The following is a 288,358-nucleotide window of genomic DNA, read 5'->3' as shown; positions in this document are numbered from 1 at the left end:
AATAATAGCGCTGACAGAGCTCAGGATTAATCCATACAGTAAAGGGCTGCTTTATTGCAAACAATTCCCCCATATAAACCTGGAATGTAACAGCTGACCTGCAGGTGTGTAGCAAAACACAGAACATTAATTACCATCAGATCCTGACCGATCCATTGTAAATGCAGTTACCGCTGCTGTGCCGTGTGCATGAGTGCGCACAGCCTCTTTCTCAGTTTGTACTCACAAGATAAGTGCATGTAAAAACACTGAATGTGGGTCTGAACATGACCTTATTGTGTAAGAAGCATTTTAATAATGCAGCTGGTAGAGGTGGAGTTGATTTTATCTCATTTATATACTACTACAACAAAGAATCGTGCATTATAAGATGATCATTTGTTGTGTTTGTTAAATCTTAATGCAACTATAGCTGTCAGATAAAAGTAGTGGAGTAAATAGCATAATATTTCCCTCTGAACTATAGTAGAAGTATAGAGTAGCAGAAAATGGTAAAGTACAAGTGCCCCATTGTTGTACTTAAGTACAATACATGAGTAAATGAACTTTGATAAATTCTACCATTGCAAAATAAATAAAATCTAAGGAGCATGATGATCTGTGCAGTGAATGGAGCCATTGCTGTTATGGGACAACAGGCTGGTGTTGTTGTGAGAGAGCGTCTGTTTTAAAGTTGACAAGAGAAAGACACCAGAGCTTGAAATCCCTCCATTCAGTTGCCACATCCTCTCACCATCTCCACACATCTGTCACCACTGGAAAGATATTTTGTCCGTGTGTGTGATGGGAGGACCATGTAATCACACCGGGCAGCAGAAACTATTTAGTTTGAAGGCAATGGAAAGCCTTGCAGCGGAAAAGAAATGTTTCATATGGCTCTTTCATGTCCACATGGGATGAAAACTACTGAACCTGCAGCTTCTCAGCCCAAACCTCATTTGTTTTACACAAATACAATCATGTTACAGTTATTTATTCATTTCACTAGGTCAGCAGTTTGCTGCTCAGGTGCTACTCCCATGGGCTTTAAGTTCTTTTGATGCATTTAAACATTTCAAGCAGGATTATTGTGCCACATCTGTTTATATAATGTATATAAAGTTATAAATATGAGAGGGAGAGGAGAGTTGGAAAATGCTGCTGGGCTGTAAGCAGTTTATTACATTGGAACCTCGTATTTATAGATAGTCTGGGTAGGATGTGACAATTTTTTTCAGATATGATAAAAGGAAACCTTATCTGTCTGTGTCATTCTAATGCATTATCTTAACCTACAGTGCTTTGATATGTAACAGGCATCAACATTGCAGATTCATCCTTACATTTGTCATACGAATTTATCACCGAGTCATGCTGCACAGTGCTGACAACAGATAATCTCATCTGACATGTTTAGATTCTATATTTAGGGTTAAAGGACAAAGATCATGTGTTTGCTCTCAGCAAAGACTACAGATGATGTTGGGAGTGTTTTGGATGAATATAGACCATACTTGTGATTTTTTAGGCATGCTAGCAGTGTGGCTCAAACGACAGTAGAGAGACAGCCCTGTATCTCTAGAAATTATGTTTATGTTGGACAATTCCACAACTCAGGTTTTACATCAAATGCCAATGTCCACTACCAGTGCAAGAAGTGGTCTGCTCTATTTATTTTTAGTGAGGTGGAAAGTAAGAGTGTGGAGGTCAGGATGGTGAATTGGCATGTAGTGAGTATGACCTTCATTCAAGATACAGGAGTTCACCTCCAATTGCAGACCACCGATTAATGTTTCAATTTCAATTCAATTCAATTTAATTTATGTAGCGACACACACATATATATATATATATATATATATATATATATATATATAGCCACAACAAAAGTCATCTCAGGGCACTTTTCACATAGAGCAGGTCTAGACCATACTCTTTAATTTACAATCTTTGCATTTTTAATAACCGTAAATTAATAATCCTAACCTTAACCAAAGTGGTTGCCATGCACAGATACTGTATTGTAGATAGGGAGATTTTTTTGACATTAGTCCTGGACTTGAAATGTTGTCAGTGAACAGAATCTGAGGTTTTGCAAGATTATCCAGTATAGACATTTTTATCCGGTGATAGGGTTAGGTTACATGGTACCAGTGGTGGGAATCTTTGGGGATCTGATTCTGATTCTTGGTGTCACAATTCGATTCAGAATTGATTCTCAACTCGAAACTGACTCTGCTGCACCGTTAGTACTGATGAAACCCATCGTTATCAACAACTCTGAACAAGTTCAGGGCTTTTGAAAAAGCATCTTCAGTCACAATGTTTTCGGAAACATGTCTTAAGCTCAAGAGGGTTCATAAGATGGATTTTACTATCATCTTAGCCTTAGGATGCTTTTGGGAAACATGGCCTAGACCTTTACTGAGCACAATGCTGTAGCATCCAGCTGAACAGCTTTTATGACCATTTGCCTGCCTGTCTTATCCCTTTTGCTTTGTCCATATGGACTGACCATCTGTTGATGAATCCTGTTTTGAATGTCAGTCAGCCTTTATATATCCAGCCAAGTATCCCCATATCTTCTATATTGATTGGCGCAGAAGTTTTTTACAGACATCCATGGTTTCAGACGATGTATCCTACCAACTTCAGTCATCGCTTGACTTTTCATCTAACGCCTCCAACAGACTGACATTTCAGTTCATACAAATACACTTGACCAAAGAACCAAATATATGTAAACCTAATGATATTCACATACCAACACTATGTGTGGCAATTATGATACCTCTTTGTTGTAAGTAGCCAGTTAGCAAAAAAGAGAACAGTGCAGAAAATCATCATATTACGTATGTTCACATGACATTACTCTTAATGTACATTCCAATGGTGACGCATTGAAGTCTGTTTCAAAGCACAGCAGTGATCAAGCCATGATGCTCATAAAGCTGTGTGAGGCCATGCAAATAAACAGAGCAGCTTGTGATGTTGCCACTATGCCAAAACTGAGAAGAAATTGGAATCTCTGGTTGTAATATCATCACATATATTACAACCAAGAGGCAAAGCCATTAGTCTGGACAGGATACCCTTCAGGTCCTTCCAGATTTTAATTAGTGATTATTATTCTACTGTGTAATATTAAGAATTTATGGTTGGAAAGGTCAAGTATATTATGTATTGATACTGTTTCAGGGTTCTCTATATACCATTTCAGTGTACTATTGCAAAAGGGTATTCACCCTACTGAAAGTTTCATGTGTGGAAGTGTTTGAAGTGCTCTAGGTAAATAAAGTTATGATTCTGGTTCTTATTCCGACACTGTAAAGAGATGCTGTTCATATGACTGTTTCTGATATGACCATTTGCAGGCTGATGGGATAGCAGCCATGTCTTTTTCATTAGAGAGACTTCAGTAGTCTGCCAGCTCCAGGGGGAGGGATATCGACAGCTGTCTCACCATCCCCCAACAGACACTATAAAGCATAACATGTATGAGTGAAACTGTGATGTTTCCAACCTGTGACATAAATAAGACACATGATTATCCATCCAACAGTTTGTTGTTTCGTGCAGGTAGATGCCAGAAATTTTTTGACAAACAACAGTTTGTCCATATGCCCAGTACATCTGCACAGCATCTCCAACGCAACAACTTCCCTCTAAATCCATAAGTCATTTTTACATTTTGTTTGTGATTGGATCAAACAAAAGAGATAAAACAGTGAGCTTTAGAGGTATTGGTAGGTGTATTTCTGAACTTAAAACAGGCTTTCACACTTTATGATAAGCTAAGCTAATTGCCTCCATTGCAACTACCACAGCTTGAGGCTAAAGCCAAAGCACAAGTCCCTTAAAGAGCCACTGATGGACGCTCGATGCTCCAACTGACTCCCATTCAGCTATGATTGATAGTTGGTTCACATGCTGCTCTCCCGGCTCCAGGAATCGCAATAAGTGGGACTGTTATCACAATATTTCACTAAGTTTATTGTTACTTGATTACAATACCCGCGTTTTAGCACAATTTAGCTAAAGTAGCTAATGGTAGCCCCAGTAAGCTAGTGTTAGCTTGGGTCTAGGGTAACAGGTCATGTTTCCAGAGCATGAAAGGCAACACGCTGCACTCCTTATTTGAAAGGTCCTGGCTCCAAATGGAAAAGATAGCACTGACCGTAAGCTGCAACTCTGGGCTTCAAACCCGCTCCAATGAAACCAACAGGAGATATCACACGTCGCCACATCCATCTTTATATACAGTCTAGTATGTCCTAGCTCTGTACTTAATACCATATATGAGACTGATTTTCATCTTCTCATCTATCTCTCAGAAAGAAAGTAAATACCGGCACACACATTCCCCAAAATATTATAGCCCTTTTCACACATGCAGTCTATCAATGAAATGTTCAGGAACATTTCCTGAATGGGAGCAGGGATCAATATTCAGGGAAATCTGTACCACCAATTTCCAACCTCAAGACCTAGCAACATTTCAGGGAAAATGCCGGTACAGCTGTGGTGTGAATGAAAGCATGAACATTGCAGGGACAAGCACATAAAGGGTTATATTCGTCTGACGAAAGACACTTTCATGTGGAGCGAGCAAACAACTCATAAGACTCTACTGATGATGTATTTTAATCCGCAACTTGTTTATGGTTGCCTTGCCAGTGCTTCCACGGGTGATTTGTCTTGCAGACTTGTTGAACATTAAATACATTACAAGAACATTGGCATCGGACAAAAATAGCTCCTCGCCTGCTATGTTCCTGAAAATAATAAGAGATGTCTTCCGCCACGTACTGGTACATCTGGCATTGCCCCATCTTCTTCTTTTGAGTTGGTGGAGTTGAGTTGGTTGAGTTGAGTTGGTTGAGTTGAGCATCATAAAATTACATTAAACACAAACAATTCCTTGAACAAATAAGAGCAGGTGTATAAAGCTGCATTAAAAAGTAGTGACAGTCTATTTGGCCTTGCTTAAAATGGATATTGCAGTGGGAAACCAAAGTAACAGTACAACCAAACTAATTTCACAGCTGAAAAGCAAACAGTGATGTTGTATAGAAACGTTAGTGTGCCATTAAGTAACTAGCACGATGTGCACCGTTTAAAAAAGGCACCAACACAGTACACCAGAGCTGACATCACACTAGCTTGCGGCATGACAGAAGTTAGTGTTACCAGTTAGCAGGCGAGAACCACTAAACGGTGGCAAATACCTGCAGTCCGCTGTCTGTTTAACATGATGTGCAGCAAGTGAGCTTCCTAGCAGGACATTAAAACTGCTGTTGACCACTGCGGCTGTTTTCGTAGCATTTACTGTTAGAGACAAACAGTTTGGGCTCATTATGTGAACCATTCAGATAATTTGCTCTGCTGTGAGCTCGTTTTTACACAAAATCTTTATCGGTGGAGGTCCTTTTCTCCAGCAGATTGGAGATGTGGTACAAGGTGTTCGCCATGTCAATGCTGTTACCTATTAGCCTTCTTCCAGCAGACTGTGTTCCATCACAGAGCTGAACTGATACAATATGCACTGTAGCACGATACTAACGATCTTTCTGTAAAGGCAGATTGCGGAGACATTTTAATCGTAAACTTTGCACAACAAACTGGCTTGCGAGGAATTTAAGATAGCAGGTCAACATGTAGGCCAACTTACTGTAGCACACGTACAAATATCTTTGTGGAATACACCATTTTTTATTTCACTTGTTTTCTCTTTTGTTTTTGTTTCTCCCACCAGATGCCATTGATAATCTCATGGATTTATTATAAGAGCTGGATACCTGACTAAAAATGGCGCCCATTCAGTCCTATAGGAATTGCCCGTCTGGCGCATACGGCAAAAAAAGTTTCTAGCTTCCGGGTTTGCTTCTGTGTTGTGCGGCCCATTGAATATGCGCAGTAGTGTTTTCCCCCGCTGGCCCCACCCGCAAGCTCCCGCTCGGCCCATAAACTTTACATTGTGATGATGTCACAGATTTTTAAATCACTTTTCTCGGCTCGAGGAAAGTTTTACAAACATAAAACCTCCATGGATCAAAAGTTCATAATAGAAAGAGTCATAATTGACGTTGTTTGCAGTTCGAGGGGTCCTGTCAACAGTTTTACAGGCAAATCCTTTTTGGGCCGCAGGGGGATTTTTCACTGCAATACCGCGAGTGGCCACTGGGAAAAATTGGCTGCAAGGCTGAGCAGTGGCACCCTATCCAGCTCTTATTATACATCAATGGATAATCTACACATAAAAGTACAACCTGCAGTTACCATATTAAAGCCACAGACATGTATCTCCATGCCAGTATCTACTGTACACACAGATAGAATGAGGTGAGTAGTCTGAGCCTTTATCCATAAACACCAAAAGCTAAGGTAATCCTGTTCCCCCTCAGTGAGCCCACATCTATCTGATGAGCAAAGAGCAGCCATTAAAATTGGCAGCAATAGAGGCCACAAAGGGAGAATGAAGCAGCTAATCCTCCAGCAATTCATGTACAGGAGAGAGCAGTCAAACAGAGTCATTAACACAGCAGAGGCAAAGTGGAGAGACTATTTTCTTCAGGTCAGAGGCGTCTCTCTGTCGCGGCCACTGAAACTATGCATTATCATGGACACAAAGAAGACATGGCTGGCTGCAGAGCGTCTACCTGAAACTGAAGCAGTGGGGGTAAAAGCTGTTCATTATTCATGAGGCTTCAGTTATTCATTAGATGTTCCTGAGAATACTCTTGTCCTGTTGGTATGGGCAATCGTCATGAATATTTACAAGAGGTGCTTGATATTTAAACATGACTCAGAATACACTGCCAGCAGTAAATATAGTAGTGGAGTAGTACTTAAGTCTCTAGGACTGCTGTCTTTTTTGCATGACCTTTTCTCATATAAGCTCATGTCACTGGGTTAGATTTTCTGCTAAATAATCTATTCAGGCAGCTAAATGGCAGAGAAATCTGGCTGTCAGTAAGTGTGACATTAACATATATCAAACATCTCAACACTCAAAATCCCTTATAGAATTTAAACAATATATTTCATTGATATTTTCAAATCAATAATTGCGTGTTATCACTCTAGCACTAAAGACCCATAAGACAATGCATAATGTTTTCATAAATTTCCAAGAGATTAATTTGCATAAGTAGCAATCAAGTCAGTGTCAGAGATGTCCCACATTGTTTGACTGACAAGTCAAATCCACGCCAGAAGCCCCAAAGAATGCTTATTAGAAAATATTAAGACAAAATAAATAGCTGCTGTCCACAATGCTACTGTTTCAAGGTTATTGTACAGGAGAATGATAATGAGTGGTAAGAGAATGTTTCATACAAATATTTTAAAAATTGTTTGTTTTTTGGGGGAAAAAAAATGTCAAATACCAATGCAGGTCAGTTACATCACTATCTCAGTCTCTGTCCTCTGCTCCGCTGTTACGTCTATCAGCAGGTCCCAACGAGGGGAGTCACATCCACCTGCTACGTGATGCATATTTCCTAATTTGGACATCGCTCCCGAAGTTGGGGGTGTTCCCCAGAGATAAAGCTGAGCTACTGACACACACAAAGTGCTCCCAAAGGAATCTCCATATACTGTTGTTCCCCTTCTCCTTTCCACAAAGTTAGGTTGTAAAAAATATGCAATAAATGAAAAGTGCAAAGCAATAATCGCCTTTGAAGTTTTTCCCTACACGTTACGTGGTGTGCTGTCTTTGTGTTCTGTGTGTATAAATAGGTAGGAGGTCAGTCTACAATGAGGCAATGAGTAAAGTTTTAGCTCAGTAGTCAGCGCAGTCGTCAATGATCTGGGAGACTCCAGTTTGACACCCAGTGTGGGGACCTCCTTCGTAAGGTAATTTATTCATGAACACTTATTGTAACACTTTCATTTTCTAAAATTAAAAGCGCAATAAAAACAAAGACAGGATTTTTAATCCTCTTTCCACTTTCATTCAAATACAAAATACAAATACAAATAATTTTGCTCTCCTCAACAAATACAAATACCAGGCCCTCTGCACATCCCTAGTAACGAGGCACATTTAAGTATTAAGTACTGTACTTAAGAAAAGTAAAACTGGACCAAATTTACATTTGAGTGTTTCCATTTGCTACTTCATGCTTCTACTCCACTATAATTTCATGTCAATATATAGAACTTCTGTTCCTTAACATTCATCTGACGTTACAAATGCAGCCACCTAGAATCGCTGGCTGGTCCATGACAGGGTGCATACAGATCCAAGCCTCTCTGAATAGAATTAAAGGTATAATATGTAATTATTCCACATTAAATGTCTAAAAACAACTAGCTAACTAACCTATGTTATATATTTTTGTTGAGTTGTGTACTTACATTATCCCAAATGTTTCCAACAATTTTCAAACCCAGAGAAATCTGTAATTTAATCAAAGTAGTGGACCGTTTCATTTCATTTCATCATACCTCCCCTCCCAAAGAGTAAACACGCACAAGATGCATACGGCGGCGCTGTGTTTGTCCACTACAATGGCGTCTACCAAAGAGTAACTTACACACATACAAGATAATACATCGGTGTTTTGGTTGTTCCATAGAAACTGTTATAAATTGACTTTTATTCCGTTTTAAGCCACATTTTCATGATAAATTTAGGTTGCTTTTAACTATATCTTTTAGCCGGAAGAACGATTTTAGTCATTGGACGTCTGGATCTTAAGTTATCAGAGAAATAAACTGGGCAAACATTAGCAGCAGCTCGGCTAACAGCCCCTCCAGGAAGTCCGGTGGTCACCAAACATCATCGGAGAAATATTGATTTTTTAGGTGAAACAGCTATTATTGGTATTTTAAACGATTTTAATCTGCGTGTACGTTTGTTGTTGGAGAGGAGGAGAACTCTGCAGATAATTTGGCTCATGGGAGAAACCGGCCGAACGTCTGGATCTAAAGTTATAAGAGAAATAAACCGAACGAGTGTTAGCAACAGCTCGGCTAACAGCCTGAACCGCACGTCCGGTGGTCGCCGTACGTCGTCGGAGAAACACTGATTTTTTAGGTGAAACAGCTTTATTCAGTGTTTTCACCTGTAATCTCTGGGTCCGTTTGTTGTTGGAGAGGAGGAGAACTCTGCGGATAATTTGGCTCCTGGGAGAAACCGGCCGAACGTCTGGATCTAAAGTTATAAGAGAAATAAACCGAACGAGTGTTAGCAACAGCTCGGCTAACAGCCCGTACCAGACGTCCGGTGGTCGCCGTACGTCGTCTGAGAAACACTGATTTTTTAGGTGAAACAGCTTTATTCAGTGTTTTTACCTGTAATCTCCGGGTCCGTTTGTTCTGCAGAGGAGGAGACCTCTGCGGGTAATTCGGCTTCCGGTAAAAACATCCCGAATGATTAACACTGGAGTTATCCTATCCAGGTGAAGCTGGTCATTTAACAACCAAGAAAACAACTCCCATGATCCCTTGCTACTTCACACCGTCATCACACTCCGTCTTTTGTTATTGTTTTGAATGAGAGACCCCTAGCGGCTGAAATTACATATTGTGCGTTTAATGGATATATTCAGCTGGCAGCTGACTGGGGTTAGCAATTCTGAGTGGCTGGTAGTTACTTTACAGGTTCATATTTTACATAGCCCACAAACAATATACAGCTTTTATAATTAACTTCACATTGGCCAACAAACATGCTAATATTGCCTACATTATAATGCATTGGTAATAATAAGCAACTTTATAATAATACTTCATACTATCAACTATTTTTTATGAACTTTCTATTAACCAGATTTCTAGCCACATGGGGGCAGTGGAAACAACAACGCAATATTAGCATGTAATCACTTTTAGATCCCCTCCAGGCATCTTGTAAGAAATATAAAAAACCTCTGCTTGAAACAATATGTGTCCAAGTCCAACTACCTCATTAAAATCCTTAAAATGACATCTCCTTCTCCCTTATTATAAAATCCTGAATGTATGAATATGCTAATATTGTTCATTTTAAAAGATTAACCGCTGGACACAAGATGTCTCCTACTTCACTGTAAAGTCCATTCTCAGTGTATGTACCACGATTGGCTTCCAAACTAGTTGTGATGTCAAAAATCATGCTCATAGGCCCACCTTTTAAAATCTGATTTTTGATGAGCACAGAGAAACTTTCCCCACTCAGCAGATAAATGTTAGAACAACTTTCTAGTGTAAAACTCTGTGCATACAGTACACAGTGAAGCTCAAATATCCAACTGAAGGAACAATAAGCAAAACACATTTTTTTAGCGGAGATGGACTTTATTTCCATATCCAGCAGTTATGGAGCAACATTATCATTCATTTGGAGTCATGTATCTGTCCACCTGTGAATCTAAGTCCAATATACACTTTCTTTTAGCTCTGTTTTTGCTCTCTGCCAACTCCTGAGGGAAATATCTGGCTCTTTAGCTGCTAAATGTTCCACTATGTTCACCAGCTAGTCTACAGCTAACTGTGTCTGTCGTTTGGTGCTGAGCAGGTAGTGTACAGTGGCTTTTTAGAGCTTTCTCTCTTAAAACAGCTGCCTGCTGCGGCCCAAAATAACGCTCTGAGAGCACTGAGAGTGAACCAAAACAGTAAAGTTGCAGCCGCACAGCTTAACAATGAGCTGGAAGTCACTATAAAGCTCCATAATGCTGAGGGGAGCTGCAGAGTTGCTGATAATACTCTGTAGATTCATCATTACAGGCCATGACTAATACATAACAGATTGTCATTTCATAGATTGTTATTACAAAAAGTATCTACTATAGCTGTTGTAAGTAAGATTTTGAGGACTTTGTTTGCAGGACTTTTACTTGTAATGAAGTATTTTCACATTGTGGTATGGCTACTTTTACTTAAGGAAAATATCGGAGTACTTCTTTAACCACTGCTTATGTCTAAGTCAAAGGAGGGACATGTTAGGGATGGGCAGATCACTTACATAGTAGTCATTACAAAATGCACTTCTGTAGCTCTTCTTTCCTTTTCACATTTCCTATATGGTAATGTACAAAGACCAGAAGCAAACACTGTCACAATATACTTACTGTTGTTTGAAACAGCTGTAGTAGTATTGAAAAATGATGGTTCGTATTACAGAAAATGCACAATGCAGACATTTTCATGAAAGTATAAAAGAATATATTTATTTTGTTGTTTTTTCATTTCATATTGTGGCGAGCTGGTGTTTGCTCATGGCAAGGGCAAGTCGAGGCAAGTTGTTCTTCTGTAACAACAGGCAGCACATCAGCTCAACAATAGAACAGCTTTTCTTCTACACGTTAATTATGCACATAACTACACTCATGGTCCAACATCTCTGCTAATACTTACAGTGACTGAGTAACATTAAGTACAAGGTGAACAAAGGCTTATAGCTATGAGCCCTTCACCCTGTTATACTGGGAGGCTTCACCCACACGCCCACCCCTTAGGATCCTACAATACGTCACATATTTTTCACGTGCTATGATATGTTATTTACATGTTATGGTGTGCAGGTCTTGTCTTAACCATTATAAAGGTGCATTCCAGTTGAACACAAAGCAAATTGTTGCCTTGCATTATTTGCGCAAATTTGATTGCTGGAGTATTTTTACTGTCCATCTTTATTCGCCCCAAATAGCCAATGTGCCAGCTGGTTGTAGCTCGCTAGAAATGTAAACGCTAACCTTGTATGTGAAGAATGTCCTTATGTGACAACTCAGCTTCTGACTGATCTTAGGACTCAACAAGAACTCCAGTTCTCTCTTTTGTTTTCATGCAGTTTCTCTGCTTTCTCCCTTTGTGCCCATACGGTCATGATTTAGAATCATGCAGCCACAACATAAGCTCAAGTTTAACATTTTTAACATCAATTTACGCAAAAGTGTCTTCACCTCAAATTGCGACAGAGACAATTTGCATATGTTTGTGTCTTTCCGTCAATTTAATGTGCAAAACAGGCCTCCTCTAAAATTCATTTTGTGTTGATCTTAATGATAATGATCATTTCAGAGGATCAGGGCTATATAGCCACTATTGAGGACTCTGAAGTCATGTCTTTGGTATTTTAGGGGAGGTTTTTGCCACCTGTCACTATGTGTTACTTTCAGTTTTTGTGTGAATCAGGTGGTGAAATAGTCTGTCAGGATAATGAGCAGTGATTACATTTACTTTTGTTTTGAGAGTCAGACCTGGTTACAGATGCTATATTTGATTAATTAAATTAAATGGAGCGTTAGTGAATGTTCAGTCAGGAAGACTCTCTTTTGCATGCTCAGTTCTGTAGTTTTACTTCTCAAAACATTTATTATTCCCATCCCTCACACATGCTGACTCATAATTTCCTTGCTGTCAATGCCTGGGCCTTCAACTGAGACATCACCTGTTAATATGAGTTGGTCACTTGTAACCAATAGCACATCGACACACCTCCATTGTCAGCCTATCATCTTGCCACTGTCTTTTTAAATATGTTTTCTTTCTCTCTGCCTTTAGTGCTTTCATGCAGCGTTATGCGTACCCCACCACCTCACCATCACTGGCCAGTCTTCACAGATTCATCAGTTCATCACTTCATCGACCTCATCAGCCTTATCAGTCTCAGCAGAAGTCATCAACCACCACCATCAGTGTCTGGACTCCATGGGGGAATTTGTCTTGCTGCTGCTCAGGACTGATCAGTCTCTCGATTCAAAATCTCACTGTAGAGTCTAAGCGCCAAAAACTTTTTACAAGACTTAATCATCAGTATCATCTGTATAATAAACAATTCTTTTTGCTTCGTTCTCTTGTCCTTCCTTATTGAAATTATCAATACATTTTTAATGTTAAACAAAATGAAATGCTAACCTATCTAATGATATTTGAAATAATAGTACAATTTCTTAAATGGGATGGACAGTGTAACTGCAAGCTTACCATCACTTCCATTTTTGTAAACTTTTATATATATTTTATTGCATTATTGCAATAATGCTACAGTCCATAAAGTACTTGTATCAGAGTCAAATTCAAAAACTTCTCCTGCCAGAGATGTCCTAATGTAGGCCTATGTTAACTTATGCATAACATAACCATTTAATTGTTAATTTAGTGGCACTGGTTTGAGAGACCTAATGGATGTCTTAAAGAAATCATTATAAATCATTGACCTCTTTTGTCTTGAATCTTTGGCAATATTTTATTAGCCTTTATAACCACATTTAAACGTATTGAATTGACAATTGAAATGAGACAGTCAGAGACAGTGGCAGTGCTTAGAGGAAATGCCCTGATGCTGCATTTTCTCCCCCACTGCAGAGCAGAGTGGTATTTTAGAAAGCAAGGAGGCACACCGTTCATCATATTACACACAGCTGAGAGATGTGGACTGCTGGGGCCTCAGCAGCAAGCCATGTGCTCAGAGGGAATAAACTTTCACTACCAGCAGATGGTGATTCCAGTGTCCCAGTAAGACTCTCAGATCATAAACATCACACTGATGTCTCATTTTATCTCTCTGTGGAGCTTTGGAGAATCACTGAGTAGGTCTCTAGAAAAACCTGATTAAATATGGACCATGAAAATATATTGTACCATAACTTATTAACATTATATACAATAGACACAGTGCGCATGTGTGCATTGTGGTTTCTCATTGATGTTTCTCTTGGTCTGTCAGATTCTAATGAATGCATGTGGTCAGGGATCATGGTGAGTGATCTGAACATTGGTAATCCTGAGGAGGGCACACAACCAAAACCACACAGTCACAAAATGTGCCCATATTGCAGTCTAGAGGTACAGTAATGAGCCCTTCAAGTAATTCAGGGAGGGAAGATCAAAGGTACAGTTCCCTCCAACACACACACACACACACACACACACACACACACACACACACACACACACACACACAAGGCTAATTTGAATGGAGTAGTCTGCATGCTGTTTTTATGAGTGGTTTGATTGGACTGAAACAGACAGGAGCACTCACCGTTGACTGAAATGACACACACATTATTCCAGTGGCACACTAGGCAATAGACAATACAGGAAATTATTATAAATATACACTTAATAATAACAATCATAAGTAAGTCATAGGACATTTGTTAATGATGAACAAATAATGAAGAAAACATTAGTATACCATTGTAAATGATTAGTTAATACTATGTTAACATATCAGACATTATAAGTATAAATGATTAGTTAACTATGAAATATTCATGAACAAACCATTAGTAAATTATTACTTAACGATTTGTTAATATATTATGAATGACTTGTGAGCCATTAAAAGTGATTATAAGAAATTATATAGTTAATTAATGCTGTTAACATATCATAAATATGTTGATATATTATGAATGAGGCCAGTTTGTCATCTGTTATAAATGATGTGTAAATGTACCACTGAAATATTTATAAGTCATTTATGAGTGCTTTTGAATCCCTCTAATCTGAAGTGTAAACAATTCATTATACATAAATGTCTAACCTATCACTTTCAGATTATTTTTGGCTCTATGCATGTACACAAAGCTTTTACAAATCTATTTGCATCCCCCTAATGTATGTGTCAACAATTCATCACCAGAGAATGTTACATATATTTGTAGTTCTTCCTTATCTGTTACAAGTGATCTATATATATAAGCCCTCTACTCATAAGTAGCACACCATGTTAACTGTTCCTCACCTGTTACAAAGGACATGTAAATGTATTAATTACTATTCATGTGCACAGCTTGATTTAGACCATTCAATTGGAAGACAGTCTACAGTCAAAGGTTGCTTAGAAGTGATAAAAGATTTATTGCAACAATTGAATAACAAAAACATTCACATTGAAAATTCTAATTTTAAAAAAGTTTTTCAACAATTAATACCCAATATTCCTGCACTGCCAAATAAAAACTGACCTTACAGTACATCACAATAAAAACTGTAACACAGCAGCATTGAGTGATCACTAGCTGCCTGGTGTGAGGTTTTCTTGTACCAAAAACTCCTGTTTCATAACCCAAAGCCTCCTCCCAAAGTCCTTTGGGTGCACCAGACCCTTTCTAAATGTTTTGGTCTTTTGATCTGTGCAACATTATGACACACAGTGTAGTTTCTTCCTGCTTAAGAAAAAGAAAAACCCATACCCATGCCAAACTAGCACCCTGCCCCACCTTTTACTCTCTCTAAATTATTAGTAGAAGCTTTCCACTTTTTTCAAATGCTCAACCCCCTGATAACAGGACAGGGTCAATGCTTAAAGCATCTGAACACTTCATAATAAAGATCTTGATCTTTTCCCCCTGGAATGGCCTTGAAGGAGTTCTTCATACTTTACCTGTGACACAAGAGCAAACTCTGCAATCGCAGCACTGACCACCACTGTGTTCCTGTTCACTCCAACAGCCACGAAGGAAGATCTTAAATCCTTCCCTCTTTTCAACTCACGTGAGACCTTCTTGTATCTTTTCACAAATTGCTGTGGAGTTAAAGCTACAACTGAAAAGAAAAGTAAAACAATACATTAAGTTTTTATTGTTGAAAAATTAACCAAAACTTGCAAATCTTTGTATGACTCTTCTCCTGTTAACGTAACCTTCATTCCTGACAAATGTAAACTATGTTTTCCATTAGGAACTCAAAATTGACTTTGTAAAACCTCTGTCATATAGTATGTGAGTGCATTATTAGCTTATTGTAAAGTTATAATAGCATATTGTTAAACATAGAAATTACTCTTTTTGGACAAAGGGGTAAACATAGATCAAGAATAGATGGTTTAATACATTCAAATAGTATGTTTTTGCAATTGCTGGTCCCAGGGATAAACAGGTTTTTATAGCCTACTTACCTTTCCTTACAAAACATTCTTTCTTTCCCTGTCTTCTCTTTTTTCCCCTTTGTTGCTTTTACTGTCTTCTTTTTTCCTCTTTTTTGTCCTATAAACTGGAATTTCAAGGTAAGAAGTCATAATTTGTACTTGCCATGCTCATAATTATAGCCAGATAATAAGAGTGAATTGCTATTATCATTTGTTCAGCCTGACATTGTGCTCATGTTAGCTGATGTCTGTTTGGGAGGGAGGGGTTATTTTGTTTGATGATTGATTGAAAGTAAGTAATAATCAAAAATAATGAAAACCATGGTAAAGCAAAATGATGAGATAATATGTCAAAATTTTGACTTTTAAAGTGAAGATTAAAAGTAATATATATAGCAAATTTTTTAGGTCAAGATTATGAGATAATAAGTGAAAAAATATATTATTTGGACATCAAGTCCAAATCTAGACTCGTCTAGTTTCTAATAGGGATGTGCAGAGGGCCCAGTATTTGTATTTTTATCTGTATTTGTTGAGGCAGCAAAATTATTTGTATTTGTATTTGTATTCGAATGAAAGTGGAAAGAGGCTTAAAAATCCTGTTTTTGTTTTTATTACACAATAAGTGTTCATGAATAAACTATCTTACGAAGGAAGTCCCAACACCGGGACTACTGAGCTAAAACTTAACTCATCGCCTCATTGCAGACAACCTCTACCTATTTATACACCCATAACACAAAGACAGCACACCATGTAACATGTAAGGAAGAACTTCAAAGGCAATTCTCACTTTGGATGTTCACTCCCCTCGTTGAGACCTGCTGATGTAACAGCGGAGTAGAGGAGAGAGACTGAGATAACGATGTAACCAACCTGCGTGCTGGTATTTGACATGGGTTTTTTTTTCTTCTTGAAAACAAATCATTTTTGAAATATTTGTATGAAACAAATATTCATTAAAAAAAACCTGCTATTTGTGCTTTGCAGAATAATGTATTTGTATACGGGCACACCTCTAGTTTCTAATATACTTACCATGAGTATTTTTATTTCTTTTGCTACAGTAGCAGTTGCTAGGATTAGTCAACTTTTTTGTTTTTTCACAACAATCAAAGAAAGGTCCCAATTCAGGACTTGTTATCTCTCTAAGTCAACTTGCAACAACCTGTGCAGCTGCTTCAGTCTCATCCACTTGTCATTTTGGGGACATGTTTCTGTCAGTTTTTCATGGATGTAGCTTGCTAGCCGGACATGTAGGAAGATAACACCCCCATTTTTAATCCAGCCTACAGTTCTGACTGGTCTATTGTTATATTATTCTTACCATTACCAATCTCTGTTTACCACTACTACTAATAATAATGATAATAATAATAATAATGATAATAATAATAATAATAATAATAATAATAATAATAATAATAATAATAATAATAATAAAAGGGGTTTGGGCTATATATCAGAATACATCAATTCAAACCATAACATTTAATAATGAGCTTGGAATAGATGAAAATGTCAGAACTAGCACACAGTTAAAAAGAGCACATTAAATATTTGTAGATATTTGTAGAATTTATGCCTCCTGCCTCTTTTTTTGTCAACTGCATACAGTACATACAAAAAATCAGTTCTATATCATCTTATATTCACTGCTTTTCTGAACGTTACTCGTCTGTACGACCTCATCTATTTTACACATCAGTGTGTGTTTCCAGGTGTTTGGGAGTTCCACTGCATATGTGAAAAAGTAGTATAAAGCCTTTTGTGGCTCCTGAGGGAGCTGTGTGAAATTTGATAAATTGCTTCATGTGATGTCACTCAAGTCAGCGTCGGATGGGGTTGAAGACTACAAGTTTGAAAAGTAAAAAATCTGGTTGTGGAGTCAGTGAGGTGAGTAAAGTAAGTTTACCAGACATGTCGCCCACCCCTCATCTCTGCTGGACTCTAGCAGCTCCAGGCTACATTAGCCACTACTAGTATAACATCTAAATCTCTTATCACACTGTCGGTGGTCAAGTTGCATTGTGGGTAATGTGGGCACCAGGTTAAAAAGGAAGAAGAATGTGTGGAATAAAAAAGGCAAGCTCTCCAGTTCTGCTGCATCAATTCTGATACTAAAAAAACTGTCCATCCTGATTCTGATAATGTTAGGAGTGCAAAGCTAAATTGGTGGAGTACTCTTTAACAAGCACAGTTTATCTTCTATTTTCACTAAGAGCCCATCTTGTAGCAAAAAGATGCTTTATACATAACTAAATGTAACACAGCTTCAACAAGCACTTGACTAGAAACTGATATGGCTTGTGTCAACATTGGTCCTGACATGAAAGGATCCTTTAATCCAATCTAAAACACTACAGCATGATTTGGTTTGAAACTGGTTATCAGTATAGATGTATACTTGATGTGTACTACATGTGTTGAAACATGTCTGAACACTGGTATGATCCTTTAAGGTAGAGCTGGTGTCCACATTGGGGATCACTGTGTGTGAGGTTAATGTTCTGTGGTGTGATATAGCAGGATGGAGGCTGTGGGGGGGTTCACACTTCATGTGTGTGTGACAAGGCGGAACAGCAGGGTGTTTGACCAGCTGACCCTCTGCAGGTCTGTCCTGCCTCACCATCCATCTGCTCAGCCTGTTGTCCTCAGAACCCTGTGGAAGGCACACAGGCCTCCCATCCAGCCCACTGTTTACCTACAATTCATCCAATACAAGCTGCTCCAGGTGTGGTTATGGCCTCTTTCATCAATGGTAGCAATAATGTGCTGTGAGGCATCTCAGTAACAGTGTACTGTACAAGTTGTTAATATCTTGGTATTTGTCTTGGACCTGCTAAAACACATGTGGAAAACATTCAGCTGGATCATATAAACTTCCTCATACTTAAATTAAAGAAGTCCATCTGAAAATCCTCCACAGTGTTCAAGTGTAACTGTGTAAAAAAAAACATACGAATCTCCACTGTGCTCTCTGAATAAATACTGTATTATCATACATTTTGAATGGCCACAAGAAAATTTCTATAATAATATCATACTTACCAGAAAGTGCAAAAGTCAACCAACACGACGCATCAAATTCCCACCTCTGGTGTAGACGGAAAGTTAAATGCAAAAATATCACAGTGGAGCGATTACTGATTACTGGGAAACATTAGGTGAATATGATGTTTCATGATCTCAATAGTAGCAGTATAATAAATTTGTCTAGTCACCATGTTTCCTTTTGTAATATCAGATATTCTTAAAGAACATATATATATATATATATATATATGTGTGTGTGTGTGTGTGTGTGTGTGTGTGTATTTTTATCATCAGGTACACTCAAAGTATGCAGGTAAGTATGTGAACAATGCAACAAGTCCTCCAACTTAAACAACCAAATAGGTCGTTGGACCAGGTGATTCCGGAACGATACATAGGATCATTTTCTAATCTGGAGCCTCTATTGGCAGTTATCAGCAGGACAATATCATTTGTTTGTACTTTCCAAAACCGTTACAAATCACTGTTAGAGAATTATTATGTTTTATGATGTGACAACGCTGTGGTAAAGGTCTGGTTAGGTTTATGGAAAGATCATGGTTTGGGTTAAAATGATCAATTTGTTAAGGTTAGAGAAACATGTGGTGTGGGTTAAAGTTACTACTTCCTTAAAGTTAGGCCGCCTTTGTTGTCATGGCAACAATAATAATCATGGGATCAAGGTTAGGGGACAATCGTCATTACAGTTTTTTAAAAACTGTCCCGACTTGTGCTGTGACATGTGAGGTAACAATATGACACCTGTGGTTGGAAACAGGAAATGAACAGCAGTCTCCTATTGCAAAGTCCACTGTTTGCAGAGTTTGTATTAAGACATTCACCCAACCCACCCCTGAATGAGGACATTTATCAACTTATATATACACATCATCTGAAGTGTGCAACTTCTCCAGGTCATAATTACTACGGCTGTTAGATGGCATCTGTCACTCAAACGTAACTATTGTTATTGGTTGTTTTTGGGTGACTGACATTATGACCTATTGTATCGTTTTTGGGGACAGGACAGTCTTGAACAGTGTTATTTGAGCTTGCTTATTTGTTGTTTAAAACCAATATATTGCCACCCTTAGTATGCATGTTTACAGAGGTTCATTAATGACCAAAACTAAAACTAGCCAGTGCCAAACTAATTCAAGTGGTATTTCAAATTTGAGAGTTCACAAGGATAGATTCATAAGCACAGAACATATTTTGAGACAACCCTAAAAAACAAAACAACCCTAAAAACATTCAGCAATTTTTTTTAAGTCTAATACCAATATTTTTGAAATTCTCACTTTCTACAGTATCTGCTCAAGGAAACTATGGTATAGTTGAAATTAGGACAAAGTTGTAGTTTCTGCAAATTAACTATGATTAAGGTATGTCAAGGGTCAGGCAACTAAAATACTTAGTTACAGTTAGGGAAAGATCGTGGTTATGGATAGATGTAATTGTTTGTGACGGTTCAGTAAGGGATGCAAACTCTGGTCCTGCAAGTCACAATCTTAGTTTCCACATCGCTACACACTGCTTCCTGTATTGAAACTTAGCATTGGCACTGGACGTAAAGTGTGAGTCCATCCAATACGGACATAGGGATACAGGGCCTGTATCAGCTGTCAGCAGTGCTGTATCTGCTGATGACTGATTTTTGTTGTTAATATGAGATACCTTCATAGATTACCAGCCTTTCCATTTTGTTGGAATCAGTTCAGGTTAAGGTTTTTACAGACAAGGAAATATATTCATCGAGTCAGCATTGGTTCATATTAAGTGAACCCGCTCTCATGTCCTGAGGCTGTTATTCATTTTTTTATATTTTTATATTAATATTTATGTTCAGTCATATATGATTTCTGTATCATACTGAAATAAATGAATTATGATTACTGTTTAACCAATGCAAAAAAGGGGCATTATGTCGGGACTTAGGTTATATACAGATGAAGAAAATGGTTTTATCTCAAGTTTGATCCGCAAAACCTCATGTAACAAAAAAAACCTTTTATGTGCAATACAGCATAGAACAGTCAGGTTGTGGTTTAGAGGAGACTCTGCCTTACCTCAGTATTCCTGTGTTGCAGAAGTCAATGAGGATGAGCTATCTCAGCACTGATCGATTGCAAATGAGAACTGTTCAGACTGAGGCTCCAGCTGTCCACAGAATGAGAGGAGAAAAAAAATCAATGAATGAATGCTTGAATCTCTAAATAGCCATCAGAGAAAAGTCTTGTGCCTGGGAAGAATCAGTTTTGTTTTTGTTTTTTTTAAAGAAAGTTATTTAACTGTATGCAGAAATACAATAACTGCCTCAAACCCATGTATAGATTATCTGGCATTGTATACTGCAAAAGCATCTTAACAAGTTTCTTGAAACAATTAAAATTCTGAAAAAAACTTGAAACAATATGTAATATTGGAAACAGTTGAAATAATACAGTCACATTGACAGGCTCACAAAATAACGTTTTGTGATTCAACGATAGACAAAACAACATCTCAATCTGACACATTTACAGTCTTTTTAGCATCAAATTCCTTCTTTGTGTTTCCTCAGACAGTGTTTCCCTGTTGAGCTGTGGTGGAAGTATAGTAACAAAAACAGGGACTCTGGCACTAAAAAGACTGTAACGTTGAAAGATATCTACTTGATTTGACTCATTTGGACGCTGAAGCTTCATATTAGCTTCAGATAAACTTTTAAATACATTTTTACACAGAAGGAGGACTGTGGATTTTGTCCCCCATCACCTACATTGTAAGTGCATTATGAAGGGATCTTCTAATGCTCAGTATGAACAGGAGGAATGATTACAGCAAGAAAAAAAACTATTTCAGTGTTCATTTGGGCTGCTGACTGTTGTTTTAATACAGATGTGAAAAACTGTGAACTGTCCTTTAAGTTTATTAACACTCAGGCTAAATGCATTTAAAATGTTTTTGTGAAGCCAAATCTGTTGTTATAAAACAGTTCTCTAAAGTTGTCAGAATATACATTTTTTTACAGTGCCAAAATATTATATGGTGAAAATATCAGACTCTGTATTCTGTGCTTGACCCTGCAGCCATTTCACACATCTATTACTGAAGCTGTGGAGCAGTGACCTCTAGACTGGGATTCATGGTTATATAAGTGTAACAGGTGCACTTTGGTCTCTTTAGAGGGCTGAAGGATCAGCAGCACTGGAAATGACTGGATGTAACTGGAGGGACCCTTCCTACTGATGACCCACTTTGTCAGCACCAAACCAACAGGCATTCATACAATATGAGATGATATTACGCCTGTTTCATCTACTATAAGAATGCAACTTTTCAAAGCCACTCATAAATCAGTTTCTGCTGTTTTCTGTCTATAAATATGCACTGTCATTTCTCAGACAGGGTTATTTGTATGTTTTGAAAGTGGACTGCAGTACTGGTGAATGAATGTTGCTTTTCAATGACACCTTTATATTTTTGTGCTGCTGTTTTTCAGGTTCGGACAGTTAAATATAACCCAGCTGTCACAGACAATATTCAAATCCTTTTCACCTCATATTATTCCTTTCCAGTCTTAACTGTTTTCTCCACTTGAAATAATTGCTGGGCTATATATTGTTTTAAGAGTTATTACTGTTCCTGCACTACATTTCAGGGGGGAAATGCCCTACATTCTGACTGTTGCTGTTTAATATGCATATTCAGCATTCAACAACATTGAATGCTGAAATCAGCAACATTCATCATGAGATAAAGCAAATTAATATTGGTGATGTCAGGTAAAAATCAGAAACTCTGACAAACAGCTTGTTTCAGTTTAATGACTTGTGAATGTGGTCAAGTATGCAACCCTTCACCAGACAGGATATCTGCTTAATATTAAGTTAATAAAATGAATGCTCAAGGTCCACAATGAGGTTTTTTTTTCAGTATTATTTTAATTTTAGTTTTATACTATGAATAGTTGTTTATTTTCATTTTTAACATAAATTTTTATTTTTGCATTATTTTATATAATTTTTACATTTATGCGTCTATTTTTTATGCATTTAAACAGTATATATTTTAGTATTTGTTATAGTTTAGTATTTATTGTCATATGCCCGTGTCCCTTGTTAATTTTGATTTTGTGTATGGATATTGGTGCGTCGTGTGTATGTTAAATCACTTTTCCACCTCTGATAGTTTCAGCTATAAATCTGATATCATTTCCAAAGAGCTGCAGGAGCCAAAGAGATCGAACGGAACTAGTTGGTTAATGATCTTGTAAGGTTGTATTTGTCGTTAGCTGGTGGCGACTTTGTAACGGTGGAAACACTTTAGTGTTGTTTGCCCTGAGATTAGACTGTCAGGTACTCGTGTCCTCTCGTGCTCCGCACCAATCTTATCCTAAGTTAAAAGTGGGGCAGACCCAGAACTCATCGATGTCTCCAATTATAACCATAACCATTTTAAAGCAAACCTGAAACATGTGTATTTAAACTGATGAAGCCTGCTCAGTGTGACGCACATCTTGCGCTCCTGGCAGTTAGAACTCAGGATATAAAGAATCCAAAACTTTGTCCATTCCTCCTCTAGTTTGAATGGGCGTATCTACGTCAGCACACTGATAAGCAGTGCAATAAGTAGGTATGTTATGTCAATGCTAAATATAGTTAACATGTCGACTAAAGAGGAATATGACTGCATAGTGATCGGGGCCGGCGTCCAGGGCTCCTTCACGGCTTATCAGCTGGCGAAAAAGAACAAGAAGACTCTTCTGCTGGAGCAGGTGTGTCACACACAAAAGTTTGTGCAATAAAACATTTGCTATTAATAGAAGTAGCCTACCGCTGAGAATCTGCAGAAGATTATCAAATATTCAGAAACAGCATTAGATGTATTTCCTTTGACCATGACCCATCATAATACCCCACTGAGAAGTCTTTTACTTCACTGAACTCTCACTTTGAAGGTAGTGGTAAAAGACATAAGTAATGTGCCTTGTATCATTCATGACCTGTGAAAGTCACCTGGCTGCTGCTCTTCAGCGTGGTGCAGGCAGCAGCTGGCAGTATTGGCAGGCTTACCGCTGCCTGGCAGCTGTCTACTCCTGCTCGGCTTCCTGTGTGGCCGAACATGTCATTCTGTTACCCAACACATGCTTACTACTCTGCTTTGATTACACTTAAGAAATATGAAGGTGTAGAGTTTGTATTTACTTTTAGATTATTTTTAACTTGCGCGTAATAACTGTATGGGCGTAAAGCTGCAGAAAAAATATTCTGGGGTTGAAAATATAAAGTAAAATGAACAGTTCTACCACTGTTTGCAGTATGTAGGCTAAACGTTGTGTACACAACTGCAATATTACTGACATAATAGAGATTTTAACTCAGGACTCCTTTACAAGGGTCTCAACATGTAGGCTACAGAAGGCTAAGCCTTCGCTAAATTCAGAGTCGGACTGGCCAATGGGAGCAGCCATCATGGGGGTGCTGGCTATCTTCCGACCCGACTTTTTGAGTTTATTAAATACCTGCTGCGATCCCGCTGCAGCATAAACGATAAGGGCCCAGCAGCGTAACTTCATTGATTATTTAAATCTCTAAAAGGTCAGCTGTTACACGCACACAGTACAGGTTCATACGGTGAAAACTAGTAAAGCAGCCGTCTTCCTGATCCTGAGCTCCATTTGAGCTGTCTAAAAAATTTATTTCAGAAGCTAAAAGTTTAATTCAATTTCCCCAGGAGAGGTTCCTCTGTTCTGTCAAGTTTATAACTACAGTTTTTAGTTTTGCTGCTTAAGTGTCCCACGATATTTGCTGCAATGGCATTACTGCACGCATGGAAACCGTCACAATTACTGAAAGCAGCCTCTCTAATCTTTAAAGTAAATCGTTAAAGAGACAGACATCAATAGAACACAATAAAAAAAAAATCGCGCTGCTCGACATAATTGAAAAAGCAATATAGCCTATCACAGGGACCGGTAGAGGTGAAGTGTAATGAGACAGTTCTAACTGGCACGTGTCAACCGGGTCCGTCTCACGCCCGGTTCTTTTACCCACTGGGGAGGGCGAAACCTTGGGGTGTGATATGCACCCCAGTACACCACCACCACCCATTACGACCTCAACAATGAACATAAAGTAGAATTATCATCTTTCTGACAATGTCAACAAAAACTGAAAATGTAGACTTCATAAATGTAGAATTTATGACAGAACTGTTGTATTCGATTACGTTAGATTGCCCAGATGTTCCTAATAAAGTGAGTGTGTGTGTCCTTTATGTAACCTCACCTAGCCTCTGGACTGATAACCAAGAGTTTTACACTTTGATATAACCTTGGAACTCTATACTGTTGATCATCTCATCAAAAGTATCACATAATGACATTTTTCACCTTTGGGCTGCCTGTGTGCTTTGTGTTTAGTACAGCAGTGTGTATGTGTGGCTGTCTCTGTCTCAGAGACTTGTTGCATGCTGGGATGTGAGCTGGCAGTGCATGAAGGGTGCTGGTGAGCTTTAGTGCTCTGGATGCCAGCACTCATTTATCTGGCTGAGGTCCCACCTCTCTGATTTTGCTTTTCTTTGTCTTATTTCATGTCCTATCTCATTGTCATTATTTAAAGCTTTTTTAATTTATACATCATATGGCCAAAAATAACATCCTTGGCCACACACTTTTGTATACTTTTTTATTTTTATCTGGGACTGTTTTTCCTGGTCTGTCTAGGCCCTATAGTTATAACACAATGGGCCTCATTCACTAATATGTGTGTTGAAATGTTCTTACTTTGCGCACGAAATAAGTGCGCACGCAAAATTAACATAGGATTTATGACACGTGCGCATCGATCAATTTTTTTTTCCCACCATGCGTATGTTAGTGAATCAGAATCATTCTAAATTGACAGGCGTGTGCCCGCTATTAGTAATTAGCATACTACCACGCCCCCATTTCTCTATATAAAGAATTCTCTGTTGGAGCAGTGCAGCAGTGTAGAGAGCTGTCACTCATTGCAAAGAGGGTTGTGATGGTAAAAATGTAGAAAAACTTTATTGCTAGTGAAATGCAAACAATAGTTTCAGAAGCAGAAGCCAGAAAAGGCAGATGTGGCTGGTAAACATGTCATTTGGAGCCTGATTGTGAATCCTGTATACAGCCTGCATACCTGTTGCACCACTATAACATAGTACATCCATAACAAAATGAAAAGTTGGTAAATGTGTAGATCTGTGGAATTGATATGAATAAATCTCTACTGCTGCACCAGGTGTGCATCATGTTACATCTCTGTCCACAAGAGGCTGTGATGTAGTGAAAGCAGAGCGTCCCTCCCTGTACCACTACTGAACTGTCAGGCTGTGAGGACACTGAACAGGCTGCTGGTTAACCAGCTGCATATATCACAGACACATCTGATGGAGGAAATTAACTGTTGTCATTCCAATATGGAAATTCTGATATATAAGCTATTGTCATCTAAAAGTGGGAACAGGACAATTTTAATATATTCATAAAAACGTTTATGATGATGATTTATGGATTACATCATCTTAGATATTAATTTTATAATTAGTAAAAAGTATTATAAGCAATTTCACACTTTTAAATGTTGTATATTTAGACCCAATCATTTTTTAAATAACTGTGGTTCTAATATACTGTTTACATTGAAAAATATTGACTAAAACATTTTTTAAGACTGTAGGACATTTATGATTTGTGTGTACACATGGTCTAAGGCAGTTCTAAATTTGTTTGCATAATAAGAACAAATTCAGGTAAGAACATATTGGTGAATCCCAGATTTGTGCTTAAAACGTTTGTATGTACGGTTCTAGCACAGATTTGTGCGTACGTATGAATGAGGCCAAATAATATTTTGGACAGTATTGTCTAAAATACACCAAAACACAACAGTTTTGGAAAAAACCTTCAATGGTTTTCCTAGACTGTTGTGGAAGAACTTAACTGGCACAGAGTCCTGACCTCAACCCTGTCCAGCACCACTGGGATGAACTGGAATGCAGACTGTGAGCCAGGTCTTATCACCCAACATCAGTGTTGGACCTGCTGCCAGGTTCCAACATCTGGTAGAAAACCTTCCCAGGAGATTGCGGGCTGTTATAGTAGTAGACGTTTTGCAATGAGATGTTCAACTAATACCAGGAGTGCAAAGGCTTTAGTATCATTTAAATAAACCAAGTAAGAAAATACTGTTTGAGCACATTTAAAGATGAAAGTGTGCGCAGAATCATGAAGATGTGGTCAAAATCCTGCCATCACAGCCTCCTCCTGACTGCATCACACTGCCTCCCCAATTTCTCTCCAACAACTTAGTATGTTTTGCATGTCTTTGTAGTCTAGAGCTGATGAATAATATAAAATGCAGATAAAGGCGCACACTTTTGGACAGTCTCGAAGACATGCATGGTTTGCACTCAGGTGTTCACATGAACAGTGACCTAAGTAGCTGTATGAAGAATGAAAAAGAGAAAAGTTAAAACCCAGCCTACTCTCTAGCCTCCACACAAATGACCAATCAATCTGTAAAATGGGTGTGATTGTCAGATATTTCTGTTAATCTGTCGTTGGATTAACTGGCATTAATTGATTTTTTTTTTTTTTTTTTTTGGCCATTTTGGGGCAGCACAATAAGTTGTAAACATAACATTGACATATTATCACCTTATAAAGTTTTTATGGCTAATGTGTTAGCAAACAGTGGCTGATTTAGTAAGTAAGTAAACTTTATTTATAAAGCGCCTTTAAAAAACAGAGTTACAAGGTGCTTTACAATGCAAACAATTTAGAGAAAAATAAAATAGAATAAAATAAAGTAAAATAAAAAGTTTAACGACATGTAATATCAATGTAAAAACAATAAAACCATAAAAACTACATAGAGGGAAGACACATAAGTCAGATGCAACAATAAAAACAGTGAAAGCAACACAGAAAGCAATCACACATTACGAGATAAAGTGCTTACAAAACAGGTGAGTTTTTAAGAGCTTCTTAAAACTATGGACAGACTCTGCATTTTTTATTACTAGGGATAACGGTTCCAGAGGGTGGGGGTCACAACCGCGAAAGGACAGTCACCCTTGGTCTTAAGCCTAGATTACGGGACAGCCAGAAGGCACTGATCAGTAGACCTCAATGATCTCACCATGGCTAGGGGACACAATATTTCAGAGACATAGTGTATGCTTTACAGGTAATTAAGAGAATTTTAAAATCAATACACAGCTCAAGCTCTGGTTTGGTCTCCACCAACTCCTAAGAAAAATATATGACTCTTTAGCTGCTAAATGCTCCACTATGTTCACCAGCCAGTCTGTCTATCTAGTAACTTTGTCTTTCTGCTGTTTGGTAACAGGTGTGACGTGTACAATGATTTATCAGAGAATGGCATGACTTTCACATTACACACAGTCATTTGATCGACTAGTTACATAAAAATATTGATTCAAGCACCTTTAATGTCCAGCTGTCCACATACTTTTGGCCATATATTGTTTGTATCAAAATGATTTCATTTGAAACAAGCGTGCTAAGGCAATCATGTTTACCTCCCTTAGTTCATTCTGCCTCATACACGAGGGAGCTCCCATGGCCAGACCCGCATCATCCGCAAGGCCTATGAGCAGGACTTCTACACCCACATGATGGGGGAGTGCTATGAGCTGTGGGCTCAGCTGGAGAGAGAGTCTGGCGTCAAGCTATACAGGTAAGCAGTCAGCAGAAACACAAAGAGAGAAAACCCATTAAATGGAACATAACAAAAGGTTTGCCAGAACACAGAGATTTGTCACATTCAAGGTGCTATGTACGCACAAGAGCAGCAACTCAATCTACGGGAGCCATAAATGCATGACTTTCTCATTACCTCCGGCATCACTGAATCACCCCTTGACAGCTCCCATGCTTTTGAATGTGGAACAGGGGCTTTTTTCATCTTGCTAAACCTCTGATTTTCATTCGCAGAGTGTGGACGAATTTGTGTGTTTATAAATATGGCAGTGGCATCAAACTGCGAGCAACCTTACAGCAGCACTTCAGGAGTTCTGGTCCTGTTACCTCTGAGCAGCCCTGCTTATTCACAGTACAAGTGAGCTGAACAACACATTGATTCATTATGCATGTCTCAGGGTAATAGTTCATGATACCACACCACGCCTACATTATGTTCCCTAGAAACAACATGCGCCTCCCCGTCCCCAGTGCACCCGTCCACAGCTCATGACTGATGGGTCCACATCTGAAGGCCACCTGTGCCCTTGGGCTGGCAAAAAAAATGTCTGCATCACAATGAGAAATGTCCAGGCGAGGCTGGTGTGTCTCCCTGTGAGCAATGCCTCCCACTTCTCCTGCTTGTAGGCCTTTGGGACAGATGGAGCCCTCAAAAAGGGCCAGAGCAAAACTAAAATCTAAGTACCAATCTTTTTATTATGTCCACATACATGCCAGCATGTGTGCACATCCACAAGCTGAACTAGTGCCACCAATCACCTGGCTTGACAGGCTGCACTAGATGAGGGATCATATTTACCATCCTACATACACTCACATGCCTTTTCCTTCTTCCGTCACACACTCCTAAACACACAAGCACACACAGGGAGACGTAGCCATAAAATTTTCTGATGAATGGCTGAAGCCTTAACAGTAGCTGGGGCTGTCTGTGCCTTATGGCTGCTGACAGATGCCGGAGCAGCCTTTAGAAAACACTGCTGGCAAAGGGCGAGTCAGCCATCTATCAGGCAGATTACTGAATTAGACATTGTGTTTCACAATCTCATACTCTGGGACTCAATAACTTCACACTGGAGTTTCTTCTCTCCACCAGTCATATGATGGACAGTTTAGTCTAACTGTAATTCATATTAAATGATTCATGAATCATTCCAGTTTATTACAACTTGGCTCTTATTGTCATAATTTACATCATTTCTACCAGTGGCATAAATAGTGAAATCATAATCCCTATACATACATGAACACGCTCATCTCGTTGTCATATATGCGTTAGAAAACTGGAATTGTGTTGGGATATAGGGAATAGATGAATGTGTGCCAAGACCCCAAAAAATAGGAAAATGAATTTGAAAGATACAATAAACTAATGAGAGATAAATAGAAAAGTAAAATGAATGAAGTTTGATTTTATTTTGTCAACTGAAGGGTGGTAAAGGAAAAAAATGAAAAGCTTTTTGTTGTTTTTTATTAACCAACTGATTGGAGGTTAAAGGAAAAGTATAAATCTTTACAGATATTGTGGAACCCAGGAAGACTAGCGACCACTTTGTGGAAGCTAATTGGGATCCAAATAAAGAACTATATTTCTTTTTACGCTCTATTTTAATTATTTAACAAACAATACTGTATTATCAGTTATATTTTTGAGCTGTCTAAGAACTACTACGTCTTTACAACATTTGGTTGGGTTTGGGTTTCCATACTAAAATAATAAAATCCATAATAGAGAACTATCCATGTATAAATTTTTCAGTGTACAATGCTCCCACCAACATTGATAGAAAAAATACAAAGAACACGGCTTCAGTGTTCTCAAAGGTAGTTTCAACCCATGAGTAATAACATCATATTTGGTTGCTGTGATCTAGGAAAACCGAAAGACAGGTCAAGAAACACAAGCAGTCGGACGATTAGAGAGAATGATTGATGCACTGGGGATGCCAATTCTGTGGGTACTGGCAAAAAAAAGAAAGAGAAACACATCATCAGCAAAAACATTGAACCTGGCTCAACCTACTGTAATGATGCAAAGTCATCAGGCAATGCACCATGTCAGTCAATAAATATGTGCAAGCACACATTCCAGAGAGATTACTTTTCAATGTGAACAACATCATTCTACTGTTTAATTTATAATCATTGATACAGGGGATGAAATGATTGTTGTGTTATAACATTCCAGAGTTGTTAAATCCTGTAGGACTTCACCATGTTCCCAGATCTCACCAATCACTTTGGGGAGTACAATGTTATCATAGCCAATAGGAATCATGGCTATGGCAATGGTCAAAACTGCAAAAATAAGACCCCAGTTGTAATAAACCAGAAAATATAAGTTGAAACATTAAACTCCTGTTGTAGACTTACTGTTTGACTCACTGACAAATGTCGCCATCACTAGGCCCTGCAACTACCAATGCTATTAGAAACTCTTGCAGATGAACTTACATCATTACATCAGTATCTTCACAGGCATCTTCAAAAGACTGAACATGCCTTTACCTCCTTTTTCTTCTTGCTGAGGGGCAATGTCTGGCTGAATTAAAGGCTGTTTATAGCCATCACTATGGACTGAAGTGAGTCTAAAAGACAAGCAAAGGTCTTGGATCCTGGTAAAGGTAAGGTTCAGACCAGCTTGGATGGACTAAGTCTGTATTACAAGCAGTTTACATAATTACACTTGCAGCAGACTCTTACTGCCAATATTAAAGTTACTGTTTGCTAAATGCAGACATTTGTGGCTGAATTGCAGTGCGAACCACAAGTCAAAGCATCATCCATCAGTGATACCTTGCACTTGTCTGATACACAGCTTTGTCATTTGACGCTCAATCACTTTGACTTGCATTGTTGGTTGTGACTGCAGCCAATCACAGCACACCTTGCCATGAAAAAGGACAGGGTTTTGAAATTTAAGTACATTTAGTGATGGTTGAATGTTCTTACTTGTGGTTTGTTTTAGATGCACATATCTGCACATAAAGTTATGTCCAATCCACAGCCATAATATCTTCGGAAGTGTTTTTAGTCACATCAGTCAGCCATTCATCTTTCAGAACAGATGCATTTTTATTTCTAAAAAAATATGCAGGTCAGTGTGGATCAATATGTGACCACTTCACACATGAAGGCGGTCACATTTGTTTTACTCGTTCACTTAGTAAACTGTAATCCCTATTCAAATTATACAAATCTGCTTGTTACTGTTGTTGCAGATGAACAGTAGTTTACAAGTACACAATAGTTCAACAGCACCAGTTTGACTTAAGTCCAAAGCTTTGATAGAAATCATACTGAATACAATACAAACAACTGTTTTCGTGCTTCATATTTCTCACGTATCATACTGAAAACTTTTTTTCATTACCAGTTGGTAACTAAAGACTTAAAAAAAAAACAAGTTGGATTCCTGCGTCTATTATTAGTCAGCCTGGTGAGGACATTTGGTCAGCCGCTGTACTATCAGCACTTCAGGAGCTGTTTCAGTTGGTGTGGATCGGACAGATGGACGCTTCCAAGTGACGTGTCACTTCTCTCTTGGTCAGGTCACAGTGGAACTGATGAAGAAGTAAAAATGAAATCCAAAAGTGTCTCTTAAACAGCAGTGAGTGGGTGTTCTGGCCTGAGATAGATGTACTTAGATCTCTTTCTCTCTTATCCCTTTGAGTGTCCTTTGGTGAAGACATCACAGACCAGCTGGGCTGGTACACATGAGTGCAGTTTATTGGCATTAGGTTACAAGATTCTGGGTTGTGAACTTACAGAATGGTCTTGCTGTGATTTGGATCTAACAAGTGTGCAGACTTGCCTAAAGAAATCTGTCAGGAAAATAATTTGACTTGACTGGTGCCATAACACCTGATCAGCAGAAGAAAGTTAAGAGTTTACGGGAGGACTGCAAATAAGCTTAATAATAAAGTGCAGCATCTTGCAACTAATATTCATACGTAAACACAAAAATAGATCTTTGTCTTTGCCTTCCAAAACAAAGTAAATGAGTTTTCCTGATTCTACAGAGCTTAATGTCAATCAAATCATTATACCTTAATTACAAAATACAGTTAATAATGACTGTTGCAAAAACTATTTATATAAGCGTTTTCTGGTCTGTCACCTCTGTGGTTGAGGTTTGATTAACAGAAAACTACAATTTATTGCATCTTGGGCACAGAACCAACACCGGGGGGTAGGAAATGTAGACAGGCACCACATAAGCCCAACTGTGGACCACACACACCACAACCATCGACAGCAGAATACAGCATATAATATTAGTTAAGTAGAGATGTTTCTGCCCTTCCTTCAGTTGGCTTCAAGTGGATTGCCCCAGTTTAAAACACCTGTTAGAGTTAGAGGTTAGTCAGTCACAGATTCTTTTTTTATGGTTAAAAGAAACCCAGCTTTCACTTTGTAGGAGACAGGCTGTTTTGTGGTGCTATAACAACATCACACTACTTATTTCCTTCTGCGAAACAAAAGTAATTATTCAAATTATTCACAAGAAAATAGTAACGCAGGTTGTTTTAAGCATTTGAACAATTACTGATCTTGTCATTTTTCTAATGAGGACAGTGTCATCTTACTAACATGAATCCAACTTGCCATTGTCACATTTCAGCTTATCTACACTTCTATAAAGACACATAGTGCAGTATGTAGCATGACAATAAGTTTGGGGGGGTTGTCTTGAAACAATACATGTCATCATTCTTGTTTTGAAGGAAATTAAATGCAAACAAAAGAAAAAAAATGAAGTGATGAATGTTCATATTAGATACAGCTCCTTTTTGCTTCCAGTTGACTAAGTAATTCTAGGTGAGGGTTGTGGCTCCTCATTGACTGCTAAATTAGACAGAATTAGATAGAAAAGTTGAGATGTAGATAAATGGAATAGATAGCTAAAAAGAGAGAACATTAATAACTCTGTGCAATATTACTAAAGTGACAGTCCAGCATGTGTCATCTGTACTCTTACCCTGAGCCTTAATAACTCTCACTGAACGTTTGAGCTGCTGTCTCGGAGCAGAAGGCTGTTTTTTCTTTTATGACACCAGCGTCTCGCTGTCCTTTGTCAAGTTTAATAGATTTTTCAAGGATGCATGGGAAGGGCTTGGCGGTGGGTTTGTGAGGAAAAAGCTTGGTGTTGATGACCCTGAGCTGACTTCACCCAGCTGCATGACAGCAATATTAACCAACAGCTCTATTCAATACAGCGCTCCATTTTCACTCCACTTTTAACAGCAGCAATCAGAATACAATTAATGTGGAAATTGGGCAATAGCGCTTTTAATTGTGAGGCATTAGTATAACTGTCCTGTACAACCGCCAAATCCATGAGGTCCGTACCGCTCCTCCTCAGGTACCAATTAAATTGAAGGTTCTCTGGCAATAGCAGATGGCTGAAAGACTAAAGGGGTAATGTAAAAACTTCCTCCAGCATGTCCTTTCAGGCAGCGGGGAAGGGAAACAACAAGGTCAATAGGAAATCGGCAAGGGTGGATTTTCAACTGGCCACTGCCCCAGGGCCCCAGACGCTTTATGGGCTCCAAATCACTGTGTGGCAAGAACATAGTGGCAATTTGATTAATTGCATTGATTTGTTTGCACAATATTAACTGGAATGATAAGGGCCTTAAGGCAGCTCTGGCATTTTTGCCTAATGTTGTAGAGGGGCCCTGTGTCCAAATCTAGCTTAGAATATTTAATCACAGGAATTTAAACTAAACGTTAACTTAATAGCTTTGTCAGAGCCTTAAATCCCATCTTATGGTCTTCATCAGCAAATGGAGCTGGTTCAAGATGTTATGTAAGATATAGTTATACATTATTATTCACAAAATTACACCAGAACAAGCTTATTCACTGATTAAGATCATGAGATGTGATAGAAAAAGATAGTAAGCAGGCCTTGATTTGAGATTATTTTGTCAAACATAATTTTGCAAAGGTCAAGAATAAACATCCATGCTCAAACTTTCACTATAGTTAATATTCAATCAAATTCTATCCAAACTTACTTGGAGGTCTGAAAAAGGTGTTGCAGGTTTTTTGTTGTTTTTTTTTACCTCTGGGCCACCTCGGAGGTTTATCTGCCTCTGGAAACAGGATGTTCAAGGACATTTCTGCAACCTGGGTCTTATGTCTTTCCATTGATTATCTGTTCGCTCTGTTATGCCGAGATGAACAGAATGAAGTGAATTAGGAACATGAGTGGTCTCATGATCGGATAGATTGTGAACTATCTCCAAGTTTTACCAACCTTATTTAGAATGGAAAACAAAGGCAAACAGATTTTCACTTCCTTATTCAACTTTGACTTGCCATACATACCATAGTTGTCCAAGTAGAGTTTTTTTATGCAGTAAGAGATTTTACAAACATCAGAAACAATATGTGGATTAGATCAAACTGCTACATCCCCTGGACATAAATTCCCTTTTTAAACACAAGTACTAACAGTGCTACACAGTAAAATGCTCTTTAATGCTCATCTTTATTGACCTTCCCCCTCAGACAAACAGGACTTCTGGTGATGGGACCAGAGAACAGTGAGAATTACCAGCTGTTTAAGAATACCCTGCAGAGGAACAAGGTTCCTATCGTGGTCCTGAGCCATGACAACTTCAGCCAGCACATCCCACATGTCAACCTGGCTGAGGGAGATGGAGCTTTGGTGGACATGACTGCTGGAGTTCTGTATGCAGACCGAGCACTCAAGACTGTACAGGTACAGCACAGATAGATTTGTAGAGCATGTGTATCAGGCATATTGGCTTCAGGAACTGATGTCATGAGTGAAGGCCAATCATGTGGTACAATAGTGACATAAAAGCAGTTTGGGAAACAAGTATATACTATATGAACCTTGATAGTAACATTAGGGACTGTGAATCTTTGGGAATCACACAATTTGATTATGATTCTTGGTGTCATGATTTGATCGAACAAATAGAAAGTGGGCATTGTTTTTAGGCTCTTACTCCAAACCATTGATTGGTGTCTTTTGTCCACTGATATTTAGTGTGAAACATAACTTAATGAAGGTCATTGTCTGACGAACAGAACAAAGCAGAGAGAAGTGTCTGAAAGTATACAGCTTTTTATTTAAACACATTAACTGCATTAGTTTAGAAGCATCTTACAGTCTTCTGCAGAATAATAAAATTAAAGTGTAATTTACTGACCAGCATCACTGATTCAGTGTGTTTTGTAAAAGCAGAAGTTGGTGCAAAAAATGTACAAAACTCAATTTCTGGCATTGGTGTATCAATTCAGAATCATAAACAATAAGATTTTTGATTCTTTTGTGAATCAATTTTTTTTTCACCCACCACTAACTGTAAGTCTTTATTTAGCTATGGTGACTGTAGCCTTGCATGGTCCTCATCAAGACATGTTCTAACTGAACACAAAGCAAATTTTAGAATTGGCATGATTGATTATAAAGTCGATGCAAAGAGTGAGTGGGCACGAATACATGTTTATTGGCCCAGGGTGGCACAAATTGACACAAAAGACGCATATTCACTAGTTTCAGATGTTTCAACTCAAGCAGAAAATTTGCTGGTTCTTACATTGCTAGCTACTGTAGCTACAAGTTACTTCTATACAATCCATACACACACAATGTGTTTTACAACACATAAACAGACTGAATTTTGGTCTAAGAAATCTGTCTGTACCATACAAACTGCAACACTGAACTGAACCGTAGACAACAGCCCTGTAACAAAACTCCTTCTGGAAGTAATGAAAAATTGAAGAAGCAAAACATTTTCTGATTTGATCCTGTACAAGAACTAGTTAGAGGAAGGGGCTGAAAAATACCAAGATGTGGATAATTGAACATCTTTCATGCCCATTGTTTAAATCTAATAATAGCTCACACCAGGAATATCTTTCAGCAATAAATTCACATTAGGGGACTGAAAAAAGCAGTGGAGGAGAACAGACTCGTCCATGGCTGCCAGGTCAAGCACAAAACACTGCTTTGTTATTTCAGTGAGGTGAGGTTTTCAGTTGACTGGACAGATTGTTCAGCCCTTTTTGTCAAGCAGCAGTCAATTAGAAATTAAATCTTGTAGTGATAGATGTGTAATAGATCGGTAGATTATTGCTTTGTGCATTTTCATGGCGTGGGTCCTTGATAACCTCCTACCTTTAATGTTATGTCTTAATATATGCCACAATTGATCTTTCTTGTTATATTTTCTCAGGGTAGCATTTTCTTAAGGTCTTCTTCTCTCTCTAAAATCAAACTCAACTGATTTTCTTCTTTACCATACACAGGGCCAGCCAAGGCCTGTTTGAGGCCCCTAACCATTTGATTACCTTACCACACCATTTTTGATCAAGTCACTGCACTGATGTAGACTAAAACACACAGTATGTTTCATTAAACGTGCATTATATCTAACTATTATATCTAACTAGTATATATTGATGTCTGTGTTGCTGTTTGTAACTCTCAATATATGAAAATGTCAAGTCTAGTATTCATCCCAGAATTCGCTCTCTCTGTAGCAGATGGGTTTACACTGTATTAATATAGAATAAATGATAAAGCTGGAGAATAACTGTCATTTTAGACAAGTTAATTCTGCCATTAGTGTTTAAGAGAAAATTAATGAATTTATTTTAGATTTTATTTATGTTATTATGTAATAAAATCAAAGAATTTTGGTATATTTTTGTTAAATGAGAACAGTTAAACATTATAAATATGTAATATTTTTGTCATTTTTCCTACCACTGTAACTGATATATTTGTATTGTAACCTGATACATTAAAGGGGACCTATTATGCTCATTTCCAGCTCTATATTTTTATTTTTGGACTCACTAGAGTAGCTTTGTATGATTCACAGTTCAAAAACCTAATCATTTATCTTAGCCCTTTATGCAGGCCCTCAATTCCCTCTCTGGACAGATTCCTTGTCCTCTACCTGCAGAAGCCTGGTGGGCAGAGTTTGGTCATCAGGGAGATTCAGCTAACCTGGATTGACAGGCTTCCATATAAGCAAGTGGCAGTCAGTCACTTGCTCTCTCTCCTCTGGCTTCCACCGTGTTTGGTTTTGGTAGTGTTTAGTTTCATTTATCTTTTAGTTATGTACAGTAAATCTATTTTTAGTTACAACAATGTGTGGTCTCTCTTCCTTTGTCCAGCCTCGAGCTGGGTTGTGACAGCCTCTGTCTCTAATCGGCAGTCTTAGCTCCTGTCTCTTTAAGGCCCCCCTCCTGATTGGACAGCTTTCCAGAAGCCTGCCGAGAGGCAGCCGTATCAGTCGTGTTAAGTTATGCTTTCCTGCTTTACTGCTTCATATTAAAAGCTTTTAAATGACTAAATAACAGGAGACTTTTACTATGAAGAAATTAAATATGTTCCTCACTGAATTAGTGGAACTTCATTAGCGGCTCTAGAAACCAGTCACAACAAGATATGGAGATATTTGGAGGTCTTTGTTCAGTGGATCAGTTAGAAAGAATGCAGGGAGGAATAGTACAAGCACAAACAGCGACAGTGATAATGATGTTTGATGAAGAGCTGCAAATGACCAGCACACCTCTAACAGGTAAACTACTTATTTTACTTTGCACTGCTGTGTAATGGAGTTATGGCTCGGTGTGACTATCCCCAGAACAATTGAAAAATGCCATAATGTTAGCAGAGTAGAGCAGGGAACTCGCAAGCTGCACATGGAGCTAATGACCATATAATCAGTCACAAGTCTACCTCGGCTCAGGCTGAAAGAAAAAAACGTTGGAAACCAAGCATTCAGAGTAGTCTGAAGCCACTGCCTTTTGCTCACAGGGATTACTTCTACATATGTTTATTTCATTATTTGACACTTTGGTCACTTTTAATATGAACATCCAACATTGTAACATCATATACAGCATATGAAGGAAAAACATAATTGGTCCCCTTTAAAATATTCTGACAAAAGTCTAACACTGGTCAAAACACAACAGCCATTACTGCTCAATCTGTAACTGTGCATTTGAGGTACTTAATAACTTGTGGATCAATGGTACCGCTGAATGATTTCCAGTAACACATTCTGTCTGTTTCTCGCCAGGCTCAGTTTGAGAAGTTGGGTGGTGTCATAAGAGACAAAGAGAAGGTAACAGACATCAAGCCTGGCCCTGTTGTGATGGTGTCAACCTCTGCTGGTGTTTATCGAGCCAAGAGTGTGGTAATCACTGCTGGACCCTGGGCTAATAGACTGCTGGCCCACACTGGCCTACAGCTACCACTAGAGGTATTCAAACTCTTGGTGTCCCACATGTAACTATCACCATAGAACTATATAAATGGCTGGACCAAACATATAGACAGTCTAATCTAAATGCAGTAGTGTATAACTTTGAATCCTAATATTCAACTTAAATTCACCCCGTGTGCATTTAAAGTCCAACTGAAATTGAATTGCTTTTTTTTTGTCTACTACATCAACATATCTGCTCTGTAAATCACTTGTCCTGTGTTCTCCTTTGAGGAAAAAAAGTTGTATATAAAATTATATTTCTTATTTTTTGGTTTTATGATGGCACCCCGTAGTTTTGCATAAATTAGACAGAATACTATGATTTATCCATTTATGTAGATGGAGACTTTATATCCTCACAGCCAATCAAATCTTGAATAAAGCGATAACGTGGCATTTTATCATAGGCTGAGCCTGATAGCATCCTGCTACACAAGAGCCACAGACTCTGAACAACTCACATTAGCTTTCCTGCTAAAGTCTCCTTCTTATCTAACTTACAAACATGAACACACATCTTGTCCTGCACCTTAGCTTGTTGAACAAGCCATCAAATAAGTGTTGTGTCTCAATTTGTGTTCTTCCATACTTACACTTGCTATTTTGAGTGCATAAGTGCGTTCAAACTCACAATTATGGCAAAATGCAGTGGACTATGAGTACCCCAATGGTGTACTCATACTCGTCAAAAGGTTGAGTGTGGAACGCTGGACACTTCTCACCCTCAATGGTTGCCATCTTGGCTACACAGCGGAATGGAAGGGGCCACCAACCTATTTTGAAACTTATGAAAATGGTGGCAGAGGAAGCTACAGTGGTTGCAATTGCTACAGTGAGCACCACACTATACAAATGTAAGTTATACATGTGAGTTTTTTTTTCACTAAGTACCACTATACTGTTATCAGATAGAGACCATCAGTATGTTTATTGGGTTAATTAGCAGTCTGTAATGATTTGGTACTGCAAAGGATAATGTGAAAGCTAGCTAGCTAGCTACAACCGCACATTTTAATGAGGCATTGACATTACATGTGTTGTGGCGTATGTTTGGTGTTTCTGTGTTGTCTTCACTGTAGAAGATTTTAGTATTAGATTGGTGGTCAGATGCTTGACAAGTTATAAATATTTGCAAAATGCAGCAGCTAGCGTTAGTTCGGTAGATCAGCTGGTGGTAGAGCCAGTATGAGCCATGGACACTACACCATATCAGCAGTATATTTCAACAGTTTTGTGTTTCTGTTTTGATCTGATGTCTATATATATTCTGGTCTTATTAGGGATGGACATGAGGTCCCTTATTTTGTGGTGGGTTGCCTACACCTCCTTGTTCTCGGGGAGGCAGAATGCTGCTGTGAATGGATGAGGGTAGGTGAATTGTTATCATATCATATCTAGCTATCATTATACACTATCATATGACACCTTTTCTACATTCCTCCATACTGGTCTCTATACATTGATGTTACTGTATGGAGTGTCATTCCATTGTTGTGATCCAATTGTATTTCAGTCAGAATGTACATTGCTGGTCAAGGCCTGGAAGGGAGGGTGACCCCAGCCTCTGTTAAAAAACAAACCTCAAAACCTTAAACAGAAATATAAGCTTAGTTGACTTTCATACATCACTATCCCTGTGAGATAATCAGCCCTAAGGATGTGAAAAGTTGTTAATTATTGTTTGAATTGATGAAGAGGTAACTTTACCTTACCTTACTTTTTTCTGGTACAAGTAGTTAGTAGCCCCAGGAAATGTAATACCCGTGTTTCTCCTTTATGCATTCAACAGCAGTGGCGGACTGCCAATACTGAATTAGGAGCACCACTGTTGAAATTTCTCATAGTTTATTATTCATGATGTTTGGTGTACACTCAGTGTACAATGCTCATTTTACGTCACATATTTTAGACTATTTCCTATTTCTATTGAGTGCAACAGCACTGCTGCTGAACAAAAATCATAGGGTGAACACTGAATACTGTAGGGAATGTGCAAGGAATGACATTTCAAATGTTTGATCTGAAACCGGAGTGTTTTTCTGATTTTTGCTGTCCTTGCTCCACAGGACCTGAAGTGACCCAAAACTGGGGTCAGCACAGAGGGGGTTTCAACCGATGCCCTATCGTGGAAGTGGTACGGTTTGATCGATGAGGCAATTGGGGGCAGGACATTGGTAACGTCACCTGTCCTCATTTCCTCATCTTCCCAGGATGTGGTGGTGGTTGAACCCCTCTCTGTGGTGACCCCAGAACAGGACAGCCACAACATTCATGATATCCACTCCAAAAAGGCAGCAGGTGGATGTCGTGGAGGTTTTAAGGGATCTGCAGGTGAGGGAGAGGAATGAGCTAGAGCTCAGACAGATGGAGGTGAACGCGATAAAGAGAGAGGAGACCAGAGCCATAGAGGCAGCTGAGACGGAGGAGAGAACGTGAGGCTGTAGAGAGGGAGGAACGGTTTTTAAAGAGATGAGGGAGCGGGAGCAGAGGAGAAACAAGGAGATTTTTGCTAGAGAGGAGCGCTTCCTGGCATTCCACGAGAAATGACTAAACAAATCATTTAAAAAAACACTCATTTTCTGCTCTGTCTGTTATTCTTCTTACTCTAGATCTTTAGTAAATCACAAATAAATGTTCACTCACATGGTATAGCAAGGCAAGTTTATTTGTATAGCACATTTAAAATATTAAAAGCATTAAGACAAAGTCTTAATGCCCTTAGATGGAAGACGGATGACAGAGAGGACTTACCCGCTGGTCTTGTGGACTGCCAGGTGCACAGTGGTTCGGAGCATATCAAAGGCTCTGGCCGCAACACAATATGAGATACTACTGGCCATCCAAATTAGGAAGACTAGGGCTTCAATGATGGGTCCCCAGCCATGGTCACATGTCGTGCTGAGGACAGCCATTACAGCATTGAAGGATACCCAGGAGAGATGGAAGTCCACTCTCAGGTCTCTTTGACCATCAAAGTATCATTCAGCTGGCAGTACTGCTTGGGTTTTGGGGGCTGAAGAAAGAAAATTACAAGACATAGTACATCAACCTCTTTAGATAAAATTCTATTAAATTTATTTTAATGTTAGTCTTGTGTTTTCTATTGCATTGCACTTTGCATGACTACAGCAAGTTACTATCAAACAATAGTGCATAACTGTAGATGTATTCTGATGCCTATATATACATTGTTATGCTGTTATGTGCTTTTATGTAATGATCAGCCTAGCTAGAGCACAGACAATTACAACTTGAGATGATGGTTTGTTTATTAGGTAAGTTTGACTTAAGGGTAATGCTGCACAACAATAGTCTAGTCTATGGGCTCCATAGATCACAACAAAATCTATGTAAATCAACATACCAGTACGTTTTTAGCTAGCAGAAGGAGGACACATATCGGTGCAGATGGCGGCCGGATTTCCACCTTGCATGAAACAGGGGGCACACACCAGCAAGTAAAAGTAAAAGCATGTTCATTTTTAATAAAATTAAATTGAAGTCAAGAGAGCAAACAAGCCAACAGATTTTGTTGGGCGACAATCACAGTCAAATATTCGCAATTATGCTCCGCCAGCTGCAATTCGTCATTAAAAAGAAGAAGAAGAAGAAGTTGTCAAATGTTGCGACATTTCCAGTGAGTGCAAAACAGCCATGTTTGATTTGAGACAAGTGTACTACATGGAAGTGTACTAATGGAAGTATCCAAAATGAGACACAGTGAAACATTCACTGGTGAAAGGTGCACCACTAATGTCAGTTAGCAGGCTAGATCACTGTTTAGATGCTCAGCTGCAGCACATTATGGCATGTAAACGTACCTGCAAATGTCACTTCAGACCCCTTAGATGCTGCTGTGGTTCTTACTCTTCAATACCACTGCTAACAACACACTGTCTGCTCATGACTTGTAGGTACAGCAATTTGTTTACTGTCTCTCGTTCCCTACAGTGTAACACCAGCATTCACACTGCCAGTTGCTGTCAATCAAACACAGACATCAACACACCCATTCCTGATTTTTTTCCCAGAGACCATTTTCCTTCCTTTGATTAATAAAAATTATAAACAATAGCTTAAAAACACATTGACATTATTTTTGACTGCAAAAAATGATGAATAAATGTGATCTAAATTTGGATTTTTTAGAACTTTAACATACATGTCAAATGACACTAAAAGCAAAATTTAATTGCTAACACTTTAGCATGCACTTCACTGTGTGATATTTTACTGCACATCAACACTAAGGAATATACTGTGTTAAATGGACCTCTAAAGTATTTTTTTTTTTGTGATTTGTGAGCAGATTGTGAGCACCCCATGATGGCTGTTTAAGCAGGCAACATTTTTTCTCCCTAAAATGTTACAACCAAAAGGTAAATGCCACACTTGTTCTTACTAGCATGTTACTAATCATAGACTGTATATAAATATGGACGACGCGTCTCCACTTCCTACAGCTATGCAAAAGTGAAGCCAAAATATCTCCTTTCTGGGAGCTGCCATCTTCCTTGTGTGACGTCATGTGCAGTAGAATTGGGCGGCAGGATGACGCCATGCGGAATGGCTGAGGGGGCATGTTCCACGGGAGGCTTGAGAGCGGCTGTCACAACTGTCAATCATGACGTCAGACCCCCTTTCTATATCGTCAAATAACTAATTAAAAGCAAACTTAAAAGGAAAATGAGCACTTGGACAAACATCAGCATGATAAGAATTACCTGAAATGACAGAAACCATCTTTGGGAAAAATTTATTTGACGTATACTTTGAATTTTTAGTTTGGCTCATGTCCCATCCGCTAACATGGAGGGGGCGGGACTTATGACCTATACTGCAGCCAGCCAACAGGGGACAATTGAGATGTTTTGGCTTCACTTTTGGGGAGCTGTCATGACGTCCATCTTTATATACAGTCTATGATACTAACACAGAAAATGTAAAGTTTAGGAAGACTAGCAAAATAATTGCAAAAATGGGAACCATTATAATGTGAAAGGGCTCAACCAATTTTGCTTTCATGATCCATTTCGTAGTTTGTGGACAAACAGGGTGGGCAATTGGCAATGTGGATAAAACTCTGCATGCGTAAGAGGAATATGCGTAAAGCCACAACACTCTACAAGCCACATTAAATGTCTGCTCCACCAGTCTTTAGACTTTTCAATAAAAGGAATGCAAAGAAGCTAATATTTGCTAATTAGCACCAAACATAAAGTAGCCTAAAGCTGAGGCTAAAGGAAATGTATAGTTTTGCCAAATTGGAAAAACTGAAAAATCTACTTGATGGTGGCACAAGATGAAAAGCTGGGGGATCACTAAAGTTATTACAATTTATCCTGTGAGGGGACATTAATGTCTGTACCAAATATCACAGCTATTCAACCAATAGTTGTTGAGACATTTCACTCAAAACGAGTGTCAACCATGTGGTGGCACTAGAGAAAAAGTCATCTGATTCATCACATTAGGATATGTTGTGTGGGAGCCATGAATGTCTGTGAGGAATTCTGTGTCAATCCACCATATACATGTTTAATATTTGACTGGATAAATGAGAATTTTGACCTGTTGATGGCAATAGATCCTCCAGGCTTCATCCTTTAGAGACATGAATGTCTAAATCAAATGTTGAGCAAATAGATCCAGCAGTTGCTGAGATGTTTCAGTCTGGACCTGAGAGCTGGACCATCTGGCAGACTGATATTGCCATCCCTTTTAGCCAATTCTCCTTAGACTGGCAGATCAGTGTATAACTGAAAATAATTATACACAATCTGTGAAATTTGTCAACAACCTAATGGAATAATGTTTTATTATTAGATTAGATCTCTGACATATGTGTCGTTTCCACTTCATTAAATCCTATAACATTTGATATGTAATACAATGTGTAGGCATGGTCTCAAGTAAGCTTACACTGCACAATGTCTCTTATTATGAATACCAGTTTATGTGTGGAGTTTTTATATGTACGTATTGTTTATACATCTGGCCCCAGATGTACAGTCAGCTCCACATTTCACAGCAATACCTCAACTGTATGTTATCAAACCCTGTACTGCAGCTTCAACTCTCTCTTCACCAGTGGGATCTTGCCCTTCCTACCCTCTAAATGCCCACCTGGAGATGTTGCTATTGCTCTCATGCTTAACCAGAAACAAAAGCATTACTACTCCATATTTAAACAGCTCAGAGGCCTTAGTCAGCAAGGCAGTCTTTTCCATCTTGCAATACGCCACAAAGCTTGAAAAGAGAAGGTGATGGGAAAACAAGCAGACAGCTGTTAGAGTGGAGAATTGGAGTTGATATTGGAATTGCATTATTCAGGCTAGCAGCAGGCTGGGGGGCCTGGGGAATGCCATGCCTGAGTGAACTGGTAGAAAAGCACAGGCTCTGAGCTCATTGGCTCGCCAGAGCGCTGCTGTCTGAATTTTTATGGTTCCTGGGAATGAGTGCATGGCCGGTTAGTTCATTACACTGAAAGCTCCTGAACAATATGTCCTTATTATTGCCACCGTTAAGATGGATGTCATTTGTACAATCATGTGTACATTTCATTAAATCCTAATTCTCACTTCAGCACAGAGGAGCTACTTTTGTAATTGCACTTTTATTAGACAGAAAAAAATGATGAGGATGGAGTAGATGGTGGTATGTACGTGCTTTGGTTTTCAGTGCTAACACCAATCTGCCAATTTTGTGCCAGTGTGTATTCATTCAAGTTTAGTGCTTCTTACATCCAATGTATTACCGATCAATTCTACAATTAATTTATAATTATTGATATTACATCCATCATATCAGAGGTTCTGCAGACTCAAGAACTACTCTCTAGATTTCCATGACATTTGGTACAGATTTTCATAAGCCTCAGAGGATAATCCCTAATGATTTGGCAAACCCTCGACCTTTCAGGTGTTGCCACCAGCACTGACGTTTTTGACAAGGTATCTCAAAAATGAATTTATATTCATAGTAACATTACAATTACATCACAATTTGATTTCAGTTCAAGGTGCTAGGATTACATCACAAACACATGCTCAAAGCCTTTTCTATATAAAGCATATAACAATTGAAGTTTATTCAAATATGTAGCCAAACTGAGTTAAGATATGTTGGGGCTGCTGAGCCCCAAAAGACAGAGTGGTTATATTGGTTATCTTAGCTCAACCCAAGTGTGTTTCTAAGCTGTAGCTAGATTGCTGCAAAGATACTGTAGTTTGTTGCCAAGCTGTACTAAAACCTGGGACATAATAGCTGATTTGTTATGTGTTGTTTTCAGGTACTTCATTGTGATTAACCTTGAGAGGGGAACAGAGGCCAGCCAGGGAAAATAATGCGTAAGAAGACAAACAAGCTCACAGTGAATCCTCGTCACCACTCTCTGAAGAACTTGACGTCACTTCATAAAGGTAAGTTAGGTGTCCTTGTTTAAAATGTTTCTTTCTGCCATTCAATTGTTTCATTTCTCTTTCTATCGCTTTGTGCTTGATTTTCAGTCTTGGTTCTTTCTTACTCAGTGAGCTGTGAGCCTGGAAGCTTGGATGCCGACCTTCTGCCAATTATAACAGAGGACATTTGAAGGCATTACAAATTGTGTATCCTGCAATCTGTTTATTTGTGCTTTTATATTTTTGAATCAGTACTTTTCAAAGCAGTTGCTGTTTAGACTCACGACTAAGTTTTACTCGCAGCTCAATATATTATAATTAACAGATTTACATTGACCCCTTGTGAAAGGGCATGAACCTTGAGAATTATTTTTTCAAACACACATACTTGAATATACTTGGCATATTTGAAAGCTTCTGAATAAAGACCCATTAAGCTGTCACTTGTCTCATCCTCTGTTGTGCTAGATGTTAAAGGTGTAATAAATGACTTTGAGCCTCACTGGATATCAGCAAACAACTATTTGCTATGTAAAGATATAGTGGAGTAATGGTGACCTGAGCAGTGAATGAAGTCACACTCCCTCTGTGTGTCTGGTTATCTGAGCTTCTATGTTCTTTGTTTTGGTAGCAGCACCGGCCACGCATGCATGCGAGTGCATGTGAACCCCTCTGTGTTCTCCACATCTGTTTCAAAGATGGCGGCCACGTCACAGCCTTTCTGAAATCACAGCTAAATAGTCCACTAAAATATGATTCTGAAAACATTTGAGGCGAGAAATAGGCAATGAAGTAACAGAATCTGCCTAGTTTGACAGTTTGATCTGAGTTTTGTGAGTTGTTGGTGTTCTTTTTTTTCCAACTTTAGTCAGTAAATGACACAAATGTTTGTTTTGGTCTGAGATGTTGTTGCTATAGTGCGACATCTAGTGGCTGAATGTTGTGTATTGCAACTTTAAGGGTTATGCATTTTTAAACGAAAACTGAGCTGATCTCATTACTGGACTATTGAGATTAAAGACACATTGTTATTTACAGTATATGTCTGCAATTTATAATTAATATGAATAAGAAGAAAAACTTTTCAGTCGTTGTATTGTAATACTTACAGTAAGAAATTGTGCATATAGATTACAATAGCAACATTGTAAAAAACATTATACTACTGCAGGCCTAGCTAGAGTATCAAACTGTAAACCTCACCATCTACAGCAGAATACTGTTATGACTTTTGCAGCAATCAACTGTTAAAATAAGTTACGGTAGTGACACTGTGAAAAAATGGTAAAAAAAAATCTAAGGTCATTTTACAGGGAAATTTGTTACAGTGTATATATATATATATATATATATATATATATATATATATATACACATGTGTAATATAAAAGGTAAAAGGTAAATGTAAAAACCCATTGTAAAAACCCCTTTACATAGCCAAAATGGTATACTAGTTTAACCATCAAATTGGTTTAACCTTGCTCGTTACTGATGGTGTTCCTGGTTTCATTACTGTAGGTGGTAAAGATCAACGTGTGCTACTGGAAAGAGAAAGTTCCTGAATCATACAACGTGAAGCGGCGCTTTCCCTGCTTCTTACTGACAGAGGGAGAGGAGTCCAACGAGCACATCTACGGCCTCCCGTCCAATGAGTACCCAGGCCTGGTTAAGGTACGTCACTGTACGGGACCCTACAGTATGATTTTAGAAAAGAGAAACTAGATTATGTGCAGATCCCTTAAATATTCATAGCATTATCACATAAAGAAGGCTTTATTAATGATCTTTTTTTTAAATGTGATTTTAAGTAGATTTCATCTAATTTTATCCGATCATTTGGCTTCATTATTTGACATTAGCAACTAAACCAGTGCTGTGTGTGTGCACGGAAGTAAATGCTGCTTTTCTCAAATTAAAGTACATACACATACTGGAGCATTGCTTATTCAATGTGATATTGTAAAATACCAAAGCATGTGTTGTCTTATAACCATAAAATAATTTTGTGATGCAGCATATTCCAAACCATAGGCATACATTTTCAGATGTGTTGGTGGTTTTTCTTTATTCGTTTTTTGTTAATATAGTATATTAAATGGAAAAATGAAATTGAAAACATAAAAGCAATGAAATGTTTTGCTGCTACAGACTTGCTTGTTTGGACTTGCAAAAGTTAAACACAAGAGTCAGCAGCAGGCCTGAGTGAAATAGACCTTCTTCACCACAGATATTTTGACCTGTCATAGCACCACCGTAATTAATGATGGCAGTACATTAAATTATGTGCATTTGTGACTGTGGTGCTTTTCAGTTGATTACAATTCATTAACCCCCACCGTATCATTATTCCACATCTGTTATGTTATGTATTCAATCCAAAGGGCAACACAAACATAATTAGATTAAATTAGTTCCCTTACAGTATTTGTAACACACAGTAATAACAAGAATTTAGTCCATACTCCTTTATGCAGTAATTCTTCTTCTAGAATTTTTCTCTCCTCTTTTAATAATATTATATCAGGCTGAAGCATTTGAATAATTTCTTTCAAATCTGATAATCATGAATTGCCATCTCGTAATTATAGAACTCTGTCATCATTATGAAACCAATATCTTGTAATGATGAGATTTTTTCATCATTACAAGATGCTAATTCAAAATGAAGAGACATCCCTGCTTTTTGATTTTCTTCCTTTCTTGAAGAGCATGCATTTCTAGGCCAAAATAATAGTGTCTTGTTCACACTCTGATTTATGTTTCTTCTTATTTCTTATTTTCTTATTTTTTAATTATTTCTGGACCAATAGTGTTTGCAACTTGCCTCCTCTCCACAACCCTGCAAGAAAAGGGTTGGTTTAAAGTCAATTGCCTCCAAAACAGAGCTGTTCGCTTTGGAATGACAACACTGCTGCAAAGTCAACTGTAAAATGTGATTTATCTCACCTCAACATCATTATTTGTGGGAGTTGTGCTGGGTTTGGTGTCATTTGATGGCACATCTCTATTTTGGGCATTATGGTGGGCCAGCGGGAGCGCACAGCCTAATAGCAGACCACATGCACAGAAGAGAGGGGGGGACAGATGGTGATGCCACATCGCATTATTCATTCTGAGACACAGTCACCAAGGCTACTGTCCAACATTTGGACCACAGCATAGTTTGACAGAAATCTCAAAACAAAGCAGAAAAGATATTTGTAATTACTCTATATTTGTATTTGTTACTGTGTGGACTTGTCAGAAAGTTTTCTAAAGCAGAAAATCCTGCAGAAAAAATGAAAACTGCACTTCTTTTAATCCCACAGCCCGCTCACTGTGCCTCTAGTCTCTGGGTGAGACTGTATGTGTCAGACCTGGCTGACAGGAGCAGCACATAAAAGCAGCTTTGGAAGTTTGGAGTGTGTGCATGACAGTCACTCCTCTTCCTCTTTTGTCATTTACCTTTTAAGCTGGCAAGAGGAGCCTAAACAAATGGCAGAGATACATGAAACATGTCATTTCTTTCCTTGTTACTTCTTCTTTAAATGAAACATTATCCAATTAACTTCTAAACCGAAATACTGTCCCATTCAATGCTGCTTAAACAGAGCTGTGGGATTCTCAGTCTATAGCCTGTACAGTATTCTGCCTATAGAAACTAATTCAAAATATTGAACTCCATAAATACTTAACATAGTCACAAAACTGCTTTGCACAAATTAAATATATACAAGATTTCTTTCTATAATGGATAGATTCATTGTCAACAACATGGTTCCCAGACATGTAAAATAGTTCTGCCATTTGACATTATTCTAAGTGCTGTGACTGCTGAGCCTCTATTTATTATTAATTGCCAGTATGAAAGGTTTGACACATCTGCAGAATCAATAAAGCTGTCCTTATCATACTAAAAAGGCAGGGTTGATTGAAATTAATCAGCTGCATGGGTTCTCTGTGTGAGCAATAAACAGGTGTAAAACAGCATGTGTACTGAACCTGTTTAAATAAAAGATTGCTGATATCATGAACCTGTATCACAGTTTAAAGGCACAATCCATTTACCACATTTTTGCTGACCAAAATTCTAATTTCCAATATATTCATGTATCTAACCAAACATGAGCACCTTGTGTAAGAATATGAGTTATAGTATACGTTTTTCTTTTCTAATTCTTTCTCAGAATCAAATTTTCAACAAAAACAATCTTAACTCAACGTCCACCTTTTTTTTTTTTCATTTAAGCACATCTTATGATTTCCATCACTGAAATGAAATGAATTGAAAATATGGATTATTCTATTATGTTACAAATATGAGATGTAAACAAATGAGAAAACAGTAATTTAAATGTTATTTCTTTCAAGTTACTTCTTGTAATAAAAGACCTGTTTATATTTCAATCACAGATTGCCCCTTAAAATAGAACTTCATCATTGAGACCCAGCAGCCTTCAGCCTTTACTTAAAAAGATTTTTCTTTTAAAATCACATTTACATTCCCTTACAGCTTTCAAATTGAACCAAAAAAATCAATCAGTATATACCAAATGTGACTTATGTGTACACACATATATCACCTATGTTCATCTCACAAAGAACTGGCATTTTGTACAGATGTTATTTAAAGTTGCACAATAATAAACAATATACGCAATATACTGTATATTATATAAAGTCCAATTTTGTTATTGTTTTGGAAATATGTCTGCCAATGTGGCTACTGTTTGCTAACACATTGACCAAGAACCTTATAGGTGATAATATGTCAGTGTTGTATTTTCAGATTGTTCCGCTGCACACTAGTGACCAATAAATAAATAAATAAATTATTGCAATGTTAAAGAATCAGTTGCTTAAAGGGTTGATTGCTTTTTTAAAAGATGAAGTGGGTTTCTTTTCATGATATGATAATCATCAGCAGGCGCTGTTGAATGGCAGACAGTAACCTAAGTAAACAGCTCAGGGTGCACCTGCTCCTTTGAACGAGAGTGTTTGCAGTGGACATGTGCTTGAGGAGGCCCAAGCTGTGTCTGTTGGAGTTACCACTGATGGCAGTGGTACCAGTAAACATCAAGGCAGAAATTTAACATAGATTCTGGATTACTAAATGCTAAATTGTGAAATACAGAATTGATGCTACACATAAATATAATCATGCAATAACAAAGCTACAGAAACTCAAAAATATTAATATGCACATATACCATGAATGAAGATGGCCCTCCCTGCTTGTTATTCATTAAAAGTACACAGGGTTGTTCCATTGCTTCATGTAGCGTTAACAGTTCTGATGTGAATGTGTGTGTGTGTAGATATGCTACCATATGGGCAGTGAGACAGACCCAGACCAGAGAGACAAACAGACAGACAGGTCTGATATCGACATCCTCCAACGCTACGTTGCCCGCTGTTTACCTGCTCTGGATCCTGAACCTGCCGTGGTGGAGAGCTGCATGTATACGGTTAGTATCAACATTCCAAAACAGTGGTCATAATGGTTATCTCAATACATGAAGTGTCTAAGTTGAGTTGAAGAACGAAGGAATTTGATTAATTCTGTGAGTTAGTCGGGAAAATTCAGTAAATGTTTCATGGGATAAACTTAATTCAAGTTATTTAAATCCAATGAGTCAATAATGAACCTAAGTGTTGCGTATGAAAGAGGCATGAGTGCCATTTTACTTCTTTTACAGGAAAGCAAAAGAAAAACTTCAAATACTTGCATTTTGTTGATTAAAGACAACACATAGGGACCATTAACATGTTTTAATTAGGGCTGAGCGATATGGCCAAAAAATCTAATTGATGTTTCTTTAAAGCTTTGGGTCAATTCATGATTCTAATCCATTTTTGTTGGCCTACAAAATGCAGAATTGAAACCAATAAATAACTTGAATGAAGTAGTCCAACCTGATCATATGAATGATGTATTGTGCTCTAATTTACTTCACAGTCACACAATGATATTCAATAGTGCACACACCTCTAATTGGATCTGTGCTGGTTCCTGCTTCCTCCTCCTCCATGCTTTCCCTTTCTTGTTCAGAGTCATGTTCACCTGTTTGTTTAGATTGTAGAGTAAGTATTTAACAAATCATTTTTATGGCTGGGCTGGTTATGGAATATTATATGCTTCATAGGCTATAATGCGACTGACTCGCTTTGTGCGTCTGTGTTGTATTCTGGTGACCAGCGCAGAGGGCATGGTGCACAGGTGGGAGGAGAGGCACAGACAAGTGGGAGGTTCATTCAAATGAAGCAGTACAAAGACAGTTGTTGCATTTTGGTGGAAACTTGGTCCTGAACGCTGCCCTGAAAACAGATGTCCCAGAACCATGTTTATTATTTGTGGCGCAATGTCAATGTGCTGCTGCTGTGTTCATTTTATCAACAGGATCAAACTAAAAATTTGCTGCAGATGTGTTGCAACAATGGATTAATGCTTAAAATGTGACTAAAATATTTCAGTTAAAAACTCCGACTAAAATCGGCACAGAAAGTAACATTTAATGTGGTTAAAGCAGGAATGTCAGTAAATTAGTCTGCATTGATCTATAAATGAATGTGAGTGATTCTTACAGTATCTGTTGTCCACAGCTGCTTTATACTGTATGAAAAGCTTCTCCTTCAGTTCATTAAATCTCTGCAGCATCTGAGAAGTGTCATGCCAGAGCGCAGTGCTGTTATGCACAGCCATTCACTGTGTTAACCTTCATTAAATCACCAGATATCACCAGGCTGCTACAGTATAACCACACACACCTCAGCACACATCAGACTAGTCAGTTATAACTCAATATTCTGATTTCTTATGAAGGAGACGTCGGGTTAGCAGGGCTCATCATAGCCTCTTTTCCAACTTTCTTTTTAGCAAAAGTAGCATCTCATGTTTTATTTTTGAGACACACTGCAGTGCAAACACTGTTGTGTAACATTAATTACTAAACTATGTGACCATGTACGAGGTGAGATACAGTAGAATTATTGGTGAATAGCATTGGTCCAATATAATCATATAAATGGGTTTACGAAATCACTTTCCTTATCATTTATTATTATAGTAGCTGATGAAAAAAACTACTCCGTCTTTGGCCGCACAGCATCCAGTTTTCCATGAGCAGTCAACTCAGACCTTTGACCAGCCAACAGGCTGTCAATAAGCATCTCCTCATCCCAAAGTCAAGCATTTCAGGCAGCATCTATTCTCAGCTGACTTAGCCTGATCATAGTTTTGATGGCGTTTTGAGACAAAAGATAGCCATGTGGAAGAGTAGGTAGGATTTGACATTTCACATTTGATGTGCTGCTCTATTCTGTGTCCACAATGTGTCAAGTCTTGCTCTTTAAGCAGCCAGTGAGTAGAGTTAATAATGTGTTCAAAGTTTGATGTTGGACTGTTAAATTGTTTCTACAAAATGTGAAAGTTGCTGGCTGTCTGTATTTAATTTACTGTCGATGTCACTCTCCAGTGCCATTCACAGAGGTTAGATTCTGTTTCAGCTATACAGAACTGTGTGTGCATGTGCCCGTGTGTGTTGTAGGGGTGGGGGGGTTGTGCAGCCACTCTGCCCTCCAGCAACACAGCAAGCTGCTTTTACCACAATCACATACTGAAGCTGTAGGAAAACATAATTTCTGTGACCTTGTCCAATGCCCCTGAAAATCCTGACAGTCACGCTCTTTTCTCACTTAACAGCATGTGTTTTGTTCCATTACCAGTGATTCCTAAAAAAGGAGAGAGTGTTCAATTACATGTGTCCCTACAGTTGTGGTAATATGGTGCCCTATGTCAGATGTTATTATGTATTCTATGATAGATTATTTCATCTAGTTCATAACATTTTAAACACATTTTCCACAAAGACTATGACAAGAACAATTCCAAATGCCACATGGCTGTATAGAAGAAGGAGTGCATGTGTCCTCCTCTGTTCATCCATCAGTTCTCCATACAGTGGAATGAAGAGGCAGCAGAAAGAAGGCTGCAGCACATTTTGACTAAATGTGCCAAAGCTGCATTGCTTTTATCAGACAAAAGCATTGACCCAGAGTCAATGCTTTTGGAGCCAGTCGCTCCAAACCTGAGGTTTATATTTTTCAAACCAGCAGGTCTGCAATCAAAGCTTAAAACTGACAACTTGCTCAGAGTGAATCCGTTTCTCCTAGAATCTCTACCCTATAATATGAATTTTGTAGATCGCTGGCTCTTCATGTTTTGTTGTTGTTTTTGCAGCTCACACCAGACCGTCATTTTGTGCTTGACTGCCACCCCACCCACAGCAACATTGTGATTGGAGCAGGATTCTCAGGTACAACACAGTACAACACAAAACAACTTCAAATAAATGCAAAAAATCTATGTAAGGGATCATCTATGACAAGCCGTGTGTGCTAGGATGGATTATCTCACTTCAAAACAATCAGAATTAGAATAATCTTTATTGGCCATGTTTACACATACAAGGTATTTGACTCCAGTTTAGTGGCTCTCAATGTACTTACACAGAATAAAAAACAACAATCTTCTGAAACTGTTTCTGTGAACTGTTAACAGGATACAAGTAGTACAAAGAAGGGAAGAGTGCAAGGAGTGATAAGATAAATATTAAATGGTAAAAAAAAAAAAATGATGTTACTTTATATACATATAGTTGGTGGTTATGTACAGCATAAAAAGCCTGTTCAGATATACAGTAGTGAGTGAAATGTAATTCAATTGTATAACCACTGTTTATACATATTTTGGGGCAGTACAAGTGTAAGAGGCAAGTGTTGAACTTGTCAGCAACAGAATTACTTTACTTCTGGCAGCAGTCTAATAACCAGCAGCCTTCCAGCTGTGAAAATTCATGCAGAACAATTATGAGGACGCTGAGTCAGAGCTGTACAGTTATATAAACAAGACTTAGAGTCTACAGCTATGCTAGCTGTTCTGTGAACTAGTAGTTAGCATTTAGCTCAAAGTACAACTGTATGTAACAGGATGCTCACAATAATGATAATGCTAGCCTATTGATGTCAAAGCAAGTATAATGTTTATGATGATGTTAGCACGTTAGCATGGTAACATTTGCTACTCAGCACTAAACACAAAGTAGCCTGGAGCTGAGGCTGATGGGAATGTCCATTTTGCAAGTAGGCTATTGGACAAATTTAAACAATGGGGATAAATAAAAAGTCAGGATCACCAAAGCAATTACAACTAATCCTGAGGGGAGTATGAATGCCTGTAGCAATTTTCATAGCAATCTATCCAATATTTGTTGAGACATTTCACTTACAAAAAACAAAAATGCCAACCTCATGTTGGCACAAGAGAAAATTCAGGGGAGCAGTCATCCGCTGTCGACTGTCAAATAAAAGGCAAGAATGCCTAGAAAAAATGAAAATGTTTCTGATGTTGTTGGACATTGTTGATAGTGAAGACAATGTTCAGGAAGTTGTACAAGAGAGGAAAGTTGCTGCTTTTCAGTAACATACATCTTACAAAGTTATCTTTGTCACAGTGAATGAAAGAATGTAAACACACTGTGGGGAGCTGTTTTTATTGCAATTGCTCCTCTATATCAAAGTCAATGAACAAATGTTAACATAGTTATATGTGGAGCTAATTAAATCACTGTGCAGCCTGATAGCAGAGCTGTGTAGCATTGCAGCGGTTCTATCAAGGGGAGAAATCTGATTCTTAACTATAAATCAAAACCTATGTCCTAAGTACAGGTCTCCTGTTAATGCTCTGCATCAAGTATAAATCCAACTTAATGCCAGATTTGATTAAACAGGCCCAAATTTAATTTTTATAAAAGGCTGTGTAAAACAGACTTTTAAGCCTGGATCATTCATTAGTCATTTGGATTAATTCTCTGGGGACCACAAATGTCAACTATTTTATTGCATCTGTTGGTTTCACATGTCACAATTCAGTTCTTGCCACCCAAAGAAATTGTCAGTAGTCTATTGTCGCCATATTCTGTAATGCTGGCCAAAAGCATGCACAGCAATCCCACAGCTCATGTACTGGATGTATCATGGAAGTGAAAGCTGGCCTGCTGATGTACCACAGTATTCTGTAATCTGATCTGCAAAAAGACAATTGAAACATTAACTGTATGTTGCTCTCATCTTCACAATCATGTGTTAAAAGGCAAAATGCAATGAAGATGGTCCTAAAAAAGAAAGCTACTACACAAACAGTGCGTATTTTGAGCCGATGGAGTCAAGCAGAAAATGTCGATGTCAAAATGAAAATGTCAACAGCTCGACAAGACAAAGAGCAGGAAGTAATGTATCTGGCACCTTGTACACCAGATGTGTGCTGATGAGTGCCAGCACAAAAACAGCAGGAGCAGCAGCCAAATGAATCAGCATCACTTGTTCCCTCCTCACCCAGGAGGAGCACGGAGCCAAGCAGGCAAGTGCTCAGTGAACAGGACAGAGGAGTGTGTGAGACAAGCTGTGGATGTGTGTGTGTGGAGTACAGACAAAAGCTCCAGAGGTACCAGTTTGTGTCCAGTGTGGGTCAGAGGAGTAAGAGCACAGTCCAAGAAGGATTCACTGAAAAGGAAGAGGAAAAAAGAAACGGAACCAAAAAAAATATGGGGAAAATTAGAAATAAAGGCCTGTCTTAATTTGCTAGTTGATGCAAACTCAACTGGTCCTCCACGTCTACCTGTTGTCTTGATAAATTCAGGACAATGTACATTTCCACAGTCATGTCATACACACTTTGCTCACTTTTTAAAATAAATACTATTCACCAATTCCAGTTGAGTCTTCATCCATTTATGGCTAACTGTGGGAGTGGAAATAAGGCTTGTGCACATGTGCCTAGATCCACAATGACTAAGATTTACAAAACAGAACCATGCATACAGCTTTATAAATCTATAAATGCGTATGCATATATCTGGCTTTGTACATGCACACAGTTTTACTTATGAATCTACACAGAGTCTTATGCATCTGGCCCCAGGTCTGGGACTGACCTCCAAGAGCATTCTGCAGATGAAGGAGAGCCCATAGGTGCAGTTCAGCAGTGTGATTTTTATGAGTTAGCCAAGTTTAGAAAATAAATGATAACCTAGTGATCTTGACTCCATAAAGTTGTCTGTGTCACTCTCAATGGGAGACAAACAACAAAACATACACAAGGCAGAGAGAAGGTGCTGCACTCTGAGCAGCAGGTGGAGGTGAAGGTGTTGTTGTAATGTTGTCAAATGTATAAATATAAATGTCTTATCAACAGACAGCAGCACAGTTGCATCCTGTGGTGATTTTACAATGCATTCATCAGGTTCAAATTCAAGTTTAATGAACCCAACCACAACTCCCCACACTGTTTTTGTTTGCTTAAAAAATCCGTGTGTCCATTAATATTTGTTGTTTTATTTTTCTTTGAGAATCTGGTTTAGTTACAGGTCTATATTTAATAATTTTTTTTAAAGTTTTTAAATCACTGACACAGTGCAGCTATCTGGATATTGTAGTGGTGCGACTATCTGCTATCATTAAGATGTCTTTAGAATATAGGTAAAATTGTTTTTTTTTCTCACCTTCTTTGTGTGATCCTCCCTGGAATGAGGAGAGAGATGCACATTGCAAACACATACTGACATAACACCTGTTTGATAAACACAGCACGTGTTTGGGGTGGAATGCATCACATCTGTGCCTGAAAAACAGACACAAAAAAGCTTGATAGCTCGTATATCTGGCCGAAGTGAATTTTATCCATGGCCCTAGACAGGTTCTCTGAGAAGACAGCAAACAAGACTATACACCAGTGGTAGGCAAATAGTGACCCATGGACCAAATCTGGAAACGTTTATATAAATCTTCTGCTACTTTTACATAAATCACAAATCTACTGTAGATGATAAAATAAATATAAGGCTCCTGTCCTGTAAATCTCAGGGAATACAACCTTGTTCTGTCTAATACTGACCCCACACCAGGAATCTGTTTATGGTTGCACTGTGCTGTTTGAACAGTGCATGATGCTGGAATAAAGTCTAATAAATCTATTAGAATTGACATCTTCATGTGTCAGTTCTAACAGTTTTAATTCCACAGCTTTAGCCTATGCAAAAAAGCATAATCTTTGGGTTGGGTTGTGGTTGGGTTATGAAAAATCCCTCCTTTGTATACCAAGGTAACATTTGCTTTATTTAATTCTTCAGGAAAACACCCCCAATGTACTGTTCAACTAATTACCTTCTGGAAAGTGCTGCAGGGCATCCAGACAGAAATCCATTTATTAAAGATTTATTAACATTTGTAACTACAGACTTTATTTTCATTAATGACTTATTAAATATAACAGCAGACCTGATGACTTATCAGAAAATGTCAGACAGTTAACCCTTTACTAATGATTCATAATCATTTAAACTGCAGGACTGATGACTTATCAGTAAGTGTGAAACATTTAGTTATAAATGGTTATAAGTCATTAATAAAGGGTTAGCATTGGACCTTAGACAACAAGGGAAGTCAAAGTGCTTGACACAAAAGACACAAAGAGAAGATATAAAAGAAATAAGGCAATATAAAAGGACACATTTAAATGAGTAAAATGAAGTATAGGATAAAGTAGAAGATAAAAACAGACTGTTCGAGAGAGCGAGGAAGAGCTGAGCTGGATAGTGAAGTTGTGCTGAATATATAAGGACAGACTGTGATCACAAGGAGTTCAGTCTTGGAGACAGATTAAGAAGAATATCATCAGCAAAGCGGTGGTGACAAAAACCATGTGAGGACAATCGAGATCAATCATTTGGAGGAGAAAGGGATGCTTGAACTCTTCTCTTTGGCATGCTACTTTGAATAATTGACCTTTGAGGTACAAATCAAACCAGAGTCTAGAGGTTAATATGACATATACTTTTGGTATGGGGGCGAGGTTTGCTTTGAATGATGTAAGTGTTCTGGAAACACATAATGCCAAAAAGGGGAAAAAGTAGGATGATGAAAACTAGGTAAGCTAGGAAAAGAGGTCTGGTAAGATCACCTGTCAGTGGACTTGCACATGTAGACTCGCGGGTCTTTACACAAAAGAGGTTTTACAACAATGTGGGCTGATCATCGCAGCTGTACAACTGATGGTTTAATCAGTCAATTGCTCACAGCTGAGAATGAATGAATAGAAACACAATGACAGTTGGTGTGAGTCCCCTGAAAATCACACTTGTGTAGAAAATACTAAGCAAATACTGGAGATGACAGTTATCAAAAGACCCAGAAGTAGCTAGTAGCAAACAGTATATCAGCAGTATATGTGTATCACTCTCCAGGCCCTGGTTCTTGTTCTAAGCAGGGGTTAAGATGGGATTTGTCCGGTGGGGGAACCCTAAGATCCAGTGTAGCGGTGCAGCAGGGAAAAATGACTCACCTCAAAATAACTCCTAGATTGACTTGTACAGTGAGCTCTGGTGGACTTGTTTTCTTTGTGAACAGTCTATGTGATCAGCAAACCTTCTTTTAAGCACCCATTTGTTGCTTTGGCTCTGGGCTGTGCTGCATTTGAATTAACCAGATAACTTCAACAACACATCATGTACATGTCCACTGTCTGATTAAAGGAGGGCCCTTGTAGAAGGGTCATCGCCAGCACCATCGGTCAGATGCCCTGGCTATCTCCCTGGTCAGCTCTGCTTGAGATGTCAGTCAGGAACCCCCTTAGCCGGGGGTGTCAGCTACCGCACCAAAAGCTAGCAAGACAGATAGCCAAGTTGCACATAAAACAGCTTATTGTTGAGCTCTGTTTGAAATGTTGCATTTGAAATTACCTACCACTTCAGAAAAAAGAACCTCCACCTAGGCTCACTCCCCTTCTGTAGCTAGCTAGATGCTGAAGTACCACGACCACAAGTTTATTGACATCTGCACACATAAACCTACTGAGGGGAAGTAATGAGAACGGAAAAAGGATGTGTGTCAAGTGTTAGGGTGAGGCTGTGGGGTGACATTACTTTCTGATTTGTTGAATGAGTATCTTAATGGTATCAGCTGGAAGCAGGGCCGGCTCTAGCCATTTTGGTGCCCTAGGTGAGATAAGGATGTGGTATCAACAGGCTACTAATGATTTTCACTCGCACACTGTGCGAGCACAATAACACCTTATGTTATTGTGGATTTTATTAGCTATCCTCCCTCTTTTCATTCTTCAAAGGACATCTACATGAAAGGTACAAGAGTAGTGTAGCACCATTAAGGAATAAGGCAGGGCATGTGTGTGTGTGTAAATGTGAGTGCGAGTGCAGAGAGCAAGCGGCAGAAAGGCTGGAGGCTTCAGCAGATATTTCCTTAGAGCATCTGGACAGTTACAGAGTAGATATTAGCCTATTACAATCAAACACATGTAGCTGCAGAGAAGGATAAACAACTGCTGCAGCTTGTTGCACCAGCTGTGTGTAAGTTCAAACTTAGTTATAATGTAAATTATTACTAAGTTGTGATTTATGCATTACTAAAATAAAAGCTTGCATCACGGAGATAAGTTACAACATAACTTTGAGTAACTAAATATTTACACACATCTCTAGGTAAGGTGTCAATCATAAAATGTCACAGAACTTACTGATTGTAAAACAGCAGTTTTTCTGCCACACAGCATCATTTTCTCATTGATTGCTGCCATTTTACGACACAGTAATCCAGTAGAGACCTAATTTATTGATATGATATTTCAGTATCAATCTAGTTTACTACAATGTGCTACGATGCCAAGTGGCTCATGCCAGCTTACACATGTGCAGAAATCAATGTTTTTATGGATATAGCGTTAGCCATTATCACTGATATTGGTCAGCTAAATTAGGAATAAGGAACGCCAGGCTTCAGCATTCGAAAAATGAACTCACTTAACATTATTATATTGAAACTGCCAATCAGATTTATTTACGTATTAATCAAAGGTGCGGGAACACTGTTATGGATCGTTCCGACAACTTAAAAAACTCTCAGCAATAGATAGTAGCAAGTAGTGTATTTAAATAGAGTGAAACAAAAATAAGAGGACCCTTCTTGGATCAACTGCAATATCAGACCCTCAGGTGCTTGTCCTAGGTTTGGAGTGCAGAAAAAGGAGTTCTATACAAATTTCAATACAAGAAAGCTGGATTGGGAACACAAAAGCACCTTTTTTGACTGCAATCTCCAGCCCTCCAGTACTTGTTCTATGTTTTCGAGTGCAGCTATAATTAAACCAGAAAAGCAAATTTTCCGAATCAATTGCAATCTCCTCGTGCCTGGGTGCAGATCCAGAAATGGGGGGCTCAGAGTGGCCAAGTCCCCCCCAATTTCTGAAAAGCATGAAGTTGTCCCCCCCATTAAATTAATTCTAAATAAATTATGTAATTGAAAATATATATTTAGTAGAAGCTGAGTCCACTTTTGAAATAATTCACACATAAACACAACACCTTTTGAAGGTTTTGTTTATGTCCCCCCTATGCATCCTGCTGATAGGTCTGAACCGTTGAATATACTAAACTAAATGGGAGTTTGGGAAATGAATTTAACAGTGTACTTCATCCTCATACCGTGTGTGTCAGTGTGTCAGCCAGGTCAGGGTTTACCGAAACATGGCAGAGAAAAGAAAAAAGCTAGACATCAGGACATTTTTGTAGGCTCACACCACCACTCTGTAAATAGGAAGACCCCTGTATTAGTTGATAATGTCGTTGAAAATGAATGAAGAGCTAATACAAATGTATTAATAATTGTGCCATTAGATAACAATAGTAGAATAATCTGTGGAGGGCAGCAGCAGCAGTTTACAGAGGGAAAGAGTCTCAGGTAAGGTTCCACAGTTGTACTAAGTCAGGCCCTGTCATTTTGAGTAAACAAGTTACAGAAAAAGGGAAAATGGAGATGAAAGCCCACTAAAAAAAATGCTTGATGGTTTTTGTTTTAGATGGACAACGTTACCTTTTAAGTGAAGCTTACAGTATTACTGTGCTGTTTGAGTGTTGTTTTGGGTACCTGCATATGTGGCTCTGTAAAAAAGGTAAATATGTACAGTGATGGATGAAAAGTGATTTATTAATATATATTTTAAGCTACTATTAATGTATGTGTCTGTTACAGCAATTAATTTGATATACATTGTTGATATTATTGATGTTTCCTCCAGAAAATATTCTTGAGAAAATTCCATGTTTGTGATTGCCCTCTAAGTTGTAATGAGATCTGCATCCTTTCCCTCCGGTACTTGTCCTAAGTTTGGAGTGCAGCTGGAGTGGAACCAGAGAAGCACATTTTTTGAATCAACTGCAATCTCCAGGCCCTCCAGTGCTTGTCCTTAATTTGGAGTGAAGAGAAATGAGCTTTAGGGACTTTCATTTCCTTGGAGCTTGCCACATATTCTAAACTTAGTGAGAGGGGATATTGCAGTTGATGCGAGGGGGGACTGAGTACACAAACTCCAGTTCCTACAGTGTTTGTCCTAAAAGTCCTAGACAGACCAGTTGTCATCCTCAGAGACCCTATCTGAAAGGGACCTGAGGACAGTCAGGTATGGTCATATTGTACTGTCTGACTCATATTGTCTGAATGTAATTTGGGTTCAGTCCAATTCTTGATTACCAAGAGGGCCGTTGAAGACCTCTAATGTGGTAAATGTCACCTACTAACAACAAAACAAAATCAATGTCACTTACCAACCATAAACAAAATGAAACATAACAAATGCTATAAAGCCTATGTTCAGAACAAACCAGCATGCTGCAAGTAAAGCTAGGTATCCACTTATATTATTTTTTCCAAAATAAATTTAAAATTAAATGTACAATGTGTTGAGATCAGTCAGCTACAGTTAAAATAAAGTAACCTAGAAAACTCAGACCTTCTGGATATAGGCTAGTAGTGTTTCCGCAGCTTTTGTTTTTGCTACACCATACACCATGTCCTTACTCTCTGTACTACAGGTGTTTTCCCCACCGCATTTAAGCAAGCTCAAGTCACCCCACTGCTCAAAAAGCCTACACTCAACCCAGCCCAGGTTGAAAACTACAGACCGGTTTCACTCCTGCCCTTCCTGTCAAAAATACTTGAGCGCACAATCTTTAACCAAGTCTCTGAATTCCTTTCCAAGAATAACCTGTACAACCAAAATCAGTCCGGCTTTAAACAGGGTCATTCTACCAAGACTGCACTCCTGTCGGTTATGGAATTACTACACTCAGCTGGAGCTGCTGGTCAGTCCTCAGCCCTTTTGCTGCTGGACCTGTCAGCTGCCTTTGACACAGTTAAACACCAAATCCTCCTCTCCACACTCACTGAGGTTGGTATTTCAGGATCCACCCTCCGCTGGTTCATGTCCTACCTTTCATTTTAGAGTACCTTGGAGGGGAGAAGTGTCCAAACTGCACAACTTATCCACAGGGGTTCCTCAAGGGTCAGTGCTTGGTCACCTTCTTTTCTCATTATACACCACCTCACTTTGCGCAATCATCCACTCCCATGGTTTCCCATACCATTGCTATGCTGACGACACCCAGCCCCTCCTGTCATTCCTGCTGGAAGACCACACAGTCTCGGCTAGGATCTCGTCATGTCTTGCCGATATACCAGCATGGATGAAAGAACGCCACCTTCAGCTTAACTTTAGGAGCTTAACCGAGCTCCTTATCATGCCAGCCAGTCCTTCCATACAACAAAACATCAGCATCCAGCTTGAATCAACCCAACTCATGCCCACAAAGTCTGCCCGGAACTTGGGTGTCATGATCAATGACCAACTAACCTTTAAGGTTCACGTGGCCTCAGTTGCTCAATCGTGACGGTTCGCCCTGTACAACATCAGGAAGATCAGACCCTACCTGTCTGAGCTTGCAGCACAACTCCTGGTACAGGCTCTCATAATATCACACATTGACTACTGCAACTCTTTACTTGCAGGCCTCCCTGCATGTACATTCAAACCTCTGCAGATGATCCAGAATGCAGTGGCACCTCTGATCTTCAATCAGCCCAAAACAGCATGTCACCCCGCTGTTGATATCCCTCCACTGGCTCCCAGTTGCTGCCCGCATCAAATTCAAAACCCTGACACTTGCTTACAAAACAGCAACTAAAATGGCTCCTGCCTACCTGAACTCCCTCATTCAGGCCTATACCCCTTCCCACTCACTACGCTCTGCCAATGAGAGGCGCCTGGTACCACCACCAAAGCAGGGCCCAAAGTCACTAGCTAGACCCTTCTCCTCTGTAGTTCCCTGGTGGTGGAATGAGTTACCAAACTCTGTTCGATCTGCAGAGTCCCTCTCAATCTGTAAGAAAAGACTAAAGACCCAGCTCTTTCGTGAACACCTCTGCACTTGATGGACTGCAGGTAGAGAAAAAACAAAACAAAAAAACAAAAAGAAAAACTTGCTTCTATGCAAGCTATGCACTCTATGCATTGCGTTGATGCACTACCTGTTGGCATCTACGTCCTATCGGTCCCAAACTTAAGCTTTATGGCACTTACTCATGTTGTTGTCTCCTGACTAGATCCCTGCTTGTCTTGTATCAGTCTCAGATGTAGGTCACTTTGGATAAAGTGTCTGCTAAATGAAAAATGTAAATGTAAATGTACTGGGCACACAAAAATGAAACTGATAGTACCATCCAGAGTCAGATTGTACAATAAACACATGCTGTTTAAGTAACAAAGTACGTTTTATAGAACAAACAAAATTTTAAAAAACTAGACTTCACATTTGTAATTTGTTTGTTTGGGAGGCCCCTGAAGGCCACTGGGCTCTCAGCAGCCACTTCGTTTGGATAATGAATAGCTACCAGCTCCACTGTATATGCCTCAGCCAGTCAGAGGTCAGAACAAGCAGTGGTATCTAACATTGTCTTTTCAGGCTAATTTATCCTAGTTTTAAAATAATGTCTTTTAGATTTTTCCCTCTGTTTTTGAAATATTCTCCATCATCAGCAGTTTCTTGCAAGTCTACATTGTTGATGAAGTCTAGTCAAGACAAAGCCACAAATGTGATTCATTTTATTAACAGTCTAAGGAACTGTTTAAAGCAGAATTTTTCAAAAAACTTAAGAAATTACACTCTGTATAAGATATGGTCATGTGCTCACACAGTGTTGAGAGCTGCAGAATGTCCACAAGTCTATCTAGCCAAACCAAACCTTCCATGTATTTTAGGGACACAGATCTTTAACTTTTAATGAGATGTTCTTGTCCATTGTTGAAAGGTGAAAGTGTCTGTGCTTTGGGTCTATACTCATGTTCTTCTCTAATTAACATGGCGGAGGCACCCAGAAGGCCGACTCTGCCCCACCTCTCCTCTCCTTCAGTTACCTTCAGTGTCTCCTGGCACTTTTCCATCTTTTGCTGCAGTCATGTCCTTTACCTAATTATATCTGTAATTAATATCGTGCTCAGAATTTTCTGCTTTCAGAGCAGTGGGCACTGGCAAGGGTATCTGAAGACCCACTATACAGATATGTTGCATAAATGAACACACTAATGATTTAATGTTTAATGTTAATGCTGCTCTTAGAGCCTTAACAATGTTATTTTAGTGGTGCTAAAAGTATTTGTCTGACCCTGCTTTCACACCAAATGCATAAGTGCAACATTGGAAAGAAGAAGGCCACAATAGAGAGATTAGTATTAGTACAGTACTGCTTTGCTGCATGAGCTGCAATTTGCCACGTTTTGCAACCAAAGTTAAACTTAATGAACTTTGAAGCCAAATATACTGACTTCCATATCACATGTCCGATGGCATTCTGGCTTTGACAAGGGGTTGAAGTTATGACAGAGAGTTTCACTTTAGAGAAAAATTAAGGCATAGTCAATATTGTGCATCTCTGGATTTATCTGACTGCTTTCTATTATAGAAACTATAAGAGAAAATGGAGATAACAACTTAAAAAATTGGTATTGTGATTTTAGAAAAAAATTCTTTACTCAAGGTCCATTTAGTAGCTTCTACTGGACCTTTTAAGTGCATCCAATGGTCTTCCTCAGCAAATGGAGTTTTCTTAGATGTCATGGAGTCAGCAAAGTTGACAGTAACTCAACACATTTAACTGAGTGAACTCCATCTAATGAGCAAGACTGAAATGTGATGGGAAGCTATGGAAAAAGCTGGTAAGTTATTTTTCTTCTTCATGCTTGACCTTGGAAACTAATGTTTAATTCTATGAAAAATCTTCATAAAGGTTTTTGTCGGCTCACAGATTCCAAATAAAAAGATGAATTCAATCAGATGGTGTTGTAGCCTGATATGTATATTATAACTGAATCAGAACTTACGCCTATGAGTCATGGCATACACAAAAAACATCTTTTCCTCACAATTTTTACTTTACATCTTTCAAGAGAAAGCTGAAACAAAATAAAAGTGCAGAGTGCAAAACAATTTCAAAAAATTCAAGCCTGGAGACAATTCAATAGCGGCTCAAATCAGATCATTATTTTATAATCCCAACATTTTCTGACAAAATCAACATAAATGCAGATTAATGACGACAACTGTGTGATAGACTATATCAACATTAAAAATTAGTGATTACAAAGTTATAGGTAACAGGAGGTTGCCTGACTGCAAGCACACACAGTCAATTGCTCTGCCCATTAAACCTCTGTTAAGTCCTCCCCTGCTTTCAGAGATCACCTATACTGTGTTCTAATGCAGCCAAATTCATGATCTAGTTTATTCATTTACATGTCTTTCTGTTTCTGTTGTCAGACAACGGCGCAAGTAAGAAGTTGATAGAAATTTGGTCAAAGCTCATACCAGCAGTCACTGCAAGCTGCTGGCTCCTGAACAAATCTATAGCCTATTTTCTGTGACATCATCTTACAACACACTTTAATGACAGCAGCTGTGTAATATATCAACCTTTACATCATCATGTTTTATTTCCTCAGCTTGTAGCACTTTAACCTGTTCTAATAGATCTTTGACTAAACATCTGCAACTATGTGTGTAACAGATATTATGATTTATCCAGTGCAGCCCCAGTATGACATGATATCATAGACTATAAAAAATAATGGGTGTAGCCACCATGACATCACCCATTGGTTTGTGGACTCCCATTTTGAAGCCTCGAGTTTGCATTTTGACCGTTGCCATCTTGGATTTTTGGAGCCAGAAGTGACCATATTTGGAAGAGAGGTTGGAGCTAATCCTAATGCTGGCTGCTAGCTTGGTTAGCACTGTGCAGTCACAGTCTATGGTTAACTGTGATAATGCTAATGCTAATTTCAACTAGCAAAAAAACAAGCCTTAAAGCCATTAAAATAAAATGTGCTCAAGGAAAAAAAACCTGAACATCTAACTCCTTAGAGGGTCTTTTAGTACAACCAAATGCTGAACAAAACTTCTTTAGGCAACCAAAGTGTTACAGTTACCTTCCATGAACTGAAAATACACTGAAATAGCGGTGGCTATGCCTATTCTCTATGAATCTGGGGTTACACCATGGTTATGTTAGATCACCAACATTGTCGCTGTGGAAGCAACTTGCCTCTGATGGCACCCACTTGTCACTCAAAGGGGCCACACTCTTAATTATGCATAACTTTAAACCTTAATACAATTAAAACAGGTGAGTTATATAAAAATTCACCTCCCGTACAATTGTCATGAAAGGGTAAATTAGCTCTAGAGACCAAAATTGTTTTTTGTACCAGGCTGTAAACATGTTTATTTCTGCTGTAAAGTTGGACATTTTAACATGTGTGTTTATGGGGATTGACTCGCTTTTGGAGCCAAACTCAAGTGGCCATTCAAGGTACTGCAGTTTTTGGCACAACGCATTGGCTTCATTTTTCAGCCCTGGAGGTTGCTGTCTGTATGATATACAGTAAGAGAACTCAAAAGCTGCTTTTGGATTCCTCACTGCATCCAAATAGAGTAGTGATGAGGCAGGGCATTTGTGACTCCTGGTGGCAAAAAAGACAACAGCATGTTGGATTTTACAGAGGCTGGAGGATACTGCATGCAACCAAACCAAAGTGGAAAGGTGGACACTTTGAAGTGCTACCACTGTAGTAATTTTTAAGATATTTCACTTAAAGCCAAAACATTCAAACATCAGATGAAAACTCAGATCATTAAAGTGAATGGGATTCATCCCCTGGGTACCTTGGATGTCCAAATAGTACGTGAGTTTCAATCTGGGCCAAAGTGGTCAACAACCAACTGACATTGCCATCTCTTGAGCCATGCAGCTAGCATGGCTAATAAAAAAATACTCCCATGGTCAATATAGCACTATATCAATTAGTGTTTATTTGCCTCGGCAGACTTAAACTGATTTAAGGTTAGGTATCTGTGATTGTTTGCTTTTTAAGGTACTTTCTGTATTATTAAGTGCCAAGTTGGTAATATCAGAGTTTTCCAGTCACAATTACAACTTGGATGCTGACATGAACTGTACTTACAATTTAGAAAAACAATGAATCAGCTTCAACTTGTTCTGTTGATTTATCTGTGCTAATACTTTCTGTACTGTATGTGCTCGTTCTCCAGCTCCTCTGCAGCAACAGTAAAGAGGCTCAGAGCCATATTGGAGAAGTTCACAGGGCTTATCCATAATACAGAAAAAAAGTGTTGCCTTCCTCCCTCTCCTTCACTACGTGCATTTGTCATCAAAGCCTGACACAAGTGCTTTAAAGCAAGTACTGGGGGGTTGCCATGGCTACAAAGTCACCCTGTGGGCTTGGCCATCTATTGAGGTTTTCCATTCTCCTTTTCTGGCGAGATGAAAATGCACGTGGCCAAACTGTCAGAGCCAAGCTTTTATGACTTCAAAGCCAGGCAGAATCCACAGGAGCTCTGAGACCTTTGTCAGATGGCAATGTGCTGCATTCCTCAAGCCCTGTTGACATTCACAATTTGCCTCTCAGACCTTAGCAACAAGGAGACTCAGGCTGCTGCATTTTGAAAATAGACGCTCTCTCATCTCACTCCTGGGCTTGTGCACATGGAGCCATTACGCAGAGAAAGGACAAATCTCCCTTAATTTAGCATTTGGTCCTGGTTCACTGAAGTGAATAGATGCTCACTGACAGGCATCACAACAGCTCTCTTCTTCCTTTATGTATTCATTTGTGGGGCTCGAACCCATTGCCTGACTCAGACAAAGTGCCAGACATGCAGGCTATTTATAGGTCAGCTACAAAGTGCAGGGCATGGATTTGCTCACTTCAGGACTTTGATTCATCTAACACGAATTGATGACCTACATATACTTTGCTCACTGTAATGAATTCTCTTCTGTAGGTCACGGCTTCAAGTTTGGACCTATCATTGGCAAGCTGCTGTGTGAGCTCACCCTGGGAGAAGTGCCATCCTATGACCTTTCACCTTTCCGAATTAAACGCTTCCAGGCTAACACCAAATCAGCTTTGTAGAACCAGGACGTCAACATATCATCAAGGCCTGTGGTATGACTGACTGATTGTAATTTAACAGAGTATGAAACACATAGAGATCATGCTGTTTTGATCTGCTGCTTAATTTGATGTTGTCAGTTTGTGTTTCCACATAGTGTAATCGATTAGCACTCAAGCGATTGTAATGAAACCATTCAGTACATTTACATCTACATTTCTTCAACATTTTGGGAGCTACTTATTTGCTTTTTTGCTGAGAGTGAGATGAGAAGATTGATACCAATCTCAGACCTGAGTGTAGTATTGATCTTCTCATCTCGTTTCCCTCAAAACGTCATGTTTAAAAGAAATCCAGTGTAGGTATTAGAGAGGAGATTTCTCCTGGTTAAAGCAGATTTCCTAGCCATGTATACGCCGGCAGATGAAAGGAAAGATCATTACATGTAGCAATGCATCCTTGTATTCAAAACAATTTAATTTAAAGTAAGATTAAAACAAACAGTCAAAATAAGTTGATTTTCAATGCTGAACTTTTAGAAAATTCTGATATTTTTGCACTTTTAAGAGTAACTTAACACCAGGCTGAAAATCAGTGTTTCACATCCCTCTCTAGTTGAACATTTCCTTCTGTTTCACTTTTGACTATCAGAATTGTGCTCTGTAGCCACACCCAAAAGTGATGTCAGTATACTGACATCATAGAGTACACTTCTACATCACTACAGTGAAGTGAAAAGATGAACCACTAGCAGTGCCCAAATACAAGATTTTCAGCTGATGTTAAGTTGCTCTTTAAAAGGAAAATCTACCACCTCTTCAGAGCCTAACTTCTTACTGCCCTGTCAGCCCTCAGACACACAAGCGGAAAAAAAAACAGGGAACAGTGCATAGTACCACTACTTCAGTTAAAATAAAGTAATGCTTCCAAAATAAGGTCAGTGGTAGGGGAGAAATCTGATTACTGACCTGCTGCAAGTGACCAGCTTACTATAGTGCATGTAAATATGTTATCCCATAACCTGGTTTCTCTGAGTAACTAGGTTTCTTGTGTTCATGTACACGTTCTGAGTGACTGAGATGGAACTGGTTAGTGATGAAACATGAACACCAGCATGTCACCATGAGCAGTCTACCTCAGAGCTGCAAGTGGAGCTACAGAGCTTGCATATCATGTAGTACTTGTCCTCTTCACTATTGTCTTAATACTGCACAACTAATCTGCTGTATGACATCCAAATTACATTATACAGATTGACATTAATGAATGAATGAATGAATGAAGGAAGGAAGGAAGGAAGGAAGGAAGGAAGGAAGGAAGGAAGGAAGGAAGGAAGGAAGGAAGGAAGGAAGGAAGGAAGGAAGGAAGGAAGGAAGGAAGGAAAAATGACCTGTAAAATTTAGAAGTCTAGATGTTCTCCAAAGCAGCATAAAGTAATGAACTGAATAAACTAATACTGCCTTGATTTTGACCAGAATTCCAACATTGACAACTACAACTACATTCTAACATTGTTATGTAATTGTAAATTCACTGATCTGTGACAAGTAATAAAAAAACTATAATCTTATTGGCTTGTATGATTTCATGCATCAGTAAACCTCCCTCTTGCTGCCTTCCCAGCATTCAGCGTTTTGCCACCTAAGTACATGGTTAAAAAGACATCAGCAGTGAGCCATTTGTCTATGTGAAGCCAGCTGCGTGCTCAGGCTTCAGAGGTGGCCTATTGCCTGGATCTATTTCCCCATGTACCGGTAAGCATTTTAATCACTAATCAGACGGCCTATTACAATGGATGCCAACCAAGGCCATCAGCGGGAATGGGAAAATTATGCAGCGAAACACTACAGTTCAGCAAACCATTTGCTCCCTTGCCTCTAAGTGACTTCAGATGGATTGCAAAGGGCCATTATGCAAATTGGAAGAATTAGAAGAACATTAAACATGCAAATGCAAATATTCAACCACCAATAATCATCAAGCAGGACCAACTGAAACACCTCTCTGGGACAATGTCTAGCTTGTGGAATTCCACAAAGCTTTGATAAAAAGCCAACTTTTGTTCTTCTACACATTGATTGATTGATTGACTTTATTTGATACTTTAAAAAGAAAACATGCATCAGCCATCTTCTCGTACACATTCTTACAAAGTTATCAAGGATAAAACACAATAAAGCTGGAAAGCTTATTTCAACTGTGGTCCTTATGAACATTATTTGGGGTGCAAGCATCAGATTGCTGCTCAGTTAGTTCTCTAAGGTGTGTGTGTGTGTGTGTGTGTGTGTGTGTGTGTGTGTGTGTGTGTGTGTGTGTGTGTGTGTGTGTGTGCGTGTGTCTCTGGTCAGTGCAGCTGACTTTATCTTCTGTCAATGTGTGTAACATGAGTGATCTGGATGTGTGCAGCATGCTTTTAAATAAGTCTTAAATATTATTTATAAATGTGTTGTATATTGTCTCTTTCTTGCTGTAGACAATAACATTAGTTTTTTTTGTTTGCTGGCTGTTGGTTGACGCTCTACATCTATAAACTACAAGTGAGACTGGTGCAACAGTGGATTGTGCTACAGGAAGCCGTTTAATCCTTTTTTGTGGAGTTTCAGTCAGCACCATCAAACCTGCAGCACACACTGTCAATACTGCTAGTTAGCTAGGAAGCTCATCCACTCATAATGGGCAAGTGTTAGTTTTAGCAAAAACTTAAATCATTTTCTAACTGGTTAATCTCTGCCATTGATCTGTGTCTAGATCACATTAATTGATTAATTATATCACTAGAAATTGTTATATGCTGCTGGGGAGTACTGATAGAAATACAATATGTCAATAAATTCATGTATTTAATAAATAATTGTAGGCCTTATAGTCTACTGGTTTTCAGTCATTCTTTGACTGGTATGACTGTGAAAACTTATTAAATTGCATTCTAAGTGGTATTAAAAAGGTCTTTGAAGTTTAGCAAACACTGTAGAAACCCTGAAAAAGTTTGAGAACCGCTGCTGTGTAATGTTTGTAGGTATATGCTTGTAACCTCTGCACATTTTCATGTTGTCAAAGGAGCTGACTGAATGTCAGCAGCTTTAATGCTACACTTGAGCTCAGCATTTAACTCTGTCCCATGAAACAAAGTAGCAGCATGTTTAATCTTTTACACAAACCAACCATGACCTTCTTCAAATAACACATTAGGGAGCACTTTAGGGAGCCAGGCTTTGTCTTGTGCAGTGCATCAGTGTACACATGCAGTGTGTATGCATGCATTGCCCAGTACAGCCACACAGACCAGTGGGAGCTGCCCAGTTCCAACCTGTTCCACAGTGAGCCTCACCATGCTGACTAGTCCAATTCCTCTGGGTTATGTGCCTCACTCCAGAGACACCTTCAGGTTACTGCTGCCCCTGTAAATATTCATCACTGCTTCAACTCTGTTTGCATTCTGGGAAAATGTCACTTATGATCTCAAGCTTGCGTTTGCCTGAAACCTCCATGACAGCAGTGGCAGATTTTCTGCACAACAGTGAGAGAGAGAACAGATGTGACACTGTGCTGTAAGCTTGGCCAAGTGGAAAATAATTCTGCTGTCATTCTCAGTCTCACAGTTTTGTTTTTTTTCTTTTCCATCTTTCCAATGTCACAGCACTGATTTGAGAGATGGTTCTAACTGTTTGCTTCACCCCCTCAGGGACAATCTTCAGCTCACCACTGGTTCTCCTGTTTGTGCCTCTTTATTCTGCTTTGATATTCACAGGGTTTGAAGGAAGATGCATTTGTCTAGGCCACTCAAGCACCTTGTGTGTACTACATGTGTGGACTGCAACAATTATCTACAAACTATCACTTTTAGCAGTGGTTCTTTTAGCAATGTTTAATGCCCCCAATTTCATATCAGACTGTTAATATTAGTCAAAGTAGTGACAAAACTATGAGAACCCATTTCTACCAGCAAAGAATACAGGATGAAAAGTTAGGAGTGATAAAAATAAAAAATACTCCCAGTAAGTTGAAATTAGAGATACTAAGTCATACCTTTTTTTAATTTAAAAAAAGAGATACAAAAATTTGGATTTACTACTCTAAGTCAAAATTTGGATTTCTTATGATTTTTACAGTAAAGAGAAAAAAAATTGATATAGAAGAATGTGACAAACCATCAACAAAAGGTTCAATTGTCAACTACTTTACACTTTTTTTCCTTAGGTTACATACAGTGTGATAACCTTGCTGACACTAAATAAAAGGATTAAATTTATTATATTGAGAATTATTTTTTTAATTTAAAGTATAATAAATTAAAGGCATTGGCACATATACATTTCCAATTAACATTGTTCCCCATCTTAATTTGATTGTGAGGTTTTGAAATGACTCAAGTTTACTTGAATTAAAAAAAATTAAAAATAAAATTCAGTACATTTCAAATTCAACTCTCTTCATGTAGGGACTGAGAAAAAGCTAACTAACAATATTTCACTGATTTAACCAGGTAGTGTGCCTGAAAGTTGAATCTGAGGTTGAAGAACTGAATGTGAAATGAGCTGTGCCACCACTATTTAATGTTTTGTAAACATTTGTAAACATTGTTTATGAAACTTTCAAAAACATCAGGATTCATGATATAGAATACAAAACCATTTGAAAAAATTCCCAATTCCTTACAATTCAATTCAAATAGTTGTTCTAAGTGGCCAAAACTTTCAAAAAGTTTAGCACCAGCTGGCACAAATATCTATATCTTCAGCCTCCTCTTCATACAATGAAGACCACTGATGGGTGGAAGTCAGTAAAACACACCATCATTTACCTCCTGCTTTTTCAGACCATCTTGGATCACCCTCTACATCAGCCATTATTCAACCAGTGGGCCTCACAGTGCCATCTAGTGGGCGGTGGAGGCAGTAGTACTGCCAAATGGTTAGATTACTTTTTTTTTTTTTTTTGATAATTTACAAAGCTAGTTATTTTTATATCTAAATGTGCTCAAGAATTCACATAATTCACATAATTTCAAAGACCAGTTACGTTTGAATATCACCACTTCAATCACAACACAACATCAGGTAGAGACAAACTAGTTGCCACTGTTAGCTAGCCAAAATTCTCTCAGATGCAGTGACACAAAATGACTTGGTTTTTTGAAACAAAAAAGAGAAAAAGTGTAAAAGCTCCAAACGTGTAAAAGCTCCAAAGTATGTGGTGATGAAATATGACCCCAAATACATTGAATTTGGATTCATAATGGCAGACAGTGATGCTGAGACAAAATGAGGCGCTAAAACCATTGAAGCTCCAGAGACACTTAAACACAAAGCACCCAAGATGTGTTGGGAAGCCAAAAGAGAATATTTCCTGAGGAAAAGGGACAAGCTACAGGCACAACAGAAAGTCATCACAACATTAACAACTCAGTCAAAAGCCACTTTGAAAGCTAACTATGTGGTTGCTGCTTATTTTGCCTATTGCTGTGGATATGTGCTGAGAGTTACTGGGGGAGGCAAAATTCAGTCAATACCACTCTCCAATGATACTGTGAGCGGAAGTATTGTTGACATAAGTGATGACATCAAATGCCAACTTGTGGAAAGAATAAAGCCAAGCCCATACTTTGCCATACAGCTGGACGAGTCAACTGACGTTAGCAATGTTGCTTTAATGTTAGTTTTTATAAGATCCCAGTGAGCATTTCCCTTTGAAAAGATGTTTAAAAAATGGCTATGGTCACCAGTGAAAAGAAATTCAAAACAGGTTCAAAAGTGAAAGTTTTTTCACCGACTGTTTAAAGACGTTGATTAAAGATTCACATTTAGACCATATTTCACTGGCTTTCAACTCAGAAATTTGGATGTGGTTTCTCAGTTAGGCTCTGAAATAATGATAGGCTATTATTTGCACATTGTACAGGATGAAAAATTTCACTGTTGCAAATCCCAGTGAAACATGGTTTAGCAAAGAAGGGTTCCCACACCAGGCCTCAAACCCCAGTCTCCCAGACCAAAAATGACTGCACTGACCACTTAGCCAAAGCTCAGCTCCACTAGACACACAGACCTGCAGCTATTCATACATCTGTAACACAGAGACAGACAGCAGAGCAAAGGAGAGGGATGGAGACAATGATAAAACCTCACTACAATACAAATCTCAACCTGTGTGCTGTTACTTGACATGTTTTTTTTTTCCTCCTGAAAACAAATAATTTTTAAAATATTTGTATGAAATAAATATTTGTAAAAAACCACTCTCTGTGTTTTTCCGAATATCATATTTGGACCCCTTCTATGTAGTTCCATATTTATGACATGAAACATTAAATGCATTGAAAATTACTGCAACTGAACACATTATCGAAATGATTTAACAAATTTGTGTTATGTGACATAATGTTGTAACCATATTGTAGCTGGTTGAAAAGATGGCGAAAAGAGTTCTTAGTTAGTCAGACCAAATATCACCCAGTTTTCAACTAGGAATCCCCATTGGTGCTCACTGGGACACTGCAGGGACAGTGTGTGAGAGACTTGATGCAGATCATTTGCAGCTCTTGTACCCAATGGCGACTTTAGGGGGCGGCCTAGAGTGGCCATGGCCACCCCTGAAATCTCATTGGCCAACCTAGATCTGACAGGTCATTGGTTGAGTTCATCAACAGAATAACACTGGTTAATCAATAATGACAGCTGATGAGCTGATATAGGGCCGGTTTACCATTTCAATTTACTACAGTGATGGTAGGACTGAGGCTGTGAGTTGATGATGTTGATCAAGTAGATTCAGAAATGGCTGCCATATATCTGAAAATGTATTAAGACTGTCCATTATGCCATATCGAACTTTCTCCATATGTAATGTACCAGTGAGCTCAGTAAGCCAGGTCTTAAACTGAGGCCAGAGGCTTAAAATGACTTTCTTTGTGATTACCATTCCCTACATAATAATGCTTTGCAGGGAGACACTATGGTTTCGGGGGGAGGGAGAAAACCCAGATAGTGGGTCTCTGAATCTCTGGATCAGGTTCAAACACACAGCCATGCATGTCAGAGAACCACTTGAATATGTCACACCAAAAATGATACCATTTTGGACATGTTCAGAAAAGGTGGGTCAGAGAGCATTCTGCTGATTTACATCAATCACATAAAGAGGACATGGTAGGAAAGGTTCTGTGCAATTTAGTTTTTGAATAATGAAGCCTGTGCATCCCCTTAAATTGGATTAATTGATGTCTGGCATTAATAGAAGATCATCGGGTCCTGCTAAGGCCCTCCTCCAAAACATCATCCCCAATCTGTGTTCCCAGTTCCTCCTCTCGGGCATTTTGTGTGTGGCATAGTGTGTGTGGCATAATTCATTTGTTCAGAAAATATGTTTACAAAGTCTGAGACCAGTTTTTTGGATTCAGGTGAGCCCAGAAGAAGCCTATATATCATCCTTTCTTCAGGGAGAGACTCAAAGTTAGGCACACACTGACAGACATAATTCCTAATCTGCAAGTATCTTAAGAAATGTGTTGTGGGAAGAACTTATTTTTAACTGAGTAAATGAGGCAAATTGCTTGTTAATATACAGATCTTTCAAGGTGACTATGCCTTTTAGCCTCCAGCTGTCAAAAAAAAATATCTGAGAGGGATGGGGGGAATGCATGATTGCAATATGCTGGGCTATTAATAGAAGTGTCTGGTAATCTGCAGCCCTTCTTAATTTGTTGCCATATTTTCAAGCAGTTCAAAATGATTAAGTTATCCACCTTAATATTTGCAGGGGAGCTAGGTGCTGAAAAAAGAAGTGCTGGAAGAGAGCTGTTTTTAACATCATTCTTTTCAAAGGCAACCCAGGGGGGAGTCTCTGTGGATACTTCCATACTGTAACCTTCCTGCCAATAGACAAGGGCTCTTGCATTCGCTGCCCAGTAATAATGCAGGAGGTACAGCAGTCCTAGGCCACCCATCTCTCTTGGTTTACGTAAATTAGTTTTTGATATTCTGTGAGCTTTAAAGCCCCAGATAAAAGGCATAACTATTGAATCTAATGATTTGAAAAAAAGACCTTGTACAAAAAATGGGTACATTTTGAAAGAGATACAAGAATCTGCGAATCATAGAAAGAGGAAGGGTCAAGAGTCAAGGAGGGACAATTTGACATGTTTTCACTCCTAAGTGAAACTTTGGACGCCTCTCCTCATGTCGGCATATCCAATGCTATAACCCAGCATTTGACTCAGTTGTCACGAAAGTTTGCAGACTACTTCCCAGAGGACCCACGACATGGAAACCTTTGGATTTTGGACCCGTTCTCTGGATCCTGCTTCAGAGGACATGGCTCTGTCCACTGTGTTGGAAATGAACTGATGGAACTATCAGAAGACAGCAGCCTGAAGCTTCAGCTCACACAAGTTGACCTTGGTTCATTCACTGACTGCCAGTCAATATCCCTCTCTGTCAAAAATCAAATTTCTGTTGCCTTTCTTCCACCACCTGTTTATGTGAGTCAGGGTTTTCCATTGTGACTGTCATAAAATCAAAGGCAAGGAACAAACTGAAAACAACTTTGAATGCTACTCTGCATGTCAGCCTCTCACCCATCCTGCCACGACTTGATCTCATTATTTCCCGGAAGCAATCCCAAGTGTCTCACTGAGGGAGGGCAGAATATTTATTTTGGTAATTATAGCTGACAGTGGCACAACACATATTTACAGCCCAGTTTATTTTTTCTCCTTTTTGTAATGGTATGTTTTTTTCTCATTTATTTGATAAGGTGGTCCTTGGAAATGTTTTAACAATCAGGAGTGGGCGTTAAGTTACAAAAGGTTGAGAACCTCTGCTCTACATCACATTGATTTTATTTATTATTCAATGTGTTCTAGGATAAGTACATGGCATGGATCAGTGATTCAGGAATCCATGAGAAACAGTGGGAAAAGGTTTTCCAAGTTGATCAGTGATAATAGGAAAAAAAGAAGGGAGCTGTCAATGCAAAGAAATGAGAAAATTGAACATGTGCACAAATACAGACACTCAATGGAGTACTTCTCCCCCCGAGGGGACTTCCACAGTTGTCATGGACTACACGGAAAGATTGTGGAGTAGCTCAGCTATTTGAAAATGTGTGAAAAATATATGATTTGATAAGTGCATGAAAACTAGTTAGAAATTGAGCAGAGAAGTTGAAAAAGATCAGCAAAAGTACTGGATGGTTGAAACATTCATTCATGCAATGATTAAACCTACTAAAAAGGCTTGTGTGAAAATGTATTAAATGACCACTTTTATATCATCAATAGTGTTAAATAACATCAGTTTTAAAATGAACTCAAATGAACACTTTTGGAACATGATGAGTGGTGTTGATGAAGCTGACACTGCTGTAGGAGCATGTCAGACAAAAAGAAGTTGGGAAACACTGTCTTAGACCAAAACCACATACCACAGAGTTCATTCTCTGTCACTAGATGAGTCTTTCTATAAATACTCACAATTCAAAAACAAACACAAAGTCATATAGTACCATAAAAAAACAATCATCCATGATTATGTGTCTAATTTTAATCAGTTTCACCTGTTTCAAATGATTATTCATTTTGAATTCTAAGGAGTTCTACATTGATCCCCGAACAACAGAAGACAAAAGGCCACCTTACAGTTCTCCATACATGCTCCCTGCATTACTGAACCAGAAACTATGAGATCTCCACCATGTTACTAAGGATATATATATCCTGTCTGTCCTGGGGAGGTTTGATAAGTATGATAGGAATGTCTGAGGTCTACTCAGTGACAGCTCAGTGAAAGGCTACACAATTACGCATCAGCATGGCACCTGTCTGAGCAACGTCACTCTTCTGTACTAACCTTTTCACTAAATACCAGCCACTGCAGCTGAAAACATGAGCAGGAACAGCAATCACCCCAGTGACTGTGAGAGTCAGATAAACAGGCTTTATGAATCACATCGATGAAAACAACAACAGGTTGTCCCATTCCTATCGGTTGCCAAGTCAGGACATTCCATTTATTCAAGATCAAACATTCCTGTAGTGTCACCTGAATTACTGTAGAAGCAATAATGTCAGGAGACGGATCAGTCCTCAATTACGGTATTTGAAGGTGGAATACAGTAATGTCCTTTCATTCAATACAACAGGTAGTTAGGAAAGTCCTCAGTTAATGGGTTAATGTTCCATGTATTGTAAATTCACAGATTACTGATTATTGGTGTGAGACTTGTAGAATCAATGCCAAGGTGCGCTGAAGCTGTTCTGGCAGCACATGGTGACTTAACACCTTACTAACTTACTAAAACACTTTATGTTGTTTTTTTTCTTTAATTTGTCACCCATCTGTATTTTCAAATGAATCATTTATATTCAGTTAATGGATCTGATATCAAAAATATTTTTTTTATTCTGGCTATGGTGGATAATAGTGATAAACTATTCCATTTTTGTGTTTCAGCTATTAAAATAAAGGCCTGAAGAGGTCAAAACTGCACTAATCAATATTTTAATATTAACAAGTGATGAATGACTGGGTTCATCACAGAGAACAACCCTTTTCACAGTACTCAAAGAGATTTATGACCAGCTCTGCAGCTTTACTGAACTTTTAGCCTGTTTTAGCTTAATGTTTCATTGGGTCCAATGCAAAACATTTTTGTATTTTTATCCTTTAATCTGACTTTTTTATGTGAGTTTTGCTTATACGAGTGTTTCAAGTCAGATTTAAACTCTTAACTGCACACACAAAAAAAAAATCACAAGAATTTCACACCGCTGAGCTCCAAGTCCTGCTGTCAGAAATCAGACATAAACAGAACAATGTATCAGTGTCAGTAGTCATATTAGAGAGGCTGAAACAATTTCAAAAATGTGAATCCAGCTGCCAACGATGTGTCATCAGAGCAGCGATATATTGTGACAGAAATAAAGAGGAAATGTTCGACATCAAGTTAGATGCTAAAAAACATCTTTCTAAAGCAAAGCGCTCCATGAATTTGATGGGAGGCAATGGAGGGGACGTGACAGTCATGCAGATAACTTACTAGATATAAAATATTATCCCATGAAATACAGTAGGTGATGTCACACTGTCAGGTGCAACAGAGGATGTTCACCTCGACAGTGACCTGCAGTGAGACTCTGAGGCAGCTGGTGGAGTAACAAGATTTACCTAACAGCTACTGAACTGCCATACCAAATATGTCAGTAGAGTCATACAAGAAAAAAAGAGAAAGAAAAAATAATGTCAAACGTCTAGTGATGATATGAACAGAATATTCATTTTGCATTTATTTTCATTTTAGTTGATTTCTGTAATGAAACTCTAAATTCGTTCAGATTCAAGTATTATACTAATTCTTAAGGTAAACAAGTGGTTTTCCCTTGGTGGAGAACAACTGGCTGTACATGACTCGTACGAAGGATTTAGACTGCTAAATTTTGTTCATACCTAAGAGACTGTGGTATTTACCTGGTAAATACCACAGCTTTTTTAAAATCAACTAATTGCTAACTAACCATAGCAAGTTCTGCAAGTTTTACACCAAGTCTTACCCCATCTAAGATATTACCAAGAAAAAAAAAGACAAGATTAGGGAAAAGTCAGAGAAAATTACAAAAATAAAGTTTGTGCAGCAGTAGAAGTGTTTTTTCCTTCCTCTTCTTTACTATCATCATCCTAATCCTGTGACTTCTTGGGAAAGGCCTAACACACTGATTGGGGATTATACTGTGCCAGAGTTGTTGCATGTTTGAGTCAATTTAGTGTTTTGTTACAGACACTACAACCTTAATGCTGACGTGCTGACGTGCTACGGTAAGCGTATTGTATCATTTCCGGTTGCCGACTGTGTATACTGATAGCGTTGTTGCTGCTCTCATCTCAGTTGATTTTCCTATATATATATCATATTACTGTTGATTAATATCTGCTGTATATTTAAACTTTCGCTAGTTTTACACAAGCACTCTCAGCGCTTTTCTCTTAACGACTTTTCTCGCTAATCGCACAAGTTGTTAGTCACTTTAGCTCTGCAGCTAGCACTAGCAGCTAACTCAAACTAAGCAGTTAGCGATGGCTTCTCTCTCTCCCTCTCGTTCTCCTGCTCTCTCTTGCTCGGTGTGCCAAATGTTCAGTTACTCCTCTGCCTCCTTTAGTGATAGTGATAAGTGTAATAAGTGTAGTCTATTTGCAGCACTGGAGGCAAGGCTTAGTGAATTGGAAGCGCGGCTCCGCACCATGGAAAAACAATCAGCTGCTAATATAGTTAGCCAGCCCCTAGTATCCGGTGCGGGCCGACCTAGCGTAGCTCCCACTCCCCCGGTAGCTCCCGAGCAGCCGGGAAGCCAGGGCGGCTGGGTGACTGTCCGAAGGAAGCATAGCCCTAAGCAGAAGCCCACGGTTCACCACCAACCAGTTCATGTTTCTAACAGGTTCTCCCCACTCAGCGACACACCCGCTGAGAAACAAACTCTGATTATTGGCAGCTCCATAGTCAGAAACGTGAAGTTAGCGACACCAGCAGCTATAGTTAAATGTATTCCTGGGGCCAGAGCGGGCGACATTGAGTCAAATTTAAAACTGCTGGCTAAAAATAAGCGTAAATATGGTACGATCGTCATCCATGTCGGCGGCAACGACTCCCGATTACGCCAATCAGAAGTCACCAAAATTAATGTTGAGTCGGTGTGTACATTTGCTAAAACAATGTCGGACTCCGTAATTTTCTCTGGACCGCTGCCTAATCTGACCAGTGATGACATGTATAGCCGCATGTCACAATTCAACCGCTGGCTGTCGAGGTGGTGTCCAGCAAACGATGTGGGCTTCATAGATAATTGGCAGACTTTCTGGGGAAGACCTGGTCTGATTAGGAGAGACGGCATACATCCCACTTTGGATGGAGCTGCTCTGATATCCAGAAATATGGCCAAGTTTATTAGTAAACCAAAACCATGACAACCCAGAGTTGAGACCAGGAGGCAGAGCTGCAGTCCTACACGCTTCTCTGCGCTTCCATTAGAGCAGTTACCCACCGAAAACCACATAGAGACTGTGTCTGTCCCCTGACCACTTAAATCAATTAAATCCAAAGTATATAAAAGAAGAGTCATTCATGAAAATCTAGTAAAAATTAAAACCACCGCTGCAATAGTACAACAAAATAAGATAATTAAATGTGGACTCTTGAACATTAGATCTCTTTCATCTAAAGCAGTTTTAGTAAACGATTTAATTTCAGATCATCGTATTGATTTATTTTGTCTCACTGAAACCTGGCTGTGTCATGAAGAATATGTCAGCCTTAATGAATCCACTCCCCCCAGTCATATTAATACTCATATTCCTCGAGACACTGGCCGAGGAGGAGGAGTTGCAGCCATTTTCAACTCAAGCCTAATCATCAACCCTAGACCTAAATTTAATTATAACTCATTCGAAAGCCTTGTTCTTAGTCTCTCCCAGCCAACCTGGAAAACTTTACAGCCAGTTCTATTTGTTATAGTGTATCGTCCTCCTGGCCCGTACTCTGAATTCCTATCTGAATTCTCAGAGTTTTTGTCGTATTTAGTCCTTAGTACAGATAAAGTAATTATAGTAGGTGATTTTAATATTCATGTGGACGTTGATAGTGACAGTCTCAGCACTGCATTTCTCTCATTATTAGACTCAATTGGCTTCTCTCAGTGTGTAAATAATCCCACTCACCGTCTTAACCACACCCTAGACCTTGTTCTAACTTATGGGATTGAAATTGAACATTTAATAATTTTTCCACAAAATCCTATTTTATCAGATCATTTTTTAATAACTTTTGAATTCCTATTACTGGATTACACACCATTAGATAAAAATGTCCTCAGTAGATGTCTCTCTGATAGTGTTGTAGATAAATTTAAGGAAGCAATTCCGTCAATACTGAATTCACTGCCATGTCTCAATACTACAGAGGACTCTTATGTTAACTTTAGTCCCTCCCAAATTGATAATCTTATTGATAGTGCTGCAGGCTCACTAAGACAAACACTCGACTCCATCGCCCCCTTAAAAAAGAAGATAATAAAACGTAAGAGGTTAGCTCCATGGTATAACTCCCAAACCCGCAAATTAAAGCAAACATCGCGAAAATTGGAAAGGATTTGGCGTTCCACCAAAGTAGAAGATTCTCGCTTAGTCTGGCAAGATAGTCTTAAAACATATAGGAAGGCCCTCTGTAATGCCAGAGCCGCCTATTACTCAGCATTAATAGAAGAGAATAAAAACTGCCCTAGGTTCCTTTTCAGCACTTTGGCCAGGCTGACAAAGAGTCATAACTCTACTGATCCATGTATTCCTATAGCTCTCAGTAGTAACGACTTTATGAGCTTCTTTAATGATAAAATTCTAACTATTAGAGACAAAATTAACCACCTCCTGCCCTCAACAGGCACCGTTCTCTCCCCAAACACAGGAACCTTGGTAACGGCAGTAAATCCTGACATATATTTGGACTGTTTTTCTCCAGTAGACTTGTCTGAACTGACTTCAATGATTTGTTCAGCTAAACCATCAACCTGTCTCTTAGATCCCATCCCAACTAGGCTGCTTAAGGAAGCCTTACCCTTAGTGAGCACTTCTTTACTAGATATGATCAATCTGTCTTTAGTAACAGGCTATGTACCACAGTCCTTTAAAGTAGCTGTAATTAAACCTCTTCTTAAGAAGCCTACTCTTGATTCAGGTGTTTTAGCCAATTATAGACCTATATCTAATCTTCCATTTCTATCCAAGATCCTTGAGAAAGCAGTCTCTAATCAGTTATGTGACTTTCTACATAACAATAGTTTATTTGAGGATTTTCAGTCAGGATTTAGAGCGCATCATAGCACAGAAACAGCACTGGTGAAAGTCACAAATGACCTCCTAACTGCATCAGACAAAGGATTTGTCTCTATACTTGTCCTGTTAGATCTTAGTGCTGCATTTGACACAATTGACCATCAAATCCTTTTGCAGAGACTGGAACATTTAATTGGCATTAAAGGAACTGCATTAACCTGGTTTAAGTCCTATTTATCAGACCGATTTCAGTTTGTACATGTGAATGATGAATCCTCCGTGAAGGCAAAAGTTAGACACGGAGTTCCACAAGGTTCTGTACTTGGACCAATTCTATTCACCTTATATATGCTTCCTTTAGGTAATATTATTAGGAAACACTCCATAAATTTTCATTGTTACGCAGACGATACCCAATTATATTTATCAATGAAGCCAGATGAACCCAATCAGTTAAACAAACTCCAAACATGCCTTAACGACATAAAGACCTGGATGACCTGCAATTTTCTACTACTAAATTCAGATAAAACTGAAGTTATTGTGCTTGGCCCTAAACACCTTAGAAACACATTATCTAATGATAAAGCTATTCTGGATGGCATTACCCTGGCCTCCAGCACCACCGTAAGGAATCTGGGAGTTATCTTTGATCAGGATATGTCCTTTAACTCCCACATAAATCAAATTTCAAGGACTGCCTTTTTTCACTTACGTAATATCACAAAAATCAGGCACATCCTGTCCCTAAAAGATGCAGAAAAACTAGTTCACGCATTTGTTACTTCTAGGCTGGATTATTGCAATTCCTTATTATCAGGCTGCCCTAACAAGTCTCTAAAGACTCTCCAGCTGGTCCAGAACGCAGCTGCACGTGTATTGACTAAAACTAGAAAAAGAGACCACATTTCTCCCATTTTAGCTTCACTACATTGGCTTCCTGTAAAATCTAGAATAGAATTTAAAATCCTTCTCCTAACTTACAAAGCCCTTAATGGTCAGGCACCATCATATCTTGAAGAGCTCATAATACCGTATTATCCCACTAGAACACTGCGCTCCCAGTATGCAGGCTTACTGGTAGTCCCTACAGTCTGTAAAAGTAGAATGGGAGGCAGAGCCTTCAGCTATCAGGCTCCTCTTCTATGGAACCATCTACCGGATTCAGTCCGGGGTGCAGACACCCTCTCTATGTTTAAGAGTAGGCTTAAAACTTTCCTTTTTGATAAAGCTTATAGTTAGGGCCGACCAGGCTCGCCTTGGATCAGCCCTTAGTTATGCTGCTATAGGCCTAGACTACTGGGGGACTTCCCATGATGCACTGAGCTCCTCTCTCCTCCTCCTCCTCTCCATCTGTATGCATTCATGTAACAGCAATGCATGTCACTAACTTTGCTTCTTCCCCGGAGTTTTTTGTGCTTTCTCATCTCACAGAAAAACCTGACTCCCGGGCCGAACCTTCGCGGTCCTTCACAGTCCTGATGGCATCCTTCCCTGGCTGTTGCTGCTTGTGCTTGTTGTTGTTTGTTGTTGTCATTGTTTTTCTTCTGTCCCCCCTCCCCCTTTCCCTCTCTCTTTCTCTCTCTCAACCCAACCGGTCAAAGCAGATGGTCGCCCACCAAGAGCCGGGGTCTGCTTGAGGTTTCTACCCGTTAAAGGGGAGTTTTTCCTTACCGCTGTCGCCAAGTGTTTGCCAATGGGGGAATTGTTGGGTCTCTGTAAATTAAAGAGTACGGTCTTGACCTGCTCTATGTGAAAAGTGCCTTGAGATGACTTCTGTTGTGATATGGCGCTATATAAATAAAGATTGATTGATTGATTGATTGAATTTACAGTACAAAACACATTTACTTACTGCTGGCCATTTCCTACATAAAATACACATAAAAGAAACCAACCAGTAGTCCTACGCTGGAATATCATTATGTGGCCCCACGTTGTCAGTGTGTCACTTTGTTTGAGGTCATTTTGATTAAACACAATTTTATTGAAGAATTTGCACCATGTGAGCTGATATAATAAAGGTCTTCAAAGTAGATTCTGACACACGGTTCCTCTATGTGCAGAAACTGGCAATTAATCAAAATACCAAACATCAACGGACACAGTTTTTTGGACCCCTGGTATTCTTGGCATCCTGGGGCAGGTGCCTGCTTTACCTGGTGGAGAGCAAGCCTTGTTACCCTGCAATGTTTACTGACCCCTGATAACAGCTTGCTAGTTGAGTTTCATATTATGGTGAGTTGAATGAAAGCCAGTGGCCTTAAAGAGGAACCTAACAGTAGTGTTTCACTGTACTCTCTGGCTGAACGTTTCAAGCCTGTTTCAACTCTGAGCACAGCCAGCCCCACTCATGGATGTGGTTGGTTGTGGTCATAAATGTGCCCTGTTGCACCTGTAACCACACGCTACCTGCAGTACACCTGTGGTAAGTTGAGATTTCCAACCACTGGAGGTCAGCAGAAAAGGTTTTCAGGCGGCGTTCAGTTACTCTGTAAAAATGACTGTTCTGTAAAACTGTCTACACTAATGTAGATGTGATTTGCATTAAACGTTCTACAACATGCAACACAGTACGGTGCATTGAGATAGCAAACTGACAAAGGCCCTGTGCTCACTGAAACATGGATTTCAGTTGAAGGTAATCAGGTAATCCATGTTATCTTTTGTTTTGTGTACCTTAAATACAGGCGAAGCAGTAAATATGCACATTGCTGAGTGGTCAGATATGCGAATAACTTTGTTGTGTGATGTGGAGAGCTGCTGCCGACCTTCTCGGGGCAGAGCTGTGGTTCACAGGCCTTTTCCAAACACTCCTACACAACCCCAGAGATGAGCCTTGACATGAGGTCAGCCTCCACCAGCCCCCCAGGCTCCACTTCACCTGTCCTCTTGATCAACACCATACACTGCAAGGCTCAGTATACACACTGCTGAATCTGAGTCTCAGCTGACCTTGACCTCTGTATAACAGACCTCAAGTTGGGCCCCAAAGGCAACAGTGAATCCAAGAGCCCACAGGTCACCAAGCATTGAAAACCACTTGAAAGTAAGGAGACATCTAAACCAACAGGAGCACTGGAGATTCACAGGACAGAAAATGAATAGCGTTCACACATTATGAAAGAAATAAATGGCTGCACTGTGAAAAGGGGAAGTCAACATGAACCCAAACAAGACCTAAAACCTGTTAATAACTTGACATTATGGCCCCATGTTTGAAACTTAAATACAACAAAATGAGAAAAGAAATCTTGTGCAGACATTTGAACTGCCAACAGACCGCTGCCCCAAATCATGTGGGAATCAAATGAAAGTTGTTTGAGTACCTGTGTAGCCTTTGTGAATTAGGCCTGAAGCCTGGCTGGAGTCAGATTGTGTCCACAGCTCCTTTCAAATACTGATGATAGACTGCAGTTCACACTGAAATCTTTGCACATGCAGCTGCCAGTAGTAACTTTGTTCAAAGTGTCCAACAGGGATGGAGGAGCAAGTTTGGATTGCCTGGATTCTGACCTGGATACTCAACAGGATTTACTTGAACAGCAGCCATGGTGGCTGTCAGCCATTTTGATCCTTAAAGGTTCAGTTCACCCAAACTACAATGGCATCCCTCTAGTGGTAGTTTAGGTTTCCATCTCTCTTCCATATACATCTTAAATAAAAAATGAAGTGAAATCAATTTTGTTTGTACTGCTAAAATAAGTACAACCTTTTCTGGCTTCATTGGAAATACTTTTTATCCAAGGAAGAGTCCCTTTGATAACAGTTGACAATGAAGTTTGTGGATTATCCAAAGTAACCAACTAAGACTAAATTTCTCAAGAAGTCTCGTTCTGAATTCTCGCGAGAGCTGAGTCGTCAAAATCAGCTAAATATTCAGCCATGACTTTGAAAATCTTTTAGATATCACTAAGCTATGCTTTCTGTACTCCAACACAACAAACTACTCCCAGCTCTCCTCTTTCCAACTCTGTTATGGCTGATTATTCAGCTGTTTTCCTGCAACAACTCAACTCTTGTGAGATTTCAGAATGAGACTTCTCCTTGAGCGAGACTTGGTTAGACACAATAACAAACTGACCGGATCAAGCGAAAGGTAAAGAAAAATGTTTTATCTCTCTTTATGGTCCTTTCTATAATGTGGTGAGACACTTATAATAACAATCTGAGCCTGTCAGTGGCAAAAACAAGCACTTTTAGTGGATGTACATTGACAGGGCGCTATTGCCCCGTAGGATTACATTACATACCTTCTTCAGGTATACCTGAAATGGAGACAGTGTGCGGGTGTCACTTTTTCTTTTTGGTCCAATAACAACAAGACATCTGTGTTGGGATATGGTTAGGAGCAGGTTTGGTTAGCAGCAATAATAAATGATTATCAAAGATAATATTAATATTTAAAATCAATGAAAATTATTAATAAGAATTAATAATAACAGGGCACCAGCCTGGGGTCAAGGACCAATAACCAAACTGTGGATACAGTCTCAAGAAGGGGTGTTCACTTGAAAGTGTCCAACATCCATTAAGTGAACAGTGACTGTTTGAATCTGAGCACTGACTCTGTCAACCAGCCTTCACCACAATATATATACAAACAATACCCAAACAAACTTCTGTTTAAGGTATAACAGAGTTTATTAACATTAGCAATATCAATTAACAATCAATAGCACTTCAATCAATAAACATCTATCATCCAACTACAACTATCACCACAAGCAGCTATGAACAACAAGCAAGCACATGCGTCTGAGCAAGTTGTCCACTAATTGGAAGATCGGTGGTTTGATGTCGAAGTGTCCTTGGGCAAAATACGGGACCCTAAATTGCTCCTGATGGCTGCACCATTGGTGTGTGCATGTGTGTGTGAATTATTACCTGATGTGCAGGTTGGCACCTTGTATGGTAGCCTCTGCCATCAGCGTATGGATGTGTGTATGAATGGGTGAATGTGGCTTAGTAGTGTAAAAGCGCTTTGAGTGGTTGGAAGACTAGAAAGGCACTATATAAATGCAGTCCATTTTACCATTTACGTGTAGGTGTGTGTGTGTGTGTGTGTGTGTGTGTGTGTGTGGGTATGTGTTTGGGTGTGTGTGTGTGGGTGTGGGTGTGTCTGTGTGAGAGTGGAAGAGGAGGAGGAAGATGGCAGACGTGACCCACATGAGGGAATACATTAGGAGAGTTCGGGTCAGGGTAGGTGACCACGAGATTTGAACAGAGACGATGGTTTATGGCATCTCTGACAATAAGATAGCTTGGGACCAAGCTAATGTGTGTGTGAAAGTGTGCAGGAGCATGTATGTGTGTAGTTAGTAAGAATGGGAAAGGAGGTGAAAGCACCAAGAGCATAGAGTGATCCTAGCAGTCGTGGGGAGACACAGTGTTGTGACGTAACACTTCATTAATATAAAACATAACCTTGTCTGGGCACCACCTGCTTTATAGTCAACCTTTAATGTCTGGAAGAAACATTAAAGCTTGAATTTAATAAAGAAAAGAAAATTATTCAGCAAAAAGTGTGTGACACAAGGCTAACATATTGCATCACGGAATGCTAAGGGAAAACTAATCCAACTTTGCTAAAGAAATTATCCTTTTAGTTTAACGTGGATAAAAACGGGCCGAGTTTAGGGTGTGTTTTAAATGTTTTTGTGCCAAATTACTGATGAATATTCAATTTCTTTGTTTCAGGGACTTTTAAGGTGTGGTTTACTTTGACTTAAGATGGCAAATAACTTCTTATATTGGGGAATGAAATTTTAGTTTTAAATGCAAATTTACACTTCAGCTACTATCTCTGACTATTTCATGTACCATATATTGTAAACCATTCAGAAAAAACAGTTCAACAATATGCATTCATTTTGTAATAAGTCCATTCTTCTATCAACATATCTAACATTAATCTTCATTTTACTGCTTGTCAGGGTCTAGACATCCAACCTTCACTGATTCAATTTTCTTAAACTATCTACAATGAAATAAAGTTTAATATTATAATGAAATGAAATAAAGTTAAGCGACACTTATGTTCATTAGATTACTTTAAGTAACATATTCAAATATAAATTTCAACACAACTCTTACTTCATAATATGAAAAACATTCAATATGACTATTGTTTAATAATACAAGAAAACTTCAACCTGAAACTCTTCAAACATTATATCTTCACATTCCTATTACTTCAGAAAATTCATTTTTTATTACAACTATTTATCTAATTTAACTATTAAAAATGATTGTCTATGAGGTTAATAGGTCAAAAGTTAAACACATGTATAATTTTAAAATACAAATATATACTTACTGAACATTCATTAAATTAAGAAATTCAGTTTTTTTACCATTCAAAGGCAGTATTGTCACATGTTGTAAAAAGGTAATAAAATCAAAGTTTAACATCTCCTTAGTAGATAATCACACAACTATCAAGTAAGTTATACCATTCTTCATGTATTTACATGACAAATAACATTACATAACTTACATAATGAATAGACATTTAATTTACATGACATTTAGGTTGGTGCAGATTTGCAGGGGGACTTCACAAAAGTCCTCAGCAATGTTAGAGTTTATGGCTGTGGTCTGGGAAAGAAATGAGGCCCAAAAGAAGGGCAGTTTCTGTCCATGTTGGCTGAGTTGTTGATCTTTACTCCCTGTTAAAATTAGGTCATTTATGCTTTTAGTTTTGGGTAATGTCCTGCTAGTTCCAGTTCCAGGAGTGAGGCATTCTCTATGTCTCTCAGTTTGAAATTAAAGAAAGGCTATTTTACCCATGAATTATCCATGAATCATCTAAGACAGTGATTGCTTTTATCTGTGATCCATCCGCCACAGTCACTGGCCTTTTAACAGATAAAATGCAATTTATTGGCTTCACACACGGTGGCAAACTAACACAAAGCAGCCCAAAGTTGGACAAAACACAAATCAGCTTAGCACGATAAACACATCCAAAAACAAACAGCAAGCAACAATTATACTTCCACAGTATTATCAGCATCAGTAACCAGACAACACAAAACATTATTTAAATAAGTTGACTTGGGTATCTGGGAAATGGTATCGGGCATCAATAAATCAAAAAATGAATGTGCAAATTAATCAATATTGAAAATAACTGCTATTTGCAGCTTTAGATAAAAGTTAAAAAAAAAACAATTAATACAAACACCACAATTGTCACATTATCATTGTGAGATATTTTAGTAATGATTTTGACAACGGATAAAGAAAAATATATGTTCCAATGATCTGGTTCTAAATGGTGCACTGATAGTTGGAAATGCTCAATAACCTGCCACATCACATAAACAATGGTAGGAAATGTTCAATCTCTGGCCCCTGGTAGGAAGCCAGAGTAGTTTTGGGCCCCTTAAATCATGCAAGAGTTCAGCTCTAGCAGTGGCCCTGCAGCAGGTGCTGACCTCAGGCCTGCATGGTTGTTTTCCCATGGTCTCTTTCCTCTTGCTGAAAAAGAACCACTATCAAGCAGCTCACCCTCCGAAGCAGATGACAGTTCAGAGGGGCTGTCATCCGTTTGCTTGACACAAGGTCAGAGGCAACGACTGCGAGTCAGCCAAAAAACAAGATGGACTGTCAGCCAAGGAGCCTGAGGGGAGAGAAGGAAACAGCAGCCACATTTGGAAGGGTAATGAGCTCTGTGGCAAGGCAGCCAGGAGAAAACATTGAAGGCATTGCATGTTTTTACAGCGTCTTCTTGTCACCGTCTCTCTCTGGGGAGAAGGGAGGCTTGCCCTCCCACTATTGCTCCCTCCTTCCATCATCTCAGTGTGTCTGTTTCCACTGCTCCCTCCCTGCCAGCACAGATGTGCTACAGTAGCTGAAAGGCCAATTTCCATCATTCAGCTCATGAATACTGAATGGCTTCAAGTAGTTTTGATTAAGAAGGTACAAAGGTTGCAAACAGTAATCCCCCGGCAGTCAGAGAGGGAAAACAGGCCACAGGAAGAAGAGAAATGAGATGGATTGGAGTCATTTATGTTTCATTTTTAAACTAATTCAAACAGAGAGATGCTGTGGCTGTTTAAGGAGTGAAGTTTTTTTTTTCTTTCATTCCAAACTGAAGTGAAATATAAGGTATTAACACCCAAGAGAATTCCTTGAAATTGCCACTTCCCCATCCTGGAAATGCTGAGGCAGCACAGCAACTTTTGATATCCTGAGCCAGCACACTGATGCCGTACAAGAGGTGAAGCTGAGCAGCCGTCTGCCTGCTGTTTGGGGATGTTTTCCTATAGAAGAGCCACAGCAAGGGAGAATTCACTATCGCTTACCAGCTCCACAGATGATCTGACCTCCCCTCTGGTTGCTTCCTGCTGGCATTTGCTTGTCAGAGGAAGTCCACTGCAGGTAGGGAGCCGCACATGAAGAGCAAAACATCTGACCCGTGAAAAGAAAGCTGTGTGAGAAATAATAATATTATACTCTACAAACAAGAGAGAAAAAGGAACAGGAACTAGAAAAAAAAAATCTGGAACAGAAGATTCAGAAATTTACAGACAATCCCAATGAGCAAATACAAAATGAGCTACAAAATGCTAAATTCCAGTTAGACAAAATTACAAACAAACAAAAAAAACACAATTTCTGATTCAACAACCTTAATATGATCATTTCAAAAACAGCAATAAGTCAGACAAATATTTAGCCTATCAGTTACAATACAAAAAAGAAAGAGCAACAATTCCAGGCATTAAGAATTCTACAGATGAAACCACCCAAAACCCACAAGAAATAAATAATTCTTTTCAGATACCTCAGATTAATTTATATTCTTGGAACACAGACCCTGACCCATCAGAGATGCAGTCTTTCCTTAACAACCTGGACCTTCCCAAATTATCTAAGCAAGAGGCAGACACCCTAGACGCACCTTTGACATGAGATGGACTCTACAAAGCCCTACTCCAGATAATTAATGCCAAATAATAAATCACCTGACTTGATGGCTTCCCTCCTGAATTCTATACAAGCACTTTTGGCACATACTATCCGCACCATTTTACAGACTAATCAGAAATACAAAAGACATCACAAATTACTTTCCACATGGATACATCTGATATATCAGTTCTACTTAAAACCAATAAAGATCCAACTCATCCTACCAGCTACCCCGCTCTGTCACTAATAAACACTGACTTAAAAATCATCACAGTCATGTCCACCTTGATACACCCTGATCAGACAGCTATCAGACTGCAATCTTCATAGAGCCACTTGCTGCAGCTATATGTCATAACAATGCTATTAAAGGTGTCACCACAAACCTACAACATAGAATTAGCCTCTATGCAGATGATATCTTGTTGTACTTACAGGACCCCTTACTTTCACTAGAAGAAACTTTCAGGTAGTCTTGCTTTTAATTTGACAAGTTTACATTATTAATTTCTAACTGACATTGTGGATGTATGTGATGTGCTGTTGTGTGTAGCTTTGTATTTTGTATGGTGTGTTCTGTGTGTTTTTTGCTTTGTACTGTTTGTTGTTGTGCTGTCTTGCTGTTTTGATTGTGGGGGACTGCGGATGCAAATTAGCTTTGAGCTAACTCTGGTGCAGTGCATCTTTAATGTTTAAAAACTGCACACTGTCCCAATCAATAAATCAAATCAAAATCTTTTTTAACACCCTCTCTAAAATATCTTACATTGCACAATAAACTGGAACAAGTCCACTATACTCCCACTCACAGAAGATGCCTGGGATTCTGCAGAACAGAACTCATCATTCCCACTTCGCACTGGTAACATTAGATACTTGGCTACTGACATTTCCCCCTGGCTGTCAGAGTTGTTTCATTTTAACTACACTCCATTTTTAAAAACAGTATGATGACCTCTGACACTGGTTGAATTTGCCTCTCTCCCACATAGGACAAATTGCAACTGTCAAAATGAAATTAACTTCTTTTCAATGATGCCTGTCACACCAACAGATAAATGGTTCAAATCTATTGACTCTCTCATTACACATTTCTACTGGAAAAATAAAAAAGCAAAAATTAAATCCACTCTACAAAAAAGCAAATCTCAAGGTGGGCTAAAGTACAATAACTTTTTCTTATACTACCTGGCAAATCAAATACAATACCTTGTGTTATGTTCACTAAGTTTAAGTACTGACTTTACTGTACTTCAATAATGTAACCTAAATATAATAACAGGAGCGAGGCGATAATTCAACATGCTGCAGTGAAGAGAGAGAGTACAACCAAACACAGCATGAAAATAACTGTTGCCCTCCAATGGGGGAAGTATCCCAGAACAAACACCCAGCCCAGTACATTGCTAAATGGATCCATCAAACTAACCATACTAACTTGGAACAATTATATTGCAAAAACATATCACCCTCAAATTCACCTTTCCTCAACACAACCATCAAACAACATGCCTGCTTTAAAAATACTATAATCTCAACAACTCTGACAGCCCGGTGGAAAGTCATTAAGATTTTTAATTCTACTCCAACACTATGTAAATACACTCCTATTTGGCACAACCCTGACTTCCAACTCCACAGCACCCCTCTTCACTATTACACATGGGCACAAAAAGGTATTACACACCTTCACCATCTTTTCCACAACAATCACTTCATATACTTCAAAGACTTTATACAGAAGCTGGAAGGAGTTGGGAGACACTAGTTTCTAGAATTCCTACAACTTAAATCTATAAACAAAACAAAAATTAACACAACTTATAACCCACTTGAACCATCCAAAATAATTAGTGATACAATTAAATTTACAAATTTGAATAAACCTCAAAACTCTACAGACTTTTATTAACCTCAAATAATTCTGTAACAGTCCCAGCAGCTAGCTGGAACACTGATCTAACCATCTCTCTCTCAACCGACTTCTGGATAGAAAAAAATAAAAATATTTTTGCTATGATGCCAAATTCAAACCTACAGCTAATCCAATACAAAATCATCCACAGAATACATGTTACTCAGTATAAAATGTACAAAATGGGACTGGAAAACACAGACACCTGCTCATAATGCACAATAGGCACAATAGATAATTATTTTCATGTACTCTGAGCCTGCCAACTGGATCACTCATTTTGGGATTCTGTAACACAAAAACTCTCCACCATCTTGGACTGTAGAATCCCTCCATCCCCACAGCTCTGTCTGCTAGGAGACATTTCAGAAATCAACATACCAAACAAGTACATGAACAGCCTGCTCATTTCTCAAACTTTCACCAAAAAAACAATTCTCTTAAAGTGGAAATCAAAAAAATCAATAAATATTAACCATTGGACCAACCTCCTTTCAGAATACATATCTATGGAAAAAGGGTATGATTATATTATTATTATCATTATTATTACATTGGTGTTACGCTATATATTTATTATTGATATAACATTAACACCATGTCTTTTTCTTTCTCTCCAGCACATACTCCTTCCTGCACACAAAAGCGTGTCCAGGATCACTAAACATGGATACATATCACTGCCTCTTATACAAACATCCAAACATGCACACACACACATTACCCACACAGACCCTACTTAATCTAATCTCTACTCCTGAACTATTCATATCATGACATACATCATTGTAACTGCTTTATGTTATTGTCTGTATGTTTATTATGTCTTATTTATCTTCTTTGTCACTCTTTTTTTGTCACGCTATTTCACCAATTTAAAAAAAAAAAAAAAGAAAGCTGTGTGAGCCTGACCTCCCAACCTCACCACATTCACCCAAATATGAAATGTTTTAGGAAAGTTCCTCAACTTTATATTGGTAATTGATGCTTAATTAATTCCAGAATCTATGCGTGAGTATAAAGTAGGAAGCTAATATTTATTTTAATGAATTGGCTAGATGCCATTGCATTTTGATGGGCCTGGTGTTTTTTTCTTGTTATTTATTCATTTTGTGCATTCATTCTTATCACCTCTTTGCATAGGTTACTCTGTACAAAGCCAACAACTGCTAATTACCAGATGGTGTAGTAAACTGCTCTTAAGTAGGCCAATGTAAGAGTGTAACTGGTCAGTATCTATCACCGAGGACACAGAGCTCAACTATTGTTTCTGGTAATGGAGATTTTAAGATTTGAGGAGGAGTTCACATTCTATGATCACACAAATTATACATGTATGAGGGGAATTTGATCCTCTAAATCCTGTCTGTCCACAACACTGACACACTGTATTAGAAAATAACACTAAATTTGGATAAAAACGTGACTTGAGAGAGTTTACATGTTCCCTCCCTGTCTGCGTAAGTTTCCTCTGGGTGCTCTGGTTTCTCTCTGTGATCTATTGACATATAGATTATGTGAATTGGAAATTGCCTGTAGTGTGATTGGTTGTCTGTCTTCATATGTCAGCCCTTTGATAAACTGCTGACCTGTCCAAGGTGTACCCCACCTCTTGCCCAGTGCATGCTGGGATAGGCTCCAGCCCCCATGACCAGACCAGGATAGATGGACTGATGGATGAATGGACCTTCTGAACACTTAACACTGATGGAAAGACTTCAAAAACTAATTTGATGTGCATACTTTGCAGCGGTGTCACAGGTCTTGAGATCACAGGTGCAACCTGATCACTGAGGTTAACTAGACAGCTGACTGTGAACAAATAATGTCAAAACACACATATGTTGAATTTAAAAGATATTCCACATATTCTATTTCAGCCATGATTGAAGACAAACAGAAGTGGCTCCTTTATGCTGTATCTGTTGTTGAAGCAGATTAAATCCAGACTCTGTGCAGCTACAATGTAATTCCAAAGTCTTAATGAGGTGCTACTGTGAAAAACAAATACATTGTAAAGGTCAACAACTGTAAACATTTTACTTAATCAGTGTTGTCATACACAAGATGTAATTTATTTATTTGTCTTTTTATTGGGAATATGACTGAAGTGTCATTAAACAACATCAATGAGTGTGTTTTCTCTCTGAAGTCACAAGTTGAATGAAGGACAAAATGTGGAGCACATTGCTCACAAATATCAAAATATTAGATTGAATATTGATCACCGAAGAAAGATTACATCTTGGTTCTCCCTCTGATGTCCTTCAAGGACACTTTGACCACTTAATGAAAGTCTGTACACACACACACACACACAGGCACGCACGCACACATGCACACACATAGTTGTTTCCATCATTTCAGAGGACTTACATTAATTTCCTGGAGACTTATCCTTACCTTAACCATAACCACCACATGCCTAACCCTTACCCTAACCTTATCATAACCCTAAACTAACCTTAACTTTAAACTAAGTCTTCACCCTCAAATTAATGATTTGCGTTAAGGGGACTTGCTTTTTGTTCCCCTAAGGGAGGTGAGTCCCCTCAACACAAGGAATACCTGGTACACACACACACACACACACACACACACACACACACACACTCAGCAGATGTTTGTGTTTGCAAAAGCACTGCTTGACATTGAGTATTTGAGGATTCACAATAAACATATGACATGACCTTCAGCAGCTAGGAGGATTTCTTTCACACACTTGCACATTATACAGACCTGAAGATGGAACTGAATCATCTTAAAATCTGAAAATAGTTTTTAAATGATATTTGCTCCTCAATGTGCTCTTTGATTCCTTTGTGATATATTTTTTAGAATACTTTTTTAATTGGGAGAACATTTCACCACTTCAGTCCAAAAACGAAAATGACTTGATTTGAAGCTGTTGCTTACAATATTTACCGAGTACATGGAAAGACATATGTACCATCACTGTTAACTGTTTTGAAATTGATCTGAAAACAGACACTCTCACTCTCACAGATTTTGTAATGTATTAAAAATAAAAGAGATATGCTAAAAAACATTTTTAATTTTATGGGACCATAAGGAATTCCGATGACACATTCAGGCTAATAGGCTGTAAAAAGCTCCTTACTGATCCTGACAATTAAGGAATTAAGAATAAAGAATTTCTCTATCAATCATTGTTTGAAACCAACACTCCTACTGCATCCTGCTGTTCATGAGTCTGTGTATAAGTGTACTGCCTCAGGCTACTTTTGTCAAACAACACAAACAGCTGTTTTCCCAGCGACCTCCTGTTGTTGGGGATGGGGATACAGGGAGGACTGGTGGGAACGGACAGTCCTCAGGGGTTTCAGTGACATGAAGATGATTTTTTTTTGTATTCTACCTTCAGGATAACGCTGCAAGTAATAACAGTGATTATGATTTCACTTTCAGGAGACGCCACTGAGCATGTGCAGAAACCCAGTTCTGTTTACAGAGCTTCGCTAGCTTGTTGTGCTACATATCATAACCTCTTGACTTTGTACTACATTATAAATTTCTCAAAGAACTTCAGCACAAACTCCAGAGGCTGTGATATGAAGCACAACAAGCTAGTGACACTCTGTAAACAGAACTGCGTTTCCATGTGTGCAGTGGTGTCTGCCTTCTAACAAGTGATGGTAACTACTGTCTTCATGGATAAAAGAACATGTCACCCAGTGTAGTGGTGTGACTCACTGATGTGTTTTGTGTTTGGATACACACACAATACTTATTAGTAGACCAGTTCACTGTTGGTTTGGATCCAAACATGAGACTTGTTGACAATAAGAAAATTATAGAAAATCACAAGACTTGTCCTTTAAAGCATAGTGAACAAATGTCATACTGGCTGTGAAATGTTGACTTGGTAACTCTAATTGGTGAGATGGGACAGATTCTACAGTCCTCAATTTTGTGCAAAATGAGGACGTTTACAAAACCAGGAGAATTTCAACTAACTTAAAACTAAAAAAATACCCACTTGGTCTGGCAGAGTAAACATGGCTTATGAGTCCTGTAATAAGATAGACTTGGTGAGGATGTGCTGTCTGTAGTGCGCGGCTGGTGTAAAGCACAAGATGTGGTCAACCTTGACACCAAAATTGAAGTCAAACACTCCACTCACTGTGGTGCACTGCGTATCACCACGACACCAAACACTACAGGAGAGCAAACTAACTCTCAGAGTCTGTATTTGACTTTCTAGGCAAAGTCCTAAATCTGAAATGACTACAATTTTTGGCCACTTTTTTCAGGCAGCAGAAATGAATAATGAACACATCAATAATATATCATCACCTTTTAAGTTGATATGTTGAGCTTGTTAGCAGTTGTTTATTTCCACATCCAGCAGTTATGGAGCAACATTATCATTCATTTGGAGTAGTGTCTCTGTCCACTGGTGAATGTAAGTCCACTCTTTCTCTGTTTTTACTCTCTACCAACTCCTGAGGGAAATATCTGTCTCTTTAGCTGTTAAATGCTGCTCTAAGTTCACCAGCTAGTCTACAGCTAACTGTGTTTGCTGTTTGGTGCTGAGCAGGTAGTGTACGATAGCTTTTTAGAGCTTTTTCTCTGTGACCAAAAATGAGGCTATGAGAGCACTGAGAGTGAACAAAAACAGTAAAGTTGCAGCCAGACAGATAAACAATGAACTGAAACTCGCTATAAAGCTCCGTAAAGCCGAGAGGAGCTGCAGAGTCGCTGATAATTCTCTGCAGATTCATCACTACGAGCCACAACCAACACATTACACACTGACAGCTCAGACAGTGTTATTATAAAAATATCCATTACACCTGCTTTAAAGATAAATGTAATTGTGTAGGGTATAAAGCATTATGAGTTCACAAGTTGACAAATACCTCAATTGCTCAGGAGACGGCCAGTTACTGTAATTCATCTGTCAATATAAACATATCAGACTCCATTTGTTTAAGTTATGTTTTTATGGATGCTTTTGAACTGAAAGCCTGCATTTATCAGTCTAACACTTTGAATCATCTTCATCATCTGAACTGGATTTCCTGCTGCCTCCAGCTAAATGTGTTGATATGAGCACAGCTAATTATTGGTATTAGCTTTTAGCTCAGCTTTAGAGCAGTGAGTTTCAGCTCTGACAGAAACCTATTTTCCCTGAAATTACACATGCAAAAAAACTAAATCAGTAGGTTTCATGTCCCTTTAAGGCATTCTCAGGGTCAACGCCGCTGTTGACATTTCTCAAAGCAGATGAAAAGTACATGCTTCAGAAAATAACACTTTTGTTTCATCTGTATGCCCTCTGAAATCTTAGAACGAAAGCGCATCAAAGGTCTATATTATAAGAGTGAATGGAGAGATGTGAAGTGAAGACACACAGTAGCAACACACTTTAACTCAGACACACAAATCCAGTCCTCAAGGCATTCTAAAACAATCACCATCATTTATTTACAATATATTAAACTGTAATGCAAAATTCATAACAAGTGGTCAATTTGTTCAATAATGAAAATAAACATGAACTATTTTCAAAGCTAGCATTAATCATACACATATTTATATATAAATACTGTGTGCAGTCTGCTCTTTAGTTTTGTCTTATGAAGCCAGACACTTTTATCAGGGTCAATAAGGTCAAAAAACACATTTCCACACTTGTGTTGACTGCATAGAGAATAAAAATGAAGACATGAGTCTACAAAAAGCACATATAATACAATCACACCCAACTTCTCCCACAATGAAGAACATCCACAAAACTTTTTCAGCCCCAAATAGCCATGTCAAGTTCTTCTGGACTTTAAATGGCTTTCAAATATCTTAATGCTACTTAGTTAATACCAGACAGATGACCAAAGGGTGTGATGTAACACTTAAGCAACCATGACAATGCAGGTTTCTGTTTCCTTGCTGTTCACTGGGTTCAGAATAAAAGACAACCTGACAGACAAACAGGCCTCAAAAGACACTGAACAGGATTTCACAGTTTTAGTTAAACAAGCTGTAGTGTGTCCAGTTAATGCAGTTACAGTTAAAGTACCCAGTGAGGCTATAAAGGATAAGGCTGGTAATATTCTACATTTTTCTGACTGTCAACAAATCCCATGAAAACATGAATTGCAAGAAAATGGAATTCATTCATTTCAATGGAACTGCTGTGATTAACGGAGGCACTCTCGGAATTCATGTCAAGTTCAACTTTGGTGAACTAAGCTGTTAAATACAGAATGTGTAGGTGGAAATTAAATAAATCTGCAATGATCTGTTCAAATTCAATTCAATGTAAAAAGGCAACAGGACATGCCTTGCCCTGATCTACTGCATGACTTGTTGCCATATCTGTAAACTAGGCTAATGTTCTTTTATGCTAACACATAATGGAGAAAAGTAGCTAGCTAAACAGATTATCATGACACCAAACCATCTGAGAAGTAATGTGTGGAAGCATTTTGGATTTTGTTTGCTGACTTAGAGGCACCACAATTCAAAAGAATGTTAATTCAACAATGCAGGTTATTAATTTGAACAGGCTACATGTTAAAAACTAACAGCTGTATTTGCTGTGTCACGTCATCCATTTTATATACCCCTGCTGTACTCGATTATCCACAACAGAGGCATGGTTTGCAGAAGTTCATGACACCGGAGTTGATGGGACAAAAATATCTCCTGACCAAACTAACTAAAAAACATTTTTCAAACTAAAATATTTGACAAACCAAATTTGTTGTCCAGGTGGCGACCTAGTGCTAATTAGGCTGCAAACTGAAACTGAGCAAACCAGCTACCCTGGAGAGCTATTGTGTTCAAGCTAACATGCTAGCCAGCAACAGTAGTTTGTCAACCAGTCCTGTGAGTATTCTCTACATCACCAAGCTTCCAGCATCACCTATTTAACGAGGACACATGGATAAATTTCACTGTGTTTGATGTGACCATCCCTTTAGTCTGCTGCTGAAAAAAGTCCTCAACAAATGCACTATTTCCTCCTGTCTGAGTAATGTTTGGTAAAAACTACAGTGAGCAGCTGTTTTAGGAAATTACTGAGAAGCAGTAAAAATGAAACTATATATTTGTGAGGTGTTTTTAAAGATTTACTTCAGTAGGAACCAATGGGCTTGGAGCTGAGTGCCACAGACAGGGAGGGGAAGCTGTGATGACATCTAATCTAGCTCCCTTCAGAAAAGTCTATATGTAGACATTTACATTATTTTGTTACACATACTGTTCCCAAAGGTCAAGAAAACACATTGTTGATTTTGGTCTCCATGGGAAATGTTGACAATATGAAAATGATAGCGTAATGCCAGCTTTTTCCTTTAACATGCTGGTTGAGGATACCATCTGCTCAGTGGTTTTGGGGAGAAACCAACAAATGACTGGTGCCCATTGTCAAGTACATTCCCTTTGGAGAGGAAAAGCACATCAAACTGAAAAGCGACAAGCACAAGGACAGTCTTTTCATCACTAAAGTAATTCCGGTAAGTACTTAGTCATATCAAGTCGAAATAAAAATAAGACAAGGCATTTCACAGAGGTGCTTTATGCTCAAACCTCGTGGAAATTAATTTGCTTGACTGCAGTCCTCTGCAAAACAAATCTGTCAAACATCAAAAACAAAAGACTCAAAAGGAGAAAAATGCTGCGCTTTTATTGCAGAGCAGTTAGTGATGCAATCCTCTTCCTCTGTAAGGAAGAGATAATTTGCCAGCAAAAGGCAGAAAAACTTTCAGGCAAACAAAAAGCGAGCAGATGATGATGAGAGCGTCTTCAGTGTATGCCGCAGCAGTTCATGAAACAGCACAGCTGCAGAGAAGCCAGCTGTAGAGGAGCCCACTTAAATCAAATGGCACTTGTCCCGAAAAAGAAAGAAGAAAAAAAAAAGAACTGGGACTTTTCCCAGGATTCAGCATCAATTGGCAAAAACAAGAACAGTGTACACACATACTTGGAACAAAGGCTTTTTGGCAATACATTGTACTATGGCAAAACATACTATTATGGTGTACTATATGTAAAGAAGAGAGAGAGAGAGAGTGACAAAGAGAGAAAGAGAGGATCTATTATCATTGCAACCTCAAGTTCTTTGGCTCAGTTACAACCATGATGGGAGTTAAACAGGATGGCTGCTCAAGCCAAGCAACTGCTGCTTGCATGCAACCAGCAGAGTAGATTTGTTAATAACGGAGCTGCAGTGTGTGCAGTGAGGTTAGACTGACGAGTGCTGAGTCAGAAAGACCATGCAGTTTTTGAACTATGACCAAATCCTGTTTGGATCTGCCACAGGAAGCTATGACAGAGTGTAACAGTATATGAATGTTTATGTTTTCCTCTAGGGTTGTGAGTTTTTGTGTGGTTGTGTCCAACTGACCACAGCTGCAGTCAACTTTGCATGCAAGACAAACTGCCACAGGTGAATGAGGGTGCGCTGCTGTGTGTGCACACAGCGAGGACTATGATGCTGTTTCATAAGGCCCGTCCTCGCCGTCGTCATCTTTCAGATGGCTGCTGTATTTGTATCGAGAGTAGTAGGAGCTCTGGGTCGCCCCGCCTTCTTCTTTTTCTTCTTCCTCCTCCTCTTCATCAGATCTATCGAAGCAGTAGCGTCTTCTGCCAGGGGGGCTAGATCAGGAGAGAGCCATGGAACTTAATGTTAGTATATGCAATCTGACAAGAGAATTTGTCTGGTGGCTGAGAGAGCCCAATGCACTTCAACATAAGATAACACGAGACGGACAATGCATTTAGAAAGAACCAAGACATTTAAGTTAATCAGGGGTTCATAAAACTGCTTAAGGAAAGACTGTTGAAAATATGAATTCAGTGTTTGGTTGGCAATCTTCTAAATGAACTAGTAGGTGGGAAAAAAACATAAGGAAGATGAAGAAAGTAACAAAATGAATGATTTAGTTTGACTGAGACTACTTTTTCAATCAGTAGTATTGCTGCAGTGTGTCTTCCAGCCACCAGTGGCAGCACTGAGCACAATGTCACTGAGTAGCACTGCAGTCAGTGAGTAAGGAAGACATCCTGCATCATCTTTGATTTCATATAATTTATAATGAGTTTAAGTGAAGAAGCCTTTCTTGGTTAGGTTTTTCTTTACTTTGCGCCCACTTAAAACCGTTCTTTAACCTCTTGGAATTGTTTTGTTTGTATTTTTACAATTATTCATGAACAAATTTTATAAACCCCTAAATATCCAGCTTCTGTGAGATCCAGCCATGCAGGCCCATGACACGTTGTTTGACAATTCAGGATCAGGGCTAATGTGACACGTAGAGACTCACTGCAAATACAGAAAAGACAAGCAAATAGATAAATGTTGTTGTCTTATGTCTTCTTGAGTTGCAGTGTGTCGAGCTGAACACTGGAAAAGCTGTGGTCTAAACCATGTTGTGAAGTTAGCCTTTCCTCTGGTATCCAGTGGGCACTCTAAGAACACAGTAACCTCATGCAACGTGGTACCATACTAGCATGCAAATCTGTGTTCATGTTATTATGGTTAAGATGTGATGACATATATGCCATTTAAATACAAAGCACTGGGACAGATTCCAGCTTCTTAACATGTTACAGCTGTCTAACAAGTTAGCTTGAAGTAGAAGAACACAACTCAAACTGAAACATGACCTCTAATGTCTGAACAAGATTACAGCCATCTTTTTTTAAACATCATCTCAAATATTCCTAATGATCTCTGACGCAGGAAAAATCCAATCTATATTACCAGTCTACATAAAACCAGCACAGCTTTTTAACATTATTTAACATTCAAACTGCTTTAATATTGCAAACTGGGGGTTAATTACTGTCAACCGTACATCTCAAATGAATTTGCTACTTGGTGTAAATCAATGCTTGGAGTCTAATTATGCCTGCAGTTGTGGGGCTGGAAGAAAAAATTTATTATGGCCTCTCTTAATTGACTCCTGTTATTTTTACCTTTCTGGTGCTATAAATCAAAGTGACGTCTCGGGAGTAATTAAAGGCCGAGTTAACATCCACATTGAGTGCACCCTCTCACCAACTACATTTCTCTGTGTGATGATAAAATTCACTACATGCCCAAGTCTGTCATGAAAGCCTTGACATCATTAATCCAGTGAAAAGAAAGCCACAATGATTGTGGTTACAACTGTTTGGCTTGAAAATGTGAATGTGTAGTAGTTATCAAAAAAGTCAGCATGCATTGCATAACATAACACATCATCAAAAATGCAACCTGTAAATAAAACTTCTAAACTGTAAGTCTAATCCCAGTCAAACGGGATGAGGAACATTTAATGTGCTGATTGATGTGAGTAAAAAGGTCTTTGATTGGTTAGGATCACACCATGCTCTCAAAGCACTCTTCAAGGTAAGTCCGTATCAGGCAAGCACCTACTGACTGCCTCAGTCACTGTCCGGCCGGTACAGGTACTTCATCATCAGACTGTCCACCTTCTTCTTCCTCTTCTTCTCCTCCTTTTTGTTAGGAGGATGGTTGTTGCTCTGTGCCCCAACTTCTCCTTCCCCTTCTGGACTGGACACCTTTCGAGTCGGGGCTCTCTTCACACTGTTGGAGCTCCGGTACGAAATGGTGGAGGCACCGGAGCTTGATTCAGACCCAGAGTCTGACTCAGAATCTGAAGACGAAGAAGATGATGAAGATGATGATGAGTAATCCCTCTTCTTGGACTTCTTCTTGGACTTCTTGGACCTCCTCTTGGAGCCACTCCTGTGGCGACGGTCATCGCCTGAGCTCTCAGATTCGGAGCTGTGGCTTCTCTTCTTTTTCTTGCTTTTGCCTCTGCTCTTGCTGCGGCGACTGCTGCAGCTGCTGGCACTGCGGGACGCTCTCATGCAGTCCACAGCGGATGCAGAGCGTCTAAGACTGCTGGCAGGACGAGTACCTTCTCCATTGCGGATACTCTTGCCTTTGTCTCCATCATTCTGGGATTTTCCTTCTTCACCCTCAGAGTCTTCCAAGCTCCGGCGCTTGAATTTGATAGGCTTGAAACTCAGAACCTCGTTGATGGCTTTCTCCAGGTCTGGGTCAAGGTAGTTGCGATGACTGACAGGTTTGATATCCAAGTTATCAATTGGGTCACTATCTGTCATTGATGATCTGGCTTGTGGTGGCATGGAGATACTGCGGCCAGTAGAGGAATGCGGACTGTATGCCGACCTCTCAGTGAAGGCCACACTTCGACTATCATCAATATCAACGTCAAACTCACTCAGGCGGCAGCTGCGTGCCAGTGACATATGGGAATCAGCTCGGCTGACGCTCCCAGGACTGCGACCACCAGACCGTCGGCTAAAACAAGGGCTACTGGGACTGCTGCCATACATTGATCGGCTGCCCCTGCCATCATCTAAGCGTGTGGTGCTTTGACGGCGTCCAAGTGGGCTTGACAGACCTAAGCTGATGGTAGACTTGGCATCATTCTCTGGGCTTAACCCAAGACGGGTGGAGGCCCGACTTGGTGCAGTGAATGAAATGGTCGATTCATTGTCAAAGTCACCCCAGCGGCTGTCCATGCCTTTCCTGGCACGACTGTTGGCCTCTGAGTAGGCCTGGGATATGACTGATTCTCTGCCATTCATGTCATCTCCTGCCTGAGATTTCCTCCTGGAGCTGACTGAGTAGGTGTCATCCTGAAGATTTGCAGTTTTGGGTTTAGCCTTATGGAAAGATAGAGCATCCTCTGACTCCGTGTTTTCCTTGAGGGTGCTGAAGAGGGCGTCCCCTTTGGAATCAAGGTTGGAGCGTTTTCTGTAGCTAAGCGAGCTCATCACTGACATTGGCCTGCTTGACTCTACCTCTTTGCCCTCCTTATTTGCCTCTTTCCATTCCTTACCCTCTTTCCACTCTTTCCCTTCTTTTGCATCTACGTTTACAGCAAATCTAGAAAGAAACAACAGTGGAGAGGACGAAGGAATAAAGACAGTGGGTGAGAAAATGACAAAGATGAGATTTCAGGGCAAGACGAGGTGAGTAAAAGAAGAGAGTAGGAATTAAATGAATGAAACTTGAAAAACCACTGAAACACAAATGTGATGAGACATGTAAAAGTTGAAATTTAGCTAAATGAGACTACAGAAATGAAAAGGGTACAAGGGAGTGTAACTAGAGACTGACTATCCAGGGACTAACAAGGGTTTACTTCCTGCATTGAAATGTTAGGCAAAAACCAAATGATTTTATTGGCCACTGAAGACTAATTAATGCCACAGTGATTATAGGAATTGTAAAAAAGGGTGACCAAAATCCTCTACAAAGCCCTTTTTAAGTAATTTAAATGATTTTGCCAATGTGGCGTTACGGCAAGACAATAATGTTCCGACCACAGTTGGGTTCCAAAGGCCAGTTCCATTTTGGATCTGATTTGGAGTTGGTATAATACCAAGCATCTTAAGCACAGAATCAAACAAATTGCTTATCAAATGTCTATCTCCTCTGTATTTTTTATATTTGTAAAAAGTAATGTACAAAACACGGAGCACACTAAATAGCAGACATGCTATATATATGGAAAGACTAAGTATCATGATATTTGATTATTAGAATGAAAGTATGTGAGTTATAGCTGTTGCATATTAAGTTACTTTTGACTGTTATTGCTTAAAGTTGCTGGAACCTTAATTTAAATAGATTTGATAAAGGAGATTCAATAAAATGCTATCAAACCTGAACCATAATTGCAAGTAATTGTAGCACTTTTGAAAACAGAAGAAGAGTGATTCTAAAGGAAAAAAGACTTTGCTCAGAAAAAAAATTCAAAGTAACAGCAGTTGGAAAGAAGATAGTTTGTCCTGCTTGTAATGTTTTTATTATAACTGACTGATGGGGTAAGTTTGTGTACTGAAAAATGTTTTAACTTTATGGTTTTTCTAATGAACATAGTACTGAACCAAAGGTATGTTTAACATTGATCTTAAATAATAAAAAAGAATAATCCAAGTGAAAATTATAGATGATTGTATTCACACCATTTGGGTTAACTTCTGCTGCCTGAAAATGTCTCCCATATCAGCGTTCTGAAGTGACGCGTTAAACCTCCTGGCGAAATCTGTACTGAGCCAGTAAAAGTGGCAAATAAAGTCACTTGAACGTGAAAGCTGCTACTACATGGGGCAGTGGAGGCTAGCTCAATGAATCAGTCAGTGTGTGTCTATGGGGACATGCTGCTAAGAGAGATTTAAAAACTGAAAAGTTTTTAAAGTTGGGAGTGGCTCAGCTGAGGGAGGGAAGTTAAATCTTCTGGTAAGGAGACAAATCTGGGGCAATCGAAGCTGTCAGCTGGCAGACACATCCATTAATCTCAGCGAACGGCTCAGGTAGACTATGCCAGCTGGCCATTGGGCATGTCGATAAATCTACCATGGAGGTGGTTTGTTTTTAGAAAAAAAGCCCCCTCTTCACCAAGCGGGTGACAATAAAGACAAAGCAGCTTGAAAACACATTTAAGTAATAGTAGTCCTCTCATTTCATTTCAAGTACTCTGCTGCGATTGCTGTATTTCCTCCGGGTCGGATCATGTAAATTATTACATCCAGACAGACAGAGTCTAAAAGCTGTCAAATGTCTGAGTAGACTACTTACTAATACTGCTCAGGTGATGGCAATAGCACCTGCCTTTGTACTAACCTGGAACTCTTCAGGCTGCCATCATCTGAGAGGTTCTTGGTAGAACCTTTGCTTTTGGACAACCAGGACTTCACTCCATCCACACGATCCTCCACCTCAGAGTCTGTGTCTGAATCCCCCTGACTGGTGAGGAGTCAGAGATAGAAAACAAGTCAGAGGAAGCAAAGGAGATACAAGATGGGAAATAAAGTTATGAATTGAAAAAATAGATCAGGAAGAGAGGAGAGAATAAGGTTAAAGGAATGTTAGTGTGAAAGGAGAGTCAACGCTGGTAGAAGTTTTCCTGTAATTCTCAGCGGCAGTGGAGCCAGAGAATGAAGAACAGGCTCTTAGTGTTAGTGTAGTAGCAAAGAAGGATCGTGGCATGTATTCTGGATAAAAGCACATGCAGTCAGCTCAAAGAGCCCCTGTAACACACACAAACATGCCCATGAGAGGTTGAGAGATATAGATGGAAACACCATATGGCAACTTCTCACTGTTGTCACTGTTAGATGAGCACTATCATGGTCCTGCAGTTAGCTGGCACTGGAACATCTAACTAACAGTCAACCTTTACTTTTCCAAATCTACATGACACACCATGACAGGAACGAAGCCCAACAATAGAGCCTGAATTATAGGAACATTCTGTTTTTTACAAATAGGTATGACAAGACTTTACACACCAAACTTACTGCTAAGCTCTGGGGAAGAAGCGACTCTGCATACAGCTTTACATTGTACACCAATCAACTATCCAAGCTCCCAAGCTGACTCAAAGTCCACAGTTTTATTTTGATACCTAAACTACTTGTTGATAGTGAAGACATTACCCAACTTCCTCTTCCTTTCAAATAAGTGGTTAACATAATGTGATTAAATGGAAGACTATTGCCTTGGCTATCTGACTACTCTTTGCTGTAAAGGGGTACAACAACAATTTAGTACTCAGTTTCCATAAAGCTGGGGTGCAAGAGACAGACCTGGAAAAAAATATTCTAGATCAATACAGCAGTGGTATATCCTGGAGATATCCTGTTATAGAAGGATTCTGTATGGTTGAAACAAATTACGTTGAACAATGTATCTTCTAACAAGTGTTTACAGCTGTTCCCAGTGGCTACACTTTGAGCGGGACGAAATGCCTGCTGTCATACAGGAGAGTGACAAACTGTAAATTATAGGGATAACTTTTGGACAGTCTCTCCTCAAAAGCAATCATGGTACTGCACTTAGTAGTATACACGGAAAGTGACAGAGGTAGTCTAAAGAAGACCGCTTGAGAGTTCAAACCTCACCTCACCTCCTGGCCAATCACTATGAGAAGTGGGTGTCAGATTGTTGGTTTAGGAAAGTTACAAAAATTGTGATGTCATAATTTTCTGTGAGTTGACAAGGCTTCTCCAGAAAGACATTATATTGTTTTCTTAGGCTGTATAGTACATGAGTAGTAAATTGACATGTATGATCTGTGAAGTGCTCCTTTACATAAAGTTGGGGCTATGCTGCTGTGTCTCTAGATCTGAAAAACTTGTACAGCTAAATGTGTGACAGGTGCATCTGAAGGCAGAAGCACTCTATTTCTTATAAGACCTAAACCACCTTCAGAAGACTGAAATGTCTGTTAAAAAAAAGTGAGGCAGTTTTTTAACTTGTATTTGTCTCTCTCTGATGTGATGTTTCCTATAACTGCACAGCAGAGTGGCAGAAAATGTCCAGTTTACCTTTCATCTGGTAATTATTTTGATCACCAGCCCTGCAGACACATGCAGTCGTATGCATACACTTGTAATTTCAGTTTTTGACCAAATGATTTGGTACACAGCTGGGCACTGCACTGTTTTTCCTCTCAATTATCATTACACGTTCACACACCACTGCGAGCCACGGAGTACAATAAAGGGCTTGTCATAAAATTTGACACGGATGAAAAGAGCGCAACACTCATTAAGTGCCGTCCAAGCCCAGTGCTTGTGTGGCACTGTGAAATTAAGTTGTTACAGCTTAATAGTCCTACAGAGATATCAGAGGGGTGGCTCAACATCTCTGCATCTGCTTTAGAAAGCCGCCCATCTTGTTGTGGAAGAGAGAGAAAAACATTCTTCTCTCCAGCATGTAGAGCTCAGAAAAGGCCCAGTACCACCTATAATTAAAATCATTAGCAGTCGGAGACAAAAGCTCACTGGATTTCAAAAGGGAGATTTCAATGGCTTGCCTAGTGAGATCCAAATGTATAGCCTCCTAGCTTTTATGGAATACAATAACCTTGGACGGTAAAGCTGGGATGAGGAGGGAGGGATGGGAGGAGGGACGGGGGTGACGGGCTCTTAAGCTGTAATTAGCTTTGCAGAACATGCCTAGACTATTAGACAATCTAGGGATTTGCTGCAGCCGAGTGTCTTTGTCTTTGGCACTGTGGAATTGTCAGAAAAAAACTGGGTAAACATCACCCAGTGAGAGGAGAGGACACTCTAACATCAGGTAGCAGAACCTAAAATCCAGAAACGTTTCCTCATCTTTTTAGAATTAAAGCCTCAGAGGGATTTGTGTGTTTGTCAAGTTACGGTGAGTCAACACTTTCCTTCTGCCCTCTTAAATTAAGTTTTTAACCTATTTCCTCACTGTCAACACTGTTTAAATGACAACTCCTGCCTTGAGAAAATGGGAAAGTGGACATGGAAAATTAAGTGCAGTTGAAGGCTTTTTTTCCCACCTTGTAACATCAGTGATAATGCTGAGTTTCCTGGAACTTACAGCAGTATGAGAAAATGACTGTGCAAGAAATTATGTTCATATACGATTAAATACTTTTGTCTTATACGTTTTGGAAACTTGACTTCTACGTGAATTATACTCTTTTTTTTCTTTTTACCAGTTCACAAAGTGTTTGGCTGAAATTGTTACATTATACCAACTAGATTTACATGCTGCACAAATATTGTAAATGTTATGGAGTACTAGTAACTTTAAGTAAATGCTACTCTAAAAGCTTTGACTGTCCTCGTTCACTAAGACTTTCTTATCTGTGTTCAATTCCATGATACATTCAGAGCACATAGAGAGGCCTCTCAGGTCTATAGCCAGAACCACAATGGTGGGCCCTATGTAATCGAGCACTTCACACATGGTGTCAACCACAATTTATGTCCTTGACCACCATACCATTAGTTAAGCCCTGCCAAAAGCCTGGGGGAAGCAAACAAACACTGTGCTGAGGAGACATTAATTGTCTGTGACATTCTGCCGCCATTGGTTGTACATCTCTGTTACACACTATTAGATTCATCATTAGCTTCTATGGATCCTCCTGCTCTGCTCTGTTTAGCTTTGCTCCTCTGTGTCCCTGGGTCTTACAGACACCACTGTTTATGCCTCCGATATATGAAACTGTCGGCCCAGTAAAGTCCCTGTGGCTTTGGAGCTCAGACAGGCATATGCATCCTCTCCCAGACCATCAGGAAACATACGCTTGGAGAACTCCTCTTATCCACAGTGTCAGATGGAAAGGTAACACTGCTAATCTGTGCTGCAATGCTTCTGCTGCAATTGAGCAAATGGAGTTCAGCGTGGTATGAATCACATGCAAATAGTCTAAAACCAACTGAAGTCATGAAAGCCATCCATTATTTTTATTTTTCGGTAGTGTGTTTTCATGTGCTGCAATCTGTAAAATGTACTGAGACTCTTGTGATTTTAAATAAACTGACCTACTTACAAAAGCCAACAAAATGAGTAAAATGTTGTAATCCTTAGTGCAGTATTTGTAACAAGTTTTCTTACATAAATGTTTTCCCTTGGATTGGCGTTTTTATGTATACTTAAAATATCAAATCAAATACAGCTGACTATCTAATTAGCTAGCTAGCATGCAAACTGACATGTACTTTTCCCTTGATGGATAGATCACAAGACATCTATGTGTCCAGGTTTGTAGATACCACAGAGACATTAGTAAGAAAGCTAATGTTGGTTGGCTCAAAGTGGGTTATTGGCTATCAGCATGAATTTGAGAAACAAAGGCACTCTGACTTAAATTTGCACAGACAGGGCACCATTGTAAAACCAAAATGCAGATCTGTATTCTGCAGCAGAAAAATGCTTACAATATTCTTCCACATGATACTTCAAGCCAACAGTCCTCTGGCATTAGGTGTGTTTTTGGCACCATTTCATACAAACGGAATTATGTTGTTTTAATATTAATATATTTGAACATACAGCTACATAATTTATATTTAATGAAAATAAAAATGCATATTGCATCTTATCCAAATACCAGAAAAGATTTTCACTTTTATTCAAATGTGGTAGTGCTAATAGCTTATTACAAATCAAAACACTGTGCTCCTTGACAAAATCCTGCACTTTCCAGCTCTGATGAGTAAGCCTTTACACCATCAGAATGCCAAACACTGACGCGGGAGTGGAATGGTTGGGAGTCAGAGGTTAATGCTGCGTGTGTGCTACTTGCCTGGTGAGCAAGACAGCTTTTTGTAAGACATTTGAGAGTTCTGCATTATTAAGGAAGTGCGAGTCAAAGATTGATGAGGAACACACCCTCCTTTTCTCCTGTCAGGGGGGGCAGTCACCACTGAGCCACAGTCACATCCAGCCCTGGAGGGCCTGGGGAGCGTGAGACTGACTTGCTGCTGACTGCTGTTCAAACACAACACAGCAGCGTCCGACAAGACGCCCTCAGACCAAAGCAGGCAGTAAACACAGCACGAGAAACCCCTCGGCAACAAGGAGGAGAATTGTGAGGACGATCTCGGCCTCAAGCAATGACCAGGGAGATCATGACACTTAAGCTTTTCGGTTCACATCTTTACCAAGTGGCTAACCATACAGGGAATCTGAAGAGGGAGGCTTGTTTCATGCTGGGGCTCAAGTAACATATTGTCAGTGGCATTCATGCATCTCAGCATGTGAGGGCATGCAATGAAAAGTGGAGTAAACTGGGGTTATGAGGGAATCTCTGAGCACTGTTGATGATGCATTATCCCCGAGCCTTCACACATCAAAGGAAAATCCCCCCTTGGATTTATTTTATCTCTGCTTCCTACATGAGGCATTTTTTCCTGTTTGAATTGGTGAACATGTGTGGATCTGAGACCCAGCTATCACTCTCTGATTCTGAAGGCCAGACACCAAAACCTGATGTCTTAAAAAAATGATCACAGGAATCTGAGAAATATATCATGAAACAACAAAATTGGCCTGGAAGGCAAGGTGCCTTCCAAATATCTTCTCTTTTTCTGTCAGGGGGGATTTGTCCTTTGAATATCAGCTCTTTTCTACAGTATGACAGCCAGAAGTGATAGACTAACTGGACCGAAACTAAACCCAGAGAAAAACTGGGTTTTCACTCTCCACTATCAACTTCTCGAGTATGTTCAAAGACTGTAGAATGGTGCATCATTTCCAGTGGTGAAAAAAAAAAAAAAATCAGTTCAAGTTCCTCACGTTCTGTTCTTTCTTTTCTGATACTTTGTCACCATGTCTTGTAAACTGCTCGTGATGATGAGTGGAGGGACAGACAAGAGAAGACAACACAGAACAACAAAAATAGAAAAGAACATGAAATAAGAATGAAGACAAAAATAAAACAGAAAATGTGACTGGTGCTTAAAATATCTACATGATGGGTGTCATGGCAGATGCTGTGATGACCCGGTTTGTGTTTTCCTGTTGGCAGAATAACTCTACTGTACACATTGTGCTTTTAGGGGCACTGACTCAGCATGCCACCTCATTCTGATCTTGTGTCTTGCATACACAGTGGAGAAGAAAGCCTTACAGTGTATTCAAATGACTCACACTGCTCTTTACTCCTGCTGTAGACAGAGGAGCTCACTCTCTCTATGAAGGACTGTACTAAAAAATTAGTGAGGCTAAATTAGTGAGGCTAGAGAATAAATACATTTTCTTACAAGGAGCCTTGGGACAGAACATGACTTTTTTTTTTTTTTTCTAAGGGTGAATAGTAAAGTCTGACTGAGTAAGGAGGAACTAGCCAAGATCACTGTGGTGCAACTCACTCACTCCTTTCTTCCTCTACTTGTTATCTGTGTGGTGTCCTGATCCTGTTTTAAAGGTGCAATGAGTAGATTTTCAAAAAATTCAATATCTCCACATGACAACTGAAGACACATTACCATGATATGATGATCAATCTCATGTCTGTCTGTTAAGCACAGAGCTGGAGTCAGGGCTTAGGTAGCCTAGCTTAGCATACAGACTGGAAGCAAGGGGAAACTGCTAGCCTGGCTCTATCCAATGTTAAAGAATACACCTACCAGCACCTGTAAGGCTCATTGTTTAACATGTTGTATCTGCTTTGTTTAATGTGCACTTAAACAGAAAAGTAAAAATGACATTTCTGGTTTTAGAGGGAGTTACATGCTGGAACTAAATATTCCATGCCACAAAATCCAGTTATCACCTATAGCAGCATGGTGCTGCTTTTCTTTAAGGTAGGTAAGGTTCCTATACTGAATTAAGTCTGAATATGATAAATTCTTAAATAAAAGCTAATATTAAAATTATGGCCAAGTCTCAAATAATAAGCCAGCATGAACTACTAAGGGCAAAGTAAAGAAAACATAGAAGGGTGAAATTCCCTTCCCTTTAAGAGAAGGAAATTTAGTATAATGTGCAATCAGTACAACAACAGAGTCCAGTCACTTTCATTCCTGATTGCTGTTAAGATAATGCCAATGAAACTCACACTTTCTGCAGATTTTCTACATTAAAAGCCTACCAGGAAAGGGTGTGATGATGCCCACTGTGCTGATGAAAGGCTTTTAATGTGAAACATCTGTGCAGAAAGTGCAGACTTGATCATTATTGATGGTATTTTACAGCAATCACTGTATCTGTGTAAACTCAGAGCAGCAGAGTGGTGGGTATGACATGACTAGTTGTAATGATGCAATTAGTGCTGTGGATATATACATTATACTGATTTTATCACAAAAAAAAACAGGTAAACATGGAGGAACTGTTGGGTTTTCATTGACATCAAATCTAAACATGGATCAGGAAACAGGGAGGCTTCTTAATAAAGTATGATCAAATTTACAGCATTAGTGTATGGGGCTTGGAAATTGCACATACATGACTTAATTTATAAGATATAAAAATGCACAGAACTGTCCTGCTAGAGATTTGGTCACCTGAAAAGGAAGAAAGTCATACATCCTACAAGAACTAGTGGATAACAAGACAGAAAATATTATTCTAATTGATATATAAATTGAATATTCATTAGTTTAGTCTCAGATATTTATTCTATAATTAGTCCAGTAGAGACCACAGTTACCTTCAGCCTCCACATAACACAGTGACCTGGCCACATGTAAGACAAGACAGTTCAAGAATTACAACAGACTGCTGCCCTTTCGTACAATGAAGACTGGACTCTTCATATATAACTGTGGCCTTTTACTCATTAGTGCTTTAATTGCATTATAACTGCCCTTATTATATACATGTAAACAAAACTAGTGAGAGATAAATGATTCCTTGGGCAAGGCTTTCAAACTCATTCTCTGTCTACACTCTATTTCAGAACAACTCCTCCACCATCTGGAACTTCGAGGATCTCCAAGGATCTCAAAACGTGAAAGTGAATTTTATTGTACCTGTTGATAAGGTCTTCATTGTCGTCACTCTCCATCTCGTCCTCGATGGCAGCTTGGAGGTCACCAATTCTTTTGAAGGCTAGTTTGAGGTCTGCCTGCAGGCTCTGATTAGCCGCCTCTAAGCTCTCGATGTCCATTTCCTGTTAATGAGACAAGAGACGGGTTGACTCTCTCAGCTAATCGGGACCAAAGGTTGACCAGTTTGATGTTTGGATTTATTGTTGATGGATGTTATGCATCGTGCATCATGAAATGTCGGGAGTGTCTGACTGCACTGCTTGCTCATTGATAATTGTTAGGAGGTTGTCTCTTTACAGTCTGTCACATCCTTACCAACTCGTGTTTTTTGCGGCTGGCCTCGCCTTCCTTTTTGGACAGTTCGCCCATCTCCTCTTTGATGTCGCGGATCTGTCTCTGCAGACGTTTGTTCTGTTCCTTCTCACGGTTCTCACTGCTGCTGCGCTGGTCCCGTTCCTCTGTCAGTTTCTCCAGGTTCTCCTTAAGACGAGCTACAAGGCTCTGCAGAAAGGTTCCACAATGGTGTCAGAATGATGGAATACACATATAATACATACTGCACAGTATATGTAAGATAATGTAAACCAGCTGGACAGTAGGAGGCTGCCGGGGGCTACAGACACCAGATTTTGCCAGGTAACAACACAGAGACTGACTGACATCTGTTTGGAAATAAAGCTCTCTCAAGTTCTCAAGTGAAGATAATCATCCATTTCCTGCAATGTTTGCATTAAAGGATAATTCTGGTTTATTATCACTCACCAGTTATGATTACATTGTTCTCAGCAAAGACTTGGAAAAACTGGATGAAACTAGATAAAAAGTCAGGGGATCACCGAGGGTTAAAATTAGGATTCATCCTCTGGAAAACATGAATGTCTTGTAAAACACATTCATGGCATCCTATCCAATATGCATGGACTGATCAACCAACATACAGTATCTATCGTTTGAGCCCTGCCATTAGTGTGGCTATAAGTTCTGAATACATACAGTATCCTAATCTTTATGGCTCTGAAATATCTGCATGGACCAATCCCTGGTCCAAACTCCAGTACTGCTATTGCAGCAAACAAGAGCCCATTTTTAAAAAACTCAATACAACACAGATGAAGGCCCAGGAATAATATGAATAGATGGATGTTGTGGTTCAGTGAGTATGGAGTATAACAATTCAGCTCCAGAGAACTCCGTCAGAAGACAAGTGTTAAGTATTGATGAGCTTATTTGCATTGGAGTTTTGTGGCAGACTTTCATCATATACTAGAGTTTAAACAGGTGACTGCTATATGAGTTTACACACTTATATCTGTTGTGAGTCTATATTCAGTGTGTGCATGAATGCCAGAAGCTCACTTTATCAGCCAGTTAGCTCCTGCATTAGTCCATATTTCACATCGTGAGTGGGTGTTGTACTCTGCCTCCTCACATCTGTATTGATTGAGCTCTACTACCTCCAGCTTTGATGAGTTACACTACTCAGGCAAGCTGAAATATTCAGTCACTGCAGTTTTTAATGTTGGTGAGAAGTCATAAAACCAAAAGGCAGAATGAGTATATGTTTTCCATTCTGCACATTTCACCACAAGCTACAAATCCTGCTACCTTTTTAAAAATTCACATTTGACAAATATATTTATTTTGACTTTGGAGGGTGAGGAGCAGAGGGGGTGTGCCTGGCGGTGATCACATTGCACAGCTAGTAATTACTAAACTGAACCTGCAAAATTGAGCGCAGGGTCATTTTATCAGTGGGCGAGAGAGGATTTCAATTTCTCCCTGGGAGTGTGCAGATGGTAACCTTTATCCTTCACTTGTGCTTTTTGTCTCAGGCAAAATCTGAAAGTAATTTGAAAATGACAGAATAACAAATGGTATTGTCAAGTGGGAGTAACAGAAGCTAGAGGACAAAGTAAAGCAGGGATGGAAATATTTAACTGGTAGTGGTCTGAAATCTTATGGAGCTACAGTAGATGTTCATGCAGAGCCATTAATGTTCAGTTTATTGTGACCTTTTTCTATTTCTCTGGTTGCTCTCTGATCCCGGCAGCACATTTCACCCACCCACCTCTTCCCATTCCTTCAACATGCTAGAGCGTCCTCTCCCAGACGCCTACCAGCACCACCAGCGCTCCTCCACCTGTCTTTAGATCTCACCTCCAGGCGTTTGACCTGGGTCTTCTCAAACTCCAGCTTGGACTCCAGCTCGCGGATCTTGGCCTCCTGCCGGCTGACCAGGGATTTCTCCACCATAGACTGCTCCTGGAACTCCAGCTGGCTCTGGAGGGCTTGCATCTAAAACAAAAACAGACATGTTAATATACTTGTCAGTGCCAACCATAGCAAAAAGATCACAGCCTTTTTTGTCTTGCTTCTTATATTCCATATGTAGTGCTGCAAGCCTCTGTCCAAGGTCCATTACTTTTCAGTCTTTACATGTTACCACTAGGGGTCATCATTCGTAAGCACAGTATGAATTTTCATTTTTATGCAGACAATACCCAACTCTATATGGGTGGTGATCCTCATGAACTTTAAACATTAGCAAGGCTAGCTGTTTCCACCTGCTTCCAGTCTTTATGCTAAGCTAGGCTAACCACCTCCTGACTTCAGCTCTGTGCTTAACACACAGACATGAGAATAGTATAACTCTGCTCATCTCACACTCTGAACGAAAGCATATTTCCCAAAATGTTAAACTATTCCTTTTAGACAACATCAAACACTGATGCTTTCAGAAGCTTAGCTTATTTTGTCAAATATGGATAGTAAATGGACTGCATTTATATTGCTTTTTTTTTCAAAGCTCTTTATAGTTTAGCCTCTCATTTCACTCCTCTCGTCCTCCTCTCATTCCTTGCTGTCAGTAGGGATAATTGCCCTTAAACACCTGACACCTGGGAGAATTCAGGACTCATGTCATACGAAGACACATATATCTTGTGCTGGTGGAGAGGGGGAAAGTGCCCCCCCCCCCTTTCTTGGCTGGGTTTGATTTGTCAGGTACAGCATTGTTTGATAGAGAAAAGGATCCATGTAGCAGCAGTCACTATCAAGATGACAGCACTAGCATGTTCAGCATTATTGCTTGTCTGAGTTGGCCATCTGTGTCACATATTGCCATCGCCAATCCTGCTTGAATGACACATCAATTACATCAAGGGTTGTATTTGTCAAGAGACCAATGCAAAGGCAAAGAAAACGGGCTGAGGCATTGCTGCACAGCTACACAAGTTTGTAAATGACATTCTCCACTGGACACTGCAGTAAAGGAGACTCTAGAAGCTTCACAGTGTCAAGGGAGAGGGCTGAAAGAATTATAGGGTCACACAATTACAATCTGTCATCCAAGCTCTTTACACAGTAAGGTGACATCAATCAGCTGGAATTCTCTTGACAGCACTTTGCTCAAAGGGTCAGTTCACCGAAATTGCAAAAAACATATTTTCTCACTTCACTCTTGCAGGATCTAGTCATGCATATAGTTTGGGTTTCATTTGTCCAGGTTTGAGACAACAAATACCTCAAAATCTGGGCACATAAAACTAAAACGGTCTGCATTGCTAGACAGTAAGAAAATACTATGTTTTTTGTGACTTGAGTAAACAAACCCTCTAGCTGTTTAGCAATGAGTTAATATATCTAAACAAATTATAGTTGATCATCCTTGGTAGTATTTTAGCACAGAAAACTGTTTTTTTTTAAGTAGACAAAATGGTGAGCAATATAACACGATTAATATAGTATGTTTTGTTAACTAGTTTCATAAAAATTGTTTATTGTCACAGACTGGATGATAAGACTTTGAAGCTGATGCTCCAATTTAGTTTCTCTTCATTAATCTGTGTGTTCCCTGCAGGTGAAGATGTGTATCATTCAGCAAAATCAGATCCTGTATCATTTCCCTCACTGTGGTTTCTATGGTTTAAGTTGCAGCAGAGAGCTATGCACAGCAGCTCTTTCTAACTCGTAACCTGAGCCTTCCCATAACCTTCAGGTTTAAGAATCTTTTGAAATTTTAGTACTACGTTATTCTTTGCGTTTCCACTGTATTTTACAAACTCAGATTTGACTTTTGATTTTGGATATACACCATTAAAAAGGCAAACACAGGACCAATTATATGTGCTGGCTAACTGAAGTAAGCCATTGTGGGACATACAACAACAGAAGAAGTCACACTGATATTGGTATTGATTTCCTTTCACATAATCCAAGTCATTGCTGGGGCCAGTACAAGCCAGCTGGTGACATCCAACACATCAAACCACTTCATAGTTGTTCAGTTTGTGCCACTGTACACATTGTTGTCATTTATTTTTCAATAACCTTATTTCACCTTTTTAATTTCTTTCCTGCACTAGTTGGCTGTGTGTTGTGTCTTCATTTCTTCTAGAAGCTGAGAAATGTACTGCTACAATTTTTTATTTCTAATACCAATGAGGTCCTGGACATCTTGATTTTTAAAATGGTGTTTAGCGGTATTGTTTTTGTTGAAATCATCCTTGTTGTGTGATGACAACACATTTGCTTGACCAATCATGATTGATAACTTGACCAGCAACCTCTGGTTGCTTTAGTATCACCTCTTCAACAGTCCCCAAATGAAGTTTCAGGAACTCATCCTTGAGGAGGGCAGAGAACTGACATTAATGGCTACACATTTTAGTGAGGACTTATTTTTTAAATACATCACTCCACTCAGTCAAAAAATTTAAATTTTCAGAGTCAAATATCCTTCTTTTACAGTATAAAATGGGGTTTTGGTGGTCAGTTTGGTTGGGAACCTAGCTAAGGTGGGAGATCACCAACACGTTTTAAAACATTTTAAATTAAATATAGGTTGTTGTCTAATAAGCTGCTGATTATTTCAGGATCATTTGTGAAATGACTTAAGGACTAGTTTCCTCCTGGTCTGACATACAGTTTTTATAGCAGATACAGGATTGAGCTCTACTCAGTCATAGCTCTCTCTGCCTATTTCCCTTTCATATAGACTGCAAATTTTAACTGGCTGTCCTTGTCACTGTCAGAATTATGCTAAAAGCAGAAAACCGGCATCTACCTTCTCTTGCACCTCCTGCTTCTCCTTGAGGGCCTCCTCCAGCTGGGCTTGGAGGTCACTGATTTGAGCCAGGTTCTGGGCCGACTGAAACCACAAAATCATTAGAAGGAAGCAAAGTCAGTGAGTGTGTTAGAAGAGAAACTGCACTGTGCTGAGCAGCAATATGTAGATAGTTAATATTTTTTCTTTATTTCCAAGATTTGGCAATGTCTTTACCTCTTTAGTTCAGCATCAATTATACAGAATGCAGGCTATACATACAGCTAAAATCCTAAAAAAATCCATCAAATGCCAAAGGAGAAAAAAATAAGCATATCTACTAAAACATGATGACACCACAGTGGTGAAAGCATATCAATAAATCTCATTTCAATGTGACCTGTGTGAAATATTTGAGACGAGTGCTTTTTTTCACAGTAGATGAAGCACTCTGCTACAGCGAGCCCCACTGGGAATTCAGCTGCTTCAATTTAGACAGGAAGGACGGATTCATTTGGAGCCGGTGGAGGCAGATCACTCATCATTCCATCAGCGATAGAACGGAAGCTCTTTTACTCCACTTTCATTTCCACTTGCTGCTCATCTGCACATACACATTAATTCTAATGGGGGCCACTCGGAGCTCGCCAAATACCACCGTTTTTCAGAAACGGCTCAATTTGCAGGGACGCATCATGTTAAAATAATTCAATGTAAAGCTTGACACCGGGACTTTAACTTTTACAAATGAACTTTTGACACAATATGGTGGTAAACATGACATGATATGTGGAACATGCCTGTGGGCTTGACAATACGTGTGTTTGTATATGTGTGTTATAATAATGTTTAAGGCTTGCTGCTATTGGACATATTTTTGCTTTTTATTAAAAATCATATATGAGCCAGGCAATGTTATCCATCTCTTATATGATGAATGATTAAGTTTAATTGATGGTATACAGTATTTATTGTAGAACTGATCAATACTAAACCGGTTAAGTATGGGAAGTCCTTAACTTGACTCATCCTGATATTCACTGCGGTTTTTTGTGTTTCAGCAGCTTTTCTGCATCCTCCCTACCACTCATTAACATCCCCTATTCTGTCACTCTCACTTCCTCTACTGAATCTGTTTCAGCTAGGCTAGTGGTTCAAACGTGTCTAGCTCTGAACCTCTGTCTGCACCATCAGAGACGGTTGAGACTCAGGGGACTGAAGACACTGTCACTGAGCTGGTCAGTAAAAAAAAAAAAAAAAAAAAAAAAAAAAGAAGCTTTATATTGTGCAAGTGAAACATGGGTTGTTACGCAGTCAGTGTAAACATTACAACTAGCTATGGTTCTATGAAATCTAGATAACCTGCAGATATGCAGTATGCACAGTACTAGTCAAAAGTTTGGACACACCTATTCATTAAAGGGTTTGTCTTTATTTTCACTATTTTCTACATTGTAGAACAATACTCATTACAACAGCAAAGCATAAGGTGCTTACTTTAACCACAAATTTAAAAAATATTTTGCTTTGTTCACACTTTTTTGCTTACCATATCATTCCATGTGTTATTTTATAGTTTAGATGTCTTCAGTATTAATCTACAATGTAGAAAATTGTAGAAATAAAGAAAAACCATTGAATGAGTAGATGTGTCCAAACCTTTGTATATCTAGGCACTAACACAGCTGAAAGATGTGTTCAAGTATTAAAATTCAATTTCAAAAGAAAAAGTAAAATAATTGGAAAAATGTTATCATCTTTTACTATTACCACTATAGGTTTACTAATGGATACAATGAAATCAAAACATAATTAATTCATTAATAATAATTTCAATGTATGGATTTATTATAATTTAACAGTGTAAATCATAATTGTGTGACAGAGAGAAGGGAGCAGGGACAGACCTGGGCCACAGCAGCTTTGTGTTTCTTCATCAGCTCGTTCAGGTCCTCCTGGTCTTCTTCCATCCTGGACTGCAGGTCATTCTTCTCTCTCTGCAGACGACTCAGCTGCTCCTCCAGCTGAAACAGAGTGAAACAAAACAAACAGTCTTGTAAATATATCAGCCCAGCTGTGCTGTCACTTTGTCAGATAAAATCAGCCATAAGACAGCAGCTGGTTCACACCAGGAGAAACCCTCAATTCCACATTTACATCTGTGCTGCACACATGGGCAATTTTTCAAAACATTTTAAGCTACAAGCCAAATGCTTTTGTATTGCGGCAAAATTATGATTTTTGAAGCAGAAATTTACTCTAAGACAAATGTCATTTACCACAGCAAACCACGATCCAAAAGAAGGACTGCTAGTCAGAAAATGTATAGCTCAGATTAAACTCAGGCATGAAGAGTTTAAAATGAAAGCTGATATAGTACATGTCTGTATATATTAGCTAACTCACTGATCAGTAACACGTATACAATATAACATAAATATATTGTTGTGTATGTTGATTTCAGTAGGGAGCAGCAGTGCTGCATGTAGAAAGAAAGATCAATATCAAATATAAGTATCAAGTTTGGTAAATAAAGCTATTCTCAAATCCATGCTAAAATGAATTGAGGGTCATTTTAAAACTCCATCAATATACGCATATTCATATATACCAGCTTTAGGAAAATTGGGTAAAAATCAAAGAAGGATTCTTTATTTAAAGTAGGGATTGGATGACATACTGTACAGTGCAAAGTATAACTCAAAAGCAGTTTGCCACAGTATGAGCATTGCTTTAACCAAACAGGCAAGTATGGCAATGTAATGAAAAATATGTTTTGTTTTAATGAAACATGTTGGTTTTGTGTAGTAAGGAGAAAGTTTTGTGATACAGACAGTATAACAGAGAAAAAACATTTTATATTTCCCTATAATGAGAAACACTTGTTGTCATTGTGGCAGGAATACATTGCCATAATCGCTATAGAATGTAGTCTGTAGTTGTTTTTATGGGAGAGCATGTAACCAGCCCCTTCTTTTGTTTTGCTCTGTATTAATGTATTCATCATCTTTTCCTGTGTTATTTTTTATGTTGATATACTCTATGTTTGTATGTTTTTAAAAGACCACAACAAGGATAAGACCTCTTGGGTTGATTTTTTCTTATGCCAGATTTATAAGGCTATGACATTTTTTGCTGAGCAAAACATTTTTTAATCCAAAATAAATTCAGTCAATCAAACCTTCCTGGACCATTCCTTCTAGAAAGTAACATTCTGTCTTTTTTTATAGGATCACAAACAGTTTTGAAACAAGACTAAGAGTGCACAGCTTTACCTTTGAGCTAAATGCTAACATCAGAATGCTAACACGCTAAAAATGACACACATGTTGACATGCTGATGTTTAGCAGCTATAATGTTTCCAATGTTCAGATTCTTGGTTTAGTGTGGTTTTTCTTTTCTTTGTTCTCACGCTATTGTATATGTATTCAAAACATGAATTGTGTCTTGTAATCCCATGTGGGATGGGCCAGATGTTTGGCATGACAAAGTAATACAACTAAAGCTAAAAACTGTAGAGATTTAGTGTGACAGGTTTCATGGGGAAAGAAAAAGACTTCATGCACACAATTTACTAACTTGTGCTCTCAAATGAATGATTTAGTAACTAGTGGGCGGTAATTATTAATGCTCTATTTAATAGTTTGTGCATTTGTTCATAACACTTATCATCACAATAATATTTCATTGAATAAAAAGAGGGGTAGTTAGTATTTCTAACAGGTGCACTTGTGTGGCTATTTATACATTTAGTTAGTAAAATGCAACTTAATGGTCACAGTCTGGAGCCCTGCTTTGGCTTTGTAGGTATGCCACTGAGTGCATAACAGAGTTTCCTCCGATGAGAGCCCTTATTAGCTCCTACACAGCCCCCCTCTGATCACAGGGCCCAACAGGGGTTATTAAAGGTCCCAGTCATAACCAAGATATCCAATTAGAGGCTAAAAGCTAGCAGCAACTGCCTCATACAGTACCTTTAGCTGAGGGGAGGGACTGTGATGAAATAATCCTATTTCTGTAATGACTAGGATAATATACAAAAGAGATGGAGAGGTTGGTGGTGCGGAGCTATGGATTAATAAATGATGAATAATGTGACTATGTGAAAAGGCTAATGAATCCATTTGCACATAGCGAGTAGATGAGAGAAGTCAGGGACAGGCAGAGCTGACACTTTGGTATCCACTTTATTAAGAAACAGTCCAAACAGAGTGAACCCAACTCACTGAATCAAAAGAGCTTCAAAATCTGTGTTTGGATTATAAAGGTTCAGATTTATTTATTCCTTATTTATTTTTATTAATACCACCCACTGTTGAGACGCACCAAGGTGTACTTGAGGAACTAAAAATATCCATGAGGAATCTGGGGCAAATTCATTTACATATCACTTTCCTTTTTTAAATCCACCGTTGGCCTCACTGAGTGCTGATAAAAGCTTTGAAAGCAGCTCCAGCACTGCAGCGTGGGGGAAACTGTTGTGACGGACACTTGAAAAAAACGTGCCAGTTGCCAGCATCAAACTGTCATTTAACACATTTAACAATAGGCTGTCAGTGCAATCTCAACCCAATTAGGTGGCTTGGCTCTTTGTTTTTTTTTTTTTTACTTTTTTTTTCTCTCCGATTGCTGTGGCTCTCTGTGGAAAAATAAAGCTGTCGAAAACATGCCAGCCTATTTTCTCAGAACACTGCAATTACGGCAGGGAATGGCGAAAAAAAAAACGGTGGACCATCTGAAAGAAAATGTTATTTGCATGATTTTATCTTTGTTGAATTGCAGTGTATGATGCGGCCTGGGCTGCATCAACAAGGCCTCCATTTATGCAATAGCCATTTCTGTCATCAGTTCTTGCAGCCTTTTTACTTTCCCAGCAGGCTGGATGTGTGCTGCAGAGGTCATCCTCAAAGACACCATTTCAAAACAAACAGCTGGTGACACATTCATCTGATCTCTGCACAATTCCTTTTTCCACATCTTCTAAATGGGTCATGTATTTTATGAAAACATTTTTACTGCAGTTGTTTTTCAAAGTCAGTTTTTTCTTCCAACGACATGATACAAAAGCTAAATAAAGCTGGGATGAAGTCACCCATGATGCACTATTTTATGAAATTGAGGGCGGATTATTTGCATAGTTGTAATGGGACTGAAGTGAGCCACTAATGTGAACAGTACTCACTTAAAAATTGTTGAGGAGCAACTCTTACCTCTTATACTGAGAGAACAGTGAAGCCTAGTTTCATGGTGGTGTTGTATGGTGTTATGTACTGGAGTAAAGAGAAGCGACAGTATGTACAAAGCCGGTGGTGATGAGACTGAGGTAAAGCTAATTAAAAAGTAATGAGCTGTGTCTCTCTACCAGCCATCTCAGCTACTAACATCATGAACCTCATCACAGTTTATCTGTAAACTTTCAGCTCACCAGCTCCATCAGCCTCCACACAAACTAATATTTACTGGCAACAGCTGACACAAAATCTGAGGACAAACACTCGCACCATCAGCTTTTGTTTAAAAACCTGTCCATCATCTTAAAACATAAAGACAATAATATCTCATTAATATCTCATCTTAGTACGCGTCTTATGCAATTAAGTCCAATTTTGTTTTGAAAATGTATCAATCTATTATTATCTTGTCATTGTTGACCTACAGTGGTTGAGCTTCTCCCCGTGCTGCAGTAATATAGATGTGTACTCCAGGGTGGGTCAGCATATTGTGACATCACTGGTGGGTGTGGTTACATGTGCAGTGCACCACACCCAACTGTGATGAGCTTTAAAGCAGCGAGGCTGGTGAAACACTTCTGTTCAGTCTGGTGTTAAGTTACTCTGTTGTTATTATTTTCACATACTTGTTAGGGTTTTAATGCATCACTCATGCATTCAATACAGATTTAATGACTACATTTAATAAATAAGTACTTAATAAATACATAATTGCTTTAGAAATATATTCATTTATTCTAATGATAATTTAACACTGAAAATAATCTATAATTAATTCTGGTGGCACACTCCAGACTTAATGTCAGTTCACTGACACTAGGAACAATAAGAACTGTTCATTCATCTCCAGTTCATTTTAGAGGCAGGGATAACCTTGGAAAACAGGTGCAGTTACAATAATTGTATCATCACTTCTGCCCTTTTCTGTTTAGCAGGGCAGAGAAAAAAAATGACTAACAAATGAAGCAAAAATCATCCAGACAGCAAAACTCCATCCATCAGTCTTCTCTGCTTGTGACCGCTTGTGCAGCTGTGTCAGCTCAATTCTCTTTACCCTTCACTTTACTGTGGACATAATATTCACCTTTCTGATGACAACATGAGCAGTTAAACATTTCAAGGGGGGCCGTGTCTTGTTTAAATTCAGGTTCAGCAACATGTTGAAATCAGTTTCGACTATCAATACTTACACTTTAACAGGCAGGAGAGGAAGAGCTCAAGAAGATGGAGATGAAAGAGATTAGACCTCACAGATACAGAGAGAAAAAAACTGAGGATAAATGAAAAGCAGAGGAAATGTGGGAGTGAAAAAGAAAAAAAAAAAGAAAAGTAAGTAAGAGAAAAGTAAAGATGTAAAGAAAGAAGTAAAGAGAGCTCAAAATAAACAAGATCTTCCCTATCACAGAGAAATGGAAAATATGGCAAAAGAAGCAGAGAAGAAGAGAGGGAGTAAGAGAAAGATGAAGGAATAGCTGTGTGAACAGGTGTGTCCTCTAACCTCTTATCTCTGGCTAAAGGCAATGATGTGACATATCTACTGCTGTCCTGCTACCGCCACAGATGGTGCAGCATTATAAAAGCCTGAAAAACACAACCTACGTGATCACCAGTGACGATCGTGTCCAAATGTTGTGACAGCTTTACTTTTTTTCCTCATATTTAAGAAAGACATGCAGTAAACTTTAATAAAAGCTGCCACCTGCGGTCGTGTTACTCCTGGAAACTTGTTAGAAAATCTTATTTTAAAAGGCTGAGAAAAGGATCCAGAGAGCTGTACTGACCGCCTGTTTTGTTTTGGAGATGTCTTCCATCTGAACGTGCAGGTCTTCTATCTCCACCTCCATGGACTTACGAGCTTTAACTGCAGCCGCACACGTGAACTCAGACTCCTCCAGCTGGAATAAAAGCAGAGATGGAGGAAAATATATCAGTTCACCAATTCCATCAAACAGTGACCTAACACAATTTCCACTTTATTTTTACTTCATTTAACTTTTTTTTATGCTAGTAGTGTATATAATATGTGTATTCATTTGGGTTCATTTCAACAGCAGTTCTCTGCATTTTCAGGGTAAATCAACTGCAATGTTCATTTCCAAAGACAGAGTCCCTGTAATTCTGGTTAATCTACAGACCTCTTGGTCACCAGTTATCACTGGAACTACTTTCTGCAAAGAAACAGGCTCTCTGAGTATCGGATAATAAATAATCTTGGATAACGTGGAAAAAGGCTTTCCAAATGGGTGCAGAAAAGTGAAAACATTTTATATGCTAAGAATGTGCACAAACAGAGGCTCTGAATGGCATAAAGAACAGCGAAAATGTTGGGATTGACAGCTACTCTGGATTGCAAAACATTTCAAGCTTGAGGCTGTTCCTCAGGCAACATCAAGAACTTTATGCTGACGTGTCTGTAGAAATACAGCAAAGGCAGGAAGTGACGGATAATTACATCATAATATAAAACTGTGAACATGTGATTCTCTCAAATAATAACATAATGTATGTAACACAAAAATCATTTCACACTTTATCTCAAGTCCCTCTATTTAACACATTTTAAAAGCAGTATATAAATGTTTTATAAGTGACTATAATATAGTTGTTAGAAAATATAAAGACATTTTCAAGTATTTATTAATGCTCAGTAATCATGTATTAACTCTTTATATACTGCTTACAAATGCTAAATGGGAAGACTTAAAGTGTGCTGCTTCTTACACATGGAGGAAAAGTGAATATTTATCCTGGGCACAGTGTTCCATCATGGGCTTAATGAGGAATTAGATCTGTCTTCTTTCACCTAATTTTCAACTGGTTGCTGCTTAGGACTTGATTTGACATTGATACATAGTAATTGAATTACTCAGTGGCTGAACTCCAGATTCATACATGTTTCAGAATGTCTACCCTTGCCAATATTATAAATAGTTTTTGTGTTGTGTATCAATACAAAGTATGTAAACTGTAACTGTTGAACTGTTTTGAGGCAAGGTGAACTCAGGAGTTCAAACTCCCAAGACCAGGAAGGACGCAGAACACTCAATGTGCATTATTGGGACAACAGTGTTCTCAAATACTTCTTCCTCATTGTGATGTATATTTATTATACAACAAAATGTAATATCATACACCTCACTAACACTGTTTTAATTTGACATGTATATTTATATTTATTCATTCTTATTGGAATATAGTGAGATCTGTATACATGAGGAGACGGAAGTCCAAAGAGGCAGCGCTGTTGTGCAACATTAAACTGTCCAATAAAAGCATCAACCTTGACTTTACCTTCAGACAAACTAATGTGGCAGCAACAAATATTAGATTTCACCTCTGTGACTGAAGTTCATCCAAAATTAATTATGTTTAAAATGCTACAGAGGCATCAGAATCAGCAGCCTCCTCAGAATAACCACGGACCAGCCATCTCAGGAGGAGGAAGGAGGAATACAGTCGAGTGAAGGTAAGTGGGAGAATTTGAAACACTACAGACTTCCTACTGTACTGAAGTCCAAACTCAAAGACACACAGGCTGGGGTTGAAGCAACAGTCTAACTTTTTTACTTTCCCTTCTTTTTAATTTTTCATTTCATCAGCGTCCAGTGCAGAGAATGGTTTGGGATAAGTTTAGCCTGGCTCAACACAAAGACTGGAACCAGGGAGAAAACTCTTTACACAACTCTAAAGCTGTCCCACTGAATCTGTATCAGACTATAAACTGAAGCTTGTCTGTGTAACTGTTGTAGAAACTGTGTATAAATGAGGTGCTTACCTGGTTCTTGAGCTGGGCGATCTCCCTCTTGCTGGGTGCGTTGTTCTTTATATGGTCTAACATGATCTGGGCGTCGGCCAGCAGAGCCTTGGTTCTCTTCAGGTCCTTCCTCAGACGCTTCTCAGTCTCAATGTCACCACCTCTCACCTAGGAGACAGGTACAAGAGGGACATGTCACTCAACTGATACACCAGAGATGGAATGAATCCAGTTTACCATTACTATGAGTTAAATCAGATCACTTTACCAACCATAACTGAAAATACATTTTATCCTTTTACTGTATCATACATTTAATGATGTAAGCAGATCTTTGATAGTATCAATCAGAAAACATTCATTTAAGACGTGATCTATAAGTTAATAAACTGTAGGCTGTGATCAGAGGATGCTTATTATAGGAGGCCATGTTCCTCATCTGTTCCATGGATGTCAGAGTTGGAGTTCAGTCTGGACTTTAGTTAACTGCAGTTAGACAGCCAGTAGCAAGTGCGTCAAACAAATATTTGATTCAGTCAGTATAATCAACACACTTCAATCACCACCACCACCACCACCACTTTAAGCTCCAAATCTCCTCCCACACACCTCAACAACACTAGTGCTCTAGCCTAAGAGCAAACATTCTCTTACTATTGAACCCTGCACATACCAAATGAACATTTACATGCTATGACTAGTTGGTGGTAGTAGAAAATAGATCAAGTCCTGTTGGAAAATACACTTAGTTTACAGTTTCAGGAGAATTTGTTGTTAAAGTTCAATCTGTTCCACTGTGTTCAGTGTAGTTACCTTGTCCTGAGCGGACAGAAGCTTTGACTCCAGCTCTCTCTTCTCTTTCAGCACCTTCTGCTTCTCATCGTACTCCTCTTCAAGCTGGACCTCCATTTGCTTCAGCTAGACACACACACAGGAAAAAAGTAAATGCACAGCTCAGTCTGATCACATAGGACTACATATGGTAGAGCACATAGGGTTGCTGACCAACAGTATGGCAATAATCAATATAGAGTACAGGCTTTAAATTCTGGGATATGTTAGTGTCCATGGCTGCACTGTTGATTACATTATTAACTATTTCAGGTGTTCCACAGAACCAAAAACAAAGGGATTATTGGACTATTCTTAGAACCTTACTAGCAGAGGCTCGCAAGGCAAATGAAAAGTCCAGACATCAGAAACAACATTAGGATTAATCCTCTGGGAACCGTAAATATTTGGACAAAGTTAGATTACAGTCTGGACCAAAGGGTGGACCTAATAGCTGACCTTGTCATTTAAATTCCTATGATGTTAACATGGTCAAAAATCTAAAACTCGTTCTGGGTGTAATGCTCATAGAAAGTCCATAGGTTCATTAAAATAAAAAGTTTCTTATCTCCTTTGATGCATGAATATTTTAAGCAAATTTAATTCCCATAGGATTATGACTTATCTTGTGTTGATAATGGAAATAATGAATCCTCTGGGCAGCATGAATGAGCTGTCTAAATGTCATTGTCAAGTGCCCATTCAATTTTGACATTCTCGTGTTCATATCTGAAATATTGGCCTGATGGTTGTGCTAAAGTTAGTCACAAAATATTTGAAGATCCTCTCCAGACATGAATTAAGATGTATAAAGATACTCTGCTTGGAACAATAATGTGTGTCTGATATGGTTCTTCCACAAGAAAGTATAATTACCACTTTAAAATCCTTAAAATGACATCTACTCCTTCTTCCTCATTAAAAGTCCAGAATATATGAATATGCAAATATATTCATTGCAGAGTGCAGCAGTGCAGCGGCTTATCTGGCTCCAAGTTCTGGTGTAAAGAGTGTTAGGGACTCTTCTCTTAACTTGAGTAAGTGTGCAGATAAGACGACCAGTGCAACTAGGCCAAGAAGGTAAAGCCCAACCGAACTTCTGAACATTATCAACAACTCGCCCACCTCACTTCCACCAAAGCTTAGAGCGGCGCTCAGCAGACTGCAGCTCCTGAGGACACAATGCCCTGCTGGTGTAGCAGACTACAATGGCTCAGAGGCGAGAGGAAGCGGTGTGCATGGAAGCAGAAGAGGGGTTAGCGGGCTGGTCTGTTAGCCATGCTAAAAGCTAATGCAACCAGGCCAGCCATTCCATCACTCTTTCTGGTCTAAGTTTGGACACATGGACATGTTAACAAGGTTAAAAACTTTGGAGGGGGTCTTAAAAATTCATCCTTTGGGGAGAATGAATATCCACAGCTAATTTCCTCATTGGAGATATCATGTTACGAAAGTCTTGGTGAAGAGGGGCACAAAATCTTTAGCAATCAACCTATTGGGACCATAATTATCCAAAAGAAATTTTCTGTTTGGCTTGCTGTTGAAATATCTGTCTGTGGACCAAATGTTGGACTGACTGACATCACAATCTTATAGAAGTTATGACACAGACAACAAGGAAAGAATTACCATTGATGCCACTTACTGATTAGTCAAGTTAAGTCTTATTATATTGGAATAGTAAGTCTGTGGAGTCTACAGTAGCTTGTGTTTGGCAGTATTTAGAATGCATGAACATGAACGGGTCTGTGTGAGGCTAATAAGACCTGTCATAAAATGTACGATTTACATAGAGAACACTATAGGGCTATTTCCCTCATTTATTTATTCAGCATAATGCATCACTATATAAAAGTCACTGGGAGACACAATGTAGAGTCAGTGCTCCCAGCTTGTGTGACTGTAGAAAAAGCTAATTATGCATGGGCTAATGAGGGCTTGACTGGTGGAGGGCAGTCATGGGGCAGTCAGCACCAGCAAAGCAAAACAAATACTAAACAACATTAACAGCCATAATAGTAACAAAGCTAACTGTACGCAAACCACCCACACACTCAATCTGCCTCCTACACACACACACACACATCACCAGAAAACACTCCTCTACTCCACCATGTCTCCCTCCTATATTGATATCATTTGGCAATTAAGCCACCAATGGGATCCGTTTTGCTGTAGGATAAACAAATGTGACCCAAGAAAGAGTCAAATAATTTACATGACTTATCTAGAAATCTTTAATGAATACAGTTTGTGTATGCTTCTCTGGGCAGCATGTAGGCAAACGTACATGAGGTTGCTTGGATAGGTTGGCTGCTTCTGTTTTTCTTGAATGTAGAACTTTACATTTGGTTTTGTCTCCATTTCAGACCCGCCTCCTGACAGCATGTATCACCCAATCGACTTGCTTGATGCTACTTGACTTGCTTCCTCTGCGAGACTTTGCAACCTACTGTTACCCTTCAGTGCAAAGGTTGGCAGAGACGTTTACATGTATCTCCAGAGAAGCATAATTCCAGTCTTACTTGAATCAAATTTTGTGAGAAATGATACTTAGGGACATAGTTAATTACAGAATGACTTGTTCTCTATCTCACATGATAACTTCTGTCTAATGTACATTTCCACAGCACTAATTCCATCAGTATAGCAACTGAGTCATGTCATACTCACTGCTCTGATGCTCTGAGGTTCTCTTTTTAGGAGAAATACTGTTTTCATTCACTAATCAATCCTTGTCTTCTGCTTTCTTTCTTTTTACTTTACTGCTGGAATGCCATAAATATAAATATAATTATTTGTGCAAAAAGTGTTGAGTTTCACTGATGGTAGCTTGACAGCAATCAACAACAACAGCAAAGTGGAAGCATTGTAAATAATTAGTCAGTGAATGCATGTAACTATATTTTTGTTAGAGAAGGTAAATTCAGAGCAGCGGAATGCAAAAAGACACGACGCTGTACTCGCAGTGCTGTGGAAACGTACATTATCTTGACTTTATTGAAACAAGTGTTGAATTTACTTCAACAGCTAATTAGGAGCATATCAGAAAATAGGGAGGCGTTTTAATGAAATATGATAACTTATAAACCAAGGGGAATTAGAAATAATGGTCTGTCTCTAATAAAAGCCTCTACAGTTGAGGTAATTAAAGGCAAGGCCACTATCTGACAATTTACACTCTGTAAACACTGACTGTCATGGCTGCAAAATTTGCAAAAACTACAGCTAGACATGTTAAAGATGTGTTGTGCATGTCTGGAAAGCATTGGAGCTAAAAGTGACATGCTATGCTATGCTGATATGCTACGATAAGCGATATATTTGGAATAAATAATAATCCCTACAAGAAGGAAGGCTGTATGTGAGGAAATGTTAGTTAAGTCATGATTTTAAGTCAGAGATCAGTGCAGTGAGTGAGTTGAAACAGCTCCTGGAGTTATGAGAAACCAGGTGTTTTAAGCTTTTACACTCCTTTGACTAGATTATTGCCATTAAAAGATAGAAACTCTAACAGGCCTATGTAATATGTGTTTGACTGGCTGCTTCACTCATAAAAACTGCTGTGAGCCATTAAAAGTCACAAAAAAAAATATCCAAGCAGAAGACAACTGAGAGAAGTAGTAAAGTACAGTTGTATGAAATATCTGCTGTGATTTTATCACTGCACTTTTGTCATGTGTTGTGGAGCTGAACAGAGAGCTCCTGTTAAGAGACTTCATACAGTATGCAGCGTTTCATTTGCTGCACTTTTCTCTGCTGCTGTCACATTAGTGTTGTTGTTGTCCTTCGTTGTTTAATCTCTCTGTCTGTCACTGTCTCATATCAGTACACCTCTGTCTCTTTACGCCTGTTTCTCCAAGACATTAAATTGTAAAACAAAAAGATAAAGTAGCAGCACAGTTAAATAACTTTATTACAATGTGAGGTTGATGTGTGATGAATCTCCTTACCTTCTTGCTGCAGGACTGTCTGATCTCTTCCACCTCATCGTCTTTGCTCTCGATCTCCTTGGAATGGGTTTGACGCAAACGCTCCATCTCCATTTCAAGACGCAGCTTGGCCTGAAAGGCAAACACACAAAAACACTCTGCATTCACTATGCCTTACAGGAGCCTTATTCTAATTTTCAACCTTATTTCCATATATTATTCATAGGCATGCGTATGTCCAGAGTACTCACTGTTGTTCTCTGTACTGCTAATAAACTCTGACATCTACTGATAGTGGAAGAACTACAGGGAGTTTGGCTGAGAAAAGCATTGCTTTTTCTGTTCTTTCTGGGGGAGTCATTACAGGTCAGTCTGCTGCTGGACTTCAAAACATATGAACGTTATGGATCTTATTCAAAATATATTGTCACTGTCTGACAGATTTACAGTTTGTTGAACAAGCAAATGTCTATAAACCACTGACCACCTGATCCTCTTACCGTTCATTTAAAGATGCTCTCTATGCATCTGTCAAAAAAATCTATTTTGAGCATTTACAATATATATTAAAATATACTGTAACACATTAAAATATTTTTGATGACTCATCCTGCAGTTAAAGACATATACATCAATGTATTCAATCAAATGTGATTTTGGATGAAAAGCTAAAACTGTCCAACATATAAAAGCACAAGCATGCTACATGGTAGCTATCAGAGCAATACTGTATGTTTTGGCATCAGTCTGCAAAAATTGCATTTACATGGCCAAAAGAGCTCTTATGTATTAATTTCTCCCTCATCCTCTTTCTGATCTAACAACTCAGGTGAGGGAGGTGTGGGTGGAGGTAAACAGTGCCTTGCAGAAGTGCTTCCTAAAGTGGATGATTGGCACCCTGGGGTACCTTGGAAAATATGCAATTAACACCAAAATCAGCATATTAAAAACTCTGTTAAATACTTTATGCAGTTACGCTGCAGCAAAGATTGGTGACATCGACAGCTTACGTTTCATCTGTTGTCATAGTAACTCAACATGCTGTCCATACGTTTTCCAGGTGCACAGTGAACAGAAATAGGATGTTGGATTGAGTTGTGTTGAGATTTGTCACAATAAATAATTGTTTATCCAACAGTTAAATATCTATCTGCAAATCTAACCTTGTCCAGGTACGACAGTAAAAACTATGACTTCTTTGTTTTTTTGAGTAGTTGATAATTATTTATATTTTTATGAATACTGATGTTAGTTCATACATTTACAGTTACACCCATGTTATTAGTTTGTTCAAATATATTCTTATGAGGGATATCCAGAGTGTCATTTTTCCATTCTGGATTCTTAGTGATTGGTAAAGCTACAACTTTTTACTCCTATTTGGTGATTTAGCATTTTTACCCACTAATTATAGGCAGCATGTAACACGTTGGCTAATGAAAAGTACATGTAGAAAATGAGAAAATTGGGAAATATTGCTCTCATGTTTGCTCTCATACTCTCACATGGTCTCATATTGCAGTATATCGAATTTGTTTAATCTGTATGCAAACAGAAATGCAATGCACACAGATTCAATACATGAGACACTCTGCATTGATTAATAATAACTAATAATACCTGCAGAGGTGATGGTGAGTGTAGGGTTAGGGTTAGCTGTTTCTGTGTATGTATCATTGTAATTATTATCAGTAATAGAAGGAGTCATTCATATTTGAAACAGCCCTAACTATAGTGGCCTAACTTCTTCCTACCGTGTGAATTTATGGAATCTTTTTCATATGATATCAGTATAATATTAATGTAGGGTCTATGATTTGTTAAGGAGCCAATCCTCCTGGCTCTTTTTGCATTTTATTTGGCTAAAAGGTTCTACAGCACAGCACCTGTATTATCAGTTAACACTTGTCCTGAAGAGGGCTGTCACATGGATGTAGCTGTCAAAGGCAGTAATACTTCAGTCAAACTTGAACACAGTCAGTAAAATATTCACAACACACCCACATGTTCATGTTGATTCATGCTTTTGTATTGTCCCGTCTTGGCTACTGTAACTTCATTTTCACCTGCCTCAGCAAAACATCCCTGGATCATTTACAAATGGTCCAAAATGCTGCTGCTAAACTCTTGATCAGGTCCTCCAAAAGGTCTCATGTGACACAGATTCTGATTGCTCTTCACTGGCTCCCCATCAAATTCAGAATCCAATTCAAAGTTCTGGTGATCACCTATAGATCACCATAGTCGGACACCTGCCTACATTACAGATCTACTGCAGCTTTATGTCATCAGCAGGTCTTTAGGGTTCAAGGTTTGCTGGTTGTTCCTTGATCAAGGCTTAAAACTAAAGGAGACTTCTGAGGTTGTGGCTCCTAAACTTTGGAACTCTCTTCCTTTGGACTTGAGGTCTGTGGACACTTTAAAAAACAGCTCAAGACCCATTTGTTCAGACTTGCCTTTGTGTAATTTTTCTATTTTCTATTTATTTATTTTTGTTTTTTATTGTGTTTTATGTCTGTATGTATGTTTATGCTTTATTTCTTCTGTGAGGCGTTGCCTGTGCTCTCGAAAGGTGCTATATAAATAAAGTTACTTACTTACTTACATTACCATTAACACAACAGTCCATCACTCAGAGGTGCTGACACTTACAGGACACAGACACTGGCATTTACCAACTAGAGAACACTGGGTGCTGACTGGAAAGAGTGTTTAAAACTGACAGTAGGGGGTGTAGATAATTACAACATTGTCATTTTTTCTTTAAAGCTACATGCATCAATCTTTTCTATGTTAACATTGAATCAAATGACTCTGTGTAATATGAAAGGTGCTGTTCGTTGTGATGAACCCACAAAGAATGATCATAAACAAGCAGTTCCACTCAGCTCTACAGCTGTTTTAATCTCTGTGTGCTCACTGTTTTGGTTTTGCAGCACGTTTACTGTTTTGGTTCAGTCTCACAGCTCTCATCCGTCTGGTTTCAGCAGCAGCAAGCAGCTGTTTTCAAGCTTTGATAAACCCACTGTACACTACCTGCTTTAATATTCCTTTGAATATTGTTCTGTTATGGCAGCATTGTGTTTTTATCTGTACCTGTTCCAACATCTGGATGGTGCCAGCCTGCTCATCCAGCTCCTCCTCCTGGTCCTTCACCTTGGCCTCCATGTCACGAAGCTGCTTCCTCATCTGAATGACAACATCAACATATTTAGTAAAACTAAAGATTTTACTCCCAAAATATACATTTAATAATTTAAACAACAAGTACAGATGTGTTGTAGTTATCATTTCCATGAGGTCTTTTCATTTGAATAGTCAGGAAACAATTGTTATTGTGGATTCATATTTGTAGTGCACACTGGATCTCAGTGGCTGTAATTCTAATAGAAGTGATTTAACCCACAAGATCTCTACAAAGCTACAACACAACCTCACAAATAGGAATCAAAGAGGAATCACAAAATAGAAAAAAGCAGACCTTGGCCAGCGATGCCTCATCCTTGGACTCTTGGGAGTTGAGGTCCTGCAGCTCGGCCTCCAGCTGGTCCAGTTTCAGGTTGACTGCACATACCTCCAGGTCCTTGTCCTGCAGCACCGAACAGAGAAGAGGGGAGGGTCAGGAAATTACAGTGTGAACATGTAACAGGAACAGATGCACACATGTGATGAGAGAAGGCTGAGCAATTATTTACTCTGCTCAGCAGGTAGCAACACGGTGTACACACACAGTCCAAAAAAGATTTACGAGATGTGTGTTTATAATAACAAACACTGTGTGTGGACATGCACAGTGTAAACCTGAATTACAAGGAAATATGTAGAAAATGCAGCACAAGGTATTTGATTTATCCATTTGACTAACCTGTGCAGCTAAAAAGACATCTTGGATTTACAGTAAATAGGTCACTTAATACTAGTATTATTATTATACATGGAGTAGACACTGTTTACAACACCTCTCTAAAATTACACACAGTTTTTTGTATGTTAAGAGTTTTGAGACTATTTCCTATGACATTTGCAAAAATGATTTAGGTTGATGAACCTGCAGTCTGTCTATTTCTGTGGAAATTCACATAGCAAATAGTGCCTGCCTGATCTCTGACACACATAGATAGACTAAATGATCTCTGATTGATCTCTAATAGAGCTACTATTTACTACAGTAGCTCTAAATGATTTCTACAGAATGTCTGATTGCAATTATTATTTATCTATTTATCTTGTTTCCATAAAGTTAATGACTTGAGTACATTGCTGTATGGATGTAACCTAAAGACAGTGGAACCAGGTTTAAGAAAGCTACTAACAGGACACTGATGTGTGTGAAAGTATACTTTTACTGCAGGTCCAGTCTAGTTGATATTACCAATTCCATGAATTCCATGTTTTCTACTCTACATGAAACATAGAGGAGAAACATGAGCCTGCTCTTTTTTTTATTATTTAAGATCACATGAAGTGTTTGCAGGATTTTTGCCCTCATCAGCAGTCTGCACGGAAGCTTTCAACGGCATCACACAGTCTTCATTAGTGGATGGTGTTTTCTCATGGACATAGATCTGTTGACATGGCAGCTTGGTAGAGTAGAGTAGGGCTCATAGCAGCTACAGCAGATCCATCTGCATGACAACCTCATCTGCTGATGAAGGCTGTGGGAGTCAGTTCAAACCTAGTAGGTATGTTGAGTTGAGACTATGTTTGTTTTTTCCCTGCCTAACTGGTTCTGGAAGTTTATTATATATTATTTTTTACACTGAAGGCTGTTAGAGAATCCCTTTATAAGGTAGTATATGGTATTATAGTACAGTATTGTCCTTATTTGTGTAAGGACTACTTTGAATTCAGCTGCTTCAATAAATCTTAAAGTGGTGTCATGAAAACAAACTTCTTGAGGGATGATTAACCACCACAGGGAGGATCACTGCCAATCCCAAACTATGTATAATTACACAAATGAAAAAATAGACATCACATCCAAGTCAAGTGCCACACACTAGGACAGACAGATACATACCTCCAGCTGCTGTCTGAGGCTGAAGGCCTCTCCGGTCAGCATGTCCTTTTCTCGAGCCAGTTTCTCCCTCAGACTTCTCTCCCTCTGCACCTCCTCCTGGGCTGCACTCAGCTCGCTGTCGAACCTGCATGCAAACACACACACACACCACTGATTAACACTGTCAAAGCACTCTAATGAAGTAGATCTACTGCTATTCTGTGATAACATCTAAGGAGCAAAATTCATAGTGTGAGATTCTGTTGAAGTTCATAAAAGAAGTAAAATCACTTCAAATGTGTTGAGCTGGTCACACAGTATATCTCCTCTGTTTTAACTAAGGCATGCATGTTCAGCAACACACAGGGCTACAGTCTATGTCCCTTGCTAGTAGTCTCTTCTCTCTCTCACTCGACAAATGAGCTGGAGCTTTGTCTGTTATCTCTGCACAGCTTGACACTATAAACAATATGGAACACAATATAGTTTTTCCTTTACAGTTATTTCACAACAGCAATAGGAAGGTAATACAATAGTGTGAAGTCACGTGTGCCTAAAGATACCTGCTCAGACATGACTATCTGTGTGTATGTATGTGTGTGTGTGTGTGTGTGTATGTATGTGTGTGTGTGTGTGTGTGTGTGTGTGTGTGTGTGTGCATGCGTGCATGTACTGACTTCCTCTGCTTCTTCTCCAGGTCGTGGTTGCGGCTCTGTTGGCCCTCTAGGTGAAGTTTGGTGTCCTGCAGTTCAGACGTCAATCTTTGGGTTTTCTTCTTAAGCTGCTGTATGTTTCGCTGGGACTCCTCGTTATCTGCCTGCAGGTCGCTGATCTGCACAAATAAACGCATAGAAAACATTAAAGATGGAAAACAAAAACTTTTTAACATGCTGAAAAGCCTGTCACTGGACTAATTGAACATTTGAATTTGATGATGGCGCTGGATGACGGTGAGGTGATCAGCGTCATTACAATTCATTCTCTGGGGACAATGACTGTGTGAATCAAATTCACAAAGGGTCATTTCATTCAAACCTAACCCTAACAAAAATTCTCATACACCCCTATCTGCTGCTGAGAAAAATACTACTGACTATTTAATGTCATGTTTCTTACACACAGTAGGACTGATGCCATGTCTACACAGGAGTTGTAGCCTGAGCGGCACGTTAGCAGAGCAACAACGAGTGCTCCATCTGTGTGTCTACACTGGAGGCGTTCAGGTGCAGTGTTGAGTGTAGGTCACCCGTGTTTTGGAAGTGCTCAGAGCCCAATACACAATGACTGTAGTTACACGTATAAAACGGAGGAAAATAGACTTCAGGTCACATTTACGTGTATATCGTGTGAGTGAAACACGAGTCATTACGCGGCCTGTGTAGACAGCTGCATTGATTAAAATAGCAGTTTATCTGTTCTGTCAGATGTACATGAGACGGACTGTTGAGAAACACGACTGAAGCGCTTTCAGCTGAGCAAGAACTTAAACCTAAAATAAAAAATATTCTTAGTTCTTTAAATTATGGATGTTCCTAATAACCACTATCAACACCTCATAACCTTTAATAGTTTTACCATACAACAAGTGTACTGAAAATTATATTTGATTCTATACTGGGAGTCAAGCTGTATGTCAGCGGAAGTCTGGTGTGTGTGTGTGTGTGTGTGTGTGTGTGTGTGTGTGTGTGTGTGTGTGTGTGTGTGTGTGTGTGTGTGTGTGTGATCACTCACCCTCCTCTCCAGCTGTCGTTTGTTCTGTTGCTCCACCTCCAGCTTGTCATCAAACTCCTGCTGCAGTCTCTTCTTGGTGAACTCAATCTCTCTGATGGCTCGTTCATACTTCAGCCTCCATTCTCCTCCTGTCACATTTAGCAGGTTCAAAAAAAGTAAGAAACTGTCCCCCAAAACACAGAATAAATATTACCATGGTGATACCACAACTGCTGCCTTTTATGAAATATGTTTGTCAAATCTTCATCTTCCACGACATTTCCAAAGGCCAAAGATTGAAACGTTAAACCTGAAGTCAGATACTGGACCAGATAACAATTGATCTCATATCCAACAACACATCCGATTTCATATCCAACATGATCTTTAGGACGTATACACCTTGATTCAAAACCTTCCTCAAAGGAATTCCACTGCTGTCTCTGTTTTTATACCCAAGTGTATAAAAAGATATTGGGTCTTTTTCTGATGTTTGTTTTGAGTGTTCCAAGTCAGACTTACCAAACTCTTTTAACTACATAAACAATGTGCGTTCATGACACCTTATCATTAGCATCATCACCGTCCTTTAAACTGCCGTATAATAAGTGGACCTGTTCCGCTCCGTTAGTGTGTTCATTCACAAAAATTGTTCCCGAAGAGTCAAAAGAAGAAAGTGAGGTTGGTGCAGTCAGAAATCAGCAGACACATTTATCAGTGTCAGCAGTCATATTAGAGGAGCTGAAACAATTAGGAAATATGAATCTATCAGAGCAGCTCTGCACTGTGACAGAAATAAAGAGGGAATGTTTGACATGAAGTTAGACACTAAAAAACATCGTTCTAAAGCAAAGTTCTCCATGACTAATATGAGGCGTCATGTGACCGTCACAGAGATATTAGAGGAGAGAATATTACAGCCTACAGTAGGTGATGTCACACTGTCAGAGAGCTGCAGTTTATTACTATTACTGAGATGTAGAAGCTGCTGAAATATGACAATAAAAATCATCACATCTTAAAAACCTCAGTAAACTGGCAGCCATGATGATGATTTAGATAACAGTTCTATATTAAGTTGCATTAAGTTTGTCTTGTATATTTTATTTTAGTTTGTTTACTCTGAAAGACTTCAAATGTATTCACATTAGGAATGATGATTTCAGGTCAAATGAGTATTTTCTGCCTTGTGGAGAAAGTCAAACTCTCTGTTCATGACTCATCGTGACCAGATAGTCTGGATCACTTGTGAATTTTTGTGAAGGGAAAATTCTAAATACAAGAAAATTGGTGAAGGCCACAAATTTATGTGGAATCACTTGTACACTTAAGAGTGAATCTGTTCATACAAGTGCTTCTTGCTTGAGGCTCAATATTACTTACTGTATAGATGTGCATAATGCACAGGCAAAATGAAGACACACTGATTTTATCAAATCTCAACAAGACAAGACTATATGCTGTTGACATTTAATAACTGTAACTTAGCTGCTCAGCTTCATTTTGAAGTCGCCCCTCTTTATTACCCTCATCTGCATTGTTTTTCATATATAGCCAGTTCAAAATGTGTTTCCATCATTTCAAATTCTCTGATTTTCCTGAACAAGTAACTTCAAATGTTTTTAACTAAATCTTGGCAAGACCTATACTCTTGTGAGGTATCTCCAAATGGCTCAACCTACACATTCTGGATGTGCTCCAAGTCTGACATGAAAAACACATTCAAGATTTGTGTTTGCGGTCTCATTTCACCTGAATCAAAGCTTTGCTACGGTATAAACAAGCAGAGCTGTTCCACCCTATGCAACAAGAGGACATTTAGAAAAGTCAATTCTCCATTCACAGAGTCTGCATGCCACACAAAGACAGCTGGCAGTCTACCTACGGGGTGCCTGGAACTGAATCCTTACTTCATTTTTCCACTTTTAACTGATCAATTTCTACTGTACTTCTTCACATCGGATCTTTCTTGGTTTTTGTCAAAGAATTGATCAGATGCCACCCCTGCAGTTACTGCACCTCCACTGAAGCACACACACTGGGTTTTTCTTACCGATGCTGAGTGAATTACTGCTGTTGTAAGGTCTGTGTGGGAGTTTGTATATGTACAGTTTATACAATGGATGAATAGTCTTCGTGTTTTACTGTGCTGTTCACCAAATTAAGCTAATGTTGTTGATCATATATCATACATCATTCTGAACTGAATCTCTTTGGGTTTAAGATGATTGGCATCACTGAGAAAATGACCTCTTGTATTGTTTTGTGCTAACAGTAAGTGATGACAGGGTGTGCATAATCAGATGTTTCTAAAACCCTTCACAATTTCAAAACAGTTGTTTTAAAAATGACAGTTACTTGTTTCTTGAGCTTCTACCAGAACCATTACAACACCATTATACATTTGTCCCACTACAGATACACTTCAAGAAGGAAGAAAATGTGAGGATAAGATTACCAAAACATGGTTACAGTTAGTATGTAAAGCTGTGTTAAAACTGAAATTAGCACTGCATCAAAAAATGCAGTCCCCCATTCATTTCAATGAGACCATTCTTTGTAACATGAATGGAGTATTTCTCGATGCAATTCACCTTCCTGAAAACCTGTTTACACAGTAGTATGCAACACAGCTGCTTAGGCTTAAGTGGCTCCACCTCAACAGATGTGACAGAAATCACTGAACTGTCCATCAAATTTGACCTGTACATGCACACACAGTTCTGAGAAGTCTAACCAGCCACACACCTGTGTGGGTGTCCAGCAACTTAAAACAGATGTCTGACAATTAGCATTTTGTTGGTGAGTTTGTAAGGCGACTTTACATAAACACATACAGGAGTCTCGGCAGATTGGTATTAACTGCTGTGCGGGGGTGTTTCTTTTATTTTGTCCACATACTGTCTGTACGTGTGTAGGAGTGTGTCTGACCTGTGTCGTCGTCGTCCATCTCTCCGTTGAGCTCAGAAGCCCTGATGAGTCGAGCCTCCATCACCTCCATCTCCATGGACTCCATCTGTTTCTTCATGCTGTCAAACTTGGCCTGGTGGATGAGAGAAAGGAAGTGGTTACTATGACAACGTGAACACATCTGTCTCCATAGATTAACCCAGGAGTTCTCCAGGCTTTCATGTGTTAGAGGCCAAACAGAAACACATTAGACACAAAAGAGCCACACTGAAGCAGGTTAAGTCCCGGAGGCCAACAGAGGGAAGTTTCGGTGGTTGTTGATGTAGGATCGAATCACCTCCAGGTCAGAGTGAAAACTGGGATTACAACACTTATTTCCACCAAGAAGTGAAAACTGCTGAGTTTGGCGTGGCTCATAAAAATTGTGATTCTATTTGTGATCCTCATTGTATGATTCTTACACTACATTTCTAAAAGGTTTTTAAAAAGTACAATCACATTGGTTTTTTGCCCTGAATTAACCCTTTCAGGTAGTCATCCCAACAACTCCATAAATCAAATTGTTAGTCAGAGTTAAATCATATTTAATCATCCCTCTTCGCAGTCAAAAACAATTTTAACATGTTTTTTAATATATTGTTATAGTTTTGTATCATTAAAAAGAAAAAGGGAGGGGGAAAAATAAAACTTTGCTTTCCATATATTCTGTAAAACACTTACAGCAAGGAACATGGCCCATGGGCCCATGGTCTTAAATGAAAACAACATTCAAGATGTCCAATGGTTAAATAAAATCATAAAATATGTAAAATATTCAATGCTCAATTGTTAAATTAAATTGCAATATGAGGCCTGATACCTTCCTCTTTTAAACACAGTAGTGAATGAAACGACAGCCTGTGTCCACATCATCAAAACTTACAAACATGAACACACGTCTTGTCCCGCAGCTTGTGCACCGCTAACATCAGTTAGCAGCTACGTAGCTAATTAGCTGCTCAGCTGCAGCACATTAATCAGCGTGTTCAAATATCTGCAGATGTCACTTTGGACCCGTTTGATGCTGGTTTGGTTGTTGCTCTTCAAAATCCCTGTTAGATACGCGCTGTCTGTCTATGACTTGTACTTACAGCAGTTTGTTTACTTTGTCTTAAATGAGACATTAAATTTTGCAATTAATCCACGGTTTACATGCGTGCCGAACCGTGGAGGGCGATCCGTATGGATCACGGATCAACTATGATCCGTCGCACCACTACTGTGTTTGATTGACAGCAGCTGGCAGGCTGCCAGAGTGTGAAACAGTGACAAAGAAGACAAACTGCTGTAGCTACAAGTCATGGGCAGACAGTGTGTTGCTAGCAGTGGTATTGAAGAGTAAGAACCACATTTGCAGGTATGTTTACATGCTCTTTAATGTGCTGCAGCTGAGCAGTTAATTAGCTATCTAGCCTGCTAACTGACATGCTGCAGGACAATACGTGTGTTCATGTTTGCAAGTTAGATAAGAAGGAGACTTTTGCAGGACAGCTAATGTGGGTTGCTGTACAGATTCTGTGGTGACCGTCTGCTCTGCCTGTGACAAAATGGTTAAGGGGAAACCTCTGTATTTTTCAACCTGGACCCTATTTTCCCATATTTTTGTGTCTAAGTCACTAATGGGGACAACAATTTTTGAAATTGGTCCAGTACTGAGTGAGAGCGCCTCAGCAGCATGTACATTGACGGGGCATTAGTGCCATATACGTCCAATAAAAGTGCTTGTTTTTTACCACTGACAGGCTCAGATTGTTATTATAAGTGTCTGACAACATTATGGAAAGGACCACACAGAGAAATAAAACTTGTTTCTTTACCTTTTGCTTGATCTCGTCTGTTTGTTATTCTGTCTAACCAAGTCTCGCTCAAGGAGAAGTTAATACATCTTAATACATCCATGAGTAAAACATACATTTTAATGAAAGAGTCAGCTGTTATTTTCAATGACTCCTCCTTTTCTTGGAGACCCTCTGGAGCTTTCTTAAGGATTCACTTTAAAACCCACCAAAAAATCCTGCTGTTTATGCTAAATGTACTAACTATTACCCAGTCCATTCCAGTGCAATTCCAAAGATGTCATTAACTCTTCCCTCTGTGTAAATACCCACATTGCCCCCTTGTGCCTCTCCCTCAATCACACACACAGGAAGGAAATAAAATCATCCATCCCGCATTTCTATAAGCCAGGCCATTTGCAGCCAGCACCTCCCCACAGCTATCTGAGCAGCCACTGGAAAAAATCTATCAATCCAAACACCCCCAATAAAAATAGGGGAAAAAAATCCTGTCAAAAATGTCAAATAGTAAACTAAATGGGTCAGGGGAGCAGGAGGAGGGCAGTGATGGAGAAATGGTTTGACAATATGATTTCACAATTAGTCGTCACTTTGTGTGTGTGTATGTGTGTGTGTGTGTGTGAGAGAAACGCAGAGTGAGCAGGAAACGAGACTGCTGGTGGAAGACAGAAAACATACAGTAGAAAGGCTTGGAGGCCATGCCCATGCATGAACAACTGCATGGTCAGCATCACTGTTGGTGGTGTCTATGTAACACTGACTGATCTACTCTTTTGGTAAAATATGAGCTAAGAATATTAAGTGCTGTCCGAGGGGGTTGAGATTTTAAAAAGTTGATTTACAGTAAGCACTGCATCTAACTGCTGTATTAAAACACATTCTACTAACTCAAACAAGAGTCTATAGCCATGCTACTGTAGCAGCTCAGTGAGGCTGTGCTCAGGCACAGTGGTGCATTGAGCTAAATGCTAACATCAACATGCTAAAATGCTCAAAATGACGACGCTAACATGCTGATGTTTAGCAGGTGTAATGTTTACCATTTTAGTTTAGTGTGTTAGTGTGCAAACATCTGCTAATTTGCTCGAAGTAACACATGAGGCTGATGGGAATGTCATTACTTTAGTCCAGTAATTATAGGGAAACTAGAAACAGAAAAGTAGAAGTTTGTCAGCAGCTGTTGATTTCCAGTGGGTTGGGTAGTGGAAAGAACCCATGTAGATATTTATTCATAATTATTGTATTATTGGAAACGTTACTTTCCACATACAGTATGTTGCCTACAGACATAGCACACATCTTTGCATGATCAGCTACAAACTGACTAAAAATTCAAAATGATGCTAGCTTAACATTTTAGTGGATTTATGTAATGTAATGTAATGCTGAGTGTACAAATTGAAAACTGTCCCTGGTTTAGTCATACCTGATGCCAAATTTCACAGTTCTTTTCAAGAAACCTCTTGGAAATCATTAGGACTTTTAAGACCAATAAAATAAAATGTTAAAATAAATGGCAATCCATTCAATAGGCCTTAATATATTTCACACAAGGACAAAAATGTCACTCTTATAGTGGATGAAAAGTCGAAGGATCACCACAGTCAATAGGATTCATCCTCTAAATGAATGACCATGAATGCTTATATAAAATGTCATGGAATTCATCCAATAATGGCTGAGATATTTCAGTCTGCACCAAAGTGGTAGAAAGATCAACACAGCCATCCCCACAGCTAACATGGCTTAAAATGATCAACACTACTGCAATTTGTTGTTTAGTAATAAACCATGCTTTCATTAATTACCACCATATTTTAGAGCTGACATGAATATAATCTTACTAAATGTCAACGTAATTTTTGGAAAACCCATGAAGTCAATGTTAAGATATTAACTTGTTAAATTTGTAGAGAAATTCCCCCAGATGTTGTGGGGTTCCTAAGAGCTGTGACATGTGAACCAAATTTGGTGCAAACATTTCAATCCAGTCTTTACTTATGGCATATTTTGTAAAAGGAAACCGACATATAAAACACTGACAAAACCCAAATATGGTTGATGATGGTTTTAGGGGAATTTGTCCAGTTTGATGAAGACTGAACCACAATTGTAGGAGGAAGTGTAGAAAAAACTGCTTCTGAAATAGTCTGAAAGGTGGAAAATCATTCATGAGGAAATAGCATGTGTATATGGTAGCTTCATGATGATCCAACTGCTCTTGGAAAAAAAAAAAGATTTTTGATTCTAAAACAAATGATTCAGGAAGTAGATACCAAAGTCTTCTGCGCTTAATTTTCTCAGAAATTAACATATGAAAGGCCACATATTTACAAAACAGTATTTTGTTGTGTTACAGTCGAAAAACTCATTTAGTCAATGAGGTTTTACAGCCCAGCAGGCTGCATCCTCCTGCTGTCTCACAGCAGAATCTGATGCTGAGCACCACACACCCAAAGAGCTGGGACCATTTAGTCTGGTACATGGGTACAAAGGCTAGTGTGTGTGGGCGATTAACGGTTTATTTGTTAAAATGCAGACCTTTGACCCAATTAGAGTACCATAAGCACAGTATGAATTAATTTATTAATGAAAATTAGATTTTGTGTGACAGAATAATGGAATACATGTATGTATACGATGTTGCTAATACTAGACTACCATTTAATAGTTATTGTCTGGTTATGATCTTAATGTCTTAACAGTTACAATGAAACTACTGGCATCCCCAGCTGCATGTTTGTAACTCTAACTACACATGAAAAGTACATGTGCAGAACCACATTCAAGTCATTGAACCTATTGAATAAACGTTGAATATAAGCTGAGCAGGCACTTGTGGTTCTTCACTTGTTCTTCAAAGGGTTATCTAACTGTTGTCAGCCTGTGCCTTGACTAATTAATCTTCATCATCATCAAAATTATTATATTGATATATATCTGAATTTCATTAGAAACAAATCCTTATATACATATATTTATATGTATTTTTATATATTTCTATTTTCTATGGTTAAGCTTTGGTGAAGTTTGATACATGAATTTGCATCGTTGACTAACTTCACCATCTTGATGGTGCTGGCCTTTGAGGGAGAGTATTTTGGTTTGGGAGGTGATTTGCAGACAATTATGAGAGAGAAGTGCTTTGTATGAACACATCTCTTCAATAAACTGTGTTAATTTATTGTCTGTAAGCAACCAAGCTAACTAGTTATCTAGCAAACTATTTTGGAGATGTATTGTTGCTGGGTAGCACTAGCACACAACATGGCTAGCTAGCATGCTATGATTAGCTAAAGTGGCTGACAAGCTATCTGTAATTTGCTAGCTAGTCAGCCACTGTAGCTCACCGACTAGCCAAAAAGCTTCCAGCACCACCTATTTCACAAGAACACTTGCATGAATTTTGCCTTCACTTTGTGGACTTAACAGACCCTAAACAATTTCTTCCACAAACACTGTGCAATTTACAGCCAAAATGTGATAGAAAATAAGAAACTGCAACTTGTTGAGTATGTAACAAAGTGTATGCCTTGAGACCTTAGTTGTTGCATGAACTGAGTGTCCTGGATAATTACTACCCGAATGTCTTAACAAATCAGCACTCTTGTTTTAATATGAGACAGGCTCTCAGTTACCCAAGTTTAATGTCACATGAGCCATTTCACAAAATTCACAGTCCCTTTGCAAATTCAAGATTGAGTAAGAAATCCCACAGGAGCAAAATCAGGGCTGTCTAACAGATCTGCTCTTCAATAATTCCTGCTGATGTGCTAATGTTAAATTTATATGTAAATGAGCAGACGTTAAATTTTACAACACGGCTCAACATCAAACTTCATTGTGAAGTCAGAGAATGTGGCTGTGTTGTAGAAAACATTATTACCTTACTGCTAAAGGGCTAATTGGGCTATAAACTGTTATCCATCTCTGTTTTCCATTACAATAAGGTAGTTCCATTTTCATTTGCCTTAATAGCACTCTGCTTGGAAAAAGGCATCAAGTGAAGGAATGGGTCAGTGCTTTAATGGACACAGTGACGCCTTAGTCCCCTGGTGTGTGACAGTTTTAATCAAACCTAAACCTAGTATTAGACTGCAGCCATGCAGCAGCACAACATGGCTGTCTTATTCTACAGACATCACTGTGTTACTAAACAACACCTTCACTGGTTATCTGCTGGTGGCTGTGTGTGTGTCTCTACCTGCAGGTCCTTCATGTCCTTCTCCAGGCGGAGTCTCTCAGAAGTTTCGGTCTCCAGCAGCTGGGAGGCTGACTCCCCGGTGTTCCGCTCATCAGCCAGCTCCGATGACAGCTCTGTGATCTGATGCAGCACACACACATACACACACACAGAGCAAGTGTGAAGCATGTTTACAGTGTATGAATGTATAGATTCACTGTCATCAATTGTAATGTTGTTCCAAAAGAGGTTTGAAGATTTGTCACATATCATTTATATGTGATTGGTGTTACTGAGGGCATTGAGAATCATTAGAGACATGAGGAACAAATAGCTGAGCTCTAAAATATATGCAACACACACCGCCTGCATCACGAAGCATTGCGTCAATTGATGCCTGTAGTACACACAGGACTGTGTCAAACAGTAGCTGGGATGTGCTGATCTGGGGAGCGAATGTGATACAATTACTGTTTTTTTGGAGAGCTGATGCACCTTAAGGTTGAGAAATAAGATTGGCCTATTCTGACAAGTTAGCGAGAGTCAACACATGATGATTTGCTGGCCTGTGAAGTTATATAGGAAACGGGTGACTAGGTGCAGAATCAATAAACATTAAGTCTTTATGTTATAAAGGCCCCTTTACATAGAGCACATGTCATTTCAAAATATTTCTCTAAATTAAACAATACAAATAAAAAGAAATGAAATGCAGCACTCATTTGCTCCCAGACTGCTATTCTACTTTTTGTGATAAGTTCAGCCAATCACAACAAGCAACATAACGCAAGGCAACAATATATTGTAAAACAATGGCAGATCACCTTATTGTTAATGTCAGGCAGCAGCCTTTGTCATAAGTCCATAAACACTGCTCTCAGATATTAGCACTTCACCCAGATAGCAGCAAGATGAGAACACATGTTCTTATAAATAGATGCAGACAGTCCATCGAGGTGCACAGGTGCTGCACCAGTGCACATGTAAACTGGCACAGTGACAGCTTGAGTTTAACTATTAATGTAATAAATGCTGGACCCCAGTTGTTGGTGGTTTGCCAAATCCTCTGTCTCTGTGGATTTCATCTCAGCTGACCTACAGAGCCTTATGACATGGTCTCTCCACTGCTCACTGACATCTACTTGTCAAAATAGACATGGGTGACATCAAAGTGGCTCTTCTTCAATGTGGGACTCACACCTCCAAGACAAACAACAGTCCAACAGTCATCTGTTCCTTTCATGGTGTAAAACATTATTTAAATAACCAGCGAACAGTCTTAAATTTGCATTGCGTTAGATATTTTTCTCATCTAAAATAGTTTGTACTCTATTGTCAGAGGTCTAGAATTGATCTCAAACTTTAGTAATCCCCTATACTTGTATGTGTGTGTGTGTGGTTAGGCATGCTTACCCGGCTCTCCAGGCGGTCGCTGTTGAGTCTCAGTTCGTTCCTCTCTTTCTCCACCTTCTCCAGCTTCTGCTTCAGCTGCTGGATCTCTTCCTGGAAGACAAAAGAAGACATCAATGACATAAACGTTTGTGACAATATAGCAGATGATGTGAAATAATCAACAAAGTAAATGTACTCACACAGTAACTGCGTTCTTGTATTTGCAATATTGTTAGAGTGTACTTCTAATTATTTACCTTTTCCACTATTTTCCATATCTATCTGAGAGATTCCATTCAGTTTGATTGATTAAATATTACTGTGAAACAAGTATTAATTGTGAAATTTTCAAAATAAATCCTAGTTATCGCTGGGAAAGTTTTTAAGTCCCAGAATGATCTAAATGCTACCAATTCTGGGGAAAATACTACATTTCTAAAGTCTATATCACTCTCAAAAATCCACCAGTCTTGCATTCCACCAGAAAAATGTTCACTATGTCCTGTGTAGTTACTTGAATTGAATTTAAAATCCCACATCATGCATACTATTCCTCTACATATGCACCATTATAGTGTGTAAGTGTGTGTGTTTATATGCTTACGTCCTTGCCGCGGATCTGTTCCTCCGTGAGCTGCACCTCTATCAGAGGTCTGACAGTGGTGAACAGTTTCCACCATGGCCAGCCTTTGACGCCACGATTCTTCTTTATGTTCTTCTGGATGCAGCGGATGGCCAGATCCTGGATCTGTCACACACACACAGCAGAGGACATAAGAACACAAAACTGAATGGAGGTTGGTGCTCTAACAACTATTTATAGTGCAGTGTTTCTTGTTTTCAGAGCAGCATACCTCATTTAAATGTTATTGTAACCCAAAGGCCATTGGAGGTTTCACCATGTGCTGATGTGTCTGTAGGTCTGGGCAGGCTAAGCAAGGTTAACACAGGCGTTCCTGATGGAATATGCAATCTACCCAGTGTGTTCTGGGTGTGCCCTGCAGCCCCCACCCAACTGGACAAGCCTCGAGACAGGAATTAAGCAGGCATCCAAAATAAATGCCCAAAACACCTCAACCACCTCAGTCACAACTCAAAGCTCATGACCAGACTGTAGTTGAGTGTTGGAATGTAGATTTACTGGTTCCATAACAGTCCAGTGTGATGCCCGCAATGCATGCTTCCCTTGCAAGATAAGACGCTTTGCTTTTTAAGTAGTGACAGTCTTGGTATTTTGTGCAGCATGTTCCTTCATCACCATGAACACACACACACTGTAGTTTATTTTGACTCAATCGCACACACACCGTCCTGCTGCCAGAAATACTCACTAAAGCACCTAATGTGGATTAATCCACCTCTGAAAATAGTCTCCAACAAATGCACTATTTCCTCCTGTTTAAGTAATGTTTGCTAAAAACTTCAGTGGCCAGCTGCTTTAAGGAATTACTGAACCTTTTTAAAAAAGATTCAACTATATACACTATTTGTGAGCTGTTTTTAAAGATGTACGTCTTCAATAGGAACCAATGGGCTTAGAGCTGAGAGCCATAGACAGAGTAGTCAAAGTCAAACAGACTAACACATTCTCGGTTTTGCTCTTTTGATGGGATTTGTTGACAGTATCAAAGATATGGAATATTGCCAGCCTTATCCTTTAATATGATGGATTTCCTATTGAAACCGAATGTTAAGGAAGGAGACTCATCAGTGGGGGGATTAATCTTTTGTGTAAACCAATCAGCGAAGGAGAGGGGTTTTAAATCATTTGTGATGACTTTATTGGCTGGAATTTTTTTAGTTACACCCACTAGTGCAACATGAGGTCACTGCTGATGATGCAATGATGTCCACGATGGCCAGTTTAGTAGAATCCTAAATCTCCACCATGACAGACATTATAGGACAAGAGAAATGAGTTACTGAGGCCATAATATCTGATGAGATGTTGGGACTAATTACTTCATACCCCCAGTTTTTTTTTTTTTGGAACCAGCACTTACAATTCCTGACTTTCTGACCAGAAAACTGGATTTATTGTAGATCAGACGTTTACGTTGTTTGTTTTGATAAATAATCTTGTCAAGCAATAGTTGAAATAAAGGATTAAACTTGCTGCAAGATATGATATTCAATCCACTTGAATCTACTTCTACCAGCTAGAGCTCACAAGAAAAGGAGTTATCAGTGGTTGATGTACTAATATCCCTAACACATTTGCTTATCTTAAGAATCAGAACAGAAAAAAAACACTGTAAACATAAAAATAACATTTACAGTAAGTAAGAAGGACGATTCAAGTTTAAAATATAGTTGAACTCTTTGCCTGAAGCTAATTTCACTGAATAATTACTTGATGTACTTTATTCACTTACTACTGAAATTCTTCTGCGGCTTCATCGGTCGACATACAGCAGCTTCTGTCATTCAGTGTGTTACTCAGAGAAACATGATTACATGCACTGTAGTAGCCTGGTCAATGTAAATCTGTGTATGCATGCAGTAGCTCAGTAATCAGATTTCCCTCCAACCTTCTCTTGTGTGGTTTTCCCTCCTCATGTATGTTAGTGAGGTGGACAAAATATTACAAACCCTTTTCACTATAATGCACTCCAGTACACCACCACCACCCGCCACAACCTCAATAATAAACATAAAATACAATTATCACCTTTCTGATAATGTCAACAAAAACTGAAAATGTATCAGCTTCGTAAAAATAGAATGTATGGCAGAGCTGTTGTATTGGATTACATTAGATGGCACAGGTGTTAAAGATAAAGTGCTTGGTGACTGCATGTAATAAGCTGATTAGAAACCCATATTCATGGCCAAGAAGTTGGTGTTCCAAGTCTGATTCACCAAACCCTGTCAGAAAATATGAGTATAGCTGCCAACGACCTGTCATCAGAGCAGCAAAGTTAGATGCTGAAAAAACATCTAGCTAAAGCAAAGTGGACTATTATTATAAAGAGTATTCTAAAGTAGGTGATGGAACACTGTTGGAGGTAACAGAGCATGTTCACCTGGACAGTGACTGGCAGACAGACCCAGAGGCAGCTGTCTGAATGACTGAGTTTTCCTAGTAACTGCTGAAAGGTATAAACTGCCATGCCAGAATAGGCCTATGCCAGCAAAAAAAAAGGGACAAAGTTGAGTTATTTTTATTTTAGTTAATTTCGGTATCCTATTCAAAGAGATCCTGATTAAAGTATTATCATTCTTTAGTCAAACATGAATCACTGAACAGGTCTGGACCATTTGGAATTGCGTTCCTACGAAAAAGAGAATTTGATAGCTGAGGAAATTAATGAACGCAAAAAGTTCTCCCAAAGCACTCGTACACACTGCTTCTAACAAATCTGTATGAGAGATTCCTGCATGAAACCCATTGTCTTTGTGTTGAGGTGCAGTGGAGGGATATCAACACAGAGGTTATGAATTTTATACTGTAACTTTGTAAGTCAGAAGCCTCATATTAACTTCAGCTGAACTTTAGGATAAATTATTGCACTGTGTTGGCACTATGGATTTTGTCCCCCATCTCTAATAGTGTAATAGGAAGGGATCTCTGCATATGGGCAAATGAAAATTGCATGAAGAAACAGAGTGAAAAAAATGTGAAGCTATCCTTTTGTAGTCAGTTTTCAGTGCAAATTGTCAGACCCACATCTTCTCTCAGTATGTTTACTTACAAACACAAGGACAGTGTGTGTGTATGAATAGCAGTGTATAAAGATTCATCATGCTGCAGCAGGAAGTAAACAGTGGTCACCTTCACGTAGATAGAGAGGGAAACTGTAATGACATGTCTGCGTCTTCCACTGCCCTCTACCTCTCCTTTACACCTGGCACCTAGCAGGCAGCTACATAGACACACACAAACACATCAAGCAGCAGCGTCTGCCTGAGCCCACCTGTTCCCAGTCGGGGGGTGGAGTTGGGGTGGGGGCTCTGTCTTTAGGCAACTATTTAATTAGGCTCAGCGTTGGCTGGCTGGCAGTGGAATCCCCCGTGCTCCTCCACTCTCAACTGTTCCCCATGAATGTCAAAGAGATAGAGAGAGGAGAGACAGACTGCAGGGCTTCAAAGCAGCCAGTGGATCTCTTCTATTTGTCTATTCCCCCATGGCGAGCCACAGCCTCTCTCTTTTTTGCAGCTTTCCCTCCTTTCCCCCTTTTCTCATTCTCCACCTCCTTCTCGCTTGTTTCCCGGAGTGCTTTGAACGCTGCTCCCCCAGGCAGGGGGGGAGGACTTGGAAGGAAACGGCAGAGGTTCCCCAGAGCAGGCAAACAGACTAGATGGAGAAACAAACTAATTGATTTTGTGTTGTGGCAATATAAAAAGGGGGTTGAGCAAATTTAAAATTACCTTTCTGAGTATATGGAAATTTATCAATGTCACAACTACAGAGTCAGCACAAAACAAAGTCAAGCTTTAATCTTCAGGTCCGATGTAAGAGACAAGGACAGATTTGTAAGTGCAGAACAACCTTTGAAAGCTAAACCCTGACTTGGTGCATGCTAAGTTTGAAATCTGCTTTTACTATCAAAATCTGTGCACTTCAGAATTAGAGAGAGTGCTTACAGACAGTTTACTGGCTTCAAAAGGACTCATATCTGGCTGTTAGCCTTCTATCATCATGGTCGACATCAAATGAATGAATCTGTCCCTGAAAATCAAATTTGTTTTGCACTTACTAGTTTTATTTTTTGTCATTAAAAAATCTGTGTAGGGATACACTGACTAGGAGTGCTCATATCTACTGTAAGTGATTATAGACAGTTCATAGAAAGAGTTGTCTTCTACAGAAGTACACAAAATGTAGGTAAAAATGTAAAAAAAAATAAAAATGCATATATAGTTAAAGAGCTGGTATCATTTCCCTTTAGTGCTATCTATACATGCAGGTGGTTTTGAGGTGGTTTAAGTAGCCTACAGCCTACATAGTCTTCATTTAAAAAAACAATAAAACACAAATGCTAACATCCAACAAATGTATTTTAGTCAGCAGAATGAACTCTTCACAAACTGTGAACTGAGCAGATAGGCTACAACAATAAAATAAAACAAATAGCCTTCCTGTTGTTAATTAAAAGCAGCCATGTGGGCAGCCTGCAGCTGCACCACTAACTCCACCTGCTGTGGTCTCCCTGAACCCGCCTCTCACCAGGGCCAGAGAGAATTAAACTGACTGCATCATATGTCCGCACTCCGCATCTGCAGATTCATCCATGCAGGCACCAAACATACATAAACATGCTTCGGGACAGTTTTGGGAAGGTAGGGAAAAAGTTAGTGTCGAGCCCTATAAGTTACTATAACTCTCATGCATCCTGCTATAAGTTAAATGTTTGCCTAAATTTCCTCAGTCACCATCATCTTTTCTAAATGTCGACATGTTTCTCCCATCCTGCACTGGGGCCGTGGGAAAAGTTAAACCTTCTACTGATCAATTACATGTTATATAACTGTGGAACTCTGGGCTGATTCGTTTGTTTCACTGTGCCACTGCTGGATGTAATGTTACCTGAGAGAAAACGGGAAGACTTTTCAGAGTCGTGTTAACTGCTGTCAAGCCAAAGTGCAGGACTGCTGCTGGTGTGTGCAGTTTTTGAATCTCATGCCACGCTTACATGACCAAACACTCACTGAATCTCTCAATGTCTAAACAGCAGAGGTAAAATCAAACTTTTGTATAATATAAATCTATATTTATGTCATCCTGCCAACATATCTTATAGGTCACACAATATTAGCTTATTTAATATGCTAATAATGAATTTATTTATTTAGCAATCAGCATATTCCCTACCGGTCAGTTTGGCCGTTGATATTTTCATCTGCCGGACAACTACATGCATGTATTTGCGTTATGTCCTTCCATTTTGACTCTGATGAAGACAAACCAGTTGCCCTATTAAAGACTGCTAATCAATCAGTCTGTTTTCTCTCTAATGTTTTCAGCTGGACCACAGGGGCCAGCCCTATCAATACCAGTGTCTGTGACTGACTGACTGAGTGATGAAGTTACACCATTGGTCGGCCGAAGCCGCCTCGACTGAGTCTCGCCGCTTCCTGTATCTGTCATTTCAGATTAAAAGCCCTCTAGCATTTCATACGTGGTACAGCCTAGTCTTGTTTCGTCATTTGGGTGAAGTGATCATTTAAAACTTTGTTTAGTATATAAGCATATTTGCTGTGTTTGCACATCCCTCCTAAAAACTGCTTCACTTTCACTTTGTGACAAACAAAGAAACAGATACATCTCACTTTCTGACAATATCTTGCTCTTTTCTTTTCTTTGCATTCACAGCTCTCTGACAAAAAACAAATAAACAAGGAGAGCAGGATGTGAAAATGTGCAAAGCAAAAGCTGCTTTACAAAGACATGCAGAGGTGCATTAGACAAGGCACTAAAGTGTGAATGTTTTCCTTTTCTCTGCTTTGACATTTCAAACCAAGTTTGAGACTTTGCCAGAATGCCTACAAAATGTACATTAACAATTAGTTGCTTACAATGGCCACAGCGAAATGAACCCAATTCCAGGCTACATCAATTACACAAGATTACTATTTACTCTGAGAGATGAGGCTCAAACTGAATCCTTCAGAGGAGAAAGAGTGGTGAAGGAAAACTCAAATGCCCTTGAAAAGTCATTTTCCTTGGCAAGCTTGAGCCCAGTGCATCAAGGAAGAATAAACTGAAATGGAAATGAAAGGAGGACGGGGATCCAAAGCTTAATCTCCACCCAGTCACACACACACATACACACTTACTGTGTTAAAACTAACACTGTGCATCAAATGAACTGTGTATTCATATGAAAAAACTTCTGCAACATCAAAACTTCTGTGAAGTAGACACACACACACATTCACACAGAGTCAACAGATCCCTACTGACACCTTCAAGAGTCAGTCAACGCACGGCGGCAATGTTTTCCACTTGTCAGGCTCAGTCTGGTGTAACGCACATGCATGGACACACACACACACACACGCACACACACACACACGCACGCACACACACACGCACGCACACACACACACACACACACATCAGACCAACAGTGTGAGAGAAGAGAGAAGAAAATGTCAAAGACAAAATCCTTTACAAGGGCAACTTGTGAAGAATTCAAAAAGCTCATTTGGTTTCAATGTAAATACATCTCTTTGGGTTTGGGTTTCTCATTGCACTGTGAACTGTCCAATAAAGCTGAAATGCCATGATGGTCTGCCATGAAAAAGCAGTGACATAGCATGAAGCACTCGCCCCCCACCACGGGGACCTGCGCTAAAAGCCTGGCAGTGCCGCTTCCAGCTTGGCCTCGCACCGAGTTGGCATTGTTGGAGAGTGGGAAGCTAGTGAGGGATCATGCCTTTGTCACCGCACTACTGACTCCTACTGGTTGGTCAGGGTAGCTGTGAGATCCTGTATCAGGCCAAAGTATAGTCTAATTAAGACTAAAATCCACTTCATCCTTTCAGCCCCTCAAAAAAATGGATTTTCTTACATTTTTTATTGTAATTTCTTACATAGAAGCATAACTAGGACAAACATGTTTGTGATCTCAATGCAATGAATTGCAGACATGAGGAGGAAATGTTAAAAAGTCTGACCAGAAAACAACCAGCTACCACAATGTTACAGTGTATGACTGATCATGGGGGTTATTTCCTATGCAGACCAGGAGGAGGAAAGGCAGCAAGGCTGTAGAGATGCTGCATAGGCCAGGAGTATGGTATCCTCCTGTCAGTGATCAATAGAGAACTGACTGAAGAAGACACAGGGACTGTGGTAGAATCCCAGTGGAGAGGAGCAGCTGACTGACAGCTCCCTGTCCATCCATTCAGGCCTGTGTGGCTTCAGCAGATTGATGGCTAATCAATGGGGGGCTGTGATCTGATGAAGCTCGGATTTAGTACAACACCAAAGCATCAGTTCAGCAGGGAGGGGTGCAAAGAAAAGAAGCCAGAAGTAAACAAAAAGTAGCTCAAGCTCATCTCAGAGGAAATATTTTAACTACTGCCCTGTTTTGTGCTTCAAAGATTTCCCTGCTATTTTCCTAGGACTAAAAATGAGAAAGAACATCAGGCTACAGCATTTAACTGGTAGTTACATTATCCATGTAGTTAAGCCAGGGGGACAGCAGATAAGAACAAATTGGATAAATGTCTTCTCCAAGTACGAATCTACAGCCACAGATTACATATTGTTCAAATGACATGGAAATTAACAAAATAATAAAACACCTCCACATACCCATCCAGCAAATCACAGATTTGTGACGTTCATAATGTTCAAAATTGGTTCTTTATCAAGTATCCATCAGTTTTAATTCAGCAACCTGGATTAGACATGAAGCTACAATGACGTACTATGATAAAGGGAAACCCCAACACTCGTCACATCCCCTCCTACCCACAATGTGCTGCAGTCTTACCTTCCTCTTCTTGAAGGCCTGTCTGGCCAGATATCCCCGGCAGGCAGCCTGGAACAGAGAGATGTTCCTTCTGGTCTGAACATCCCGCTGCTCCTCCAGCCTGGATAGAGTTCCTGCTCTGAAGAATACCTGAGGGAGGAGAGAGGCAGTTAAGTCCACAGGTTTCTCTTCTTAAAGGTAAGACCACATGGTAAATAGAATTTACATACAATTGCAAACATTTGTCAGTTTCAGAAGCAAGTTTTGCTGTCACGTTCAGATTTTAGTCAACCACATGAAATCCTACAGATTTGTCAGAATGACAATGATCTTAAATAGATCTCCCAAGCTCCATGTTGATATGATCAGAGTGGAAGAAAATAAAGCATGTATGAACTGTATATACTTCTGAGACAATCAACAAATTGCAGTAAGTGAGTTTTTGTAACCCTGTAAAGACCTGTTCACTCTCTTAGCTCTAACTACACAGACACACGTAGCACAGATTTGAAATTGTCCTCATGGGCACGTAGACAAAATCAGTATGGATCTCTGCCCAAATAAGATGGAAACATGAAACCCTGCACTTAAAAGGTTCACAGAGAGGGTATTTCACATGAAAAACAGATTACTAGTCAATATCCAATCACTTTCATATACTAAGTGATTGGATGTAAGTAACCATGATCGACCAAATAATTCTCTTGCACATCACTGACCACTGATCACTGTATTGCCATTATCAGGACATCCACGCTTCACAGCCGCAAACTGGGTTTGATCCCTGACTGGGGTATTTCCAGCTTGTCTAGTTACAACAAATCACAACTGGTGGTGCCATGGATGAATTACCAGATGCACCTTCCAGGTACATGCCAAGGGACCCAAGGGCCATTAAGAGACAGCCCTGTTGGAAGCCTGTTATTAATTTCTTTGTTTGGAAAATGCCAGGCATCAAGATGCTACTGGTGTGCAGACTTCCATTGAAAACAATGGATGTAGGTGTCTTGACATTTCTTCTCGCCCCTCTGATGTTCTCAGCTCAGATGCTGAACACTAGACTATTCCTGAACCACACCAGACTGTAGTACCGTTTCATCTACTGCTGTCCACTGTGATCAGTAACCACACAAGAAAGACGCTGTTTAGCATGTTTACATTTGAACTCTACTGTATGTATTTCATTGGAAGGATGAGACTCACTAGTGTTCAGACAGGGCTGGGGAGCATAGTCACTGAGCAAAGTAAAATGCTTGATGAAATACCAGACAGATCACATGGTGACCAAAATGTGACAAGGGCTCAGAAAAAAACAGTATTTGATCTTTTTCACTGCAATGGTTCCCAACTCATCTTTATCTCCTCCTCTCGTGACGTGCCTTGCGTTTTCAGTATGTCTTGTGTTTCTCTGTCCTAACATGGCCTTATGCTAGAGCCAGACCTTTTCCTGCTGGCAGGAAATCATTGTTCAATTCCGGTAAAGATGCCAACAACCAAATGGGAAAAATCCTTTTTTGCTGTGTGTTGATACCTTAAAATCTTGCTCAGTGCTGCTTATGCTATTTGTCAATTTCTTCCCTGTCCAGAGCAACTATTGCAGTGATTTCCTGGCCTGATCACTGTAGTCTCGTCCAGAAAGACTCCTGTGTCTTTCATCTTCTTTGCTGATGATTTGGGCAGCAGCAGTGCTACTTCCTGAATTCTGATGAGTGCACCTTTTTTTTTGTGATTGTAAAAAGTGAAGACAGGCTGACACTGGGCACCCTGTAACAGCCCAAATCACAATGCCTCTAACTCCTTCTAGATAATTTGTGTCTGGGGACAGACATTGCTCTATTCCTCAGCCCTGAAATAGCTGGCAGCTCTTTGTGGAAGTAGATTCATTAAGCAGAGTCTGAGTGACACTTTGTCCTTCAGAGGATGTGACTGTTCCTAACTCTGACTGTAATTTTCAAAATTGGCAGAGCAAAAGAGTCAGTATGGCTTGGAGTATGGCCGGGAATTTGGATTATTGTTTAGATGTCACTGAGACCTTGTGACTTCACCACTATACAATAACGTTGTACTGTGCAATAAATATTTACCAAGGCTGCAAGCAGTTTGTGACTAAGTCAGTCCATATCCTTTCCCTTAACACTTCTCACACTTCTCACTACACAGTAGGCATTTCTGAGGCATATACTGGAAATCAAATGGGAGGCAGCATAGTCATGCAGTGTTATACTGTTGCCTTGTAGCAAGAGAGTCTCCCACGATTTGTGCTGGTTTTTGCTGGATGCTTTGGTTTCCTCCCAAACCCAAAGACATGCAGTTTAGCTTAACTGAATACTCCACATTGCTCATTGGTATGTATTGTTGTCTGTCACATGTTGGCTCTGTGATAGATTGCCAACCTGTCCTGGTTGTATGCACCCCACCTCTCACACAATATGAGCTGGGATAGTCTCCAGCCCCTTATGACACTGCACAGGATGAGCAGTTTTAATGAATGGATGGACACTGGCAATCAAATGGTGTCTAGCAGGCTTGTTATACTGAATAAAAAACAAAGACCTGGTGAGGACTGCAGAGAGCCATCTTGTAGGTATCGAAGATGTCAGCAGTATTTTCATTTTGAATCATTTTCTTCCCAAGCACACCAACTGCACCTACATTCTGAAGTTTATCTGATAAACATCTGATGACAGAAACACTGTAATAAAGTGAGTACGAGTGATCGACGGCGTGCAGGATTTCATTTTATTTTTTTCCCCTAAGTCAGGTTTTTTGATCCAGCGCACCTTTCAATAAGGCTTTCTGCTGTGCAAGAACATTGCAGTAGTTTCACTGAAACTAAAAAAATGGGTCACCACAAGTTGAGTTCTGATTAAAGAAAAGTGGAGATATAGTTTTCACAGTAGTGACACACTTCCTCCACTTAAGCACAGTGCATTTTACCAATCAGGTGCATCAGCTGCTGACTAAAATCATTCATGTCTGGTCACTTCTCAAGCTTACATTTATTCAATATTCAAAAATGGCATGTTGTATGCACTTTTAGACATTAATGAATGACTACTCCTATTATACAGTGTGATGACCAGTAAAGGGGATAAGTAAAGATCTTCAAGCTCTATTAAACTTCTAACTAAAGTAATTTGGTGATGTAATCACAGAGCAATGCTAAGGGCTTCTGCTGCACTACTGTACTACTACCCCATTGTGTGTGTAAATGTGTGGAGGGATGGAAGGTGTGGGTGTCTCCTTTTGAAAACCGAAATTATACAGCATGAGGGGGGTGGGGGGGGGTTGAGTTAGCTTTCCCTTAACATTCCTTGTTGCAGTACGTTAGCCTCCAGTCACACACTTCAAGACACTTTTCCTAAACAATCTTCATTATTATTTTATTTTATTATCATTTATTATTCTTTTTCTTTATTATCTTATGCTTTATCATGTATCATCAAGACGTTTAGCTATTAATAAATGTCTTCATTTATTCTAAGAAGTTGTCTTTGTTTCTTTGGGAGAGCACAGCAAACAATGGTCACTGCTTTGAAAAGAATTTACAGTTTTGAGACTGATCATATTAAAGGCAAGCTTTAATGTTTCCTCCTGACATTAAAGCTTTACCATGCAGGAGGTAGTCCCCAAACAAGGTTAAATATTAATTCCTACAAACCTCAACTGTTATAGACAGAAACATGTTAGTAGCACAGAATATCTAAAGTGTTCAAGTACTGTAAATTGGCATCAAATGTATTTTACTTTGGTAAAGGTCAACTTCTTGTGTTTAGACATTGCTGTGCTGCTGTGACCTTTTATTATCTGGCAATGTGCATGGCCAAACTAGTGTCAATTCTGGGGATTAATGCAATTTCCTGATCTAAAGCCAAGTATTGTATTGTCACTAGTGTTGAAATGCTTCCATTGATACCCAGTCCAGGTAACGAGCTCATACAGAAATGTATCATTGCATTTTGTTGTATATATAGTCTTGGGGTCTTTCGTTTGTGAAGGGACTCACAAAAATGTGAATCCACATGGATTCAACCATCATAAATAAATACTCCTCCAGTGGGAAATGCTTTCATGGGCAGATGATGTCAAACTAGCCTGGGAGGAGATAACACATCTGGTTAACATGAACTGCTGTGCTCCTTGGAGACTCATTTGTCAGTGCAGGGATGGTTTAATGATATCAGGCAGAGAGCCACACACAAGTTGGCAGCAAACCACAGGGACAGTTTGGCAGTGAGAGGTGGGTCATCTGCTAGCCACGAGAGGACGCAGCCACCTGCACAGTCTGCATTTCATGTGTCATGGGCAGCACTTTTATGTTGGATGAAAATCACTCCTACTGAAAAACTAATTTATACTATGTTGTATCGTATTATTTCATGCTTGAGAGAATAGTATGAAATGTATCAAACAGGTTGGGTGGATGTTTGGGAATGTTAGGGTTTGTTGCTGGGTTGTTTCTTCAAGGTCCTCACTGCTCCTTCCATGGGATGAGTTTCATGGCTGGTATTTGAGACTGTAGGTGCTTGCACTTTATGCGCTTTAAGAGAAAAACCAAGTCTATAGTATTTTTAATTTTAGTTATGGTTTAGTATGCTTAAAACAAACTAGGTCATACGATGTGTCCAACTCCCTCTAAAGGCCAAAGCGTTCTGCATGGCCACACTCTAAGGTGAGGTGAAGGCCTGTCACAGTCATAGTCACACTACTGGCTGCATTGCTCCTCTAAAGTGTTCATGGTGCTGTACTCAGTTATTGTCCCTCAAAAAAGTTATAGAATAGTTGTGTGAAAAATGAAAAAAAATCCTGCCTGCAATCCTGCCAACTTTCACTCATCCACACTCCGAGCCAATCACTGAGTAAAGTGGGCATGACTGTAGGATTGGCAGTTTTAGAAAATTGCAAAAACTGTCAAACTCAGCCCCCCCAATGTCAACCCCTTTGTAATAGTCGGGAAGTGGGAAGAAATATGGTACAATAGTGAAAATTCATCTGTACCCATTTTAATCTATCTTTGAAAGCTAAATCATCAAATGTAGCTGTTGCATATGCAGCATTTCCTTAAAATGTCCACGATCTCACCTGGTATCAACAGAATTATGCCTCTAGCAGCAAATATCAAAGTTTTGTAGAGGAGCTTATGTTTAAAAAAGGGATGAAGTAGAAAAAAAAAGTTACTGTAGGTTCCTGTACTGTAGGTTTTGGTGTCATATTACGAATGCTTTCACTCCTTGAAAGCCAAAAAAAGTTACAAAAGTAGTTATATGAAGGATGAAAAAAAGAGAGCTTGAGAGAGAAATTCCAATCCTGCCAACTTTCACTAACCCACCTCAGGACATCTCCCCAATTCTGACAGCTGATCAGCGTGGTGGAGTGGCTTTCAGACCTTGTGAGACAATCTGACCACTTCATTTGAAGCATACTAAGGCCCCGAGCAATCTACATCACCAATCTGTTGCTTGTCAGAATTTCAGTGGGCAAAGTTTGGGAAATGCTGACATGTTGTTATATTGTTTATGTAATGTTTACAACAGTTCCTTAAACCTACATGAACTGATTTTTTGGCTCCTAGGTGCAGTGGAAACAAGCTGTGAACACAATACTATTATCACCTTTTAAGTTGATATGTTAAACTAGTAAGCAAACAGTTGATACGTTAAACTAGTAAGCAAACAGTTGATATGTTAAACTAGTAAGCAAACAGTTGATACGTTAAACTAGTAAGCAAACAGTTGATACGTTAAACTAGTAAGCCAACAGTTGATATGTTAAACTAGTAAGCAAACAGTTGATACGTTAAACTAGTAAGCCAACAGTTGATATGTTAAACTAGTAAGCAAACAGTTGATATGTTAAACTAGTAAGCAAACAGTTGATACGTTAAACTAGTAAGCCAACAGTTGATATGTTAAACTAGTAAGCAAACAGTTGATACGTTAAACTAGTAAGCCAACAGTTGATATGTTAAACTAGTAAGCAAACAGTTGATATGTTAAACTAGTAAGCAAACAGTTGATATGTTAAACTAGTAAGCAAACAGTTGATACGTTAAACTAGTAAGCAAACAGTTGATACGTTAAACTAGTAAGCCAACAGTTGATACGTTAAACTAGTAAGCAAACAGTTGATACGTTAAAGTAGTAAGCCAACAGTTGATATGTTAAACTAGTAAGCAAACAGTTGATACGTTAAACTAGTAAGCAAACAGTTGATATGTTAAACTAGAAAGCAAACAGTTGATACGTTAAACTAGTAAGCCAACAGTTGATATGTTAAACTAGTAAGCAAACAGTTGATATGTTAAACTAGTAAGCAAACAGTTGATACGTTAAACTAGTAAGCCAACAGTTATGTTAAACTAGTAAGCAAACAGTTGATACGTTAAACTAGTAAGCCAACAGTTGATATGTTAAACTAGTAAGCAAACAGTTGATACGTTAAACTAGTAAGCAAACAGTTGATGTGTTAAACTAGTAAGCAAACAGTTGATACGTTAAACTAGTAAGCAAACAGTTGATATGTTAAACTAGTAAGCAAACAGTTGATACGTTAAACTAGTAAGCAAACAGTTGATACGTTAAACTAGTAAGCCAACAGTTGATATGTTAAACTAGTAAGCAAACAGTTGATACGTTAAACTAGTAAGCCAACAGTTGATATGTTAAACTAGTAAGCAAACAGTTGATATGTTAAACTAGTAAGCCAACAGTTGATACGTTAAACTAGTAAGCCAACAGTTGATATGTTAAACTAGTAAGCAAACAGAGCTTTATCTCTGAAAACGACACTATGAGTGTGCTGAGAGTGAACCAAAACAGTAAAGTTGCAGCCGGACAGATAAACAATGAGCTAAAACTCGCTATAAAGCTCCATAAAGCCAAGGGGAGCTGCAGAGTCGGGTGTGGGTTCATCATGAGCGATGCCTCTCACATCACACATCATCATGTAATACATTGTTATTATATGTTATTATTATAAAAAAATGTCACTTATAGACACTTTTATATCGACTCTTTAACTTTCCTTTGAAGGAACACTCATCGCTCATATCTTTTTATATGATTTTAGATGCAAAAACAAGCATGCAATGTGTAAGCAATAATAACCAACCCTGCAATGCATTTTTTTAGGTAGTGGGCTGTCAGTTCCTAAAGAATTGCCATATTTAAGTATGTACAGTATGTACTTTCTATCGCCCAGCCCAAATTGCCAGGTAACTATTGTTGTACAAGTAAGCAGTGTATTAATTATATGGCTTTCTCCACTTTGATGCAGCTCATTTATTCAAAATGATCCCCACACTGCATGAGGTGCACAGTATAATTAGACAGAGTGGCCTAGTGTGTGGGCTGGGGGTACTTTGCCTTCCCATGTGGGTTGGTTGTGTCTCGACAGCCAGTAAAAATAATGTGAAATAAGTGACATTGGTGATATTACTAATACGAACACCACAGAATAAAAACGTTCTGATTTGAAACTTTATCTGAACTTGGGAAAACTAGCGAGCCAAGTATCGACTGACATGCACCGGCACTAAGGCAAGGTTAAACTCCCTGCAATATCTGCCAAGAAACTTCTCTAATTGACAGCTCAAGGCGCTCACTGTTCTTTATTTCACAGACATTCACAGATCTAATTAACAAAACCATCAGCCTGTCTTTTTCCTTGTGATTAGCTGTTTTTTTATCTCAAAGAGCTGGAGTCTGGCAGTGTCTGACTGCTGCTTGGCAAGGGTCAGACACACAGAGCCACAAAGATCAGCTCTTCCCCATAAAAAGAAAATGACTGAAAACTAAACACCCCAAGACGAGTGAAGGTGAGAATGGAAGTGCAAAAACTTGTCACTGCAGAGGAACAAAGCACCATGGAATTTTCCATGCCCACCATGCCTTTTGCTAGAAAGCTGGGTGAGTAGAATGGAAAATGCTTTCTAATTATCTGTTTAACTGAGAGTGTCACCATGTGTAAAGACAAGGGGACTTGAAGCCAAGACTCTAATTGATAGCAGCACAACACACACACTGCCAGCATCATAAAAAAGGATTATGTTTTCTAAAGAAAAAACCCTAGGGGGCTTGAGGCAAGTAACACTGTTGATGCTCCTCCTTTATATAAAGGCTTAGTCGTAAATTTAAGGACAGACTTGCCAACTGAGTTGCAAGTATGTAGCATGGGCTGGCACAGATCTTCAAGAACTTGTTGGGTTTTGGTTTAAGATCAGAAATATGATTCAACAGTGTTTTGGTTGAAGCTAAGTAAGGGAACCAACTTGGGTTTAAAGTTAATACTGTAAAATCTCAAATAAAAACTGATATTGAAATATCTACTTGTGGTTCCTAATGAAAGGCCAGGTAAAAACAATGAGGAGTAGTGGAATTGCCTGTACTATAATGGCTTGCATGGTAAATTCCACAGCATTAATTCCATCAGTACAACAACTTATGATTCTTATCATACTAACCAATCTGTTTTTGTGGGTTTTTCTTTTAAAACGGACATATTGTTACCTTTTAATAATTCATTTCAATCTGTCTACTTTACTGTTTTTAATTATCCTTCTGTTTGTATTTACTTACTCTCAAACACTTCTACTTTGCTGTTCTTTCAATTGTTGTTAAGTTACTGTCAATAAAACTCAATACTTCTTGTGGATGTTTCACATTCAAAGCCTTCCAAGACAGGGAGGGATTATATCCTTAAAGTCAATGGAAGGCTTTTAATGCAACACATAAGTGAAAGAAGTGTTGAACTCACAGTAGCTTAAAACAATTGAAAAAAAAAGGCAAAGTAGAAGCAGTTGGAATGAATAAGTGAGTGACTAGTAATTGAAGTACTTCTGTTAAAAAGAGAAGCTCAGAGCTGCAGAGTGGTGACTATGACATGACTGCTGTGGAAAACATAATCCTGAATTCATCAAGACAACAGGCAAACATGGAGCAAGTGTGGAGTTTGTACCAGCAGCAAATGAAAACAGAAACAGATCATCAAATGTGATGAAATATATTTATAAAACAGGGGAAATCAGACATAAAATAGAATCCTGTTTCAAATAAAGTTCTACTGTTCTCTGCAGTTGAGGTTAATAAAGGTGTTGGCCGTGATTTGAGAAGTTCCAGCATTACAATAACAGTCCTTAGAAGTATAATGAGATGAAAAGTGTGCGTGTGAGTGTGACTCCACTCACCCGGCTCAGCCCCATGTGGTAGCTGCTCTTCTCCAGCTCCAAGGACTCCAGCAACTCCTCCACAGCCTGGAAAGCAACAGAACAGTCAGTAGACACATAAACAAAAACAACCCCTGTTTGTTCCGGGCTTTACCTCCACATGATCACATGACCTGGTTGCCCAAAGAATGCTGGCGCAGTGCCATGGCAATAAACATCATTCTCCATGAACACCAGCTAACACAAACACACACACACACACACACACACACACACACACACCCAATCTGTCTATAGGGACTCGAGAGCACACAACAATATACTAATAAGACGTGATAAATAAAGGAAATAGATTGAATGGCAAGTGTTGATCATTAATAGTATCACCATATTCCATGGATATATTTTTTATCATGACTTTAACACATTCATGCTTCAAAGGAGATCAACTTGTTTGGCTGTGAATTGGGCATTTGAACTCTGGATTTCAGTGCAACTTCAGGGATAACATGAATAATAAAATAAGAATAAAAAGTTCAACCAATGACATCATCACAATTTAACCATCTAGGCCTTCTGCTTACATCTTAAATTAAACTACCTTTCTTTCAATAACTAATAGTTTATTGGTTTGCTCTTGTGAATTAATCAAGTTTATTACAACTTGGGTTTGGCCATCATTTCTATCTGTTACAATATTGTACACATACTGTACATAGAATTGGTGAGATCTTGGAATACACCATCACTAAAAAGAAGTGAGACAAGGAGGGAAACATGAGCAGTCAGACAGGTTGTGAATAAGTCAACAGGTTATCCAGATTATCAAAACTTTTTCTGGACATCAAACTTGAAATATGTGATGACAGTTCCTCATTTCACAGGAAAACTGTGTGTGAGCAACTACAGTAGCTGTTTTAGACAGTTTGGACAGTTTGGGAAATAACTGTATTGTTTGCCTTTGTTTTCTCTTCCAAATACAGTTGGCTGACCCAGGGGGGTCTGATTGTCTGAGTGCTGTGGGACTTTGCTTTAATTATTTCATTCAGTTCTCAGCAATTAGCTTGATAAGTAAAATGTTATTACGGTTTGGAATGATAAGTGAAGTGGAGTGTCCAAATTGGAAAGGGTTAATTCTGTGGGAAGCAGGCATGTGCTCAGTAACTGTCGTTGCAATCTGCCCGCTATATTTACGTGTGTAAATGAAAATTGTGTCCTTATGGTGGCACCAAAAGAAAGGTCAGGGAGTAACTAACATCATTAAAGGTGGACTCCACCGATTTTCAGTGTCATTTTAATAGTCATGGGGAGTACTCCTCAACCTGTGAAGTCAACAGTTATACTGTGTACTGTTGTCTGTGGCTCTGGAGGAGCTTTGTCAAGTTTGAGAGAAGTATTAAAGTGAAATCAGTATTTCAGGTTGGCTTTAGAGACTACAAGTTTATAATACAAAGTCTGTGTTACAAATGGGAGTGTGCAGTTAAACAGCCAGAAAAGGTCTAATGAAAGAAGCTATCATGTTGCATTATGGAAAGTGCAGGATCCAGGATTTTCTTTTTTTGTCATCTTTGACATATTCATCGAAACGCAAAGTCATTGTACGGCAGACTCTACAAAACTGGCTCACAAATCTTCTTACATAGCATCTCGACAAGTGAGATTCCCCACTGAAAGCCAGGACAATAGTAACACAATAGTAATACATAAAATTACATAAGGAACTTGAGCCTCCCAGGGAGAGGACACTGACAGGAGTGTTGTATGACATGGTGGATGTCTTCTCTGCTGTTTGGCAGGTACACCATCTGGCTACAGACATCATGGCTACATCACACCGTATAGAGAGGACCTGACAGAACTGGGCTGTCAGCTGCAAGAAAGACGGGGCTTTTTGTTAGGCAAAGAAATTTCTTAGACAGGCTCAGCAAACCAATATTCTCTTTCTGTCACTTTCTCTTTCTCTGAAAAGCAATCCTTTCATATTATTTCTCCAATTATACGCCCTTCCCCATCTCAGGCCGCCTCCTTTCATCCATCTTCCTTGCTTTCTTTCTTCTCCACTGTTCCTTCCCGACTCCACAGAGAACTGGCTGCCATTAGTTCTTTGTGAGTGGGCTATCCTTGCTAAGCTCATCTCTGAGGAGCCTTATGGGCAACTTTCCTGCCTGTGTGTTGTGGTGTGGTAAACAGAGGAGAGCTTAATTTCACTGATCTGCTTAATTAAAACCAGTTAAATCTTCTCTGTTGACAGTGGCCAAATGTTCCTTCATACACCACATTCAGGTGACACTCACAAAAGGGCAGGCATTCAGCCAATCAGATCGTTTTTAGATTCATAAATAACAGAAAAACAATCTATGCTTTTTTACACAAGAAATGTGGCACATCAGGTGCAGAAAGCCTTAATGTAGAGATGTTTTTTTTCTTACAGCAGCTCAACCTCCCACTCATAAAGGCTAATCACGCCTTTGTACAAACCTGCTATATAGTGCCTCAACAGAATGGAGAGACGACATTAATCATATGCTCAGGGATGTTCCTAAACTGTTCTGCCTCCTATACAAAAGGAATTGAAAGATAATGAGACAAGAAAAAAAGTGGAGAGAAAGTGGAAAGAGACAAGGGAATGGGAGAGAGAGACAGAGAGAGATAGAGAGAGAGAGAGAGAGAGAGAGAGAGAGAGAGAGAGAGAGGAGGAAAGAAAGAGCTCTTCCTACCGCCGGTAATTAACCAGTACAGTAGCCGTATGCTGCCAGCCTGTGCAATCATAATTAATTACACACAAGAGCGCTCTTGGAGCAGGAAGAGGACAGCGGAGAGAGGAGAGCAGGAGTAGAAGGTGAATAAAGGGATTCTGTTCACACCAGGAGATTAGAATGTGGAGGGCAAGGAAAGAAATACTGATTCTCTAGACTTTAGCGTTAACCATTCTACCATTTTTTGACTGGAAAAAAGCTGGTGGCATTTTTAAAGGCGTACTGCAGGGATTTGGTACTGTGCTTCCGTATTGGAGGACCTACACAGATTACACAGTCTGAGACAGATTTTTAAAAAAAGAAATGGTCAAAACCAAAGCAGCAGAGGCCGAGATATCCTGACTTTTAGTCCCATGTATGGGTCAAGCTCCATAAGCACTGGATCCTACATTTCCCATGATGCAACTCAACAGCATCTCTTTATTAGACCCTCCCTGGTTGGTAAATACCCAAGTCCCAACTCTGTAACAATTAGCGCTTTTGTTTTCACTTTTTTAAACGAATTTTCACCAAAAAATTTGCATCATTTTTTTGTGTTTTGTGCAAGACGCTGCTATTAACCGCAGTTTATAGGAAACAAGGTCATCCTGTGATTAACAAAGCTCAGAATACTGTATGCTCATGAAACATGAAGAGAAAAATGCAAATAAACTTATGATCCTGCATCAGGGTCAAAACAATAAAAAATAAAAGTTATGCTACAGAGTGTTTCTGCTGAAATTTGTGGGACTTTTTCAATCAAATTTAAACCAGATATTCATATTATTGATTTATTGTATTATTTATTTTTACATATTTTTTTGAAGTCAGAATACATTTTATGATTTCCTTTTGAAATAGCAATATGTTGAAGGAATACACTGACTTGTTGGATGATATTACAATATTAAATTTTCACTTGAAAGCTTCATTAATACTGACCAGTCAGTGGTATAGTGTGCTTTATCATATGGTTTAGAGGGGCATCAATTTAACTATATATTATAATAATATCATATTAGCTAAATATTGCATTTGCAGCTGTGTTTTACAAACTATTCCTTTGTGAAGGTTAGTCTGAGGGTTTTATATCTCCTCCATCTCTAACACTTTCTGTTCACATGTATTTAAAACAAATCATTCTTTTAGTCATCTGTGAACAAAGTCAATAACATAAAAGAAACAAGTACCTACTGTAGAATACCTCGTTTTTTAATAGGTCTTGGGTAAACTCGATCAGTCTGTGATACAACACTGCCAGACTGACCTTTCAATATCACAAGCAACAAAATTAAAGGATTTGGATTTCCTCCAAAGCCGGGTGTCCTGAGAAACTGGTTTGATGTGCGTCTGGTTAACAAGCCTCTTAGCAAGGTAAAGGTCACCACTGCTACACTTTTCACTGCCACAGATTGTGAAGTGCAGCCTCCAAAGAGTTTTACCACTCATCACTTTGGTGAGCAGTTTGTGAAGCAAGGCTTTCTAAACCTTTGAAGCTTGTTGTTGGCTTCAGTTAACACAGTGTTGAAACACACTGTAGTGGAGTCAGATGAGGCAGACTGTTATTGGATCCGAATCTGAGGGTATTTAAATATTATATGATTTTTTTTTTTTTTAGAGTAATTGAACCCTACAGTTAAGGAGTGAGGAAAGATGGTATATTTTTGTTATTCCAGTTATTTTTTAATGTCTGTGTTCTGGGAAAACCCACAAATCCCACTTCTAGCCATTGGTTAAAAGAAATTTTTCTTCCGCTTTCTTTGGAAAAATAATATGTGAAAACTCAAGGACTTTGAAAAGATTTAGGTTCATTCATGGACTTGAGCTGACTGGACCTAAAACATATAGTAACTGGGAATCCTCTATGGTGACACAAGCTTTTAGCTATTTAGTTTTAGAATTTACACCAGATTAAGAGTGGATGAAACTTAAACCATTAACAAACAACTTGTTTTTTTTCTATAAAGTGATCTCTGCTAATAAGGACTGATGAATGGGCCTGTTGTAGTGGGGATCATGTGTGCTTGTCCTACACGGTCAACAGGGTCATGTTATATATATATATATGTTGAATGAATAACTACTTTGTTAAGATGCTCAAACACTTATTAAAGCACATGTCTAGCAACATTCTATATTTTCCTTATTGGCTACAAATCCCATGTTCAGAGTAAAACCAACAATGAATTGATCTACTAACAAGTATTCTGTGTGTCAAAGTCTGATATATCTCATTCCTCTGTGCCATAGAGGTCCATTGTTGTCCAAAAACTATTAACAACATCTCAATGAGCCACACCGCTGCACTGAGTGACATATTCCTTCATTACCATGAACACACACACTGCAGTTTATTGTGACACTCAGTCCTACACACACACACACACACACACACACACACACACACACACACACACACACACACACTGTCCTGCCTGCTGTCAGAAATACTCACTAGAGCAACAAATGTGGATTCATCCACTGCTGAAAATAGTCCCCAACAAATGTACTCTTTCCTCCTGTTTAAATAATGTTTGTTAAAAACTACAGTGACCAGCTGTTTCTGGAAGTTACTGAGCATTTTTTTAATGAACCTATATTAATGAGGTGTTTTTAAAGATTTACATCCTCACTAGGATGGGCTTGGGGCTGAGAACCACAGACAGAGTCAGAAAATATTAGGAGATGGACTAACACATTATTGGTGTGGGTTTACACATGGGATTTGTTGACAAAATAAAAAATTTACAGATCTTTGTCCTTAAAAATCCATGACACCTACTATAACAATCAAATCATACTAGAACTCATGAGTAATGCATTTGTTCAGGTCTTAAGAGTCCTTCACAGATTTAGGATTGCACTCCTATAACACTGTCAGACTCACGATGGACAGTTTAAAAAAAAAAAAGTAGCAAAATGTTTTTTTTCCTCTTCCATGTGAAAACCTGATTCACTCGACTGTACAAATTCAGGTGTGTTATGCTACTAGCGTCAAATGTAGCCTGGAGCTGCTAGCCTCAAGCAGAGATGAGGAGCAGGCTACAGAGGTCTGGTAACCTCACTTCTTTCTAACTCCACACCCCCAGATTTCTTAAAATTTCAAACTTGTAGTATTCAACCCCAACCAATGCTGACTCAAGTGACATCACTTGGGAGAGGAAAGAAGAAAAAACAAGGTTCTGATGCACAAATCTGTTTTCAGTTTTTGGACTTTTTCTCTAATCTTTGATTTTTGGATCATTTGAACATTTATTGAAATGAAAGCATGTGAGAAGTTTAGAGGGAAAAATCACTATTTGGTGAAGCTGTTAACAACTCATAGACATGTGAAATGTGACCCCGACTACACACTGCTTTTTGTAAGACATCAAAAACCAAAAAGGTTGGAAACCACTGGTTGCATCTTTAACAACGCGTTGTATTTTAAAAGCTTGTTATATTATCCATTAGGGCAGCTGTGGCTCAGGAGGTAGAGTGGGTCGTCCACTAAACGGAAGATCAGTGGTTCAGTTCCCGGCTCCTCCAGCCCGCGTGTCGTTGTGTCCTTGGGCAAGATACTTAACCCCAAATTGCTCCTGATGGCTGTGCCATCAGTGTGTGAATGTGTGTAAATGATTAAATTTCCTCTGATGGTCAGGTTGGGACCTTGCATGGTAGCCCCTGTGCCCATTCAGTGTATGAATGTGTGTGAATGGATGAATGTGATTCGTACTGAAAAGCGCTTTGAGTGGTCAGAAGACTAGTGAAGCGCTATACAAGTACAGTCCATTTACCATTGTGTCAAATCTTAATCTATAAAGTAAGTAAAGCTGGTAATAAATGTAGTGGAGTAGAAAGTACAATATTTCCCTCTGAAATGTAGTGGACAGGAAGTATAAGGTAGCATCACACGGAAATACTATCTCTTTCATGTCAGAAATCCCATGAATGTTTGAGAAACTCTACTTAAACTAAACCAGTCATGTGATTTATTATACTACATCAGTGGTCAGACATAATGATGAAAAACCACAGACAGTAGCTGTGGACAGAGAGTAATTTCATTATATCATCAGTCAGCCTCACTGTCCAGCCACACACATCAGTATTCAAAAATATCAGACAATCCATGCCAAACACTCACCCTCTTCTCATCTGTGACAATATAGTGTCGGCCGTGCTTCTTTGTCAAATGTGGTGCCAAGACATCAAAGCGCCTGCGGAACTCAGAGAACACCATGTGGTCTGGGTATCCTGGAGACAGGGAGGGACAATAGAGAGGGGAGCGGAAAGACACACAACACCAAGGTTAGAGGAGCGTCTGTAGCTTGTGGAGAGCCAACTGCGTCTCAATGGTTAACTTTTATTTTCAAGAGAAATACACACACACACAAACACTTTAAAACACACAAACACAGACTAAAGAGCCAAACACAAAGTAGTGAAGGTTTAACAGGCAAAAATGTACAAGGTTACAAGGGTTTCTTATGCTTTTAGAGAGGCCCAGACAGTCAGAATTGCCTTTGGGGAGAGAGTTCTACATTGGGACAAAGGGCTAAAGGATCTAAAAGCATGCACCTTTGAATGAAGGCATTAGAGAGTAATTGGTCCTTTTGACAATAACATCAATTGGTTGAAGGTTTTTGGAAACCTTTCAGAATCTTTATCTACAGTGCTGCTTCAAAGTTTGTAAACCCTCTAGAATTTTCTGTATTTCTGCATAAATATGACCTAAAACGTGATCAGATATTTACACAAGCCCTAAAACTAGATAAAGTGAACAAATGAGACAAAAAAAATACTTTTTCATTTATGTATTGAGGAAAATTATCCATTCTTACATATTTATGGGAGGCAAAAGTATGTGAACCCTTGCTTTCAGTAACTGGTGTGACCCCCATTTGCAGCAATAACTTCAACCAAATGATTCCGGTATCTGTTTATCAGCCCTGCACATCAGCTTGGAGGAATTTTAGCCCATTCCTCCTTACAGAACAGTCTCAACTCAGGGATGTTGGGTCGTTTCTTTGCATGAACCGCCTGCTTCAGGTCCTTCCACAGCATTTCTATAGGATTAAGGTCAGGACTTTGACTCGGCTGTTCCAAAACATTATCTTTCTTCTGCTCTAACCATTCTTTCGTAGAACAACTTGTGTGTTTAGGGTTGGTGTCTTACTGCATGACCTACTTTCTGTTGAGCTTCAGTTCACAGACAGCAAAGCAGCCCAAATCATGATACTACCACCACCATGTTTCACAGATGGGATAAGGTTCTTGTGCTGGAATGCAGTGTTTGCCCATCGCCAAACATAACTCTTCTCATTCAAGCCAAAAAGTTCGATTTTGGTCTCATCCACCCAAAGAATGTTTTTCCAATCATCTTCTGGCTTATCCACATGGTTTTGAGCAAACCGTAGACAGCAGCAATTTCTTTTTGGAAAGAAGTGGCTTTTTTCCTTGCAACTCTGCCGTGCACACCATTGATGCTCAATGTTCTCCTGATGGTGGACTCATTAACAACCTTTAGTTTCCTAGACGTTACCCTGGGGTTCCTTGTGGCGTACTACACACCTGATCTTGGTGTGATCTTTCTTGTTCAGCCGCTCCTGGGGAGGGTAACAATGGTGTTGGACGTCTTCAATTTGTACACAATCTGCCTGACAATCGACTGGTGGAGTACAAACTCTTTAGAAATGGTCTTGTAACCCCCTTTTCCAGGTGCTCAGAAATATCCTTTGTTTGAGCCATGACCCACTTCCACAAACCTGTGTTGTGAAGCTCAGACTTTGATAGTGAAGACCCAGATTTCTCTTCTTTAAATAAGGCAGGGCCAACCAGACTCACACTTGATTGCCATCCCATTGATTGAAACACCCGACTCTAACTTCCCCCTTCAAATGAACTGATAATTGAGGTTCATATACTTTTGCCTTGCACAAATATGTAACATTAAATCATTTTCCTCAATAAATAAATGAACAAGTGTAAGGTTTTTGTCTCATTTGTTTAACTGATGTCTCTTTATCTAGTTTTAGGACTTGAATGGAAATCTGATCACGTTTTAGGATATATTTATGCAGAAATAGAGCAAATTCTAAAGGGTTCACAAACTTTAAAGCAGAACTGTATGTAAATTTAATTCATCACTGGTTTTAACTACTTTGGGCAAAGAAAATGTATTGTTCATATTTTATTTACATTATCAGAAAGATAGATGAGTAATAGTGTGAAATCAGGTTAATCTTGAGGAACTTTGGACCATTAAAAAAGAAAACCCTATCTCTACTTCTTTGCCAGACAGTATAGCTAAGATCAAAGTTTAATGAGCTCCATAAGAATAACCTCACTTAGGGCACTGACTTTTACATGACATCACTGACTTTAAGAGGTTTCATACTGTGCTTCCATAAAGTTAGGGAAAATCTTGGTCAAAATTGAAGCGGCCCTAGCAAGAAAGTAAACTTTCTTTCTGTAGTGTCTTTAAAAACCAGAGTTACAACATGCTTCATAGTGCACAGAAAATACAGTTCAATGAAATAGGTGGAATAATAGGTGGAACTTTTGACAACATTTGGTTGCCAGATCTGAGTGAGATTGGTGCAGGATAAGGAGTTAAACAATCTGAAATACATAGTGGACCAAAAACATTGCAGGTTTTAAAAAGTAAAAAGAATCTTAAATTGAATTCTAAAATAAATAGAGTCATTGTAATTCAGCAGAACTGGAGTGACTTTTTTATGTCTAGCATTTGTAGGAAGTCTTAATGTTGCTTTCTGCACCATTTTTTTTTCATTCAGGCAAGAATGATGAATTGCAGTAGTCAAGGTGAGAGGGAACTAAAGTGTGAACAAGATGCTCAACTATGTTTTAGGGAAGCATTGGTCTAGCTTTGGCAATATTTCTGATTTGTAAATAGCAAGACTGAAGAAGACTCTTAACATGCTGATTGAAGTTGAGGTAATGATCGGGCTAAGTATTGAGCCTTGTAGCACCCCACATGACATTAGAACTGGGGAAGTTACCACCAGCTACTTTGAATACTGTTTGCTGGGTAGGATGAAAACCAATTTGAAACACTTCAGTCTAGCTCAAAAAATACTGGATACTACATCTCTCATAATGCAACCTATAACATATTTTCATTGCACCTGCCTGCCTGGAAAATGTGCACATCTTTCAACCTTAGTTAAAAATTTGTAGTCTCTAAGCCTGAGCCCAGACAACACTGATGACATCACTGATATCATCAGCCTTTTTGTCAGAGTTTGGAAAGCTGAGTAGTACTAAGCCTGACAAGTAAACTGAATTTGACATGTAAAATTGGTGGAGTGCCCCTTTAAACAGAAAAGAAATGGTGAGGTTTCCAGAAGTACTTGATTACCTTGTCTGTAGATGCGCAGTGCATCCAGCAGCTTGGATCCCCGCAGCTGAGCCCTCAGGAGGCCCACATCCAAAGTCATGAGGCCAGAATCAGGGCTCTCTCCATGTGTCACACGGGGCTCACCTCCTCCTCCCACTGCTTCTGCTTTGGGCAGCAGGCAGTGAACGAAGTGAACCCTGGATCGACGCACCATGTCAATCAGAGCATCCTAAAAACAGAAGGTGATGAGTCAGGAACCAGCTTTTCCTTTTTTTACACTTTTTTCTGAGTAGATAGTTCCCACAGAGACAGAACAACAGCAGAATATCCAGTGTAACAACTTAATGTGCCTCACAGAAGTTTTGTCTGACACTGCATTCACAATGCGGCAGTATGGGGTAGACAGCTAAAACAGTAATCTCCATATGACATGCATATGTACAGAATAAAAGATAGGGATGCACAGATTGCAATTTTATCCTCTGATTCTAACCACCTGTCACATCAGATGGTTTGTTACACAGAGCCATCTGAGAAGTCGTCCATAGAAACTGTTTAGAAAAGGGCACTTTCATCTGTCTATCACCATCTATCACCGTTTTACCTTGGGAGGAGGCTGGAATCGTAATGCTGATTGGTCCGAACCACCAGTGGTTCTGATTCAAGGGCATAACTTGAAGTGTGACAAGATGGATTCTCACAAGATCTCATGATCTTGTGAATCCAGCTGCCTCACAAGGTAACTAATATGTACCTAAACTCAGGAAAATGGCTCATACTGAATACCAATTCAATCTCAGTTCTGTTCTCATTTCTCAGTTTAAACTCTAAAACTGTATACCACACTGTGTTGATCTGATTGGGATCTCAGTGTCTGGTAACATGAGGCTGCAACTGCACTTCACTGCTTAACTATTAGTGATGATGTTCATATACTGCCATTCTCACAAGGCTTGTGAAAATGTTACTTCAGGTGCTCAAGAAGGTTTATAAAGACTCTTGTGACTCTGAGGAGGAGGAGTACAAGATTTGCCGTAAATTGCTGCTCACATCTCTCACTCTATGCCCCCCCCCCCTTCAATTCCTTTGTGCCCCCCTGGGGAGGCGCGCCTCACAGTTTGGAAACCTTGGTTATGACCTATTAGGAATGATAAATGAAATAAAACAATGTCAATTAATCACAAAACTGTCCACACTTTACTGAGTTGTGTATTTATTTAAACACTTAAGTTATGACTGAGGGACACTTTGCCATTGCAGCTGATAATATCCAACACTGCTGTCTTTCTCTGTTCTTAAACCTCACAGACCTGAAATGAGAGCAGTGTCTCATCTTCAGGTTATCAGCAAGCTCAATAATAAACACCATAATAAACAGATTTTAATAATGCCTAGAATAGAATTCCTCAACATTTCATCTTCATCCCACAGGCACCCTCCTCTTCCACTTACCACTTGGAGTTTGACCTGGATACACAGGCTCTTCTTCTTGACAGCAGCCACACCTGTGGTGAAGGTCTTCCTCATGCTGGTGGCTCGTCGCAGAGCAAGCTGGGAGCTGCCCTCCAGACCAGCAATGGAGCCTGACAACACGGTGGCCCCGCTGGCCCGGCCCATAAATAGCCCGCTGATGTTCTTCCTGCAGTGGTGGATGGATGGATTCAATTGCAGCATGTACATGACCAACTGCATATGTTTTTCCTCCTCAGTGCATCAGCCAGTGATTGATACTTTAATATAAAGGGAGTTAATCTGACTGCATTAGTAGCATATTCTCCTGTCTGGAGACCCATATGTTGGCGGGCTGCTCCCTGCATCATTTGGCTCACTGTGTTGCCTGCTGCTCTCAAACTGTGGATCTCACATTTACTAAATCCTTACAAAGTTGGAATTTGATTTATATGACATGCTATTTGCAACAAAATACAGTTATAGTAAAAGAAAAAAGGGCTACTGAATACAAAGCAAATCATCCATTTGTCTTTGTGTGCACACTCAGGTAGATCATATATTACTTGGAAAGGATAAATTAGCCAAATAATCAGTAAGTATACAAACAATTATCATATTATAATGTATTATAATCTTTATAATGGACACACTGCATCTAAAGTGATCTGACAGCATTTAGACTAGAAGCAGACTCATGTTTGAAAGACATGGGATTGTATCTGATTGCTGTATTAACAATGTTTTGGCTGTAACTCAGAAATGCTTACGAGTTGGAAGTCCACAGATAAACAAAGGGAACAAAATGACAATGACAAATGCTGAGGTCAAGAAAGTGAATGTAAAGTAAACAAGACTGATGAATATTGGATGTGAATGATGAGAAAGCCAAGAACTGGTAAATGATTTCAAAAATTCAAAGGTGACTGTGGAAACTTGAGAGTTTATAGTTTATTCTGATAATTCAGCATATTAAATCTGAATTGAACTTTACTTCAAATTTTAGGTCATAAGAAAATAAAATAACTTAAAACTGACAATAGTAATAGACCACAAAATAATGAGTAAATGTCAAAAACAGATTAGTTCTATATTATACATAGATTTATATTTTTAAAAGTTCCATATGCATTTTATAATTCTCATTCATTTTCATCATCTCCACTTTGTTATTGTAGCCTTACAGCCTGATAAATGGGATTTTGTTGTAAATACTGATTTATAGTGTAGTATTCATTCCCTTCATCTCCACTGTATTGGGATGGAAACCTTAAAACCTGGACACATGAAGCCAAAATGCATGGATAATTGACTCGGTGAGTGAGACAATGTTTTTTGTCATTTAGGTGAACCAACCTTTTAATGATTTATTAGTAACTTTACAATCCACAAGCACTTTCTTTACTCTAATTAGATGGCTTGTGTGACCTGATCTGATCAGCCATCATATGTTTCTATTCTCTAATACAGGTAATATAAAATAATATGGGGAAAGTTGGCTGGTTCTCAGAGAGTGTTTTGTTTTACTCTGTCAGAGCCCTGAAAATATGACATCACAGTACTGTGAACAAGGTTTCATATATGGAAGCGTGGCATAAAAACACAACACTTATCAAATTCAGTTTTGATAAATAAGAATAAGATAAATAAGAAGTAAATAAGTCTTACTTCTGGGAGTCTTGCAGCAGCATGGCAGCATTCTGGGCAGCAGGGTTGTGCTTGGCGTGGCTCAGCCAGCCCTGAGCGTTGTACTCCACCCAGTCTGTCCCGTGGCTGTGGCCCAGCAAGAAGAGGTGGGGTTTCTCTCCTCGCAGCAGCAGACTGGCCCCTGCCACACATAGGAATTATTTGCATTATTCCATATGCAGTTTGTGTTCTGTTCCTGTGACCTTCTGGAGCCTTGCAGGTGTTCCGTAGTGAATGCGTGTACGGTACTCACCCTTGTTTTCTCCCTGCGCAGAGCCGTAGTAGCTGAAGAGCCTCTCCAGCATGGTTTCCTCTGAACCTCCAGGCTGCACAGCCTCCTCCTCCATCAGCCACAGAAGGCCTCGAGCTTCATCTGTCCTGGCCAGAGTACGAACCTGCAACAGATACCAACAGTCACAAATATCAACTACTTTTTCTTTTCCAGGTCACTTTCTTCACACTCAATGGAAAACATCCTGAAGTCAAGGAAAGAGGTGTGCAGAAATCAATGTGCAGGTGTTACAGTAAATATAACCCAATTAAATACATTAAAATACACAGAACATACACCAAAGTGAGTGTTACTCAAAAAACTAAAAACAATAAAAGCATATAAAAAACTATACATGTCATTATTATTTTTCTTCATTTATCTATTATTTATCTATTCAGTTTGGCCTTCATAAGAACATGGAGGTGCTTTCTATATTTGTGTTAATCAAATGAGGGTAGTCCACTTAAAGCTGTATTTTTTTTATAATTTCGCTGAAACATGAATTGATCTTTAACACTTTAAGGTCCTTTTCACACCTGCAGTTGTGTCCAGTCTGTCCAGCACCAGAGTTTGTTTAAACTGAAGCTAACAGGTTAGCTGTGAAAGAAACTGAAGAGTCTGTATGTTGGTTTGTTCTTTAATTTGTTACCCGTCTGTACATAATATAGGACACAAATCTAAAAGTTCACCTAGAACTAGATTATCTAGTGTGATACCAGAATCTCCTGGACACACACACATCCATAATGCTGAAAGAACCTCCACTGACTACAGTCATTTCCTGTAAAAGTCTCAAATATGACGTCATCTCATCCTTTCTCTAGCCACTCTGTGGTGCAGTGTACAGGACAGCTCTGTCCTCTCTGCCTGCTGTATATGAGCTGGTGCTCTTCCAAATGAACTTTCTGAGCTCTCTTTCTCTCTGCACATTCATTTGGAGGAACTTCCAATGAATCTGTACACACAGTTCTCAAGTTCTTTGTTTTCACAAGTACACTCAATACCCTCTTCAAACATTAAATATGATCATTACCCGATTCTAAAGTCCTGTGTGTGTTTAATGTAGTGCAGGATGTGTCTTGTGACATATGACCATGATCACTGTGAAAGAAATGAAATCATTCCATTGGAAAGGGCTGGTTTAAACCTGCTGTTTAATCTGTTCAGCGATCTGTTCCTAATCTGTTCAAAGGATGGAAATATGTCCTGTTAATATTCTCTCCAATTACTTTCCACTCTTCAGATATCTTTGCCCTTTCCCTTCTTGGGTGAAGTCAAAGATGTTCTCCCTACTCTCTTTTCCAATGTTTCCATTTCAAAGACTGTAAACAGGTCACCTTACTCAATCGGTTTATTCAGCACTGGACTATCCGAACAGTTATCAATCTGAATAATTTCCCTCCTTTGCTTTTAACAATGTGAGCCACACAGGTCACCACATCAGAGCTGAATCAGCTGGGAAACTGTGTGGACACTAACACAGGCTCATAGTATTTGGCTGCCTGTCAATGTTTTCTTTTTGAAATCAGTTGTTAATGCTACTAAACTGCTGAATTAATCAACCTGTATACTGTACATTGATGAACCGTACAAAGATTAAAGCTATTATGGTGTGTATTAAGGTATTTAGTATTAAGGTTGGCTTCACTATATAGTGTTAGTCAATACAATACAGGATAATTGACAAAACAAGTGACAGGGACAAACAACAAACATAATTTAAAATACATAAATGGGTCCATTTCTAAATGTACCCAACATTTTGGAGCCATGAAGACCTCATTAGTCAATTGGCAGACACGTTTCTTATTAAAAGATGATATTCAGGTCAAATGTATTTGGGTAAGTGGGAGTTCTGTAAATTATTTGATACTACAGTTTACAAAAACTCATTTGATAGAATGACACAAAACTTTTCTCTAAAATTACAAAATCCAACAGCTGTTTTTAACTTCAGGAAACACATCGATTCCAATTTTTACATGAAAAGAAAAGTGAAAGAAGGAGAGAAGGAAGGAAGGAAGGTGGGAAGGTCACCGAACATCTTTTAATATCAATTGGCTCAAACACTGCTTGAAAGTTAATAACACCCCACATATAGTCTCTCAAATTTATTTTCTATTTCTATCATCTAAATATTCTAAATGCAACAAGTTTCCTATGAAACTATTGATCTTTCATAAGCAAACTTTGGATGCTTTGAAATTGGCCTATAACGAGACCTCAGCTCACACAGCTTTGTGGAAAGCCAAGTATTGCAATGCAAACAGCTCTTGTTGTCAGTAAAAACTGTGCTCCATGGCTCTCTCTACTGTTATTAGTCTATAGATAGAGTGGCTGGCTTAAATTAGTGTGCTTGTCAGAGATCAGCATCTCTAAATAAGGAGGTGGATCATCTGCAAACAGGCAGCCTTTGATGAAAATAGAAGATTAACTGACTCTCAAAGCCTTTCAAAGTCAAAGCAGAGATGGTGTATTGTGCTGCTGAAACCTAATTAGCTACTGAGGTGCAATCTGTATCCTTTTCAGAGATAATTGCTAAATAAGGTTGTTGGAATCAAAAATTTCCCAACAGTAATATACCTTTGCTGCTTGCAATGTTGAATATCAAGTGAGTTATCATGTGTTTCCGTGTCTATTGGTCTTCTTGGTTGTCCTCTTTGTGTGTTTTTCTTCCCCTCTGTGAACAAGTCCTCCAAACTAAATGACATAACAGGTTGTTTCTCATTGACTATGAACTGACTGAAAACAGTTCATATGAGGCTTTTCTGGTTACAATTGACTTTTAATGAATCAAATTGTTTCTTGATCCATCACTACCATTAAGGTTTAGTTAGGTGTCAGCACCAAATAGCTCCTCTGTGCTCACCTTAAATGTGAGTTCAACATGTGCACCTATGAGCCTTATCTATGACATCACAACTAGTTTAGAGCCAGTCATGGTCCAGTATGCATCTTAAACGAGTGTGATGTGGAAACTTGAAGCCTCCAGTGCACAAACACTGAGTGTTTACAGTGAAGCTGGAAACATCTTGTGTCCAGTAAGAAAACTTTTGAGATGAAATATATTTGCATATTCATAGATTCAGAATTAGTTTGTGATGGAGAAGGAAGAGATGTCATTCTAAGGGTTTTTCTTTTGTGGAAAAACTATAAGACAAATTATTATTCAAAGCACAGTATTTTATATATCTTAAAACTAGTGCTGTTTTTTTAATTAAAAATTTGTTAATTATCATTTATATTAGTACATATAAGAAATGATTGCCCACTAAGCTGATATCTAATTTTAATGGCCTTGATGGTTTTGAAATTCAACTGGCACTTTAACATATAGGCCTGGGTTTTGTTATTATTTCTGTTAGTGCACATAAGAAATAATATGCCTTTCAAGATGACAGTCAATGGCCTTGATGGTTTTAATGGAAATCTGTAGTTCACAGGAGAGAATCTGTGTTTAAAGTTAAAAAGATGCTATTAAACAACAGCACTTGTATTTAAATATACTTCCTTGGTGTTTGTTCTACACTAATTCCATGATTTTACATTTTAATATCCATTTTTACATGCTTCAATATTAAGTAGAAAAATAGCGATTAATCACCACAAATTGTGCGATTTATTTAATTTTTTTTAATCGACTGAGAGCCCAACATAAAACGTGTCTGGAGGGGATCTTTTTGTTTAAACTTTAACTTTAATTGTTGGTTATTTAATCATGAATATTTAATGTTACAAAGAAAAAGGAAAGATTTGAAAACAAGTTTTCAGGGCCTTTAAAATTGGGGAACCTTCATCATTACGGTTAAAGATCAACAAATTGGTTAAGGTTAGGGAATGAAATATTGCAGTCATGGTTAAAAGAAACCAACACTGACTGTCTGTTGGTAGTTGACTGCCAGGAGAGGAACAGTCTCCTGTGATAAAGTTGCATACTTTTCTTGACTTATCCATCCAAAAAAGAGTCATGATTCACATGGCCACTAAAGGTCCTTGTCAGTTAGTGTGTATGTAAATAGGTCATATTTAGGCATTTGAACAAAATACTGATACTGTGTTTTTTCTTTAGAGGGCAGTCCCTCGTCTGCCTGTTGCTGATGCTGCTTATATGATGCTTCATCAGAGCTCAAACTGTGCAGTCTGATGTGGTTTCCTCTTCTCACACTCACACACGCCTGCACACACAAGTATACCCTGGCTTATTTACAAGCCCTACCCTAATGTAATTTGTGTAGGAGTCCTGTTTTCTTTTCTGTGGAATGTTCCAGAGATAGAGTGAGGACAACGCTCTCTCTTTTGAATTTCACCAAAGAGATAACGGTGAGTTGAATAGACCTTTTCAGTTACTCCCAGGATCTGCAAAGTTCGCCTTTCACTTCTCAACAGTAAATGTGTCAGAATTAACACTGGCCAGACCAAGCACCTCTCTCTCACATCCCTGTATATAACGAGATTAACAGGACGCAAAGACACTTGACCCTTGTGTCATGTAAACTGAAGAGCACACAAGTCAAGAGAACTCCACATTCACATGGACACACTTGACTTAACAGACTGAAATGCAATTTTCACATCAGTTGAGTGCAGTATTTTAATTTTAATGAAAAAAAAAAGCTTTACTTCTGACATTCTTTTGTGTTTAGTACTACTTTCTGGTAGTTTAATGATAACACATATCACCTTTGCCTAAAACCAAAGTAATCCCCTCCATCACTGCATTCATCTGTTCAATTCTGCCAATATATCTATATATTCATGTTACTTTCTCATTTATTCATTTGTTAACCACATTCATCTATAAATAAATGTTCCATTCCTGAGTAATTTCATTTAATAATTTCCTCCTAATTAATGAACTAATGGAGGTGGTGCCCCATCTAACAAGTGAAAATTTAATACAAAAGTAAATTTACCCCTACATTTGAAATCACACACTTTTCATCACCACTTAAACAAACCAATACACATCAACGCTCCAGATTTTCTGCCAAGGCCGAGTGCCACACATATTAATATTACTAATAACTGAATAGGCTTTGCAGTGAAAGGCCAACTGATGAGTAGAGAGAGAGAGATCATTTCAAGCCAACAAAAGAGATACAAATCACAAACTTGATGCCAGTTAATATTGCTCAAGTAAGACGAATTCCAAAATGAGTCACAAAGAGCCAAACTAATTGGATAGAGGCAACAGGCCTGGCACAGCATATAAATGATCATTTGTCTGCCTTTGTCTCTATCTAAGTGTAAAGATTTAATTTGACTAAATGTCATGAGTTGTAAACAACTAAAACCTGTCAGGTGAACAGTCAAATCACATTTATTATAGGATATATCAGCTCATTGATTGTTAAAAGCTTATCTATTCCATGGATTATACACAACACAAGCTACAAACACAAGTTCCAACTGATATTTTCATTAAACTGAATTATTTTTATTATGTACTTCTTACAACAGATTATTGTTCAATAGTAAATGCAGATTATGCTGAAACTACTGTGGCTCTATGACCTTTGCTGTTTGGGATGTGAACAATGGGACTCATCAAGTATGAGTATATATATCATGATTGACTGTTTCAAAATACAGAACAGCTGCTTAAAACGCTTGTTGTTTCACTGCTGCATCTCATTGGCTGGTTTTTGGCAGTTTGTCATAAGCTTCAAGGAGACTACGGTTTTCATTGAGAGACTTTCTTTTTCTTGTCATGATTTCAATGTGCATGCAGCACCAGCCTCAGGCATTTAGGCTGAGGGGTTGGGGGCCACAGCGGCCCACAGCAAGAAAGATAAACCAGAATCAACTTTTGGAGAAGCGCAACCCTTAACACTGCGGTGGCCAATCACAGCCAGCGATCAGACTGATTAGAGCTGTACAACCCTGCCATAAGGGAGGACAAAAACATTACTAGGAAGAGGGGAGGACATTTCTCTTCATTTGATAATGTTAAAAGTAAAGTTAGTTAAAAGGTGCTGATGGCTTCCCAACTCATTTTAAAAAAAGACGAGACAGAGAGAGAGAAGCAGTGGTCAAGTAAACTACAGAGTGGAGAGCAACCGGTGGTATCGAAAAAAACCAGTGAATGAGAGGAATAAAACTATTTATTTTCTCATTGTTACAAATAAACATGCCCACAACCACACCTCTGCATAAAACCTGCAGAGGTGCACCGCAACGCCTGATAATGGTGCCGCAGCTGCTAATTGCATATCATACACATATCATGGGAGTAAAATAGAATTACCGTGGTTTTAAACATTTTTTCCATATGTTTTCATGTATGAAAAGACCCAAAGTTGAACACTGTAAGCGGACTACATGATTACTATAAGTGAATTATTTAAACAGCATTTGTATAGGAATGATTCTGTCCTGAGCTTTTTGATTCTTATAAGCAGTTGGTCACTGTGACCATGATCACTATAATATATATTCTTTTTCCATCTGTGTGCACTTTATGCACAACTGAAAAATGTGTTAATAGATAACAGTGAAATTGAGTGGGCCATTAAGACATGTAAATATTTTTTAAAGAAACTGGTCAAGTTACAAGATAAGGCACATTTAAGTTTTAAGATCCTCCATTATGGGTATTATGATGCAAATCCAAATACTGATATAAGTTTTTTTTTAGCATTTTCTATTCTTAAAATAAATCTAAAGCACGGTGCAGTTTTGGGAGGTACCGTATGCACTTTTGAGCATTTCTTGTAGATTATGTCATGAAGCTATAGAGGCCTGGCCTTTCCCTATTATACTACCATAGATAGATTGTTGTCTCCATGTTATAATCCATTCAGTTGTACATATGAAGAGAACTGTATCTATGCTTCAATAAAATCAACTGTATTCACTGTATTACAGGACTCCTTTCTTTTACAACGCCACCTTAATCTGAGAAATCCTCTTCATTAATTCCATAATCATGTTCATTAAGCAATCACACTGTCAACATGTGAATCCATTGTGGCATGGGGTAATACCTAGTGTTGCACAATGTAATGTATGGAAACATGAATTAGATAAGAGGTTATTTGAAATGTCAAAATGATACTTCTCCCTGTTTACCAACACATAAAGACACAAGATCAGAGTTATTGCTACACAATGCAGCACTGTCATTGCAGAGTCAAGTAAGCACAGAGCAGTGTTTTCTTTCCTGGATCTCAGATCAGAGGGCTTCAGGACACAGTGATGCCAGCTTTGCTAGATTAGCAATAAAGCTACAGCTATTTGCACTTGTCAGTGGTGATGAACGGGGCTATTTGCTGGCTCAGTGGTATTACGCAGTGCTCGTTTGGGCTGCAACTTGATTTGCATTAATGGCTCATTGAATAAGATTAAAACTCGAGCCCAAACACACTGCCCTTGAAACTGCACCTGAATACCTCAGGGCCTCACTGAAACAAACCTTAAGATCTGTAAACAAGACAAACACATTTCTTATGATAGGATTCAATTAGGAGCAGAACACAGTGACAACACATGCACAGAGATCCTGAAACAGAGATGGAGAAGTGAAGTTTCTGCTTACCAGAGCTTGAGTTGAGGCTTGGTCAATAGCTGCTACAGACAGTGAGGTACTGGACTCTATGTCATCTAAAGCAAGCTCTATGTTTTCCTAGATATAGGAGGGATAAAGGCTTGGGTTAGTAACCTAAAGAAGATCATCAATAAATCACAAGTGTAGCTACTCAGTTATATTACTGTACAAAATTAGCCATTTACTATACTGTAGATTGGGTTTTATGAGTCTGCATATTGGATTGTAATTAGCACAAAGTTTATGAAATCTATGACAACAATGTTATCTGTATTTGTAGAGCACTATCATTAAGTTAGTTCATGTTTTCAGGAAAATACTCATCTATAGTAAGTAAACTGGGAAGTGAAAAAGTTGGATTAATCTGTGTGTGTGTGTGTGTGTGTGTGGGTGTTCTGCAGTAGACCTTGTTTTGACCAGTTTTCATCTAAACCATTCTCTACAGAGGAAATGGCCCCAATGAAAGCTGTTGAACATAGTGTGTTCTGTGGATTGTCAAGAGTGTTAAAATGTAATTTTTCATTGCTGTGAGTAACACAAATGAAATTCAGTTTGTCTCTAGTGTATTGGAATGGAGGCAAATACCTCCAAACCTGAGCACATAAAACTATATCTAGATGGTGAATGATATAAATATAAATATATATATATAATATAAATATACTGTACATTATATATATAATGTTTTTGTTTAGAAAGCAATATCTGACTATATTTAATAGAGGACATTTGTGCTTAGTGTCATGCTCTGTCAGCCCAGCAGCACCTCCTTGTATCTCTCCAGCTCCTGGACGAAGGTGCGCTCATGGAACAGGGTCTGCAGCCTCTCCTGGGTGTAGTTGTGGCAGAGTTCCTCGAACGTGGCTCCCCGCTGCTGCTGAGCCAACCGAGGGTTCTGGAAACCTGGAGTGTCCACGATTAGCAGGGAGCAGAGAGAATGCTGACTGGACTTCAGAGCCCTGAGAAACACAAATATACCATGATGCTTTAGTGATGAAGCTGCAGTAGTATGATACTAACAGGGTACCAATGAGAAGAACAGAACAGAAAAGATGAGAGAAGGAGGACATCATCTGATCTCCAGCCAATACAAAATGATGTAGTCCTACAGTACATAACCTTGAAAAAAAGATGTGTCTGTGTGACAGTACATGTACTAGGCTGCTAGTAAAGTCTCTTCTCATTATTGATTAATCTATCGATTACTGTATTTCAGAAACCAAGGAAACATCTTGCTTGTTTTGTCTGACTAAAACCCAAAGATATATGTAAAAGAGAGAAAAGCAGTTTCAATTCTAATGTCAACATGTTCTGAATATTATTAACAGAGAAATCAATGTACAAAAGTGAGTGCATTTACATGTGCACCAGAATCCTGGTTATGGTTAGGTGTCTGGAGTATCCCATGCAAACACCTTATCCTGGTTTTGCTACTGGGAGTACTCTAATAGAATCCAGGATACTGTGACATTTAAACACCTTATTCAGGTTAATCAACATTCTCTGTTGGTAGAGAAATGATTGGCTTAGATGTTTAGGAATCAAGACACAACTGGACACAGATGGTCAGAAACCTGGATACTGTTAGAATCATGTATACAGGGATATGAGTAACCAGGTTTCTCATGTTCCATGTAAACACCATATCCCAATGCACTCAATCAGAGAAACACCAGAAGACTGATAAATGACTCCTCCTTTGTGTGCATGGTGTCATCTGGCCTCTTATGAGAGACTTTCCTTAAGGCTGATTCATAAATCTAGCATTTATGCAAAGAAATGGTATAAGTTTCTTGACCATATCAATGGTTCTTCAATGTAACAGACTCTGGAGGAAAGTTGTAGGAGGAAATCTTGCATAGCCATAGTTACAAGTAAATGTGCAACTTTCAGAATTACAACTGATGTGAGTAACAGCAGGTGTGCAGGGTTTATAAAGGAACTGTAGAGCATATTGAGAAAAAGGCATGAAAAATCTGCACAATATGAAATGAACTGCAAACAAGTGAAGGAGCACATTGATTTCACAGCCACCTGTGTAGCACAGCCAAGACTAATTGTTTATTGCAAAACATAGATGCGCACCAGTGTAAAAGCTTCTCCTGACAGTAAGATTTACACATATACTGCAGAGCTGCAGACTATGTATATACATACACAACAGCAGAAAATACATATAGTACATGCTAATCAATAACCTCAACACAGAAGCTACACTCTAGCCTGGCTTGTTTTTGTTATTCTGCCCAAAGGAAAGATTTATTCATTTCATTTGTTTTGAAACAGCTGGAAAAGCTGGGAGTAAAAGAGCAGCTGAAGGATATGAACAGTAGGAGTGTTAACGAGCACTTTAAAATGTTAAACTATTATGAAATAAATTAAGGAAATAACTAAAAAATGACTTAAAGTGTAAAAGCTAAAAGGAGTTGAAAAGACAGTTGAAATATAAACACAGAAATCAGTTGAAGTGTAAATGCTAAAAGGAGTTGAAGTGTTCCTTAAAAAGTGTCAGCAGTGAAAGTAGTTGAAGTGCTAAGTGAAGTGTGAGCACTCAAATGTCTGTCAGTTGCAGTTGTACTGAACTGTAGTATTTCAACAAATAAAAAATGAGAATAGAATGTAAAGAGGAAGGAAACTTCAGAGAGGAAGAATAAAATGAAGTATGATAAACAGGAAATGGGTGGTAAGAGGAGGAAAAAAGCTAAAAAGAGAGAGGAAAAAAGAATAAAAGTGAGGAAGAGAAGAAAAATAACATTTAGGGAAGAAAGTAGGTTTAATCTGCATCACACGTTAATGTTTATAGGAGATGTCGCATCAGAAGAAATTAAAGGTCTGAAACATCGCATGATACACTGAGCAGACACACAAAGCAACTGTACTGTAAACCCTTATGACCAGAACTAACAGGGTGACATAATTGGAGATATATATTAACCTGTTAATGAGGGAGATGACGAGAGTGAAGAGCTCTGAGTAGAGTCCTGATGCCATGGCCTCCAAACACTCCAGAGCTGTGACCTTAGAGCCTGAGAGAGGGAGGGGGGGGTCAAGAGACAGCAGATCAGAGTCAGAGACAACTGTCCGTCACATTAGGGGTAGAGCAAACATAACTGAACAGAAACCCCAAGTGTGGACAGAATGGTCTAATGGTTACATTATTTCTCCACATCCATGTGTACATCGTCTAAAATAAGATCTAAATCAAGATTTACCTGAGCTGTCTCCTTGGCCGGCCTCATCCGGTCCTCCTCTGAACGAGGTGGAGTGCTGCAGTCCTTTGGCCTGGTGCTTGAAGATAGAGGAGGACAGCTCCTCCAAGGTGCAGCCCAGCAGGTAGGCCGCCTTCTGGGCCCATTCATGACGGGCAAACTGCCTGCGTCCCGCTAAAAGCAGAGTGAAGACATGTCTTTAACATACAATGGATAGGCAACTTGGACACTGATGAAGAAAGATAATGAAGATGACAGGCATAGAAAGATGAGGAGGGTGGAGGATGAGAGGGGTAATAAGGACACTGAGGGTCACTACAGAAAACCTACAGCATGTGTAGTTTCTGTCCAGCTGCATAGTGTTTCTGCTTTTCTGAGCTACAGCTAACATGAAGAGCAAACACACTATAAAAGTACAAATAGAGTGTCAAACACAGAGATATTTCCTCTTTGGTGCTGACAGGAGTGGATGGTCTGAATATAGGGAAACAACGGTGGGAGTTGTGTGAAAACTGACAGCTAAGGTGTTAAGATTCATGCGTGAGGTTGAGATTTTCTATCAATAGAACATTTAGTTCTTTCTGTAATTGTTCAAACAACAGGCCTGATTTCATGTGAATACCATCAGATGGCATCCAGGTGTAGAGTGTGCTACAAATGACTGACAGGAGATGACCATGAAGTGATTTCAACCGCATCATTATTTGAAGAGCAGAGTTTTAGACCAGGATAACACATTTTTAAATGTGTCTGTGCGCTATTTTTATAGCCATGCTGTGCCATGTGTAAATTAATGTGAATACACCTCTTGAAAGTGGCAATAAGCAAGAGAGTGTTCATTCCCTGTTTATTTCATCCCAAGCCTGGGACTATAACAAACTGGAGGTGTGGATTTTGAAAAGACATGGGTGTTTGATAGGCAGGGACAATCTAATGAAATTGCTACTGAGTTGGATTATGATGTGTGAGCTACAGCGTTTTTGCAACTTTTTTTTTTTTTTTGGTCAACTTGTCACTTTTACTCATGATCCTGTCTCAGCCATTCTCCATGTTGTTTATTCCACCACAGTTGGGTCTAAATATTTATTTTGGAAACAATATAATAATACTAATATAATAATATAATATATTTAAAAATGTAAAAAGTAATAATTGAACTCTGATTTGAGAACATAAATATGAAAACATGTACAGTATATCTGACTTCATTCGCCACAAGAGTCATTTTAAAATGTAAATAAAAGCTATATTGTATTGTATTGTATTGTATAAGTGTGAATTCTCTGGAAAACGTGTGGAGATTTGTGGAGAAAATGGGCAGATTTCTAAGTAATGTAGTGATAACTGCATTGAAAACAAACCTAATAACCCGGGATGAGACTGCTAATCACTGCTGATCATCTCCTAACTCTCAGTCTGTGTTTGCATGAACGTCTGTATGAGGAGTGCATCTCCAGTTGGTCTGGAGGCGATTCAAAGCCCAGACTGAGGCAACATGACAGCCTGTGTAGCCAGCCAATCGAAGAGCTTAGACACAGAGCCAGAGAATCAACAGGAGCCCCTGCCAAGCAGAGACGTCTTGGGGATGCACGAGGTAAGCTGGGAAATACAAGTTTTATGGTAGAAAGTCAAAACACTAACTAGACAAATGAAAACGAACAAGCTTTACTTTGCTTTTCAGGCTGTGTTATAGTGTGACAGCAGCTCGGGAGTTGAATGTGGGCGACATGGGGAGGTATCACAGAGAGCTGTTTTAAAAAGGGACAGCAAAGTTCTGATCCTCGTGATTTTCATCTCACGCAACAGAAAAAGGGTGAGACGGGGGAGCGGGGAGAATCGTCATGAGGCGAACACAAGAACACAAGAGAGAAGGAGATGAAGAGAGGAGGGGGAGGAGGAGCAGAAACAATAAAAATGCTAATGACTTAAGGCCTGGAAGGCATGATAAAGGCATTAAGACAGAAAATACAAACAAGAGAGGCTCTGAAATAAAGTTTTTTTTGTTTTTTTTTTTAAGTGAAAAACAGTCAACAACTTGTGTGTTGTTTTTCCATTACCTTCATCTCCGTCTGCGTTTGATAGGGCGCAGCATGCAAACATGCAAGTAAAGAGAGGGGGTTAGAGATAACACAGTTCATGGATTCATCAATTGACAGTCATAAGAAAACACACACATTAGCACTAAACAACACTGACAAACCACCATCATGCAAGCCTGAGAGGTTAGACACAACATCCTGTTTCATATCAGTGGCTGATAACAACAGCTCCTCCAGGGGTTCCCCACAACAAGACAAGAGTTATTTATTACATTCAAAAAAAAAACTATGTCCTCTAAGTAAAGTGATAGCTAATGCAGACTACAAGAAATCACTCTACTACTCACACCACAAGACAAGGTGTATCACTTTCACACCTGTACTTCGGTTCATTTGATCTGGGGCTGCAACTAACCATTATGTTCATTATTGATGAATCAGTGAGAAATAACTCAACAGGTCCATGTGGGAACAGGACAAAGACAAAGAGGCGTTTTTTTCAGAATATTTAAGGGTGGACCGTTAACGTGTGGTTGGGTGGTTGGGGTTGTGTGGCTGGAAGCAGACCGAGACCTGTCTTTTTAAACACCCTCGGTCCAGTTGTTTGATTGACAGCTTTCACATCCGCCCAAAAGAAGTGAACCAATGGGAAAACAGAGAATGTGTTTCACCTAAACCAAACAGGTTAGGTGTGAAAGCACCATAAGATTATTCTAGTTGGAGATATCTCCAACTGGAGTGAATTTGACCGTTATTCAACACAAACACACAAAGAGTCTTGGTGTGTATGTGTGTCTGCTGCTTTCCTCCTTCCCTGCCGCTGCTTTTCTTTTGCTCTCTCATTGGATATTACTCATTTTCTCTCTTCGGCTCATTTGCAAGATGCTCAAACTACAGGCACAACACAACGAAAAAGTCAATGCTCAACTGACTCTGTTGTGACTTGAGGGTTTTTTGTCTCATATGTCAGAAATGTATCTGGGGCAGGCAAACTGTGTCATATGCATTACTTGACTTGGAGGACCTGACATTGACATTTATCCACTGATCATAATCTAACGCTTATCCCGTGTTTCATCTTTTCCAAAAAATACAGTCAACACTTTCTCACTTACCTCTAGTGGTATTTGACCATTCAGATACACTATGTGTTTATAACACAGAGCTTGCCAAAGGCTAGTAGAACCAAATGCCATATATATCTGCATGGCTGGATACCTATACAGAGAGAAAACATGTTTTCTCTCGTTTTTTTCTAATTTGGGTGAACCAACAATTTAAGCTGACCAAATGTTTATCTCTCTACCAAAAAAACTCATCTCCTGTGAACAGCATGGAAACATACATCAAACACACATCAGTGTGAGGTTAAAGGTTAAACAAGCATGCTTCTCACTGTGAGTGTGTGGATTCACATGTCAAGCCTGACACCTAGTGGCAGCTGCTGGAAAGTCAACTCTAGTCTGATGTTTTCACTTGTGTGAAAAGCATTTGGAATCATTCTGTATAGCTGATGGTAATTTGAGCAGGGCCATGTTGTAATCACTGTTGATGTTATGATGAGGTGAGGGACATGAGCACACAAATCTGATGAAGATAAGAAAGGACGAGTAGGGGTTTACTAGAGCCCTCTACCAGTGTTTAGTGTTTCTAAATTTTTTTTTTTAATTTTGAAAGGAACAATACATACTGTGCTGTATTTACAATTATGGAAAGTCAAAAGCAGCATGTGAAGGCAATGAGAATCTCATGTCAGTGACAAAAAGGTTCCCATCAGGATTTTTCTGTCCACTGTGTATAAAATAGCAATATCTCTATGCAAATCATTCTAGTACAAATTCAAGTCCTGCATGGAGATCATTTGTAGCTACTTTATATACTGTTGGCTTGTTAAATCTATGAGAATGTCTCATATTTCAAAAGGTGAATGTAAAATGTATCAACATTAACGTCCTCACAAAGATCATATGTACTGCATGAGTGTTAGATTTCCTGGCATTATGTTTGATAGATTCTTGTATCCACCCTGCATACTGTAGGTGCCAACCTCGTTCTTGATTATTCTGATAATGATATTCTCATCATTTAAAAGCCTCATCTTCATTTAACTGGTCATTGTGTGAGGACTGGAGAAAACACACTCTTTGTCTTTGCCTGTCTGGAACTGCAGGAGGACTGAGGAATATCAGGGAGGAGTAGTAAATAGCATTTGCAGCCGTCTGTCTCCATTTAAAAAATATATATTTTTTAGAGTCTTTAGTTCACTGAATGCCCATTCTTTCCCAAATTTACATTTACACAATGCAAGACAAGAGAGCAACATTTTTTCCTGGCACGCCTAATGAATGAAGTGAGCACTAATGCCCAATATCTCTAAACTGCTGATCTAATTAAAAGCCTTGATGAATGAGGGTAAATTGATTTTACAGTGCTTTTTCTATTTCCTTAACCTGAAAAAAAAACCATCAGGCTGAGTCATTTAATGAGGGGATAAAGGGGATGTGACACAGTGAGTAACATCACAATCCTCCAGATAAACTGAACATAGAGCATAGACTGAGGATTCAAGCACAGGAGGTGATTTCTGGGATATGTTGTGGTGAAAGACAAAGGAGATGATGTGCGTATATTTGGTAAAAGACATGCATTATTCAATCTGTATATGAAATGATGAACCAACGTTAGTCATGAAACGATACCAGTGTTTTTAAGATGCTGCTATTGGTCTTATTTCCTGTTACATGATGAGAACACAGACAGCAAAATCCTGTATCTGTCCTTAGTAGGCAGTTCAGCACAATATATGTCAAGTATAACTCAACATACTGAATGCTTATGTGTCATTTGCAGCCTAATCCAGGGAATGGACATCCTGAAGTCATCATGTCTAGTTCTGAATATATCAAGTACAAGTTGTCATCAGTTTCTGGTAAATATACCACATGAACTACAGCAAAAGGCCACTGCAGAGTAAATGATAGAAACCAGAAGGAAACTGGAATATATTGTTAATCACAAGCAGTGTTGGGCAGTAACTCATTACTCTGTAAAATTAATTGCCAACTACTTTGATAATAGATTAATCGTTTTGAGTAATTTTTTAAATTAAAAAAAAGCCCAAATTTTCTGATTCCAGCTTCTTAAATGTGAATATTTTCTGGTTTCTTTAGTCCTCCATGACAGTAAACTGAATATCTTTGGGTTGTGGACTGTTAGTCGGGACAAAACAAGACATTTGAGGATGTCACTTTGAGCTTTGGGAAACAGTAATCTACATTTTTCACAATTTTCTGATATTTTATAGACCGATCAACTAACCCAGAAACTAATCCAGAAAATAATGGTCAGATTAAATGATAATGAAAATAATCCTAAATTGCAGCCCTAGTGGGGACGCAGTTAGCTGGCAACAAAAGAGATGAAATGTGACTTCAGGTAATTCCAAAGTTTTCTTATTTACATGTTGTGTCTTCTTAGCAGGCTTGCTAAGGTTAGCGACTGGTGAGGCTACATTCAGGAATCAGCTGGGTTAGTTCAGAGTTAGAGGCTGTGAGAACAAAGCATACAGTGACTAAATGTCCCAGTTAGTCCGGAATTGTCCCAGTTTCAAGCTGGGTGTCCTGAGTCCCGACAAATATCTGTATAACAATAAAATGCCCCGGTTTTCAAATAAAACGATAAATATAATATTATACGTTTTCAGAGCTTACATAGAAGTTTATCATGTTCTGTCTCCCCTATTATTACCTAACCAAATATAAAAACATAAATAATGCACCGTGCATCTGAATTCAACACTAATTTAATCAATACTATGTGGTTGTCAAGGCTGTTGCTAGTCCATAAAGTTTGCAGCTCTTTCTGACAGAACCTGTCAGTATGCTAACAGTTAGCTGTCATGCTGAAGAGAGAGCTCCAGGAGGTTTACTCCTTCCTTTCTAAAGTACCCGATAACCAAAATGCTGCGTTCTGCACACACTGCAACAGTATATTTTCAGTCACGCACAGTTGAAATGTGGATATAAAACATTATATTAAGACGACCAAACATAAGCAGTGGTTTCCCTGAGAGCTGAGAGCTCCAGAAAAGAAACTCTAACTACAAAGAAAGACTGCAAAGCATAAAGTACCCTGCAATCTTCTTAAAGGCAACTTTCTTTAAAGGCTCTTTATCAGTTTTGTAAACCTGCGACCCACCTTTGCTGTTGAATAATTAGTAAAGTAATGTAATTACTTTTTTAATGAGTAATATGTAATGTGTACATGATTACATTTTTCATCTAACTTGCCCAACACTGATCACAAGGTGTTATAAATTATAAGCATGTACAATGAACCCACTATTTGCAGGTCCGTCATGTCTTGGACTACGTCTTGCACTATAAATTCAGGTATGGTAGAAATTGCCTCTGGTTCCCACTGGTATCTAAAATTTGTAGGTTATTTGAGGGGAACAAACTTTCTTAATGATGACCGCCTGAACACCGTTAGTTTGGTATTCATGAGGCTGGAGCATCTCATTTGGGGAGGACGAGCAGGTTTAGTCTGGCCTTCAGGTCCTCTGAAGGATTAACCTTAACCTTGTTTACTAAATAAGTGGCAGAAATCTTTTTAACAGGAATTTTTATGTTTGTTATTATGTTTTCCCCCAGTATCCTGTAAACCCTCTAACCTGTCTCTAAACCCCCGCAGCACAGCGCTGCTGTGAACTACAGCAAAATGTCAGGAGAAATACACAGTTTTGACATCTACATTCTCATCATGTAAAGGCCAGTATGAGCAATGGGTCCGTCTTCCAGAAACATAGTGTCCTCCTGTTCAAGGTCTGATATATCTGCAGTGAGTCAGAGAGAAGTTCCTACCTTTAGTGGCCCCTGCAGCCCCCAAATGGTATATAGCCCCCAGGATGAGCCACAGGGCCTTCTGCTCTTCACCAGAGATGCCCAGCACCTTCATGGCTGCCTGCAGCTTGGTGAACTGCTGCAAGGCTCTCTGCTTGTCCTCAGGCTGGAGGAGACAAGATCAGATCAAACGTTACTGATCCCACTGGGGAAGCTGAAATGTTGCAGCAGCAAACAGCTATATGTGTATATTGGTTTTATCAATGAAGATCATACTGGGCTCAGCAGAATATATCAAGAAAAGATTCAACTGAGCCCTAAAATCAGACACTTGTCAGTTAAACCACCTTAGCCTGTGGTAGAATCCCAAAAGCACTGTTCTCAGCCAGGTGGTTAAAGTGCAGCTCGGTTCTGGAAGAGAGGAAGAGGGAGGTACGTTACTGGGGAGATCAGTAAGTTGCTTGTGCCAGTGACATGCTGAAGTCATTTGGATGTTGTTGTACATATTTTCAATGTCACATTCATTTCAACATTCAATGTTTTGGTGACTTGGATGTTGTTCTCTACACTGTGTAGAATGATGTATGCCCAGAGGGGGAAAGTTTCTCTGCTCTGTTTAAGGTGTGTACCTACGAGCTTATCTGTGACAACTAGTTTGGAGCCAATCACGGTCCAGAATGAAACATACAGATGTGATATGTACAGTAAACATAGAGCCTCCAGTGCACATACACTGAGAATGGACATTTCAGTGAAGTAGAAGATGTTAATAATTAAATATTTTAAAGTAAAAATTTGCATATTCTGATTCTGGATTTTTAATGAGAGAGAAGGAGATGTATTTTTAAGGAATTACTAACCAGGTAAATCAACTTGTTTTTGTGGGGAAAAAAAACGTATTAGACACAAATTATAAATCAAAGCAGAGTATTTTTATATGTCTTAAATCAAGTCTGAAAGAGGATCTTTAAAAAATGTATATGCCAATGTCAAGCTGAGAACACACCTTATGTGTGAAATGTATGCACTATGCCTTTAAAAGATTTCATCCCGAAACAAAAAATCTTACAATGTAATGCTTCACATGTTATAAGAGTATAAATTACAGTTATCCAGGATTCATAAGCACCCAAACTCTGATTTTGCTGCTCGTCATTGAGTAAACTACTGAGAATGTTTTATATAGGAAATAATGGGTGAACGAGGGAGAGATTTCTCCCACAGCCTATGATTAAAGTCGCTGAAATCCTGTGTGAAATTTTGTGTGCTCCTGAACCAATAGAAAAACAGAAACAGGAAAAACATTTGCCTGAGGAAAACCTCTAAATGTGGATGAATTAGCAGATGGATAAATGGTGGCAATAAGGACAGTAAACTCTACAGAGAGAGCTGTACAAGAGCCAATCTAGAAATCAAAAGCAAGAAACAAAGTTGAAAAAAACTGCCTCTTTGTCTTTGAACAAAAAAACTATGTATGATCGTGGGGGGAAAAGTGACATATTTGAATAGTTTAGATTCAAATGCTGTGATTAGTTGAATGGAAGTGTTAGAGTAGTCACTTTAGGCTGCTGTCAGCTCCGGCCATCATGTAGTAGAAGACGTTGAAGGTGGACTCGGCCTCAGGTCGTCTGCTCACTCTAAGTTTCTCCAGCAGCATCGTCTGAGTAGGATCAAACAACATGATGTGGATTTACTCACTACTGGATGTGAAAGTGTGTGTGGATTACAGTGACAATTCCATTTTGCATTCCTTAATTTCTGGAAGGATTTGATTTGTTTAGTTTATAGTGTGTGTGTGTGTGTGTGTGTGCACCTGGATGGAAGCGGAGGCCACCTGCCCAGCCTGGTCGAAGTCGAGGGACACTACGTGGGAGAAGCGGCTGGCGTTGGTGTTCATAGCGGTAGGGCTGTTACCGAAAGCCTCCAGGATGGTGTAGACTGCCTGCCACTTCTCCGCTGAGTCACAAAAAACAAAATATGTTTTTCAGTATTTGTTCTTGGGGATCCGTGTCAACTTTTGCAAAGAGACTGTCAATGTTTTTCTGTTTGTTTGTTTTTTATAATCTATAGTTTGATCCTGTCCTGATGTTTTTCAGTAAGTACTGAGCAACTTGTCTAAATTTAACTTACTGCATATTTGAAAAGACAAGATATTTGAAAAGTTCCAACACATAGACAGCTTCTAGTGGTATAAATTAAATCTAAAGCATTATAAGTTTAAAAACAATAATCCTGACCAGAGAAGATTTTGCCTGTGCTGCCGGCAATGGAGACCAGGTACTGGACCAGGTGCTGGCAGTTGGTGGTCTTGCCACTGCCAGACTTGCCCAACAACACAATGGACTGATCCTGCCGGGTGGTGAGCAGGTTGCGGTAGGCCGTCTGGGCCACAGAGTAAATATGAGGAGCTGAGTCCTCACGCCGGCAGCCCTTGAACATGTGCATCACCTGATGAGGGAGCAGGAAAGACACCGGATAGTTATCAGTTTCATGCAGCATGTGGAGAGACTTACAGTGTATGTAACCACAGAGCTGTGAATCTAACGTTTCTAGAAGTTTATACCAGTAATGAACAAAACATTTAAACACTGTAAGACGGCCTGGATAATATCGTGTGTTCTTGAATTTTAAACTTAAGTTCAAAATATATGGTCTGCTTGTGTTATTTGCATGACATGTCCAAATACATATGGACATCTGAATTTTACAATATGTAATTGTTCAACATCTCAATCCATGGACCTTAATATGCTGCTATAACAGCCTCCACTTCATACTGCAGCACCATCATTCCACTTCTAAAATACTGTTCTATTTATTTTTATGCACTCCTAGCATACAATACACTAAATATGTTGTGGGAACCCTGTGGCCATTTCAAATAACTGAGAACGATAAGGGACAGGGTTATGAGGCACGAATATGAATTTTCTGGCACTAAAAACTGCTGAGATGGTGATGGGAGGTAACAATATTGTTTCCATTATGATGTTGCACCGGTTTTAAGTGAATTCCTGTATGGAAAATAAAATGTGAATAGAACGTGTGTCTATCTACTACCTTTATGCAAATATATTCAAGAGGACATAACAAAATCACATAATTGAGCACCAGTAACCCTGAAACATCCAGACATTTCATTGCTGCTCCCTGTATATACTCTGTGGTGTTTTTATCAGCCACCATGGTGAAATTCACCAAGAGCAGCTGTCTAGACTTAAACAGGCAGAGCTGCTGTTGTACTGTCCACCCCTAACACCTTAGATCATTTTATTCTTTATTTTTCATGCTTTCTGGCAGAGGCCTGCAGAGTGGCAGTACGACATGAGTGCTTTGTCGATCGTAAAAAGAAGAAGCAAAATCATCGAGGTGTTTTTTAAAAAATCTGTTTGCATCATCCTTTACTGCATTTTCTTTTTCAATAAAATCAAACTTTGAACTCTGGGTCAAGAGTTTAAACTTTTTGCAGTATTTCAGCTTTTATTGTAGGCACTTGCAGAAGACTCTATGTGTAAATTGACAATGAACATAAAAACACCACAGCTAATAACCAGTTTCAAAAAAGTCATCCTCTGATTAAAACCAAACCAGGGCTTAAACAAAAAAAAGAAACTAAACCTAAGCTGGACAGAGAGAAAGTTTCAAATGGAATCCACATGTTGCTCTGTTCCTGAGTGTTCTGGAAGCCTTCTGTCACCCGGTGGTCAAAAATGGCAGCTTTAAAGTTGCCTGGTTAGAGTTACTTACTGTTTCAGTCAAGTCTACAGGCACAGCTGAGTTGAATGTGTGTTTAATTAAAGGGCAGTGATTTAAATATCCTGCATTTATGAATCAAGGTATAGGCACAGACTGTAGAAGAAATTCTGGTACTTGCTGGTAATACTGTGAGGCTCTGGTGCTGAGGTGGTGATGACAGATGTGAGTGACACTGAATCACATTTGAATTTTTAATGACACCAGTTGTTCCCCGTTATCAGTGTAAGCCTTACCTTCTCAGAGTACATTGAGGGTGTGCTGAGGGGGTTGATGACCACCATGTTGGGTCCGGCGTAGGTGTGAATGAGGTTTCCCCCGTAGCGCTGCCTCAGGCTGTGCATCACACTGGATTCATTCAGATACAGCAATGAAGCCAGATCCTCTGATCGGTCATATGATGGAGGATTGGCCTACACATGGAGAGGGAGCAGACAGTGGCATGAAACTGGCTATGAGTGAGTAACCTGATACAAAGTTTTTAACCTGATCATGGAAAACCCCTGGACTACTAGTTGAAATTTGAGCTGGTCTAAGGTCCAGTGGTATCTAGAGACAAAATTACACTTGGGTTTAAAGACCTGAGGGTCAGGGAAGGGGCATTAGTATGGAGGTACTGGGAAAACCCCAAAGACAAGTCGTTGAAGCAATTAAAAAAGATGTCCTCCTCCCTGTTATTGCCAACCTGCCTCCAGATTTACAACTCCTTAATCAAACAGATGAGTCATTCATTCATTCGATTAGCCATTTACCTACAGATGCAAAGTCACCACCATTAGTGCTGCTGTCCATCTTTGCCTGACTGTACATATTTCTGAGATGTGAATAGTGTGTTGCAGCCTTATTTGAAAGATGCTGATGGTTTTCTTTTATCAGTTGTCCAACATCAACAATGATCATGATACTTCTGACATCCTTTAATACAAACATGTCCCTTGTGAGAAAAGTTTGGAGTCCTTGAGATTCTATTGTGACCTGAGAACATGTGCCTTACACTGACTTTGTTGTTGGATATGGAGAGCATTTTATTGCAAAGTACTTTGTACAGTACAGTACCGCAATGGGTCCTATCTTTTTAGATTGTGTTGATTTACAGTATGGAAAATAACCCTCATCCCATCATATGTATATGTGGATATCAAAGTATGAAAAAAACATTATGTTCATGTTTGTTTTCAAAGGCCACATCACACATTTGATTAGTCCCTTGAGTGCCTGAAGCACATCTTTGAAATACTAAGTCTGGTCTTATTCTATTTTTCTTACTGACAACAAACAAAGACCAAAGTTCAACTTTCAATACTTTCTCATTTGCCTATTCTGTCTCTCAGCTCTCAGCTCTAAGCCCATTGTTTCCTACTGAAGATGTAAATCTGAAAAAAAAGCTCACATATGTAATACCAGTCAAAAGTTTCCCAAATGGGAAAGTGTGTCCAAACTTTTGACTGGTACTATACCTGGTTTAATTTTTAAAAAAGGTTCAGTAATTTCCTTAAACAACTACTCACTGTAGCTTTTAACAAACGTTGCTTAAACAGGAGGAAATTGTGTTTTTGTCTAGAACAATTTTCAGCAGTGGATGAATCCACATTTGGTGTTCTGGTGAGTATTTCTGGCAGCAGAACGGTGTGTGTGGGATTGAGTCAAAATAAACTACAGTGTGTGTTTTCATGGTAATGAAGGAACATGTCATCCGGTGCAACAGTGTGACTCACTGATATCTTTTTAATAGTTTTTGGACAACTATGGAGCCCTACGGCACAGAGGAATAAGATACATCAGGCTTTGATACACACACAATACTTGTTAGTACATCAGTTCATCGTTGGTTTTGCTCTGAACATGAGACTTGTTGATCATTAGAGAATGTAGGATATTTATCATCAGGTATGCTGGCTACTGTACTGTCTAGAGAGCCGACTGATAAGAACAGCATTTTGGATGCCTGTAGGTTTTGTTGTAGCATTGTAAAGAGAGCTATTCTCCATCTTCTCTCTTCCCTTTTTTCCAGTACACTGGTACTGATTCTGCAGATTTTTAGACAGACCATAAACAGGGAGGTCAATGATATTACATCAACCAAACGACTTAGTCCTTGTTCCATCTTCTGGGTACTGATGTTTAGAACATTACTGTCAAAATCTTGGCAACAACATTAATTTGTTTGGTCCCAGTTAACAGATCTTTAGATTTCAAACTTCCCAACAGTCCCTTTGAACCTGTCCTCCACCTATCTCATCATGCCTGGCAGCTGTCAGTGTCCTCTGTGGCCATCTGTGGCTGTCTGACTCTCTGCCTCTGAGGGTCTCTCAGACAGACTGAGGGACAGGTGGAGAGAAGACCTCCCTTCTGCTGCCCAGAGACTGTTGATGCCATGTAGCTTCAGGCTAGCTCTGCAGTTACTTTATTCTATTGTATATGGTCCCTGCTCAATAAGCAAACTAAACCACAACTTCACACTGTGTCATTTCAAAATAAAATCTGGCTTGAAGGATCATTTATTAACATCAAAATCAAATGTGCCTGAAACAAAAGAAATATTAAACAAAGTACGAGACTTCAACTAATGGTGAAAATATCCATACAATGCAAATTAAAAAAAGATAATAGATAATATATGCACATACAGAAGTAGAAATACTGTGATCTGTGATAGAATTTTTGTACTGGCCATCCTTTGGCATAATGACATGTGACTGTGCATAAGAGCTGCTGGACTGGGTCAGATTTCAACTATACCGTTAAACATTTGTAGCCAACTCCCACTGACCTTTTCTACGTCATCCTCGTCCACATCCAGTATTGTCCCATCATGCTCCAGTTTGATTTTCACCTTACCCTCTGGCAGGGAGCCAGGCTCTGTCTTCACCACGGTGGCTGAGCAGAGAAAAGACAGGACAACATTGTTAGCTGTTAGCCTGCTAACTAGCTAATTAAATGCAAAACTACAGCAGAAAAAATGTATTTCAAACTTTGAAGCTACAGAAAACCACAAAGAGAGAACCCCAGCCTCTCAGGTCACTTATTATCAGAAGAGACAACAGAACCTTTTCCCTCTGCTGACAGAAAACTATTAGTGATAACCTATTAACACCTACTGTTCCACCACTGCCATGAATATTAACATGTACATATGTATCAATAGATCATATATATATATAGATATATAGCACATGCTAACTCTATTACAATACTAACTACTGTTCAAACCAACTCCACACCTCTACTTCACAGTACATGCTTTCCAAGTGCACTTCTCGCATCATAACATTCCTTAGATTTTACCAGAACTTCTCTGGGAATCTAGTGTTATGGTGTATTAAAAGAAAAGGGAATTTATTTAAATCCTACACTGGAATGGTAAAGCAGGAAATGCTACACCGTAGTGCAAATATGTCAAGCAATAACCTCTCACCCAGGGAGAAGCCATCCTTGTGGACCAGCCAGACTTTCTCTGATCCATACCAGGCCTGCTCAGCTGCAATCTGCTCCTCAGTCTTCACCTGGAGAACAGAACGAACAACAAAAAAAATTACTGGACAGCAGGGACAAGGAGACTGCTGTTATCAAGCTACGCCACTGGACCACTCAAAGTCACACTGGGTCTTTCTGAGACAGCTGTTCTGCACATGCTGAAAGGTTATGAAGGAAAAGTTTGTGAAGAGGATGACCATGCAGTGAATGACAGTGGACTCAAAAGGTTTCTCTCACTTCCACTGAGCACTGCATGCTCCTTCAGGGTGGAGAGTGTGTATGTTTGGGTGTGGGAGAAACTTTGAACAAGACACAGTTAAAAAAATAAAATCACAGAAACACATTTTAGGAATAATTCAATTCAATTTAATTCAATTTTATTTATATAGAGCCAAATGACAATAAAAGTCATCTCAGGACACTTTTCACATAGAGCCGGTCCAGACCGTACTCTTTAATTTACAGAGACCCAACAATTCCCCCATGAGCAAGTACTTGGCAACAGCAGTAAGGAAAAACTCCCTTTAACAGGAAGAAACCTCAAGCAGAATAATAGAATAAGCAAATAAACAGTAAAAAAATGTTTTGGAATGTACACCCAAAACACAAATTAAAGTATCATTATTGATTCTAATTTCACATAATGTTCATGGGGAAAAAGTGAATAGGGAACAAAGCACTCCGCAAGCAAAGGGAGAGAGCACAACACAGCACAGCACTCCACAGTGCAGGGTGATGGTGTGACGCGTTTTTTTTTTCCCACCCATATTCTGCAAAGACCCACCCTACTGTGCCTCTGATTGGCTCTGACCCTGATATTTCTACCCTTACCCTAACCATCTCACTCCTCATGCCTAAACCTAAACAACAAAGGCAACAAGTACTAGCCAATCAGAGGCAGAGTAGGGGGGTTCTTCACAGGACATGAGTGGGAAAAAAATTAGGGTGGTGGGACGGGTGTGTTTTTAAGATGAGCTGGTGGTGAATCACACTCAGGCACAGTGAAGGCCAGACCTGGGATTGCTTAGCTGCAGCATGAGATGCCTGAAGGAGGGCCACAGGGTCCTCTTCCACTGATCCCTGGCCAGCATGAAGAGGTCAAAGGTCACAGTTATATATGAGCAACAAATGTTATACAGACACACATACAGACAGGTAAGATAAAATAGATAAGCACACAGATAAACAGAGGTATCATCTGCATATCTGCAGACTGTAGTCTGTCATACTTATCCAGCACACCTATGAGAGAGAAATCCTGTTTACTTTACAAGCACACTCATCTATGAAAGCACCTGTTCTGATCCCTTCATGGTAAATCTGCTCTAATATTCCACTTTCACTTGGTGAAATGTTTACAAATTCATGGAATAAAATGGTTGTATGACAACAAAAAAAGAGCTGGAGTCATAAACAAAGATTCATTGTGACACAAAACAATGCACTGGGAGCACCTGAACTTAATAAATAGCCACACCACACTCACACAGATCCCAGTCAGATACTGCCTACTCAGGTGTGGAGACACTGGACATGCATCTGTAATGGTATACTGCTCCATCACCATGCCAAACCTCAAAAAAGAGGCAACACAGAGAGTTGTTAAGTCCATGCAGGTGACTTCTATCAACCCAACAGGTCATGAAAAGAAGCAGTTATGTCATGCAACTGTCTCACAAATTGCAGCTCATGTCAATGACAAAACAATGAAAAAGCTGCCAAAAAGCTTTAGACTGAATTATTCTCACTTCACTAGTGAAGTGAAGAATCTCAGTGACTATTGAGATCAGACTTTTGGGGTCAGGCAAAATGGACTGGCAGTCAAATCCATCATCAAATGCGGTAAGAAATGTCAATGTACTATAATTTCTGTGCATTCAGTGCAAACACAGGTTTATGACATGTGTACCTTATTTAAGTAAAACCTGGAGAGAGAAATATTTCAACAACCAGGATCATAATTAAAGTAAGACTAATAATAAAATATTAAAAATATCACTTGGAATCTGATCACTGAAAAAGTGGTTCTGGAGTCAACTCATATTAAGGGTTTCCTGTTCACAAGCAGTGAAGCACTGATCAACACTACAACAAATGAAACAATAAAATCCACATCTTATCTAATGTATCAGAAGAAGACACTGACTGTCTTCAATCTTATAGATTTTTGTATTGGTGGCAGCCTAATACAGATGTTAGAAGTACTGCAGACAGGGTAAAGGGGGAAAGGGGGGGCCTTACACTCCAACAAGCCACACGAGTACAAATTCCAGTTAGGAGGCCCAGAGGAAGGCTGGAGGGCTGCGGTACCTGGAGAGGGCCCTGGGGTAGCGGGGCCGCCGGGGCGGGGGCGGGGGCTTGGACAGAAGACGAAACACTGACTGCCGGCTCCAACTTAGCCACAAAGCAGCCACAGAGAGACAATCACAGCCAGCAAAAGCATTGTGAGTACAGCATGGAGAGAAGGAAAGAGAATGAGGGGAAGAAGGGGAGGGAAAGAAAAAGACAAGGTCAACATGGAACTTTGGATGAAGAAATGCAGTGCACAGAAGCAAAAAAGGAGCATGGATGCTTGACAGAGTAATGGAAAAGTGAAAAATGGATGTGATTGAGTTACACTGGGTGAAAATTATTCTGATCATCCTATACAGAGAGAAAATGACAAGGTAGCATAGACCAGCTTGAGTTATCGTTAACTGTCAGAATGACACATTAGAGAGAAGGTAATTGGAAGGAAACCTGGAATAAAGGTGAAGAGCTGAGCCAGTGTGGAGTTCCATTAACTGAAAAGAATAAATCATCACTAGATAGATCAGAACTGGGCAATCATTAATCAATCATTAATTTGGTGTTATGAAAATGAGTGGTGTTACATCATTATAGGTCTGTACCCTACAAGTCCATTTAATCTGTTTTAGCAGTTCAGGTTCCAGAAGTAAAAGGGGTGGTGCCTCTGGTTTTAGTTCCCAGTTCAGATTTACAGTTAGGTGACTGACAGTTGAAGCACTTCACCATTTGGATGGACATGAAACCCCACCATGTTTGAATCATCAGATGAGTAACTGTTATGTAAACAGTGTTGTTATGGGTACATGACTGTGTACATAAAGGTGAGATCGACTCTCAAGGAGCATTTTAAGATGAAACGTCAACCAAATTTGGTTGCACTCCCACCTCTACCAGTGAGCGGAAGTGAAAAAACCTGTAATTTAAATCTGCACTTTCAGATTCAGGGTCTATTTTGGATAAATTCTGCAACTAACCAATTGCAACAACAAAGTGTTTGTGAATTTGGCCATGGCAGAAGAGGCTCATGGGTATCATAGTCATTTGAGCCATCCACGATACCTAACTGACAGAAAAGAAGTTGAAATTATTCAAGTTAATGGTCATAAAAGGTAACACTTTAAGTCCACTATTTATCATGTATAAGCAGAATACAAACATTGAGTAAATGATTTATAAGTGACTATTATGTAGTTATAAGCATACTTAAATATTATAACAATCCTGAGAATCATGTTGAGTTCCCAGAGAAGCTGATTGAAAATTTCAAGACTCACTTTGATGACTTCAGATTAGGAAAACAAGTCCTACTGTACATTGGAAACCCATTTCTGGTCAGAAATGTCACAGAGTTCTCTGCAGAAGCACAACAAATCTTTCCAGGGGCCAATGCTGCTTCTCTGCAACATGAGTTGATTGACCTCCAGGAAAACCTTGCACTGAAAGAAGCTGACTGTGACACTCTAACCTTCTGGACAAAGATGGTTGCTGCAGCTAATGTCCCACTCATATATAAGATGGCACTTCACATTCTCACAATGTATGGTTCATACTACAGCCGTGAGTCTGCATTCTCAACAATGAACATGATGAAGAACAAGTACCACGGCTGACTCACCAATGAACACTTGCATCAGTGTCTCCGTCTGGCTATCACACCTTTTGAGCCAAAGTTCAAAGTCTTGGCATGATTTATTTGAAGAAATATAAATATAAATACATACACACACACACACACACATATATATATATATATTTTATATATATATATATATACACACATATACACACACACAATTGTCTTATTGAAAATGTCTTTGTGGTCCTTTAAAATTTGTATTTGAGTACTCCTGGGTTAGAGTGTTGGAGTCGGGACACCAGCAGTGGGGATAAAATTTCACTCCGTCATGAGTCACAACTGGTAGACCAACTGTTCTGCTCTTTTGCCCCCATCAGGAAGGCAACAGACACCCTGCTAATACTTTCCTCTGCTGTGTGTCTGTAAACATACACCAATAAATTAAGCATGTTAGGCATGCAGGCCGATGGTAAACAGCCAAGGGGACCAATCACTGTCTAAGTGAGGGAGGCTGAGGTTCTCCAAGCCAACTCTGAGATGTAGAAACAAACATAGTACAATATAATACAACACAGAAACAAAAAGCTCATAATGCTGATTTTTGTGGGGAGGAGCATCAGCGGTGTTGATTGAGGGCATTGTCTGTAGTGATGCTTAGCACAGTTTAATCAAGAAACATTTTTATTTGATCAGTGCTATGTATTTCATACCAGCAGCAGGGACGCACAATTGTTTAGGGTTGTGATGGTGTTATTCATGGCTATTAGCATGAGATCAGGGGGGATTAATGGGATTAAATCCCCATTTCACAAGATCTTAATGGCACTTAGTGACAATTAGTTCTCTGCAATTTAACTGGGTAGGTTAGGGGATATGACATTTGGCTATAATGTTCATACCATGATAGCTATCACTTATAAGAATATCTAAACACCAGGCTTAAAAGCATAGTTTCCCTGCCCTCTGTGGTTGAAAGTATCAAGTCTGTTTTACCTCTGACCACACCTAGTATCATTGATGGGAGGGAGGTGGGCTGGGGGGAAGGGGATTGGAGTTGACATAGACAGACAGTGACAGACATAAAGCCAATACAAGACATCAATAACATGCAGATGGCCAGCAGGGTAATTTACAGGGGCGCTGAAGATCCTCATCAGGCGTCTCTGAGCCTCCTCGGTGGGACTGAGCGGTGCCTCCTACAGGTCAAAGCAGCAACACATCGACACTAAGCGCACTGATACAGCTAATGGCAAAGCCTATGACTAATGAGCAAACGTGATCATGATGCACCGTAAACGCAGAAGTCAGTTAGTATGTATTAATAACTGAGTAAAAGTGCCACACAAAAATTTACACAAACATGGATATGTAATCTTACAAATCATACACCCTGTCAGTCACAACTACAGATTCTTCAATTATGTTTCTGCAGGAGACTATCTGCATACACACACACACACACACTTCTGTCATCAAGAATACAAAAACAGTTTAGGTTATTGTGCAGTCTGATTTGAAAAAGACCATGTCAGTAGTTCTCCCAAAACAGGAGTAAATGCCAGAGGGTGCTGGAAACAGCATGCACAGGAGAAAACAGTGAATCTCTCACACACCAATATTCAATCCTTTGGATAAGAGAAGAATATTTGCATCACCATTCTTAGGCCCTTAACTCAGATTATAATGCAACTTGCATATACATATATTGTGCCACTAAATACAATGTGAGAGGTGTGTCTGTATCTGAAGTCAATATCTTTCTGGCAAATAAAAAAAATGTTTTTGTGGATTTCCAATCAACTAACCCCCCACCCCCCACAACACAAAACTGCAAAAGGTAACTTTTGAATCTAGCAATAGATTCTCAAAGTCCTGTACTGGTCTGAGGCCACATGAGTTGAGGCTTTGTAGTAAACAAAGACCCAGTGATGTCTGTGGCTACACAAATTCAGCAAGAATGCAGAGGAAAAACAGCTTTTTGTAACGATGTCTGCCATCTGTAAACTTTCTGGAGAGTTGTGCTATCTTTGTGCCTGTTCATAGGCTCAGCTTTGAGTTCCTCTGCCAGGATGCACACTGGTAATTGGCTGTACAGTATGTGGCTCTACTGTTAGTGACTAGAAACTCTAAGCCACTGAAGTCTCTCTTTTGAAAGAGTCCTCAGCTGGGACACAGAGCTTATGAGCTTCATTCTGCTGTGTGAGATCTCATTGGTGAAAAGAAGCATCTGTCCTCCCTTGTTGTTTTGATGGTAGACTTTGTCCAAGAAAAGGTTGTAAGGCTCATAAATCTTAAAAAAAAGCAAGTTCCTAAAAACTGCCAAACCACACAAACCTCTGTAGTCTTTGACAAATAAACAAGTCATTAACTTGACAGTAAAACCATGTTTGTGAGGAAATGAGTGAGTGGAGAAGGAAATTAAGGGTTTTTGACTGAAAGGGCACCAGGATGGGAAATTGCTGTTGTGGAATGTAAAGAATACTTCCTCCTCCATCTACAGCTACTGTTAAAGTAGTGACTGTTGAGGTAGAAGACTTGTTCAGTGTCTAAAAATTGAAGGCAAAAAGATCAAGCCTGAAATACTAATGGCCAACAGACTTAATACATCAGGGAAAACATGCAGTATAATACACTGATTGTTTTCTATTTGTACAAATTTACAGCTGTTGGTCTTAAAATATAGTCCTATAATAATATAATACAAGAAAAGGTATTGGGTCATTTACATCCCCTCATCTTGAGAGCAAAAAGCTGCAGAGCACATGTCATGACAATCCAGCCATTATTTCAGGAGATACCTTTTCATGGAAATGTTGATAAGAAAAACATTTATCTGAAGGTGGCAATAGATGAAAAGCCAGGGCACGACCAAAATCATTAAGAAGTCACCTTCTGGAGACCACAGATATATTCTTGGCAATCAGACTTCAACATAGACCCAAAACTGAGATCCAACCAGGCCTGTACCCATTGACAAAAATAACGGAGGAACCTATTGACTAACCATCCAACCAACTATCATCACCATCCTTTGGCCCTTCCACCAGGTTCTCAAAAGAAAAAGCATTCTCAGTTAACTTTTCCTAAATAACTCAAGAAACTCGCCACACTGAGGTTACACACATTATGGTGTCTGTAAGTGTTCTTTTAGTTCAGACATGCACTTCAAATTCTCACGCACTTTCCACAACAACGTCCCAAATGTTGGCTGGACATGCAAAGTGTGGACATAGTACCTCTTGTTTTCTGACAGCAGGCTGTTGAATGGGAATGACTCCTGGAGGGGGAGACAGGGGACCAGGACTGGGACGGGGAGGAGCAGGGCTCACAGGAGTTGCAAGTGGAGCGGGTTTAGGGGTTGAGATGGAACATGATGGAGGAGAGAGGGGGGAAGGTTTCTGGGCTGTTGTGGTGGCTGAAGGAGGATTTGGAGGGGAGGATTTGGAGGGGGTGGATCTAGAGGCAGCAGTTGGTTTGGGTGCAGGTATGAAGCCAGGAGGTGGAGACAAAGTTGAGGGCTTGGGCGCTGGGATAAAGCCAACAACTGGTGGGAGGGATGAAGGTCTGGAATGGGAGGTCTTGGAAGAAGTTGGAGGTTGAACTGGCTTTTCAGAAGCCATGCTGGTAGCAGTTGGAGCAACCATGGGAGATTTGACTTCCTGTATAACTGGAGCAGAGGTTTTAGGTTTGGAATTGACCTCTTGTGGCTTTGGGGTGGGTTTATCCTCTTTCTTCTCTTTTATCTCCTTTGGATCAACTTTTTCCTCTTTCTTCTTCTCTTCATTTTTCCTTTCTAACTCTATTTTCTCCGGTCGTTCATCCTTGCGTATTCGTGGGCGGGGGTCCCTTGTCCTACCTCTGACCATGAGGTTACTCAACCCTCGAGAAATGTCATCCTTATCTTCTGTTTTGATGACATCATGTTTAAAAGAGAACACTGGCGGACCTGGGGCCTTAGGTACTGAAGCTGGTGCTGGCACCACTTTAACTGGTTCAGGAGCAGGCTTCGCTACCTGTGGAGCTTCTGATGGTTGTGTTAGCGCAGTGGTCTCCTCCTCTTCTGTGGGCAGGACCTTCCTGACAACTCGACGAACCACCTTCACTACCTTCTTGCGTGTTAGACCCTGGTCATCTGCAGTATCCGTGTGGCTGGTGCTGGTGCATGGACCTTTGATATTACCATTGGCAGTACCATTGACTGCGCTTTTACCCATAATGCCATTTTGCTCTCGCTCACTGTTCATAACTGGCGCTGGGCTCAGTGAAGCTTGTGGTGGCTCAGGACTTTTAAATCGTTCTGCCATCTTTGGTGGTGGCTCAGGACTTTTAAATCGTTCTGCCATCTTTGGTGGTGGCTCAGGACTTTTAAATCGTTCTGCCATCTTTGGTGGTGGCTCAGGACTTTTAAATCGTTCTGCCATCTTTGGTGGTGGCTCAGGGCTTTTGAAGCGCTCTGGCACTGTAACAGGTGTCCTGACTTTAGGTGGGGAGGGACTCCTGACCCGCCTTGCCAACTCTGTAGGGGCAACTGGTGGGGGGCTTTTTGCCCGGAATAATCCCCTGCCGGGGTCTAGAGCTGGCACTGACTTGGCCCGGTTGGACAGCCCATCACTGTCTGGCTACTCACAAAGAGGAAAGAGAGTAGGTATGAGAGAGTGAGTGATGAATGGAAATCCAAACATCACGTCTTTCTTTATGCTGAGCTTCTAAAGTTACTTGTCTTTATTTATCCTGCACAATTTAAAAAGCTGGTTCATTTAGTTTTGACATTAGTGCTTTCATGGTAGTTGACATGTTCAGTGACCAAAAAGTTGGTGCAGTATGTTTTGTTGAGCTGAATATGTCTGCAGTCACTGTGTCTAACCATTAACTAGCAAGAGTTAAGAGTTAAAGACTAACTCTAACCCTAACATGCATACCAATTGATTTTTTGCAATATCACATGACATTTTGGGGAGTTTGTACAAAACACACAACTCCAAATATGACAAATGACATTTTATTTAAGCACTACAAAGAATGTCTGACTGTTAGAATACTTGAAGATGGTGTGCAGGACACTTACTATAGAGCATTTTAGAGTACCATTAGAAACTTGGTACAAAAAAAACCTACTGCTTTGCAAAACATACAAATCTACAGCACGCCTCTACCTCTACTGATTGGAGTTCTATCAAAAACATATATATAAGATTGCAGAAAATTGGATTTTGATCTTGATCAAGAAGATCTAGATAAGACATAAGACCTGAATTGAGTTGTTGAAGACACAGGATAGCCTTAACATGACTCTGTCATGACCAGAAAAATGTATAAACAAGTAGTACTAAGCCTCTCTAATAAAACCCAATATTCACTTACACTTTTGCTGCCTGGCTTGTTTTCTTCTTTGATCTGAAGGTGTCGATATAAAAAGAAAAGTAGATCAAAACCTCCACACTACATAAGGCTGTTGTCCATCACACACCGTGCAAAGCACAAACCATGCAAAGTCTGAAATTATTTGTGATAGCCATCTTTAACCTCCTTCTTTAGATACAAACACTCAGTCCAGTTATGTCATGAAGTAAAAATGGATACACTCACAGCAGTGTTAAGTGCTTTAGTAAAAAGTGTCCACCAAATTGCATAGGTGATTCAAACAAATGGATAACTACAACATGAGAGTGAGCACCATCAAATTCTTAACGTGATATGGGCAAACATTTGAAGCCACGCGTGTTAATACTCAGTGTAAAACACTGTAACACCATGCAGTTTAAGAGTGCTTCATGAAATGTCCAAGTGAGACTTCCCTTTTGCTCCCAGAAGGAAAAGCGAGATGAGAATGCCATGTCGGCTGATCTGCTGTCATGGGCCGTGATGGATGAGATGAGAGCAGCAGGAGGAGGAGGAGGAGAGCTGGGTGAGGAAAAATGGTGAAAATACACATAGACAGATGAAAAGAAATGAAGCCACAGAGATCATTGAATTTTCCAGTGTAGGCAGAATGTCATGTCAATGACAAAGCAATGAACAAATTCTAGGAGAAGTAGAGGATTAGAGAATTAGAGCGAGATTTGAGAAATGAAAACACACACTACTAAAGTAACCCACACTCAAAAAGATCAAGTAAAATCTTCAAATTCATAACAGAGATCAAAGATTATCATCTAACTGAAATGTACACAAGTAGCACAACGGACTCAGAAACACTGCTGAACAAAAACACATACTGTGAACATTTGACCCTCGTATCTTTTAAAAAGCAAAGAACAAAATGCCACAAGCCCTCATAAGGTGATGCATACTTGTGGCCAAAGCCACAGACCAAGATCATCCCCTAGAAATAATATGCAGGAGTATTCAAAACTGCTCTAACATTTTCATGACCACAATGTTAACCATACTGTCTGCCTTGGCACATCAACAGTTACATTTCATTTAATTCTCTTTATCTTCATCAATACATCATGGTAAACTTGCATCAAATGTCTATTCAGCTATGCGTCTTTTGTTTATAGAAGTTAAGCCAATGACTGAGCTAGGATAGAAGAGTTGTCATACTGAGGCAGCAGCACAGTAGTTAGCCATATTTTGTGACTGTACAGTATATATCAATAGGAGGATTCTGTACATATTGCCTATTCCTATTTGAAATGCATTGTAACCAACATGAATTCAAGATGAACACAGCCTCCCTTCTGTCTGGAAGCAAGCCTACAGGCACCTTTCAAGTCTACGGGGGTGGGTGCTTCATGCTCAAAAACTATATTTTGAGTAAATTCTATAAATCGCATTCATGTGATGCAGTATATCAGTTTTATGTGACTGGACAGAGAATTTTTTTTCCCATCGCTATACTGTCTCTGAACTTTATTCTGACACAGGAGCAAACATTACCACCTTCCCTGCCTTCATTATGCCTTCCCTTCCTCAGTTGTCACTCACTATCAGGAACAGTCATAGTATCATAGGCTGAGCTGATTACATTTATAGAAGTACAATAGTTCAGTTGATCAATTTGAGAATAGCAGTCACAATTTTTCAGGGCAGTTCTGGAATGGTTCAGAAAAAAGTTTTTTGAAGCCATACCTGAAGTTTACACTGTAAATCTGAGAGTTAAGTCAAGGCTGTTTTATATGTACACCAAAAACAACTCACCTCTGCCTGGGACTGCTTCTCTTTGACTAAACAAAAGGAACATCAACAACCTTGATGTCCCTCCACAACAGCTTTTACAGGGAGCGGGACATTGTCCAGGTCTGGCTCTGGGTTAGTGGGCTTTATCGGTGGTCACTGAATTAGCACACTGACTAACATGCTTATTTTTGGATTAGAAAGAGGTACTGTAGGGCTGTGTGCCAGTGTAGTCTATCAGAGAAAGGCCAACAAGGCCAATAGGTCCCCACTTGGGAGGGGCGCTGAACTCATACAACATACATCTCATTCATCTTGTTTGTGATACTGTGCTGTACAAATAAGACTTGACTGTATGTGTCACAATTGGACACCAGTTACAAACTATTTACGTGTCACCCTGGAAAACATGGAGTGTAAGCACATTTCATAACATGATGCTTTGTCTGGATAGGAAATTGATTAACTTATTTTCCATTTGTTTCACCTCATAAATGAACTTGCTTGAATCTGAAGGTAAAGTATAATGACTACTAATGCTTTCATAATAGAAATCTATATTCAAACAGAAAAGACAACTATTATTACTCAAATGATACACCCGTTACCAACAGCATTCTATCACCATTCATACATACAAAACACAGGGACATGACCACAGGGAAGACACTGTAGACTGTTATAGCACAATGACAGTATGTTGCTCAGTCACTCTGCTGTGATGTGAGAACATAACTGTCTGACTCATGAACCACCTCATCTTAGAAGAATAAGCCACACACATATACAATGCATATGAAAAATGAGCCAGTATTTTGAACAATGTATATGATATTTCAAATTCAATAACTTTACTTTTTTAGCTGTTATTTAATAATTTTAAATTCATATCTATTATTCTTAAGACCCAGTGTGTTCTATTTACTATATGATGGAGCAGCCTGAAACAGAGAGGTGTTCATTGATCTCCACACATCCATATTATCTGCATACAGTGTAAAAAGCAGATTCTTCTTCTTCTGAATTACGCTCTACAATGGTATTGTGGCCTGTGTTTACTTAGCATCAGATGCAGTGGTTCATTGGACACAAACTCCTTACTGCCTTACTTATTACCTTGTACAATTAATGTCCCTTTCTCTCTGGACTGGTATTACCTGTGGACCTCATATGACCCTAAGTCTGTGCTTCACTTACCAAATTTACACAGGATATGACTAAATTTCATTTAAATTTACTGACTAAATCCTAACCTTGGAATATGACATCAGTTAGATCCCTGATAAAAGTTTGCATGGTAATCTGTCCTCAGGGATATCATCAGTTAATATATCTATAAAACAAAAAGCTAACTCACACATGGCATCCCACTGGAAACAAGAAGCTTCTTGCTGACAGAATGTTGACAGTCTATAGGCTAAAATCCTGTTATAGTGGCTAGTAATATCTGGGGTAGTGGTCTGATTCACAACAGACCCACAGAAAAACCTAACCAGACCTGACATGAAAAACAGACACATCAACACCTGGGATGAAAACTATCTCCAAAATTTCACCAACACAACACATCTGATCATATTACTTCAGTGTGAGTTGACATATCAGAAATTTGAAGGCATTTTCACACCTTATTTTGTTTGCTTTGGTCCAAATCAGTGGATGAGTTGCTACAAATCCTACCAGAGTTTGTTTGTGACCAGACCAAGACCTTGTTGAAAAGGTGATCTCGGTCCGGTTGTTTTGGTCCACACCCAAGTGCAATTGAGGTGTTCACGCCTGCCCAAATGTACCGCACCAAGGGGGAAAATGCTCCAGGGTTTGATTCAACCAAACTAAACAAGACAGATGTGAAAATGCCCTGAGTATATCAGAATTTACTGCACAAATTCCTTGTTTTTTTCCAGATTAATGGAGACTGAAGTGGACATTATTAATGACTGGTTGCATTTTGGCTGCAAATTCTGGAGGCTAATAATTGATCTAAAATGAAGATCAATTATGTTTCGAATGTATCTGGAGAAATCATTGGGATTTGTGAATACAATGTGTACGTGAAACAAAAATATAGAGGTGAATTCCTACATCACATGAGCTTCCCAGGTAGTCCAGTAACAACAGGCCATAATTCAATTCATTTAATTTGGGTGAATAATATTAGAAAATACGGCAATATGGTGGAAATAATAATAATTATAATTAGGATTTTTGAGCTATTGATATACAGTAACATATGGCAGATACATGCAAAATAAAATATAAAATAATCAAACTGATATTCAAAGATCTGCTGCATTAAACAGACCAAACTAGAGATGCAATGATTAATCTATTAGTCCATCTTTAATTATAATTTGCATAGAATCATTAATTTGAACAATAAAGCTTGTAGAATGATAATAACATCATATCATCATGATAACATTCTGCCTTAACAATACTGAATGAACACCCACCTATAAAAGCATATATTCTAACCAAAATCTGAAAGACCAAAAAACTTCAAACTGAACATTTCAAAGTCAAAGTATCATAATTACAAATGAAGTCCTTATCAAATGCCTTAACTAACACAATAAATGTTACAAAAGCCATGAAAACCAATGGTACAACATAAAAGCTAACTAAATTTCAGTCCCAACTACATTCTCCACCAAATCATACACAGCACATGAGCGCCCACTGTGCAAGGAACCAAAAAGCCTACATTAACCATCTCTTCAAACCAGTCCAACCAACCTTCCACACACTTCTTACTGATTAACATACAAGCAGGAAAAGGGGAACTGTTACAATGACACAAAGGCTGTTATTGTAAAATGCTACTTTCAAAACGGCTCAAGCTCCCCCCCTCAGCTAACCCCGATCTAAAAATAGTGTCACTGGCTGTGGTGCATTGAGGCCCCTTGCTTGTCATGGATTTTCTACATAACACCCCACTTCTGTTAAAAAGTTACCATGAATTTTTCTACCTGTTAGTGAAGTAATTTCACAGCTCCTGTATCCAAACTGTCCCCAGAAGTCACCGATTGGACTCAAAACTGACCAAAGCAGAAGAGGTGAGCGAGCGGCTGGAGACGCAGAGTAGAGAGTGGAGCAGCAGGGCCGAGGAGAAGGGGAGCGCTCTGATAGGCCGGCTATTCCTGACACTGGACAGACAGGAGATGTGGGGACAGCTGTCGTGATATGAGGGTGTTGAGCGGGGGTAAAAATAGGACCCTCTGCTCTCCAGCCCGGACAGGTCTGCCATGACCCCCCACCACCACCTACACAATCCAATCAGCAGTCACACTGCAGCTCCACACATGCTGCTGCAGTTGCTGTCATCTCAGCTGCTTCTGTGCGTGTGTGTGTGCATGTGTGTCTGTGTGTGTGAGCGTCTGTTAATGTGATTGAGAAAGTACTGTGTACAATTGCTTATCTTGTAAGTCAGACATACTGTACTAAAATACAGGGGGTTGACATCACGGTGCATTCAGGGAGTCTCAGAAGCAGCTGTAGCTTGCTGGTGCTCCTTTAGATATGGAGTCCAGCCACAGACATTAGCCTACTTTTGGGTAGAATAACCAAAAGGAAGAGGTAACTAGGGCTGCAATTAATGTTTATTGTCATTATCAACTAATCATTTTGTTTTCATGATGGAATCATTGTTCAGTCTCTGAAATGTTTAAAAAAAATAGTACTAAAGGTGAGTAAAGAATGTGAAGCTAATTTTGAAGGCAGCGCTATTGCATATAAAACATATAGAAAGACATGTTTGGAAGCAATTTTGACCTGGGCAGTGCAATAGAGAAGAATGATTTAACTTGAGAGAAAACTTAAAGTGAGACTTAGTGATGCCACTTGGCTAGAGCTAACATTTGTACAGTCGGTGGTATTAGCTGTTTGGGGCAAATAAAAGGGGAGTGAAATTCAAATCCACACAAGGCAAAAACTTTGCTTTGCACTTGGTCTGAACATACCTCAACAGTCTCCAGCTATGCTAGCAGCTCTGTGCGGCTGTGCTTTGGCTAAATGAGTCAGCATGCTAACATGCTTTCAAAGACAATGTTGATGTTTGGCAGGTAACTTTTACTATGTTCATCAACTCTGTTTGCTAATTAGCACTACACACAAAGTACAGCTGAGGTTGATGTGAATGTCATTAGTTTGCAGGTATTTGAAGAGGAAAAGTCAGAGTAAAAAATAATTATAGTTCATCATCTGGAGACCACGAATGTCTTTATAATCCATCCAAAAAGTGTTGAGATATCTGAGTCCAGACTAAAGCAGTGAATTGACAGATTGACATTGCCATCTCTAAAAACCGTGCTGCTAACACACCTAACCTGGCTAACCATGGCTAAGATACAAAACAGCAAAATTTCTCAAAGTGAAAGATGACATCCTCATGTCTTGTTTTGTCCAACCAACAGTCAAAAAACCTGAGATATTCAATTTACAATGATATAAAACAAAAAGAAAGCCAATACATTATCACATTTGAAAAGCTAGAGCCAGCATATGTTTGACATTTTAGCTTGATAAATGATGATTCATGGATTATCAACATTTCTGTCAGTTGACCGACTGTTTCAACACTAGAGAGAATACACTGGGGCAAACTAACAGAGGATCCAAAATAACAATATGGAGTATGACAGAATGGTTTCTTAATATAACTGAAACTTTATGTATTAACTTCTATGCTGAATTTACGACCAATTAACAATAAGTTGCACAGTGTTACACTTGGTGAGTCATGCTTATTCATGTCAAAGCAATATTAAACTGTCTGATTTTTGAAGGGAGTTTTGTTCTTTCTAGCAACCACCAGTTGGCTATGCTATTTCTGTTTTACAGAATATATATATATAATATACGATATACAATATAATTTTCTGTCACTCATTTTTAATACAACCTCATACTACAACCTCAGACTAGCTTAAAAGATATGAAAGTAGGTCGAAAGGCATTAATGGAGTTGCACTATTCAACCCCAAAGAGGGATTTCAGATGTTCCTCACTGTTATAATTGGAAACATTCAAGTTATAATTACCTTTATGATCCCTTCATTGAAACTAGAGTTATGATGATCTACTGGTAACATACCTTTAGACTTCGTCCAATCATCATATTCAATCCCACGTCCAGTACCTCAAATTCCACCAAAAGCCTCTCTCCCGTTTCATCAGCTGTGTGCTCTCTCTGCTTTCCTATCATCTGTTTCACCAAATACACAGGACTATTACATTTTGTCCATCTGGACTTTAGTGTGTGCTGTAAGTTCTATTGTCTTCCTGTGTGAGACTGTTTCGTGCAGCATAGAGGAAGAAGCCTGAGCATTTCAAAAGGAAGACAGCGCAAAGAAAAACAGAAGCAACATGTTACCGGAAATAATGCACAGGCTTCCTTCACTGCTTATAGTGAAGGTAAAACAGCTCATCATTCTCCTGATACTGCCTCTAAAACTTAACTAATTTTTCAAATAGTTTTCATTTGAATGAAAACCTCCAAGAAACAAGACAAGAAAATTATCCTATTAGAAAACAGGTTATTTATTTCACATAAAAGCTCTGTTCAGTTGGACACAAAGTTTCAGTTTAACTGATGATTCAATTAAAGAAACAAGTTGCAGGCATCACAGCAGGACTAACCCTAACTTCAAGCTTCCGTTTAACAGTTTCCAAGTTGTAATATAAAATCCACCACAAGTTGGATAAATGGTGGATGCAACAAAAAGGGGGGAAAATAATAATGCATCCCTGTAATGAATGTAATAATGGGTTAGGTTTAATATTTACTGAGTGCAAACTGACAAACCTTAAAAATATTAAAATCTATTGATGACAACTTCATCAATAAACTCATTTTGAAGGATTTCAAAAGACATTATGGGCAAGGATTAAAGGTCTGAGTCAATAAAACATGCACATATATTCGGGTGTTTTGCAGTCTTCCCAAGGTCTGCAAGACACCCGCCCTTAAAAGTGGCTGCATCTGGTGTCTTTCTGACAGAATGGGGCGTTTCCAAAAGTTGGTAAGAGTTCAAATTATTAGTCAAACAGACATATCAAAGCATTCACATTTCCCATTACAATAGCAGAGAAGTAGGTGTGGATATACACACTGAGGCTGAGCAACTTGTCTGCAGCTTTTTCCTTGCACATGAAGCAGGAAGCAGTCAGTCAACTGCCCCCTCTGTGTCTGTCCTCCAGGTCAAACTTTCTTGTGGGTTTAGAAAGAGATAGTTTGGTGTCAGTGTTATGGAAAAATCTTGGAACAGAATACCAGGAAAACCTTGGATGACTTAAGCAATAGAATTTATTGACACTTATCGATTAAGGAGACACTTGGGGTACAGTCTAACACTGTGAATGCTACCCAAAAGTCTGAAGGGGAGCCGTGAACAACTCTAGTGTATTTACACATGGATCAGCCAATTGCTTGTACTCATCTGAAGGGTTAAATGGTACTGTGCAATGACAATGCAAGACAGGTCTCATAGCAGGCATCAACGATGCACACGCTGGCAATGTTTTAGGAACTTGATGCATGACACCAAGTTTGACACCTTGAAAATATGTTGCATATTAAAATCTGCCAAAGTCCAGCAATACAAAAATCAACAGTGGATTCTAAGAATTGAAATTCTTGTGAGGCTCTGTTATCAAGGAATGGTTAGATACTGTTCATCTGGACTAGAGTGAATGACAGCATCCAGCTCACATAACTAATCTCACCACATTAAATTAATTGGGGCTTTTATCAGAGATAAGGAAGAATGCTGTACATCTCAACCTTCAACAATTATAGTAGAATTTTTAGACATGGGCTCTACCATAGTAATACTGTCAACTCCTACTGTGGTAGCAAAGTTAGAAGTTGGTGTACAAAGTTGTTAGCTCTTACTGCTGAAATGGTAGCTCCACTAGCAACCAAATATCAACTGGAGTACCCTTAACCTCAACTGGCACAGCTGGATCTTCCACAGGACAAGCAGAAAGCCGAATTGTTGCTGCCTGTAATTTAGGTTGCTGCTCTGATCCTGTTTCTCCATGGCCTCCCTATGCCTGATTGGGATTTGTTTGCTGCCCCTCGAAATCTTATAGAGGTGGGGGGTGCTTGAGCATGCGGACAGCCAAACATTGTACAATCACGTTTTGTGTTGTGGAATTTTCCTCAGCGCGATCTACCCTCCCGGGCCCAATGGCCTGGTCTGCCACATCTGTGACAATTGCCTCTTTTCTGTCAATTAGAAGTATCATAGAACTGCTGTCCACTCCTCTTGTGAAGCTTATAATCTTTGTTTACATGTTTACATCATCTGTTTAGGACCTGCAAAAGAGCTACTCCGTGAGAAAACTTAGCTTCTATGCAACTGCATTATTGTATTTATTGTTGCTTTCCAATTCTTGTCCTGCCAATCCACCACAGACACTTTGCATGCTGCGGCAATATGTGGCTTTAAATTTTGTTTTATCTATATCATGATGAACCACTGAATGAAATCCGGCGAGGGCTCCTCACTGCCCTGCACAATCTGAATAACCTGCAAACAATCATTGTGGTCTCGTACACATTTTATACTGGCTGCTATGGCATCGTTGCTTACTCGATCAATCAGTGTTTTATTTGTAGGCCATTGGCAGGCCATTGGCAGGGAAGTCAAATTCCTCTTTACACAGCATCCATTCAGTCCCATATGTGAACATTATCAGCTGCTTCACATCAAGCACTAAACAGTTGTAAACAGTACACACTTGGGTAAGCCACCATAGATATTCATCTGGGCATGTAATTGGATTAGCGGCTTCCCTAACTATGTCCATAACTTCAGATGGGGTCCATTGTTTGCAAACAGGCGTATCACCTATCATGATTGTAGGTGCTATCTTAACATGAAAATTCTTCCTTTGCCTCTGAGCCTGTGCCCTTGTTGTAGGAGGGCGGGTTTCTTTGTCTGTTTTCGGAGCAGGACCTGCATATGAAGCTGATGTTTCTATCTCTCCCTCTGTGAGGGGAGTGTCTACAATGATGGTCTTCCCTTCGTTTCCAGGCTCCTCCCTTTTGGGCGTCTCTTCCTGCTCTGAATCTGAACCAGAGGCAACCTCCACTTCTCTGCTAACACAGCTTGGGCAAGAAACAAGACATCGTCTATCATCTCTACACCTTTCTCATCTGTGCGATTGTTAGTCTGCAGTTTTGGATAGAAATGAAACCTTGCTATTTCCGCTATCCTCAACACTTTCACTACTCATTTTGCTTTTTAATGACTGATTTGGAACTAGCATATTAACAATGTTTAAGTTAACAGCTTGTCTGGGGTTGGTGGGTGATTTTCCTGGTATTTTGCCCTGCCATATATCATTGCCTTAGCACTCGCCACAATATCCTTAGATTGACGCTCTTTAATTTTCGTCATTTCTGCCGCTCCAGTCTGCAGTTCACTTTCCAACAAAGGAATGTGACTTGCAGCAAAACAGCAATTTCCCTCCACTCTCACACATACTCCCTCATGTATTTGAAATCCTAGGCCTGATTTCCTTTATTTGGGTCTGTCATCCTCTCTGCCATTCGCAGCTTACAGTCCTCAAATGACTCTTCATACGGTCACTCGTGACGCACACATGCAAATCAGTAAATCCTGTTGCAGCATCCAAAAGTCTCCACTCTCTTTTAGTCTGATTTATTTTTTAATTTGAGAATATCCATTTATTCATTCATAATAAATAAGCCCATGTACACTGTTTATCAGCACCTAGAAGCTTTCACTGTGGACATAAGCCCCTTTTACACAGCCTATTCAAGGCGGGAATGCTGCGCCTTTATTCCACCTCACTGTTCTGTATAAAAGGTACAGACACGGAGTTGGGTGGCAGAGTTGCTCTGCCAATAAGCCAGCTACAGAGGTAGCCAGAGCCACACATGGGACAGCCGGCACAGCTACAATGTGGAATCATTGTGTAAAAGAGCCTGTAGACTCACACAACAGAGTTCAATTACACAGAAATAGGCCTACCACCAAGTTGGTCCAGAAAAAAACCCTCAACACCCAAGGGGGGAGTTTCAAATGTCATAACCGACCACTGACACCAGCTTTTAATTTAATCTATTTCAGACAACACATCAAGTTAACCTTTTTTTTTTTTGCTCACTTGATTTCTCTCTCTTTTCTTTATGATCTCATCAAACACAGACATTGCAAGGCAAAATAAAATAGATTTGCACCTACCAGTTACCTTCAGTTCTGTTGAGATCTTGTTCATGGTGCCAATTTATTATGGAAAAATCTTGGAGCAGAAATATCAGGATAATTTTGGATGTCTTAAGCAAAAGAATTTATTGACAATCAGTTGGGGTATAGACTAAGTGCACAGTCCTGACATTGTGAATGTTACCCAAAAGTCTGAGGGAGAGCTGCGAGCAATGCCTAGTTAAACTTCAGATAGGGTTTTGTTTAGCAGGCAGCCCTGATGTCTGCATGCTCCTAGCAATTGAAGCATGGCTAAAGGCTTGCAGGGTTATGTTTAGGCAACTCAACATTTTCTGTAAAGATCAGGGAAAGGTCAGTGTTTTGGTTAAATATTGAAGGAGTCAACACTGACTTGAAGCATGTGACTTCAGTGGCAATTAGAGATGCACAATAAGTCAATTAATGATATATATAATAATTAGTAGATCGACAGAAAAGTAATCTGCAACTATGTTGATAATAAAATCATCGTTTTTGTTGCTTTTTAAGGAAACACTAAAGTTGATGACTACATCTTCTCTAATGTGAGGATTTGAAGCGTTTGTATGTCTGACATGATAGTAAACTGAACCTCTTTAGATTTTGGACTGTTGATCAGATAAAACTTTAATATGCATTTCTCTCTATTTGACTATTTTATAGACAAAAAGATGAATTGAGAAAATCATCGGCAGATAAATCGTTGATGAAAATAATCCTTAGTTGCAGCCCTAGTGGCAATGTCTTACTTTCTTTGTACATCCAAAACTCCAACTCCTCTGTACACATGAACTTAGTTGTGAATATATATGAACTGAAGTGAGTATTATCCAGTAGTACACCATCTTTAGATCTGAGGCTTTATGATAATGATTCCTGTGGGTATAAAAAGCTGCTGAGTTTTTCTTGCTAGAGGAAATTGTGCAGTGAGGTTTCCCCCAATCTGTCTTTACTAAAACAACTAAATCTTTCAACAAAGTACATCCACCCACACAAGGACACACATCCCCAGGCAGCATGATCAAACCATCTAGTGATCTGCTGCAGTGCCATTTTTCCCCAACCACCTCTACTTCTGCACCACAAGATGGAGCCAGAGCACCAGAAAATGACCCACATGTTTTTGAAATCCTCACACAGGCCACACAAAGCCTCCATTATTTCCCAGTGGCTGCCATGATATTGTAGAGAGGGAATGCCAAAGTAATATAGATTAAGTGCAGACAAAGTGCGCTGTGAAATGAACAGAGCCATGACAGCTTTGGTCCAGCTGACAGTGGGGAGGAGGAGGAGGAGGAGGAGGACTAGGGGGGTGTTTACAGGCGAGGCCGTCTTGGGAAATATAGCTTAAAGAAGAGGGTGGGGTAAGAATGAAGGGTGAGGAGAGAAATGCAGTGATGTAACAGTACATTCAAGAGTGGCTACAAGTATTATGAATGGCAAGGAAGTGTGTCACGTGTAGGAGCACTGGTGTGAAGTCAGATCAGCTGAAAACAAGACAGGAACCTGAAAGTCTGTCACTGACACTCTGGCATCTAACCAACAAAACATTCACAAAGTATGCTGACCAAATCATGTTTGGTTTTTTTTTTTAATCCTAAGAGCCTTATCTATGGCTTATTCAATGACATGTAGAAAAACTATCAGTGTAATATAAGTGATCTGTGAGAGCTCACTCCATCTATCCTGTGGGGAAAATATCTGTTCTGATGCAAAGACGGGAAATGTTTCTGTGTACATTCTATGACTGTGGCCCTCTCATCCGTCTCAAAGACACAGACTAAAGGGGCTCTGTGGATCTTAAAGTGGCTGGTTAGGTTTGAGGGATCCACTCTTACTGGCAACCTGGAATGTCAATCAAAAGAGTATCTATAAGACCGATGAGACAACTTTTTTTTCAATGTCCATCTTTAGCATCATTAGCATACTTTCAGAATTGACCACTATATGATGTGACAATGAAGGAAAGGTTTGTGATTGGTCATTCTGAATGTCAATCAAAACACCTTTTCAAGTCAAAGTCAGGCAGGTCTGAAACGTGTCTAAGACATCTGATATGGCAAAACCAAAAAGAACATTTCACAACATGAAAAAATAAAATGTGCTATGTCACTTGTACACACTTGGACTTGCTCATAGAAAGGGAAAATTAAATTGCCTAATTTCTGAATTTCAATTAGCTACATGTTTACTGTTTCTAAGATGTTGACTATGAGTTTCTGTCAGTCAGTTTTAACACAGCCATATAAGCAGCTTTTAAGATATTAAAGGGGTATTCTAATGCTTTAGTATTTCAAGTTGAGGGTCTTGCCCAGGACACATTGAAGAAAAGAATGGTCAAACACTGAAGCAGCAGAGGCAGATATGTGGTCCAGCTTCAAAAACACAGAATCCTACATTTCCCATACTGCAGCTCCTCAGTGTGTCTGTTAAGACATTACAGTCCTTGTCCTCAACAGTCCATCTCCTTCAGGCTACAGAGATAACAGGCGCTAATGTGACACAATTCAAATGTGCGTTTGATATTTGATGCAATGGTATGTGATATTCCCCTTACAGTCTGCATCCAGGAGAATGTTCTCTAATGGTTTCTGCTGACAGCAGATGGTGGCAGTGTTAATGCCAAGGTCACACGCACACACACACACGGATTATACCACAATCCATTCAATCATTTTTCCTACTAGGGGGCTGATTTCATTCCACTCTGGTGTTGACAGGTGTGAACATGTTTGTGAAGGACACATTGATCCAGTCCCTGTTCTGACTGCCATTACTCATACTGAGTATTGGCAGTCATCCTTTTTTCTGGGCTGTTTTGATCCTTGGACCTCGTCATTCAGACATCAACAAGCTCTAGGTTCCAGGGCTAAGCTTATTAGGCAACTAAAATCAGCACAATTAATGACATGCCATGTGTGCACAGTTATATGCAAACACCCCTCAAGAATTCAAACACCACCATGAGGACTGAGATGATGCATGCAGTCACTGTCTTTACATTTCCATCTTTATACATTATAAATGGATTCGAAAACAGAGAACTAGATGGTTTTTTTCATCCTTTTAAAGTAACCAGGTGAGCAGTTTCACTCTGCCTCCACTCCATGTTCTGGACTAGACTTAACACGCCCCAGAGATAAGTCTGGGACATGTTAACACATAGATATGAAATTGATACAGACCTGGGGCCAGTTGCATAAACTCAGTTTAAGACTAGTCTTGGACTTAGACTGGTCTTAGATTGGTACACCAAGGTACAGGTATGAGCAGGACACAACAGATACATACATGAATGAGGAATGTGTATGAATATGGGAAAGGGTATGGATACAATAGAGGTATTGGTAAAGGTTCTGCCTACGCCAGCGGCCAGCTCATAGACTATTTGATTACTGGTAGTGTGTATATGCTTTCAACAGCACCACTTCTAAATGATGAACACCACAGCTGAAACTTCACTTTGTACATAATTATCATGACCAACACAAACAACAGCCTCCGCTCTCTGTCCTCCCCTCTGCTCTCTATGTCTGTGTTTGAGGGCAGGGCTAAGCTCCTCCAAACACACACACACATACACACATACACACACACACACACACACACACACACACACACACACACACACACACACACACACACACACACACACAGCGGACAGCAGAGCAGAGAGGCCGGCAGACACGTTACAACCAGGTGAAGTGAAAGATAAAGTTCTACTCCAGTTGATAACAACTACACTTGTTACTTTAAGTACAATAAAAGCTTTGCGAGTAAAAAGCTTTCTGTATGTAGTCTGTTTAACTATGCTACATATCTTAAAATTTGGCAAATTCCTGTAAACTTGGCAACAGGCTGAGACAAACCAGCCCCTCCTCTCTACCAGCGGTACCTGCAGGCAGTGAATCACATCAGCAGCAGAGGAAGAAGGACAGAGGACAGGAAAGGACTGATAGTGACTGATGTGTGTGCTCTTCATTCTTTCTAAAAGTCACTCGGTATTTTGAGGTCATGAATATGATTTATTTTACTGACATGTTAGATTAGTTTCCAGTGAGATATTACTGAGTTTATATAGTGACTTTGTTGTTGTAAGTTACTGTTGCTGCTGAGTATCTTACTTCATCAGTGAGCATAGTTTCACTTTTCTTCTTGCTAATGTCTGAGTGTACTGTGAAAAACTACAACCTGTCTTCTTGTTGTTATTTTTATAAATATTGTAATGATAATGGTCCAAATGATGTGATAATGCAGCATTTTTAGTCAAATAACATCGGGGGGAGGATCCTCAACCCCCCCTCCCCCTCAACTGTGTGGACTCTGTGGACATGTGGACATGGATGAACTTATCTGGAACCATGCTATGGTAGTTTTAAGTTATTCCACTGCCGGTGTACACAAATATAGGTCCTGGGGTTGTGGACTCAGCACACGCACAACAGCACCGCTGCTGAAAAAAATCCTAGAGGAAACACTGACTGGTAGAGCTGGAATCCTGGGTCTTCATGGGTCTTACATTACCAGGTTGAGGCGGTTCCAGATTTAATTTGGTGATGAATGAGGAGAACAGATCATCTACAGTATTGAGCTTTGTAAGTGTGATGTGGGTATGGCTTTTTTTACAACTGTTTATCTCAAATTAGAGCAATCTAAAAGCAAAGAGCAAATCTAAGACTGCCAACCAGATCTAATTCATGTAGGACAAAATATAGTATACAAGCTAAAGTAGAAGATGAAATCAAAGGCCAAGTACATTAGACAATATATCAGACATTAACCATGTATGGAGGGGGAGGGGGCAGACTGTGTGTGTGTGTGTGTATCATGTCTGTGTAAACTCCTCGTCTCAGCTGTGTTGCGGGGTTGCAGGGTGGCAGATGTAGGTCAGAAAGGGTGCATGGTATTTTTGTGTGCACATGTGATGCTAACAGATCATTTCATACACACATACACACTTCACTGCACTTCCTAAGTGATGTGGAGACTCTGCAAGACTGAACACTCCAAACTCCTTATTTGACACAGCACTACATGCACACACACACACACACACACACACAGATCACAGAATTTGGAGCAAAGCTGAAGAAAACAGCGTGACAGCCAGACATGTGAGGAGGTCACTGAACTACAGTTTCACCTTTTCACATTCAGATTAAAGCATTTGAAATCAAGGAATAAAGCAGTCTAGGTAGAGCTTTACATACTGTGATCATCATCATTGGCCCAGAGGAATATTCTGAGCCCCACCTCTGGGCCAGAATATTCCCACTGGGCCAGGGAGTACCTGATTACCAAGGGCTGCTGGGTTCTTCAGGAAAACTTGAGCACCATTGGAGGACTCTGTGTCATGATGACAACGTACAGGATGACGTGCAGTACATATCTACAACACTGGAATGTGTCCAAGCATGTTTGTGAATGATGGGCGGTGCTGACTCTGTGGAATGTCACAACCCATATAGTGTTTCTTTTGGCCAACATCAAGCTCAAACCTAAATCCGAGTTGGCATGCTCTCAGAAAGCTGTGCACTTAGACCAATACACACACACACACAGTATACACATCTGTTTCTTTAATAGTGTGATAGCCAAGAAGATTTTACTTGCAAATATCTGTAAACCAGTATAACCAGTCTAGTTACAGGCGGTGATGGGTACAAGATCAATCCGAGAGGTTGGGAGTTGATTATTGGGATGCATTTTTTCTAATCTGATTATTCTTGTTAATTACTAGTTTTAAGTCTTCTGACCTCAAACAATTATTCAAATATAACATGCAGCAATGGTCTTGTATGAGTTTCGGGTATACGACTGACCTAAAACAACTATTTCCTTTGAACAATAAAACTCTGTGAACAAGAAGCAAATCACCACTAACTGCAGAAAACTACAACCCACAGAGCCACATAGCTACACAAAAACCCAAAGTGACACAACATATCAGATACCAGACTGACAAAACAGAAAAACACATCACAAAGACTCACAATGACGCACACAACGCCTCAAACAACCACAAGGAACACCCTGAAGTATACATTAAGATCTGCAAAGAACATCAAAGTACCACTAAACATAACATGAGATTGTAGTTCTTTGTGGCTGATTTCATAATTTGGAGTGCATTTCATGTGTACATCAGGTACACAATGTGGAACTGTTTAGTTTTGAGTATAATTCCCAAGTACAGCAAATGAGCCTTCAAGGAGGCAATGTGTACAGCTGTAACCAGGCACTATGTTGAAGGACTTAGAGTTCTAATAGTGTCAGATTCACCAGATATGGTGGACAAGAAGCACTCTAATCTAACAACATGACAAACAGACTAAACAGCTATCAGCTTCACAGTCACGTCTTGTTTCCTCCAAGTACGCTAATTCTGTCTGGCTGCAGTAATCTCTGTGGAATGCGTCAGCAGCACAAAACATGGATGTGGCTTTTTACACAACTCCTCAGATTCCAACAGTTCTGACCTCACATGCTGGGTCAAAGGGCAAGGGGGAGGGGCTACAGTGTACAGGCCAGCAGCAGCAGCAGCTTCATAAGCCAAACAGAGGAAGCAAGATTTGGACATAAACCATCGACTAAACCCTCCGTGATAGGAGAGTGGCTGAAAGCATGTATGGTTCCATTGATTGTATTGATGACTGGGGACAATGCATGTTAGTAGCCATCAGGGTGCGGAGTGTCTGTCAGCTGAACGCAGAGACCACACTGATATCGACCCTCCATTAATCCTGGTAAGACAGCAAGCACACCAACCTCCAAGTGTGAAAGTAACCAGAGCCTTACTGGTATCAGTTATTGTAATGTGATTACTGAATTTGAAATTATAATCCCTTACACCACCCGTTACTGGAAAAAACATTACATTACTGTAGCGTGTTACTGCCCAACACTGGACACAACTACCACTGAGTTAGTGAAAATGAGACTGGTGTTTGCTATGGTACTTTTCACATGTCATTCAATCCTGTTCATGATATCATTCAACATTACTTCACCAAAGTCAGTTACATTCATCCTCCTCAAAAATCCTGTACCGACTTTCACAGCAATAGTTGCAGATTTCAGTCCAGACCAAAGTGGTGAACTGACCAACTAAGCAACATTGCCATAGAGTCTTGCTGCTAATGTGGTCAAAAATAGCAGCTGCTACACTGTAGCTGTGGGGCTGAGTGATAATTAAATCCTGTAGACAAAACCATTAAATTTCTCCGGTACTACCTGTGCTGTGACTTTACAGCAACTGTTATACATTTGATTACATTTTTACTTATTACATAATCAGTCAATGCTTACAGTACAATACCAGGTGAAAGCCTACAGTATGCACACACCCACACACAGCAGTGATAGCATACTGTAGAGAACAATGAGCCTGGTACACAGCCTGCTCTCTCTGGCTGACAGAAGCCTCAGGGCTTAGGTCAGCTGAGGGATAACAGATAAAACACTGTGCTATTCACTGCCCTGTTTGCCCAAACGGAAACCGAACACCAGATTAGCTGAGTGGCACTGGACGTTTGCTGAAGTGTGGCCTTTGAGTTGAGTGTGTATACGTGTTGAGTGAGATATTGTGTATTGTGTAGCACTGGCACATTAACTTGCCTTTATATTTAGTGCTTCAATTAAATTTGGCAGGTTCATGAGAACAAAAGTACCCATTTGTGGAGACAAAAAAACAGTTCATTGGCTTTGGACTCTGCTGGTTGAACAAGAGAAATTCTTCACCCACCAGCAGCCCACTAAGTGTCTGCGATTGGTCTAAAATATCATGTGATTTGCGGTGTTGCCTTGTGGGAAAGGCTTTCCTGGTCCGAGCCTATTCCCTTGACTTGCATGTGTGTTAATATTGATTACTTAATACCAGTGCTGATGTGATAACTGACATTCACAAACCAACATGAAAATGGTACTTTAAATACTTTTAGGGATACAAATGTGATTTTTATTTTTTTCATTTAATCAAAACATAAATGTTGTTGCAACACGAGCAGCCTCTATATTAAATCCCCCTCCAAACATCATATCCTAGTTTCAAAAACCTAGATAAGCCCTTGTCCCAGTTTATAGAAACCTGATAATGCTAAGTGGATCACCCCCCACCTGGGTGTAGGCCCAAGTAGCCAAATGGTCATCACGGGTCCACTTGGTTTCTGGTATCAGCTAGTATCAGAGAGGTCCAAATTATACTCTGTCTAATCGAGTCGGGTAGGAACCCATTGTATTCTCACAAGCATGGGTATTCAATGTTCCATGAAAACATCATATCACAAATATGAACAACGCCAACAATCATAACCAAGATATTTGAGAGGATATCAACTTGCCAATGGGTGTTATAGTACTGAGCAGTGCAGCGTGATAGATACGCCCCTTCTTAAGCCCAAACTAGAAAAAAGTAGTTCAATGATCTAACAGAAATCTTGGATGTATGTCTGAGTATACATGCTCCTCAACTGCAATTTCCTCCTAAATTCAGCTCAAGACATAAATAGTATCAACATCCTTCCAAAAGCTCTGAGTGGAGTACAAATGCAAGTTCCAGTACACTCCACCCCCCTCTAGCTTTGAAGTTGTAATGGTCACGCTGAAATGGTTGGATGGATTCTGGAGACAGGAAATGGCAGGACTAGACCTCCTGCAGCTGTAGGTGGGTGTGGAACATAGTCACATACCTTCCTGGCTTTGGTGAATTTAAGAGAGTCATGATCCCCTGTTTGTTGTGTTTTTAACATCTTATAGATTAGGAAAATAAACTATAGATTCAGTAAATATACTATGGCAAATGTCCTCAAGTCTAAAACACGTATTGCACAACAAGCCGCCAGAAACAACTATTTTTAATAGACAAACTGTAATATATCCTGTAGCATCGTTAATGAAATTGTGTTTCTATGCTGGGAAACACTGAGGATATTCTTATATCCAAACATTCAAATGTGAAATTATAGTCTGCTAGCCTGGTTGATAGGTGGAGTTACACTTGTGCTGTGTACAACAACAGCAGTGTTGAGACACAGTACAGAGGTGAAATCCACAATTTGCATTTATAGGTGAGGGACAGTTTGTGTCACTACTAAAGCAAACAAGTCAGAAACCAAGCCAAGCCAGTATGGAATGCCAAATCCCTCTGCATTGCAGTCCTTATCACTACTACCGCTCCTGCTGGCGAGGGGAGGATGCAGGGAACCATAGCACACTGTGTTGTCAGCTGCTTCTTTTCACTTGCCAGCAATGAGGTCCACCAGTAGGGGGTGACATGTGGGAGGTTCAGCCTATCCCTCCCAGATCTACAATCGACAGCCAGTGCAGCAACAAGAACCTTTGCCAAGAACCTTTGCCAACTTCCCACCCGAAGGTGGCCAGCTGTACCGCTGGGAATCACTCTGGGTCTCTGCAGTGGTGGGCAAGAACTTTACCCCTGGATTCTACACCCACATAGATTAGGTTAACCAGTATCCAGTGTTAGTACTACACCATGACTTGGTGGGGCACAGTGTTTCTGGCTAACTCAGCCAACAGCCAGTAATCACAGCTATCTATATTTTGGATATCATTTTGGATACACCAGTTGTTAAGCAAGCAAAAGTAGAAAATGCTCATTACACTGCTTATTAAAATGTCTCTGAGCAGTAGACTGTGGGCTGATAAGAGCAACTGAGTGACTGCTCCTATATCTTCATATTTACATTTGTGATATTTGCAGGCTGAGGTCAGGCCTGTAATTATCACAGAGGAAAGACAACTCCCTGTGTCCCAAAGGAATTCCATACACTGACAGAAGGCATGTCATATCCATACCCATGCATGCTGGCACTAACAGAGCCTATGCTATCAGTGCGTGGAACTTTCTGTCCTATATCCACAAGGTTAGACTGATAAAAGGTTTTGAACTTTGTTATAATTATGTGTGAACTGAAGCAGTTATCTTTACTTCAAATCAAATTGTACAAGACTGATCATTTCAGAAGTAATCTGGTTATACCAAGTGTACTTATGTTTTAATGAGGAGGTACTATAGTGGTCTAACCTTCAAACACTTGCCACTCAGCATCTGTAATGCTTTCATGGCTGAATCTGCAATGATGTCCTTTTACAGTGACATCAGATAGCTGAACTTCCTTCACAATAAGTTTTAATTGACTAACGATTATCATCATTATTTTCTCAATTAGTCAGTCATTTGGTCTCTAAAATGTCAGAATATGGTAAAAAATCTGTTTCCCAAAGCCCAAGGTGCAACCTCAAATGTCTTGCTTTGTCCCAAACATCAGTCCACAACCCAAAGATATTCAATTTATTATCATAGAACACTAAAGAAACCAGAAAATATTCACCCTGAAAAGCTGGAACCAGAGAATTTTAGTATTTTTTAAAACACTCAAAATGATTAATCGATTAGCAATATAGTTCACTGTCAATCAAATAATAGATAATCAACTAACTGTTGCAGCTCTAGTTTGCTGCACAAATCTCATCAACAAGTAGTTTGTTGCCATGGATACAGCCAGGTGTGTCAGTTGAGGCAGTGTGTGCTGGCTATGATGCTGTGTCATTGTGCTCAGTGTGGAGAGAAAGGAGATTGCTGACAGTGTGGTTTTCAGTCAGCAGCAGTCAGCACTCACAGAGGCCAAACAAGCTGTGGCATTTGACCAAAACACAGACAAAGACACTGTGCCACTGCACCACTGGCTGCTTGCTCTAACACTCTCTCACAAGTTTATCACCTTCAGAAAGAGTGGCGGGAGAAGAAAGTGACTTGGTTTATGGGAAATGTGGTCTTGATTATAGCAAAAATATCAGCTTTAACAATGCCAGTGTAAGACAGGCTACCAGGGGAGACTTTTTCTCTCCCAATACCAATACCTCACATCAGGATATCTGCACAGGTCCAAAATGTTCAGTAAACCCACAGTAAACCTACCCAAACCCGACATGCATTCATTGATTGTAATTATTGTTATAAAGGCACAGTCAGACCCGACCTGAATTGACCTGAGGATAGTTAGACCCAGTACAGAATGCAGTCAACCCAAACAGACCCGAACGTCTGCAGCAGCATGACGCTCTATCACTTAACAAGCTGCCACAGTGGAGAGTAGCAATAATCTAGCCTAATAATAATGTTCTACTAATGAATAAAGTCATAGAAACAAATTCCAAAATTTATTTGTTTATACAGTAAGCTTCAAGGACTATTTTATAGAAATAAGTGAAAGTTCTGTTTCTAGCCATCTAGTCCTGCAGTTACTATGACGTACAGCAGCACCATTCCTGCTTCAGCTTCCACACTGTGGTTGGGGAGAACAGGGGAGACTTTGTTTTCTACTCCTGGGCCGAATTTGTTGCCAACCTCATGGTTACCCCCTTCAATTTAGTAGTTGGCAAGCAAAACCCAGGAACTTGGCTTGGGTCTTAAGGAGTTGTAGCATTTATTTACTGACAAACTGTAGCTTAAACTCAACATTCTAAGCTACACTTACAGTACAGTTTTACAGCTAACTTTCCTCTATCCCGATCACCAGCACCTGCCTGCTCTACAGCCACACCATCCCGCTCTGGACTGCATGCATGCACGCGCTTTTTTGGATCTGCTCGAGTATTAGCCATATTAACGCACACACACACACACCTAAGATATGTGGCAGTTAAACAGGAATGGGTCTTAGTTCCTCAGAACAGAGTGGACCAGTGAAGATCCCTACTGCAGATACAGAGTGCAAATCTTTTTAAAATGACTATGACTATCACATTACTATGTGAGGCAACATGGAGCCAGGGTTTGCTGTGACACTGAAAACTGAGTCGACGGCCCTGCATGACTGAATGAATGTAACTGATAGCAGAAGCACTGAATGTTATACAGACATTGTTGGTCACACATGGTCACTGGAGTTTTGTTTCAGCGAGGAAGTTTTGACAGGGTCAATTTTTTGCAGCAGATTAATATACATTTGACGTACTAGTGAGTATATAGTATGACACTGAAACCAAACACCTCATTGTAATTTCTCAAACAACAGCTGCTGAACTCTCCAGACCTCTCTTCTTTACTCTGACAAGTCTTTCCTTCAGCAGTCTCCTCCATTATTCACCAGGCCTGCAGCATCTTTGTAAATAATTCAATTAGCAGAGAGAGAGAGAGAGAGAGAGTAGCGTAGACGTCCCAATACGCCACAGCAGCACTGACTAAGAGGCTGTTCAGATGTTACATCTAGAAATGTGTGGAGAACGCCAGCCGTACCACTTTTATCCTTTTATCCAAGGTGCTTGGGAGGTTGCGCTACTGTCACTGCTGGCCGTTACTAAGAAACCAACCCTGCTTACACTGCTTGTATCTTCTTGGTTTTTAACAGCAGTTGGTAACTAGCGATGGTTGACCTTTCAACCAGCTGTTGTGACATCCTAAAACGGGAAAGGGTCAAGCAAGTCCTGTGGAGCTGATTGGTTAATTCTTTTTACGTGACCTGCAGTGTGCTTGCTGCTCTCAAAAAAGTTGAGATTTTTCAATCTCGGTGTGCTGCTGACGCACCCAAAAAAACAGGTGCGTCACAATGAATGTGGACCGCGACGGCATTGCTTTTGGTTTTGAGCACGTTTGTGTCCATTGAAAATAATGAATTTGGGCGTACAAAAGAAAAATCTGAGCAGCCCCTAACTTACCATGCAGCAGCCAGGAGGGGAGAGAGATAGACAACTGTACTGCCACATTAAAGAAGACTACAGCAAAAATACTTGCTTGGTGCCCTAACAATGGCACTAGAAATACCTCTAGTCATAGAGTGCATACAGTAGGGCTTTCTTTGAGCCCTTTCCAGGCCTCAGCCCTCACTCCAATGTTTGTTTAAAGGAAATCCTCCTCTTATAGAAGTCCAAGTCCAGACATGTTATATTTCTGACATGTGACACTGCTGAAGATTATAACTCAGAGTTTTGACGTCTTCCACACGCTCAAAGGCCAATTGTGGGAGTGAAGCTCAGACCAAAGCAGGAAAAAATTGCAGGGAGTTGGCGACTAGTAACTGATGTAAGGAGAACAATTCTGTGGCTCAAGCAGAAAGTGAAACCATGAGACACAGCTGAACCGGAAACAACTATATGATAAAGTTATTGCTATAAACATATTGGCAACTGAACTTTACTATGTTGTAACAAGCTAAAGGATTCATTTTTGCTGCATCAAACCAAATAAAAAAGTTGTTTCATATTATTGAGAGTAGTTTTATTTCACTGGGCAGCGGTCTGTAACTTCCCAAGATTAAAGTCTTGTCTATATTAGCTTAAAATAGAGCCTGGAACAAAAGATGAAGCGCTTGTGCATGAAGGCATGCTGACACATCTAGAACAACCCACTCCATTCAGGTTTGACTGATGTGGCTTTTTGAGGCCAATACCAAAATTGTTGGTTTGCAACTAACTAAAATCTAATATATACATATATATTCCTGTCCTGAGTGGAAAAGCATCTGCCATCTATACAGGATAAAAGGTTCCAAGAAATAGTTCACTCTTATCATGATCCTTTGGAAATATTCCACTTAATTGGGCACTTTTGCTATATTCCTTATTTTTGTTTAACTGTTCTGCTTGTATATCAGTTTAAAGTCCCCCTCCATTCAAAACTGTGGTTTTCTTCTTGTTCCTTCAGTTGGAGTTGTTCTCTTCTCTGTGTAGAATGATGTATGTGCAGAGCTTGTTTTCACATTCATCCGCTGTAGGAGGAAAGTTTCTCTGAGCTCACCTTAAATCTGACTTTAACAGGGTGTACCTACCAGCATCATTAGTGACAACTGCTTTGGAGCCAATAATGGTCCAGTGTGCAACTTACACAAGTATGATGTGGAAACTTGAAGCCTCTAGTGAACAAACACTGAGAATGGACTTTACAGTGAAGTAGGAGACATGTCACATTCAGCAGTTCAACATTTGAAATGAACAATATTTTGCATATTCATAGATTCTGGATTTTTCAATGGAGTGAAAAGGAGTGAATGTCTGTAACTGAACAACTTCTGTGGAAAAAACATGTCAGACACAATTTATTATTCTTTATATGTCTTAAAACATGTCTAGAGGGGATCTTTAAGGCCCATTACAGTTGTATCTTGAATTCATGTTAAATCACAAAGAAACGCAGAGAAATTAAATGGTGAACATGCACGTGAAATCATGCACTGCTTTCATCAGAAGCAGCAAAGCCGTGTGTTTAGCTGGGTGCCTCCTCCACTTCATTTAACACTACCTCCCTCCCTCTTATAGTGCCAGCCCTGGTTAATCCCTGTCTCTGGAAAGGCATGAGGATTATCTCTCAGCAGGACAGCCAGCTCAGCCGCACTATAACATCTGGTAGGAGACTCTGATCTGGCTACTTGGTTGTGGAAGGCGACGAAGGAGCGAGTGAACGGTGAATAAGTACGAAAGAGGATTAAGAGGCGAACGGTGTTGGGTTAACCTTCTTGTTAGGTAAATAAGAAGCATCAGGTATATAATCCTTTGATAAGCAACACAGAGTGTGATGGTGACTAATGAGTATCACACACCAATCATAGATATTAGCACACGGGTCACCCGCTAATCTACGCCAATAACGAAGACACAGCCACAATAAGCTGTCAACCAACATCACCCTGTAATATTACAAGTTGTAGGGAAAATACTGTCACACAGCAGTGCAACTCCTTCCTCTTCTCAGATGCTCTCAGCTCTGTTGCTGAATGATAGTGAAGAAAGTACTTTTAAACAGATGCTGGCACCGTTTCCTCTATAGCCAGTGTGTCCAGTGTGATCACAACACAATACACAGGATGATTCGCAGTGTGTTGTCTTTATTACTGAACCATGACCAGCAGGAACGAGCGAGCAGATGAAAAGTTCAGCAGTAAGTTGTCGATCTAGCAGTAAATGTACAGTACAGGCTACGGTGTGTCAGTGAATAAATGCTGCAGCTTGTCTGGCACTGTGTGTGTGTGTGTGTGTGTGTGTGTGTGTGTGTGTGAGACAGAGGAGAGAGACAAATACAGCTGTCTTGATGTGTGATATTTTTAGACATTCACTCTGAGGTTCAGTCACTGTTCTGTCTACCAGTAATTACATCCTAATTCAGCACCTTGTTTCCAAGAAGATGTCATTAAAACAAATCAAGTGTGTGTGACACTCACAACTTGTCCTATAGAATTCTTGTCTCCTGCCTGATCTGGCCTGACCTGACTGCTCCCTGAACTCTCACACACACACACACACACACACACACACACTGAGGGTTCAAGGAAACACTGAGAAATGAACGGAGTCTTTCAGCAGCTGTTAATATGAGCCGCCACACACCAGCGTGACAACCAGCGCTGCTCATTTACAACGCAAACACACTAAACAAAAAGACAGACCAGACAGCAGTAGTAGTAGTGCAAGTATTCTGCTAAAACTGGCTTTGACCCCGAAAATGGACTGAGAAAAAGGTTTTAGTTTTTACTCTCAGTGTGAGGTTAAATAAATAAATCATGATGTTGAAAAATGTCTGCTTTAGGGGCCCAAAGCCTACGGGAGGAGAGTAAAAACAAAGACTCCAGATGTAATATTTCACAGTAACCACCATCACTATATAAGGGATTATGGAGAAACACAATAGAGCTTTAGCAGCAGATAAAAACATTTCATCCTCTTCAGAAAGTGCTTCTATTTCCAGATCCTGAAGTTCAGTGGAATGGCTGTGAGCACTGAGGGGGTTTTGTTAACAAGAATCAGGCTGGGCCTATTGAGTGTTGTAAGAATGGGTGTGTATTATTATGTGTATTAGCTCTTTTACACACAAACACATGCGCATTCGTCTGTAGTTTGACTCACTCATACCAGACTGTTGCTTACACACAGTCTAAATCCCTGTTTGTTGTCATTCACACTAGATCCAACCATGTGACTGTTCTTCTAAACACATCGCTACTAAAGCACAGAATTATTTAACCCATTGATGCAATTTGCATTAAAGTCACAACGCTGGAATCAGCACAACTCACTCATTCCAGTGATGCTGGTGTCTCAGACGTCCACTTAAATCCAATTAAATTCATTATTAATATGATGATAAAATTGTTTTCATTATGTCTGCTACAGTTAATTATTTATTTTTGTTTAAATGATTTGATTGTATTTTTAAGTTCTATGTAAAGCACGATGGTCAACACCTGCTGTTTCTAACTGTGCTCTATAAAGACATTTGACTTGACTAAAAAGGCATTCTTTGAAACTTTAGGTTGAGCCACATAATCATCATATTTAGACATATCTCTCAGTATAAAGGTGCCCCAGGGACAGAACAATGGTGCATGGTTGATAATAAAAGGCAAAACAACTCTAATAACTAACATCTGAAGGAATGATGTCCACACAGATTACACAGTCTCACCCTGAGCCAACCGCTAATTGATGGTACCTTGTTTGCACCTGTAGTAACCCTCTTGAACATTGTGGTGTAGTCAAAAAAAAAACAAGCCAGAAACTCCCAAATGAAAAAATTAAATTGTTTTATTTGTGTCTGACTTGTCCATGCTCCATGCTTTAAAACATCTGTCTTTTAAGCCATGCTAGCAGATATGGCAATATTGATTGTTCAATTGGTGGGACCTCCATTAAACATCTACACACTTAAAGCATGAGTTAGCACAAAGGTTTGTGCAGACCTCCATGCTTCAGAATATGAATCATACCAACTTTGGTGATCCTTCTTCTAACACCATCATCAGGTTAAAATCTCTGCTAATTAGCATGTTAGCAAATAGTTCCAAACTAAATATCAGTATGTTAACATGCTAACAGTAGGCATGCAGCAAGCTAACATGTGTATGTTTGCACACTAACAAGCTAACATACTACATGTTACTAAATGTTAGCATGCTTACATGCTCTTAACATGGTTCATCCTCCAACAAAAACCTCTGAAGAAACATGACAGTTTGCACCAGGTGAGAAGGATCTGTTGCTACACTAGAGGAAAGATTATCACCAAATTTTACAACCATCCAACACTTCAGTTTTCTTAAACGTGCATTGTAGCCTTACAGGACCACTTGCATGGCTGCAGAGCAGTAGTTCCCAATCTCTGGGCTGGGGCCCCAACACGGGGTCACAAAATGATTGAGAGCATAAGATGTAAGACTTTTCTCTAATCTTTGCTTCTTTCTTGTAACATACTGTAGTTTTATGCTTTCAGGCCTCTAAAAGTTGACTCCAATGAAATAATCTGGGAGGATAAAGGCACTCTTTGATTGAACTGCTCACTATTGACTGACGAGGGGTCACAAGAACATATTGCTTCATATTACAGGGTGACAAATAAAAAAACATTGTGAAACATTGGCGTAGACTGCACCTGGTAAACATTTACTTTCTCCTCAGTGCTACTAACCAAGAAGACATTCAGTGATCCATGAGGACAGTATTATTCATCCAACTTCAACATCTACTTTAACGGACATTGAAAGGTTCGTATACAGGTCCTTGGGAGTCTGTATTACCCTTCCCTATTCTGTTTGTCTTGCTGGTACATATCTGCACACAGTTTGCAAAGTTCAACATATCAGGGTTCATTTTAAAGGAAGTTGTTAGCTGTGCAAGAGTACAGTAAGAAAAACAACTCCCACAGAGCTGGACCAAGAGCCACCACAGGAAAGCAGCTTCAACATGATTTACTGGAGTCAAAGCTTTTATCTCAGCATTCTTTCATTGCACCAAGTTTAATCTTTTCAAATAAGTGCGCTCATAACTACATAATTTCAAATATGACACATCTTCACATACAGCATATCATTCATTTAGGGTGTAATGTGTTATATGTTATGCCATAATGGCCATCAATAACAGGACTGTGAGTTTGTGTATTATATAGTAAATAAAGTAAACCTAATTAGAGTGAATTGCACAACTTGCTAGGGGAATGTAGACTGGAGACATAACAAATTTTGGTAAGTCCCCCCTTCTCCATTGGCCCAGCATGGCACACATCAGCTGCATTTCATACATCATGTGATCGGTTCCACTGCGGCCTCACAGGAAGACACTGTTCAGAGCATTTTGTCAGCGAATCAGCTTAAAAACATTACCAGGTAGAAATGGTAAAAGAAACAGCAGCCACAATGAACTGCTTAGTTGAAGACAAGCAAACTTCAAAACTCTAAGACATCATCAAGGTGAGAAATACTCACCTGAGAAATGAAATGCACAAGTACAGAACTACAATCAAGGCAGTCTAATCATAAATTTCCAGAGCATCTCCATGTTTGTCATTCTGCTTTCAAATATGTGAAATTTCTCACCTCAAACAATTTGGCATATTCTTCAAATTCCTGAAGAACATACTTCACCTCAACATGCAGTAGGCCAGCTTTTTCTTTCATATCTAGGCTCAAACCATGTGGGTTATTCAAGCAGCAACCAAAGTAGGAGAATTTATCAAAGAAAAATAGTTACATGACAAAAAGTTACATCACAACTGAGTTGGTGTGGACCATTGACTGCATATAAATATGGACAACGCATCTCCACTTCCTGCTACAATGAAAAAGTGAAGCCAAAACATCGCCATCTTGCTTGTGTGACATAATTTGGAGACTGTACAGTAGAGTGGAGCGGTGGGATGACGGCCCGCGGGACACGCCCCCTCAGCCGTCCCACTGTCTGACGGAGGTTTGAAAGTGGCTGTCACAGCTGTCAATCATGATGATGAAGTTTGGCTCATGTCCCATTTGATGACATGAAGGGGGCGGGACTTATGACCTGCACTGCATCCAGCCACTGGGGGGCAATCAAGATATTTTGGCTTGTGGGGAGCTGTCATGACGTCCATATTTATATACAGACGACGGTGTGGACTGACACATTTGTAAAACAGAAGCATATTAGTTCCAAGAGATGGACAACTGATGACTCAGAAACACACTGTCAGTGTGGATTTAGCTTCCCAACAGTGTATCACTATTGTAGCAAGCTACTGCTTCCTGCTGCAGTAATAGGCCTATGTAATATCTCCATAGTCTGCTAGTTCTGACTAGAGATATCTCCATCAGGTTTTTTGTCCCCAATCCTTCAGTAATGGTATCTGCCAGTCTGATACTTATATTAACCTAAATGACACAGCTGCCCAGTTCACATTCAGGCTACAACTTGAGAATGAAAGAAGACAGAACTTAATTCATCCTGAAAGAAAATATTTGTGAAAGACGCTTAGTATGCACAGTAAAAGTTATTATTTATGTAGTAGCAGAGGATATGAAATGCTGACTACATATGGATCTGGCACACTGAAATAACAGCTGTAGCTGCTAAATTTGGCTTACTTTATTTTTCACAAGCTACTTGATCCAAATCCTGAAGGTACTGGTTTAAAACTTTAATGTTGATCAGCTTAAACGATCGATCTGATATGAATGAAAGTTCAACTGGAGAATGTACCTACTGAAAGTGACGAGATCATTTATAGAAGACAAACATCACTACAGGAACATTTGAGTTGGTTTACTCATGGTTACACAGTGGTGTTTTCTTTCCTCATAAATGATCTTTGGCTCTGTACAGACACACAAACCAACAACAGCTAAGTTTCATTTTGGCCTGGTATCAAGTTACTCTCTGTTTCTCACAGACTCTCAACACTGTGAGTTGTTCCCTTAAATATGTTATTCTTTATTACTTTCAGAAACAGAACACTGTTTCCAGCCCAGCTTGGCTCTTCGTCAGGTACAGAGACATTCAACCGACTCAGGTATGTGCTACTGACTAGTCTTTGTCCTCTTAGGGGTGTGGCGACAAACTCATAGTTAGTGAACATCTCCAAGACAGACACAAAAAATATGTATAGTAGTCCAATAAAATTTGACACAAAAGCAATGTGTTGAAAATATTATCAAGAATTATAGAAATACAGAAAATCACTGAAAAAACAAGAAGCTGCTAGCTGAATGTTTGCTACGCTGCTCTGTGCTAGTAAGAAAGAGAGAAGCAGATAAAACAATAACACATTCTTTAGCATCAGAGTTTAGTCATTCTGTGTATTTTGTCATTCTGGGTGTCAGAACTCTGAGTCACTCATACCTGCCCAAATAACTCTTCCTTCACAACACTTTCATCTCCATACTAACATTGATGAGACACAACGCAGCAGGAAGCAGAAACCCTGAGCAGTGTTTTATCCTATGAGACAGGATTTTACAACTCAGCCCAGTCATCACACCGATAATCATTTTATCCCTGTATGACTGGCCAACATCATGCATTGTCAGATGATTTCACATTATGTTGAAGCAAAAGTTATGGCAAATGTAATTTTTTCACCGGAGCCCTCTGTGCTAACACGCAGATCATTCATTTTCATTCATTGAAATGAATGAGGAGGGCTGGCTTTTTCATGCAGCACTACTGTCAGTCTGAACACAGCTTCCAACGATGATTGTGTTTCATATTGGCCTCGAGACTCTGGGACCACACTGTAAGTGAAAATGATTTGAGGAATATAGTGGATATACTTTCCTTAAGACAGACATCCATATGAACACACAACACAGTGTGTACACATGTTCACTTTATCAAAAACATTCACATCAAGTTCTCCCTCCTCCATTAGAACTCAGCCTCAGACGCTCATTCCTCTTCCTCCATAAGAGAATCTCAGGGGGAAAGGGTCAGGAAGTGGCCTATTTGTTCCAAAGCAGATTCCACAAATACCAGAGTGAGACCTAAAGGGAGAGGCCTGCTTCCCGTTGTTTCCAGTCAGCCTGTTAAGACAAGTGAAGATGGCTTCTTGTTACTTTAACCTCCACTCGCTCTCACGCTCCAGCCTCCCCTCTCAATCTGGATTCCTGCTGCAACTTCCACATAGTTCGGGACATAAATCTTCAGCTCCAGCAGATTTACAAGCTAAGAAGTTTTCTACAGTATATGATTCCAATAAACAGCCTTGTTATAAGCACGGTTGGCAGAGTATCTGGAAGCATCATATAAAGCTTTACCACACAAGGAGGATGTCAGCTTCCTACTACACTACTGAGCAATAACTCTCCTCACACAACATGGTTTTATCACCGGAGCTATGAGAATCCATCTTATACAACATCTACACATTCTGTCTTTTGAATGTAATTCTACCTTCAATACACTTTTTGGGGGGAATTTTATGTGCAATTTTGTCTTTTTAGAAGCTGAGACTGGAGAGGAAATGTGAGGAAAAAAGGGCAACATGCCACAAAGGAAGTCATCCAGATTCAAATCCAGGATGTGACTATGTGTAGAGCTATGGCTATGCACTATGTCTATATTATCAGACAGTATCGGCCTAGCTCAGATATATTGGTGTCGGCATGTATCTTGTCCCATATGCCCCCATATTTTTTTTATAAGTTATATAGGCAGCATTTTATGTATATTTGATCCTTTTTCTTAATTTATAATTATTAAATTTCCCAGTGAAGAAATATGTGTTATATACATGCATACACATATACATAAAAAGAATATCGGCCAATTTATCGATATCAACAATTTCTTACTCTCTAATATTAGTCACATAATATCATTTATATCACATAAAGTCAATCTTATGTGCCCATACTGTACTTTGTCAAATAAAGTTTAGCTTGACAGAGTTTCATGTTCAGTATGACAGCAGTGATGTCAGCTTCTCAGCTATGAGACGTTATACAGCATGCTTCTATTCCCACATCCTTTCATACAGGCCTACATGTTTGCACGGTAGGGAGATCATGTGGAATTGTGCAAGCTGCATCACTAGCACTGGCTCCTAATAACCACTTGTATGTCAACAAATGAAGTGTGGAAGTAGCAGAACACAATGTGAAATACAATAACACCAGTAACAATGCCAGATAAAACCAGATTTATGTCTGTAAGTCTGTTGTCCTGGAGCATGTTGAGAAGCTTTCCCACACGTCTGCTCCTGGGACGCTACAGTATCTTTTAACTTCATCTGTGATGTTTTTTGTCTTTATCTTAGTCATTTGCTACTTTGTTCACAACAAGGACCTCTACATTAACGCTACAGGACTGTTAAAGGGATGTGGTTGACCACATACTGTATACTGACCAGAATAAATGAGCCTGTACATGCAAAAGTAGATGGATGTAGAACAGATAAGATTTATCATTCCTCACTGTGTGATGTGGTGTTTACAGAAAAGTCCAACACACATTTAGAGCTTCTTCTACACAGGTTTTGATGAATGAGGCAGCTGGTGAGATTTGCTAGAACATAACTGAACAATGACACAGTTTCACTTTCCACTGCTTTTATCATTGAATGGTAGTGAAGTCTAAAAACTGTAATGTATATGGATGTCTGAGGAAATTGTTTGAGCACAGGAAGCAGAGAAGTTAGAGAGGGTTTGAATAAAAGTGGAAGCGAGTTAAGTCACAATTGCTTCCTGAATGGGTCGAAATAACAAGACATGTGCCAAAGTTAACAGGCAGTACTGAGGGTACACCATGGTGGACAGCAGAGAGGGGGAATGAGAAAAAAAAAGAAAAAGAGAGAGAGAGTGAGTGTGAGTGAGTGAGTGAGTGAGTGAGTAAGTGGACAATGAGAGGATTATACAGATGTGCTTAAAAGTGTGCACTACTACAACTGGCTTACTGGAAGCTCGGCAACAGCGTTAGATGAAAAGGAGAATTAATGTCTACATGTGGGTCAATAGGACAATCAATCAAGTTTCTGCCGCTACAGTATTTTAATTAAAAAATTCATAACATCAGGGATCCAGTGCCCGCAAATGACCTTGAGAGGACACTGGGTGGCCTGCATTAAATATTCAAATGAATCAACCTGCTTCTAGACAGAGCTGATGCCAAAGCAGCCGGAAATACCAGAAGCTGCTGCCAGAGCCTGGAGGAGAAGAATATGTAGCAAGTATGAGACTAAAACTATGATGAGCTGAGAGGAGCAAGAAGCACACCTACACATTGGTATAAGATGAACAGACAGGCAGCAGTCAGCATGGACAGGACTGAATGCTGCACATCAGGTTTTACTGGAGCTACTCAGTGACCTGATCACAATGATCATTTCCCTGCTCTGGGAATGCTAAGCACTGTTTCTCTGTAACCACAATGACCTGCCAATCGCAAAACATTTGTTTGTGACATTCAAGTTGGCAGTCCCATCCGGTGTGTGCCTGGTCTTGGCTAAACTTAAGCCACTGATGTTTTATGTTTTACTCGTAGGTTCGGGGAGTAAACGTCTCATCCTTTCCTAAGACATTCCAGTGGTTATTTTAGAATATCCTGCCCATACTGGCCACAGCTAAAAGAATAGGTACATCCTGTCTGTCTGCTTCCAAATCTTGATTAAATCTTAATGTGCTCATGTTTATGTGGAAGATTCCTGGCAGCAGTTTTAGACTGCATATTGAGCTGTTTTAAACCCAACTGGAGCAGGCCACTGCACAACCAGACAAGTCCGATCCTTGTCTTGACTATTCCAGTCTCCACTGGTTGATTCCTGGGTTCTTCAAACATCTGGATGACGAAGCCTGATTAGGCTTCTTCCAGTTTCACATTCAGGCTTTCTGGAATCACAAACCTGGCTCACAATGAACTGCTAACCTATACTGGAACGCTAACATGCTCCAGAGCAGGTTCACTTCATCATTCACATCAAATTTCCTTTCCATTAGAATTTTGCCAGAGATGCAAAAAAGCATTTTAACATAGAGGGCTTAGAGGGCTCACAGTTCCCCATGTTAACAGACCAATAGAGCTGCAACGACATATAATCATTCTCAATTAACCTGATGATTATTTTCTCACCAATAAGATGTCAGAAAAGGAGACATCTTGTGTTCAGCAGTTAAACTTATTAAATGAAATATATTTTCATATTTATAGATTTTTAATGTGAAGGTGAAGGAGGAGATGTCATTTTAGGGATCTTAATGTGGCAATTATACTTTTTTGTGAAAAGTCACACATTATTGTTCCAAGCAGAGTATTTTTATATGTCCTAATACATGTCTGAAGGGAATCTGTACACTTTACACAACAAAAGATCCTACAGATGTAAAAACACACTAAAGCATGCTCTGCTGTTGATCTGAAACGTTACATTTGACTGGCTCGCACTCAATTAAACCTTCTCATAGCTGGATTAGTAAAGCCAGAGTTAACCAAGCCAGTTACTAAACAGCTCAGTGAAGCCAAGTAGCCCAAATATGCTTCACATCAAATAATCATGTCCACTTGTCAAGCTTCACTGGGTTCCTTCTTAAATCATCAGCCTTGTAGACTCTGCTGTTATGAGTGCTTTTGTATGTCAATCAAAATAAACTGAACAAATATAAATGATTAGAAAATGGCATGCTGAAGTAGTTTTCCTGTCTACACATAGGTTTGTGTGGAGTATTTTAGACATATGTAGAATATAATATGTAGAAAAGCGGGCAGCTGCCGTTGGAAGTGGGAGTGATGCGACCTGGCAGAATGATGCAGGATCTCTTTTCAAGCCTTTGTCAGGACTGAAGGATGGCCCTTCTGTTGGCTTGCTTTTATTCAAACCAGCAGTCGAGCTGGTGAGATCCGTTAAAGTGGACAAAGAGATACAGACAGGCCTGCTGTTTAACACACACACACAAATCAGCTGCACAGATAGGCTCATGAAGTTAAAGGAGGGGAAATCTGTGTGTGTGTGTGTGTGTGTGTGTGTGTGTCTGTGTGTCTGTGTGTCTGTGTTTGACTTAACACTTGAACAAAGCTCCCTCCAGTGTGTACTTCCTGTTTGGTTCATGAAAATCATTACAGCAGCTTGTCACATGACACAAAGTAGGTCTCATATCCAGTCACAGGCAGAGTGGGATTTTTCCAACTAACAGGCACTCTGGAGAGAGAGAGAGAGAGAGCTTCTAGAGTGAGACACTCCTTCTGTCTCCTGTTAGGAAAAGGAAGACAGCGTTGGCTACAGAGTCACTCCCTGCCTCCAAGAGCAGATGAATTCAATTGTGGTGAGAGAGGGGGGGATCAGAGTCCCTTTCATTCTCACTCTGTCACAAGGACCCTTGAACTAAAGCCAATAAAGGCAAACAAACAAAGCCCTCTGACGCTGCCAAGCAGCCCCTACTGGAGGACACTCAGCTACTGTTAATGCACCATATCTGCACACTGACTACACATTGCACATTACTCTATACTTAGTCTTATTAACAATTACTGTTCTCCAATAATCAATACATTTTTAGTCTATAAACATGGCAGTTTCCCAGAACCCACAGTGACAAATTAAAATGATATGAAACGGAGAAAAACAGCAGATCTTCACATCAACTTTCATGAATCAACTGATCCTTTCAGCATGTTTGTTTATTGACTATTAAGAAATGAACAGCTAATTAAACAGCTCTAGCAAGAACAACCAAGGCTGTAATAAATGACTTATGGTATAATTCACACTATTTTTAACATAAATACTAGTTTAATTCAATAATAATGATTTCCAATCATTTCCACTTTGCCTTTTTTTAAAAATCACTGTTAAGTTATTGTCAATTGAACTATCAGGAAGACATTTAATGTGCAGGAGATGTTATGTCTTGTTGTAACTTCACTACAATCAAAGTGGAAATAAAGTGGATGCAATAAGAGAGAATCAGTGAATAAAACCAGTCATTCCGATGAAAAGGGAAAGTCAGGTGACTACGACGTGATTCAGCTGTTGTTCTGATGGAATTAGTGCTGTAGAAATGCACATTATGCTGAATTTATCAAGAGGTAAACCCGGAGGACAGGTTGAGTTTGCATTAAGAGGGGAACAGGAAATGAGAAATAAAGGTCTGGCTCTCTGTGGGTGAGGTACTGCTCTGTAAAGGCTGAAACTGATAAGCATTATATAGTCACACCATCATCAGTGAGTTCACACTATTTGTTTTGCCTTTTGACTGCTGATGGTAAATGATTGTGACATGAATGATTTAGGTGTGGCCAGATGTGACATTTTACACAGGAGCGCTGAGCCTTTAATGGACCATGATGAGGAATGGTTCAACCAGTAGTGGAGGACAGAGGTGACAGACATTTTTGTTGTTCTGTTGTTCTATCATCATGTACATGGAAGCAGCTCCTCTGAGCCAAAACACTGAATGAAATCAAAGTATAGAATGTACACCACACAAAAAAGACTGATTATGTAACAGGCACATAGGTAGCATGGCCGTTCATTTGTCTGATCATAAGCCATTCAGAATTCCATTCACCCATCTATTCATTATCTATAACCAATTTATCCAATTAAGCATCAAGAGAGTTTGGCTGGATATCATCCCACATTGGTTTAGAGGTAGGGCACACACTGTCTATCTATAGATCATCTATAAACAGACAACCATTCACACTTAGGAGCAATTTAAAATGCTAACCTTTGGACTGTGGATGGAAAACCACACAGACACATTAACTCCACATAGTATCCACTTGTGGCTAATATATATTCAGTGAAACAGCGAGGACTTCGGACAAGAGACTGAATGACCGCTAGAAACAGCCATCATCAGCTGTCTGTGAATACACACCAAAACTGGACTGGGAAGAAGTCAAAAGTAATCGACCAATTAAATTCAGGGAAAATAAGCAGAGGTGCTACATCACACAGCAAGGGCTGTGTTTAATGAATAAACTGAATGCATTAAAAAAAAAAAATCAGCCTGGATGAAATGTGTGTGATTCAGCTCAGTGGGTGACAGTGATTGATCACCCTCATTTCATGGTTGGCCAGTAGCACCTAAACTAAACAATGTCCTGAGATCCAGAAACCACAGAGACAAAGACTATCTATACTTAAGTAACATGATGACGACTCCATGACAACCAAACAAACTCCATTCACTCATCAAAGCCATGAGATACAGTTAAAAGCTCTGGAAAAAGCCAGTTAGTGGACCTTGAGTGAAATTATTTTGACACACTACTTTTCCCAAAGTCAAACTTTCACACTTCATTCACACAAGAGTTTAAACGTTGAGCCCTGAATTTGGTTTAGCTACTAGTTTACTAAAGCAAAGACAGACAGCAAAGGATTAACAGAAACACACACACACACACACACACACACACACACACACACACACACACACACACACACACACAGCTTCCAGTGTATATTAGTACTCTGTACTTGTTGCATAATATTTAAAAGATACAGGACTTTTCAGTCTCAGAAAATATGTGCAGGTGTCTCAAAGCAGTTGTGCCACTGTTCATCACAGACAAAGCACATGGAACGATAGACTGTGGACTCGTAAGCATGCATAAAATAGGCTCCAAAATCCTCCTCTTCAAATCAATAAAGACATAAATAAAGTTAGTGGGGGACCTTGATGCTACTGGCCTCCAGCAGGATCAGCATCATGATCAGAAGCTGAAGTATGAGACAGTAGTTATAATACAGAGACAAAAACATACATAGACAGACATGTCAGTAAAGCAGGAGTCTGATGTCCCTGAGATTTTGGGACATTGCTGTGCTTTTGTTGCAGTAACTCTGCCTTTCACAAAAAGAGTTTGTAACACTAGACATTTGCAAAACTTTGGGAAAACACTGAAAGATTTCAGATCGGAAGACAATCAAGTCATCAACACAGAGCCTCCTCCACTCAAAGAGAGAGTTACGGTGAGGTTTAACTGTTAGTATGTAAAAAGCTGCTTACATGTCTGGCCTCCCTTCGCAGCCCCTCAGTGTTCCTCAGCCAACAGCGGCTCAGCTCGCTCAGCTCCAGGATGGGCTGCACTTTCAGCCGCACCGTGTCTCCCGACTGGCGGATCATCTCCACTATCTCATCCCGGCTCTTGTTCTCCACGTTCCGCCCGTTTATCTCCACCAGCCTGTCACCCGGCACAAGCCCCAGCGCCAGGTCCTTGGTGCCAGCACCGGGCTCAGCAAAGTGGACCACACGTCTGTACACTCCTCCATCAGGGCTGCGGTCCAGCATAGTGGTGCGACGCAAAGAAAATCCAAAGTCGCCAGTGTTGCGGCGTTGGAGCTCCAGCTCACGAGTTTCTGGTGAGCTCGGTGCAACGACAGCCGGTAGCTGCAGCTCTGCAGGGAAGGTCTTGTCAACCACTTCAGGGATGCAGACTTTTTTGGTGGTGCAGTCTGGTGCTCCAGACTGCTGCTTGAGGCTGTGCTTGCGGAGCATGCTGAAGACTTTGCTCTCCACCTGTGGGGATGGGGCAGCAGAGTTCTGGCCTGACGGGGTGGAGCCCTCTGAAGGGCTCTCCTCTTTGCTCCTCTGGGAAAAGGAAAAGCGCTTCATCATCTGACCCATCTGCGAGGAGTTCTGCTTGGCCAGTGTTCCGAAGTGAGCCACGCGATCTCGTACTGAGCTGCGGTGACCATCCTGTCCTCCTCCACCCTCGCCCTTCAGGTCATCAGTGGAACTGGCAGCGCTCAGCTGCTCATCCAGAACCATGCTGCTCCTGTTGCTCAAGCCATCCGATTCAATGTCAGTGAGGGTGAGCTCATTGCTGCTGGCCACTTTGATGGGAATGGGGTTAGAGATCTCCAGTTTGTTCTTGGACTCACGCTTGGCCTCCCTCTTCAGGTTGAAGAAACCACGCCGCATGCTCATCTCCTCCAGGCTGCGCAGCTCTGCTGCAGACATCCTCTCCTTTTTATCTTTCTTCTCCTTCCTACTCCCTTCCCTCTCCTTATCCTTTTTCATGAGATTGAACATGGTGAACTACCCACTGCGTTTCCCTCCAATGTGGCTCTGTTTTCCCTACAGAGGTTGAGGTCCAGTTCACTGGTCAGGTGCTTTCGTAGTGACCAACAGGGACAAATCCCCTGCGGAAAGAGAGGGAGAGCAAACAAAAAACAAAACAAAAAGATGTGAAAAATATAATATAAAATATCTTAAAGAAATTTTTGTGATTTTTAAGTATGGCTTGGCAACATTTACTAATATCTAATCATGATATTTCACGTCAAAATCCTGAGCATATTTGTTATTAATATGGCGAACATTGGATAATTAATTGATGATGATTTCACTCAGCTAGAACAGTCGCATAGGTTGAGAAAATTGTTTCTCATTTAGCTTTAAAGCCTTAACTTGTTCTTATTATCATTATTAATTTGGGGCAAGATAAATAAAATTGACTTGACTGTAATGCAACCTGTAAAAACCAGAAAAGACAACATGCAAGATATCACAATGATACAAAAACAATCAGTCCCAACTGATGTAATCTGATGTGATCAATAGGAAAAGAATTGTCAATCATTTTGATAATTGATTTTATATTCTTTATATTTCTTCAAGGAAAATGCCAAATACTCTCTGGTTGCAGCTATTCAAATGTGATGACACAATAGAGATAATATTGGCATGGAGACCTGTGCACAGAGCAGAGATTCTGTGAAATATTTAAATAACAAATTACATTAACTCCCAGAGCCTTTTATTCTGAAGGTCAGAAGGTCAGAAGTGCATACTGGAAGTCTTACTGATCACATGAACAATATTTTTCCCTAACAGTTTATTAATCTGTGTATTTTGTTTACTGATCTGTTTGATCACACAAATTTCGACATCGATACATCCCCGAGGGATTCAATGCAATTTGATATATTCAAGAATTAACCACAAATTGATTGATAGATGGATCAAAAAATTAATTAGTTACAGTTACATAACATTATATTAGTACTCTATTACTGTATTCTCTTGTTCTAGGTTGAGGATTATAAAAATAGGCAATAACTCCTGAAGAAATTGATATGTGTTGAAGGCCAGGTTAATGTGCAAGAGTCAGATGCTAGCAGAACCTCTACTGTAATTTTAACAATTTAAAACAGCATCCAAAGCTTATGCATGAGATCAAGCAAGAACATGGCATCCAACATGCATCCAAATGTTTGCCCAATGTTCAGGGCTGCTGTAACTCTCCACATGTGTAAATGGCCTATAAAATGCAGACCTACATCAGTGAAGACCTCCAACACTATTTCAGTGCAGAGGCCCATTGGAGGAGCTTGGCAGGACCAAAACACATTCCTGGCTCCATTTTTAACTGTGTCTCTCCAAACCCTCAGAAATCAGGGTGAGATTGTTCCTGCCACAAACTGACACAAGCAGCCAGGCAGACACACATCCGTCAACCTGGTTCTCATTAGCTGCTGAGTGACACACACACAAGACTCCTCTCTCAACAAGGCAGCACAGTCTGGAATCCCAAAAACAAACAGCCGACTCTAACTTTAACAATAATTACTGCATAGGTAATACTGGGCATGAATCTGTCCTATTAGGAATAACTTACTCTGTACACCCTGCTAGAAATGCCGTTCAATGTTAGGCTGCCCTGCCATCAAGTCAGTGATAAATCACTGGTTTTACAGAAATAAAGTGCTGCACCGGATATCTACAGACCAATTCAACAAAACACCGAAAAGTTTCCTAAAGGACTTTTCCAGTCATATGCTCATATCTATAACTACAACTAAGGCCACAGTGAATAGACAGCTTCGTATCAACATCAGCTTCTCCGTGTAACACGCAGGGCTGGATGACATTAAAACCAATGCCTGATGTTAAAGCTACTTACTGTGCAGCTGATGTTAAAACGATACCAACACCTGGTAACCTCACGTACACAAAGCAACCTTAAACAGCAGCCACTCCGCATTCAAGCTCAAGTCAAAGGGACAAAAAGCATGACAGGGCTAAATAGGTGTAGCTTTTCGGCTACATTAGCTAGCTGAGCTACTGTTTGGTAGGTGCGGGTAACGTTACCTAATAACAAATATTTGCCTTTTCATTTCACCGCAAATGCAAAAGCTCAAAAACAGCACAAGCCATCACTATTTCATCATTATTTTGTCTAACTTTTCAGTGAGCAATCCAGCTAGCTAGCTAGCCTAATTGGTTTAAGTCACAGCCTTAGTTCTTTGCCCTCATTTCTGGAAAAGCAAATCCTGGAACAAGACATTGTGAAAATTATCCAGTCAGCCTCACCGCTGCTGTTCCCAAACAAACTGTGTCCCCTCACCCTAAGCACACATGTTTATTATAGGACGAAATACTCACTGTTCTCCAGTACAGCACACGGGGCACCGCTGGTGTCTTGTTACTGGGTGCAGCTCGGCTCGCAGGGAACAGCAGCCGTAGACTGGCTTTTAGCTGGCTGCTCCCAGTCCAGCTCTGGAGGTAAAATCCAGCAGCTACTGGCGGCCAGCAGGCGCCTCCTGCTGGTCATACAGAGAAGCTACAACCTGTGAGAGTATTGTCAAAATACTGTAATGGACAGTACTGAACACATACATAGTAAAACTTAATAATCCTATGAATAAATAGAATACAATATATACATTTAGTTAAACTTTGTTCAACTTTAGGTCTTCCTCAGCAGATGGAAATAGTTTGCCACACACTGAGCCATTTCCATCTGCTGAGGAAGAATGTGAAATGTGGCTGAAAGCTGGTTGAAAGATTTTGTTTTGTTTTTTGGTCAGTCAGTCAGTCAGCCAGTTACTAAGTTACTTAGTCAGTCAGTCAGTCAGTCACTTTCTTCCTTACTTGGTCAGTCAGTCAGTCAGTCAGTCAGTCAGTTAGTTACTAAGTGACTTAGTTAGTTACTTAGTCAGTCAGCCAGTCAGTCAGTTACTTGTTTTTTTCTCTCACACTACAAAGTGATTACAAAGTGAAAAAGTAACTTTTGTGTTAAATGTACATTTTTTAATTATTAAAATATATTAAATTATGAAACTATTTAAATTATTTTAAAACATTGGTAAAACTCAACTCATTATTATTAAATGTTATTTCATCACATGTATTTTTGATGTTAATTTCTATTTCATCATAGATTTTTCTCTAAATACTATTTTTCACTGGGAAAAAATGTCATCATGACTTAAAAATTCATGAATTTTAGTAAGTGAATTGTGACATAATAGCTATAATTAAATCAAATGAACTACAATAAACCTGTTATACTCCCCCCAGTCATATTAATACTCACATTCCTCGAGACACTGGCCGAGGAGGAGGAGTTGCAGCCATTTTCAACTCAAGCCTAATCATCAACCCTAGACCTAAATTTAATTATAACTCATTCGAAAGCCTTGTTCTTAATATCTCTCACCCAACCTAGAAACCTTTACAGCCAGTTCTACTTGTTATAGTGTACCGTCCTCCTGGCCCGTACTCTGAATTCCTATCTGAATTCTCAGAGTTTTTATCTAACTTAGTCCTTAGTACAGTTAAAGTAATTACAGTAGGTGATTTTAATATTCATGTGGATGTTGATAATGATAGTCTCAGCACCATCTTTATCTCATTATTAAACTCAATTGGCTTCTGTCAGTGTGTAAATAATCCCACTCACTGTCTTAACCACACCCTCGACTTTGTTCTGACTTATGGGATTAAAATTGAACATTTAATATTTTTTCCACAAAATCCTATTTTATAAGATCATTACTTAATAACTTTTGAACTCCTATTACTGGATTACACACCATTAGACAAAAATGTCCTCACTAGATGTCTATCTGATAGTGTTGTAGCTAAATTTAAGGAAGCAATTCCATCACTACTGAATTCAATGCCATGTCTCAATACTACAGAGGACTCTTATGTTAACTTTAGTCCCTCCCAAATTGATAATCTTGTTGATAGTGCTGCAGGCTCATTACGAATAACACTCGACTCCATCGCCCCTTAAAAAGGAAGATAATAAAACAGAGGATAGCTCCATGGTATAACTCCCAAACCCGCAAATTAAAGCAAACATCACGAAAATCTGAAAGGATTTGGCGTTCCACCAAAGTGGAAGAATCTCGCTTAGTCTGGCAAGATAGTCTTAAAACATATAGGAAGGCCCTCTGTAATGCCAGAGCCGCCTATTACTCAGCATTAATAGAAGAGAATAAAAACAGCCCTAGGTTTCTTTTCAGTACTTTGGCCAGGCTGACAAAGAGTCACAACTCTATTGATCCATGTATTCCTATAGCTCTCAGTAGCAATGACTTTATAAGCTTCTTTAATGATAAAATTCTAACTATTAGAGGAAAAATTCACCACCTCCTGCACTCAACAGGGACCGATTTCTCCCCAAACACAGGCATCTTAGAAACAGCTGTAAATCTTGACATATATTTGGACTGTTTTTCTCCGGTCGACTTTTCTGAACTAACTTCAATGATTTGTTCAGCTAAACCGTCAACCTCTTAGACCCCATCCCAACTAGGTTGCTTAAGGAAGCCTTACCCTTAGTTAGCACTTCTTTACTAGATATGATCAATCTTTCTTTAGTAACAGGCTATGTACCACAGTCTTTTAAAGTAGCTGTAATTAAACCTCTTCTTAAGAGGCCTACTCTTGATTCAGGCATTTTAGCCAATTATAGACCTATATCTAACCTTCAATTTCTCTCTAAGATCCTTGAGAAAGCAGTCTCTAATCAGTTATGTGACTTTCTACATAACAATAGTTTATTTGAGGATTTTCAGTCAGGATTTAGTGCACATCATAGCACAGCGACAGCACAGGTGAAAGTCACAAATTACCTCCTAACTGCATCGGACAATGGATTTGTCTCTATACTTGTCTTGTTAGATCTTAGTGCCGCATTCGACACAATTGACCATCAAATCCTTTTGCAGAGACTGGAACATTTAATTGGCATTAAAGGAACTGCAGTAAGCTGGTTTAAGTCCTGTTTATCAGACCGATTTCAGTTTGTACATGAAAAAGTTAGACACGGAGTTCCACAAGGTTCTGTACTTGGACCAATACTATTTACCTTGTATATGCTTCCTTTAGGTAATATTATTAGGAAACACTCCATAAATTTTCATTGTTATGCAGATGACACCCAATTATATTTATCAATGAAGCCAGATGAAACCAATCAGTTAAACAAACTCCAAGTATGCCTTGAGGACATAAAGACCTGGATGACTTGTAATTTTCTACTATTAAACTCAGATAAAATTATTACAAGTTATTGTGCTTGGCCCTAAACACCTTAGAAACACATTGTCTAATGATATAACTACTCTGGATGGCATTACCCTGGCCTCCAGCACCACCGTTATTTTTGATCAGGATATGTCCTTTAACTCATAAATCAAATTTCAAAGACTGCCTTTTTTCATTTACATAATATGGCAAAAAATCAGGCACATCCTGTCCCAAAAAGATGCAGAAAAACTAGTCCATGCATTTGTTACCTCTAGGCTGGATTATTGCAATTCCTTATTATCAGGCTGCCCTAACAAGTCTCTAAAGACTCTCCAGCTAGTCCAGAATGAAGCTGCATGAGTACTAACAAAAACTAGAAAAAGAGATCACATTTCTCCCATTTTAGCTTCGCTACATTGGCTTCCTGTAAAATCTAGAATAGAATTTAAAATCCTTCTCCTAACTTACAAAGCCCTTAATGGTCAGGCACCATCATATCTTAAAGAGCTCATAGTACCGTATTATCCCACTAGAACACTGCACTCCCAGAATGCAGGCTTACTGGTGGTTCCTACAGTCTTTAAAAGTAGAATAGGAGGCAGAGCCTTCAGCTATCAGGCTCCTCTCTTGTGGAATCATCTTTCAGTCCCGGGGGGCAGACACTCTCTCTACGTTTAAGAGTAGGCTTAAAACTTTCCTTTTTGATAAAGCTTATAGTTAGGGCTGACCAGGCTCACCTTGGATCAGCCCTTAGTTATACTGCTATAGGCCTAGACTGCTGGGGGACTTCCCATGATGTACTGAGCTCCTCTCTCCTCCTCCTCCTCTCCATCTGTATGCATTCATGTAACATCAATGCATGTCACTAACTTGGCTTCTTCCTTGGAGTTTTTTTTTTTTTTTTGTGCTTTCTCATCTTGCAGGAAACCCTGGGTTGCAGGCCTAGCCTTTGCGGTCCTTTGCAGTCCTGTTGGCATCCTTCCCTGGCTATTGCTACTGCTACTGCTGCTGTTATTGTTATTGTTATGGTTGTTGTTATTCTGTCCGTCCACCCACCCCTCCCCCTCCCCCTCTTTCTTTCTCTCTTTCTCAACCAACCTGGTCAAAGCAGATGGCTGCCCACCAAGAGCCAGGTTCTGCTTGAGGTTTCTACCCATTAAAGGGGAGTTTTTCCTTACCGCTGTTGCCAAGTGCTTGCTCATGGGGGAATTGTTGGGTCTCTGTAAATTAAAGAGTACGGTCTAGACCTGCTCTCTGTGAAAAGTGCCCTGAGATGACTTTTGTTGTGATTTGGCGCTATATAAATAAAAATTGATTGATTGATTGATTGATTGACATAATAATGGTACAAGTTAAATAAGGTTAATTTATATATTTTACTGGATTTATTTATATGATAAATTATTTTATCACATCTTATTTATTTACTATTGGCCATTAAGGAGTTCTGTTGTCCGCTATGTGGGGGTGTCACTTGGTTCTGATACAGTGTATACCAGCACACTCCTATCAACAACATGGCACAGACAAGAATCACATAGCCACAATCAGATATCACAAATACACACAGCACAACAGTGGCAGATAAACATGAGTAAGCAGTGGTTAAAAAACACTAAAAGTCGATCGCAATTCTTTTCCTATTGAATGATTATGGCCCTTATATCCAACTTCCCCTCACACTGACATAAATGTTCTCTGTCTCTAATTAAGTCAAAAATATATAAATATATGATTTCATGAAATCATATATTTTTGCATCAATGGAATATCCACTCACTGACAGAAAATGAGAGAATAAAAGGTAGGTATGGGCATGTTATTTCAGATAGAACAAAGTATGGAAGTCTGATTAACAAGACTTAAATGTGTTGAGACAGAATGCAAAGCAAATTTTAGATGCAGAGTGATTGCCTACTGTCACAACCTGGCAAAAAGGCCATGACACCGTTTTCACAAGTTAAACATAGTAATTTATTAAGCAAAATTGGATTTATCAAATACATAACAAGACTACAAAAGGACATGAGGTGTGGCGATCAGTGGTGTCAGCAGTGTAGGGTGTGCATGAGGACAATGTAAAGAAACGAACCAAAGATGGACTAATGCTGTGCAGTGAGATGAATTATAAGAGCACTGCTGACCAGGCAACAGCAGAGGTCGCCACACCACAGAGTCAGCGATGCAAGTGAATGAATAGATGCAAATTTGCTCTAGATGGCGTGCACTTAGGCAACGTCGTGTCTTGAATTTAAAATCTTTCAACTTGAGAAAAAAATGTACTGAGACAAGAGGAAAAGGAAGAGAGACACACCTCAGTGTATCTGCAGTGAGTCTCCAGCCGCTAGTGGCTCTATGAGACATAGTGGTGCTTTTTGAACTGATCATGCTAACATGTTAACAATGGCAAATTTAACATCCTGATGTTTAGCAAGAAATGTTTACCATGTTCACCATCTTAGTTTAGTGTGTTAACATGCTAGTGTTTGCTAGTTAGCGCTAAACACGCTGGAGACCATGAGGCCATCCATCCAATAGTTAAAATATTTCAGTCTGGACCAAAGTGATCGACTGACCAACACCGCAATCACTGGAGCTCTTCTGCTAGCGTAGCTAAAAGATATTGAAATACCTGATTTCAACATCTGACTGCTAAAAACACATTAAGCAAAAGCTTATCATTCAGTCCCTTGTGAAAAGGCCACTCCTCTTTTTAATAAATAGTTATGGTCTGTGCACCATAGACCTCTATCAAGAGTCTAAATAGAGGTCCACAACTGGTATTTGTAATTGTTAACACCGTACAAATTGCAGTGCATACGTTGACTCGGTAACACTAGGCCTTTTTCCCAGCAGGCATTTTGAATTGTCACAGTCAGGTTACTAATAACACTAAGCCATGACAGTGTGACAGTGAGCCAGCATACACAATATAGTACCAGGACCTTGAAACTGAAGCAGCTAAATGGAATAGACATTAAACCTGTGCTTTTCCTACTGTGACATGTCAGAATGTCATCCTTGAATAAGATCCGTTATCTCATTCCAGTGAGGGAGGATCCGCAGGTGTCAGAAGACAAAAGAAGTAACCTGACTCTGCTCTACCTCTGTTGAAAACACTGTTGCTAAGGGGTGTAAGCGTCATAACAACACATCTCACATATCACACACACACACACACACACACCTGTTGTTTGGCAAGCTGCGGAGGAGACATCTTCATATGAAAACACATATGGTGGGTGACTATTCTTATCCAACATATGTACTCTAATATCCAGTGTATGAGGAATTAGTTTTGCTAAGGATACTACACATATAAAGATAATTCTTATTTATAAATCGTATATTGTGACATTTTTTATGGCAATTAATCAACAAGACAGAAGTTATGTAAGAATTTTGTACATTTAGTGTACTTTTGTGTATTGAATACTAGCTACATGCTATCAATGTGTACTATTCAATATGTAGAATGAACTGTGCACTGATTATTATTTTAGTTCAGACTTTCACTCAGTTTCAGAGTGAAAGTGACCCTTTGTACCTTAACACTGAAAAATATCTGTAATGATAAAAACATATTTCATAATAAAGTTATTATAAATATACATTAGAATTTTAAAAATTTCCTCCTACCAGGTTGTTTCCACGAAACCAGTGTAGCGCAATGAAATGAACAGGTCATGTACCTCCAACTAAAAGCACAAATGGTCATTTTTACATTTTTTGTTCTTTTAGCTAGGCTATGCCAATGGACCTTTTAGCTTGTCATAGCAGCAAAACCACAGGTGGAACTAACAGTAATGATGTCTTTGTTTCAAGTGTCCAAGTAAGCCATTCCAGTGAACCAGCATGCCCAAAAGCAGGGATCCCTCAGATTTCATTCATGCAATGCTGCCATGTTCCCAGATCTCAGCAGTGTTGTCAGGCTGAATGAATGAAGTGGAAATGAATTGTTGGTAGAGGGGTTATATTATTTTGTTTTGCCCTAACCGTTCAGTAGTGTGTGACATATCCACGCTGCTTCAGTTGACACAGAAGCTGCAGTAGCAGCTGCTAGGAGCACTTATTATTTAATTTACGAAAACAGTACGGCAGCATCAATCTCATCCACGCACACCAACATTTTTCTGTCACTATTTTTCATGGATGAAGCTCAGTGGCTGGCTAGCAATGTAAGAAGATGACATCGTCCATTCTGAATAAAGGTCCGGCACTAGGCTTAAAATTGATGGCTAAAATTAAATGCACAATATGTCATTTCTGCTGCTAGGGGTCTCTCAATCAAAAAAATAACAAAAGACAGAGTTTGATGATGTTGTGGAAAGCGTGGGATCATGGGAGTTGTTGTCTTCATTAGTTAAACAACCAGCGTCTCCAGATTAGGATGTTTTTACTGGGAGCCAAGTTATCTGCAGAGGTCTCCTCCTCTCCAGAACAAACAGACCCCATGGCTAAAACAGACAAAAACACTGAATAAAGTGGTTTCATGTAAAAAATCAGTGTTTCTCCAATGCTGTTCATCGGGCACAGGACATCCAGGAGGGGCTGTGAGCTGAGCTGCTGCTAACATTTGCTCAGCTTGTTTCTCTGATAACTTAAGATCCAGACATCTGATGACTAAAATCCTTAATCTGGTTAAAAGACATAGTTGAAAATGACAAATATTATAAAAGTTTATCATAAAAATGTGGAATATGAATAAAAGTCAATTCATGACAGTTTCTGGTGGACAACCACAATGCCAACGTATTATCTTGTATGTGTATACTCTTTGGTAGGACATCAAAAACATTGTCAACGTTCTTGTCTGGTGTTTGGGTGAATAAAACTGAGCAACAAGACTCAATGGACCTCATTCACTAACATGTGCATAGAAGTGTTCTTACTTTGTGCACAAAATAAGTGTGCAAGCAAAATTACCGTAGGATTTATGACACGTGTGCGCCAGACAATTTTTTCTTATCACCGTGCTTATGTTAGTGAATCAGAATCATTCTAAATTGACAGGCGCGCGCCCACTATCAGTAATTAGCATACTGCCACACCCCCATTTCTCTATATAGGAATTCTCTGTTGGAGCAGTGCAGCAGTGTAGAGAGCTGTCACTCATTGCAAAGAGGGTTGTGATGGTAAAAATGTAGAAAAACTTTACTGCTAGTGAAATGCAAACAATAGTTTCAGAAGCAGAAGCCAGAAAAGGCAGATGTGGCTGGTAAACATGTCATTTGGAGCCTGATTGTGAATCCTGTATACAGCCTGCATACCTGTTGCACCACTACCACACAGTACATCCATAACAAAATGAAAAGTTGGTAAATGTGTAGATCTGTGGAACTGATCTAAATAAATCTCTACTGCTGTGCCAGGTGTGCATCATGTTACTTCTCTGTCCACAACAGGCCATGATGTAGTGAAAGCAGAGCGTCCCTCCCTGTACCACTACTGAACAGGCTGCTGGTTAACCAGCTGCATATATCACAGACACATCTGATGGAGGAAATTATCGCTGTCATTCCAATATGGAAATTCTGATATATAAGCTTGTCATCTAAAAGTAGGAACAGGACAATTTTAATATATTAATAATTGAATTACATTTATGATGATGATTTATGTATTAGAACATTCATTCATTCATTTTGTAAGTAGTATTGTAACATAAGCAATTTCACACTTGTATGTATGTAATTATGTAAAGTAAACAGTATATTAGAACCACAGTCCTAAATATACAACATTTAAATTACATACATTGAATAAATATTGACTGTAACGTGTGTATGCATGGTCCAAGGCAGTTCTAAATTTGTTCGCAGAGTAAGAACAAATTCAGGTAAGATTTATGAATCCTGGATTTGTGCTTAGAACATTTGCACGCATGGTTTAAGCACAGATTGGTTTGTATGCTCTGTTTGTGAATGAGGCCCATTGTACTTATTATGTATGTTTGGTACTTTCAACAGGTAGACCTACCTCATGTCATATCAGGGAAATACAGACCCACTGCCTCAGGTACCAGTGTACTACATTGGGATGCAGCCTGGTCATAATGCAGTATATCCAGCTGCAGTTAACCATGGATCTGTGGCTCCTCCACCATACACACTGCCTCCTACTCCCATGCTGATGCCCACACCTGGCCGACCTACAGGCTGCCCACCTGGACTGGAGTACCTGACTCAGATTGACCAGCTCCTGGTCCATCAGAGGGTCGAGCTAGCTGAAATGGTTATTGGTTGGGAGATGAGCAACGTTTACACAGTAAAGAATAGCATGGGGCAGCAGGTGTTTGTGGCTACAGAAGAAAATGACATCTTCACCATGCAGGGCTGTGGCCCTGCCCGGCCTTTCACCATTCATCTCCATGACAATGTGGGACAGGAAGTCTTAACCCTTACTCGCCCCCTCAGGTGCACCTTGTGCTGCTTCCCCTGCTGCCTTCAAGAGCTGGAGGTGCAGAGCCCTCCTGGAAACCCCATAGGCTACGTGGAGCAGAACTGGCACCCTGTTCTGCCCAAGTTCACTGTCCTGAATGAGATGAGGATGCCCCAGCTGATGATCAAGGGGCCATGCTGTGACTGTAGGTGCATGTCTGATGTCATCTTTGAGGTGACATCCCTGGATGAGTCTGCTGTGGTGGGACAGATTAGTAAGCAGTGGGGTGGGTTCATGCAGGAAGGCTTCACAGATGCAGATAACTTTGGGATCTCATTTCCTGTGGACCTGGATGTGAAGATAAAAGCTGTAATGCTAGGAGCCTGCTTCCTCATTGATTTCATGTTTTTTGAGACTAATCCACATCACAATTAATAAACAATTTACGGGAAGCTTGAGATAGGCTTTTTAAATGCAATTCTTCATGCAGCATGCTGATTTACTACATTGCAAACTTGCTATCTGTAGGTACCACTAAAGTTGTTGTTAGGAATGCCGGTTGCATTTGAGCCTGAGAAACTCTTTCTATGTGAGTGTTATCTTTATGAGGGACATGTTGAGGCAACTGTCTGTCTGTCCCAGTATGTCCTTTGAACAGCTACTCCGGTCTGATCTCATTAACTATTGCAAAAAGTTGCATAGTTCTCATCCATATGTATTTGTTGGCCCAAATATGCCACCAGGTGTCCTGGATGAGGCTAACAAAGTGAACGTTGCTTGGATTCCCATCCTGATTGTGGATTTTTTCCATATCCAAATTAAGCATAGCAAATTTTGTATGTTGCAGATTGTAAACCCCTTTGTACTTTGTGATTTTTGGCTATAAAAATAAAACTGAATTGACTACACACTAACTTTGCAATAAATCAATAAAGATCAGAATAATGACCACCCCAATGGCCATGATGCTCCAACTCAGTAGATCCCAATCCCCAGGCTGTGGACTAACACTGGGCCATTGGACATTTGGTACTAGATGCTCACTGTTAGTGTACAGTTAGTTCCTCTGCTACAACAGAGCAGGTGTAAGACCATAGACTGTATAAAAGTAATGGACAGAGAAACTGTGAGGTCACCCATTGGTTTGTGGACTCGCATTTTGAAGCCTTGAGTTTGACATTTTGGCTATCGCCATGTTGGATTTTTGGAGCCAGAAGTAATGAGAAATTACCATATTTGGACAAGAGGGTGGAGCTAACCCTAATGCCAGCTGCTAGAATGGTTTACACACTGCATTTACAGTCTATGGTTAACTGTGATAATGCTAATTCTAATGCTAATTTTGCTAGCAAAAAACAGGCTTAAAATCATTAAAACAAAACATATTTACCAGACAAACTGAAAATCTGACTCCTTACAGAGTCTTTTACTACAACCAAATGCTCAATAAGACATTTTTAGACAACTAAAATGTTACAATTAACTTTCATGAACTGAAAACACACTGAAATAGCGACGGCTAAGGTTCATAGACTGTAATAAAAATATGGACTTATTCACTGTGACGTCAACCATTGGTTTGTGGACTGCCGTTTTGAAGACTCAAGTTTAGCAATTTGACCATCACCATCTTGGATTTGAACGTTGCCATCTTTGATTTTTGGAGCCAGAAGTGACCATATATGGACGAGAGGGTGGAGCTGGCCCTAGCACTAGCTGTTAGCTTGGTTAGCACAGGGCATTTACAGTCTGTGGTTAACTGTGATAATGCTAATGCTAACTTCCTAACTTCCATGAACATCATGCTGTATTGAAGAAGACTTGAGACTAGTGATTGAGATCGTAAACTCATTAGAAAACTGTTTACTGAGGTAATAAATCAAGTGAGCAGTAGGGTCATTTTCTCATAGATGTCCATGCAGGCCATTAGAGAGAATGCAGGTTTACTCCTCTATTTTTAAAGCTATCACACATTTGTCCTTTTTTTGTAAAAAAAAAAAAAAAGCTCTTGTCCAAAAGGTACAGACAACCAACTCGTATGTTTTGCCATGCTTTCCTGCTCCATTCTCAGTTTCCTGTCCCACTGATTTATACTTTCTTTTCTTGATCTTGCCACCAGAATCCCATGACCCTTGCAAAAGACACCTGGCTGGGGAGGTTTGATTGGAGCCACTTAGTTTTACCAAGTACTGCAGCCTCGATTTAATGCGCTTTAAGCATAAGGGCGTTTTTCCCATTTTATTAATCAGTGCTGGAACTGGTGAGGTTTTAAAAGCCCCAAAACAGAGTCTCAACGTCTTGGTCAGCAGAATATCTAATTTTCTAAGCACCGACTTAGCAGGAGAGCCATAAGCAAAACATCCATTGTCAAGTATAGATCTTGACATTGGCTGGTATATTAAATGCATGGTCTCCCTTTCTGCCCCCCAGTTGAATCCAGTCAGACTTCTCATGATATTTAACACTTTATCACATTTTGCTAGTATTTTTGCTATATGAACAGCCCAAGTCATTTGTTTGTCGAACCAAACACCCAGAAATTCAAATTCTTTCACTCTTTCTAATGAAGACCCATACAGGTGCAGTCCAAGGTTAGGTAACTTTCTTCATCATAAATTTAGACTTTGTGGCTGAGATTTTAAAGCACCAATTGTCTCTCCATTCCTCTACAGCAGTGGTTCCCAACTGGGGATCTGTGTACCCCTAGGAGTATTTGAGCAACTTGCAGGGAGTACATGGAAAGATTGGGATTGCAATTTATTTCCAAAATGATAAGAAAACATATAGTCATTTTATAAGCCCATTTCTACAATGGTACATGCATGCCACAACTAGTTACCCCCCGGCAAGTGTCACTACTCTGTGAAGAGGTCACATTCACACACGTCAAAACTGCTCACAAATCAACTAGCAGCAGCTAGCAAACATGGACAAATGGCTGAAACATCCAGTTGCTGTTGTGCCAGATTCAGGTTTAGAGGAGCCTGGTGACAAAACAAAAACTTGTACATCCATGGATCCACCGCAGCCACAGTGTTTTCTTTGCAGTGAAATCCTGACAAATAATTCAATGAAACCAGCCCATTAACAGCAGCACCAGAGCACTTAACACTCAGGGAGTCTTGGTAAAACTGATAACTTCTTCAATCGAAAACATCAGAATTCAAGTCAAGTCAGACAACACTGAAGAAAGCCACAAGTGTGTCAAACAAAGCTTGAGCATTGTCAAAAAAGCCACACTCCATCATCAAAGATCTCATTCTCCCTGCAGCCATAGTTTTGGCTGAAACTATGATTGACAAGAAAGCAGCCGACGCACTCAAGACAGTTCCATTATCAAACACTACAGTGTCCCGTCAGATCAATAATATGACAAGTGGTGAATAAAATAAAACAAGCACGTCAGTTCGCTTTGCAGTGGGATGTAATGACTGATGTTAGCAGAGAGGCTCAGCTCCTGGCCTTTGTGTGTTATAAAGATGTGTTGGACATAAACAAACATATTTTGGTTTGCAAGAAGCTTACAGGAAAGACAAGTAGCAAGGAAATTTTTCAGGTTATAGACAGCTTTTTCAAAGACAACAAACTGGAGTGGAAACCCTGCAGTCACATTTGTACCAATGGCATGGCAGCAATTACGGGGAGAGTGAATGGGCTACTTGGGCATGTGATGATGGTAAACCCCGACATAAAGTGGATGCACTGTATTATTCACCAGGAGGCACTCACCAGCAAGAGAATGAGCCCAGAGTTAAGTGCTGTTTTGGATGATGTAGTTAAGATGATTAATTTCATTCAGTCCATGCCTACGAATCACAGACTGTTTCAAACTCTTTGTCATGACAGTGGGTCAGAGCACGAGCAGCTACTGCTTCATACTGACGTCTGCTGGCTGTCTCATGGCAAAACATTACTGAACTGTTTGAACTTTGCACCGAGGTGTTTGTTTCCCTGAAAGAGCATCTGCACCCTCTCGCAGTAGTGTTTGAGGATGCAGAGTGGGTTGCGCGTCTGGCATATCTTGCTGATGTGTTCACCAAACTGAATGACCTCAACCTATCACTTCAAGGCAAGGACTCACATATCCTTAACATGTCTGAATGGATTCATAAAGAAGGTCAAATTATGGGAGAGGAAATGTGAGGATGGAGATGTGAGCTGTTTCCCACTGCTTGAGACTCATCTCGCTACCACTGATGTTGACAGAAGTCCTGTGGTGAAAATGGTGGAAGCACATCTGTCCAAACTCGACACTGATTTAACCAGTACTTCCATGACACTGAAGCAAAGTCAGAAAAACTGGGTGAGGAAAATCTGATGGATTTGTCCTTCAACTGTGGGCTAAAGATGGCACATGCTGAAAAGTCATTGACAGAGTTTTGGTGTGATGTTGAAAAGGAATATCCTGAGCTGGGAAAACATGCAGTGAATGAACTTTTGCCTTTTGGATCTACTTATATGTGTGAAGTGACCCTCTCAGCTTTGACTCACATCAAAACCAAGCAGAGGAACAGACTGAATGTGGAGAACAGCCTGGTAACAGCCCTGGAACAGCCCCCTGAACTATCAAAACTTATGGAATAAACTCAAGTGTCTTATTAAGGCTCAGGTGACTGATGATAAGGAGTTGAAACTGCTACTGAGTGAGTCTCAATATTATTTTTTCACTCATAATAAGTGTAAATGTCTGTTCTAAAGGGGAGTCGTTCAAATGATTTTCATCGAATCAGTTAAGTTTAATATGAGTGTATAGAACAAATTTAGGAGAATCATCAACACGCATGAGTGAGGTGGTAGTACTGGCATGGCAAAACAGCTGAAGGGGACCTCTGCTGGCCATTAGAGAGAATGCAAGTTTAATGCAGGTTTTCATTAACGTATTGATTTCACTTTTCAGACCCGGAACTACCCACTTGTGTTAGACAAAGGATCGGGGGGTACATTTGATTCTTTTGGCCTAAATTTGCTCTGATATTCCTCCTGAAACACTGTGGCATCTGCATCATACCTTTACCTCCTGACTTTGATCAATGTGCATTACTGTCTTTTTTGATACTACCAATGAAGGGCACACAATACGAACATTTTTCAAATCCTACACATAGCAGATTTAGGTAAGAGTATGAAGTGTTGTTAGCAAAATTAAGTAGAATACTCATAATTTAGACTGGACACTTTCAGGGTGTATACTATCATATAAAAGGATATGAGATGCATCAACATGGAAGCTGCATTTTAATGTTATATCTTGTTGAGGGGAGCTAATGCTACCAACTACTGTTTGGTAGTTTATAACTGCATCATATTTTGTTAGCTTATCATATGTGCAAAGTAACTTATGGGTTTTGGAGTGAAAGTTATATATTTTCTTCTGAAATGTAGTGGATGAGAAGTATAAAGTAGCATGAAGTATCTCAAAAGTGTATGAGTACTTGAGTATATGACTTGAGTAAATCACTATGTCTCCCTCTACACTCGAGATGCACTGCCACTTCAAGCTTCAGCCTGGTTCTCTATATGAACACTCCTCTGCTCAGAAATGGGACTTGATCACAATGTTAGAGGATCTTACTGAGGCCCTGTTCAAGCCTCTGGATTAGGAGGGTTAAAATTCTGAACTATAAAGTCATTGTTTTTCATCACAAAGGTAATGACAAAGGGTTTCTTTGTGATTATAAAAGCTGGATTTATAACTACAGTAAATTTCTGTCCTCTTCCACTCCAGTCAGCTAAAGATGGAGGGTTAAACACCTTGTGTCAGTCTGCTCTCTCTGTTGTACAAGTTTTAGAGCCATGGTAGTGGTTTAGAGAGTTCTGCCATCTGATGTATAAAGTTGTCAACTGACTGTGAGGAAGTGAGCAACCTGTGGCATCGCGGACCTTTTGCCTCAGACAAGTAATGACATCATGACATTAATTGCTCCACACTTTTTAAATGGATGAGAAATTCGAGTATCACCAAAAGCACCAGACATTTCCCTCTGATTTTAACATATTTTATAAGAAATAATAAACTAAGCTGTTAAACCTTCTTTGTGATGTGGTCTTTTGCCCCTTGTTGATACTGATTGGTCAACTGAGAACTTGCAGGCCCTCTGCTAAGTATTGCAGTGGGTGTTACACATGCAACCAAGAAAATAATTAGAATTAGAATTTCGCAATAAGTACAATTTTTAAAAACATACAATAATTTAGTGATTTAAACCCAATGTGAAATAACCTTGAAAAAAATGCAAACAGCTTCCCTCCTCTCGTTTCCATGGCCCTGTAACACCATTGAGTGGTGTACAGCACACCACTATTCGACTCTGGAACAGTGGGAGTCACTATCTGACAGTATAGTGGACAAACCTGAGGTTGATATATATAGGAATATATATTCCTATATATTCCTAATAAGGAATATTTACGCATCCACATACTTCTGGGGATGTGGTGTATCTTGAAATGCTGGAGGTCCTGATATTAGCTGTACCTGAGGTTGATATATATAGGAATATATATTCCTATATATTCCTAATAAGGAATATTTACACATCCACATACTTCTGGGGATGTGGTGTATCTTGAAACGCTGGAGGTCCTGATGTTAGCTTTCAATTTACTGTGCTGTGTGGACTTCTTCCCAAAGATGAAACATCTTCAGCTTCATATGATATTGTGCTGCCTCTAAATTTACATTGAACTGTTGAAATGCAAGTCACTCTTTCAGACCTATCTTTTCTGCAATCGAATCATACCCATATTCCATCAAACAACCATCATTAAACATGTAATACTCACAGCCTTCACTTAAAACCTCAGTAGTAGGGTGTTCCTTTCCACATCCTTTTAGTCGAACCTAATATGCTACACTGGACTGTTGGACACCTGGGCATTGTAAAAGGCAGGATGTAATTTTGGGTGTTCAGTAAAGTGTCTCGTCAACTACTGGATGGATTGCCATGAAATTTGGTACAGATATTTAAGTCCTCCTCAGGATGAATTATAATGACTTTTGCAATCTCTTAACCTTTCCTCTGGTGCCATCATTAAGTCAAAATTTCCAATACTTGGATGACATTCCCAAGAGTCTCAGTTGTAGTTCATGTTTAGTGCTAATGAGCAAATATTAAAGCAGCACTGTGCCATCTTTTGTCCAGTTTTTACATCATCTTAAACTGCCAAATTAGCCTCTAATAGAAATATAGTAGTTTAAATAATTAATAAGAATATTATATTGCACACGTTAATAATTCATCCTCTGTAGAAAAACTGCTTTCTTACAGGCTGCAGTAAAAATCACATATAAAACTAGATATAAGGAAAATATATTCATTTCTAGTGTAGTTATAGTACTTTATGAGATATTTACAGATTATGTACATGCTTGATGATAATTTAGCTATCTATACTCAATACTCAATTTCTTGACTTTTATTTCATTATGTTTCAGCAATAAAGAATTCTTCACATCATAGCACATGTTGTATATTCTTATTTCAGTTTGTATTACATATAACACTTGTAAGTATTAAAGATTATACAATCAAGAGGCAATGTAGAGAGATAAAACAGTGTGTTCATTCATTAGAAAAACAGCTGCATTCAGTCTGATGTTCAGTGAACTCCAACAGTTAATAAGTGTTTTGATTTACTTGACTTGATCATTTTACTTTAAGAGCCACTGTTTTCAGGACATGTATAGCATATAATAATATACAATGAGTGATTATTTGTAGAATGAACACACAGGAAGTAAATTTACAATATCCAGTAAATATCCAAAGTAATCAATGAGCATGACTTAAATTTTTGTGGCAGTGGTTGTCAGACAAACCCTGATGTGTGTATGATTTCAAGACCAGCAGGTCCTGGACCTCTACACTATCACAGAGGTCAGAGTGATGTCGCCGTTGATCTCCAGGCCTGTAATGTGTTTGAGCGGAGTGAAACGGTGTCTGTACGTGTGTGCCTGCATCCCATTGTTCACAATCCTGAAGGAGTGATTTTCACAACAGATGGTCATCTGAAAAGAAAGGTCATTTTGCAATCACATACTTAAAGATTAGATACAGTAAAACTAACAAATCTGCCACAGTGTCAAGACCTGCAGTCTTGGTCATGTCTAGTGGGCAGTGGACTACAAAAGAATGTGATCTCTCGTGGTTCTATCGATCTATCGGTGGTTAACTTAACTTTGAAGCAATCATGCAAGATGGAAGGCTATACATGAGAAAATATTAGCTAAATAATGCTGTTGGCTCAACAAAACACTGGTAATTTAATTAAAATGACTCTCAGGAACTATGAAACCTCTATGTGGAAGATTTTTGGTATTTCCTAAAATTTTCACATCCTTAGACAATTTAGACAAAAAAAGGCCTCCTTAATAAGTACATGAATAGGTACTTTGCAGTCGTACCGTGAAAGGCTGTCCCCGGCGGAAGGGCATCCCTCCATCACGCTCCTCAGAGCCCCACATCGCCCCCTGCTTGGTGTTTCGAACCACAGTATTCTCGTTGAAACGTGGATTGTAATGTAGAGCGACGCCAGCGTGATAGTTAAGATTCACATTGAACCTGAGAGAAAACACACAGAAGAAAATATGAGCACAACATGAGACTGGGCCTCCTGCATGAGGGCTTTCTCAGATGTCTTAAAAGGGAAATATGAAATCGCTCGAGTACCCCTTTAAATACCTTGTTGTTTATTGTGTGGAATACATGTTTGTTTTTTTATTTCACCTGATGAGCTACTGTGTATCTTGAGGTCCTGTAATCTAATATTATATTGCAGTATCAATATTCATACAGTGTATTTTAATATTGCACATTTGTGAGAAATCAACTGAGAAACTGTTTACAGATAAAATAGCAGCCATATCTATTTTTGGCTCCAGCAGATGAAGAACCTCACAATTCAAAGCACTTCATCACACTGATGTCTGGCTCATGGATTTGAAATTTTGCCCAAAATGATCTAATGCAACCCAACACTATGAAACAATAATACCTTAAAATACCATTCATTACTTCTTAACTGACCCTGAAACATAAAGTATAATAGCCAGAGATCCTTTTATTTGGCCATTAATTTGAAAAGGCAAAACCCTAACACCTTAAAACACGTTAATTTGAAAAGCCCTTATTTAATAAATTAAGTACAATGTAAGGGGGTTCTTTAATTACCAATTTAAGGTGTTTAGAAGCTCTAAGAGGCAAAAACTAACTCCCTTAAAAATCCCATTAAAAATAGCTTCATTTCATCATTATTGAGGGGTTAATGAAGAGTTTTAGGGTAAAAAATTAAGAGATTCTCTTTCATAGAGCAAGATGTTAAAGCAATGTATATGTATATCTTCTAATGCAGTATATGGTCATATTGTCCAGCATTAGCTGGATACATGTTGCGTGATATCTGCACACACAGGGTTTAGTGCTTTGCTTTTTATGCCGGGTATCAAAGTGTCACTCTCAGTACAACCACTAGATGGTGCTGAAGTGTGGAATTTTCACATCCTAGAGGCTTTAAATGGCCTGAGAAAGGTCTCCAAATATGAAGCATTGCTATATTATCTCTAAATACATGATTCTCTGATGTTGGGACCATATTTGATTTTTTTTGGATGGTTCAGGAGTTTCTTCTTCTGGGCAGCACCTTGAACTGTGATGTATCAAATTACTTGTAAAAGTTGAGAAACCAGTGAAGCTTGTCCTCAGAATGAGGAAAGAGGAGTCACTTCCTGTTTGGAGGGCAAACTTAGTCAATTGTTACTGCCACAGAAAAACTGAACAAAAGGAAGTTCAGGCAGTGAGATTTTAGTTAGATGTGAGATGGGTAAACACTTGCAGTTCACTGGGTGAACAAAGGCATAAAACACTGACGTTCAAAATGACAAAATTCTTACCCTGCATTTCTGTATGTGTTTCCTCAAAGCCTTTGATTTGTTCCATAACTGAACATACTGAAGTTGCAGTCAAAGGTTCAACAGCTGATGTAATGTTCTACGTAAGTATGTAAGTATTTATTAACTGTGCTATTAACTGTACATTTTCAGTTCTCATGAAAAAGCTTTAACTGAAACTTTGACTACAAGACTGTCTACCACATGACAACCGCAGACAGATTGGCACCTGCATCAGGAAGTGAACTGTACAAAATCAACTGCAACTTAGAGTAGACTGTTTTAGGTTAAACTTGAATTCTTGAGCTCAGTTCAGTTCAAAGTTTTGTAGTCACTAAGTAGTTCATTGAGTTTTTTATCATGTAAAGCAATCGCATCACTCTCATGTTTCAGTATACTCAGTTCAGCTTGAGGAGTCAGTGTTCGAGATTTGTTTATGACCTGATCATATATATTGTCAGCCTGCAGCAACACAACCGGAGGAAATCCTGCCGTGTGACAATCTGACATTTAAAGCAGATGTACACTCTTAAAGGGTCTAGAAGTACTATCTGGAAGCAGATAATAAAATAATGTTGATTTATATAACACTTATCAAATCCAGAGATCCAGATATGCACCTGCATACACACTTGCAGACACATTTACCCAAACTGAATACAGTTATAGAAAAGACTTATGTTATCAGGTGCATTTTTAAAAGGGGATTTTAAAAAGAGGTTATAAAAAAGCCTTTCAATAAAAATATGTTTTCAGAGGTGACTGAAAAGAAGATACTGGGTTCATCAGGATAATTGAGGGCGAGATGTATGGTCTCTGGGCAGATCAGGAGGGCAGGAATGGACTGCCGTCTGTCACACAGACTGTACTGGTTGATCTTCCAGCCAAAGGTACACTGGGCTATTTCAGTTATTCTCAGTTTGATGTTCAGGTGAATGAAAACTACAATATAATAAAACTAATGTAGTTATTGGTTGGTTGGTAAACGGGAAATGATAGCTACACATGTTTTACCTATGGGTAAAGGTATGTATTTTATTTGTAAGGGATTATGGGCAGTATTAAACATAAATGTTACCATTTGATGTGCTGTACCAGAGTTAGCTTAAAGCTCATTTTCATCTGCAGTCCCTTGGCAGGTCATAATAACATATGCACAGTAACAGAACAGTATGACACATCACACACACCCATAATGTCAACTACAAATTACAAGCGTGTGTTTGACAAACTAAAAGCAAGATTATTTGTATACATGAGAAGACCAGTAAAATGTAGAGTCAGTGGTTACAGAATTGATGAACTTTTAGCAGACAGCTCTTTATGTAATCTGGTAGGGTTAGGGTTGTAGCTTTCGCAAAGAATGGCCTGAGGCTAAATGTATGGTTACATTTTCAAATGTTTTCAGACTGCAATAAATTGTGATCAGTATAAATATTTAGTCTGTATTGTATTTTCTCTGTTACTGTGTGCTGTGCTTATTTCTCCTTTTCTTGTATAGACCTACTCTACATACACAGTCCCAATTTATGTTGCTTCATCTCTGTAATGTTGGTATCAAAGTGAAATGCAGCAACAATTAATAATGAAGTTCAGACCTCGTGGCATTGGGGTGGACAGTCCCCTGGATGGTGATGGTCCTGCCAGGTTTAAGTCCTCCACTGATGACGCTGTTGTATGGAACAGCCTGCACGGAGGAGGCATGGGAAAATTAAACATAAATACACTCATAATTCATTCTTGTTTTAATCTAAGAGGATCATTAATTTACAGACCAAAGACCATAAAACTGCTGCTGTATTGCTGTCACCCAGTCAGTGATACAACAGGTGAGAGCTGATGAAATAAACCTGCTGTGACATCACTGAATGGGGTGTGGCCAGTAAAGCCCTACACTTCAATGTCTAAACATGTAGAGAGCAGCACAGCAGCGGTTTTTATGTGATCTGTGGTTTTCCAAAGAAAGAGGTTGCAGCTTGCAAATACCACAAAAACTCTACAGCTACTTGCAGACGAATGTTTTAGTGCTGCAGATGTTCCTTCACATTATGTTGCAGTAATGGGTGATTTGAATAATATACATGATATAACAGAATGGTATATTTGTAGCTTGGATGGAAAAAGTTAAAAATAAAATGAGGTGAAAATTGCTTTCAAGCCCAGGCTCAACAAATAATATACACACTTTAACTCCCTATCAGGTTGTTGCTGCCTCCAGAGCAGCTCTGTAAAATGTCTGTAGGAATGTACAGTGACTCAACTCCGCCTCATACTCACAGGAAGTGCAGGAGGAAAAGCAGGCTGCGCGGGGAATCCTGGCTGAGATGGAAATGGCGGATAAGAGGGGAAGGCGGCCTGGGTGGGATAGGCCACTTGTGAAGGAAAAGCTGGCTGTCCGGGAAATGCTGGCTGTCCAGGAAATGCTGGCTGTCCAGGGATTTCAACATAAAAGGAAAGCATTTTATTCTCAGTCTAATCCTCATTGATCTTTCTGTAATACTGTTAAAGTACTCTACATGTTGCTTTATTTATGAGTTTTGAGATTATTGGTAACAAGTGTATTCATATACAGTACATGAAACAGAATGAATGGCAATCAGTGTGGCAGCGTCCTTACCATAGAGTTCTGGAAAGTGATAGAGGCAATTTCTACTTTCCCGCCTACTGCGATGGTGTCCACTTGGTGAAATGGTATGCGATGTTTGTACTCCATCAATTGGCAGCCATTGACGTTCAGCTGGAGAGAGGATATATGGCATTATATTTGTAATAATAATAATAATAATAATAATAATACATTATATAGATAGAGAAAATATAAGATATTTTTATTTTTAAGAAGAAAAGGGCAGACAATTTACACAACAATATTAATATCTACTGTATATATTACATTTAAAAAGATAGAAGTACAATGATAAAGAATTAAAAAGCAAAACCTAATAAATAAAATATGACAATTATTATCATCTTAATAACAATCTTTTAAGATTGAGCAGTAGTGTGTATAATTAAAAAATGTTAGTGTAGGAAAAATAACAGATGCTGAACACTGATGTTGCTGTTCACACATCCAGAAGCAGAGAATCAAACAGTTCAGATCCAGAACTACAGAACTACAGAGGGCAGTTTTATCTTATTTTGTGTGTGAAATGAAACATTAGGAGCACAGAAAGATATTTTTTGTATACATATAAACAATATTTTACAGATATTATCATGCAAAGAATCATTTAAAAAATTACAAACTGCAAATGTGTTTAAACTTTTAAGAATTCTTAACCAATAAGTGATCATTCTCCCAGTGCTTCCCTGCTTCCCTAATAGTGATCACACAGCAGACAGAGCATCACTACAGTTCTCTGCCTATAATTGTGGCACACTGTATTATAACTCTCTGTAAGGTTGAGTGAGTGTGTAGGCAAACTTGAGTGTGCACAGAGCAGTACATTTGAGAGAGGGCAAATAAGTCAAACTTGAGAGACAGAGGTAATTATAGAAATGAACTGAACACAGGATTAATAGATTTTCAATGCTCAAATTACATTATTCTTTGTGTGATAATTTCTCTACAAAATATGTTTTATGTGCATGCAAAAAAATCTCTCTGTGCTCAATATGACCCATTTTACACACTCAGAAAAGAGACAAATGTAGTTCCATAAAGAAACAGGATTTGTAAATATATTGAAATAAAATTATGTTTTGGTTTCTTTTCTGACCAGACTAAGTGGACCATTTCCAGATTTTTAGGATCTCATCCCTGTATATCACACCTGATAGGACTCGCGGGACACTGTGATGAGCAGGGTGAAGGTCGAGCCAGCAGGGAGCGGAGAGTTCTGCTTCCTTTCTTCGGTACCCCAGCTGCCATACTGTAAGCTGTTGGTAACCACATAACCAGGGTGACTGTCATACCGTGGGTTAAAATGGAGAGCAATGTCTGCATTGGTCTGGGAACCACACTGTAAATTCACATGGAACCTGGAGAGTAAAAGAAACAAATTAAAATAAAACAAAATGTTACATTTTACTTCACAGCCACTAAAAGTTAGTTCTAACAGCTGAGAAATAAAGAGAAGTAAAGCTGAAATGATGATATAAAGAGCAGCTGACCTGTCGGCTCCTGGCTGGACCCGTCCACTGATGCTGATGGACTTCCCCTCCTGCAGACCACCATGGATGGATCCAGTGAAGGGGATTGGCTAGAAAGGACAAGACCTTCTATGTAAACAGCTGCTTTTATTTCTAACTGCTAATATACATTTTATTGCTGGTATACTTGAGAAAAATCAAGCTTTCTGTGTTGTCTCTCAATAAGATTTAAGAGTTTTTGTACACTTTGTAATTACTATCATTGCTAAATCATTATTTGTCTCAAAATGATTGTGTCACTCTTCACAAATGTATTATCTCTTTGGGTTGCTGTGCTCATTCATTTATTTAATATGTATTTTCATGTGCACTTGATAAATATTTTCTACTCTAGTTTAGTAGGGTATATTTCCTTTACTCTTCAGTACAACACATTACTGAGGCCACTGTAGGACAACTGCATGGCTGTGAGAGCAACCTCATCACTGTGCTGTTCACCCACAGAGATGAAAGACTTGTAGTTTTAGCTTGTGTCTGGTTACAGCTTCTCCTACATGTCAAACATTACCGATAACACCATTTAAGTAGTGTACTGTCTCTCAGTATCAGTGGTGCAAAGTAACTAAGTACATTTAATCAAGTACTGTTTCCATTTTGATGCTACTTTATACTTCCACTTCACTGCATTCCAGAGGGAAATATTGTACCAAATAGCGATTTTTCCCTCTAAACTTCTCACATGCTTTCATTTCAATTAATGTTCAAATGATTCAATATTTCAGCAAAAATCAAAGATTAGAGAAAAAGTCCAAAAACTGAAAACAGATTTGTGTATCAGAACTTTGTTTTTTCTTCTTTCCTCTCCCATTAATCATCTCACCACCCCTCAGATTTATCTGCTGACCCTTTGGAGGGGCCAGACCCCTAGGTTGGGAAGCACTAGACTAGACTACTAACTAAAGGCTAACTGTATATAAAGTAGTGTAAACTAGTTCCACCTCCAGCAGCTACAACAGTAACATGCTGCTCTAACACTGATGCTTCACTATTAATAATCTAATGATGTCATATATAATAATATATCAGTCAGAGGGACCAAACCACTACTTTTACTGCAATACTTTAACTACATCAAGCTCCTAATATTTATGTACTTTTACTGCAATACTTTAACTACATCAAGCTGATTTTACTTATGTACTTTTACTGTAGTAGGATTTTTCATGCAGGACTTTTACTTGTAATGGAGTATTTTTACATTGCTGTATCGGTACTTTTACTTAAGTAAAGGATCTGAATACTTCTTCTACCACTGATCAATACATCAATAAATACTGCTATTGCTACTATGAGGGGTATCCATTAACACACTGATTATGAAAAATAACTGCATTATCAGCTTCCCATGTTATTTTTTTAAACAGACCAAAATCATATTCATTCCTATAAATAATACAGACAGCATTATCAGTAATAGCAATTGCAATTACATGCAGAAAATTCCGTATAATAAAATGTAAATCTAAGCAAACTGTATATATTCTACATGACCAATAAAGTTTATTCTGATTCTGTGTAAGTTTTTACATAGTAACCTTTTAATTCATTTTAATTAATTAAAATAATATACAATGTGTAAATCACATTCAGCCTGGACTTGAAGGAGTCTAGGTTTCATTTCACTGATAATCGTCCTGTTTTACAACCACAATGATACTGAGCTCATTGTCTCCTGTTAAAGCTTCAGCATGGCAAATTCAGGTTTAGAAAGCAGCAGTCTATAACTTTGTTATATAACATATATAAGTTGATTTGTAGACACACATTCACATTGCTCGCAAGTTCCCGTTTTATATAAAAAAATATTATAAATGTAGAAAATTAGAGAATGCACTATTAATTTGAAATCGCTCTGAAATAAGTGTTGTTGTTTCGAATTTGATAGACGATCGTGATTAAATGATAAACCGCCAACACATCTTCCTTTAATAGTCATAACTTCGGACGATCAGCAAGATCGATCGATCTAGTTCGGCTGCGCTCCAGCAGACAGCCTCCATGTAACGGGACCAGCAGAAGCACACTTACACAGACACACATATTACATTTACTTACTGGGTTGTAAAAAGGAGCCTGTTGATTAAAAGCCATTGTCCGAAACTGTAGGTAATACGCGGAATTGCTGAGATTCAGGAAGTGTGCTGGGCTCCGATGCAAAATGGGGGACTTCTACTAATGTTAAGGCTTTCATTCCTCCGATAGGTTTCGATTTCTCTAGTAGGTGGCGTTTCACAGCGGCGGTCATGTCCACTGATAGCCTACAGGTTTTACAATGTCAAGAGTGCTGTTTTGATGCCTGCAATAACCAGGTCAAACTGAGTGCATCGGTCAAAGCTGACTATAATTTCTTCAAAGACCCTGAAAACCGACTTTCTCAATCAGCTTCTTACAGGGGTCAACATGAACTCAGCAGTTCCTGCAGAAGTTAGTACAGTTCCAGTTATTTCTCATTAGAGATTCTAGTAGAGGTGTGTTTGTCCATTCTTTTCTCACTCATGTGAAGTGGACGGGGCTCAAATGGAAAAGGTGATTTGTCACTGACTTCCGTGCAGCCAGGAGCCACATTTGAATCAAAATTGACATTCTGAGGGGATTTTCTTATCTTACCAGATCACTGCCAATCAAACTTTATCTAAACCACACCAAGCTGCAAGTTTGGTCTGAAAAGTGAAGCCAATAGTGAAGTATCCTAAAGGCCCCATGATATGAGAAATGTATTTTCCCAGTTTTAATTATGTGTCCCTGTGTTAATTGTTCATTTATCTCTTGTTATATGCTAATTATATGTCAAAAATCAGTATCAGCTTTTCAGCCTTTCAAATGTTTGATGAATCATCCTGCAATAAGGGCCATTTACAAATGTTCAATTGAATGTGACTTTGGGTGTGTAGCTAGCCACATCAGTCATATAAAACCACACTTCACCATTTGTGGTTCATAGAAGCTAATACAGCAATATGAGGAGAGATAGGAAGAGATGTATGTTTGGATATTTGTAGGAAAAAACGTTTCCATTTTCAAACCAGTGTGGCTGAGGTCTAATTCACTCATCTTTCCCTCCTCCTTCTGATCATACAACAGGTGAGGGAGGTGTGTGTGGAGCCAACAGTCCTCTGTAGCTCCCATTCTGTCTGCAGCTCCATATCGCACTTGACTCTTGCCGTTACAGAGCTGAATAGCTTTTAGCAGACTTTTTCATTTGGTTTTAATTGTACTGATGGAGCTGCAGCTCTTCACTTCATCAGGTAGGACATTCCACTGAATGAAATGTGGTGCGACAATATGGTACGGTACAATCTCATATAGAGGATATTCTGGAGGATCTAATACAATTTACTGAGTGAGTGCACACAAAGTCACGTAGTGGAGGAGGGGCCAAACCATTTGAAAAAACTCTAAAATTCTCAAAGCTCAGTAAATTGTATTTCTCCAGCACCCTACAGTAATGGGAATGCATTGGCTTTTTGTCCAGAGTTTTTAGAGTTTGTTTGTATAAGGACTCAAGAGGTCTTGAGGTCTCAAGGTCCCCAACATGTGATGCAATAAGACATATGGGAAAGAATCATAGCATGTATCATCGTAGCATCTTGGCTGCGTCCATATTATATTATATTATATTATATTGGTCTGATAATATACACAATAAGAGTGTAAGGTCAGTTAGTACAGAAGTTCCCTGCCAGGCAACACCAGGATACCAGATAAAGAAGTGAATCATGTGACTGTAGATTTGCTTCAGTGTGAACTTTGGACACAAGCAACACCATGTCTGTTGTCTTTTGTTCACTCTGCAGTAAATCTTTCAAGGGGATGTAAAATATATTCAAATCTCACATAACCAGCTTACAGTAAGTAGTGAAGAAAGAACAATAGCAAAAATAAAAACAAGGCTTTAAAAAAGCTCAAGAAGTGTCTAAAATGGAAAACATTCCTCCTGTGATGAGCATGAATGTTCTCCGTACGTCTCTCATTAGATTTTGATATCTCCTCAGTACAAGAAGACATTTTGCCACCATATGAAGAGTCAGGGTGTCACCATAAATAAGATCATCAATATCCATGGCTGATTTTATGGCAATCTGGCTATTTTGTTTTTGTTTGTTTCTTTGTTTTTAAAAAAAAAAAAAAAAAAATTGGTCAAACACCAAAGTAAGATTTTTGGCTTAGTTGTGGTACTAGAAGAACCACTACAAGAAAGGTCAAAGGTACCATTTAGAATCATCCTCTGGGGAACAGGGATATTCATACCACATTTCTGGCCATCTGGCCGTTTGTTGCTCACATATGTACCAACTGACTCCACCATTCTCAGGCACATTCATTCATTTATGTATTTTATCAATATATAACAATATATGTACTTTATCAATAATGTTGTAATTCTGTTAAATGTAGAATTCTGTTCCTCCATATTGTAATCTCTCTGGTGCTACTTCAGTCTACTCTGTAGGTGTTCATCCTGGACGAGGTATCCCTCACCTGTTGTTCTTGCAGAGGTTTCTCTCCTTTTTGCTGTTTAAGTATTTATATATTATTCATGTTGTATTATGTTGTTAAACCCCTGAGACAAATTTGTGATTTTGGGTTAAATAATTATATTCAACTTCACCTTGACAACATGCACACTCCACACATCATGATGCCCACATTGATTTATGAAATGTCAATAAATCATTTATTAGAAATAAGCATAAGTATTATGACCACAACTTTTGGGTTGCCAGGTATGAAAAAGATTGCTGGTGTTTATCCTCCTTCTGCATAACTGTCTTTGTCTTGATAATTACTTTAGTTCAGGAAGAGCCTTCCAATGGATGTTGACCTACTTACCTTCTTGAGAACAGCTGAAGGGAATCTGAACTAGTATCAAATCATTCATTTATTGACATTTACAACTGCAAACCTGATAGCTTATTAGAAAATGGGGAATCCATTACTTATTAAGAACTAACTATTACTAACTATTACTAATAACTAATATATTTTTGCACACATTTTACTGACACTTTTGTACTTCAACCTGTGTAAAATTAAAATTGCAGGACTTTTACTTGTAATAGAGCATTTTTCATACTGTTGTATTGCTTGACATGAGGTTAGTGACCAGTAATGTCCCTCTTCACACCACCAGGAAATGAAAGTTACAGCAGTTTTATTATAGACATTAAGACATGACTAAGATACAGCCTATCATGGCTAAGTTAGAGTGTGTTTGTGTGTAGTCCAGTTAGAGGGTTATTCAGTGTCAAAGATGAAAGACAAGCATTCAAATTTATAGCATGCTATAAAGCATACTTATGTAAAATACATTTTATTTAAGCATGCTTTTATAGTTCTGGATCAGAGAACCAAAGATCTTTCTCTCTCTCTCTCTCTCTCTCACACACACACACACACACACACACACACACACACACACACACACGTACATGCATAGGCGCCTGAGCAATGGAGTAAGTGGAGCAAATGCATCCCCATTATTCATTGAGGGGGAGCACAGTTATGGTTTTGCTAACCCACG

General features: G+C 39.3%; 4 protein-coding genes across 17 annotated transcripts; 2 read left to right on the top strand and 2 right to left on the bottom strand.

Annotated features, from left to right (window-relative positions):
* The first annotated feature begins 23,415 nt into the window (after positions 1-23,415).
* Positions 23,416-71,142, top strand: pipox (pipecolic acid oxidase). The gene is made up of 8 exons (XM_042415346.1): positions 23,416-23,576; positions 28,382-28,530; positions 35,073-35,286; positions 38,639-38,821; positions 47,746-47,898; positions 51,525-51,674; positions 54,446-54,521; positions 69,462-71,142. Exons 1-8 carry the CDS (start codon positions 23,442-23,444, stop codon positions 69,590-69,592), a joined length of 1,191 nt encoding a protein of 396 aa, XP_042271280.1. The 5' UTR covers positions 23,416-23,441; the 3' UTR covers positions 69,593-71,142.
* A 31,715-nt stretch (positions 71,143-102,857) lies between these two features.
* Positions 102,858-259,664, bottom strand: LOC121898858 (unconventional myosin-XVIIIa-like). Of its 14 annotated transcripts, none has more exons than XM_042414331.1 (47): positions 256,155-256,210; positions 217,921-218,026; positions 217,487-217,519; positions 215,362-216,744; positions 209,275-209,340; positions 208,202-208,289; positions 207,557-207,663; positions 205,023-205,199; positions 203,271-203,481; positions 202,847-202,989; positions 202,593-202,693; positions 201,381-201,444; positions 201,055-201,199; positions 196,211-196,222; positions 194,157-194,327; positions 193,880-193,970; positions 191,711-191,903; positions 190,936-191,022; positions 183,378-183,519; positions 183,107-183,266; positions 181,442-181,628; positions 180,011-180,218; positions 176,774-176,883; positions 169,934-169,999; positions 160,771-160,899; positions 152,928-153,071; positions 152,345-152,434; positions 150,953-151,072; positions 144,935-145,046; positions 142,025-142,152; positions 140,971-141,125; positions 140,315-140,438; positions 138,776-138,883; positions 138,391-138,483; positions 135,316-135,426; positions 131,345-131,449; positions 130,553-130,699; positions 128,559-128,672; positions 123,453-123,569; positions 121,567-121,650; positions 118,659-118,796; positions 116,817-117,002; positions 116,484-116,623; positions 114,304-114,348; positions 108,859-108,981; positions 107,069-107,115; positions 102,858-103,844 (listed from the first exon to the last, which is right to left on the bottom strand). In XM_042414331.1, exons 2-47 carry the CDS (start codon positions 217,957-217,959, stop codon positions 103,720-103,722), a joined length of 6,669 nt encoding a protein of 2,222 aa, XP_042270265.1. In that variant the 5' UTR covers positions 217,960-218,026; positions 256,155-256,210; the 3' UTR covers positions 102,858-103,719. The 14 variants fall into 14 exon arrangements, with proteins under 14 accessions (XP_042270265.1, XP_042270266.1, XP_042270269.1 ...); XM_042414322.1 differs by having other exon boundaries at positions 103,757-103,844; positions 105,610-107,115; XM_042414323.1 differs by lacking the exon at positions 256,155-256,210 and adding an exon at positions 222,214-222,749 and having other exon boundaries at positions 103,757-103,844; positions 105,610-107,115.
* Positions 259,665-264,483: 4,819 nt separating this feature from the next.
* Positions 264,484-269,650, top strand: LOC121899132 (phospholipid scramblase 1-like). The gene is made up of 3 exons (XM_042414762.1): positions 264,484-264,744; positions 265,465-265,653; positions 268,385-269,650. The coding sequence occupies exon 3, from the start codon at positions 268,398-268,400 to the stop codon at positions 269,229-269,231; it is 834 nt and encodes a 277-aa protein (XP_042270696.1). The 5' UTR covers positions 264,484-264,744; positions 265,465-265,653; positions 268,385-268,397; the 3' UTR covers positions 269,232-269,650.
* Positions 269,651-276,197: 6,547 nt separating this feature from the next.
* LOC121898195 (galectin-9-like) lies at positions 276,198-285,126 on the bottom strand. The gene is made up of 8 exons (XM_042413101.1): positions 284,893-285,126; positions 282,799-282,887; positions 282,459-282,666; positions 281,300-281,419; positions 280,960-281,109; positions 280,281-280,369; positions 277,201-277,357; positions 276,198-276,804 (listed from the first exon to the last, which is right to left on the bottom strand). The coding sequence occupies exons 1-8, from the start codon at positions 284,926-284,928 to the stop codon at positions 276,658-276,660; spliced, it is 996 nt and encodes a 331-aa protein (XP_042269035.1). The 5' UTR covers positions 284,929-285,126; the 3' UTR covers positions 276,198-276,657.
* Positions 285,127-288,358: the final 3,232 nt, after the last annotated feature.

Source organism: Thunnus maccoyii, chromosome 6 (assembly GCF_910596095.1).
Source record: "Thunnus maccoyii chromosome 6, fThuMac1.1, whole genome shotgun sequence".
Classification (NCBI taxonomy): Eukaryota; Metazoa; Chordata; class Actinopteri; order Scombriformes; family Scombridae; genus Thunnus; species Thunnus maccoyii.
The sequence above is the reverse complement of the archived record's forward strand: the minus strand, read 5'-3'. Positions and strand labels throughout refer to the sequence as shown.

Excerpts from the sequence above, each read along its gene's own strand:
- pipox (XM_042415346.1), top strand. The coding sequence starts at position 23,442 with ATGTCAATGCTAAATATAGTTAACATGTCGACTAAAGAGGAATATGAC. Across the intron at positions 47,899-51,524 it reads AGTACCCAGGCCTGGTTAAG|ATATGCTACCATATGGGCAG; the intron begins GTACGTCACTGT and ends GTGTGTGTGTAG. Across the intron at positions 54,522-69,461 it reads GATTGGAGCAGGATTCTCAG|GTCACGGCTTCAAGTTTGGA; the intron begins GTACAACACAGT and ends TCTCTTCTGTAG.
- LOC121898858 (XM_042414322.1), bottom strand. The coding sequence starts at position 217,959 with ATGGCATTCTCATCTCGCTTTTCCTTCTGGGAGCAAAAG. Across the intron at positions 216,745-217,486 it reads ACAAGCCAGGCAGCAAAAGT|CCAGACAGTGATGGGCTGTC; the intron begins GTAAGTGAATAT and ends CTTTGTGAGTAG. Across the intron at positions 121,651-123,452 it reads ACAAAGCTGCTGTGGCCCAG|TCGGCCCAGAACCTGGCTCA; the intron begins GTCTGTCCCTGC and ends TTGTGGTTTCAG.
- LOC121899132 (XM_042414762.1), top strand. The coding sequence starts at position 268,398 with ATGTCATATCAGGGAAATACAGACCCACTGCCTCAGGTACCAGTGTAC.
- LOC121898195 (XM_042413101.1), bottom strand. The coding sequence starts at position 284,928 with ATGGCTTTTAATCAACAGGCTCCTTTTTACAACCCA. Across the intron at positions 281,110-281,299 it reads TCACTTTCCAGAACTCTATG|CCAGCATTTCCTGGACAGCC; the intron begins GTAAGGACGCTG and ends ATCCCTGGACAG. Across the intron at positions 276,805-277,200 it reads GCCGGGGACAGCCTTTCACG|ATGACCATCTGTTGTGAAAA; the intron begins GTACGACTGCAA and ends CTTTCTTTTCAG.